Source organism: Marmota monax, unplaced genomic scaffold (genome assembly GCF_021218885.2).
Source record: "Marmota monax isolate L192 unplaced genomic scaffold, Marmota_monax_Labrador192_F-V1.1 WCK01_AAM20220418_F8-fsc00001, whole genome shotgun sequence".
NCBI classification, from domain to species: domain Eukaryota; kingdom Metazoa; phylum Chordata; class Mammalia; order Rodentia; family Sciuridae; genus Marmota; species Marmota monax.
The window spans coordinates 51,571,914-51,830,000 of NW_026693777.1; the positions used below are offsets into that span (position 1 = coordinate 51,571,914).

Below are 258,087 nucleotides of genomic sequence, written 5' to 3' on the forward strand. Positions count from 1 at the left end.
CCTTAAAATTTAAAATACTAATGAAATTTCTCAAGTAATAAGATGAATGATAACATCCATTTAGTTTGGAGTCCACAACCATAAAGAAAAGTTCTACATGCCAGGTGTGGTGGCACAATCCTGTAATCCCAGCAACCCAGGAGGCTGAGGCTGGAGGATCACAAGTTTGAGGCCAAACTGGGAAATTTATTGAGACTCTGTCTTAAAATGAAGAAATATAAAGATTTAGGGGTGTAATTCAGTTAGCACCTCTGGTTTAATCCCCAGAACTGCAGGGGAGGGAGGAGAGAAAGCCCAACACTAATATAACTATGGATATGCAGTTTGGTTAGTGCCTTGGTAACTCTTGTTGCCACATTCTAGCCTTCTGGTCTCCTTGAGGATATATGAACATTATAGCAAGTTCAAGAGAAAATAATAATATCATGGAGAAGAATGGAGATCAAGATTCTTTTGTGCGGGGTGTTAATAACATCCTTATTCATAAGTTATTTACCATTTAGGAGAAAGATCTATATAAAAATACCTCCAATACAGACATCTGGATGATAGAAGGAGACAACCTAAATGAGTTAACTTTTATAAAATAAAAATAAGCTTAATATAACAGATTCCTGATTTTAAAAATAATTGATGCTTCAGAGAATGTGCAGATTTGTCAGAATCACATTTCACCCTAAATATTGTTTGGAGAGAAATGGCATTCTTTGTGTATTGGATTCTTTAGATGTAGTATTGGAGGTATTGGACACAATACCTTTATTTTATTTATTTATTGTTATGTGGTGCTGAGGATCTAACCCAGCGCCTCACACGTGCTAGGCGAGCACTCTACCGCTGAGCCACAACCCCAGCCCAAGAAATGGCATTTTAAACAATGTTCCATTTCTAATCTAAGATCAAAGTGTATTTTTCCATTTTTTTCTCCTGTTTCTTATGTAAAGTTTTAAAGATTGCTTTTTTAGGTTCTACCTGTTTCTTATTAGGTTAATTAATTTCTAATTAACAGAAGTAGATTTTGAGATTCTTGGGACTCTGGTGCTCCCCAAGGAGCCCAAGTGGGAGGAAAGTGGATCCTTTTTTTTCTTTTTAAATTATGCATTTCCTAGTATAATTGAGGAAGGAACAAATTCTTCCAATTCACATCACCTCAGATAAACTCATTTTATTTTTTTTAACTGGAGCAAAGGGAAAAAGAGGAATACAAAGTCATGTTTCACCATTTTGTTGCTAGTGTGAGGATCTTCACATTTATCACTAATCATCTAATCTCACTGTTATTTATCCTTTCCAGAACTGCCATTAGGCCCAGGAAACAGGGTTCTTTGCCATAGACTGTGCTATAGAGTATCCCATAATATCACAATCAACACCAAAAACATTCTGAACAAAAAAGTATCTCTGACACTCCTAGATTCATCACACTGAGTTCCTAGGAAGCACTTCCTGCACATCTCTTGCTATCTTTGAAGGAAAAGGTAACTAAATTCAAGTGTCACAAAGCACAGATTATCAAACTTTTCAACTTAAGATTCTCTTATACTCTTAAAAATGGAGAGCCCTCAACAAAAGGAAAACACAGGTCATGGACTGGAATAAAATATTTGCAAAATGCTTATGTGACAAAAGACTGTTATCCAAAATACACAAAGAATTCTAAAAACTCTACAATAAGAAAACAAGGGACGCTGGGTATAGCTCAGTGGTAGAACACTTACCTAGCCTGTGTGAGACTCTGAGTTCAATCCCTTGTACTACAAAAAAAAAAAAAAAAAAAGCTTATTTAAAAATGATCCAAAGACTTTAATAGACGCCTCACCAACGAAGATATACAGAAGATGGCAAGTAAACATATGAAAAGATGTACCACATCACATGTTGTTATGGTTAATCTTGATTGTTAACATGAGTGGATTGAGAGACACCTACAAAATTAGTAAAGCATGGGGCACGGTGGTACATGCCTGCAATCCCAGCAACTTTGAAGGCTGAGGCAGAAGGATCACAAGTTCCAGTCCAGCCTCAGCGAATTAATAAGACCCTTTCTCAAAAAAAAAAAAAAAAAGTAACAAGGGCTAAGGATGTAGCTAGGGATAGAGTGCTCATAGGTTTAATTCCTTTTACCACAAGAAAGAAAGAAAATTGGTAAAGCACACTTCTGGATGTGTATGTGAAAGTGTTTTCAGAGACAACTAGCATGTAGGTTAGCAAACTGAGCAGGGAAGACCCATCCTGAATGTGCACTACATTGTCTAATAGGCTAGAGGCAGAATGGAACAAAAAATGGAAGGTGGAAGCTCAAATATACATACAGGCTTGACTTTTCTTGAGCCTTCTGTCTTGGAAGGAGAAATGAGTCCCCTCACTAGTCATCGAAACTGCTGGCAGCTTTCCTATCCTCCAGAACTATGAGAAACAAATTTCTGTTATTTATAAATTATCCAGTCTCAGTCTCAAATTATTTGTTTCAGCATCATGAATGGACTACAACACACTCTTATGCTTTTATTAATGTTGGGGTGATGCTGCACATATATTGAGTAACTTAATTTTTATCCAAAAAGATTTATCAGATCAGAAAATATGTCATAAAAAAAGAAAAAGAAAATATGTCAGTAGAAATAATAATACATGTAGGAAATTCAGGAAGAGTGACTAATATAAATACAAAAACATTTTTCACTTTAATAGTACTCAAAGAAACTCCAGTATTAGGTATCATTTTTCACTTGTCAAACTGACAGTGTTGTTTTTATTTCTATTTTAAAAATATGAATCCATATTTTAATCAAACATTAATGTTATATTTTAATATGAATCCATGCCTTTCATCATTATGTTTAATGCTATCAAGCTTTTGGAAAATAAGTAGTCTTCCACAAAGCTGGCTAATGGGATAAAAGTTAGTTCAACCTCACTGAAAGACAATTTAGTAACAGGTATAAAGAAGCTTAAAATTTGCTGTGTTATTTGTTCCAGGAATCCCACTCTGAAAACTTAACTAAAGGAGTTTATCATGGATGGGCAATAATGTTTGTTACATTATATATAAACTGAATATATAATAAGTACTTTTATAGTATTAGCAAATGAGAAATAATCTAAATGTTCAACTGTAGATTTAAATTAATTAGAGGATTATTACAGAATATTGCATAAAATGATATTTTCAGAATTCAGTAACAACCAGGAAAAAGTATTCACCAAATATTAACCAAAAAAAATAGACCATAAAACAGTATGTATAGTATAATACCAATTATGTAAATGCACATGTGCCTCTGTAGAGAAAGGAGATTAGAAGGCAGAGATGCCATGTCCACTGTGCATATTGAGCTCTCAGAAGAGAACTTAACTGAGCAGAGATCAAGTTCACACTACATAAGCTTAGCCATGAACCTGAGTATATATATATCCAAGAGAAGGAGCACTTTTTTTTTTTAATTTTTCAAATGCACTACTGATAGCACTGCTAGGAGGGCTGCAATTGAAACTAGTATATTTTCTTCTCCTGGATAATCTGGTTCCCCCCACCCTCTATATTTTCATCAATGAATAAGTAAAAAAAAAAACAATTATTTTCTTGATGTTTTATTTTATTTTATATTTTGAGACAGGGTCTAATTAAGTAGCTAGCCTTGAACTTGGGATCCCCCTGCCTTGGCCTCTCAATTAGCTGGGATTATAGGCATGTGCCACCACATCCAGCACAATTATTTTCAAAATATATTTTTTACAAGCAGGCAGTCGATGGTGGTTGAAGCTGGGTGAAGGAGATTTTGTGTATTTTTTGGGGGGTAGATATATTTTAAATATATAAAGTATATATTTCCCTAATAAAAGTATATTTCTGCTTGCCTAGCAATGCCCAAGACCTGGTTCTGATCCTCCCCTGTACTCCTCCACAAAAATATCATTTTTGACACTTTCATGGAACAATATTTTAAACCTGCTAATTTTTAAATATGAATCCACATCTTTTATTATATCTGGTACTTTATTCTCAAAATCTCTAAAAGACTTAGTCCAATGCCTGAGTGTCTCTAAGAGATTAAAGCTATGCAGCAAATACAATGCTCTGCTAATTTAACCTGGAATGTTTAAGCAAGATCAATAGAGACCTTTGAAATTCCAAAATGCACTATATTTACCTCAAGTACCACTTAAAACCTAAGCCTGTGGGAGTTTTCCAATTTACAAAAGTTGCTCTTGGCTGATAGTTTCAATCTCTAGTGGAAAAATGTTTTAGAACTAGACAAAGAAACTAGGCTTGCCTCTTTTCCCCTTTCTTCAAGTAAGTAAAATATATTTTAAATCAATGACCTGTTTATTTGATAGCTAAAAAAGGCTAAATTGTCATTTTTTGAAATGCTTGCTTAAAATTCAGTGTTCTTAAGCTAATTGCCCATCGTCATGCTTCAATCAATTGCTGTTGGCAAGTTTCCCTGCTTTAACCAAATGTAGACTTGGTTGGTGATTCCTGTTTCATCAGTAGCTGAAGTTGTCTATTTCAACTTCATTCAGACTTTCTCTTTTCACTTAGACTCTGAGTTTAAGAACAGCCAAGACAAATTTTATCTCTAAGCCTTGGAACCCCATACCCAATTTCTCTAGACATCTAACTCCATGTGAATATCTCCCATGTTCAATTCTGAATCCTCTTCATTTCTCCCCCAACCCAATTCTCTTCTGGTGTTCTACATCTTAATGAAGGGCCCCATCACCCACAAATGGCTCAGATAACACCATCATGTAGTTCCTCCCTCTACATGTCACACACTCCTTTCCCCCCTCATCATCTAACCCTGTCCTAACTCATAAACAGCCTTTGGCCTTATCCATTTCTATTACTGACATCTTGATCAAATAGAATAAATTATCTTGACCTGACAACTACACCTACCTCCTCACTTATCTCCCTGCATTTCCTCTTGGCCTGCTTCAAACTAAGATTCTCTCCCACAGCAACAGGAGTTATCTTTAGAAAAGCAAATTGGATTATGTCATCCCTTGCTTAAAACTTTCTGAAATCCTTCAAAGGATTTTCATAGTTTTTAGGATAAAAACAAAATCCTATACAGTGTATGGGATCTTGAAACAAGATTCTATACAGTATATGGTCTTCAAGGTCCTAAAAATCTGGTCTCTGGCTACCTCACTAGTTTTCAGTTTCCCCAAATATCCTGCACCTTCTTCTTGCCTCAGGGAGTTCAAATAAGATATTTACTTAATCTAGAAAACTCTTTCTTCCTATATTCCACTGCATTCCTAATAAATTTCCATTAGTCACCAAGAATTAAGCAGCAGTTAACTGTAGCTGACATTTTGGGGAAGCAGTAATGTGTCAAGGACTTCTTATATACCAAATATTTTAATGCTTAGAGCCACCCTTTGAGATAGATACTATTATTATCATATCTATTTGATGTTACAAAATTAAGTCACAGAGAAGTGAAATAACTTGGCTAAGATCACGTAACTATTAACTGGCAGAACAAGGATTTAGAAAACGGCAAATGTGCTCTTAAATATTATACTCTACTGCTTTACCATTTCATCCAGGAAATTTTTGCCATAGACTTCAAAATGTTAAACAAATGGAAGTAACAGAAGAGAAAAAGAGAAGAAGAAGAAAGTGAATAAGAATCCTCTATGCATGTCAAATTGTACACTCCAGATGATTTTTATGTTCTAGGCAAAAATTTAGATCCTTCAGTTCCTTTTTTTTTTTTAAACTAGGGATTGAATCCAGGGGCACTGAGTTGTATCCTGTTCTTTTATTTTTGAGACAGGGTTTAAATAAGTTGCTGAGGCTGGCCTTGAACTTGGAGATTCTCCTCTTCCATCTGCCAAATCACTGGGATTATAGGCGGTCACCATAGAGAATATTTTCTGAAATTCTAAAGTATACCAAATCTTGCTGCACCATTATGAAATAATTAACATTATTAGAAAATGACATTTCTTAACCAGAACATTTCATCTTCAGAGTAACGGCCTATAAGGCAGTAGCTGGGCAAACTGTATAGCAAGGGATTTATTTTCAGAAGAACCCCTCCTCTGTGCTTCCTTTTTTAACACTTGATGGCTCCTCACCCTCAGTTCAACAGAAATATGCCAAACCCAAGTGCAGTGGAGCTACACATATCCCTCAAGGAACTGTGAAATAGAGAAGATAGATAAGATTACATTCTGCAGTTGGTAGACAAAGAAGCAAACAATTACACTAAGTAGGATAAATACAGAATGTTAAGGAAACAGGAAAAGGCAGGCAGGGATGAGGATAGGGTTCACAGGAAAGAGAATACTTGAAACAAAGATTACAAGGCTAATGGAAATTGCAAAATGGTTTGAGAGGAAGGAGAATATTGCAGGTGATTAAAGAATGCAGAAGTTAATGCAAGGAAGCTAAGCTTGTTGAAAGAACTGCAATTAATTCTGAAGTCAGCTAGAAATTAGAGTGCGTAGAGCACTAAGAGGAGCAGAGACTAGAGAGGGGAACATGAGACAATGTGTACATTGAGGAATCTTTAATTTTGAAAACGATGGGAAGCCATGGTAAATATATATATATATATATATATATATATATATATATATATATATATATATATATTTATATATTTAAATATTGAACCCAGGGGTGCTTTACTATTGAGTTACATCACCAAACCTTTTTATTTTTTTATTTTGAGACTGTTCTTGCTAAGCTGATTAGGCCATAAGTTTCTGAGGCCAGCCTTGAACTTGCAATCCTCCTGCCTCAGTCTCCTGAGTTGCTGGAATTACAGGTAAGCCCCACCATACCCTGTTCCAAAAGAGTTTTTTTTAAATGGGGAGAAATTCAAGAGAAATAATTTTATAAATATGACTGATGTATGAAGGAAGACTCGATGAACATGGTGCAATAGAAATGCAAGGGGATCTACTTTTCTGCCTGCCTCCTTCAAAGAGCCAGGGTAAAACTTGAGTTGTGTTCCAAAGTACAAAATTTTTTCTAGGTGGACAGACAGTCCAAAGGCACAGAGGGGAAAAGATTGGCAAGCTCAAGGAATGAGCAAAAAGGTCATATGAAAAGAGGAGAGAATTGCTATGTTATAATGGCAGGTAAGGCTGTCAGTGACATCAGAATTGTGAAGGTCCTTGCAGATATGCTAAGGGATTTGTATATAATAGGTACATGATGGGCATTAGTCAAGGTTCTCCAGAGAACCAGAAGGAATAGAACATTGTTATGGTTTGGATGTGAGGTTTCCCCCAAAACTCACAAGAGACACAATGCAAGGAGATTTGGAGGAGAAATGATTGGGTTATACCCTTAACCTAATCAGTGAATCAATCCCTGATGGGACTAACTGAATGGTAAGGAGGCAGGTGTGGTATGGCTAGAGAAAGTGGTTCACTGGGAGCATGGTTATGGGGTAAATATTTGAATCTGGTGAATGGAGTCTCTCCCTCTGTTTTCTGATCAGCCTGTGAGCTGCTTCCCTCTGCCACACTCTTCCACCATGATGGAACCAGACATCTATGGACTAAGACCTCTGAAACCATGAGTCCTAAAATAAATTTTTCCTCCCCTTAAATTGTTCTGGTCAGATCCTTTAGGCAAACAGTGAAAAAGCTGAATAAAACATATATATTTAAATATATGAAATATATATTAGGAGATATATGTATATATACACATACATAATATATAAGTATATAATATTCTTTAAACTTTCTTTTGAAGCTGGGGTTGTAGCTCAGTAGTAGAGCACCTGCCTAAAATGTACAAGGCCCTGGACTTGATCTCCAGAATGATAAAAGCAAAACAAAGCAAACAAATACTTTCTTTACATATATTATATTCAAGTTTGTTTTTTTTTTTTTTTTTTTTTTGGATGGGGAGGTGCTGGGGATTGAACTCAGATACACTCGGCCCCTGAGCCACATCTCCAGCCCTATTTTGTATTTTATTTAGAGACAGGGTTTCACGAGTTGCTTAGCACCTCCCCATTGCTGAGGCTGACTTTGAACTCACAATTCTTCTGCCTCAGCCTCCTGAGCCACTGAGATTACAGGCATGTGCCACCACGCCCAGCTATATTCAAGTTTTATTTTATATATATCAAGTTAAGACTGAGGTGTAACTCAGTGGTAGAGCCTGAGCAAAACCCTGGGTTCAAATTCCAGCACCAAACAAAAAATACACACACACACACACAAACACACATATAATTATATATGTAATATATGGTTATATGACATCTGACATATATATATATACACACACACACACACACACACACACACACACATACACACAATATATACCAATTTCTATTAAGAGTGGGAGATTTTAAGAAATTGGGTCATGTAATTTTGGGGACTGACAAGTCCAAAATCCATAGAACAAGCACCCCACAGCCTGGGGATTCAAGTAACAGTTGATATTAGAGGGTTGGGTTTGAGGGCTCCAAATGCAGGGAGAATTTCTATGTTGCTGTCTGGAAACAGAATTCCCCCTTATTTGGGAAACTTCAGCTAGGCATGGTGGCACAAGTCTGTAATGTCTGTAATCCTAATGATTTGGGGAGCTGAGGCAGGAGGGTTGCAAGTTCAAGGTCAGCTTTGGCAACTTAAGGAGACCCTGTCTCAAAATAAAATTTTAAAAAGGGTTGAGGGTGTAGCTCAGTGTTAGAGCATACTTAGGTTCAATTCCCAGTAACCCGTACAAAAAAAGAAAAAAGAGAATGAAACTTTAATCTTTCCTTTTTTAAGGCCTTCAAATGATTGCATGAGGCCCACCAAATAATTATGGAGGATAATTTGCTTTACTTTGTCAATTGATCATAAATGTGAATCACAACTAATCCTTGGGGCTGTGAATATTAGCTAGTGGTAGAACTGTGTGCTTTGCATGGCCTGTATTTGATCCTCCTAATGGTAAAACAAACAAAAGAAAACACCTAACAAACCAAAAGCATCTTTAGAGCAACATGTTTACTAGTGTTTGACTAAACAACTGTTCCCCATAGACTAGTCAACTTGACACATAAAATTAACCACCACAATGGGGAAACAAACAGGCATAGATGACTAGCAAGAAAATTCTTCATATATATATATATATATATATATATATATATATATATATATATATATATATATAGTTTTATATACTATATATAGTTTTATATATAGTTTTATAAACTATATATATATATATATATATATATATAGTTTTAGTTGTTGATGGAACTTTTATTACTTTATTTATCTATTTATTTACATGCAGTGCTGAGAATCGAACCTAGTGCCTCACACATGCTAGGCAAGGGCTCTACTACTGAGCTACAACTCTAGCTCACAGGAAAAGTTAATATGTGTATTTAGATACCTAAGTGTCGGGAAGGACAACTGTGTTGAATAACTTGAAAACCAAGTTATTAAATGGCAGGGGAAGGAAGGAAGGAAGGGAGGGTTGAAGTTATCAGATGAATGAAAGTCCCCATGGAGAACAGTAGTGTAAGACAAAGAGAGGGTTGAAGGTGGACCATGGGATGATGAATCTCTTGAAAAAGACTGAAAAGGAACTATTCAAGAAGCTGAAGAGAGGGGCTGGGGTTGAGGCTCAGTGGTAGAGCACTTGCCTGGCCCTGGGTTTGATCCTCAGCACCACATAACAATAAATAAATAAAATAAAAGAGCCCTTGACAACTAAAAAATATTTAAAGAAGAAGAGGAGGAGGAGGAGAAGGAGGAAGAGGAAGAAGAGATACCAAGACTGCATAAAGTCCAAAGTCGAGGAAGAAGAAAGTAAAGGCAAATGCTGGAGAAAGGCCAAAGGACTGAAAGGTCTGTACTGGATCTTACATTTAGGAAGTCCCTGGTGATGTCAAAGAGTTACTCTGAGAAAGGATAGGAGAGATCCTGAATTTAGACATTCTTTTAAAAACTTTGGTTGTGAAAGCAAGAAGGGCAAGAGGTGAGGACCACAGAGGGATATGGAAAAATTTGTAGTGTGTGTGTGTGTGTGTGTGTGTGTGTGAATGCAGTGCTACTAAACAACTGTGTATGCGTGTGTGTGTCTGTGTGTGTGTGTGTGTGGCACCCGCATTTGAGATAGAACTTGGTCATGTTCAGAGAGGAAGAAGCAATGAGAAAGAGACAAAGAATTTATTTTAAAAATCCTAAAATATTTAGGATTAGAAAAGGCTATCTGATGAAGCAAGATTCCAGAGCAGCCATGAGGGGATGTGATCTAGAATGCAAGTAGCTAACACCACCTCCCAATATTCTCACTTTGAGAACCAAACTCTCACCACATGAAATTTTGGGGGACACACTCAACCCATATCTAAACTATAGCAAGGAAGAATGTAAATCTTTTGATCTTGTACACATAGTCCAATTGTGAGGCACTAAAATAAATCTATTACTTTTTCTCATATCCTAAATCATCATACACCTTTCACACAGACATGTAAACAGGCTCATGCAGCTATCACAGTTTTATCCATTCATGTGCTATACACATGCAGACAGGGACACTCATTTACTCTGTTGCATTCTGAAATATGCTTACCCATCTACAGAGTTACCCTGCAATCACAGAAATACCCAGTTCCCAGGCTGGTATGAACCATTAGTGTATGCATTCATATTCTTTCTATCTATATATCTTATGCTCACATCTCTGGAACAAAACTTGAATAGCTGACATGAGAAAAACTTGCAGAGAGGCATCCCATTTTCATACATTTCTATCACAAAAAGGACCATTAAAAACGACTTGATATATGGAACTTGTTTTTGATTTTTACAGGGACACATGCTGAGAGTTTGCCTTGCATCTCAGGAGAGACTTAGAACTTGGACCTTTGGGAAATGCTAACTGTTAAGACCATAGGGACTCTTGAAAATGGACTTAATGTATTTCGCATTGTGAGATAGCATGAGTTTTGGGGGATCGGGACAGGATGTTATGGCTTAGATATGGGTTGTCCCGCAAAAGTTCATGTTATGAGCTAATGCAGGAAAATTTAGAGGTGAAATGATGGGCTATGAGAGTTTTAACCTTGTCACTGCATTAATTTTCCGATAGGGATTAACTGGGTGGTAACTGTAGGCAAGTAGGGTGTGGCTAGAAGAGGTAGATCACTGGGGGTATGCTTTGGGGTCTATTGTTTGTCCCTGGTAAGTGGAGTAGTCTCTCTCTGCTTCCAGATTGTCATGTCCTGAGCTGCTTCCCTCCTCCACACCTTTCTGTCATGATGTTCTGATTAATCTTGGGCCCACATCAACAAAGTTGGCTATCTATGAACTGAGACCTCTGAACCCAAAAGGCCCAACTAACCTTTTCCTCCTCTTAAAAAATAAAAATGACTTGGTCAATCAACAGCCGCCTGCACTGCTACTGCCATTGCTGCTGCCTCTGATTCCACTGCTGCCAGTCTGAGATTGCCTAGAGGTCTTCTTTCTGGGTGCTGCTGCCACAGAAGAAACCGCTACCCTAGGTGCAACTGAAGCTGATACTGCTGCTGACCCCTGGAGATTGCCTGGTGATGCTGACCCCACAGTTGCCATTGCAGCTGCTGCTGCAACCACCGCTACTGCTGACCGGCTGCCTGCTCCAACAACCACCAACACTACCGCTGCTACAGCTTAGAGGACTGCTTCGGGGCAGACTCCAGGTTTGCACCCATTTTGGGACACCAGCCAGGGTCTGGGGCCTGGGTGCCAGCAGATTTACCACCACAAGAGCCTCTGTCTGGGGACTCCAGCTGGAACCTGAAAGTCCAGTGTGTGGGTGCCTGCAGGTTTGGAAGAGCCTAGGGTCTTCCTGCTGAGAGTGCTGGTGGCCTTGTCTTGCAGCTGCATATCGGGGTTGCTCCTTTGCATGAGTGTATCCCTGGTGGTCTCTCTGCAAGTAGGAGCAGCATTGAGATCTCGGGACTATTGTGGGAGACCAACCTTACACGTGACTGAGTACATTCCCTGGCTGGGTGCTGAGGTGCTCAGTTGCAGAAATGTGGCAGAACTTTCTCCACCCTTCTTGGGTGTGAGGGTCGGTGTCTCGTGCATGGGTGTGTCTTCCTACAGCCCCATGGGTGAAGCTATGCTCACCTGTTCCTTTGTAATATAATCCCTTTCCCTGTTTAGGATAGAATCTTCCATGGAAGTGCCTTGTGTGTGTTCCCTTCTCTTACTGTGCCTTTGGGTGTGGCCTACCCAGGTGTCAGTCAACCTGCTGACAGTGGACATCACGAAGATAGATTCAGCCCCTGAAACCTGACCCTTTGCCTCATTTGAATAGCTTCCCTCAATAAAAGGTGCGCGTGCTCTCACTCTCTCTCTGCGGACCTTTAAGGTCAGAGGAGCCATCACAGCGACCCCAAAGAAAAAGGTATTGTGTCTCTTGTGTGATTATTTCGTGCAGCCCAGTTAGCCCAGTTCAACTGGAGTGACCCCTGAGCCTTTTAGTCGCGAGAACAGAAACTCAACAGACTATAGCATGGCCAATCCTGAGGTATCTGAATCCCAGATCAGTGGGATAGACACTGGGTTTAAGAGGGCTGATCTGGGTTTGGTGATCCTGAGAGATGTCAGAGACAGGGTTGAGAAAATATTGAACACTGACAGAGACAGTTCGACTTTCCAGCAAAACTTATTTTATTTTTTGATTCACTAATCTCTCTGCCATATTTGGAACAGGGTGTTTTTTATGCATCAGTCTGTGGAGGACAATAATATACGAATGGTGTTTTGCATTTTTGTTGTATTCTTATGTCTTTAATTTTTTTCTCTTTGTTTGTATTCTTCCTCTCTCTTGTCTATTTTCTTTCCAACTTTTCTCCAACCAACAGCCAATCTCTGTTGGCTCTTCTTCCACTCTTCTTGTGAATTTTTGCTTCTAGCTTCTCTCTTCCTCCCTCACAAATATTGCATACTACACGACCTCTGTTCTCCCATCCATCATTTGAAATTGTAAATAGTTTTAACAAATATTCTGTTTGTACTATTGATAGTTATTGAACTCATCATTTTGGTTTAATGCAAGAAAGCAGTAGATATCTTGGTGGGAGCTATTAGGTTTAAGGCTATATATTGTGTACACTGGGTGTTGTTGATATTGGTCTCACCTGTAAAGGCAAAGTGCTGGAAACCTTCAGGGACACTATAGGTTTACAGGGTAGAATTTATCCTGCCTTAGATACCTACTTTTAGTTGGAAAAACACACTAACAACATGAAAAAGCAAGGGAATTAAGAGCCCCAAACAAACCAAGATGCTCCAACAACAGAAGCCACTGATAACACAATAGAAGAAATGTCCAAGAAGGAGTTCAGATTGTATATAGTTAAATTGATATGTGAAGTAAAGGATAGTATAAGGAGTGAAATCAAAGAAAAAATACAGGAGTGAAAGACCACTTCAATAAAGAGTTAAAGATCATGAAAAAAACACCAAGAAGAAATCCTCAAAATGAAGGAATAGTAAACCAAATTATAAATTCAATAGAAAACATCACCAACAGTATAGACTACTTGGAAGACAGAACTGCAGACAACAAAGACAAAATATATAATCTTGAAAGTAGAGTTGAACATGCAGAGAAGACAGTAAGAAACCAAGAACAGAACATCCAAGAATTATGGGATAACATAAAAAGACCAAATTTAAGAGTTTTGGAATAGATGAAGGAGCAGAGATACAAACCAAAGGAATACATAATCTTTTCAATAAAATAATAGCAGAAAATTTCCCAAACCTAGAGTATGGAATGGAAAATCAAATACAAGAAACTTACAGGGAGGCTGGGGATGTGGCTCAAGCGGTAGCGTGCTCACCTGGCATGTGTGCGGCCCGGGTTCGATCCTCAGCACCACATACAAACAAAAATGTTGTGTCCGCCGAAAGCTAAAAAATAAATATTAAAAAATTCTCTCTCTCTCTCTCTCTCCCTCAAAAAAAAAAAAGAAGAAGAAGAAGAAGCTTACAGGACCCCAAATGTACAAAATTACAGTAGACCCACACCAAGACACATTATAATGAGAATGACTAACACAGAGAATAAATATAAAATCCTAAAGGCTGTGAGAGGTTAAAAAAAAAAATCAAGTTATGCATAGGGGGAAACCAATTCAGATCTCAACTGATTTCTCAACCCAGACCGTCAAAGCTAGGAGGTCCTGGAATAATATATTTCAAGCCCTGAAAGAAAATGGATGCCAACCAAGAATTTTATACCCAGCAAAATTAAGTTTCAGATTTGAAGATGAAATTAAAACGTTCCATGATAAACAAAAATTAAAAGAATTCACAACTAGAAAGCCTATACACTACAGAACATTCTCAACAAAATATTCCATGAGGATGAAGTGGAAGAAAAAGTGAAAACCAGCAAAGGGAAGACCAATACTAAAAGGACATTCAACCAAATGAGAAACTAAGACAAAGCAAAAACCAGAAATAAATCAAAATGACAGGGAATACAAATCATATCTCAATAATAACCTTGAATGTTAATGGCCTAAACTCATCAATCAAATGACATAGACTGGCAGATTGGATTAAAAAGCAAAACCCAACAATATGCTGTTTTCAAGAGACTCACCTCATTGGCAAAGACATCAACAGGCTGAAGGTGAAAGGATAGGGAAAAAACTTATGTATTGCATAAACAAGCAGGGGTTTTCATTCTCATTTCAGATAAAATAGACTTCAAACCAAGGTTAATCAGAAGAGATAAAGAAGGACATTTCATACTTCTTAAGGAAAATATATATAAGCAGGACATAACAATTATAAATATTTATGCCCCAAACAATGGAGCATCTATGTACATCAAACAAACCCATCTCAATTTCAAGAGTCAAATAGACCACAGTACAATAATACTGGGTGACTTTAACACACCTCTCTCACTACTGGGCAGATCTTCCAAACAAAATCTAAATAAAGAAGCTATAAAACCAAATAATACAATCAATAATTTAGACTTAACAGACATATGTAGAATATTTCATCCATCAACAAGCAAATATACTTTCTTCTCAGGAGCACATGGCTCCTTCCCTAAAATAGACCATATCTTATGCCATAAAGCAACTCTTAGTAAATACAAAACAAACAAACAAACAAAAAACAGAAATAATACCCTGAATTCTATCAGACCATAATGAAATGAAATTAGAAATCAACGATAAAATAAAAAATGGAGACTAAATAATACACAACTGAATGATGAATGGATAGTAGAAGAAATCAAGGATGAAAATAAAAAATTCTTAGAGGTAAATGAGAACACTGATACAACATATCAAAATCTCTGGGACACTATGAAGTCAGGACTAAGAGGAAAGTTTGTTGCATTGAGGTGCACTCATTAAAAGAATAAAAAGTCAATAAATGACCTAACACTACATTTCAAAGCCCTAGAAAAAGAAGAATAAATCAACATCAAAAGCAGTAGAAGACAGTAAATAATTAAAATCAGAGCTGAAATTAATGAAATTGAAACAAAAGAAACAGTTGAAAAAAATGACAAAACAAAAAGTTTGTTCTTTAAAAAAATAAATAAAATAGATCAACCCCTGACCATGCTAACGAACAGAAAAAGAGAGAAAACTCAAATTACTAAAATACAAGATGAAGAAGGAAATACCACAACAGACATGTCTGAAACACAGAAGATAATTAGAAACTATTTTGAAAACTTATACTCTAATAAAATAGAAAATATCAAAGTCATCAACAAATTTCTAGAAACATATGACCTACCCAAACTGAATGAGGAGGTCATACTGATTTAAACAGATCAATTTCAAGTAATGAAATAGAAAACGCCATCAAAAACCTACCAACCAATAAAAGCCCAGGACCAGATGGATTCTCAGCCAAGTTCTACAAGACTTTCAAGGAAGAATTAACATCAATACTGCCACAGTCTGGCTGGACACAAAAATAACCGAGCCGCCACGAGACACTTGTAGGTTCAAACAGGAACTCCTTTATTGCCCGAACTCCACCAGCACTCTATGTGCACTTCCCGGGAACTCTCTCACCCTTCACCAGGCTCTGCGAGAACTCCCCCGGGAACCTCACAAGAACTCAAAAGTTGTGGGAGCCCGAGGCAGCAGGAGCCACCCTATTCCCCGCCGCCCTATTGCAGGACAGCAGGGTCCATATACAACTCAATACACAGCCTGTTTCAATCCAGCATCATCCAGTCACAGCAATTATAATTTAATTATCATCATCTTAATAACCATTCCTTCTGGCGCCATCCCTACTCGGCTGTGGCTCTCAGCAAATACCCCTCAAAGTATTCCATAAAATAGAAAAGAAGGGAACCATTCCAAACTCATTCTATGAGGCTAATATCACCCTGATACCAAAACCAGACAAAGACACATCAAGGAAAGAAAACTTCAGACCAATACCCCTAATGAACATAGATGTGAAGATTCTCAATAAAATTCTGGCAAATCACATACAAAAACATATTAAAAAGATAGTGTACGGTGATCAAGTGGGATTCATCCCAGGAATGCAGTGTTGGTTCAACATATGGAAATCAATAAATGTAATTCATCATATTAATATACTTAAAAATAAGAATCATATGATCATCTCAATAGATGCAGAAGCAGCATTTGACAAAATATAGCACACCTTCATGTTCAAAACACCATAAAACTAAGGATAGTAGAAACATACCTCAACATTGTAAAAGCTATATATGCTAAACCCAAGGCCAGCATCATTCTAAATGGAGAAAAATTGAAAGCATTCCCACAAAACAAGGATGTCCTCTTTTACCACTTCTATTCAACATAATCCTTGAAACTCCAGCCAGAACAATTAAACAAAAGAAAGAAATTAAGGGGCTACAAATAGGTAATGAAGAACTCAAACTATCACTATTTGCTGATGACATGACTCTATGTCTATAAGATTCAAAAAATTCCACCAGAAAACTTCTAGAACTAATAAATAAACTCAGCAAAGTAGCAGGATATAAAACCAACACCCATTAATCAAATGCAATCCTATACGCCAGCAATGAATCCACTGAAAGAGAAAACTACTCCATTCTCAATAGCCTCAAAACAAAAACAAACAAACAAACAAAAACCTGGAAATCAATTAAACAAAAGAGGTGAAAGTCCACTACAATGAAAACTACAGAACATTAAAGAAAGAAATTGAAGAAAACCTTAGAAGATGGAAAGATCTCCCATACTCCTGGATAGGCAGAATTAATATTGACAAAATGGCCATACTACCAAAAGTGTTATACAGATTTAATCAATTCCTATTAAAATCCCAATGACATTCTTCATAGATATAGAAAAAGCAATCATAAAATTTATTTGGAAAAATAAGAGACCCCCCAGAATAGCCAAAGCAATCCTTAGCAAGAAAAGTGAAGCAGGAGGCATCACAATACCAGACCTTCAACTATACTACAGAGCTATAGTAACAAAAACAACATGGTATTGGCACCAAAATAGACTTGTAGACCAATGATACAGAATAGAGGACACAGAGACAAACCCACATAAATACAGTTAACTCATTTTAGATAAGGGTGCCAAAAACATTCACTGGAGCAAAGATAGCCTATTCAACAAATGGTGCTGGCAAAACTGGAAATCCATATGTAGCAAAATGAAATTAAACCTCTATCTCACATCTTGCACAAAAATCAACTCAAAGTGAATCAAAGACTTAGGCACTAGAAGAGAGACCTTTCATCTAATAGAAGAAAAAATAGGTCCAAATCTGCACAATGTCAGCCTAGGATCTGACTTCTTTAACAAGACTCCTAAAGCACAAGAATTAAAATCAAGAATCAATAAGTGGGATGGATTCAAATTAAAAAGCTTCTTCTCAGCAAAGGAAACAATAATGTGAGGAAGAGCTGATATATTGGGACAAAATCTTTACCACATGCACCTCTGATAAAGCATTAATCTCTAGGATATATAAAGAACTCAAAAAACTTAACACCCAAAAACCAAATAACCAAATCAATAAATGGGCTAAGGAACTGAACAGACACTTCACAGAAGAAGAAATACAAATATATGAAAAAATGTTCAACATCTCTAGCAATTATAGAAATGCAAATCAAAATTACTCTAAGACTTTATCTCACTCCTGTCAGAATGACAATCATCAAGAATAGAGGCAACAATAAATGTTGGCAAGGATGTGGGGGAAAAGGTACACTCATACATTACTGGTGGGATTGCAAATTGGTGCAACCACTATGGAAAGCAGTATGGAGATTCCTCAGAAAATTGGGAATGGAACCACCATTTGACCCAGCTATTCCACTCCTTGGTTTATACCCAAAGGACTTAAAATCAGCATACTATAGTGCCGCAGGCATATCAGTGTTTACGGAAGATCAGTTCACATAGCTAGAGTATGGAACTAGGTGTCCCTCAATAGATAAATAGGTAAAGAAAATGTGGTATATATATTCAATGGAATATTACTCAGCTTTACAGAAGAGTGAAATTATGGCATTTGCTAGTAAATGGTTGGAGTTGGAGAATATCATGCTAAGCAAAATAAGCCAGTCCCACAAAACCAAAGGCTGAATGTTTTCTCTAATATGCAGATGCTAATTCACAATAAGTCAGGGGACAGGGCACTAGGGAAGAATAGCGTTACCTTAGATTAGGTAGAGGGAAGTGATGGGAGGGGAGGGGAGGGGATGTGGAGATAGGAAATATAGGAAAATGAAACAGACATTATTACTGTATGTATATATAACGTCTACATGACCAATATGATTCTGCAACATGTACACTCAGAAAAATGAAAATTTAAATCCCATCTACGTATGATATATTAAAGTGCATAAATACATTCTACTGTCATGTATAATTAATTAAAACAAATTTAAAAATTTTTATAAATGACTTGAGTATTGTATCTCTGCAGTTGGCAGATTATAAAATGACATACTGAGAGATTTAGAATTTAAAAATACTTCAGAGATAAGATTATATACTCCCCAGGAACTATATAAAGAATCTCATCATCTTGTTAAAATTTCAGAAATTTTCCACAAGATTTCTCACAGAGAGCTATTCAAAAAATAAATTTAGATTGAAGAGAATGTTTTCTTGTGGCTGGATGAAGTAATGTTTCTTCAGGAAGAGTCTATGACCTTAGAATCACCATGGACACTTTACAGTACAACTTCTTTGTTCCCTTACTTTATCTAGTGAGTGTAAGAATGAGGCTGGTCTCATGCATACTTGAGGAAAGACACACTGATCTGTCTTCTGACTAGCCTGGGCACTGTTGCTGTCATCAGGCAGACTAGCAATGAACTGGCTCAGCAGGGAGGCTGTGAAGCCTCAAGTAATAACCAGGGTAGGTAAGGAAGCCTCCCCAGGTGATTGATGTCAAAAGCTTGTTTCATAAACTGAGAATTTAATCCCAATAAAAAAGCTCAAACTTTTCCAAACCAGCTGGGCGATCCCTGATTCCACCCAACTCTTCCATGAATATATAAAATGGCAAGGAATCCAGAGGCCCCTCTCTTGGAACACTTCCCAGGGTATATCTCATTGTACCAGGGGAAAACAGAGCTCTCCATAATCAGTGAGAGACTAGGGGATCCTTGTGTTCTGCTAGCCCTGAGTCTGTAAGTTTTTGTTTTAGACCTACGCTATGTGTTGTGATGTTTGTTCAAGCCATGTATTTCTTGATAATACTGAAGTGTGAAATTATTAGTCATGTATCAGTTAATTTGTTTACAAGTGATTTGGAAAAAGTTAAAAAAAAAAAACCTCAACTTGCATTTGTAGCTAGAGACAGTAGCACACACCTGTAATCCCAGCTACATTAGGAGGCTGAGGCAGAAGGTTTGCCCAGCTTGAACAACTTAGCAAGACCCTGTCTCAAAAATAAAAAGATGGCTGGGAGTGTATTTCAGTGATAGAGCAATTGGTTAACATGTACAAGATATGGGTTTGATCCCAGCATGGGAGAAAAAAAGATTGCATTCCTATTCCCATAGATGACATTATAGGTCATTAAGAGTTATATAAATGAGAGTAAATTGCTGAGTTTTTTTTCAGAATTCTGTCTTGAAGAAGTATTTTCTTTAAATTAGATGCTTCCTTAAAATGTTCTTATAATTAAAACAATAGTTTTTTTTTTTTATCTTTCTCTCTACAAATACAGCATATCCCTTAGCCAAAATGCTTGGGACCAAAAGTGTTCCAGAGTTTAAGTTTTCATATTTTGGAATACTTGCATCTATACAATGAGATATCTTTGGGATTGGACCCAAGTGTAAACGTGAAATTTGTTTCTTTCTTCCTTTTTTTTTTTTTTTTTTTTTTTGGTATTGGGTATTGAACCTAGAGAGCTACATTCCTACTCCTTTTTATTTTTTGTTTCAAGACAGGGTCTAGCTAAATTGTCCAGCTGACCTCAGCTTACCAAATAGCTGAGATTAAAGGCATATGCCACTGCACCTGGCTTATAAAAATAAACAAATAAACATGTCTGAAGGTAATTTTATGCAATACTTTTAGTATGCCTGTGTTCTAACTGCAACCCCATAATATGAGGTTAGGTGTGGAATTTTTCAATTGTCGCATTATGTTGGCACTCAAAAAGTTTTTGATTGTGGAGAACTCCAGATTTCAATTTTTAGATTAAGGAATGCCCAACTTGTATATAAAAATTGTGTAAATATATGTATTAATCCTATGACCTCAATACAACACATATGGTATGACAGTTCCTGTGTCTATTGAATGGAATTCTGTTTTTAATTAGTTAATTTTAGTTTCACAAAATTTGGAGACCATTCTCAAGAAGCTAAGGAATTCTTTGATTTCTGTCAAGTAGGAGAAAAATTTGTGATATTGTCACCAAACTGTAAACTTTCTATTATTGGAATAAAACAATGTCCATCTTCATTTGTATCATTGTATTCTGAATATTATATCTGTGAGGAAAATCTAATGGAAGCAGAGAAGATCCAGAAGAAGGCAAAGTAATCACTGGAATGAGGAACCCCTGAAGAACTTCATAACCACATTAGAACTCTTCAATCTAGATTTAAAAAAAAAAAAAAAACAGGCAGAAGAAAAAAGACCTAAGTCTGTTATATCATGAATGGATGAAAAGGTCAATATAGTTGTTCATTAACTCCTGAAATCATTGAATTAGGGGCATCTCTAAAACATTATTGAGGTAAGTTTAAGCCAATTAGAAATATAACTTTATATTAAAAAGTAGAACTCGTGTTACCCTAACTAGTGATTTCATAGATTTTTTTTTTCACAAGTTAAGTTAAAATAATGGCTGAAAAGAACCCTCATGAAGAATGGCAATTTCTTAAACTTGGGGCTTGACATCCAGATGAAGAGCCCAGCTAGCCACCATTTATTTACCTGGTGATGCAGCCCCTAAAGATAAAATGTTTGATGGGTCACACAACTGGCCCAATGTGGTATTAAAACAAAGTAGACAGAAGTCCTTTAGCTTGGGGTTGTTTCAGCACCCTAACACAAGCAAGCCAAAATTTAACTTAGAGTTATTCCTTGTAATTAATTAAATTAGGGGGGGAAAAACAACCTAAATAGACCTTCAGCCAATCACCAAAAGCCAACTAGCTGTTTGTTCTATAACTAGGAACTTTCCACCAAATCATACCCAAATGAAATAAATGTCTGTAGCCAATAAAATAAGTTCTTTTCTTTATTTCCATGTTCCTACAAAAGCACACTGCTTATGTTGTTGAAATGGAGCTCTTTGAATCTGTTCTGATTTTGAGTATTACCTGATTCATGAATCCTTTTGAGTATTACCTGATTCATGAATACTCAAAATAAACTTAAATAAACTTAAATAAACTCTGTTAAATTAATTTGTCTGAGTCAATCATGGTGGTACACTCCTGTATCCAGAAATTCGGGAGGCTAAAGCAGGAAATCACAAGTTTGAGGCCAGCTTCAGCAATTTACAAAGAAAATAAAATACAAAATAAAAAGTACAAAGGGCTGCGTATGTAGTTCAGTGGTAGAGCACCCTTGGGTTCAATCCCAGTACTGTAGAAAAAATGGAAGTTTTTTAATATTGATAGTCATTATGGTTTTAGGAAATAAAAACCGGAAAATCAGAAAAATTGTGATTAGTTAAAAGAATCACAGGATACTTATGCTTTGGCTTAAAAAAATTGATGTGAAAATGTGTATATAATGTAAATTGTATACATGCATAAAAGTTAATTTTCTTAAACTATTACAATGTGAATCACTTATGTTATTCTTTTTTAAATTTAATTATTTTTAGTTGTAGGTGAACACAATATATAGAATATGTTATTCTTTTTTAAAGAGAGAGAATTTTTTAATATTTATTTTTCATTTTTCAGTGTACACAGAACTTTTATTTTTATGTGGTGTTGAGGATTGAACCCAGCGCCCCGCGCATGCCAGGCAAGCGCGTTACCGCTTGAGCCACATCCCCAGCCCTAGAATATGTTATTCTTAATAAACATGTTTTAGTTACCTAAAAGTTCCTATATAGTCTGTACTCCACTCACTCCCAACCCCTCTGAGATCTTCTCCTATCATGATCTCTCTGTGCCAGAACTATGGCTTCTGTGCTGTTCCTCCAGCATACCCAACTTCTTCTGCCTCACTTCTTGAAAGCTCTTGTCTCACATGCATCCATGGCTTGTTCCCTTTCTTACCCAAGGTTCTATAGAAATATCACTTTTTCAGTGGGGCCTTCATTGACAATTCCATCAAAAACACTACTGTCATTAAGGGCCCTTTAGACTGGTTTATTTTTATTTTTAGTACTTAACTCTTTTTTTGTGTGTGGGGGGGTACCTGGGATTGAACTCAGGGGCACTCAACCACTGAGCCACATTTCCAGCCCTATTCTGTATTTTGTTTAGAAACAGAATCTCACTTTTGCTGAGGCTGGCTTTGAACTCACAATCCTCCTGCCTCAGTCTCCCAAGCTGCTGGGATTACAGGCATGTGCCCCCCTGTGCCTGGCTAGTACTTAACTCAACATGATATATATGCAATTTGTTAATTATGTGTCCCCCACTAAAATGCAAGATAGCTCTTTTGTTGACCAAGGATTTTATATTGTCAATTTAAAACAATGCCTGGATAGAACACGCACTAAGTAAATGTGTGTTAAATGAATGAAGGATGAACCAGCTTTGGACTAGTGAAGGAAAGCAATGATCAATATACAGACCATATTTTTTGAACAGTCAGTGACCACTTAGACTTTAGGTGCCATAGATACTGTTGTCTGGATTGTTACAATAAATATTTGAAAAAGATCTGGGTTCTATAATTCAATTCAATTAGCACAGTTTCATCTTGTTTCTTAAGAATGCTTATTCCACAAATGACATGTTCAAAGCCCACTCTGAGATTTCTGTGAATTACTTAATAATATTCTTGTTCTTTCTACTTTCATTACCTAAGCTCAGTTTTGGAATCATCTTATCTATCTGGTGCCTGGTTTCTGTTTTACACGTGTTGACCCACACACATGTGGACCTTTTCCTGTTTTCTCAAAACCTCAGCAAGTAACTTGTATTTTATCAAATTTGAGGTTTTAGGGAAGTGGGGGAATTCCACTTACTGGGGGTAATTTCAGCATTTACATCAAAACAACAAAAATAACTGTAGGTGATTATTAGAGTCCTATTTATTGAATGTTTCTGGGATCCTTTCCTATTGATTTATTCACTCTAATAGCTTCTCTCTTCCTTTTTCGCCTCACATTCCTGCCATCCTCACCCTCAGATTATCAGGGCACTCCAAATTTTTGTTTGCTATCTACTTTCAAACTCAGATCTAGATATTTCTTTGCTTATCTAAATCCAAGAAGTATTCAACAGAGTGGGGGGAAAACCTTATTTTAAGACCCACCCTCAAAAGACAAGTGCATGTTTTCACTTAGTTATCAAAAATCTAAGACTTTGTTTATTCACCAGTCCCAGGTATTACTGTTTATTTCTTATGATCATAAGTCTTGCATGTTTGGGGCAAGTAGTGTATAGCTTAGGTTTTAAAAAGAGAGAGACAGAAATATATTTTTGCATGTATTTCATTGTAATGTAAAGAAAATTAACATTTATTGAAAGACTATTATATGTGAAACACTGTTGGGCTGGGTGCTTCTATTTATTCGTTACAGTTTTGAACACATATCTAGGACGGTTTCACTAAAGACATTTAGTAGACTTCTTCTTCCAGATTTCCCATCATGGGACACCTGGCTGGGGAACTTAGTGACCACGGCCAGCAGGTCCATTTCAAGCAACTTTATGTTAACAGATAATCGGAGCATCCAATCACCTTTTTCTGCAGTTATCTCGGTCAGAAAGTTAAGAACTCTTTTGTTTTTTTAAGACAGGGCATTTACGTGACTTAAGTGCGTACATGACAGTGTTTTAGGATCAAGCCTGTTCTTCTCCCATCACAGCTTGGCTTCGGGAATGTTTAGCCAAAATATCGGGTGATTCAAATCCCCCTTTCTAGTTTTTTCTAATTTTCAAACTGAGAAAAATTCGTAAAGATGCAAGAACACAGCTTCGTCCGCCGCAAGACCCAAGATGAGAAGTGACATTAGGGCGAATTCCTGGAAACGAGGTGCCGATGCTGTTGAGGGCATCCGCTGACGTTCACGACCCAGAATGTCCGGAGTCCTTCCGCGCCCTCCAGCGCAGGCCTCACTGGCAGAGGCGGGGCGGGGGGAAGGGCGGAGCCACGGCCACGCACGCGAAGCTCCGCCCCACAGTGACGTTTAGGGACGCGACGCGTCGCCACGCAATGCAAATCGGGAAAAGGGGATGAGCTGGGCTGGTTTCCGTCGGGATAGCGAAGGCTAGTTCTCCTCGGTTTGTTGGGAGATGGGCCTGTGGCAGGGAGGCCGGCGTTCGTGAAGTACGCCCGGCGCTACGGTGAGTGCAGGTCAGGTCTCTGGCCTTTGTTTAATGGGGATTCGTCCTCGGTGAACCTTCTACCCTTCCACCAGCTGTTGGTCACCAGGGAGATTAGCCCTGCCCGCGGAGGGACGACCCCAAGAACTGGCTGGTAAAGGAAAGGCCCAACCTCTAACATTTCCAGCTGCCCACCTAGGTTGCCCAGAAAGTTTCGTGTGGTTTTCCGGTCTCAGAAGGTGGCCTTGGCCATTTCTTCTTTCGCATGGACACTAAGACCCAATTTTGACCTCTTTCCCCATTACTCCGTTTTCTGATTTTTTTTTTCTGTGTATCTACAATCCCAGGCCTTACTACAACCCCTGACAGTTTGCAAATTCTTCCTGTGCCCCAGCCACACTTGGTTTTAGTGAAGTGAAAGCATGAGTTTAATAAGCTAATCAGAGTTAAAACTGACTTCCTCTAGCAGAAGGATTTCTTTAGAAAATATGCCTAATATCCTAGATTGTGTCACGGACAAGTTAATTTCACCTCTACTGTACCGAGGAAATTATTAGAATCCTGGATTGCAGTTATGTATTTATACATAAAGCTGCAGACTACACTCCTAGGTTTATTTCCTCCAGTTTATCCTTGTGACCTTGATTAAGTCACTTAATCACTCACAAAATATTTACCTGACTCTCAGAGGTGTTGTAGAGCCTCAGGAATTTAATATTTGTTAAGTGCTTTAAGGGTTTCAGATCAAAGAGATGTCTACTAGAGAAGGTTTACTCTTTTTTTTTTTTTTGAAGCTGCAGAGCATCCTTATTTCTGTATATATCTTGCTGCATTAAAGATGCCAAGTGATAATTGTTAAGAAGTGTTCCTGTTGTAGACTTGTTCTGCGGCTTTGCAGTGTAAGCAAATTTTCATTTCATCCGAGTCTGTTGAAGATTCATTGTTGAGTGTCATTCATGATAGTTTCTCATCATTACAATAAGGTGATGGCAGTTGTTGTATATTTTTATCAAACTGGTATGGCTGGGTGAAATAATGTATTCCTCTTCTTGTGACACATTAGGTGTATCTTTAAAATTAGTAAGAATCCTGCCACACATCTGTCATTAATAGAATTTTACATGGACATGTATTTTATTTGGGAAAACGGCATAAGAAAAACAAAAATATTTTAAAGGTGCTTTGAAAAACATTTTAAAATATATTTACTTGAACTTTATTAATTATCATGGGCATTTGTTTATTGATGTGTACATAGTGGGAAAGAACCAGAATGACTTCTTAAAGCAAGATACTTGAAAAATAAAGTCAGCATATCAAATTTTTTAAATAAAATATCTAGCATTTGACTTTATTATATGGTTTTCTATATGAAAATGAAGTCATTTTTGTAGAAGTCAAAGGAAAAGAGCCCATGCAAATATTAGTTGCTAATAAAATTAAATATAATTAAGGAAACATTTGAAAAAAATGTATTTTATGTTCTAGCTACAAGATTCAAGGCCATCCTGGACAAAAAAAATGAGACCCTGTTTCAGTAAAGAAAGGAAGAAGTTTCACTATTATTCCAGTTGCCTTTTGCTGCATCATAAGTCACTCAAAAACAGTAGCTTAAAACTACAATTTAGTATCTCATGTTTTTTGTGGCTGACTGGCCTTAGGTTATTCTCACTTAGGGTTTCATGAATTTGTAGTCAAATAAGTTGCTAGGGTTGGAGTTAACCTGAAATCTCAACTGGATTTCTGGCTCACTCACATGGATGGCAATTGATGTTGGTTGGAGTTCAACTGGTGTGCCTACACATAACTTCTTAGTGTGTCTTGAACCTCTTACAGCATGATTGCTGGAGTCCAAGAATACATGTTTGAAGACAGGAAGAATAAGCTGCTAATATCTTAAAAGCCTGGACCTAGAAATTGTCACAGCAGTATTTCCAATATACTCTACTAGTTAAAGCAACCAAAGAGCTGTGTCCCCATCAGATGATAGACTCCCCACATGCCTGCCTTTTTTTTTTTTTTTTCCCTTGGTGTTGCTGGGGAACCCAGGGCATTGCACTTAATAGGCAAGCACTATACTACTAAGTTATACCCACAGCCAGATTCCTACCTTTTGAAGCAAAAAATACCAAAGAATTTGTGGCCATCTTCATTTAGCTCACTGTAATTTTGATGACAAGGTTGTATTGGACTTATATTTAGATTTCTATAGTCAATGAAGAATAAGGTACACTTTTAATTTCTTTAATCATAGTGCTTTATATCTTTGTGGCATATTAAAAATTTTCAAAGAAAATTTTTCTATATATATTTTAACTCAATACAGATGGCAATCCTATAGAAGCAGAGAGATTGTTTTTATTTCATTTTGCAGATACAAGTAAACTGGAAATGTAGTGTGTGGGTTAGGGGAATTTAAGGAATTTGCTAAACAACATGCGATTAATGAATGGAAAATAAAAACTAAGACCTACAACATTCCCTTAGTATTAAATGTATTAGTGGTAAATGGTAAAATTTTATATTAAATGTATTTGGAATTCTGTACTTAAAATCATACTAATTCAAGTGAAACAGTACTGATATACAGTGAATTAAGTCAATGTTAACTAAGTCTCATCTCTTGACTAACACAGTACCTGTACTTTAGTTTTTTTGTAAGACTGAACTCTCTGGAACATACCAATAATGAGCAAATATACATGTCTTTCTATTATAGTGAAATGAAATTGTTACATATTGTAATACTATTTTCAAAATAACTCAGTCTGAAAAAAGTTATAGGCGTAGGACTCCTGGAGCTCTTATTTTAATTTCTCAATACAGAATCTTTAAATGAAAAGGATTTCATTCTTTTATTAGGTTGGAGAGTATATGATTTAAGATGCTGATTTCAGTTGGAAATAAGTTGTCATCTTCCTATTGTTGCTTCTAGAAATATTTGTTGCTATCTTTTCTTTATGTTCATGGTTCTTAGTCTTGGCTGAACATTAGAATTCACCCGGGGAGCTTTTTTATAATATCTATGTGTAGAGCCCCTCCCTGAAGATTCTGACTTAACTGTTGAGGGGTAGGATCTGGGCCTCAATGTTTTTTAAAAGTTCTCAAGGTGATTTTAATGTATAACTAGGACTAACAGCCATATCATTTTCTTTCCTTTCTTTTATTCTCCCCCACTCCTTTTTTTGGTACATAGTGGGGTATGGTTCCCTACTTACCTATTTTGCAGCTATTTTAAAAAATTGGGCAGCAGGGCATAGTGGCAAACACCTGTAATCTCAGCTACTTGGGAGGCTGAGGCAGGAGGACTGCAAGTTTGAAGCCATCCTGGGCAATTTAGACTCTGTTTCAAAATAAAATTAATAAGGCTGGGGGTGTAACTCAGCGGTAGGGTGCACCTGGGTTCAATTCCCAGTAGCCTCCTCTTCAGAAAAAAACACACATTAAATTAAAAAAATGAGCAAATAACGAAGGAGAAGATAAAAGAAATGGATTAAAGTTTTAAGTGTAGACAGACATCTAATTTAGAAAATCTTCTGTTTCTAGGAATGGTCCCTAATCAGATTTTAAGTTGGTTTGCTAGTTCCTGTATTTTGGCACTAAGCATTACCATTATTTACTTGTCTTTCATAGTAAGGGGTAGAAACTCTATGGTATATATGTATATATTTTTGTATTCTTTGTAGCGCTCAACATTGCACCTCGTTGAATAGTAATGTTTACCATAATGCCTAAATGTTTACTATATTTAAATTTGTTTATGTTGTTTGTGATTAGACCTAGGGATAGTTATTTCACTCTTATTTTCCCCCCCTTAGTATTTTAAGAACTCAGTAAAACTTTTGTTTGGAATTGTCTTTCCTTGGTTTCCATGATATTGCACTTTCCTGATTTTCCTTCATTGTAATGACTCCTGCTTTTTTTTTCTGAATATTTTTTCCTTTAGACTCACCAGTTCTGGATCCTTCAAGTAAATTGTCAGCTGAATAGAAACAGCTCATTTCCTTGATGATTTATTCTCCTGATTTTTGTTACTACTATATATGATGTCTGTTTTACTTGTTTTTTAAAAATGTTTTTCTTCTTTTTTTTTTTTTTTTTTTTTTGAGATGAGGATCTTGCTATGTTGCCAAGGTTGCCTCCACCCCTGAGTTCAAGTGATCCTCCTGCCTAAGCCTTCTGAATAGCTGGGACTACAGGAATGCACCACCATGTCTACTCAGCTGATGTCCATGTTTTTAAAAGTACTATAGAAGTTTTAAAATATACTATACAAAAAATGAAGAAAATAGAATTGTTCTAAACCAAATCCTAGATAGCTTCATTTCAGTGTCACTACTTCATCATTTCCCAAATAATTTGGATTATAAAAATTAACATTAGTGCCTTAATAGTTGATGCACAGATTTAATGTCTGGTCTTTCAACTGCTTTGTAATTAATTACATATTTATACCTGTGTCAAGCCATCTTTCTTTAGACACCATTCTCTTTATCATTATGTACTTTCCTGTAAATCAGTGGTTCTTTCTTGGGGGTAATGTACCTCTCAGGGGATGTTTGGCAGTGTCCAGAGACTTTTGGGTATTAGCTTTAATGGGAAGAGGAGGGATGCTACCAGCATCTTACACTCTACAGAGCAACCTCCTACAACAGTTTTATCTGGTTTAAAGTGTCAATTTTATTAGGTTGAGAAATGCTGCTATAAACAGATCAGTTTTTAACCTACAGTATTATTCATTTTTGTTTACAGCATTACCTTCTTCACGTTTCACAGGGGAGGAAAAAAGGGGCGGGGAGAGGGAGGGAGATATTGAGCTTATCTGTCTGTAAGCAAAACACAATACTCATTTTAATCAGTATTCTACCAAAGCATGTTTCTGCCTTTTTGTCTTTTTTTCCTGCAGTAGTCTTCTAGCTGTTCTTTTCCATAGTATCCTTGTTCCTGTCTGTTTTGAATACAACTTGCATAATCTCCGATTTGACCACACTGAGAATATTTTTTTCATCAAGAACTGGCTTTTATTGCCTCCTGAGTTAAACAGTTTTGGATGGCTTCAAAAGTCCTCCACAATGTTACTATCTCCTTATCTAATATAATTTAATTATTATTGTTACCTAACAGTTATTAAGTGTTGACAGTGAGGACTACCTAGGTAGGTGCCAGGGATACAAAGACATCAGTGGATTCCTTTGATCCAATTGATTATTTCTCAATAATTTCTACAGTATACCTCATTTTTCTCCTGTTCTAATTTCTGATTTTGTATCTTTGTTCATGGTGTTTCTCTTTTGAAATGCCCTCTTTTCTCACTCTGTTCTTAGTTAAATTTTATCTTTGGGGCCAGTTTCTGTCTCTGCCTCATCATGTCCGCATACTTGTCCTTTGGTCCAAATACCACACTGAAGGAACAATACAGATAACAAGCAGTTTAGGGGTCAGACCAAACAGTGAACTCCAGGAGCTGGAACCTTCAGGGACAGAGAAGTGAAACTTAAGATGGCTTTTGAAGGAAGAAAGGCCAGCACGAAAGATGAGAGTGTACATTCTGGATTGGAAGCAGCTTTATCTTTTCTAGTTATACTGAATTTTCCTCACCTTGTGACGTTCCAGTGACTAGAGTCACAATGTATAGTGTAACAATTAATTTGTGACTTATTAATGAGTATTAATTTGTTCTTGGCAACTAGACAAAGAGATACGTAATCTGAAGGCCTATTCTCTGTGTCTCCTAGAGTAGTGCTATTCAAAGTAGCCAGTCTGAATCATTTAAAGTCCTTTCCTTCAGTGTCAAGATAAAAGCCTGCCCTATAATGTAAGTCAATGCACTGTTTTCTACGGTGAGAAAGTCTTGCTACTATAAAAAGGTCAATGTGCTTAATTGATGTACATTCTATAACAAGCTTCCTATTTTATCAAGACTGTTAACAAATACTTTTCCGTTGGTCTTTGGATGTTGAAGTAGCATTACTGTAATGAGAGAGATTAGAATGTTTTAAAAAATTATAACCTGTAGTAAGAAATACATTTTATATTTTAATCCAGTATTGTATACATATGTTTATACACATTGTATCAGTTTGTTTTCTGTTTATAATGAGAAATGTGAGGCCAGATACTTTATAAAGAAGAGAGGTTTGTTCAGCTCACAGTTTTGCAGTAAAAAGTCCAAATAGCATAGCACTGGCCCTTTCAGAGGCCTCCCTAACTGCATCACATTATGGTGGATGACATGTTGGGAGTGGGTATGAGAGGGAGAGATCACATGGTGAGACAGGGAGCCAGAGAGGTACACTGGGGACTCACTGGGGTCCTACAAGTCCCTCATGCCTCATACCTTCTAAGGGAAGTGCCCACTAGGCCCTACCTCTTAAAGGTACCAGCACCTTTCACTATGTGTGCCATACTCCTATATTTTCTATTTTGCATATTTTTATTATTTATTTTTTTAGTTTCGGCGAACACAACATCTTTGTTTGTATGTGGTGCTGAGGATCGAACCTGGGCCGCACGCATACCAGGCGAGCGCGCTACTGCTTGAGCCACATCCCCAGCCCCTCTATTTTGCATATTTTTAAAATGCTAATTGCAATGTCATGAATTTTGTGGTTGGCGGGGTGCCAAGGATAGAATCCAGAGATGCTTTTTACCATTAAGCTACATCCCAGCCCTTTTTACTTTTTATTTTGAGACAGGCTCTTATTAAGTTGTTGCTGAGGGTCTTGTTAAGTTGCTAAGGCTGGCCTTGAACTTGGCAATCCTTCTGCCTCAGCCTCCTGAGTCACTGGGATTACAGGTGTGAGTCACTGCACCTGACTTGATGTCATGGATTTTAAAAACACTGCCTTCAAGCATTTAGCACATTGCTAGACATAGTGTATGCTTAGAAAATGGCAGAAGTTTTAGCAGTAATTAAATCTTTTTTTTGTTGTTGTTATGTGGTTCTGAGGATCGAACTCAGTGCCTCACGCATGCTAGGCAAGCGCTCTGCCACTGAGCCACAGTCCTAGCAGTAATTAAATCTTGAGAGAGGATTGACTCTTCTTAATACTTCATGATTATTGTAAAATGTTATTTCATCAGTACTTAGTTCTCTGTGTCATTTTGCATTGAAGAGTGTGGAGTGGATTATATGAAATTTAAGAGATAGCCAGAGTCTCAGAAGATAGAAGATACAGTACTGAGTACCAAGTACAACTGTCTGAAGAGCAGTTATGGGGAGAGATGGTGGGTGACCAAGAAAGACAAAACTCTTATTGTTACTGAGACCTTGACAGTGGCTGTTGTAAAGCCCCAGTTAGGATATCAGGACCAATTTAGTGACTGTGAACCTCAATTTTCACTTTTATTTTTTTTTAGAGAAGACTTTTTAATCATCATTTGTGGTTCAAGTCATCTAATCTACCATCTGTGGAAAGATTCAGTGTTGTCAGGATCTTGCTTTTAGACTAACGCTGGTGTTCTTAATCTTTGTTAGATTTACACATCTCTAATATTTTTTGTTCTTAAAAGAATTTTTCTTATATATACTTATTTTCTTTAAATTTTTGATTTTTTGAAGCATAACATAGTGTTACTGGGTTATATTATTATATTTAGTTTGTTCTAGATCCAAACAGAGTCCATAAATTAACATCGGTAGCTAATGAACATGTATTCTTGAATAGGAATCAGTTGGCTTGCCATTATTGCTACTACTTTTTTCTTTGTTTTAAACTATTGCAACCAAAATAAGGAAATTCATTTAGTTATTTTGGCATTGATTTATTTATGTCAGTTCATATTGAGTTTTCTTTAATGGCAAAATGCAGATGACATCAAAAACATAATAATTATGTTTAGGTTGGATATGTTTCTTTGCTTTCTCATTTGATTAAGAAAAAAACAAAAAAAACACCTTACCCTCTGTTTGACTTCTGCATTAACATGTGCTTGTGGAAGTGAAAGAGCAATTAAAACAATGCTGGCACCCAAGCCTCCCCTGCAGCCCTTGTGCAGCTGAGAGGGAGTCAGTGGGAGGCACCAGTGTTGCTGGATTGCCTTCTTGGCCCTAGGCATCACTGCCTTGCTGTTCCTAGCTACTGAAAGTGCTATGGCTGGCTGTTTTCCTCCAGATGGCACCCGTGGCAGATATGTCCTCAACAAGCTGCCTTCCCTGCCCCCACTGCTCTCAGGGCTCCATACACACTGGGCTCTGAAGGTCTTCAGCTGCAGCTTGTTATCTTGCAGTGGTCTTCAAGAAGTGACTGATGTTGCTTTCAAGTATATCAATTAACAATAAAGTGATTAAATGTACATTTTCATGGTATAATTAACAAATTTGCATTAATGTAAAGCAAAACATTCTTAGGATTTGTCAAACTAATATTGAGTGTTATCTTTGTAGTATGTGAAGATTGATGTCAAAATATTTTTTGTAATTTATAAATTTATGTTGCTTCTAAATGTATCTTCATTACTTGTGTTAGGTTGTATAAATAATAAAACATTTTAAGGGGGAAAAAAAAAAAAAACAATGCTGGAAGTATTTTTAACACCAGCATCGTAATTCCACGGTATAACATATACAATTTTGTAAATAAAAATAGAAGCAACTGGTTCTTTGGACTTTGGAGAACATTGTTGAACTCTTCTCAAAAATCAAATAAGGACAGAAAAGGCAGCTTAAAACGTATAATTTTTCTCCTAGAAGCTTTTGCCAAAACCCTTGGTGATATAATGTTATCCCTGTACTTTTCTTCCTTATGTCTAATCATTTTGCCAAGTTCTGTCATTATACCTTTGCAGTGTTTCTTGTATCTGCTGCCTCCCATTCCATCTCAGCTGCCCCAGTTCTGACCTTCGTCATCTTTGCCTAGGATCATTGGAATAGATAACTAGTGTTTTTCCTATTTCTAGTCTCTTAAGCCTAATTTTGTACTCTTTGTTAATTTGGATAGCATAACTCTCTTCAAGATCTTTTTGTGGCTCTTCATTACCTTCAAAGAACAAAGCAAATGCTTCAGTGTGACATTCAAGGTCTTTTTAAAAAAATCTGTTTCAAGACTATTTTTTCAGGTTTTGCTGCTTAGTAGATCTTGTTCATTCTCTGTAACAGCTAATTTCTAAAGATATGTTTTACTTTCTTAACTCTTTCCTCATATTGTTCCTTACCTCTATTGGAAGCTTTCTATCATTGGTATATCAACTGCTTTCTCTTTTGTGATCACTTCCAAGATCTCTGTAGTCTGTAGTCATACTTAATTTTCTCTCTAAATTTTTCTTATATTACATTATTTGTACTTATAGTACGTTATTTATAACTCCATAGTTTGATATCATAGTATATTGTATTATATTGCTGCTTATGCCTTATCTTTAACATTAATTTTTGTATAAAGTTATTTGGGTCCTTGAAGTTTTTGTTTGGTGACACAGATCAGCTCCCCTGATCTGCCCCATCTGCAAGCATACCTGCTATGCGTACACACATATCACAACTTAATTGATAAATTGATACATACCTAGCCATTCTTCCTCTTATCTTCATTTTTTACTACCTGCTCTATCTTCCTGTTCAGAATTTGCCAGAGATACAAGGAAACAAAAAAAAGTCACAAAACATCAAAGACCTTTACAAAGTAAACTAGAGTACATTAATGTTTTCTGGTAGAAATAAACATGTTCTTTTTTTCCTAGCTCTGTATAATATGGCCTTGCCTACAACTTGCTTTTTTTTTTTTTTTAATAACCTGATATTATCAATGAGAAAAAAGTATTTCTGGATGAAAATTTCCTCTACTTGTGATCTGTACATTAATGTAGTCTTAATAGAAGAAAACTGTAAAAACTCTTATTCTTCTTACTGCTGGTTAATTTAACAGCTAAATTTCCTAATAATGCAAAATGATACAAATAATTCATTTAATGAAAATTTGAAAAAAATTGTTTATTTATACCTTATGTTTTTGAACTCCCCAAATAGATATTCAAGATCATTTAAATACAGTTTAGAAGCTTTTTGTTGATTTGTTTTATTTGCTTACTTATACATAGGTTTGAACCTAAGACCTTGCCCATGCTAGGCAAGTGTCTACTACTAAGCCATACACCCAGCCCGAGAGTTTTTTAACTGCTCTTTTGCTTTATTGTGAGTGGGGAAAATTAGTGAAATTATTTGTTTTGTTTCAGGAAACAACTATTTTTCATTAAATACACCACCCATTATGAAAGTGGATAAGTAAAGATTATTCATCATGCCTGCTGTAGCTTCAGTTCCTAAGGAACTCTACCTCAGTTCTTCACTAAAAGACCTCAATAAGAAGACAGAAGTTAAACCAGAGAAAATAAGCACTAAGAGGTATGTATCCTCTGCTAGTTTGATTGAATCATTAATTTTAGTTCATTTCCTTATTCAAGTTAGATGAATAGTCAGTTTAAAGTTTATTTGAAAAATAATACCATCACATGAATACAGTAAGACTTTAGAGAAGTTCTTTATCTTCACAGATTATGTATATGTTCTGCTTATATGCATAATAACTGCTTTCTGGACAGTATGTATAGTAGATCATATGTTTAAGAGACAAAGAATATTGAGGGTTTTATAAACCATTGTCTTTTCATAAAACATTGTAAAAATGATGTTTATTCTTGTTACTACACATGTGAGTTATGATACTAGCATAATCTTTCTTTGATCAAAAGAGAAGTAATAGGTAGTTTTTGTTCACTATTCAGTAAGGTATTATCTTGTGTCAGTTCAACCTTGGCTTTTAACTTAATGATTTATTCTATGTATTTTTGTTTTTGAGGATCCATCTACCTGCAGAGGCAGGGCTAGAGATGATGCCTTCTTGATAGAGATTACAGAATCTGGCCTGAATAAAATATAATAGTCATCTGGTTATTTCAGTATTTACTGGAAATATAATTTTGCTAAAAATGATGTATCAATAAAATTGTAAACCAGTTAGTTATATCTCTGTTAAGGGACAGAAGACAATAACAGAACTTTTATTCTGAATTTATTTTGACCAACAAAGGAGATTAAGAGATAAATAAGTAACCACATTATTATAGCATCAAAAATGAGTTTTTCAAAAGCAAAGTGGACCTAGACACCATATTCCCCATATTTTGGGAAAGCAGACTTTATAAATTAAGGGGGAAAATAGGTGCTTCATGACAAGATACATAGGAGAGTCTCAATATTGATATGTATGATCTCAAATGGACCAATAAATAGATGTCCATGGAAACCTATGAATGCACAGGGACATCTTAATGAGTCATATTTTTAAGGGAAATAAATTGAAGATGGGAAGAAAACAAAACATCAAAAATTACAAGAGAAAGGTAAAAACACTTAAAAAGATCAGGAAAGAAAAATCCCAAAATGAACTGAAATTTCTAAATGTTACCAAGACAAAAATGGGCTTTTTTTTTTTTTTTAAGATAACCTTTTGGGGAAGATTAAGAGGGATTGTGAATTATTTCTTAGGGGCTAAGTTGGTGGTATTGATGGATGACAAGGAAAGCAGTTCTATTTAACTCCTGTATGTGACTTTCTAATAGGAAACAGTGGGAAAGATAAAGTCACTTTTAAGCTTTCTCAAAGCTGAAGGACAGAAGGATTTTTGAAATAGGACCTAAAATGGGTCATTACTTTCTGGCAGTGTCTGACTTATATCTGAGATCACCCGTACCCCAGAGGAAGTGGTTTAAGTTGGTTACATCCAAACATATCTAACTATGTACCAATTGAAGTAGTTCAACCTAAATTATGAAATTTACTCTATCAAGGTTATCTTTGAAATTTATAAATGACCTATAATTTTTTTCCCAAATGTCAAGTATTTTAATTATTTTTCCTCTTAATTTTAAGTTATGTACACAGCGCCCTGAAGATCTTCAAGGCAGCAGAAGAATGCAGATTAGATCGTGATGAGGAAAGGGCTTATGTTCTATATATGAAATATGTGTCTGTTTATAATCTGATCAAAAAAAGACCTGATTTCAAGCAACAGCAGGTACCTTTTATTTTTGCATTTTTATTTGCTGTTTTTGCATAATGGAATGATGGATTTCCCCTAAAGGTTTTAATAACAATGATATTTCTTTTCCTTTTCGCTGCCTCTTTTTATTTTTCCCCTTGTGGTGCTGGGGATTGAATCCAGGCCCTCAGTCATGCTAAGCAGGTGCTGTACCAATAAGCTGCATCCCTAGCCTAACAACAAAATTTAGATCACATTATACAACGTCAAGTTCCAACTCTTATATTGATAGAAAAAGCAAACTAAAGATATGTTTTATTATTTTTAAATATATATGTATGTATATACATGTGCATTCCCATATGCATGCACTTTTATTTTACCTTGGATTAGTACAAGTTTATAGCAATATATAGACTCATAATCTGCTTTCTGTTTTAATAAATTATTGGCAGGTCAGGTGGAAGTGGAAGAATTGAGTTTACTCATGTGTTAAATTAGATCTCAGCTTATAACATTAATACTGATCACTTCTAAAACCCTTTAATTTTAAATTATGTTCTGCTCTTGATTTGTTGAATAGGTGTTGTTGACCTTTCATTTGTTGAAGCCATAGGTAGTGGTGGAGGATGGAGGCAATGTAAATGAAGACTAGCATAGGTGTTGATGGAGAAAATGGTTTCATTTTTAATTGTACTAGAAACAGGCAAAGAATGTAGAGGTCATATTAAGAAAGAGGAAGTATGTTGTATTGGTTTCCACTTTTTTCTCCTTTCTCTTGCTGCTGGGGATTATACCCAAGGCCTTAAGCGTGCCAGGCAAGTGCTCTACCATGTAGCTACATCCCCAGCCCTACTTTCATCTTAGGAATGATTTTGCTCTCACACAATAGTAGCAAAGGGGTGTCTATAGATTTACTAACTGATAAGAAGCTATTCTTAATATTCAGATTTTTATTTTACTCTCTGGTGGTCAAATTGGCTTGTCTCATTTAAATTAACTTATAACAAAATTTCTCTTATTTGAAGTTACCTTTTTTTCCCTAGAATAGCATGACTAGTATAATTTGTTTTGGTTGTTACTTAAGAGATAATTTTAATGTTGTAGTTAATGTTGATAAGTCATTGTTAGTGTTTTTCCCCACCAGTGAAATTATGCTGAAAATATTTACCAAGTTTTAGACCTAGTTTTGAAAAAGTGTCCTTTTGCATTTGGAAGTTCATCTGCTTGTCCACAAATGGATGAATTGTTCTGGCCATGAGAGAAACATTTTTATTTATTTATGTATTTTTGTGTTGGGGATTAAACCCGGGATACTCTACCACTGAGCTATATCCCCGGTCCTTTTTTTTGGGTGGTGTTCCTCAGCCAAACACAGGGCCTTGTATGCTTCAGGCCAGCGTTCCACCATGAGCTGCTTCCCCAGTGCCCCCATCCCTAGTCCTTTTTTATTTTTTATTTTGAGACAGCTTCTCATTCTGTTGCTGAGGGTCTCACTAAATTGCTGAGGCTCATCTCAAACCTTGCAATCTTCCTGCCTCAGCTTCCTAAATTATTGGGATTATAGACAAGAGTCACCACACTTGTTAGAGAAAAACATCTTTTAAGATTTTTAGACATACTTATCTGCAGATGAGAAGCAGAGGTCTGCCTAAATTCAAACTTCTTGTATGCTGGTTAAAATCTGTTAATATGGAATTGCCTAAAGAAAGTGTAAACTGGGTGCAGTGGTGCACACCTGTAATCCCAGTGACTTGGGAAGCTGAGGCAGTAGGATTGAAAGTTGGAGGGCAGCCTCAGCAACTTAGGAAGACCCTGTCTCAAGACAAAAAAATAAATAAAAAGGGCTGGAGATATAGCTCAGTGGTAGAGTGCCCCTGGGTTCAATCCCTGGTACTGCAAAAAAAACAAAACAAAGGCATAAACATTGCTTACTAAAGTACATTTTAATTAATTAAATTATTTTTGATACTGGGGATAGAACCTAGGGCTTTTCACATGTTAGGCAAGCTGTCTATCACTGAGGTAAGTCCACAGGCCTTTATATTTATTTTTAATTTTATTTTGAGACAGGATCTTGCCAGGTTGCCCAGACTGGCTTCAAACTTGTGATCCTCCTGCCTTAGCCTCCCATGGAGCTGGGATTATAGGCATGCATCCCCCCACCCAGCTATTTGAGATTTGAGATTTGGACAAATCTGGTGTTTGCTTTTTTTGCCTTTGTGTTAGGGCTATTTTTATATACTAGTTCACTATTTACTATTTTATGTACTAGCTTACTTTTTATTATAGTTTTAGAAGCTAGTGGTTGTTTTTCTTTGATGGGGGAATGTTTTTTCTAGCTAACCTTTTTTCCCCTTGAGCAGGTTGGGAGTAAATTTTAATTGATAAAGAGATTTTTCCATTCCCACAGTGTCTGTTACATTTCCAAAGGGAATATGTAGGTGAAAGTGGCAGAAGTTCAGGTTAGGAAGCTGCCTGCAAAGGCTCAGGTAACCTAGACTGTTACTTTATATGCTACAGTTATTCAGTTCTTGGCTTTCAATAAAAGGATTATTTTCATTTGCTCTGTCTAGAGTCCTTACAACTGTTTTTTTGTTTGTTTTTGTTTTAGTCTAACCTCTCTAGTGTACCTCAAGTATGTGAGGTATTAAATTTAATTCACTAAGTATATATTGCCCCTTAATTAGGTAGGGACAGAATATATGTCAATTTCTTCAGAAACTTGTATTTTTCACTCTTTATACTACCAAATATTTAAGATTTAGGTTAAACTTAATTTAGCAAACTTTCTGTAGTAAAGGACATAGTACCTTTATAGCCTGTGCATTGGAAAAAATCAGAAGGTATTGTGGGGTTTTTTAAGCATGCTAATGGTATGAGGAGATACTTTTGGAGACATTTGGAGAATAAATTGTACATTTCTGTGGGTGAAAAGCTTTTCAAGGTGTCTCAATTATAATAATGTTTTTATTTAAAAAACATTGCTTTATGTAAGCACCATGTTTTTAGTATTTTTAACATCAGTGCTATGTGCAGTACCCAGTACTAATGGTATGGCATGGTTTTCCTGTAATTTTAGGAGTACTTTCATTCAATACTTGGACCTACAAACATCAAAAAAGCTATAGAAGAAGCTGAAAAACTCTCTGAAAGCCTTAAACTGAGGTACAGACATTATTATCAAATCTTGAAAAGAATGTAAATTTAACTTATCAAAATATTTGTCCATTTATATCTTATCATGTGTAAAATATCCAAGTTCCTAGAATTAAGATTTCTGTTAACTGGGACACAGAAATTAAAATATTTTTCTATATCACCTATAGTTCATATGTTACTATCAGTATTTTTTATTGAAATTTTAAAAGTATTTAGAATGATAGATTGTAAAGGTAAGTGTTGGTATATTAAATTAGAACTCAGGTCCAATTTTTTTAAGTTAAAATATTTGTAAATTTCTGATTGTATTTTTCAGAAAAATTTAATTCTTCACATGCTCCATGTTATACTGTGCTACTGGATACTGGTCTTAAGGAAATGAAGTATTTACTCTTACTTTTCATTTGCCTATAGTTGTAAAAGTTATTTATGTTTACAGAAAGATCTGATTCTGGAATTTGCTATGACTGTCTTACCAGGCTTAAAATGATTACAGATGTTAAATGGTGTGTTTCGGCTTTTAGTTTATTGCTATTATAGACAACTTAATGGTGTCATATAGATCATAGTAAATAAATTTCTGCCCACATCTGCAGCATAAGAATTCTTGATGGATAAATTTAAAAGCATTCCTAGTAATATGACATATTGAGGGGAGAACAGTGGAACTGGTTTCAAGCAATACACGCTGCCAAAGCCTGGCTAGTGAAAAAGGGCATACTGAGGAATTAACAACACAAATAGTAGAGAGAAGAGGGAAACCAGAAGGTTTAACCAGGCCAGTGTATTTATGGTTTGAACTTTCGTTTCCACTGAGAATGTATCATATTACTTGTATTCTAAAACATTATTTTAAAAATAAAGATTGAAACTTTTTTTTATTGTTGCTGGGAAGCAAATCAGGACCTTCCCCCTGCCAGGCAAGTGCTCCACCACTGAGCTATGCCTCCAGCCCCTGAAACATGTATTTTTAAAAGACAAAAACGTCAAAAATTAAATACTTGAGTTCAAGTGGCAGGATTATTATTTTTTAAAGTATTTTTTTAGTTGCAGCTGGACACAATATCTCCATTTTATTTATTTATTTTTATGTGGTGCTGAGGATCGAACCCAGTGCCCCATGCATGTGAGGCAAATGCTCCACCAGTGTGCTACAACCCCAGCTTGGGTGGCAGGATTATTAATAATGTATCTATTTTAAAGTGTTTATTTATTATTGATATTCTATTGTTTTTGTAATAAAGAAGAGAGAATAATCTTGTGGTTGCTGAATTCTTCAGAAGGCAAATTAATAAATGTGTGATGATTCACACAGAAGTTATGTAGGTTAAAGAAGATCTTTATATAACTCTTTAATCCTCATAACTATAACTTATTACTGGGCAAAGGGACCTTGATTATAAGATTTTTAAAAACTTCTAGTACAGTGAATCTTGACTATGAGATCCATTTTGTTACCTGTATTTCTTTTAGATAAATGTGCAGTGTTCAAGTGAAGAGAATTGTTTTGCAGAGTATAGCATCAGAACATATACATATAAAGGCAGATACTTCTTGAAAAAATAATGACACCTTTTTTCTTTAAAAACTCTGTTCTTATGAAGGAAGTCAATGAGAACGATTCAATATTCAAATATTTACTTTTACACAGTAATGGAATGGCCTATTTTACAATAATGTTGTTATTGCTGAATGAGCTCTTAGACCCCAGTTCTAAGGTTTTTGAATGTACACTGAATTTTTCCTGATTTGTAGATTAATTTGTATCTAGATGAGGAGAATCATTTCATTCTTGTTTTTCTCCCTAAATATCCTTCTCTTGTTTCTTGCCATATATGTTTGGTTTTTTCATTGACATTTAGAGCAGTTCTGTATTAACATATCTTCTCATTTATCCTTACTAATTCTCTAATAAGTCAACCACAGAGCTCTTCTCCTTTTAAGTTTTTGAAATCTGTACATAGTTAGGATTTCCCTTTCAGCAGGCCAGCAGTCTGAGAAAGAAATTCGAAACTATTCTGTCTAAATTTTGGAAGATATATTTTAACTTTAAGATGAAAGTCCTAGACACATTGGGCAAATTTTCTGCTAGTTTGCCTGGTCATCTGGTATCATGCAGTCTATCTTCCCTCTCCTAGCAGGCATAGTTCCAGATTCCCAAAACACTTGAACCAAAAGACCTAATTAGTATATGGAAAACATTTCAGCATCATTTATCATTATGGAATATTTGTTTAAACATTTATTAATTTACCCACTTCTTTCACATCCATGTTAGGGGTTCTCTTAGATTTAATTTTTACCAACTCTGGTGGTATCAGGATTCTCAAGAAATTAAATAGGTAGGTAAAGGAACCAGAAGTCTGTCAGATGACGAGCAAGCCTTGACCTCATTTCAGATTGCTAATTGAGGCTCTGAAGTGGAAGCATCATCAACTGTATTTAAGTGGATTTACCACTCTAATGTAGAAATGGAGCAAACAGCAAGGTAGGGAGTGAGATGTGAATACATCAAAAAGAAAACAGGACCTGGGCACAGTGGTGTACACCTGTAATCCCAGCAACTGAGGCTGGACAGGAGGATTGCAAGTTCGAGGCCAGCCTCAGTAACTTAGTGAGGCCCTAAGCAACTTAGCAAAAAAATAAAAAGGCCTGGGGATGTATGTAGCTCAGTGGTAAAGCGCCCCTGGATTCAATCCCTGGTACCAAAAAAAATTTCTTTTCAGGAATAAAGGGAATCTTAAGTTTCTTCATTTTTGCCAGCCTGACTGTGCTTACTTCTTAGGGCAGACAGTTAACATACTGTTCCAGCATAGAGTACTACTAGAGAAGAGATGTAGAGCAGTGGGTAAGTGTGTGGAGCCAGACTCCCTGGGTTTGAATTCCATTTGTACTTACTAATTGTGTGATCTTGGGAAAGTTACTTTAGTCTCCCTCTGCCTGTCTTTTCATCTGTAACTGGGATAAGAATAAACCCCACCTCAGAGTTTTTTAATGCATTAAGAAAATTAACACATTCAAACACTTAGATTGATGCCTGGCGTGTAGTGGATGCTCAGTAAGTATTTGCTGTTGTCATTAACAATGGAAGCAGCCTTGTTCTGCAGCACTGTTCTTTTTGGCTTTCTAATGACTTACATTAATGAGTCTAGGTAAAACATCTGCACAGTTTTGTTCCTTGTCCCAAGTCTTTCATTTCTGTTTTATAACTGTAAAATAGATGTTGGCATATGAAATAGGCAGAAAAATCTGGAGTTGCTGTTTCTTGACATAGCCAGTGATGGTACTTGCTTGTTCTTCTGTCAGCAAGTTTTCAAACAGTGCATAGGGAAATTGGGGAAGCAAATACAATAGGAAGGGTGGTCCCGTTGGAGATTTCAGAATCCTTATATCAATGAATATTGTTTGATGAACAGGTGTAATCTGGTGAAACCTCTGCTTTTGTAAAATCCTGTATGAAGTTGTTCACTTTTATTTCTATTTATTTTATTTTAACATGGATTTTTATAAATCTAATAGCATATTGTTCTCTCTGCAGAGTTTTATAATTTATTTGGAAATATTTTAAAATTTCCCTTGTGATTTTTTTCCCCTTGATCCTAGGATTGTATAGAAGTGTGTTGTTTAATTTCCAAATATATGAGATTTTTCTAGATATCTTATTGATTTCTAATTTAATTTCACTGTGGTCAGAGATATTCAGTCTCTTTAAATGTATTCTTATACTATATCTCAGCATATGGTCTATCTTAGTGAATAGTCTTATATGTACTTGAAAATTGCAGTTGTGAATAAAGTGTTCTCTGTGTATTATTAATCCATTTTGTATCAATACAATGAAATACAAAGATAGACTGACTTTGTAAAGTAAAGAGGTTTATTTAGCTCATGGTTTTGGAGGCTGAAAGGTCAAATAGCATGGTGCAGTCTTGGGCGAGGACCTTTCTGGTCTCATAAAGCCATCAATATTCAGTCATAGTGGTCCCACCACAATGACTTTATCTAATCCTAATTATCTCCCAAATGGCCTACCATTAAATTCCATAGTCTCATTAAATTTCTACCCAGTGGGGATTAAATTTCATCATGAGTTTGGTGGGAGAGTGGGTTCACAAACAATTTTTAAATTATAGAACCATATATGTGTCATTTAGGTCAGAGTGGTTGAGTTTTGGTTAGATCTTCTCTTATCTTTTTTGTTGTTTTTAACTTATTGAGTTTGTGGGGATGTTATTTGTTTGTTTTTGGCCAAGTTGTAACAGTTACTAAGAGAGGGTGCTAAATACTGTATTTATTTTTCCCTTTAATTCTTTCAGTTTTTGTTTTATATACTTGAAATTCTAATTCTAGGCATGTAAACATCTATTGCTATTATAAATTCCTGATGAATTGGTCTTTATTTAGTTAGTTATTTTTTGCGGTAATAGGGATTGAACCCAGAGTATTCCACCACTGAGCCACAGCCCCATGATATTTTGAGACAGGTTTTCACTAAGTTGTTAAGGTTGGCCTCCAACTTGTGATCCTCCTGCCTCAGTCTCCAAGTCACTGAGATTGTAGGCTTGTGCCATTGTGCCCAGTTTGAATTGACCTTTTTATCATTATATCCCCCTTTAAATCTGGGAATATTCTGTATTCTGAAGACTACTTCAAGGTTACTTCAGTTTTTGTATGTGTATGTGTTTTTCCATTTACTTTGAGCTTTGCCAATATCTATTCTTAAGAGCATCTCATGTAGATATCATATAATTGTATCTCACTTTTTCATTCATTTTTGACAGTTTCTGTCTCTTTATTGGTAGTGTTTTATCTATTCACATTTAATGTAGTTTTTGATGTGGTTGTACTTAGCTCTGTCATTTTACTATTGTTTTCTTTTGTGTCATGTGTTTTTCATAGTTTCTTGCCTTTGAATTATTCTTTTTTGAATTCCATGTGATCAGCTAGCTTTTAAATGTATTACATTCTTAAAAAAACAGGTTCTCCAGGGATTTCTTTCATTTGCAACAATATAAATCTGTTTACCACCCTTTATCCTTTATGCATTAGTTGTCACATATGTATACAAACACTAGAACCTCCCCCAAAACAGGGTTATAACTTTTGCTTTAAACATGCATATGTGTTTTTAAAAATTAAGAGAAAAAAATACTCCTTTATATTCACCCTTATATTTACCATTTCTGGTATTCTCTATTTCTTTTAGATACAAGTTCCATCTAGAAACATTTCCTTTGGCCTGAAAACTTCCTTTAACACTTCTAGTAGTTTGTTGGGAACAAATTCTTGATTTTTGTTTATCTGAAAATATCTTTATTTCATATTCCTATGTGTGTGCAGGAGCATACTCCCTCCTCTTTCCCTCCTTCCCTCTCTTTCCCTTTTTTCCCCTCAGCACTGGAGATTGAGCCTGGAGACCTTCTGTTTTTATTTTGAGATAGGGTCTTGCTAAATTGCCTAGGCTAGCCTTGAACTTGTGATCCTCCTGCCTAAGCTTTGCAGTTGTTGGATTATAGGCGTGTACCACCATGCCTGGCTTCATCTTTATTCTTAAAAGATATTTTTAGGATAACAGGATTTATCCTTTCATGAATTACAGGATTCTGGTTTGATATGTCCCCTTACTTCTTCTAATACTTTAAATAAAGATATTCCAGTGTCTTGTGACCTCCATTGTTTTGTTTTGATTTTTGTTGTTGTTTAATTTTTTTTTAAGTTGGACACAGTACCTTTATTTTATTTATTTATTTTTATGTGGTGCTGAAGATCGAACCCAGTGCCTTCCACAGGCTAGGTGAGCGCTCTACCGCTGAGCCACAACCCCAGCCCCTCCATTGTTTCTTAATAGTCATTGAGATTACTTGCAAGTAATGTGTCATTATTTTCTGATTGAAGATTTTCCCTTGAGCTTTGGTTTGCCCATGATGTTGGAAGGTTGGTTTTCTTTGTATTTTTCCTGTTTGAGATTTACTCACATCCCCATATATGTAAATTAATGTCTTTGGTCACATTGGGGAAGTTCTTGACCACCATTTCTTAAGTATTTACTTTTTTCCTGTCCCGTTTTCATTGTCTTGCTGGAACTCCAGCTATACATATGATAGACCTTCCTATTTTGTCCATCAAATCTCTAAGTTGAGTTTGTTGTTCTCCTTTTTCCCTTCCTCCTCCTTTAAAATCATTCCCCCCCTTTCTTTAGATTGGCTGATTTGTATTACTCTTTAAGTACTCTCATCTCCAGTTTTCAGGTAGGTGAGTTTGGGGTTTGTTTTGGGGGGTGGGGGTGTGTTTCCCAGATATGTGTTTCAATACCAGAATTTCTGTTTGGTCTTTTTTATGGTGACCATTTCTTTGCAGAGATTTCCTATTTGTTCGTTCATTAGAAGAACATTTTAAATTTATATCCTTCATCTTCTTTGAGTTTTGTGTGCTAAATCCATCATCAGGGTTATTTCAGAGTCAATTTGCATTGTCACATTTTCTTTTTTCCTTGTATGTCCAATAATTTTAGAAATTGTGAATGACACATGTAGAGGTCTGCATCTATTTATTCCTCTGAAGAGTGTTGATTCTTTTGTTATTATAGTTAGTTTACTTGGTTAGACTCAAATTTTTAAGCTCTGTCATGATGAAATGTCTTTTCAATTCTTTTAGATTTAGCTGAAAGAAAAACTTATCTCCTTAGTGTCTGCCCTGTACAAGGTTAGTTCAGGTATCAACTAGAGATTTAGGTAAATTTGTACAAAGAAATTGGAACTCTGGCTCTCTGGAATTAGGATTTCTGTTGGAGTTTTAGCTTCTTCCAGCATCAACAAAGGTATAGTTTTTAGGTGTTCAGCTGTAAAAAATGAGAATCTCACTTTCTTCAAGCATCAACACCTACTTCTTGCCTGATTATGGTTGCTATCCAATTTTTATATGTTGTCCGGAGTTTGTAGTTTTCTTTGATCCGTTCAGTACAATAGGAACTACTAAGCTATTACCAAAAATCAGAATACCCCCATCTTTTTTATTTTTTTTAATAAGCACTGGGGATAGAACCCAGGGGTACTATGCCCTTGAACTATATCCCCACCCCTTTTTATTTTTATTTTGAGGCAGAGTATGGCTCAGGAACTTGGGGCCTGTAATTTGTGGTTCTCTTGCCTTAGTCTCCCGAGTGGCTGGGATTACAGGTAGGCTCTACTACACCCAGCTCCCATCTTTATTTTTTTGAAGAGAAAGGATGGTTTGTTTTTTTTGTTTGTTTGTTTACCGAGGATTGAACTTAGGGGCACTTGACACTGAGCCACATCTCTAGCCCTATTTTGTATTTTAGAGAAAGAGTCTTACTGAGTTGCTTAAGTGCCTCACTTTTTGCTGAGGTAGGCTGTGAACTTGAGATCCTTCTGCTTCAGTCTTCGAGCCCCTGGGATTATAGGCATGTTCCACCACACCCATCAGTAGAATGGTATTTTAAAAAACAGTGTGAGATAGTTATCATCACCATGTTTTTATCATATCTTAGTGATCATTTCAACCACTGAAATAAATTATTCAGAACTAATTGCTAAGCATAAGGATAAAAGTAGCTCAAGGATTTAGAGAAGCACCATTTTCCTTATACTCATTCCCCTTAAGAAATACCTCAGCCTTGTGTAACATCTAAAAGTTTAATTTCTTGTTAAGTGGGTGCTTATCAAATTGGAAATATCTTATTGATAATACATTTTGGTCACTATTAGCCTGATGTTGGTGATGTGTGAGGAACAATTAGAAGACTAGAAGGCATTCTTAAATTAGGCTTAAAATTTTTTAAAAAAATGTTTTTTTAGATGTTGATGGACTTTTATTTTATTCATTTATTTATATGTGGTGCTGAGAATCAAACCCAGTGCCTCACACATGCAAGACAAGCACTCTACCACCCCAGCCCTAGGCTTAAAATTTTTAATAAATAAATTTGGCAAAATTCTTTGAGTTATCACCATTTCCTTTGTATAGTTATTTGTTTATTTACAAAATTTTCATTGAGAACTATACATTCAAGAGAGTATATAAAATGTATGTATATAACAAAAAATGAAAACTCTTGATTCATTTTTTATTGACCTTAGTCAGTTGTTAATTATTCATTTTTATTCCTCCTCTTTCTTTCTTTTCCTCTCTTTCTCTGACTTAAACTTGAAACTCACAGGCATTGCCAAACATTGCTGGTGATATTCAGGGCAAACAAGATTATATAGGTTCTTGATAACATACATTTCTTCCCACGTTGCTTATAATCTCATAAGAAACCATTCCGTAGTCCTTGGACATCTGCTAATTGTAGTTAGGATAGCTGTGTAACTTCCAACAAAATGGAAAATTCAGTCCTCCTTTAAAAAAAAATCTATTGACCTTGATAATACTCCCTCCCCCCCTGTGGTGTTAATACATTTTTAAGTGGTCATTTTAAAATATTTACACGTGTAAATATTTGACATTTGTTTGTTTTGCAGAAAGAATTAGGGGCGCTTATAAATCTTGAATCATTAAAAGATTGAAATGGTACCAGGTGGGTGTGGTGGTACACGCCTGTAGTCTCATCTACTCAAGGCACTGAGGTGGGAGGATTACTTGAAAAAGGAAAAAGATTGAAAATAGAGGAGTAGAGACAAGAACATTAAGTTACTTTCAACTTGAGAATGTAGACTTTCAAGATTTTTTGGCAGTTTAAAATGAATGTACTGATAGCCGCAGAGGGCAAATATATGAGCTGTGGTGTATAATGAAGCTCTAGCAGAGTTAGATTGCAAATGGAGGGAGAGATTATACAGCCACAAAATACTTCCAATGCAGGATACCAATTTTTTAAAAATGTGAACTCCTTTGCTTTCCACTCTCATGGTAGTAAAAGACATCTTGACTTCTTTTTTTAACTAGATATGAAGAAGCTGAAGTTCGGAAAAAACTTGAAGAAAAGGACAGACAGGAGGAAGAGCAACTGCAGCAACAGAAAAAGCAGGAAGCAGGAAGAGAGGATAGTAGTGCATCGTCTAAAGGTTCTTTGGAGACTATGTTGGATTCCAAAAACAAAACCCAAAGGGTATCTCAAATTTGTTGTGTAAAGTAAAAAGACTGTTTTTTTTTTTTTTTTTTTTTTGTTAGATGATATGCTTATGGAGAGTTAAGGTAGCACTATAAAGTTCTTTTAGACAACAGGGGTAAATGTATTTTAATTTGAAGTTGAATTAAATATTATAGTTTCAGTTGATTTTAGGTTTTTCTATGAGTTTTTACAGCAGTATGTTCTATTTAATTATATTCTTAACAGTCACTGTAGACTTGATGAGAGAGATAAGAGCTGTGATTCAGTACATCTGAGTTCTGGGGTTGTGTCAAGTCTTGTTTAACTACTCTGGGACTCAGTAGATGATATTTAAGGTTTTTCTTCTTTCTCATAATGAAATTCATATTAAAAGAAAGATTTGGTATATTGCTTTATTTGTTGCCAAATATCTGTTTCTGGAATCTCATTCACTCCTTTTTGCTCTTTCCTTCTTTTTCTGATTTTCCCTTCCTCTTTCTCGTTGTCCATTTTGTTTAGCTACTACTATTAATCTTTTCAGCTATATCATCTGTTTTCCAAAAGCTACCAGTGACTTACTCTATACCACCAGCTATCACTATCTCCCTTACTTCCTCAGAATCATTCTTCCTAAAATATAATTTCTTCTGCATTATTAAATCCTTGAGAGATTTTCTTCTTCTTTTTTTTTTCTTAGTATTTTGTAGCTTTCAGCTTTCATTTGTATGTGAATCATCAGTTTCATTAATTCCAGTTAAAGATGTAGCTCAGTGACAAAGTGCTTGCCTAGCATGTGTGAGACCCTGAGTTTAATCTCCAGTATTGCACTCCCACCCCCGCAAAAAAAAAAAGTAGTGACATTGGACTAAGCACTGTGTAAAAAGAAGTATAGAAATCCAGTTTTTAATTTTAGGAACTCACTGTGTGAGAGAAATAATACTGCCTTTGGGAGATATTCCTTTATGGCTGGTATTATCAAATAATACAATTTGAGAGGACCATATGAAGGGAACTTTCTTAACTCTTCACTTTGTTACCTTTCCAAAAGTGGTCACTTTTTGTTACTTTATTTTGCCTTTTTATTTTAAAAATAGTACACAATGAAGCCCTCTCATGAAGCTTTAATAATCAATTAACATTTTGCCTTACTTTTAAATTTGTCTCCTGTCCTTTTGCTGGGTGTTTTAAAGCAAATTGCAGTCAAATTACCATTTTACTCCTAGATTTTTCAGTATTTATCTAAAAAAAAAAAATTTCTTAATAACTACAATGTTATTTTTCCAGCTCACAAAATTAACAATAATTCCCTAATATAATCTAATTCAGATTTCCCTACTTGTCATCACATGATTTTTTTGAGTTGATTTATTTCAGTCAGGATCCAAACAATGTAGACAAATTGTCTTTTGGTTGCTGTGTCTCTTAAGTCTCTAAATTAATCTCCACTTAAGTTCTCTTCCCTCATTTTTCATTTCATGTACATGATGTTTTAATATTGGAAAATGAGCCCTATTCTCTATTTATCTTATGGCTTCCTCCTTTTCTCGTGTACTTATTTTTCTGTATCCCATATTTCCTTTATTTTCTGTATAGTCATTTTCAAGTTTTGTTTTATGACAAGAATGTTCCGCACATGATGTTGTGTCTTCGTATCATAGTAGACAGCACATAATACACATTTATTTTTAATGTTTTTATTAGTGAAGCTAAAATTGATCGATAGGTCTGAGTGTGTCCTGTCTAATAAGATGAGTTAGTATCTTATAGGATTATCACATGTTGTCTTGGTTAGAAAATGTAAATTGTGTAATTAATTCTTTGTATTACTTCATTTTCCTTTAATTATGTAACAGAGGATACTAGGACAGCTAGAATTGTTTCACTATAAGAAGCACTTTCTTATTAAATACTAAATTTCTGTAATTGTTTTTTTAAATTAATTTGTTCTTTAGTTGAAGAAAATTTTGAGGAAATTTCCTATGATTATGATATGCTGCTAGTTAGTTTAGCTGTGGCCTACTGCCAACATGACCTGGTAATGATATTATTGTAAATACTGTATTTTTATAAAATGTCATTATTTGGCACACATCCTTTCTTAGACTTTGTTTCAATGAAGTATTAACATTGAACCTTTTGTTTATATGAAAGTTGAAAATTTTTTTTTCTATGAAATAGATCAATGGTGAAAAGAGTGAGAAAAATGAAACTTCAGAGAAAGGTAAGTGTAAAGAAATTAAAGGAAGTTCTTTTAAGTCCTTATTGAGAGCTTTTAATAAGAATAAACTTCAGATTTTATACAGTAATTCTTAGCTTTGTGTCTAATCTCTGTGTTATCATTTTTCCTGGCCTGCATATTTATATTGAAAATGTCTTGAGTTCTAGATTTATTTATTAAGGGGACTACTTTATGAATAATTTTAGCCTGAATGACATGATAAAAATATGGTAATGCATAGTTGAAAACATCAAAACTATAGCTGTACTCATTTTCTATATAAGTTTAGCATTGTGGCTAAGAGCGTGATCTCGCAGCAGTCACGCTCTTAGCCTGGATTTGAATAATAGCGCCTTCTCTGAATTTCCAAGTGATCTTGAACATGTTTCTTAACCCCTCTACCTCACTCTCTCCATCTGTAAAGTAGGGATGATAATAAAACCTGTTTCATAGGGTTCATGTAAGATTGAATTATTTAATTTGTGTAAAATTCTTAGAATCCACAGTAAACTTTTAGTATTAGGTATTATTATTTTCCTCTCTAGGTTGTCAACTTAAAATTCTTTGTTGAAAATATTTGCCATACAATGTTTAAAATAAACTGAATAATGTAAGGTGTTGTTGATTTACTCTAAGATTAGATTTTATTCATTTGTTGCTTTGTAGTTCCTCATGCTTAGAAATTATTCTTCTCAATGTTATTCTCAGCTTGTTTAGTCTGTTTTGTTGTCAAAATAATCTCATTCGTCAGAGAGGAAAGAAAGTGTATTAGCCAGCTGTAGGTGTTTTAGCTTAGGAAATACTGAGACTACCTTCTTTCCATAGCTCACTGCTGAAATAGTTGTTCAAATATCTAAACTCCCTTGTAGTGTTTTTTAATTTTATACTCTATGTGGTACAGCTGAGGGAAAAATAGCAACATGGGGATATTTATTTTGTCAGGACCTCCCACCCCCATTAAATAAATAATTTCAGTAGCTTTGGTTTCTTTTTTGTTATACTTCTTAGATAAACATAATTTTTTCTTGCTTTTGGACTGGGAACCAACTAATGAGTATCAAGTAAAATGAGAATTGGCAAGCTTTTTCATAAGGGGTTAGGTAGCCAGTATTTTAGGCTGGAGAGCCTTGTCTTTTCTGTCAGCTGTTACAGTTAAAGTAGCCATAAACCATGTGTAAACAAATGAGCATGGCCACATTCCAATAAAATAGGAGACCTTAATTGTCTTTCCCTCATGTGGAACACTAATAACAAGTTTTTGGCTTATTACTGTAGAAATACTTGGAAATCTAAAAGTTTTTCAAAACACTCCATTGGGAGTTTTTAAAGAGGAATTTAGAATCTTTTGAGAATTTTCAAACCATGGATTTTTTTTTTTTTCCTGGTAAGCATTTTTCTACTGTCGTTTTTTTTTTGTAGTCAAAGATTTATTTTTAATTTTTTTTCATAAAAACACAGTTTATTTTAATTACTGCTTAAGGATTTAATCAGTAATGAAATTGCTAGGTTATCCAAATTGTCCAAATGCTATTAAAATTGAAGCCATTCTACAAGGAAATGATATTGGATCTGGTGGTGGTGGTTCTTGTAATTTTGGAACCTTTTCTTTCTTTCTCTTTTTATTAGTTGCTCATGACAATACAATGATCTTTACATATCATACATTTGAATCAAATGGGGTATAATTTCTCATTTTTCCAAGTGTACAGGTTATAGACTCACACTGGTTATACAGACACGTATATACATACAGCAATACTAGTGTCTATTTTATTCTGCTTCCCCTCCTATCCCCCCTTCAACTCCCCTCCCCTCCCATCACCTCTCTCTACCCAATCTAATGTGACACAAAACAAGAATATTTTCATAGTTAAGTATATTAATTCCCTTATATTATACCAGTAATAGAGCTAACACTAGATGTAGTTGTAACTTCAAAAGCAAGTTTTTATTTATTTATTTATGTATTTATTTAGTGGTGCTGGGGATGAAATCCAGGGCCTTGCACATGCTAGGCAAGCTCTCTGTCTCTATCACTGTCCCCAGCCTAAGTTTTGATATTTAAATCTTTATAAAGAGAGCACTGGTCTGGCACCGTAATGTACCTGTAATCCCAGCTATGGAAGAATTGCATGTTCAAGGTTAGCCTCAGGGACTTAGCAAGATCATATCTCAAAATTAACAAATAAAAAAGGCTGATGATATAGCTCAGTTATAAGGCATGCTTGGGTTCAGACTCTAGTATCACAAAAACAAACAGCACTGAATGGGTTTCTTAATAAATACCAACACAAATTATATTTAATGTTAGCTTAAAAGATAATAAGTGGTAAGTAAGTATATATTTTGCTCTTCTAGAAAAAACTATGTTGGTCCTGTGTTTGGTAATATGCTAGCACATGGAACTGGGTTTTTCTTGACTCTTCTACTGTCTCCTTCAATTTCAAGGAACAATCACAGCAAAGAAACTATACACAATGATGATGGATAAAAACATCAGCTTGATTATAATGGATGCTCGAAAAATGAAGGATTATCAGGATTCCTGTATTTCAAATTCTCTCAGTGTTCCTGAAGAAGCCATCAGTCCAGGGTGGGTCATGGTGTGTTTAGAGAATATGGTAAACTGTAGACAGTGGTAAATGTTACAACTAGGAATCCAAGCTAAGCATGGTAAAGTAGTCATTTCTTTTCCTGTTGACCTTTCATTCTTTGCTTCTTAATGATGTACCTCACCCTTTCTGATGCATAATGTCAGAAACATTCCACTTTGGCTACTTTCTCCTATCACTGGCATTTGGAGTCTTATTAGAAATGAGATGGAGCTGCCTTTTTATGCTTACTGTCTCCAGGTGTTTGTTGACTGATTTCCCTTATTATTTTCTGTTTATATATTTATGAATCATGTAACAAATTGTGAACTAATTATTTTACATACTGGAATTCCCCATACTATTATCTAGGATAAAAGAGTATACACATACTTTTTTTAAAAAAGGAGTATAGCTAAGTGATTAAGAAAGAATCTCTGAAGTCAGACTATATTCAAATAATTGTCATTTATTGCATTATCTCTAGCTAGTGACTTATCCGGAGCCCATGTTTCCATTTATAAAATGGAACAAACAATAGTACCTACCTCACAGAAGTTTTGAGCAGTTTGAGATATTTTGTATATCACACACACTTAGCACAGTGCTTGGCACAAGTAAAAGGCTTACTAGAACATTTTTTTTAACTTGTTTGGTAAAAAGACCTCAAACCTTTCGTGTGTGTATTTATACAAGTAACTTTATTTTATTTTATAAAATAAGGTTTTATTTTATAAAGTTACTTGCATAGATACATCATGTATTAGAAATCATTATGACATAGTAGCAGAGCTAAACTTCTAGATCCAGGGCTATTTTCACTCTTTTAAGCTTGTCATATATAAATCATGTGCCTTGTGGATCTTAGTTTATGGGATTGGATTAGTTAGAATTTGTGGTATGACATTAAAGTATACATTTTTTAAAATTGGAAAATAAAATCTGCAGAATTCTTGACATATTACAGATGCTTGATAATTGTTTGACCTGAAGGATAGAGTGCTTTGTAAATATACTACTTAAAAATAAGATCACAGTGTTTAGTCTAATCAAGCAGATGTGAATATATTCCCAGAATTTGAAAAGATGAAATTAATAGTTTTTAGATGATCTATACCAACAGAAGGCTGGTAGTCTTAATCTCCCTTTCTTAACAGGGAGCAGGCCTCAAGTTTCTATAGGTAGTAATATTCATAGCTAGCTGATGGTGATTACATTTTTTTCATTCTCTGTTCTAAATAATTTTAATATAGTATATGCACAGAAGCACTCCTATCCTAAGTGTTTAGCTCCTTTAATAGCCTCCAGACCAGGAAATAGGACATAATCCTCACTCCCAGATCCCCTAGTATGCCCGCTCTAAGTTACTGGCCATATTCCCACCCATCCAAGGAAACCAATTTTTTTTCCCCTTAGATATCTTAATTGGCTTTCTTTTCTATTCTAGAATCAGGCAGTGCTTCCATCCATAAAATGGAATAAGTGTTTCAATAGACCGAGCAGAAAACTACCAGTTTTTAACAGAATGTATTCATTTGTCTGTTTTTTAAATTTTAGGTAAACGGAATAATTGTAGTCTTTTATGGATAGCTTCTTCTGTTCCACATTTTGAACTGTGTGTGTGTGTGTGTGTGTGTGTGTGTGTGTTACTAGGGCCTTGCATATGCTAGGCAAGTACTACCACTGAGCTGCATCCCTAACCCTCAACCTTATGAGTGTCATCTCCGTTATTGTATGTAGTTGCAGTTGGTTCATTTTCATTGCTAAATGTATTCTGTTATATGAATACAGCACAATTTTTTTAATTTACTCTTTTATATTAGAAATGTTTTCCACATATATTATGACATAATTTCCTATTAAAATGAATTTATTTAAGTAGCCAGGCACAGTGGTGCATGCTCATAATCCCAGTATGCCTGTAATCCCAGCGGTTCAGGAGGCTGAGACAGGAGGATTGCCAGCCTCACCAAAAGCAAGGCACTGAACAACTCAGTGAGACCCTGTCTCCAAATGAAATACAAAATAGGGTTGGGGATGTGGCTCAGTGGTTGAGTGCCCTTGAATTCAACCCCCAGTGCACAGCCACCCAATAAAAGAATGTATTTAAATAAAAGATCATTTAAAATTATTTGGATTAATAATTACATTTAAAAATTAAGTTATAAGACAGAGCAGAGTTGAGGGCCATCTGTGAATATGATCCATGAAAGACTGAAGTTTGGGAAACACTGGTTGATGCTATTGTTTCCCAAAATGTACTCAGTAGAATTCCAGAAGGGATCCAGACATAGGGGACAGCAAGAGTAGAAGCTCATAGGTAGGAGCATACTTGGATAAACCAAGAATCGCAAGGAAATTAATAGCTGGAGTAAGTAAATAAAGTGGGCAGGTCCTTAGAGAAGAGGGACATTGAGGTAATAGGATTGAGGACATGTATATATATACATGACAGGACATTGTAAAGACTTTACCTCTTATTTTATCTGTTTTACCTCTTATTGTTTTTGAGCAAAAAAGATGAGATGAACAGCATGCCTTAATAGAGTTGATATTATTCATAGTTGATATAAGAGGCAGCATTGAAAGTTGCTGAGATCATAATGTGAGTCAGATTGCCTGAGTTTTAATTCTGGCTCCACTTACCAGCTGTAGCCTTGTGCAAGTTACTTACTCTTTTTGTAATTTGGTTTTCTTATCTATAAAATGGGGATAATATGTCTTCAGGATTCTTATGAGGATTGAATGAGGCATTGAGGCATTTAGAACAGTATCTGGCACATAATAAATGCTATATGTGTTAAATAAACATTTTGCTATTTAATTATTGATTATCTGTGTAGGTATTATAAGAGAACTGAAATGTGAATAATGTTACCCAGACAATCCCCCAGTTGTTTATATGTGGCAGAGAGAGGTGCCCCAATGACTTCCTCTGTTATCAGTTATGCCCCCTCCCCTTTTTTTAAAAGGTCAGAATTTCATCTACTTCTTTCAGTTTTTTTTCCAATATTTTTTTAGTTGTAGTTGGACACAATATCTTTATTTATTTTTATGTGGTGCTGAGGATCAAACCCAGTGCCTCTCACATTCGAGGCAGGTACTCTACCACTGAGCCACAACCCCAGCCCTTCTTTCAGTTTTAATAATTATTAAAATCATTTTCCAGCTTACTATAGTGAAAGGGTTCAATGTTTAGGTTATTTAATATCTTAATATGAAGTCTGGCCTTAGAAAGGAATCTGCTTAAGGTTTGCTATGGCCTGGTACAGACTCTAACAAAACTCCTAATTTTATACTAGCATCTTCTGTCAACTTTTGTCCCAATACAAATGTTAATACATTTCAGAGTCACTGCTAGTTGGATTGAAGCAAACCTCCCAGATGATTCTAAAGACACATGGAAGAAGAGGGGGAATGTGGATTATGTGGTACTTCTTGACTGGTTTAGTTCTGCAAAAGATTTACAGCTTGGAACAACTCTGCGGAGCCTGAAAGATGCACTTTTCAAGGTTAGCAAGTTTCCTTGTTAGTTTATTGTAACTGTAAGCCTTCTTTGGTTGTTAGGAAGACATGCTGACTAGCTTTTTTCTCTTTCTTTGATTGTATAAAGATTAGTTTTCAGTCACCAGATAACAATAAACTGATCTGTATAAAATATTAGAATTTTCACCAATATAAGTTATCTGAAACAAATTTTTTTTAATGTTTGTTTTTTGTTGTTATAAAGACTAGGATGGACATGGTGCACACCTATAATCATAGCTGCTCCGGAGGTAGAAAGATGAGGAGTTTGAGGCCAGGCTTAATGAGACCCGACCTTAAAAAAAAAAGGAAAGAGAGGTAGAATTAGACTATAAGCATAAAAGCAAAGGAATAAGTCACCAAAGGATAAATGTTTGATAGATTTGACGTAATAAAAAAAAAAGTTAGGTTTGTAAAAATATCACAAGATTAGAAGGTAGAAGACAAAAAAATATTATCAACAATTAAGGCAGTGTTTTAAAACATGCAAAATGTGAAGAGTTTTTATAAATAAATACTTAAAATTAAATTGTTAAATCAGTAGTGGATTATAGATAGTGATGAACAAAAGAGGAAAAACAAGTGGGCCTAACCATAAAAATGGTCTTTACTAGTATAAGTACAGATTAAATTGAGTATCATTTTCACTGATCAAATGAACAAAGATTAAAAAATAATATTCAGTTTAGCTTTTTAAATTACTAAGTTCATTCTGCTGATAAAAGGGTCAGTTGATGAAAGATTGCCCACCAACAGAACAATCTTAAAAGCCTTAAAATAGTTCATATTTTAAGACAGGGAATATAGGGCTGGGGTTGTAGCTCAGTGGTAGCGTGCTCACCTCACATGTGGAAGGCATTGGGTTCAATCCTCAGCACCACATAAAAGTAAAATAAAATTGTTTATGTCCATAAACAATTAAAAAAATATAAAAAAAAAAACAAAACAGGGAATACAGCTGGGGGCATAGCTTAATGGTAGAATGCTGAGGCCCTGGGTTCAATCCCCACCACCAATGGAAAAAAAACAAAACAAAAACAGAATACAGAAATAGACCTAAATGTGGACTGAAGTTCAACCTATCATATATGAAAGTTCAATGTCAGATAAAGGTGATGTCACAAATCAGTACCGAAAAGATGAATTAAAATAAATGGTTTGACGACAACTGAATAGTCAGTGAATAATAGGAAGCAGATTCCTAACTTATTCCTTAGACCAGACTGGATCCCAAATGGATCAAAAGTATGTAGCTTGAAACAGTAGACTACTTGGAAAAAGCATTAGTATTTTTTATGATCTTAACCCCAAACCAAAATGCCATAAAATAAAATTCAGGAAAAATATCTAACATACATGACAAAGACCTGTTTTCCCTAGCACATTCAATGTTTTCTAAAAAAATAAAGATTTATTATGAGAATTCTTATATTGTTGGTTAAATGTGTAAACTGTTATAGCCTTTTTGAAGTACAGTTTGACATCATCTACCAAACTTTTAAACTGCCACTCTTCTCCTAGGAATGATCTTAAAGAAATACACAAATGTATATTTCTTTTTTTTTTTTTTTTTTTTTTAATTTTTTATTGTTGGCTGTTCAAAACATTACATAGTTCTTGATACATCATATTTCACAATTTGATTCAAGTGGGTTATGAGCTCCCATTTTTACCCCATATACAGATTGCAGAATCACATCAGTTACACATCCATTGATTTACATATTGCCATACTAGTGTCTGTTGTATTCTGCTGCCTTTCCTATCCTCTACTATCCCCCCTCCCCTCCCCTCCCCTCCCCTCCCCTCCCCTCTTCTCTCTCTGCTCCCTCTACTGACATTCGTTTGTCCCCCTTATATTATTTTTCCCCTTCCCCTCACTTCCTCTTGTATGTACTTTTGTATAACAAATGTATATTTCTAAGTGATCATTTTGAAGATGAGCAATATATATTGAAAGCCATAAAATATTCTTGTGCCTTGGCTCAGCAATTCTACTGGGAATTTTCTCTAAGGGAGGTGATGTGTGCATGTATGAGGATCTTTGGTTATTTATCTCAGCATTGCTTAACAATTAACTGGGGGTATAAAGCAAACAATTGATTCAATTTTGAGGCAGTTGTATGTTCATAATTGGTGAGGTTGTAGGTAATGTTTACTATATATTAATATATCTTCTAATTTTTCTTCTGAGATTGTGGATTATGTGTGTGGTTCTTAAAACCTGATCCATACATTGGTTTTATTTAATGTTGACTTTTGAAATCAATTCTCATTTTTTCATCATTTAGAAGATAAATCTTGTCTTCAAGGGAACAATTTTACAATTTAAGTTTTGTTTTTCACTGTCAAGAGACTATTCCCAAATTAAAAGTACTATTTCCTTGTGAACATACTTTGTATTCAGAGATACGAAAACTTGTGCTCTATAGGTGTAATAAGGATTTGTAATGCATTCCACTGTTGTCATGTATTTAAAAAAAAAATCAATAAAAAAATTTAAAAAAATAAAAGTACTATTTCCTTATTTTATAGTGGGAAAGTAAAACAGTCCTGCGCAATGAACCTTTGGTTTTAGAGGGAGGCTATGAAAACTGGCTTCTTTGCTATCCTCAGTATACAACAAATGCTAAAATCACTCCACCCACACGAGGCAAGAATGAAGAGGTGTCTATCTCATGTATGTATGTGAAAATTTTTGCTTTAAATTGCTTCAGTAACATAGAGATTAATTATGTTTTCAGAGTAATATTTCTTCATTGTATATTCATTTGTCCTATTAGATAGAAGTTTGTTTTCAGGCAGAAAATGAGACTAAAACAATATGGCCTGGAAGTTAACATTTTCTTTAAGATTCTCACTGTTGTCAGTTTTATTTAATTTTATTATCACATATAACATGCATGACAAATATAAGTACTGTTTGTGGAGTTTTTTGTTGTTGGTTTTTTTTAATATTATTTTTTTGGGGATTTTAGTGGATTTTACTTATCCCTCACTGGAAGAATCAGTTCCTTCCAAACCTGCCCAGATGCCACCTCATTCTATAGAAGTAGATGCAAATGTAGAATTGGTAAATGATCAAGATGAAAGAATGGGACCACTGAATATGTCAACTCCAGTTGAACCGATTGCTACTTCCAAAGCTGATGTTTCACCCATAATTCAGCCAGTGCCTATTATAAAGAATGTTCCACAGGTATTGTCTTACTTTTCTTTTAATTCTGATTTGTTTTAATATTAAATATATAGCATAGAAATGAAGTTTTATATTAATCTTTAATATCTTAAAAAAGGTATCAATTAGAAGAATCTGTACATCTTGTCACCTTTTTTTAATCCACTAATTTATTGATTCATTTAATAACTTACACACAAAAGAAACCCAAAATTAATAATAAGAGATTTATAACATTTTAACATTAATGATATTTTGATGAAAATAATTATATTTTCTCAAACAAATATTAGTGGAAAGATTGGAATTGTTTTACATTTTTGGAAAACTTGTCCATATCTGGTTTGATAGATTGTCACATCTGCTTCTGATTCAGTCTGTTGCAATGTTGAATGTCACAGAATATCTGACATACTTCACTCTACTCTTGAAGAATGAGTCAAATAAATAACAACCTGAGTAATATGAAAATAATTTTGACCTTATGGGCGTGCTGAAAGAGTGTCTGGAACAATCTTTGAGTACTACTGCTTTAAAAATTCAAAGACCTAAAAAGAACATACTATAGGGATACAGCTACATCAATGTTCATAGCAGCACAATTCACAATAGCTAGAATGTGGAACCAACCTAGATGCCCATCAATAGATGAATGGATTAAAAAAATGTGGCATTTGTACACAATGGAATGTTACTCAGCACTAAAAAATAACAAAATCATGGCATTTGCGGGGAAATGGATGGCATATGTTAGAGCAGATTATGCTAAGTGAAGTTAGCCAATCCCTAAAAAACAAATGCCGAATGTCTTCTTTGATATAAGGAGGGCAACAGAGCAGGGAGGAAGAGCATGAGAAGATGATCACCATTAAGCAGGGGAATTGCATGGAAGATGGAAGGACACCTTCATTGTTATACAAAATTACATAGAAGAGGATGTGAGGGGAAAGGGGGAAAAAAAACAAAAAGAGAAATGAATTACAGTAGATGGGGTAGAGAGAGATGATGGGTGGGGAGGGGAGGGGAGGGGAGGGGGGATAGGAAGGGGATAGGAAAAGCAGCAGAATACAACAGACACTAGTATGGCAGTATGTATAAACATGGATTTATAACCAGTGTGATCCTGCAATCTGTACACGTGATAAAAATAAGAATTCATATCCCACTTAAATCAAATGTATGAATATGATATGTCAAGATCATTGTAATGTTTTGAGCGACCAATAAAAAAAAAAAAAATTCAAAGACATGTCCCTGGTTCCAAAGTCCTCACAGTTGGAATCTTTATTTTTATAAAAATGTTTCAGTATAATTCAGGCCTTTTGCCACAACTACATTCTAATAGATTATCAAAGGATTTTAAACATAGCTGCTGACTCTTTGCCCACAAATAATACCAAGAAAAGCTTGTATTTCCACAGTTGAATTAGAACAAAACTTTTGGGGGATTTTGTATTGAAATTTGACCAGTAGTACAATTGTCCCTTGGTATCCTTTGGGGATTAGTTCCAGTACTCCTGGGGATAACAAAATCAGTAGATGCACCAGGTACAGTGGTGCACACCTGTAATCCCAGTAGCTTGAGAAGCTGAGACGGGAGAATCTTGAGTTCAAACCCAGCCTCAGCAGTTTAGCGAGGCCCTAGGCAACTTGGTAGAACCTGTCTCTAAATAAAATATAAAAAAGGGCTGGGGATGTGGCTCAGTGGTATAGCACATCTGGGTTCAATCCCTGGTACCAAAAAAGAAAACAAAAACAAACAAATAGATCAGTAGGCGCTGAAATCCCTAATATAAAATGGTATAGTATTTGCATATAGTCTACACGCATCCTCCCATATCATCTAGATTACTTCTAATACAATGTTAATGCTTTGTAAATAGTTGTCATACTGTATTGTTTAGGGAATAACAAGAAAAAGTCTGTACCTGTTTAGTACAGATAGCAATTTTTTTAAAATTCCCAAGATTGGAGATTTAGCTTAGTGGCAAAGTGCTTGCCTAGCATTAGGAAAGCCCTAAGTTCAGTCCTCAGCTCTCAAAAAAAAAAAAAAAAAAAAATCCTTTCATGTAGAACCTATGGATATGGAGGGCCGATTTAGAGGAAACTAATTTTCCCAAATAGTTTGGCTTACACACCACTTAAATTTGTGATGTCAATATTTTGGTTTTAAAATAACTTAATTCCATTGCATTTAAATTTGACACTTTGCCAATAATTTATTTAAAACTTTTAAAATGACCAAGATGGTCAAATTAAAAATTGCAGCCTTTTCTTTGTTAGGTTCTATTTAAAGGAAGATTACTATTTCATAGGTAATGGCCAAGATTTTTTAGCATTCATTTCTAATTTTTTCCCACACATCTTTAAGCAGTATTTCACATTTAAAATGGGTAACATTGATTTGTAAAGCAGGATATGAATAGAATATTTGGTAGTTTTATTTGGGTTTTTTTTGTTTTGTTTTGTTTTGTAATTTAAGGAGGTTGTTCATTAATTTTATTTATTTATTTATTTATTTATTTATTTATTTATTTATTTATTTTGGAGGGGTGCTGGGGATTGAACCCAGGGCCTTGTGCATGCGAGGCAAGCACTCTACCAACTGAGCTATATCCCCAACCCTCATCGCTTATTTTTTAAGGTCATCCTTAATATTTCAGATTAAAATGTCGGATTAAACAGAATTTGGTAAAACAAGTTTTCTTAAAATATAAATTTTAAAAATTCTAAAAGCAGCTAACATTGTTGCACTTCTTTTCAAGTTAATCTTTGCATTTGACCCCTAATCCTTTTTTGTCCCAACAGGACTCTGAAATACGTACAATTTGTCAAATGTATTTTGAGTATCTTCTACATTCAACCTTAGTTGAAAAGCTAGGAAGTGATTGAGGGTCTTCTGTATGAAAGACAGCATGAAAATTTATAAATATGACTAAGACCTGTATTTTGTCTGATATTTAGAAGGAGAGACTTATTTAAAATAGCATAAGACAGAATATCATTATTATTCTACTAGTTACTGGAACACAGAACAAGGAGAAAAAGTTTAGCTAAAAGGGCCAGGGAGGTCTTTTCATGGAGAAGAAAGTAGTATTTTATTTGAACTTAAAACAGTTCAGTAGGGTTTGCAGATGCAAGAGAGTAGAAGAAAACTGTCTGACTTAAAGGCACAGGGCTTGCTCTGGGACCAGTGAATTCAAGTATTTGACATGTAGGCAGGATTTGCGTTGGAGAGACGAGAGTGTGATGGTAGTTAATATTGGAAAGATAGACAAGAATTATCAAGAGAGATGTGTATCAAATTTACATTTTATCCTAAAGGCACAAGGAAGCCACTAGAGAATTTTAAATTTGAAAGCAGCATGATCATAGCTGTGCTTTGAGGGAATAATGGATTAAGCTACCAATATATAAAGAAACATTTATTTTGATTCCTGCTCCACCTTTTATTGGTATCCATCTCCATAGTGGTTTTTTTCTATTTAATTCTGAAATATATATAGAAAAAAGAAGGAATAGGGTTTCTTTTTAATGAAGAGGTAGAAAGTAAAGAGAAACTAGGCATGATTTTCTTTTTTATTCAATAGATTCCTCCTGCTATATTTTCTGTGTGGTATACATCTAAAATTTATTTTATAAGAGCACTATGTAGGTTGTTAGCGTTCTTACAAGTTCTAATTTTGTTTCGATACATTATATTCTCAAGAAATGATATTAGAGTCACTTCTTACAATGTTGTAGGATTAATATGCTGTTAAAATGAGGTAATAATAAACACTTAACTCATCAAATCAGAAATTTAGATTGTAATTTAGCTTGGAAGAAACTAATCAGTATATCTTTTTTAAAATGGACCTTTATTTTATTTAGTTACATGTGATGCCGAGAATCAAATCAAGTGCATCACACATGCTGGGCAAGCACTCTACCACTGACCTACAACCCTGCCCAGTATATTTATCTTTTTTGGAAAGCTGTTATGGAATATTTTATTTGTTCCCTCAGTAATGAATTTATTGATTATGTGCCAGACACCATCTTTACACTTTCAGAAAGCACATGTTTTAGAAGGGAAGAAAGATTTTTTAAAAATGTAATTATTTAACCAAAATCCCAGTAGGTGGACTGAGGGGTTGGCTAGATTTAGAAATCAGAGAATATTTTTCTGAGGAAGAGGTATTTAACTGAAGTCTTAATGTTGTGGCAGGTATTATCTAGATGAACAGCTGATACAAAAGACCTAAGTTGGGAAGAAGTGTGGTAGCTTTGGGAAAAAAAAAAAATGTTTTTTTTAAAGGCAAGTGTGACTGATGTATAGAATAGTGAGTGTTAAGAATAGAGAGTTAAACAAAGATAAGACTACTAGACATGGCCTTTTACAGGCTGCGATAGGATTTCAGACGTAATCTGAGTGTAATTGGTAGCAATTTAAAATAGGATTTTAAGCAAGGGGAGGAACATGGTTATATTTGTTTTTAAATGATTACTCTAACTACAATATGGAGAAACTGTTTGGAAGCAGGCAAAAGAAATTGACAACTAGTTGGAAGTTATGATGTTGGCCTGGGCTTGACTGGTTGTAACAGAAATAGAGGAACGGATACACAAGGAAAGGCATCAGACTGCAGAAGGGTACAAGAAGATATTATGAGACTCAGAAGTTTCTGGTTTGTACAACTGTTTGGAGATTGGTTACATCCAAGAAATAAGAACCATCAATCGAGTTTTGGCTACACTGGGTTTGAGGTATATGTGTGACATTCCCATAGAGTTACTGAATAGGTGGTTGGCTACATGGAAATGACACTCAAGTCTAGGTTTGTCAGATCTAGGTTTTATGCTTTAGTGTGAAGACATTAGTAACTCTTCTGTATACAGAACACATCTTTTCTAGAAAAAGTTAAGTGTCATTGGTGTTTGTCTCCCTTTCAAGTACTCCCTTATTAAAAAAAATCTTGACATTGAGTAATTTATAAATATGGATAATACATTCTGGCTGATGTTCTCTCCACAAAGTGACATTCTTTTATCACAGTTTGATTTCAGGAACTGAGGTTATATGCTCCTGAATTTTGTCAAAAGAATATTTTGCTGTGTTTTTGTTTCCCTAGGTTGATCGTACTAAAAAACCAGCAGTCAAGTTGCCTGAAGATCACAGAATAAAATCTGAAAGTACAGATCATGAGCAACAGTCTCCTCAGAATGGGAAAGTTGTTCCAGATCGTTCCACCAAACCACTATTTCCCCCTGCAACTGCCATGTTAACAGATGAAGAAAAAGCTCGTATTCATGCAGAAACTGCTCTACTAATGGAGAAAAACAAACAAGAAAAAGAACTGCGGGAAAGGCAGCAAGAGGAACAGAAAGAGAAACTGAGGAGGGAAGAACAAGAACAAAAAGCCAGAAAGAAACAAGAAGTTGAAGAAAATGAAATCACAGAGAATCAACCAAAAGCAAAAGAAGAAATGGAGAAGAGAGAAAGTGAACAAGCCAAGAAAGAAGATAAAGAAACTTCATCAAAGAGGGGCAAAGAGATAACAGGAGTAAAAAGACAAAGTAAAAGTGAACATGAAACCTCTGATGCCAAGAAATCTGTGGAGGATAGAGGGAAAAGGTGTCCAACTCCAGAAGTACAGAAAAAGTCAACAGCAGATATTCCCCCTGCATCTGTAACAGGAGATTCGAGTGCAGGCAAGGTAAGCAGAAACAAACAGTACAGATTGCCAACTATGAGAAATAAAATGTGTATAAAAAGATAACACTATGCTTGGGGTGTAGCTCAGTGGCAGACATTTGCTTAGCATGCACTAGGACCTTGGATCAATGTAAGGTACTGAAGAGGGAGAGAGAAAAGATAACACCTGTGGCATTCTGTAAATATGGCAGGTATTTTGAGTAGTTTTCTAGGGGTTGACAATTTGTTCTGATCCATCCACATTTGCTTGTCTACTCTTCTTTGAGGCCACTTGACATGTGTTAAATGATTGGTTGGCAGTGGCATTGTTTTTTTTTGTGTGTCTATAAAATGTGATCTATTTTTAATAATTGAGATCTGTAGCTACATTCTTCATTTTCATGTAATATATGACTATCAGAAGACTAGAATGAAATATAATCTTCCTCTCAGTCTGGAGAAGTCAGGTGCAGATATTTATATGAGTTTGTATCTGCTAATAAGCACATGTGAAAAATTATAGCATCTAAAAATAGCCAATATTTATCTTTGCTTATAATCATATTTTTGGTCAAGTCCATGTCATTTTGTTTCTTTATCTATTCAAATAATATTGTATTTAATGTTGCCTTTTTCTGCCCTTGGCTATATACCCAAAATCGATTCTGATAATTTTGAAGGATGTTTTTTGCTGTTATTTTGTTTTCAATCTAATAATATACTTTTTTTTTCTCCATTATGCAGTTAACAGCATCTTTTCCTTTTACATACTAAATAAGTTTTTATAATAGCAGGAACAATTATAGCCCCCCTTTTACATATATAAAAATATTTCTTGATATAAAAATGATTTCTGATGGAAGACAATTGAATACCATTTTTATATAATGTCAGTTTCTATACTTCAAAGCAACCAAAAGTGATTCAGGCATATTACCAAAATTGACACTTCATATTGATGCTGGATTTAACTTGGTAACTTTTAATATCAAAAATATAGCTCGTGTACAAAAGTGTTCTAAACAAAGTAAGGAAATGATGCCCATGTACCAAGACTCTGTAGGAAGATCAGAACTTGTGAGCTCTTATTTAAGATATAATTTAAACATTGTTTTTTGAGTATCTACCATCTGCCAAATATTTTCCCAACATTAATTGTTTCATAATGGTAATCCCATAAAACATTCAGTTTACAAGTGAAGCTGAAACTTAGACTTTAATTATTTGCCTAAAATCACACAGGTTATGAGATTCCAATGCCACTTTCTTTTCATCTTATAATAAGACCAGGGAGTCTTTAGAACTTAAAGCATTCAGGGGCTGGGGTCGTGGCTCAGTGATAGAGCACCTTGCCTAGCATGTGTGAGGCAATGGGTTCAATTCTCAGCACTGCATATAAATAAGTGAATAAAATAAATGTCCATCAACATCTAAAAAAAATATTAAAAAAAGAACTTAAAGCATTCATATTTGTAGGGTCATTTAATATAGGTACCAAATATCCCTAAAAATCTAAATAGCCCTCAGATTATGACAGTTTTTGTTATGACATAGTTTTTACTCTCCCTGTAACACATTGAAAAAAGCAAAGATTGCATTCTTGTCTCCCCTTTTTTGGGAGGTGGGGGGTTTACTGGGGATTAAACTCAGGGACACTCAACCACTGAGCCACATCCCCAACCTTATTTTATATTTTATTTAGAGACAAGGTCTCACTAAATTGCTGAGTGCTTCACTTTTGCTGAGGCTGGCTTTGAACTCGCGATTCTCCTGTCTCAGCTTCTCGAATAGCTTGGATTACAGGCATACACCACCACGCCTGGCTTATGGGCTCCTTTTAAAAGTAGAAGCAATATGTAATTTATTCTAGAATAAATTTTGTTAAAATTAATCAAAAGGGTTTTTTATAGTTGTTTTAAAAATAAGATGAATTCTTAGAAGAACTTATAATGTTATAGAAGATAAAAAATGGATTTTGCATTTTTTAATTTGGTCTATATAAAATGCTATATTCTCGGGGCTGGGGTGGTAGAATTCTCTCCTCGCACATGCGAGACCTTGGGTTCATTCCTCAGCATCACATAAAAATAAATAAGTGAAATAAAGGTATTGTGTCCAACTACAACTAAAAAATAAATATTTTTTAAATGCTGTATTCTCTTCATTCTCTTTAATATTTTAAATTTTTTTGGAGCATTACCCCTTTCAGAGTAACCAAAATCATATGGGATTTAAATAAAAGACTAGAGTCCAGTGAGGTTATGCTGAATATACATGATCATGAATTATATACTGTAAACTACAGCTTCACAAATTATTTTATTTTCATAATTTGTTTTCTTTTTCACTGATCCATCAGGTTTTTTTAGCCTTTTCTCTTCAGTGTTAGGAAATTGTAAATGGCCTTAACAATATCTGTTTTGAATTTGGCAGTAAAGTAAAATACACTTTTCAGAAGCCTAATTTTTTTCTCCTTTTTACATTTTTAGTCTACTGACTTTGATTGTATTAGCTAGTGGTAAATTGGATTATATTGGGACAAAGGTAAAATTTTCTTTCACTTCTGTAACTTTTACTATTTTATAGCCTATTAAGATGAAAGGACAACCAGAAAGTGAAATTCTAAAGACAGGAACTTTTAGAGAAACTTTAGAGGATATTTGAAGAAATTAAGTAGTCCACTGGGGGTAAAAAAAAATCGGAAAAGATTTGGAGGGTAGCTCATGCTAGAGGGCCCTGATTTCAATCCTTAACATCTCAAAAAATAAAAAAAAAAGAAAAGAAAGAAAACAAAACAAGAAAGAAAACTGGAACAAAAATCTTGGATGAACATGTATAACCACATGATTTTCTTTGTATCTTTGTCACATTGTCACCCTTTATCTTGAGATCTCTCTGAGGAGATTTTTATCATCTTTGGTGACTACTTTTTGTTTTTACTTAATTGATCTATTTATATGCTAGAAGAAATATAGTTTGACTTCCTAAAGTTGACAGTATATTCTCTTCATTTTATGAAATATAAAATATACTTAGGCTTTATAGAATGATCTAAGAGTTCTACTTCTGGTTATATGCCCAAAAGAATCAAAAGTTTGGCCTTGAAGGGAGATTTGTATACTCATAACAGTACTGTTCATAATTCTTAACAGTATTATCCACAGTTGCCAAAAGATAGAAGAAACCCAGGTGTCCATTGGCAGATGAATGCGTACAGTGGGAAATTATTCAACCTTAAAAGGAAGGAAATTCTGATACATGCCACCATGGATGAACCATAAAGACATTATGCTAAGTGAAACACACTAATTACAAAGGGTACATACTGTGATTCATCTTATATTAGGTTATTTAAAGTAGGCAAATTTATAGGGACAGAAAATAAAACAGTGGTTGCCAGGGACTGGGGGAAATAAGGAGTTCAGTTTTGAAAGATGAGAAGAGTTCTGAAGATGGATTATATAACAACTGATCAGTTGTTAATACAACATAACTGACTAGTGTACCTAAAAATGTTTAAGAGGTTAAATTTTGTTTGGCATTTCATCACAATTTTTTAAATACTTACAATTTTTATAAGACATTTTTGCCTTTGTTTGAAGAGCTTAATTGAGGTATGATTTACATATTATAAAAATCACTCATGTTTAGTGTACAGTTGGTTGGGTGATTTAAAAAATTTAAAGAGCCAGAAAACCATTAACAATCCAATTTTAGAACATTTCTGGTGTGATGCACAATTAATCACTCTTTTTTTTACCTTCAGGCCCCAAGCAACAATGAACCTACTCTCTAGATATCTCTATTGATGTACTTTCTCTGCGATATTTGTAGTCTTTCACATCTGGCTTCTGTCATCTTACATGTATTTTTAGATTAATCCATATTGTAACATGTTGGTAGTTCATGCTAAGCATGTACTCTACCATTAACCCTATTGCCAAGTAGGGTTACATTTTGTGGATATACTACATTTTATTCATTCATCAGTTGATGGATGTTTGGTTTATTTCTACTTTGGGGATATTTTGAATAATGCTGCTGTGAACATTCATATATGTCTTTTTATGAAAATGTTCATTTGTTTTGAGTGGATGCTCAAAAGAGATTTTCTTGTTGTATTTTGAGGAAACTTTTTAAAGAAACTGGCAAAAATGTTTTCCAAAGTGGCTACCCCATTTTATGTTCTCACTGGCAACATAGGAGGGTTCCCATTTTTCTACATCCTGGCCAATACTTATTACTGTTTCTTTTCTTTTTTTTTGGGGGGGGGTGGAGGGTGGGGTGGGAGTTTTCCGGGGAGGTACTGAGGATTGAACTCAGAGACACTCAACCACTGAGTCACATCCCCAGTCCTGTTTTGTATTTTATTTAGAAACAGGATCTCCTGAGTTGCTTAGTGCCTTGCTTTTGCTGAGGCTGGCTTGGAACTCTCCATCCTCCTATCTCAGCCTCCCAAGCCACTGAGATTAGTATGCATTTTCCTAATGACTAATGATGTTGAGCTTTTTTCCCTAAGTATAGGCTTTATGTTTAGCTTCTTTGGTGAAATGTGTATTCAAGTCTTTTGCCAATTTTTAAATTGGATTATTGCCAGCTTTTACCACAATTTATAATATGCTGGATACAAATTCTGTATTAGAAATGTGATTTGCAAATATTTCCTTCCACTTTATGGCTTGGCTTTTCTTTTTTTTTTAATGAAGTTTTCAAAATGCAAAAATTCTTGTGGGGAAGTTCAATCTGTCCATTTTTTCTTATGTTACTCATGCTTTTTATATTGTATCTAAGGAGCCTTTTGTCAAACCCAAAGTCATAAAGTTACGAAGAACATTTCCTGTTTTGTTTTTAAAATTTATACTATTTGTACAGTTGGATCTCTGATCTCTGCCTGTCACCACCACCCACCCACCTTTTTTTTTTTTTTTTGTAGTAGTAGTAGCAGTGCTAGGGATCAAACACAGGACCTCATGCTTGCTAGGCAAGCACTCTATCACTGAGCCACATCCCCAGCCTGATCTCTGTCCATTTTGGGTTAATTTTTACATATACAACAGTTTCCACTTTGGCTCTGATTTCTTTTTCCTTGGATTCAGTTACATATGGTCAGCCATGGTCTTAAAGTTACATGGCAAATTTGAGGAATAAATAATTCATAAGTTTTAAAGAACTTTTATTATAATAATTGTTCTATTTTCTTATTAGTTCTTGTTGACCTCTTACTTTCCTAATTTATAAATTAAATTTTATCACAGGTCTATATACATATGGGAAAAATCATATATACACATATACATATGATTTATATATATATTCATATATACACATATATATATTATATATGTATATGTTTCATTGTTGTCTGTGGTTTCAGCCATCCATTGGAGATCTTGGAACATGTTTCCCATGGATAAGGGAGGATTACTATAGTATAAATTAAAGTTTTAAATTCATCTCTTTGTATATTCAGTTGTCCCATTTGCCTTTATTTTTTCTAGCACACAAATTGTATTAATTATTGTGTTCTCCAAAATTATTTTATGATGGGAAGAATTTGATGATAGAAATTGGGTATCTTATTAGTAGGCCCTTTTGGTTTCTATGAGATAACAATTTTTCACTAAAGGAGGTTAGAAGTATGTGTCATCTGGTTAGAGAAGTTGGTGCCTCAATATATCAGTCTATATTTTCTCGTAATACTAGTAATTTATGAGGTGAATAAATGTGGAAGATGTGTTAGTGCAAGGTAACAGAATAGGCCATGATATAAATTTGTAGCCTTTTTTTTTTTTTTTTTTTTTGATCCTTTGTCCTCATGAATCAGTATGGAAGGCCACCTACCTGCCATCATTATAGGCTTATGCACACTATTTCTATTGATTATTCCAGACTCAGGAACTGAAAGAGTAAAGTGGACTTTATTTAGGGTCTTAGGAATTGCAATTCAGCAAAGACAGATTCAAATAACTCTGTCAGTGTTCCAAAGCAGGCAAAAAAAGGGGGTTGCTTGTGGTAAAACTTCAGTTGGAGTATAATTGCTGTATGACAGGCGCTATGTGACCAGTAGAAGATACAGAGACATTTTTACCTAGTAAAATTATTAACAAATAGATAAATGTCCCATTTTTACTTGGTACAACTGTCTAGAGTCCAATAACCTCTTGATGTGCATTTCAGTCTCTGGGCACATTGTAATTATTTGTTCTAGATGCCTGTAGTCAAGAGGTAACCAACACTAACATTCCTAGGTAGCAATTGGAGTTGTGCATTAAGTCATGCCTCCTAATGGCCTCTTGACTGCATTTTGAAATGCTTTTTTTTTTTTTTTTTTGTCCCCATCTTTTAATGCTATTTGTTGATTTCATCATACTTTTTCCTTTTCACACTTCTCTTCCCGTTGGTATATTAATATTTGTACATGGAGAAAGTTTTCTTCATCTTTGAATCTGTTTTTAAATATACAAAGAGTAGCCAAGGCATAGTTTTTTTATTCTTTGGTACAAGCATCTTCAGTATATATATGGCAAAATTTAATAGAAAAATCAGAATTATTTTTTTTTCCTTTTATTTTCAAATTAGGCTCAGCGAGAACCTTTGACAAGAGCACGAAGTGAAGAAATGGGGAGGATTGTACCAGGACTGCCTTCAGGCTGGGCCAAGGTAAAAGTCAAAATGAGAATTTGACATACTTTTATTTATTTATTCTATGTCATCTCTAATACAGTCAGTTCTGTTTCTTCATTGTAGAGGACATAGCTCCTTCCCCTAAAAACCACAGGGTTAGATGCTTCAATAACCAACCTGGAATGCTATATGCAATATGAGAGCATTCTGGAAATATTATTTTGAAATAATGTGTTATGTTAAAACCTAAACATCCTTGGAAGTTTAATTAGATAATTAGATAAGTTTAATTATTGGAATTGTAGGGGCTGAGGATGGAGCTTTAATGCTAGAGTGTGAGCTTTAGCATGTGTTAGTCCCTGAGTTCAGTCACCAGCAAATCGCCCCAAATTAATCTAAAAATAAATTTAGCAGTAATATACTTTGGAATGATTTCCTTGTTTATAAAATGGTCATTTTTTTATTTTTTGTTTTTCTTTTCCTTCTAAGTTTCTTGACCCAATTACTGGAACGTTTCGTTATTATCATTCACCCACCAACACTGTTCATATGTATCCACCGGAAATGGCTCCCTCAACTGCACCTCCTTCCACCCCTCCAACTCATAAAACCAAGCCCCAGATTCCTGCTGAGAGGGATAGGGAACCATCCAAACTGAAGCGCTCCTACTCCTCCCCAGACATCACCCAGGCCATTCAAGAGGAAGAAAAGAGGAAGCCAACAGTAACTCCTACAGTTAATCGGGAAAATAAGTAAGTTTATTCTAACTCCTAGAATTAGAATAATATGCTCTATTTTAAGACGTACTCTAACAAGATCACCATATTAAATAAAGATAGAGAATCAGAAATTTCTGTGGATGACTATACCAGCCATTGTCATTTATCATGGAGAAAAAAAGAAATGAATAAGAAAATATCCTTTGTTTTTTCACCAAAGTACTAGCTCAATTAATATACAAAAGAGGATTATCATAAGTAAATGTAGATCTACAGTATTTTTATACACTGTTAAAATTTATAGTAGTGTGCCATAGACCATCCACAAGTTTTTCATAGACCATATGTGGAAGACCTCTTTCTACCTTTTAGGACCATAATTTACAGAACTGTTGAATTTCCATTCTTGTAGCTCCCAAGTCCCCACCATTTTCCTCCTTAGCCAATAATGTGAGAGCAAAATTTTCCTGTAATATGGAAATAAGTACTACAGTATATCTGCCGCTAATCATCATTCTGTTCCCGTTTCTTTTTTGTTTGGTACTGGGAACCGAACTAAGGGGCACGCAACCACTGAGCCCATCTCCAGCCCTATTTTGTATTTTATTTAGAGACAGGGTCTCACTGAGTTCCTTAGTTCTTTGCTTTTGCTGAGGCTGGCTTTGAACTTGCGATCCTCCTGCCTCAATCTCCTGAGCTATTGGGATTAAAGGTGTATGCCACTGCGCCCGACTTATTCCTGTTTCTTCATTGTATTTCTGTTATTCTGTTCATAGGTAGTAATTAATGGGTTCATTTTAAGTTTCCCAAAGTAATATCTCATTTAGATATATTTCTGGCTTCATCTCTTTTTGAATCTGCTAATGAATAGACTTTTTTGTCATTTCCTAAACAATATTAAAGTACAACAGGAGGATGTACATAGGTTAATACAAATACTATAGCATTTTATAGAAGGGACTTGAGTATTCTTAGATATTAGTATTTGCAGGGGGTCTTGGATACTTATGTATATTGATGTATAAATAAATAGGTTTGTTTTCCCATTACATACCCTTTGTTAATTACTAAGGAATTCCAATTAGGCTATCTTTTTGGCCCCTTTAGCAATACACTTCATGAAAGTAGTTGATATTTCCTCGTGAGAACTTATCTTGTCAGAAACTTTTTGAAGGAGCTTTTTAAATTTATGTTTATCTACAGGACACAAGTGGCATACACCTATATTCCCAGCAGCTTGGGAGGTTGAGGCAAGAGGATCATGAGTTCAAAGCCAGCCTCAGCAACTTAGTGAGACCCTGTCCCCCTAAATAAATTATGTTTTTAAAGGGTTAGGGATATGGCTCAATGGGAAGTGTCCCTGGGTTCAATTCCTGATACAAAAAAAAAAAAAATTTAGTTACAGATTTTAAAAATCATTTTAATAACTGGTAAGATTTAAATCTTCTTGACTCAGCATTCTTGTTAAAGTTTATTAATTTGGCAGTGCTTTAAAGATTATCTCCTATTTAGTTCACCTATTTTATATATATTAAACAAAACAGCTAGGCATGGTGGCATATGATTACAGTCCTCAGAAGCCTGAGGCAGAGGACTTCAAGTTCTAGGTCAGCTTCAGCAATTTAAATTGCACCACCCTGTCTCAAAAAATAAAAAGAACTGGGAATGTAGCTTAATAGTAAAGAGCCCTTACGTTCAGTCCTCAGTGCTTCTAAAAAGAAAAAGACCTTCAGTTAAGATTTTCCTTCATGCTATAGTTCTATAGTAGTTCCACAGACAAACTAAATACACTAACAAAAGTCTAGGAGGCTTTCTCTAGTCTGGCATTATCCAGTGGGTCATTCTGTGCTAATGGAAGTGTTCTTTATCAGTGCTAATGTTGAGTTGTGACTATTTTGAAATGAGGTTAGTGATTCTGAAGAACTGTATTTTTTAATTTTAATTGATTTAAATTTGACTAGCCCACCTGTGAGTAGTCAACCACAACTCTAGACTTCAAGTAATAGTATCCAGATAACCTCTGCCTCCTCTGATATGTGCTCCATGGTAATGTATTTTTATGGTTCTTTGCCATTTTGGTTGAGTTCAAACATTTACAATGCCAGCCTCCCTGGACCATTTAAGGAGTTTGAAAGAGCCTTCTCTATTTGAGCTCCTTGCTCATGAGAAGCTAGAAAATCTCTCTCATGATATCTCTAGGACCACCAGCCCACATAAAAGGTAAAAAGTATATGTTTCATGGGAGGGACCCAGATGACATCCAGGTATAAGCTAGTTACTAAGTGTCCTATAAGATACAGTTACCTTATGAGTTAAAAGACTGTGGACAAGAGTTGTGTGGTACAGGTAGTATAGTTTGCTGCCACTTGTAGTGTGGAACCTGTTTCAGATGGTCTGCATTTTAAGACATCTTCTATTCTCTTTCTTCCTCAGGCCAGTATGCTATCCTAAAGCTGAGATCTCAAGGCTTTCTGCTTCTCAGATTCGGAACCTCAATCCTGTTTTTGGAGGATCTGGACCAGCTCTTACTGGACTTCGTAATTTAGGAAATACTTGTTATATGAACTCAATATTGCAGTGCCTATGTAATGCCCCACATTTGGCTGATTATTTCAACCGAAACTGTTATCAGGATGATATTAACAGGTACTAAATGTCTTACTTTTCAGTATTGTGTGTATATATTTTGTGGTGTTTTCTATAATTCAGCATATTTCTGATACTGATCCCTGCTCCTTTTCCTATATATTTTTTTAAATTGGTATTTTATAATTGTACATAGTGGTGGGATTTGTTTTTGGAATTAGTGGCGTGCACACAATATGGCAATATAATTTGGTCATCATCACTTTCCCCTCCCTCCCTTCCTAACCCTGGGTTCCTCTCCTCTGTTCTACTGATCTCCCTTTGATTTTTATGAGATCTGTGCCCCTACTTTTTTTTTTTTTTTTTACTTCCTCCCTAGTTTCCACATATGAAAGAAAACATACAACACAATCCTTGACCTTCTCAGTTTGGCTTATTTTGTTTTATATAATGGTTCCAAGTATACTATTAAAAAGATACTCTAATCATACTTATTAATCTAGCCCATTTTGTGCTGCTCTAACAAAGTACCTGTGACTGGATAATTTATAAAGAACAGAAATTTATTGTTCTCGGTTCGGGAGATGGGATGTTTAAGATGAAGGTGGTAGCATCTCTGGTCAGGGCCTTCTTTATTTTGGTACTAGGGATTTAACCTAGGAGTGCTCTCTCTCTAGAGTCTTCCTAAGCTTGTCTAAGTTGCTGAGGCTTGCCTTGAACTTAGGATCCTCCTGTCTCAGCCTTTTGAGTTGCAGGGATTAGAGTTGTAGAATACCATAGAGTTGGTCAGGGCATTCTTATTGTGTCCTCACATAGCAGAAGGTGAAAAGACCAGAGAGGACAAACTCCTTTTGTCATGCCCTTTTCTAAGTGTACCTAATCTCATTCATGAAGGGGAGCCTTTATGGCCTCAACACCTCTTAACACTCCACCTTTGGCAACACCTGAATTTTAGAGGGGACACATTCAAACCATAGCACTTCTTACTTGGTTCCAGAAAAGATGAATTAGGAAAGGGAAAAATATCTTTATTTGTAAAGATAAGAAAGAGAAAATTCAACTCTAATAGTAAGGGACAGACAGGAAGAGAGCAGCACAAGAAAGCAGAGCCTCACTCTTATAAAACTGCAGCCTGTTGATGAGTAGGAGGAACAAGGCTTGTAGCCAAAATAAGTTGGAGGACTATTAGCAAAATAAGATTCAGATGAGTATTTGGTAATAAACCTACAAATAAATATTTTAATATAGGATTGTGGTATGTGAATAGTTTAATGTTGACATCAAGAACCCACTGTCCCTTTTAACATTTTCCTTTATTGCTTTTTTTGTAACTTTAATTTTACTTACATAGGTCAAATTTGTTGGGACATAAAGGTGAAGTGGCAGAAGAGTTTGGTATAATCATGAAAGCCCTGTGGACAGGACAGTATAGATACATCAGTCCAAAAGACTTTAAAATCACCATTGGGAAGATCAATGACCAGTTTGCAGGGTACAGCCAACAAGATTCACAAGAATTGCTTCTGTTCCTCATGGATGGACTCCATGAAGACTTAAATAAAGTAAGATTTAACTTTTCCAAGTTGCAGAGAGACTCCCTAGAGTTGCTCAGTAGCACTGTTATTTTTATAGCAATTTAAAATTCTAGTTGGTGATTTTTCAGTGACAATTTATTGAAATATAGTGAATTTGTACTAAGGCATGGAGCTACAATACAGATATATATGATGAGTGTAATACAAGTTGAGGATCCCTTACCTAATATGCTTGCTTCCTGGGGTGGTTTGGATTTTAGAATTTTGCATACATAATATACCTTGGGACTAGGGCCTCATTCTAAACACAGAATTTACTTATGTTTCATATTTACCTTATATACATAGCCTGAAGTTAATTTTACACAATATTTTTAAGTAATTTTGTGCATAAAACAGTTTCATGGTGTGTAATTTTCCACTTGTGGCAGCATGTCAGTGCTCAAAAAGTTTTGATTTTGGAGCATTTTGGCTTTTCAGGTTAGGAATTCTTGACCTGTATTTAAAAAGAAGTATATACAGTATTAGTGTTAACAGTTAGTAATGCTGAGCAGTTTGCAAATGTTAAAATAGTTGTTGTAGATACTGTCCATAACTCACATGCATTTGAAAGTAAAATCAGAAACAGATTTTGTAGAAGATTAGCTGTAGATGGGCCAAACGCCTTGATTGTATATTTATATATTATTATAAATGTTTGTTATATAGTTTGTGTATATCATTACTTTTTAAAGTAAGAATTATACCACATAACCAAATGATGCATATTTAGGTTTTTTTTTTTTTTTTTTTTTTTTTTTTTGAGGCATCTATCTCTACACAAATGACCATCCTCCATTTGTATATTGACAGCTTCAACTGTCATCTCTTTTTTCGGATAACTTTGGGATAGCCATTGTTACCAGTGCACACATACACATGTGTTTGAATATATATACACATATTTGTGTATGTTCTTGTTTATGAAGCTGGAACAATGAAATTACATTTCTCTAGTTATAGCCCTGATTCCCAGCTACATGTGGGTTATCTTCTCTTTTCAAAACCAGACTTATGATAAAGTAGGTTTATTGCAGCTGGAATTACTTTTTGCTGTAATTGCCAGAACTACAAATGTTTTAAATCTGCAGTGTTTTTGTTTAACTTTATTCTTTCAATTTTATATTTAAATGTAATCTTATAGGTACTAATAGTCTAAATAATCTTGTTTCCAGGCTGATAATCGGAAGAGACATAAAGAAGAAAATAATGATCATCTCGACGACTTTAAAGCTGCAGAACATGCTTGGCAGAAACATAAGCAGCTCAATGAGTCTATTATTGTTGCACTTTTTCAGGGTCAGTTCAAATCCACAGTACAGTGCCTCACCTGTCACAAAAAATCTAGGACATTTGAGGCCTTCATGTATTTATCTCTACCACTAGCATCCACAAGTAAATGTACATTACAGGTAAGAAAGAGAGAAAATGATTTGTTGGGTAAAAATGTCATTTGTATACTTAGAGATGTACATTTTTTAGCGATTTATGTCTGGCCATCATCTCTGTAAACATTTTATGGAAAGAATTAGAAATTTCCATTTTTTAACGGTACCTTTTTTAAGAATTGATAATGATTTTTAAAGTTTTGGGTTTTTGTTTTGCATTGCTGGAGATAAAACCCAGGCCTTGAACATGCTAAGCACATGCTTTACCTGTATGCCCAGCTCTAGAAGTTTTAATTTGGAAAATTGTATATTGACTTCACCTTAGATCTACTTTTTATGAGTGTGTGCTTTACATGGGAATATCAGATATTTTTGTTTTCACACAACAGCAGTGTGATTTATATAATAGTTTGTTGATACTATTAGTCTTAACTTCCTCTAGAACATCATATCCTCCAATCAAGTCTTTCCTGGCCCATCAGGTGCAGGTTAAAGGTCTTCCTGTTTGTCATCATGACCCACAGCACTTTTCATTTCATCGTAAATAGCCCTCACTGTGCTGTGATTCTGTTCACTGGAGTATGTTCCTCACCCAATTTGGTTGGAATTTTGTTCAAGGTTATTATTGTATCTGGGGCCTACAGAATGAATTAGTGAAGAGATGCTCTCTGGTGCTATGTGAAGACATTAATTATTGAGTATCTGCTACTTGTTTTTTTCACTAGGATTGCCTTAGATTATTTTCCAAAGAAGAAAAACTCACAGATAACAACAGATTTTACTGCAGTCATTGCAGAGCTCGACGGGATTCTCTAAAAAAGATAGAAATCTGGAAGTTGCCACCTGTGCTTTTAGTGCATCTGAAACGGTAAAAGGGAAATTTTTTCTATCTGTTCAGTAAAACATAGATGAAGGAATTCAAAGTCCTATGTAATTTACACTTATTATACTGGCTACAAAGGAAACATGCCAAAAGAAGGTTGTCTGGCTGGGGCAGCTCTAGGGTAATAAAGTAGAAATGAGGCCAGAATACAATATTGTTACTTCATGTAGTTCCATGTGATTTCACTTTTTAAAAATGAATGAAACTAAATTGTTAAATCAAGTGAAAATGTATAAAAATACATGTTATACAGTATACTTCTAACACAAATTAGCAGGTCAAAATTAACATTCCAGCAGTGAGCATTTACAGATTGAATCATGTTTTTAAAAAGGAAATAACATGATTTTTTTTTTAGAAGTGTAATTTTAAAAGTGAAATATGTTGGTAATGTTAAGTGTAGACTGTTTTGTCCAAATCTTTCTAACTAATGAAAAAGATCTGGTTCAACAGTGGAGGGAATGATGGTAAAAGATGTAAAAACACATACCAGATCTTTTGCTCTGACTCCTTGGTCTTTTGATAACTTTTGAGCTGGTTTTATGAAAAACTAAAGGATGTTTTATCTTTTTATTGAGAAAAATAATTTTTGTTTCAAAGAAAGCATTTCTGTATTGAAGATTCTTAGTTATTAATGTTAATTTCAAGATTGATGTGTTCATATTTCTCTTGTACAGTTTTTCTAACAAAATTTGTCCACTGCCCCTTTTTCTTGAAGATTGTAGAGGTATAAACATTCTATAAATGACTACAGATTTGTTCTGAACATATTTGAGTGCTGATATTCTTAGAGGGTATTCAAAAGTACATACAGTTCAGAAATTTCATTTTAAAAAATAATGCCGGGTCCAGTGGTACATGCTTGTAATCCCAGATACTCAGGAGGCTGAAACACAAGGATTGCAAGTTCACAGCAAGCCTCAGCACTTTAATGAGGCCCTTAGCAACTTAGCAAGACCTTGTCCCAAAGTAAAACATAAAACGGGCTGGGGATGTGGATCAATGGTTTCTAAGTGCCCCTGGGTTCAGTCTCTGAAACCAAAAGAATAAAAAAGTAATGCCGGGACATGGCTCAGTGGTAGAGCACTTGCCTAGCACACATGAAGCTCTGAGCACCACAAAAAATTAATTCTAAAATAACCATATTACACCAACCAAAACATCAGTACTTGGGGTATTTAAAAAGAGCAGAGTATGCAAGAATAATGGGAATGTCATTATTTTAATCACCAGTCTGCCCACAGTCACTTTGTAACTGTAGTGTCCCCTAAAGTACAAGTTTAAATCTAGAGCAGCTCTCCTCAATCTTCCTGTCTGCTTTTGTGGTGATTAGTGTTCTGAGCATGCAGTCCTCTGTAGAGGACTTACATAACAATTGTAGCTAGTCAGTGGATCAAGGGATTGAAATGAGGACCTGTTATTCTGTCACTTTGGACATGTTATTTAATATCTGCAACTTCAGTTTCCTTATTAGTAAAATGGAAATGAAACAAATATTTTTAATAGGTCCTTTCTCTCCTGAGTCTTTACATTTGAAATGGACTTTGTGGTCAGGGGTAAAAATCTGGATATTAAATGAGTAAGGATTCATGCTGATGTCTTTCTCTAGCAGTGTAATTCCTGTAATGTTTTGTTCTGCAGTTTTTCCTATGATGGCAGGTGGAAGCAAAAATTACAGACATCTGTGGACTTCCCTTTAGAAAATCTTGACTTGTCACAGTATGTTATTGGTCCAAAGAACAATTTGAAGAAATATAATTTGTTTTCTGTTTCAGTAAGTATCTTTTTAAACTAAAAACTTGTTGTTGTTTCTTTAAGCAGATTAATAGGAGTTTCAAGCGGCTCTTACCTCATAGGAGAGTAAGAACAGCATAAACATTTGCAAGTGACATTTTAAATAGCCATTCAATTTTCATTTATGCTCTGTCTTGTTTGGCACAGAATCACTACGGTGGGCTGGATGGAGGCCACTACACTGCCTATTGTAAAAATGCAGCAAGACAGCGGTGGTTTAAATTTGATGATCATGAAGTTTCTGATATCTCCGTTTCTTCTGTGAAGTCTTCAGCAGCTTATATTCTCTTTTATACTTCATTGGGACCACGAGCAACTGATGTAGCCACATAAGGAGGTATAGGTTATGAGTTAGTTAAATTGTAAAAGGTTCAGTCAACAACTTTTGAAATGCTTACAAAGGTAATGGATAGCTAGCTGCAGCTGGTTATTTAGAGGAATTCTAGGAAAGTGGGAGCTGTGTTACTAGCACTATATAATTCAGGTCAGTGCTATTATCAAAAAACTGACAAATAATATTTAACAAGTATCACAGTAAGCATCCCTTACCAGGTACTCTTTATTTCAAAACAACTTTTTTAGTCTGCTCCAAAGTTAAAATACTTAACTAGCTAAGCATTATTATTGTACTGATCTGAAAACCATTATAACCTTCATTTTCCTTTTCACTGTTATGGCCTTTTCACATTTCTAATCCCAGCTTGATCTACTATGAGTACTCTAGGATGATGTAAAGCAAATAGGAATGTATATGTACATATTTATTGCACACTTGCACATCAATGTACATAGTTTAACATGGTCCTTTTGTGAACCCTAGAACTCAGAAGATTGCTGTTTTTATTTGTTACTTCTTTTTGTTCTTTTTGGCCTATTCTGAGTAACAGCAGTGCTTTCTTAGGGAAATGACAGGGCAAAGCTATTTTTCTGTTGGCTTTGGGCTGTATTTGTGCACTAAATCTTTATTCTAAAAGAATAAATGGAAACTTTCTTTAATTTTTTAAAATAAGAATTTCATTTACACCTACATTAAAATCTTATTGAGAAAAATAATTGAAAACCCTCTATGTGTTCTGTCTTTAATGTTATCAATATAGGAGAGTAGAAACATAGATTTTACACACACACACACCCTCATCCTACCAGACTAACTCTAAATTTAGTTCACTTGTCCTGATTTCTTGCTTTAATATGGCACCAGAGCTACAGATAGAGAATTCTTAAGTACTATCAAGAGTAGAATTAAAGTGAAAAGGTAGGAGTCAGACCTGATTGCAGAGTAAACTGCAATAATGAACCACATCTTTTCAGAGTGATATATTAAAAATGATAAAGGAGCTTAGACAGCATTTATCTCAGGGACTTAGTTGCTACAAATGAAGTCAATAAAAGCACTTCATATAGAAAAGTTTCTAAGATTCTAAAAGTGCTTTTGAAAAAAATGTCACCATTAGCTCTCAAGGAGAAGATGAAAGCAAGGGTTTCCAGTGATAAAATTGACAACTTTTCATATTCTTTAATTAGTTGAGAAGACTTACAGATTTTTGACTAAATTATTATGTCAATTAAATATTTTACCATCATGTGTTTTAGCTCAGAGCCATTAGAATAGAAACACAAAAGTTTATTGTGTGTACCAGGGATAGAACCCAGGTTTCACACCTGCTATCAAGTGCTCAGCCATTGAGCTACACATAGCTTGGTCATGAGCAAAAATTATTTGTTTAGCTCCATGCAGTATCTTTGGAAAAAAAAATTACTGAATATATGTAATTATGAGGTATTTTACGATAGAAATCCCCAGTAATAAACAAATTTTGAAACCTGAACTCAGTATGTAATCTGCAGTGCTTTAAAGCTCTCCACTGTTAGCATTTCATGCTTTTTTTCAATGAACCAGGACCCATCTTTTGTGTATAACTTTTCAGATAAGACTGAAAAATGTTAGTGATGCAGTTACGTTAGTTGTAGTAGTTTTAATGACAAAGCAAAACTTAACTACCAGTTTCTGATTGCTTGTTTTGCATTTTCCAGGAAACATTATTTTCCTAGCTCTTGCATTTTTGTACTGGTTTTGAAAAGGGCTGGCAGCTATAGAACAGGAGATATGCTGTAGCGGTTTGCACAGAAGTTTCTGGAATCTCACGGACTCTTGTGTCATCAAAGCTATACCAGGCCTGGGTAACTGAGTTCTTGCAGAAAGCAGTGTAGTGGCCACCATCCAGATCACCAAAGTGGTTCTAGGGAAGGAAGGAATGTCAGACTTAGTATTGACTTGCTAGTGCTCTAACTACTAAAACAAAAACAATAGGGCCAAGTAAACTGTTAAAATTGTCCCTTATACTTAATTAAAAGGACATAATTTTGTTAAGTCATACACACAGCCTGTGACTGCTGCTATATTGTTTTTCACTTCACTGGAATTGCTTACATGTTGTGCCCAGTGACTGTTTTAACAAAATCTGTGAATGAAATAGAATAGTGTATGAGAACATTTGATCAATATGTATCAGTTGATACATATTATTTATCAGTTAACACAATGTACTTTGAACATTAAAGGAAGTTTTTAAAGTAAGTGACAAGGTAATTTTTACTAAATGAACTTATAGTTTAAGGACAGGCTCAAACATAAAGACATATAACATTGGAATCAGACATATAAGCAACTGCTTATTATCACAGCACAATTTGAGGGAGATGTGCATGAAACAACCACCTCTATCACTTAGGGTGCAAAAAAGAACTTGTCCCATCCTTATTATCCATGTCTTTCTTAAGCCAGCAGAGGATTACATGAAACAAATACACTGAATAACCTTACTTCCAAGAACATAGTATGATGTAGAACAGGGATTGGCAAACCACTGCCCGTGGCCACACCTAACGAGATGCCTGTTCTCACATCACCCATGAATTAAGAATAGATTGTATATTTTTATATGGTTAAAATAAGTCCAAATAACAATATTTTGTCACATTTGAAAATTACATGAAATTGAAATTTCAGTGTTCTTAAATAAAGTTTTATGGGAACACAGCAATGCTCATTTGTTTGTTTTACAGTGGCTCCTTTAATGCTACAATAGTAAATTTGAATTGCTGGAACAGAAACCATATGATGTGTAAGGCCTAAAAGGTTAATAGTATCTAGAGCCTTTTACAGAGTAAGTTTGCCAACCCCAACATAGAAAAAAATGGATTTTTGTAGCCAATTCCAAATGTGAATTCAGGGATAATATTATACAGAGACCTTAGAATAATTATTTAACCTTGCTGAGCTTTAATTCTGCATCTTGTAACATGAATATTAGACTATTAGCCTTGTATAACTATTGTCAGATACGTATTATAGAACTAGCTCAGAAGAGGTACTTAAATTCATGTCTCTTTAGACCTTCCTCTTCTGCACCTTTCCCCTTACATAGAAACATCCCTCAACTGACAGTTACAACATCTTTCTGGTCCTGGTCCTTTTAAGTTCAACGTGATGGGAGAAAGTAAACTATCTTTCTTGACTTCCATTTCTAGCACTTACTTAAGTCAGACAGCTAGTCCAAAAAGCCTATTCCAAAACTTGTAAAGGATGCTGGATTGAAAAAAAAAAAAAAAGTAGATACCCTTTGAAAAGTATAGCTGACTTGAAAGATAGTATAGTGAGGGTAATTCCCAGGAGCCCAAAACAAAAAATTACAAAGTAGCATGATGCCTTGTGCCTGTGACTGCCTGAAAATAAAGACAGTTCCTGGTCTCTGGGGTTAGATGGCCATTCAGGAAATTTAGAGGTAATGTCTTAGGCCCTTGCCAGGTGAGAAGTTGGCTTGATATCTATACACAAAGCCAGAGAGAGAGATTTACCTTCAATGAAAGGGTAAACTTGGGGGTGGGGATCAACCTTCTAATGCTTCTGTTAGCTTGGAGTCTGGGTACAGATAATAAAAGTCATTCCTGAGAATTTATTACCATAGACTTACCTTCTTACCAGTTTGGAATTCAAATTTACATTACCTGTACTGTCTGGGAATCCTGACATTTAAAATGAAAAGTATTTCTCAGGTGCTTAACCTGGAAAATATTTCCAGACTGACGGATCTTAACTCAGGCTAACTAAGATACCAATATAGAAAACCACAATGGAAAACAAAACCCAATGAAGTTGAGCTCACAGTTCAAATAATGGAACATACAAGGAAACAGTTCACTATGAATAAGTCAGAAGGCAACAAATATCTAGATTAAACCCCCAAAGGACTTTAGATAATAGATTATCAAAATGAAGACTATAAATAAATATATTTTAATATTATTAAAGACATTTAAGAGAAGGAAATTAACTTTAAAAAGCTAAGCAACTTTCAGAAACCAAATTAAAATACTTAAAAATTAGTGGACAGGCCTGGCACAATGGTGCACACCTGTAATCCCAGCAGCTTGGGAGGCTAAGGAGCTTCATGAGTTCAAAGCCGGCCTCAGCAACTTGGCGAGGCACTAAGCAACTCAGTGAGACCCTGTCTCAAAAAAATAAGAAGGGCTGAGGATGTAGCTCAGTGGCTAAATGTCTCTCAAAAAATAAAATAGTGGACAGGCCATGCATGGTGATACACATGTAATTCCAGCAACTTGGAAGGCTGAGGCAGGAAGATGGCAAGTTCAAGGTTGGCGGTGCAGTTTAGTAAAAGACTGTCTCAAAACAAAGTAAAGTGGAACTAGGGATTTAGCTCAGTGGTAGAGTGCCTCTGGGTTCAAAACCCAGTATTTGCAGGAGGGAAAAGAGGAAAAAAAAGGAGAGAATGAATACATACAAAAATTAAGCTGTGAAAATGACCATGCATGGAGTAATGATAGGAAAATATGGGTTAAGAAGCATGGCATTATGTATAATTAATTAGAACAAAATTTTTTAAATGGGGAAAAAAAGCATGGCAAAATGGATGAAAAAAGTTATTTGTAATAAAATGTCTAGGAGGGAAAGGCAGAATATAGGAACAAGGCAATATTAAAAGTGATGATAGCTAAAAACTATTAACAAAAGACATTAATTTTCAAATTGAGGAAGTGTAATGAGCCAGAGATAAATAATACTGCAGATCGAGGCAAGGAGAAAAACCTTAAAAGCAACCAGAAAGAAAAGACAGGTTACTCACACCCAAAAATGACATATTGCTGGTAGAAGTTCTTTGGCAGCCAGAGAAACCAAAAAAACAAAATAGCTTCAAAATGATGAAGGAAAATTAACTTATTTCAGAGCTAGATTTCTAATTGAATTATTCAGCAATGAAAAGTAACCTAAAGGCTTTTTCAAAGACTTGATATAAAAGGATAAAAGAGCCTCACTGAAAAGTCTGCTAAAATATGTGCCACATATATAAACAAAATTGAATAAAGGGGGAAAAATAAGAGGAATGATTAGCAAAAAAGACTAATAACACTACTGGCAAATACAAACCAACATGAACTGGATAAATAATGTCTCCTTGGAGGCATAAAAAAAAAAAAAACTAAAATGCTAGAAAACAATAATAGTGTTCAGTGACCAGAATTACAAAAATGTTCTCAGATCCTTCCATTTGTTTGGGAGGAATAAAAGACCTTGGTTAACTTTAAGCTTTAAGTATGGAATCCATAGCTTCTAGGGTAATTGCTAAAGAATCAAAATGTGTAACTTCCAAAGTTGTAGAGGAAAAATAGTCTAAAGAAAGCTTTATCAACTTAGTAGCAGTCAAAAAATATGAGGAAATAACTAGAAATAAAGCACAAAAGATGACTAAAACCAACCCAACTTTATCACTAGTTGAAATATATGGAAATAAACTAAGCAGACCACTGACTAGGTTTTAAAACTTAAGTTCTATATACTTTATAATATATATAACTCAGAAAAGGCTAAATTTAAAGGGATGACCTGTAATTCCAGTCACTCAGGAGGCTGAGGCAGGAGGATCACAAGTTCAACGCCAACCTCAGCAACTTAGCAAGACCTTGTCTCAAAAATAAAAAAGACGGGGATGTGGCTTATGGTAGAGTGCCTCTGGGTTTGAACCCCAGAATCAAAAAATTTAAATATATATATAAAAATGCTGATCCAGGGACTGGGATTGTGGCTCAGCGGTAGAGCGCTCGCCTAGCATGGGCAGGACCCAGGTTTGATCCTCAGCACCACATAAAAATAAAGGCATTGTGTTGTGTCCAACTACACCTAAAAAATAAATATTTTTTTTAAAAATGCTGATCCATAATGGGAGAGCATGGGAAGAATGGAGGAACTTTGATTGGACAAAGGGGAGGGAGAGAGGAGAGGAGGCATGGGGTAGGAAAGATGGTGGAATGAGATGGACATCATTACCCTAGGTACATGTATGAGTGCACATATGGTACAATACTACATTGTGTACAACCAAAGAAATGAAAAGTTGTGCAATTGTGTACTATGAATCAAAATGCATTTTGCTCTCATATATACCTCATTAGAATACAAAAATCTAAAAAATAAAGTAAATGATATTTATATAGTAAATATTACATATACTCTAAAAAAGGAAAAGAAAACATTAATAACTATAATAAAGGGATGGGAAAAAGATGTAGTAAATATACTACTGAGGCGGAACTGTGACCACCGACAGAAAAGGCCCAGTGGCCTGCGGAGGGACAGAGCTTCCAATCACTCCTGCAAGGTAGGCGGGCCTGCGACCCACCAGCAGAAGAGGAGCAGCGGCCTGCTGAGAGGCAGAGCCGCCCCCTCCCCCTGCGCCGGCAAGGTAGACGGAACTGTGACCACCCACAGAGCAGGCCCAGCAGCCTGCTGAGGGGCAGAGCCGCCCCCCACCCCCCGCGCCTGCCAGGTAGGCGGAACTGTGACCACCGACAGAAAAGGCCCAGTGGCCCGGGGAGGGGCAGAGCTTCCAATCACTCCTGCAAGGTAGGCGGGCCTGCGACCCACCGGCAGAAGAGGAGCAGCGGCCTGCTGAGAGGCAGAGCCGCCCCCTCCCCCCGAGCCTGCAAGGTAGACGGAACTGTGACCACCAACAGAACAGGCCAGACCTGCAACCGACACACAGAACAGGCCCAGTGGCCTGAGGAAGGGTAGAGCCGCCCCCCCCCCCGGCGCCTGCAAGGTAGGCGGACCTGCGACCCACTGGCAGAACAGCCCCAGAGGCCTGCAGAGGGGCAGTGCCGCTGCCTGCGCCTGCAAAGTAGGCAGAACTGCGACCACCGACAGAACAAGCCTAGCGGCCCGCAGAGGGACAGAGCCGCCGCCCGCGCCTCCAAGGTAGGCGGACCTGCTACCGACCGGCAGAGCAGGCCCAGCGGCCTGCCGACGTGGTAGGCACATTGCCCCAATTGGAGGAGGGGCAGAGCCGCCGCCCGCGCCTGCGAGAGAGACTTTGCAACTATACAAGACCAATATAAATATATAGGGGGAAAATTCAATAGCACAACAGTTTCACCAAGTAGAAAGGAATGCGAACAGTATGAAGAGACAAGGAAAGAAAGGACCACAAGCAATGCAGGTCAACTCAATGTTAGAAGAGGTAATAGCTACAGCAGATGGAATGTCAGATAAAGAATTCAGGATATACATGCTTCAGATGATCTGGAGTCTCAAGGAAGACATCAGACAGCAAAATCAGACAATGAAAGATCACTTCAACAATGAATTACATAAACAAATCCAAGAAGCAAAAGATCAACTATACAGGGAGATAGAGGTTATAAAAAACAAACAAACAGAAATCCTAGAAATGCAGGAAGCAATAAACCAACTTAAAAACTCAATTGAGAATACTACCAGCAGAGTAGAACACTTAGAAGATAGAACATCAGACAATGAAGACAAAGTATTTCAACTTGAAAAGAACATAGACAGCTCAGCAAGACTGTTAAGAAACCATGAGCAGAACATCCAAGAAATATGGGATAACATCAAGAGACCAAATTTAAGAGTCATTGGGATACAGGAAGGGACAGAGTTTCAAACCAAAGGAATGAGCAATCTATTCAGTGAAATAATAAGAGAAAACTTCCCAGACTTGAAGAATGAGACAGAATCCCAAATCCTAGAAGCCTACAGGACGCCGAATGTGCAAAATCATAAGAGACCCACACCTAGACACATTATAATGAAGATGCCCAAACATACAGAATAAGGAGAGAACTTTAAAAGCTACAAGAGAAAGGAAGCAGATCACATTTAGGGGTAAGCCAATCAGGATAACAGCTGATCTTTCAACACACACTCTGAAAGCTAGAAGATCCTGGAATAACATATTTCAAACACTGAAAGAAAATGGGTTCCAACCAAGAATTGTGTTTCCAGCGAAATTAAGCTTCAGGATGGAAGATGAAATTAAAACCTTCCACGATAAACAAAAGTTAAAAGAATTTGCAGCTAGGAAACCATCTCTTCAAAACATCCTTGGCAAAACATTACAGGAAGAGGAAATGGAAAATAACAATGAAAACCAACAGTGGGAGGTAGGACAGTAAAGGGGGGGAAAATAATCAAAGAGGAAAACAAACCATGTTTAGTAACATAAATAAACAAATATGGCTGGAAGAACAACACATATCTCAATAATAACCCTAAATGTTAATGGCTTAAACTCACCAATCAAGAGACACAGGCTAGTAGAATGGATCACAAAACAAGACCGAACAATATGCTGCCTACAGGAGATGCATTTGATAGGAAAAGACATACATAGGCTAAAGGTGAAAGGTTGGGAAAAATCATATCACTAATATGGACTTCGGAAACAAGCAGGAGTGTCCATACTCATATCAAATAAAATAGATTTCAAGCCAAAGTTAATCAAAAGGGATAAAGAGGGACACTACATACTGCTTAAGGGAACCATACACCAACAAGACATAACAATAATAAATATATATGCCGATCATTATGTGAAAGATGGCGGCGAGGGGAGTGCATTACCCCCGTGTGCTGCTTCACTGTGTGGGAGTATGACAAGTCAGGACGGCTAAAGGATATCTTGTTAGGAATTTCCAGCAATAGTGGGGTGCGCCGGAACCTGGAGGAAGGATTTCCATTGCACGAGGATCGGCTACGGGGACTCAAAGGCGAGAGGTTTGTCGCACGGAGGGTAACTGCTTATTCAGCAAATCGCCCCGCGGCTAGAGTCTGCAAGGCGCGCTGGGATAGAGACGCAGGGTTACAGCGCTGCAGTTTCTGCCAGACGCGCAAGCACCGCACTCAGGGCTGAATTCTGGGTTCGAGACGGGGAAGGAAGCGGTCCATCTCGGTTCTCCACACCGGTCAGACCACAGAGGAGGCCAGCAGCCACCATGTTGGTAAACTGACGTCACCACACCTGTTTTTGACTGACCGCAGCTCATTCAGCCATAGAACAGGTAATTTCAGGCTGCAATTCGCCTGCGGCTTGCAGACAGATTGCTAGGGTTCAGCGCCTGGGGGCTTCTTAAAATCTGATCTTATCGGAGTGAACACGGAGCGCGGGGCGGCCAAGTCCCGGCTCCCGGAACCGTCCCGGAACCGCCCTGGCTCCGGGCTGCGGAGCCTGCGGAGGCTGCTTCTTGGACCCTGCTAATATCAGAGCAAACACGAAACACCAAGAAGCCGAATTCCAGCTCCCGGAACTGAGCCCGCGGGGACTGCTTCTTGGAGCTTACACTTATAGGAGCTTACACCGAGCACAGAGCGGCCGAGTTCCGGCTCCCGGAACCGTCCCGGAACCGCCCTGGCTCAGGGCTGCGGAGCCCGCGGAGGCTGCTTCTTGGACCCTGCTACTATCAGAGCATACACCAAACACTAAGCGGCCGAATTCCGGCTCCCGGAACTGAGCCCGCGGGGGCTGCTTCTTGGAGCCTACACTTATAGGAGCTTACACCGAGCACGGAGCGGCCGAGTTCCGGCTCCCGGAACTTCCCTGGACCGGGGCTAGGAGCCCGCGGAAACTGTGTCTCGGTCCGGGTCCTGCTGAGGGCAGGTCAGGACTCACCCATTGCTTGGGTTGCCTGGCAAGGGGAACGAAATGCTGCCATTCGCATAGGATACCAACATGGCAGAGATCTGATGTCAGCAGAAAGCGGTGGAGGAGAGATCTTCATCAATACCAGCGGTGACATAAGCAGTTGGTCTTCTGGTAAGGGGGGTGAGGCTCAGTCACCCGAGTCTCCTCAATTTGTCCTCGAGCCGGAGGGAAGGAGCCGGGCCGCCGCCAGCCCCCGGAGCAGGCCCAGCGGCTCGCCAGCGTGGTGACCGCGTGACCCCAATTGGAGAGGGGGCGGAGCGGAGCCGCCACCCACACCCGCCAGGTGGGCAGACCCACGACCCAGTAGTACATGGGCGTGGTAGGAGGGGCAGGGCAGAGCCGCCCTTCGCGCTTGCAAGGTAAACAGACCTGTGACAGCCTGGCGGGTCAGGCCCAGTGGCCTGCCAGTGTGGTACACACGTCACCCCAACTCGAGTAGGGGCAGAGCAGATCCTTATCCCACGCCCGGATCAGGCCCTGCCGGTGTGGTGGTCACGTGACCCCAATTGGAGTGGGGGTGGAGCGGAACCGCCACCCGTGCCCGCAGGGTGAGCAGACCAGTGATCAACCTGCAGATCAGGCCCAGGGGTCCGCAGGCGTGGTAGGAGGGGCAGGGCAGATCCGCCGCCCGCGCCTTCAAGGTAGGCAGACCTACAACAGACCGGCGGATCAGGCCCAGGAGCCTGCCGGCGGGGTACAAACACCACCCTAATTGGAGTAGTGACAGAGCAGAGTCGCCTCCCTTGCCAGGAACAGACCCAGCATCCTGCAGGCGGGGTAGTCACGACACCCCAATTGGAGTAGGGGCAAAGCAGAGCCTCCACTCGTGCCCGAAAGGTGGGCAGATCTGCGACCGACCAGCAGGACAGGCCCAGTGGCCTGCTGGTACGACAGACACGTCACCCCAATTGGAGTAGGGGCAGAACAGAGCCGCCACCAGCTCCCAGAACAGGCCCAGTGACCTGCCGGCGTGGTAGCCACGACACCCCAATTGGAATAAGGAGAGAGCAGAGCCGCCGCCCGCACCTGCAGGAAAGATACGCAAGCAGTATGAAAAGACAAGGAAAGAAAGGACCACAAGCAATGCAGGTCAACGCAACTTTAGAAGAGGTAACAGCTGCAGCAGATGGAATGTCAGATAAAGAATTCAGGATATACATGCTTCAGATGATCTGGAGTATCAAGGAAGACATTAAACAGCAAAATCAGACAATGAAAGATCACTTCGACAACGAATTACGCAAACAAATCCAGGAAGCAAAGGATCAACTATACAGGGAGATAGAGGTTATAAAAAACAAGCAATCAGAAATCCTAGAAATGCAGGAAGCAATAAACCAACTTAAAAACTCAATGGAGAATACTACCAACAGAGTAGAACACTTAGAAGATAGAACATCAGACAATGAAGACAAAGTATTTCAACTGGAAAAGAACATAGACAGCTCAGCAAGACTGTTAAGAAACCATGAGCAGAACATCCAAGAAATATGGGATAACATTAAGAGACCAAACTTAAGAGTCATTGGGATACAGGAAGGTACAGAGCTCCAAACCAAAGGAATGAGCAGTCTATTCCATGAAATAATACAAGAAAACTTCCCAGACTTGAAGAATGAGACAGAATCCCAAATCCTAGAAGCCTACAGGACGCCGAATGTGCAAAATCATAAGAGATCCACACCTAGACACATTATAATGAAGATGCCCAACATACAGAATAAGGAGAGAATTTTAAAAGCTACAAGAGAAAGGAAGCAGATTACATTTAGGGGCAAGCCAATCAGGATAACAGCTGATCTTTCAACACAGACTCTGAAAGCTAGAAGATCCTGGAATAACATATTTCAAACACTGAAAGATAATGGGTTCCAACCAAGAATTGTGTATCCAGCGAAATTAAGCTTCAGGATGGAGAATGAAATTAAAACCTTCCACGATAAACAAAAGTTTAAAGAATTCGCAGCTAGAAAACCATCTCTTCAAAACATCCTAGCCAAAGTATTACAGGAAGAGGAAATGGAAAATAACAATGAAAACCAACAGTGGGAGGTAGGACAGTAAAGGGGGGGGGGAAACAATCAAAGAGGAAAACAAACAATGTTTAGTAACAGAAATAAACAAATATGGCTGGAAGAACAACCCATATCTCAATAATAACCCTAAATGTTAATGGCTTAAACTCACCAATTAAGAGACACAGGCTAGTAGAATGGATCACAAAACAAGACCCAACAATATGCTGCCTACAGGAGACGCATTTGATAGGAAAAGACATACATAGGCTGAAGGTGAAAGGTTGGGAAAAATCATATCACTCATATGGACTTCGGAAACAAGCAGGCGTGTCCATACTCATATCAAATAAAATAGATTTCAAGCCAAAGTTAATCAAAAGAGATAAAGAGGGACACTACATACTGCTTAAGGGAACCATACACCAACAAGACATAACAATCATAAATATTTATGCCCCAAACAATGGTGCAGCTATGTTCGTCAAACAAACTCTTCTCAAGTTCAAGAGTCTAATAGACCACCACACCATAATCATGGGAGACTTCAACACACCTCTCTCGCCACTGGACAGATCTTCCAAACAAAAGTTGAATAAGGAAACTATAGAACTCAATAACACTATTAATAACCTAGACCTAATTGACATATATAGAGTATACCACCCAACATCAAGCAGTTACACTTTTTTCTCAGCAGCACATGGATCCTTCTCAAAAATAGATCATATATTATGTCACAGGGCAACTCTTAGACAATATAAAGGAGTAGAGATATTACCATGCATCTTATCTGATCATAATGGAATGAAACTGAAAATCAACGATAAAAGAAGGAAGGAAAAAGCATACATCAATTGGAGAATGAACAATAGGTTACTGAATGATCAATGGGTTATAGAAGACATCAAGGAGGAAATTAAAAAATTCTTAGAGATAAATGAAAACACAGACACAACATATCGGAATCTATGGGACACATTGAAAGCAGTTCTAAGAGGAAAATTCATTGCTTGGAGTTCATTCCTTAAAAAAAGAAAAAACCAACAAATAAATGATCTCATACTTCATCTCAAAATCCTTGAAAAAGAAGAGCAAAACAACAGCAAAAGAAGTAGAAGGCAAGAAATAATTAAAATCAGAGCTGAAATTAATGAAATCGAAACAAAAGAAACAATTGAAAAAATTGACAAAACTAAAAGTTGGTTCTTTGAAAAAATAAACAAAATCGACAGACCCTTAGCGATGCTAGTGAAGAGAAGAAGAGAGAGAACTCAAATTACTAGCATACGGGATGAAAAAGGCAATATCACAACAGACACTTCAGAAATACAGAAGATAATCAAAAACTATTTTGAATCCTTATACTCCAATAAATTAGAAGATAGTGAAGGCATAGATAAATTTCTTAAGTCATATGATCTGCCCAGATTGAGTCAGGAGGATATAGAAAACCTAAACAGACCAATATCAATTGAGGAGATAGAAGAAACCATCAAAAGACTACCAACTAAGAAAAGCCCAGGTCCCGATGGGTATACAGCAGAATTTTACAAAACCTTTAAAGAAGAACTAATACCAATACTTTTCAAGCTACTTCAGGAAATAGAAAAGGAGGGAGAACTTCCAAATTCATTCTATGAGGCCAACATCACCCTGATACCTAAACCAGACAAAGACACTTCAAAGAAAGAAAACTACAGACCAATATCTCTAATGAACCTAGATGCAAAAATCCTCAATAAAATTCTGGCGAATCGGATACAAAAACATATAAAAAAAATTGTACACCATGATCAAGTAGGATTCATCCCTGGGATGCAAGGCTGGTTCAATATACGGAAATCAATAAATGTTATTCACCACATCAATAGACTTAAAAATAAGAACCATATGATCATCTCGATAGATGCGGAAAAAGCATTTGACAAAGTACAGCATCCCTTTATGTTCAAAACTCTAGAAAAACTAGGGATAACAGGAACATACCTCAATATTGTAAAAGCAATCTATGCTAAGCCTCAGGCTAGCATTATTCTGAATGGAGAAAAACTGAAGGCATTCCCTCTAAAATCTGGAACAAGACAGGGATGCCCTCTCTCTCCACTTCTCTTCAACATAGTTCTCGAAACACTGGCCAGAGCAATTAGACAGACGAAAGAAATTAAAGGCATAAAAATAGGAAAAGAAGAAATTAAATTATCACTATTTGCAGATGATATGATTCTATATCTAGCAGACCCAAAAGGCTCTACAAAGAAACTATTAGAGCTAATAAATGAATTCAGCAAAGTGGCAGGATTTAAAATCAACACGCATAAATCAAAGGCATTCCTGTATATCAGCGACAAATCCTCTGAAATGGAAATGAGGACAACCACTCCATTCAAAATATCTTCAAAAAAAATAAAATACTTGGGAATCAACCTAACAAAAGAGGTGAAAGACTTATACAATGAAAACTACAGAACCCTAAAGAGAGAAATAGAAGAAGATCTTAGAAGATGGAAAAATATACCCTGTTCATGGATAGGCAGAACTAACATCATCAAAATGGCGATATTACCAAAAGTTCTCATAGGTTTAATGCAATGCCAATCAAAATCCCAATGGCATTTCTTGTAGAAATAGAGAAAGCAATCATGAAATTCATATGGAAAAATAAAAGACCCAGAATAGCAAAAACAATGCTAAGCAAGAAGTGTGAATCAGGCGGTATAGCGATACCAGACTTCAAACTATACTACAGAGCAATAGTAACAAAAACAGCATGGTACTGGTACCAAAACAGGCGTGTGGACCAATGGTACAGAATAGAGGACACAGAAACCAATCCACAAAACTACAACTATCTTATATTTGATAAAGGGGCTAAAAGCATGCAATGGAGGAAGGATAGCATCTTCAACAAATGGTGCTGGGAAAACTGGAAATCCATATGCAACAAAATGAAACTGAATCCCTTTCTCTCGCCATGCACAAAAGTGAATTCAAAATGGATCAAGGAACTTGATATCAAATCAGAGACGCGCCGTCTGATAGAAGAAAAAGTTGGCTACGATCTACAGTCGGTGGGGTCGGGCTCCAAATTCCTCAATAGGACACCCATAGCACAAAAGTTAATAACTAGAATCAACAAATGGGACTTACTCAAACTAAGAAGTTTTTTCTCAGCAAAAGAAACAATAAGAGAGGTAAATAGGGAGCCTACATCCTGGGAACAAATCTTTACTCCTCACACTTCAGATAGAGCCCTAATATCCAGAGTATACAAAGAACTCAAAAAATTAGACAATAAGAGAACAAACAACCCAATCAACAAATGGGCCAAGGACCTGAACAGACACTTCACAGAGGAGGACATACAGTCAATCAACAAGTACATGAAAAAATGCTCAACATCTCTAGCTGTCAGAGAAATGCAAATCAAAACCACCCTAAGATACCATCTCACTCCAGTAAGATTGGCAGCCATTAGGAAGTCAAACAACAACAAGTGCTGGCGAGGATGTGGGGAAAAGGGTACACTTGTACATTGCTGGTGGGACTGCAGATTGGTGCAGCCAATTTGGAAAGCAGTATGGAGATTTCTTGGAAAGCTGGGAATGGAGCCACCATTTGACCCAGCTATTCCCCTTCTTGGTCTATTCCCTAAAGACCTAAAAAGAGCATGCTACAGGGACACTGCTACATCGATGTTCATAGCAGCACAGTTCACAATAGCAAGACTGTGGAACCAACCTAGATGCCCTTCAATAGACGAATGGATAAAAAAAATGTGGCATTTATACACAATGGAGTATTACTCTGCATTAAAAAATGACAAAATCATAGAATTTACAGGGAAATGGATGGCATTAGAGCAGATTATGCTAAGTGAAGCTAGCCAATCCCTAAAAAACAAATGCCAAATGTCTTCTTTGATATAAGGAAAGTAGCTAAGAACAGAGTAGGGACGAAGAACAGGAGAAGAAGATTAACATTTAACAGGGATGAGAGGTGGGAGGGAAAGGGAGAGAGAAGGTAAATTGCTCGGTAATGGAAGGAGACCCTCAGGGTTATACAGTGGAGGGGGTAGAGAGAGAGGAGGGGAGGGGAGGGGAGAGGTGGGGAGGGGGGAGCGTGGATGATGGGAAAGGCAGCGGAGCACAACAGACACTAGTATGGCAATTTGTAAATCAATGGATGTGTAACTGATGTGAATCTGCAATCTGTGTATGGGGTGAAGGTGGGAGTTCATAACCCACTAGAATCAAAGTGTGGAATATGATATGTCAAGAAATTTGTAATGTTTTGAACAACCCACAATAAAATTAAAAAAAAAATAATAAAAAAAAATAAATAAATAAATAAAATAAAATAAATATATATGCCCCAAACAATGGTGCAGCTATGTTCATCAAACAAACTCTTCTCAAGTTCAAGAGTCTAATAGACCACCATACAATAATCATGGGAGACTTCAACACACCTCTCTCGCCACTGGACAGATCTTCCAAACAAAAGTTGAAAAAGGAAACTATAGAACTCAATAACACAATTAATAACCTAGACCTAATTGACATATATAGAATATACCACCCAACATCAAGCAGTTACACTTTTTTCTCAGCAGCACATGGATCCTTCTCAAAAATAGATCATATATTATGTCACAGGGCAACTCTTAGACAATATAAAGGAGTAGAGATAATACCATGCATCCTATCTGATCATAATGGAATGGAACCGAAAATCAATGAAAAGGAAGGAAAAAGAATAAATCACTTGGAGAATGAACAATAGGTTATTGAATGATCAATGGGTTATAGAAGACATCAAGGAGGAAATTAAAAAATTCTTAGAGATTAATGAAAACACAGACACAACATATCGGAATCCATGGGACACATTGAAAGCAGTTCTAAGAGGAAAATTCATTGCTTGGAGTTCATTCCTTAAAAAAAGAAAAAACCAACAAATAAATGATCTCATACTTCATCTCAAAATCCTAGAAAAAGAAGAGCAAAACAACAGCAAAAGAAGTAGAAGGCAAGAAATAATTAAAATCAGAGCTGAAATTAATGAAATCGAAACAAAAGAAACAATTGAAAAAATTGACAAAACTAAAAGTTGGTTCTTTGAAAAAATAAACAAAATCGACAGACCCTTAGCGATGCTAGCGAAGAGAAGAAGAGAGAGAACTCAAATTACTAACATACGGGATGAAAGAGGCAATATCACAACAGACACTTCAGAAATACAGAAGATAATCAAAAATTATTTTGAATCCTTATACTCCAATAAATTAGAAGATAGTGAAGGCATCGATAAATTTCTTAAGTCATATGATCTGCCCAGATTGAGTCAGGAGGATATAGACAACCTAAACAGACCAATATCAATCGAGGAAATAGAAGAAACCATCAAAAGACTACCAACTAAGAAAAGCCCAGGACCGGATGGGTATACAGCAGAGTTTTACAAAACCTTTAAAGAGGAACTAATACCAATACTTTTCAAGCTACTTCAGGAAATAGAAAAAGAGGGAGAACTTCCAAATTCATTCTACGAGGCCAACATCACCCTGATACCTAAACCAGACAAAGACACTTCAAAGAAAGAAAACTACAGACCAATATCTCTAATGAACCTAGATGCAAAAATCCTCAATAAAATTCTGGCGAATCGGATACAAAAACATATCAAAAAAATTGTGCACCATGATCAAGTAGGATTCATCCCTGGGATGCAAGGCTGGTTCAATATACGGAAATCAATAAATGTTATTCACCACATCAATAGACTTAAAAATAAGAACCATATGATCATCTCGATAGATGCGGAAAAAGCATTCGACAAAGTACAGCATCCCTTTGTGTTCAAAACTCTAGAAAAACTAGGGATAACAGGAACATACCTCAATATTGTAAAAGCAATCTATGCTAAGCCTCAGGCTAGCATCATTCTGAATGGAGAAAAATTGAAGGCATTCCCTCTAAAATCTGGAACAAGACAGGGATGCCCTCTCTCACCACTTCTGTTCAACATAGTTCTTGAAACACTGGCCAGAGCAATTAGACAGACGAAAGAAATTAAAGGCATCAAAATAGGAAAAGAAGAACTAAAATTATCACTATTTGCAGATGACATGATTCTATACCTAGCAGACCCAAAAGGGTCTACAAAGAAACTATTAGAGCTAATAAATGAATTCAGCAAAGTGGCAGGATATAAAATCAACACGCATAAATCAAAGGCATTCCTGTATATCAGCGACAAATCCTCTGAAATGGAAATGAGGACAACCACTCCATTCATAATATCTTCAAAAAAAATAAAATACTTGGGAATCAACCTAACAAAAGAGGTGAAAGACTTATACAATGAAAACTACAGAACCCTAAAGAGAGAAATAAAAGAAGATCTTAGAAGATGGAAAAATATACCCTGTTCATGGATAGGCAGAACTAACATCATCAAAATGGCGATATTACCAAAAGTTCTCTATAGGTTTAATGCAATGCCAATCAAAATCCCAATGGCATTTCTTGTAGAAATAGAGAAAGCAATCATGAAATTCATATGGAAAAATAAAAGACCCAGAATAGCAAAAACAATGCTAAGCAGGAAGTGTGAATCAGGCGGTATAGCGATACCAGACTTCAAACAATACTACAGAGCAATAGTAACAAAAACAGCATGGTACTGGTACCAAAACAGGCGGGTGGACCAATGGTACAGAATAGAGGACACAGAAACCAATCCACAAAACTACAACTATCTTATATTTGATAAAGGGGCTAAAAGCATGCAATGGAGGAAGGATAGCATCTTCAACAAATGGTGCTGGGAAAACTGGAAATCCATATGCAACAAAATGAAGCTGAATCCCTTTCTCTCGCCATGCACAAAAGTGAATTCAAAATGGATCAAGGAGCTTGATATCAAATCAGAGACGCGCCGTCTGATAGAAGAAAAAGTTGGCTACGATCTACAGTCGGTGGGGTCGGGCTCCAAATTCCTCAATGGGACACCCATAGCACAAAAGTTAATAACTAGAATCAACAAATGGGACTTACTGAAACTAAAAAGTTTTTTCTCAGCAAAAGAAACAATAAGAGAGGTAAATAGGGAGCCTACACCCTGGGAACAAATCTTTACTCCTCACACTTCAGATAGAGCCCTAATATCCAGAGTATACAAAGAACTCAAAAAATTAGACAATAAGAGAACAAACAACCCAATCAACAAATGGGCCAAGGACCTGAACAGACACTTCTCAGAGGAGGACATACAGTCAATCAACAAGTACATGAAAAAATGCTCAACATCTCTAGCTGTCAGAGAAATGCAAATCAAAACCACCCTAAGATACCATCTCACTCCAGTAAGATTGGCAGCCATTAGGAAGTCAAACAACAACAAGTGCTGGCGAGGATGTGGGGAAAAGGGTACACTTGTACATTGCTGGTGGGACTGCAGATTGGTGCAGCCAATTTGGAAAGCAGTATGGAGATTTCTTGGAAAGCTGGGAATGGAGCCACCATTTGACCCAGCTATTCCCCTTCTCGGTCTATTCCCTAAAGACCTAAAAAGAGCATGCTACAGGGACACTGCTACATCGATGTTCATAGCAGCACAGTTCACAATAGCAAGACTGTGGAACCAACCTAGATGCCCTTCAATAGATGAATGGATAAAAAAAATGTGGCATTTATACACAATGGAGTATTACTCTGCATTAAAAAATGACAAAATCATAGAATTTACAGGGAAATGGATGGCATTAGAGCAGATTATGCTAAGTGAAGCTAGCCAATCCCTAAAAAACAAATGCCAAATGTCTTCTTTGATATAAGGAAAGTAACTAAGAACAGAGTAGGGACGAAGAGCAGGAGAAGAAGATTAACATTTAACAGGGATGAGAGGTGGGAGGGAAAGGGAGAGAGAAGGGAAATTGCACGGTAATGGAAGGAGATCCTCAGGGTTATACAGTGGAGGGGGTAGAGAGAGAGGAGGGGAGGGGAGGGGAGAGGTGAGGAGGGGGGAGGGTGGAGGATGGGAAAGGCAGCGGAGCACAACAGACACTAGTATGGCAATTTGTAAATCAATGGATGTGTAACTGATGTGATTCTGCAATCTGTGTATGGGGTGAAGGTGGGAGTTCATAACCCACTTGAATCAAAGTGTGGAATATGATATGTCAAGAAATTTGTAATGTTTTGAACAACCCACAATAAAAAATTAAAAAAAAAAAAGAGAACAAACAACCCAATCAATAAATGGGCCAAGGACCTGAACAGACACTTCTCAGAGGAGGACATACAATCAATCAACAAGTACATGAAAAAATGCTCACCATCTCTAGCAGTCAGAGAAATGCAAATCAAAACCACCCTAAGATACCATCTCACTCCAGTTAGATTGGCAGCCATTAGGAAGTCAAACAACAACAAGTGCTGGCGAGGATGTGGGGAAAAGGGTACACTTGTACATTGCTGGTGGGACTGCAAATTGGTGCAGCCAATTTGGAAAGAAGTATGGAGATTTCTTGGAAAGCTGGGAATGGAGCCACCATTTGACCCAGCTATTCCCCTTCTCGGTCTATTCCCTAAAGACCTAAAAAGAGCATGCTACAGGGACACTGCTACATCGATGTTCATAGCAGCACAGTTCACAATAGCAAGACTGTGGAACCAACCTAGATGCCCTTCAATAGATGAATGGATAAAAACAAATGTGGCATTTATACACAATGGAGTATTACTCTGCATTAAAAAATGACAAAATCATAGAATTTACAGGGAAATGGATGGCATTAGAGCACATTATGCTAAGTGAAGCTAGCCAATCCCTAAAAAACAAATGCCAAATGTCTTCTTTGATATAAGGAGAGTAACTAAGAACAGAGTAGGGACGAAGAGCAGGAGAAGAAGATTAACATTAAACAGGGATGAGAGGTGGGAGGGAAAGGGAGAGAGAAGGGAAATTGCATGGAAATGGAAGGAGACCCTCAGAGTTATACAAAAGTACATACAAGAGGAAGTGAGGAGAAAGGGAAAAATAATACAAGGGGGACAAATGAATGTCAGTAGAGGGGGCAAAGAGAGAAGAGGGGAGGGGAGGGGAGGGGGGATAGTAGAGGATAGGAAAGGCAGCAGAACACAACAGACACTAGTATGGCAATATGTAAATCAATGGATGTGTAACTGATGTGATTCTGCAATCTGTATATGGGGTAAAAATGGGAGCTCATAACCCACTTGAATCAAAGTGTGAAATATGATATATCAAGAACTATGTAATGTTTTGAACAGCCAACAATAAAAAATTTAAAAAAAAAGAAATAAAAACGCAGTACTTAAAAAATTCAACATATAAATAATATCAGGAATTAAAATCCTGATAAAGCTTAAATATAGAAAGTTAGAAATCTCTTTCAAAAGTTTATTCTTTGGGGTTTTAAAAATATGCTAAAATGTGTTTATATGAAACATAATTACGTTCATTTTCAAGGTGTTTTTTTAAATGGACCAAATAAATGAAAAACATAGAAAACAAAACAAAACAAAACAAAAGCAATCAACCACATTTGACCTTTTTCTTTTCAATCCCACAGTAAACAATACCATAAACTACTTACATCAAGGGATGAGAGAGTTCTCTTATATGTTTATAAGTCACAGTTGTTATGACAGTGAAGGAGACAAATATTCTTTTGTAGAAAGTAGCTTCCTGTTGTTTCCCTTTTGTTCAGGGAGACAATAGTATACATTTATTTGCATAACAAGGTGAGTTCCCTGGGGGAAAAGGGGAGTGGGCAAGAGCATTTACCTTCCAGGGTGTGAAAAGACAGTGGAGGTAAACAAATATTTTTTTTTCCAAGTATAATCTCTACAGTAAAGGAAAGAGAAAAGATGAGCTAAGAAGGTTGGGATGTAGAGATTTTCCCATTTGGATTTCTCACATGCAGTGGTCAATAGTAGTTTTTGAAATAATTTTCAAATAACATTGCTTAACTCTATGAGTTTTCTATTACCTGTTCATAAACAGCAGATTATTGTGGTTGCTGTGGCAATGCTTGTATGTGAATTTATGGTTTTGCTATTTTTTAATCACTGGAAAGCAATTTTGGATTTCAATTTAAATATTACCTCATTAAAGTCCTTCCAAATCTAAGATAAGCTCTACCCGATCCTTTTTCTCTCACTGCATTCTATTCATTTACATCATAAGATTTTTTTCTCAACTACAATTAAATAATTACTTGGCTACTTTTCTAATTGTCTTCTACCACCTGAATGTAAGTTCCATGAAGTCACAAGTGAATACTTTGCTCATCTCCCCATTTTCAGTACTATGAAGAGTGCCTGACAGATGGTAGGGGCTTAACAAAGGATTTTTATAAATGAATAAATGAATGAATGCTGAGGTTATGTAGCACGTAGGTAAGAGAATGACTTTGGAACTGGATGCCCAGCCACACCTTGGTTCTGCCACTTAATAGGTATGTGATTCTGAGCGAGTTTAAACTTGAGTTCCTAAGTCTCCTTGCCTGTTAAATGGTCATGAGAACAGTAGTTCCTGCCTCGTAGCTTTGTTTGGGGAAATTTAAAACATTAATGATTATAAATATTAATATATGTAAAACAGGTCAGGGCATTTTCTTAGTGAGCACTCGATATATGTGTTTTGTCATAATTTTTTTCCCATTTATCTGAAATGAATTTGTATATGGGAAATATCTACAATGAGTAAGTACTATTAGATACAGAAATATAAAATTTGAAAATTGACACAGAATTTTAAAAATTGTATTGATGAATATACAACAATCTATGTCTAATATAAGTACACATAGAAGCTAGTATAGAATAATCTTGTCTCCTTTTTGGTTTGTAATTGACAACTACTGTTCTACGTAAAACTGTATTTGATTTTGACCATACCACTGTGGGATAAGTATGGAAGGCCTGATACTGTATAAAGGAGGAATTTAAGAAATGTTAAGTGAGATTCCCAAGACCACATAGACTAATGCCTGATGGTAATCCACATCTTCTGACTTTAAGTCCAAAGCTCTTTTTTTTTTTCTGTAAAATTATCACTTGCAGTTTTCTTGTGTTGGAATTTCACAGGTCATCTGTTTATCTCTTTTTATTAAACACATGTTCATCATGAACCATATGCACAGCACCCTATAACTCTTCTTACATTTGAATTTGAGATTTTTATATCATTATATGGAGTACGTATTTTAGAAATGTATTGGAAAGAGTAACATATTACATGCAAATAAATAATATGCCCTTAAAAAATATATATACTACTGAAAGAAAGAGGGTTAGCTATATTTATAGTAGCCATATAATTATCAACTAAAATGGATTTTAAGCCAAAAAGCACTAGAGTTACTTTATAATGAAAAAAGTTCTAGATCACCAAAAGGTTATAATTCTTAACTTTTATGCACCTAATAAAATAGATTTGTTTTAAAAGAGAAAGAGACAACTGTAAGGAAATCTTGAGAAGTTTACCAGCATAATGGAATATTTCAGCACATTTCTTTGAACTGTCAAACAAAAATAGTATAGTTATAGCTTTGAACAATACATGCTTCACTTAAAGACTGGCTTCTCAAGTAAAAACATATAAGTCTCAACAAATATAAAAGTTTCATACAGACAATAGTCTTTGAACACAATAAAAAAATTTAGCAGTCAGTTATAAAAATGACCCAAGACCCCATATTTTTGGAAATTACTGAGAATATCTTTAAAATAATATGGTGTGAGGAAGGGAGTTAGGTCAGTGTTATAGATCAGTTGATAATGTTGATACTGGTTGATGATTGCATGGGTGTTTATTACACTTTTCCATCTATTTTGTATGTTTGAGATGTGCTATAATAAAAAAAGATGGTAGGCAGTAAAAGTGGTTATCTGTAGACATTTGTAGTTTTAAATGCTTATATTTAAAAGAACAGACTAGGGGCTGGGGTTATGGCTCAGGGTAGAGCACTTGCATAACATGTGTGGGGCCCTGGGTTCCTCAGCACCACATAAAAATAAATAAATAAAATAAAGGTATTTGTGTCCAACTACAACTAAAAAATAAAAATATTAACAAAAAGAACAGACTAAATGTTAATGAAATAAGTATCCAACTTTAACCATTAAAACATGAGAGAATATACCCTCCCCCCCCAAAAAAAAATGGAAAGAGAAAGAATGATAAAGTAGAAAACAAAAGATATAATAAGGAGGATCAGAAAGGCAAAAGTTAGTCTTTTGAGAAGACTTAATTTGGACATCAATAATAAAACTGATCAAGAGAAGAGAAAAAAGGCAATGATAAGTAATAGAAATAGTAAAAGATATTACAGCTACAGATGCAATACAAGTTAAAATCTTTCTGTTTTGCGTGTGTGTTACTAGGGATTGAACAAAGGAAGGTTTTCCACTGGACTATGTACCCCAGCTCTTTTTATTTTATCTTGAAACAGTGTTTTACTAAGTTGCCAAGGATGGCCATGAATTTACAATTTTCCTGCCTCAGCCTCCCAAATTGCTGGGATTACAGGTGTGTATCATCATATCCAGCACAATATATTTTTAATACCATGAAATTTTAAGTCAGTGAATTTAACTTAGATGAAATAGATAAATATTCAGAAAATACTTAGCAAAAACAAAGAAAAAAGACAAAATTTGAATAGACTCAAACATTAAAGAAATTCAATCAATAGGTAAAAATCTTCCCTTTTCAAAAGTAACACCAGGCCCAGATGGGTTTACAGGTGAGTTCTGTCAAATCCTGAGAAACTTTTCATTATAGATTTACACACACTTCCATATAAAAGGGGGAAAAGCTCCTCAGCTCACTTAATGAAATCAATATAACCCTGATACCCAAACTAGACAAAGACAATATTAAGAAAAGCACAGATCACTCTCATTGAAAAAAAAGATGACTTAAAATGTAGTAAGACAAATACAGTAAAATGTTACCCAAGATAATAACAATCAAATTATATTTTTCCCAGTAATGCAAAGACAGTAATATTAGAAAGTACATAAATGTAATTGACAGTATTGTGGTTCTGGGAAGCCATAACAGCTCAGTTATTATGGAGGAAAAAATCTAATAAAATTCTACCCCTTCACAAACACAAATCTAAAACCTGCACAGAAGGAAATGTGAAGCTACTAAAAACTTATAACATCATTTTTGATGATTCCACTTAAAAGAACAAGAAGATGCTTACTATCACTATCTTATATTCATCATACACTGTAGGTCCTAGACACAGCAGTAACATAGGATAAAGGAATAATAGATAAAATAATTGGAAAGGAAAACGCAAAACTAGCATTTACAAAAGAGTTGTAAACAAATTGGTAAAAATGAAAATTGAGTTAGGTGACTAGGTATGGTAAAATGACCATTTGGATGCACCAGTCATAACAATTTAAAAAATTTACATTTATTATAGGAACAAAATCCGCAAAAGTAGGGCATTTAGGAGTAAACTGTAAGAAAAGATATGCAAGACCTCTGGAGGAAATTACAAAATATTATGGAATGATACACTAAAGCAAACCCTAAATAAATGGAGAGATATATCATTGTTCCAGGGACAGAGAACCAAACTAACTCTCACTAATCAGTGCAAACAAAATACAGTAGGCTTGGTTTTGTTTGTTTTTAAGGAAATTGACAAGATCCAAGAATAGTCAACACACTTCCTGAAGAATAAGAAGAAAATTGTGATGCTCTTGACTTATGGGAATAATGATGGGTCTTGCCCTGCCAGAGATCAAGATTTATTTTACAGCTATAGTAATTAAGATAGTATGCAATTAGCCCAAACACGAATGAACTGACCAAAGGACACACACCACAGGATAAGCAACTTTATAAATTATTACTGAGAAAAACAGAATGTTAAGACATCCGTTATTCATATGGAAAAAAGTAAAATTGAGTTTCTACATCATACCATACTATTAAAAGTACAAAACAACAATTTTCTTCAGAAGATATATAAATATTTACATAAATGCAGGATTGGAAAAGATTCTTTTTTTTTTTTTTCCTTTTTATGGTATTGGAGATTGAACCTAGGAGCTTTACACATGCTAGGCAAGCACTATACCACTGAGATATATCCCCAGCCCTTTTTATTTTTATTTGTTTGTTTATTTATTTATTTATTTTACTTTCAGACAGAGTCTTACTAAGTTTTCCATTATTGAATCTGGCCTCAGATTTGCCATCCTCCTGCCTAAGCCTTCTGTGTTGCTGGGATGTCAGGCATATACCAACATGCTGGGTGTGGTTAGGATTTCTTAAACGAGACAGAAAAGACTTAATTGGAAAAATTTGGTGTTTCAACTAAATTAAATTAAAAATTCTCTTTGTCAAAAGTGACTGTTTAACAATCAAATATAGTTTATGAATTCTGAATAAATTCTGATCCTTAAAAAAAACCAAAACTTTGGGACAGTTGACATTAGAAAACAGATCTATGAGTTTTTAAGTGATAGAGTTTTAAATTTTCTTATGTATAATACTAGTATTGTAAGCATGTGTAAGAATGTGATTTAAAGATATATGTTGATATATTTTTGGATGGAGTGTCATGATAAATGCAACTAGTATACAAATAAGTAACTAAAAAATGTGTGTGTGATATACCTCCACACAGAGAGCATAAATATATTAAAGTGTACACAACGATATAATTTTAATTATTGACTCTAGGTGAAATATGTATAAATGTTCCTTGTATAGTTCTTTCAGTAAAGGAAATAAAGGAACCTGCATTTTTAGGAGGCCTGAGGCATGTCTGGGTATAGGGCATTTAGAGATCAAGGACATTGTCCAACTAAACTGAAAGGTGCACTACACAATATCTTTGTGTGGGAAAGAAGCTGCCATCTCTCCAGGTGGAGTGTGGAAAACGAAGGAAGGAACCATTTTGCAGCTGCAGAATGGGGGTCAGCAGCTGAGGGAGCCCATTCCTGGCAAACCCAAATTGGGCCCATAATACAGGCACAGTAAACACACTGCACAACATAAAGTGTGCCTAAGCAACCAGGAGAAAATCAAATGTGGAGAGAGGTTTACACTGGGGACAACTTGTCATGGAGCTCCACCCAGCTCTAACTCTCCCTCTGCAATCTGGCTGCTTACAGGACCAGCTGGGAGAGAGGTGTCTGGTCAGAAATTCAGAAATTTGAAAGGGCAGGGACAGGAGAGATTGAGTTTAGAGACTGAACCCAAGACCAGGAAACGTGGGGACTGCAAGTGACATAGGGGACAAAGAATTTGCTCCTCCACCACACGAGTGGAACCCAGGGGAGATCCCTGGGGTATAGTCTTCCAGCATGGACCAGCAATTACTGGGCCCTGAAGGTGTGCTGATTTAAAATCTCCAGACCCACTGGCATTCAGCAAAGAGCCTAGAACCCACCTAAGCCTAAATCCTTCCTCCAGAAATTTTGTCTACAAGATTACCTTCCATGATAAACAAAAGTTAAAAAATTCACAACCAGAAAGCCTGTACTACAAAACATAATAAGATATTTCATGAAGAAGAAATGAAAAATAAAAGTGAAAACCATAAAAGGGAAGAATTACACTATCAACAGAGAAACTAATTCAAATTAAAACCAGAAATAAATCAAAATGAAAGGGAATAAAAATCATATCTCAATAAAAAACAAGCAAACAAAAATAAAAATGAAAACCATAGGGAAGAACTACACTATCAACAGAGAAACTAATTCAAATTAAAACCAGAAATAAATCAAAATGAAAGGGAATAAAAATCATATCTCAATAAAAACATTGAATGTAAATGGCCTAAATTCATCAATCAAAAGACATAGCCTGGGATTGGATTAAAAAACAAGACCCAACAATATGCTGCCTCCAAAAGAGTGAACTCATACACAAAGACATCCACAGAATGACGGTAAAAGAATGAGAAAAAAACATCATCCACATAGATCTTGTAAACAAGCAGGGATTTCTATCCTCATATCAGAAAAAGTGGACTTTAAGCCAAAGTTAATCAGAAGGGACAAAGAAGGACATTTCATACTGCTTCAGGGAATTTATACACCAACCAGACATAATATTTATTCCCCAAGATATCGAGCATTTACGTACATCAAACAAACCCTTATCAATTTCAAGAAGCAAATAAACCGCAACACAATAATACTTTAACATACCTCTCTCACCACTGGATAGATCCTCCAAACAAACAAACAAAAAAAACCCACAAAGTATTTATAGAACTAAAAGATACAACAATTTAGATAATATACATATATAGAATATTTTATCCATCAAGGACTGAATACACTTTCTTCTCAGCAGCACATGGATCCTTCTCTAAAATAAACCATATCTTAGGCCACAAAGCAACTGTGAGCAAATACAAAAAAAAAATAGAGATAATGCCTTGCATCCTATCAGATCATATTGGAATGAAATTAGAAATAAATGGTAAAATAAAAAATAGAAACTACTCTAACATTGGGAGACTAAATAATATGCTATTGAAAGGTAAATGGATAGCAGAAATCAGGGCTGAAATAAAAAATACTTATAGGTAAATGTGAATAGCAATAAAATATATCAAAATTTCTGGGACATTATGAAGTCAGTGCTAAGAGGAAAGTTCATTGCATTAAGCTCATTTATTAAAAGAATAAAAAGTCAAAAAATAAATAACCTGACATTACATCTCAAAACCCTAGAACGAGAAGGACAAATTAATAACAAAAACTGTAGAATACAGGAAATAATTAAAATCAAAGATGAAGTCAATGAAATTGAAATAAAAGAAACAACCCAAAAATCGACAAAACAAAAAGTTGATTCTTTGGGGGGAAAAAAATCAATGAAATTGATAAACCCTTAGCCAAGCTAACAAAGAGAAAGAGAGGGAAAAAACTCAAATTACTAAAATTTACTATGAAAAATGAAATCACAATAGACACTACTGAAATACAGATGATAATAAGAACCAATTTTGAAAATCTATACTCTAGTAAAATAGAAAATCTTAAAGACATTGACAAATTTCTAGAGACATGTGACCTACCCAAATTGAAGCAGAAGGACATAGAAAATTTAAACAGATAAATTTCAAGCAATGAGGGGCCGGGAATGTGGCTCAGTGGTAAAGCTCTCACCTAGCACATGTGAGGCTCTGGGTTCGATCCTTGGCACCACATTAAAAACTTATTGTGTCCACCTACAACTAAAACAAATATTTAAAAAATTCAAGCAATGAAATTGAAAATGCCATCAAAAGCTTACCAACAAAGAAAAGCCCAGAACCAGATGGATTCTCAGCTGAGTTCTCCCAGACCATCAAAGAAGAACTAACACTAATCCTCCTCAAATTATTCCATGAAATAGAAAAGGAGGCAACCCTTCCCAAGCTCCTTCTATGAAGCTAGTCTCACCGTAATACCAAAACCAGACAAAGACACATCAAGGAAAGAAAATTTCAGACCAATATTCCTGATGAACATAGATGCAAAAATTCTTAATATTACTGGCAAATCATTTTCTTTCCAGGATGCCTTCTATCACCACTTCTATTCAACATAGTCCTGGAAACTCTAGTCAGATCAATTAGACAAAAGAAATAAATGAAAAGGATACATATAGGAAAAGAAGAATTCAAACTATCCCTATTTGCTGATGACATGATTCTATATTTAGAAAACCAAAAACACTCCACCAGAAAACTTCTTGAACTCATAAACAAATACAGCAAAGTAGAGGGATTCAAAATCAACACCCATAAATCAATTGTGTTCCTATACATCAGTGATGAATCAACTGAAAATGAGGAAAACCATTCCATTCAAAATAGCCACAAAAAAATAAAATACTTAGGAACCAACCTAACAATAGAGGTGAAGGATCTCTACAGTAAAATCTATAGAACACTAAAGAAAGAAATCAAGGAGGCCTTTAGAAGATGGAATGAACTCCCATGATCTTGGATAGGCAGAATTAAGATAGTCAAAATGGCCACACTACCAAAAGCACTATTTAGAGATTCAATGCAATTCCCATCAAAATTCCAATGACATTCTTCATAGAAACAGAAAAAGCAGTCATGAAATTAATTTGGAAAATAAGAGGCTCAGAAATAGCCAAAGCAATCCTCAACAAGAAAAGCGAAGCAGGAGTCATCAAAATACCACACCTTAAATTATACTACAAAGCTATGGTAACAAAAACAGCATTGTATTGGCTCCAAAACAGACGTGAAGACCAGTGGTTCAAAATAGAAGACACAGAGACAAATCCACATAAATACAGTTTTCTTATACTAGACAAAGGCACCAAAAACATTCATTGGAGAAAAGATAGCTTCTTTAACAAATGGTGCTGGGAAAACTGGAAAGCCATATGTAATAGAATGAAAGTTAACCCATATCTCTCACCCTGCACAAAAATTAACTCAAAGTGGATCAAAGACCTAGGGATTAGAACAGAAATCCTGAACATACTAGAAGAAAATGTAGGCTCAGCACTTAAATATATTGGGTCAGGAACTGACTTTCTTAAGACTCCTAAAAGTGCCAGAAGTAAAATCAAGAATCAATAAATGGGATTTTACCTAACTAAAAAGCTTCTTGACAGCAAAGGAAACAATTAAGAGTATTTAGAGAGAGTCTACAGAATGGGAGAAAATCTTTACCACCTGCACCTCAGATAGGGCATTAATTTCCAGGATATACAAAGAACACAAGAAACTTAACACCAAAAAAGTAAATAACCCAATCAATAAGTAGACAAAGGAAATGAACAGACCCTTCTTAAAAGAAGAAATACAGATGATCAACAAATGTATGAAAACATCTTTAGCAATTAGAGAATGCAAACCAAAACTACACTTGAGATTTTTATCTCACTCCAGTCAGAATGACAACTATCAAGAATACAAGCAACAATGTTGGCAAGGATTTGGGGAAAAGGGTATGCAAAAATTATTGGTGGGACTGAAAATTGTTGCAACCAGTCTGGAAAGCAGCATGGAGATTCCTCAAAAAACTAGGAATGGAACCACCATTTGACCCAGTTATCCCACACCTTGGCATATATCCAAAGGAGTTAAAAATCAACATACTACAGGGATGCAGCCACATCAATGTTTACAGCAGCTCAATTCACAATAGCTAAGCTATGGAACCAACCTATATACCCATGAACAATGAATGGATAAAGAAATTATGGTGTATATAAACAATGAGATATTACTCAGCCATAAAAAAGAAAGACTTTATGACATTTGCTAGTAAATGGATGGATGGATGTGGAGACTATCATGCTAAATGAAATAGGCCAATCCCCCCAAAAATCAAAGTTTGAATGTTTTTGTTGATATGTGGAAGCTAAATCACAATAAAGGAGGGGGGAGGAGAAAAGTTTACTAGATTATACAAAAGGGAATGAAGGGAAGGGAGGGGGATAGGAATAGGAAAGACAGTGGAATAAATCTGACATAATTTTTCTATGCACATATATGAAAAATCCTAAGTGAATCGCATCATTGTGTACATCAATTTAAAAAAAAGATGAAAGATAACAAGTGCTAGGATATGCAGAGAAGGGAACTCTTATATACAATTGGTGGGAATGTAAATTAGTATTTCCATTATGGAAAATGATTTAAATTTTCCTCAAAAAAATAAAAAATAGAACCACCGTATAACCCAGCAATCCCACTTATGGATATGTATCCTAAGGAAATTAAATTAATAGGAAGTGATATCCCCAGGTCCACATTCATCACAGCACTATTCACAACTGCCAAGGCACATACTTAATCACCCTACATGTCCATCAGTTGATGAATGTATAAAGAAAATGTAGTATAAATACACAATGGAATACTATCTGGACCTTTAAAAAGGAAGAAATTCTTCAATTTGCAATGATGGATAAAGTTTGAGGATACTGTGCTAAGTAAAATAAGCCAGGTACAAAAAAAATTAACACCACCACATGATCTCACTTACATCCGGAATCTTAAAAAAAGTCAAACTCATTGAAGAAGACAGTAGAATGTTGGTTACTAGAGGCTGAAAGGAAAACAACAGGTAATGGAAAGTTGTTGGTCAAAGATACAAAAGTTTAGCTAGACAGGATAAGTTTTTGAGACCTGTTGTACAACTGGTGACTATAATCAATAATGTATAATATATTTGAAAATAGGTGAGAGTAAATGACAAATGTCTATCACAAAAAAAAGAAACAATGTTAATCAACTCAATTTAACATTCCACATTGCATACATATAGAGCAGTACATACAATATAGCAGACACAGAAAGCATACAAACAATACAACTTGATGAGTACAGCTGCATACATGTGCAAAGAAGTATGAAAGAATACATGGGAAAAATACACATGGAGTTCACATAATGGTAACATCAGAGAGGCCAGGGGAGTGGGATCATTAAAGATATACATGAGGAACGGGGTTGTAGCTCAATGGTAGAGCTTCTCACATGTGAGGCACTGGGTTCGCTCCTCAGCAACACATAAAAATAAAGGTATTGTGTCCATCTATAACTAAAAAATAAAATAAAATAAAATATATACGTGAGACTGATTCTACCTACGATATGTTGTTTTTTAATGTAGGTTGAGAGTAATTTGAGTACTTATTCTATTTAGTTTTCTGTGCCTGAAATGTTTTATAAGTTTTAAAATAGTCTTTCTGGAAACCAATCATTTGAGGATGGTTGAAGGAACTAAATACTGTGAGTATGATTGCTATTTTCAAATATTTGAAGGAACATCATATATAAGGAAAAAAGATATTCTTCCTAACATATATGGACAGGCTCTTGTTCAGCAAGCCAGGCACACATCACTACTATTGCTTCAAAGGACAAATGCAGGGAAAGTACAAGGAGCAGGGTAGAAGCTTCCTCTGGGCTTCCTATAGAGACATGTTTCAGAGCCAGAGGTAACAGGATGTGGAGCTGAGAGCAGGACTGTTTGGAGCCAGCCTCCTTGTTCAGATCTTGTCTCTGATCTTTGTAGGCAGTATGATTTGGGGTAAATTATTAACCTTTGTGTGCCTACAGCCAGACTGTAAAATGGGGATGATAATAATGGTGCCCGTCCTCACAGGGCTATGATGAAGATTAAAGGAACAGTGCCTGGTACATAGCAAGTGTCTGTAAAGCAAATTGAATAAATACCCTGGCAGATAAAGTATCTTCCTTTTAAAGCAGTAAAATCTTCAAGACTTCAGTAAAAGCAGCATAAATCTCTTCTCTAAGGAAGATGAGGAGGTATCCTTCCCTTCTGGTCTAAATGAATATCATATTTCAATCTGCACACAAATTACACCAAAATCTTGCTAAAATGCATGCTCTGAGTCAGAATGTCTGGGGTGGGGCCCAAGAGTCTTGATTTCTAACAGGGGAACTGATGCTCTAGGGATCCTGGGCACCACACCTGCAGTAGCAAAGCCCTAGAGGGACTTTTCCTATCTCCGTGCACCTTAATGTCAATGATGTTTAGTTCTTATCTCTCTGGATCATCATTTTGCCATGAATTCTAAATGTATATCTTTTCCAAAGATATACATTTTAGCCCTTCACTTAACTAAAAATAACTTAAATACTAAATAGATTCAGAATTTATTAAAGGCTTGGGAGATTCTTTATATAAATGTGTATCTTTTCACAATGTACCTAGATTTTAAATATGAATTCTAGCTTTTTATCACTTAAATTTTCTTAAAAGAGAAACACTTTATGAGAAGTTAAAATAGTAAAATCTAGGGGAGGGAAGTTCCTGTACTATTTTGAAATTCACATTAGTGTCTACATTTGATATGACAGAGAGAGAGATGTCACCGTAGATTCCCAAATAGAGTGAAGAAAGAAAAACCAGTTGGGGACAGGATAAATTGGAAAGAAGGAGAATGTCAAGCATTTAAGTGAAAACGATAAAGTGATCATTTTAAAAAGTTTGGAGGTATGGTTCTGAGAGATGTTGTAGTGGTACCCCCTTTCTCCACAAAAAAAAAAAGTCTTAACTGGGCTTCTTCAGAAATCTTCACCATGGATGATTTTGGGACTGTCAGAAAAAAAAAATCTCTACAAAAGAGTTTAATGTAGATAAACTTCCAATTTTCATGTAGCCCTGTTTTACTTGGCCACTGTCCGGGAAGAAATCCGCACTCCAGGTGCTGGACACCCCCTTACTAGTTTTTCACAAACACGTATCCAGTATAGTAGTTTGTAGAAATGTGTAAACAAAGCCTCTGGCCTTGAGCTGGAACTCAAAAAGATGTCTACATTTCTAAGATAAGAGAAGTTACCAATTGGGCTCCATGGTAACAGCTGGCAGGGAGAGGAAAGAAAAAGGGGAAGAAGCTCTCCCCTTCTCAGGTACTGCCCTTGAAGGGTTAACTTTCCCAAAACAGTGAAAGAAAAAGCTGCTTTTATGTGAACTTCTGCTGACTGTTAACTTCTGAGCCCCTTCCCTTATATGCTGGTATAAATTTCTGAAACTGCCTGAACTCGGGGTTCAGGGGATTGATTACAACAGAAGCTGTGCCCTCTGAACCTGGCTGCAGCCAAATAAAACTGTTTCCTGCTGTCTTTGGTGCCTTGCCTCATCTGTCCCTATAACAATGTTAATGAGGAAGACCAGCAAGATTATCGTTTTAGAATATGTTAGTTCAACAATAAGGTGAAGAGGCAATGGGCCTTCAGTATATCAGAAGCCTGGTGGAGCACACTGCTCTGGCAGGGGCCAAACCCCTCTGATACACATGCAATTGGACCTTCAGGTCCAGTCTGGAACATGACTAATATGACTGTATTCTGAAACAGATCTTTGATATCATGATCCAGAACAGAAGCCCAGAGAACAGTATGCTACCTGGGGCTGGTTGAAGTGAGAGGTTCTGGTGATTTGATCTGAATTATTCTCAGGCTTTCTTTCCTTCAGGGACTCTTCACAGATCACGATTGACATAGAGCCCAAAGGACCCCCTGGGGATTTCCTACGTCAGGCTGCATATAGGCATTGAGTCTGTGACTATTAGTGGCTTTGGCCACTGAGTGGCTCATGATTATGCAACCTAACACTATTGGAACTGAGATCTGTGGCCTCTAGGAGCACAATTTGCAAATGTCCCTCCATCAAAATAGCCCTGAGTGGAGAGAAAGCAGAAAGGCTGTGGGTGGGTCGTTTCATTCTTTCACTACTATTCTATGTCAAAGCAGAAAGTTCCCATGCTCCATAATTTGTTTTTAAAAGGATGGTATAGGAGAAGTCAGAGAGAGAGAGAGAAAGAGTAGGAATTCAAGCAGATAATCCAGAATTTTCTTTAAAATTATGTTATAGACAAGCTCTTGTTCAGCAAGCCAGGCACACATTACTACTATAGCTTCAAAGGACAAATGTGGGGAAAGTACAAGGTATTTTACTCACCACCACTGCACAGAGGTTGTATTTGGGATGCTTCCGGAAAACTGGACAAATGTAAGGAGTGAGGTCCAAGTTAGTGAGTGGGTAATGAATATCTGTTCTCAGTTTTCTTTTCAGTGTACCCTGGATGTCAAACCTGGAGAAATAAAAAGTATATTAAGTATAAAGTTTGTGAGGCACACATTAATGAACTCTATCTTGACAAATTCCAAAAACAGTTAAAAGTAATTTATTAGAAAGATTAGCTGGTGGGGCTGGGATTGTGGCTCAGCGGTGGAGTGCTCGCGTAGCACGGGCGAGACCTGGGTTCGATCCTCAGCACCACATAAAAATAAAGGCATTGTGTTGTGTCCATCTACACCTAAAAAATAAATGTTAAATAAAGACAAATTAGCTAGTACAGACCTGTACATAAATTTCTTCTTTCTTATCTAAATGTATTTGGAAACACCACATCCACAAGCCTCACCAAAAGTGAGACTGGTGTGATCCAGGAGTTGGATCCAGAGGGGAAACAGTGTATATTCAAGCTAAACTGAACCTAGTGGGGGAAAAGGACCAAAAGCAGATTCAGCATAGGGAGGGGAAATCCCACTGGAAACCTCCTGAGAACTTTGCCCCAGCAGATGTGAGTCATGCTAACCCAGGGGCTCGTCTTTTCCCTATCTTGATTTCAGCACAGGTTGTCTTGCCAGTGTCCTGATTTCAAGCTCTGAGGTCCTAATATAATGTTTCAATAAGAAAATGTGGTGAAAATCTTTCACATTCTGTACTGGTATATAGATTAGAAGTTTCCAAACCTGGGCTTATATCAGAATCACTCAAGAGCTTTATAAAGAAAATAATCATGTACATTTCAGAAAAATGACTGATTAAGGCCAGAAGTGAGGGGATTATTAGATAAGGCTGAGTCTTCTTGTGTCAGAAAGCAAGAAACCTTGTTCAGAAAAAGTAAGGCAATACCATATGACCCAGGAATCTCATGAGTAGATACCATTTCAAGAGAAATGAAGATTTATGTAAATCATAAAGCATAGATTTATGTAAATCATAAAGCATAAATAGCAGCTTTATTCATATTTGCCAAAAACTGGAAATAAAAGTCCACCAGCTGGTTAATGGATAAATAGCTGTTTTTTTTTTTCCTCCCATAAAAAGTAACAGTAGGGACTAGGTTGTAGCTCAGTGGTAGAGTGCTAGCCCAGCATGTGTAAGGCACCAGGTTCAATTCTCAGCAACGTATATAAATAAACAAAATAAACATTCATTGACAACAATTAAATATTTTTTTAAAAAACTAACAATACACAGCACTAAGAACGATCTACTAAAACATGCAACAACATGGGCTAAGCTCAAAAGCATTATGCTACATGAAAGAAGCCAGACTGAAAAGGTTACACAGAATATGACTTTTCTGAAGAAGGTAAAACTGCAGAGATGGAAATCAGATCAGCAGTTTCCAGGATTTTAGGGTGGGAGAAGTGGGTGGTGGAAAAAAACCATCAGAAAACTTCTTGGGGTAATGGAATTAGTCTATATGTTGGTTGAGGCAGTAGAGTATCTAAACATTTGTCAAAATTCATAGATACTGTACACTTAAAAAGGATACATTTTAAGTAAGTATAGCTTCATAAACAGACAAATTAACTAAGGGGGTCTTAGGTCCAGGCTTGAGGGGGCTCCCAAAGGCCAATTTGGAACAATTTAAACACCAAAACAAGAGGAGACTTTATGATTACACATACAAGGAACTTGAAAGTCATTTCTCTAACAATAAGTTAGAGAAAAAAACTGAAAATCAACTCTTCTTAGATCTATGAGAGAAGTGATGTGGGAGAACAAACTGATATCCCCAAAATCAGGAGAGACAGACAGAGAATCACAACTTACCAGAGCAGAAACTGCTGGGCAGAAACCATGAGGGAACCAGTCTGTGATAGGAAAACTGGAGATTGGAGAAGTGCTGGAGACTCATGCAAACAAGACTGAGCCTTAAACTCTAGAGGACTCAGTCAAAGGTCCTTCACACTTGTGTGAGCTTTGCCTCCAGGCACCCCCAAAATTTCTCACAGTAAATATCAGAGGAAAATTTCCTCCTGCCTCTGGTGGGGAGAGTCACAAAGAAGCCATTTTGAAATATACCAGGAACACTCTAATCTTAATAGGGTCTTCTCACAGGAGAAACCAGTTAACTAGAGCATAGCCTGTTTTTTTACCAACCTAAGTGAGCTGTGGGGAGGGGAATACCCAACTCAGCCTGTACTGACCATGCTCTTCCCTAATGAAGAAGAAAAAAGCTGAGGTGCACTGAGTCCAGAGACACAGATGCATTAAAAAAACCAAGACCTAACCGCAGGACAAGAACGATTCCCCCTCCCCAACACCTCACCACCACATTACTAAAGACCTACTTAGAGCTGTTCTTTTTGTGCAGGACATCCTATCGACTATCAGGAAAAAAAATTACAAGTCATACTCAGAGTCAAAGAGCACATTTTAAAGAACATGAGAATCAGAAATGGCAGGGTTGGGTATGGGGTTGGGGCTCAGCGGTAGAGCTCTTGCCTAGGATGTGTGTGAGGCCCTGGGTTCGATCCTCAGCACCACATTTTAAAAAATAAATAAATAAAGGTATTGTGTCCAACTATAACTAAAAAAAGGAGGAGGGGGCAGGATTTGGAATTGCCAGACTGAGAATTTAAAACTGGTTAATATCCTAAGAACTCTGATGGATAAAGCAGACAACATGCTTTATTGCGTTAATTCAGGAGGTAAAATTATTACATCATGAGAGCTATAACCTAATCCACTTGTTGGATTGATAATATATTTTGGGGGGGGGGGTGCTTGGGGATTTGAACCCAGGGCTTCATGCATACCAGGCAAGCATTTTACCACTGAGCCACATCCCCAGCTTGGTAATTTTTTTTTTTTTCCTCAGTGCTGAGGATTGAACCCAGGCCCTCACACATGCCAGGTAAATGTGCTACCACTGAACCACATCCTCAGGTGGATTGATAATTTGATTAACTACTGGGTGATTAACTACTGGGCAGGTAGGTGTGGCCAGAGGAAGTTGATCACTGGTGTAGTACCTCTAGGATCATACTTGGCTCCCCAGGCTCTTACTCTGCTTCCTGGTTGCCATGAGGTGAGCAGCTTTCCTCTGTCATGGCCTGCCACCACGATGCTCTGCCTCACTTCAAGCCCAGAGCACAGGAAATCAGCCAAACACAGACTGAAACCATGAGCCCCAAAGTAAACTTTTGCTCCTCTAAGTTGTTCTTGTTTGTATGTTGGTCCCAGAGACAAAAAACTGATAACACCTGTCTCATTGCCTCATCACCACACCTTTCTGTTCCATCCTCACATTTATCTAACAGACAAACCAACATGCATCTGCATGTAGAATTCCCTTCTTCTTCTCTACCTGGAAAATTCCTCATTCTACTATGTTCACTCTTATTCTGCTGTTTTTCTGTAAAGTTTCTATTCCAAGTTTGTCTGAAGATTTCACTGGATATTTGAATTAGACAAATTAGATTAGAATCTTCACTGATCTAAATATATTCTATTTTGACAATCATTGCATAGCCCCCAGATTGACAAAAACATATGTCTTGTAAAACTTTTTTGACTTCTTGTGTCCTTTTCATTTTTTTTTTTATCTGCCACATCAAGGCATTTGAAGAGACATGCCCTTCACAGATAAACAAATGGTAATAAGCACATGAAAAATGGTCAACAGCATTAGTCACTAATGTTCAATGAGCTACTAAGATGAGGGTCATTGTTAAAAACAACAACAAAATGGAAAGTAACAAATGACGGTGAGGATGCAGAGAAATTGGAACACTGGAGATGGCCAAAGGAATGAAAGCTGGTGCAGCCACTGTGGAAAACAGTTTGGCAGTTATCATAGGACCTATCAATTCCACTCCTAGACATAAACCTATAGGAACTGAGCAAGACTCAAACAGATGCTTTTCAAAAATACGACATTCATTAGGATAGTATCAAAAAAAGAAGATTAGAAAGAAATCAGGAAAACAATAAAAATTAATACAAGAAACCACATTTATCAACAAATTGATAAATAACAGCATTCTGTATTTGCAATATTATGGGCTAAATAACTAGAGTGAATTTCCAGGTAAAACAACTAAAATAGCTGGGTTGGGCTGGGGATGTGGCTCAAGTGGTAGCACGCTCGCCTGGCATGCGTGGGGCGCTGGGTTCAATCCTCAGCACCACATACAAGTAAAATAAAGATGTTGTGTCCACCGAAAACTAAAAAATAAATATTAAAAAATTCTCTCTCTCTCTCTCTCTCTCTCTCTCTTGCTCTGGGTATAAGATAAAAGTATGAGATCTGGGGTTGTAGCTCAGTGGTGGAGTATTTGCCTCGCACACACGTGAGGCCCTGGGTTCGAACCTCAGCACCACATAAAAATAAATAAAATGAGGATATTGTGTCCATCTAAAACTAAAAAAAATAAATAAAAAACAATAAAAGCATGAGTCAAAGTTTGGATAGTCATGAAATCAGACAAAAGAGATTCATAATGATAAAAGGTTTAATTCACCAAGGATTTTTATCGCTTTAAAATGTTTCTACTCTTATTAATGCAGCTTCATTTTTTTAAACCCCAAAGTGACAGAACTACAACAGTTAGACAAGTCCATAATTTAATCAAGAGGTGTCAAACAGATATTTTTTATACCAGTGTTCATTGTAGCAATTCAAAATAGCTTAAAAGTATCTGGGTGTGGTGGCGCACGACTGTGATCCCAGCATTTTGGGAAGCTGAGACAGGAGCATCGCTAGTTCAAAGCCAGCCTCAGCAACAGCAAGGCACTAAGCAACTCAGTGAGATCCTGTCTCCAAATAAAATAAGGTTGGGGATGTGGTTCAGTGGTCGAATACCCCTGGGTTCAATCCCCAGTACCAAAAAAAAAGCTAAAAGGTGGAAACAACTCAAATGTCTGTCCATCATCACATGATAGATGAACAAGCTATGGAATATATATGCATTGAAATTGAGTATAACATTGTAAATATAGTAAATATGTTATATTATAAATATTATACTCAGAAGGAGATTCTGGTACATGCTGCCATACGGATAAACCTTGAAAGCATTACACAAAGTGAATATGCCAGACAAAAACACAAACACTGTTTATATGAGGTACCTAGAAAAGGCAAAGTTATAGAAGCAGAAGTTGACTAGGGTTACAGAGGACCAGGAGAGGGAGGGTGTAGAGTTATTGCTTAATGGTTAGAGTTTGTTTAGGAGAATGAAAAGTGGTGATTATTTTACAACATTGTGAATGTAATTAATGCTAAAAAATTGCACACTTAAATTGCCATAATGGCAAATATTACATTATGTATATATTGCCACAATTTTTTAAATTAACAATGTAATATACCAGATTCTATTGGATTGTACATTTTTAAATGGGTGAATTGTTGTCATGTGAATTACATCTCAATAAAGTTCTTCAAAAGTATCTGACCACAAGCCAGGCTTGGTGGGACACACCTATAATCCCAGAGAATGGACAGCCTGAGGCAGGAGGACCACAAGTTCAAAGCCAGCCTCAGCAACTTAGGGAAGCTCTAAGCAACTTAGTGAGACCCTGTCTCAAAAAAAAAAAAAAAAAACACTGAGGATGTGTTCTCAGTGATAAAGTGACCCTGGGTTCAATTCCTAGTACAAAAAAATCTGCCCATGAAATGTCAAAATTCATACCTTTTTAAGTGAAAAATAATTATTTTTGGTGCTTTGGAAATACTGGCCCTCACAGCTGTTTCCTGCTTGGTTTCACAAAAGGAGCAATGAATTTGGTTGTTCCAGGTCAATGAATCTTGTTGAAAAAAACACTGGAGACAGTCCTGTTGAGAAAGAAAAAGCATTTGGTGACCAAACTGGATAAACTGCATCCTGGGGTCTCTGTCTATATTAGAACTTTTCTCAAAGTCAGCAAACCAGGAGATATCAGTGTCACACACTGCAGCCCGGACAGCTATAAAATCTACCCAACTGAAGAGCTGCCTCTTTCTCACTTAGTTACTGAGATGGATTGATTGCTCATCTCACTTATTATCTATGAATCAGCATCTTAATATTGGTGGTTTATTTCAGAATCATATAGACTACCGTTTCACATTCTTCTCACCGCTAAAATGGCCTGATGACTGAAAAAGGGCCATATCTGAGGGTTCAGGTGTGGTGGCCCTTAAAGACATTAGGGCAGAGATAAATTAGACCCCATATCCACAGGAGATACTCTCCTCACTGTGGCCAGGGCCCTGGTTCTGCACACTGTTAACCTAAAGAGGAAGATGAGCATATATTTTGTTTTTAGCAGAACAGCCAGCACCCTCACTTAAAGAGTGTTTGGAATTTCTTTCAACCAATCTTTAGTTGTTTCATCTGAGAACAAAAACCAGTCCTGAGTAAGTAACAGGATTCTGTTATCTCATTCTGATACGTGAAAACTTTCAGTAGTCAGTTGTGGTGGCACATGGACTTGGGAGGCTGAGGCAGGAGGATCTCAGGTTTGAGATCAGCCTCAGCAATCCAGCAAGACCATCTCAAAATAAAAATAAAAAGGGCTGAGAGTATATCTGAGTAGTGGATCACCCTTGGGTTCAATCCCCATGACTAAGAAAATAAATAAAATGAAAAACTGAGCAGCAGATGTGCTTTCATAATTTAGAGAGAAAATACAAATCCATATATAATTCTGCAAGGAAGATTATTGCTCCCTACTTCCTATTATGCTCCTCACTTACTACTTCTGACATCTACTGTCCCTTCCTGATCCCCAGGCCCCTGCAGCCCTACACTGCTCTACCCTACATCCCTGCTTACACGTTAACTTTTGGCACTGTGGTGAAGAAAACTAGAGAACCAAATTACGGCACACGATTCCACTCTCTCTTCCAAACACATTTCACAGCATTAGTCCAAAATATAAGAGCTCAAGACTACAGTCAGAATCTTATTAATATTTAGTTCCCGGTTTGAACCTATAGAACTCTGGGGTGAAGGCGGGTCATAATGTTTTTGCAAGAAATGATAAATTCCCTATATGCCAGACCATCTCTATAGAGTAAAAATCCCACCTAACTTTTCAATTTTACAGTGAGACTGCTTTTCAAGTAAGTATGTTTAGAAATACAATCACTGCCAGGTCATGGTGGTATATGCCTATAATCCCAGTGACTGGAGAGGCTGAAGCAGGAGGATTACAAGTTCAAAGCCAACCTCAGCAACTTAGGGAAACCGTTAGCAAGACTCAGTCTCAAAATAAAATGTAAAAAGAGCTGGGGTAATGGCTTAGTGGTATAGGGCCCCTGGGTCCTATCCCTGATACCAATAAAACAAAACAAAAAAAACCCTGAATCCATAGTACTTTTGGCTAATAAGTTGCTTTTCCAAAAAATGCCATTATCATGAGCTTCTCTCCTTCCTTTATTTCTTAAGTTGTAAAGCTGCCTTCTCAGACTGAAAAAATGTAGAAAATAACCCTGAGAACATCTGGGGCTAAGGGTAGAGCAGGACAGATGTATCCAGTAGTAGACCGGCACAGTGGTGCGGGACAGTAGTCCCAGCTACTCAGGACGTGGAGGCAGGTGGATCACTGGAGCCCAGGAGTTTGGAGGCCAGCCTGGGCAGTGCAGCAAGACTCTGTCATAAGAAAAGAAAAGAAAAAGCATTTAATAGTAGGGGCTTCCTACCTGAAGGGAACATTCATATTCAGATGGAATGGGGAGGGAGAGGACAGTGAAGACTTCGTTCTTGTAGGTGCAGTTCTCACACTTCAAACATATGATGCCATAATTGAGCTGCCCTTCAAACAGCTGTGTGATGATAGACGTCTCATTGGCAATCACCTTCCTGCAGCATCTCTGAGCAGATCCTTTCTCATGTGATCGTCTTCGGTGGTACTGAATCAAGAATAAACCCTCATATCAACTATTGGTTATCAAAAAACAGTTTTATTTTATGTATTTATTTATTTATTTATTTTATTCTGATTAGTTATACATGTCAGTAGAACGCATTTTGACACATTGTCCACAAATGGAGCACAAATTCTCATTCCTCTGGCTGCATGTGGTGCAGAGTCACTCCAATAGTGAAATCTTAAATGTATATAGCGTAATAATGTCTCAAAACATATTTTAATAGAATGACATTTTCCTATCAGAATGATATATTCCCATTAGAAACCACTTAGTTTTGGATTCAGACAATAAGTAGAACAAGGCCTTCCTTGAGAGTGTATGTCATTTGTGATTTTTGATGGTTCAGTTATTTCCCTTATTTGGTAAAGCTGAAACTGAGGACACCCCAACTAGTAAATGCAAGTCCAGGCCCCCAATCTGACAGCCTCTGACTGAGATAGAGGAATCTGAAGCTAGTTTTTCCTGGAAAAGGGGTAAGTCAACTACTTAACTAACCTTAGGCAATGAAAGCTGATCTAGAGGTTAAATGAAGGAATATAAATCTTTCTTCTTCCCAGTCTCTTCAGCTAATGTTCCCTACTCTTTTCTACTTTAAGTTATAGAAAACACACTTATAAATAAGTCAATGAATGAATGAACGTTGTGCCCCAGACTACTCTTTTTTTTTTTTTTAATAAGTAGCCATCTGTTCCTGTGTCAAATATAGGCACACTTGGTCCTTAGTGTAGGTTCTGTTCCACTTTATATCACGAAACGGACTGGTCTCATTTCTTGGCCCTCATCTTGATGGGGCCACATACACAGTCCCTGATAGCTTTGTCCGCTGAGTGGGTGTGGGAAATGTGCTTTTATCTTCCCCTTGGTAGTTAGTGGTTTTGATCTCAGGGTAGATACAAAACGTTGGTGCTTTCTCCAGTTTTCTGTTAACAGCGAAAGAATGGAAACAAAGTTCTACTTATTTTTCACACACACACACACAAATGCAAATCTTAAATTTCCAAGGCAGCCTGACCTAACAAGTCTTGTGGCCTGGTTGGCATCCAGCTTATACTGGAAACAGCATTTCCAGAATTTTCAGGGGCTTCAGGGCCTCCGTAGACTGCTCTTGGAGCTGGATCAGCTCCCACAGCCAGCTCTAGTGGGAGCTGCGCTTGCCATCCTGCAGGTGCTTGCTGCTTTCCTCATGCTTGTTTGCTGCCAAGGTTTTCCACTCTGGCAGGAACCAAATGCCCTCATTTCCCCTAATTTCTAGTTTGTCCCAGGGAACCAGAATGCTATTTATTTCAGATTGGCAGCAGATAAGAACATGCGTGATTGCTACTGAACAACACCTTCCCCTCTGACTAAAAACAGTGCTCTGTGGATAGCTTGTTATTACTGACAACGAAAAATGGAACTGAAGATTATGATTAGTGGCTCAGCTTGTGATCTTAATCCTAATGCTAATGATTTCCTGGATGTTAGGTATGGACAAGGGAACATTATTATAAGGAGACTGCATCAAGTCAAACACATATCTTCAGAAAGCATGGGTCTCAGACCAGTACCAAAGGCAGAACTTTAGAGAAACGGGTGATTTCAAGTTTAATCAAATGTATGTCCCAATCCAACGAAGAACTCAGGTTCAGCATGTTCAGTTTGGACATGTTTAGTACATGGGTCTGTCCCTTAATGTAACGTAAAGCCTGATATTTTCAAGGATTTGTAGATATCACAAACATTTAGGTTGTAAAGTTTTACATTATTTCTCATTAGGAATTTATTTTTTTATAAAAAATATGATTTCCACTTTTAAAAACTAGTTCATGCAGCTTTTATTTGCAAAGGAAACTAGATTAGTAGTTCCACACTTGGCCAATCACTGGAAATGCCAAGAGACCTTTTTCAGTCTAACTAAATAACACCAAGTAAGTGCTGTAGAATCCCATCTCCCCAGGTGATTCTGCTGAAATTTGGTGAATACATTTGTACATTCAAGTATCCTAGCACCTAGAATAGTGCTTGGCATGGAACATGCAACATTGACTAAATAAATGAAAGAAAGAAAAACAGAAGTTGCTGATGAGACTGCAGTCTTATCCTAAGACCATAAACCCTACTTACCTTTTTCAGAGCTTCATGAAGTTCATTTAGGACATAAATCAAGAATTCCTGAGCATCTTGTTGTGTCTTTTTCATAAACGCTGGGTAGAGATTGCCAAGAGCTGACCGAAATATTTCTGGAGAGACACAGTCTGAGTCTCCGAGCCACATGTCTGTCATCAGGTATGCAAAAGCAGTGGCAACCTCACTGCAATCCCTTGGAAGAAGGAAGGGGCATGTTTCTGGCTGATTTAATGAAAAGAGGCACCTAATCACTCAAGCATGGGGAATCAGTCCAAAAATAGAACATCATTCATTTTTTGGTTGCCCATCCCACTTTACTCACCCTAGATCTGTTGTCTGGGGAGCTACAGCCTCGACAGGCCTGTTTAACCCTTTGCAGGGATTCCGGAGGGTTCCTTCCCTAACCTCTCCTGGGGGGTTGGGGCTGGGACTGACTGCAGGGAACACACAGGGTCTTACTTCTGAAGAGCTGTCATGTACTTTCCAGAGAGGAAGTACTCCACCAGCGGCGAGATGCTGCAGAGACACTGCAAGATGGCATTCATGTAGCACGTGTTGCCCAAGTTCCGCAGGCCAGTCACGCCCTGGGAGTGGGGCTGGTTCTCATCCGCCTCGTTAACTGGAAGGGAGTCATAATAGTCTGTGCACTCTGCACTGTGTTGGTGCCACGTGGAAAGAAGGAAAGCGTTTTGAGGGAACAAAATACGTGCAAATGACAATAAGCCCCTTTTGACTCACGAAATAAGAATCCTTAGTAAGATTTCCCTCAAACATGTTCCCTACCAAGGACAGAAGCATTTGAAATTGAAGTCTAAAATTGAATTCTGTAAAACAGAACTCTGACCAAGTGCTTGAAGCCAAACAAGACAATAGATAAAAAACTTTCTCCCTAAAATTCAACCAAGAGAACTGAACTGTTCAGTTGGTTAGTCTAAAGTGCAAATTTTCCTACTAAAATCCAAATTTTTGCCATTTCTCCTGGGCAAGTAAATTATTACAAGTAGTAATGATAACAATAGGTAACAGTTAATAATAGCAACAGCTATAATGTATTTAGCTTGGCAATACATTAAGCACTTCACATGCATTCTCTCTCTTTCCCTCTCTCTCTCTCTCACACACACACACATATTTAGTTGTCAATGGACCTTTATTTTATTTATTTATTTATATGTGGTGCTGAGAATTGAACCCAGTGCCTCATACATGCCAGGCAAGTGCTCTACTGCTGAGCCACAACCCTAGTCCTTTTTAACATGCATTTTCACATTAAACTTTTGCAACAATTATATGGGGTAGGAACAGTTCTTTTAAAATCAGTCCAAAATATTACAGATGAGATACAAGATTTTAAGTGGTTTAGTCATTTGCCCATAGTAATACACAAGGGAGGGGTAGAGAGGTATGTAGGAAAATATATACATATATTAAAAACACATACATATGTGAGTATATATATATATATATATATATATATATATATATATATATAATATCTACAGAGAGACATAGAGAAAAGGAGAGCAGGAGAAAGAAAAAGGATAGACTTTGTTGAAAAGAAGGTCTGAGTTGAAATTCTGACTATGCTATCTACTAGCTATATGGTCTGGGAGTCCTATACCTACTTTTCATCTATAAAACAGAACTAATGAGCTAGGGATGAAATTCAGTGGCTCCCCTGTCTCCATACTCTGTTTGATATTAGGGCCCCAAGAAAGAGACACATCACCTCAGTACCTGTACTCACAGTCATGCCCATTTGAAAAGTGCTCAATGTTACACAAATGGCCATTTTCACTTTTATTTACCAATGTCACAGAGGTCCTGGACTGTCACTCTTTAGAAGTGCATGTATTGATTGCCTAGATATTAGATAATATCTTCCTTTACTTCTGGGTCAAACCTGGGGGAACCCTTTCTAATCTAACCCTTTCTAATCCCTTCACTCCTTTGAACACGGCTCTTCCCTCTACCTGAGTTTATCTAGAAAGCTGTAATAAATAGAGGCTCACAGGACATAGTAGATACCGAAGTCGTCTGCAGGGAATGACTGATGAGAAGTCATTTTAATAGAACCACGTTGGACTTTCACTTCTATTCAGGAGCTCCGGCTAATGCTTTTAACTTCATTTCTCCAAGCCTGTTATGCCGGCTCTTCTTGTTAGTTTTAAATAATTTATAACTCTTCCCCCTTTCAATAGCTGCCAACTGATCGTGACTGGTGTCAGACACCATTCCAACTTGAATCTTTTCATGCATCATAATCCTTTCCACTCACCCTCAAGATTCTAGAATGTTGCCAGGAGATACTGTTACTTGGTTGTCTGAAATGCATTTATAATATTAGATTTCCAAGAATGAAATGTACATATATCTTTTCTCCATCACTCTGTTTCTCTTGTGTGTCAGGAGCAATGAATCAATCATTGCTTTGAGTTGCCCAGAGACAGAGGTGACACCTCCCTTGGGAATTTCTCAGTGCAAAGGTGCCGATCCAAAACTACCCAGTTGATGGTATTACACTGTTAAAAGGGGGATTCTGGGAGGGGAGGGGGCATGGGGGCAGGAAATATGGTGGAATGAGATGGACATCATTACTCTAGGTATATGTATGACTGCCCATATGGTGTGACTCTACTTTGTGTACAACCAGAGACATGAAAATTTGTGCTGCAATTGTGTACAATGAATCAAAATGCATTCTGTCATATATACCTAATTAGAATAAATAAGTAAATTTTTTAAAAGGGGGGATTCTGTGCTAGCCACAGAATTTATTAGTTCATAATCTTGAGTTGAAAAGCCAGCTGCCCAGATGTAGAGTTATGGGTACAAGCTGATATGCTCTAATTGAGCTGTTTTGCCCACGACTTCAATTTTGTTTATCTTAAAGAAGCTTTCTCACAACAAATCCTTTTAATGTTTAAACCTACATAATAAACATGCTGGGCCTGCTCATAGTAAGTCTTCTTCCATGAGAAGTTTGGCTGATCCATCAGGTCCTGCTTTTTTCTACTTTTGTATCTGTTTGTCTTTTTTTTCCAATCCCCTCACCACCCAGTTTGAGAAACTGAGTAAATGGTCATGTGGGTTTGTGACATGTAAGTATATATTTTACACACAAATATCCCCCCTGACATGTATACAAAATATGTCCTTCCACCAAGGACACTATGGCAACCCTGCCCACTTTGGGCACCTATTTCTCCCTCCCACTGACTTCACCCTTCCCAAGATCCTGAGGGACTGTTCTCACTCTGGGAAGAGAGGCAGTTGGGTTTTGTTGCTCCCAGGGCACAGGGACAGAGTGGAATATTTCCTTTCTTTGTCATCAACTAATATGCTGGGGGTGGAGGTGGAGGGTGGACATAGACACATTACTAGTGCCACACAGGTTTATCATAGAATTGACAAACTGGGAAGTTATGGGGCACTCATGATCTTCTGAGTTCTCTTTTCTTCTTCTTTTTTTAACATTTATTTTTTTTAGTTCTATGAGGACACAATATCTTTATTTTACTTTTATGTGGTGCTGAGGATCGAACCCAGTGTCTCATGCATGCCAGGCAAGCACTCTACCACTGAGCCACAACCCTAGACCCTCTTTTCTTCTTCACAGAGGACTCTGCTTAAGAAAGCACTGGGTAGACTGACATCTGAATCAGTAATGATTGCCAAGTTCTGGTAACGTAGTGTGATTATTTTTATTTTGCAATCTATATCCATGAGCAAGAGCCAGATGTTCAAATTCACCTTTTGTTTTTGTTATTAAGGAGATTATTTTCATCCCTGCATATAACCTCAAGTTAAGTTCCTGGGCTCTGCTCCAATATACAAAATTCTTGTTTCTCTTTACCAAATCAAAGGAAAGAAATTTTTGTTAGATGAGAAATATAATACTAATTTCCAGTAGAGGGAATGATCCTTATGTGTATGTTCAAGTTTGTACATTTAATTAAGATTAAAAAAATGTGGCAGTGTTTTTATCTGAAGCAAAAACCTCTGATTATCAGTTTGCCAGTTTGATGCTAATGGTTTGAGTAGCATGAAGGTGAGTGAAGATCACTAGCCAGTTATTTTGAAGAACATCCCTCAGGGATGGGTTTGCCTGCTATTTTCTTGTGATTAGTCTCACACTATATATTTTAGAAAGAATCTCACAGAAGTGATGGTGTTTTCTTACTGTATTGTATTAGGAGGTTCAAGATTTTAACTTGCCCCAACATTGGTGAGGTTAAACGTGATAACTTCAATAAAGTGGGAACTGCCAGATTTCTCCATTATAGTAATTCGTAATTACTATTTTGCAGAGATGTTCTGAGACTATGTAATTGGCCTGTTCCTCATCAAATTTCCACACATTAGCCAGGCATGGTGACACACGCCTGTAATCCCAGAGACTCGGGAGGCTGACAAGAGGATTTTGAGTTCAAAGCGAGTCTCAGTAAAAGCGAGGCACTAAGCAGCTCAGTGAGATGCTGTCTCTAAATAAAATTCAAAATAGGCTGGAGATGTGGCTCAGTGGTCAAGTGCCCCAAGTTCAATCCCTGGTACCAAAACAGACAACAAAAAACAAACAAAAACTTCCAAAAAGTACTTTTGACATTAGTCAGTGTTTCTTGGCTGGATCAAGTAATGCTATGGTGCTTGTGAAGTTTTTCTAATGTCATTTTCACATTAATCAGCTGGTACTCAGCTATAAAAGAAGAGTTTTCTCCTTTTTTAAAAATTCTTTTATGGATTCCTATTTTGTTCAGTTATTATTGCTATTTTTAAAAATGTTTTTTAGTTGTAGTTGGACACATTTATTTTATTTATTTTTTTGTGGTGCTGAGGATCAAACCCAGGGCCTCGCACGTGCTAGGTGAGCACTCTACTGCTGAGCCACAACCCCAGCCCGTTATTTATTTTTGATGTTCAAATCATCCCAAGATTAGTTTGCAGGAGGCCCTTCAACATGTCTGCTGTGTTCATTTCACATCTCCCCATGTTTTTAATTCTTCCTTTCTTTTTGGCACATCAGGATCTTTCGGACCTATCTTGTACTGCCCTGCCCTAGTCCTGAAGTTGTTGTGGTGTATTTGAAAAAAATCACTGGGTCAGTCTTGAAGTTACAAGACATGGAACCTTTCTTTATTTGCTGTTGGGTTGAAGGGCAACAGACAAGTTGCCTCTGCAATCTTCAACCCCCTGCAGAAGGTAGAGTGTACTCTTCTTGCAAAAAACTGCAAGCCACCAGTAAGTCAAAACCATAGCAACATGGGGAGTGGGTCAGAATGACCCAGTACAGTCAGTCCTTTGCCTAAGAAAAATGGAAACCCGAAAGAACAATTTTATATTGTACAAGAAGGGAAACACTTTCCCAAGGCTGTCAGTTTCTAAGTAGGGTGTGCTAAGCAGGATCAGGATGGCAGAGGCAGGGTTTTCTCATGAGAGAAGCATTTCTTACATGACATGTAGTCTCAGGGTAAAATGGAGTTTCTCTGGTCAAGGCATATAGTTTGGCCCACAACACTGTCAGCCACTTCTCTTGAGTCCTGGCTCCTGTTAGTGGGGAAGAATATTTAGGCACTCAGAGTTGGGTATACAGAGGTTATTACCACATCACTACTTCCAGGTTGTCTCAGTAGAAAGAGCTGGGAAGACGTACATACAGAAATCCACATCTGCATGTGGAACTGTACTTTGAGAACTATGAATTCACGTAGATAATCCCAATTCCAAATCTTTCAGGGTTTACTCTAGTTTTTTTCCCCTTCCCATATTTACAACCTCATCTTCAACAGTGGCATACCTAACTCCCATTATCCTCAATATATTTCCTTCTGTGATCCGCCCTTCTGCATGTAATCAAACTCCTGCCACTGCTGCTGTCCTTTCCATCTCCCATCTCACTCTTCATGCTGAGACGCCCCATGCCAGGTCACTGCTTCTCGTCTAACATGTCTTCACTCCACAGGTTTCAGACTAAATTGTAGATGAGTGAAGAAAAGAAGGGAGTCCTTCTGTTAATTTTTTGCTTCTCCATTGGTGGGGTACTTAAAAAAAAAAAACAAAAACTTCCTCATCCCTTAGATACTTTTCTTTCCATCTAATTATCTGGAAATTTTACATTGTTTTAATATTACTAACATTTTCTTTAAGTACTTCTACAAATATAAAAGTAACTCACATCTTAACTTTTCAGTTCAAAAGTTTAAATAGCATGGGACACTGTATTATCCCAACCTATCTGATTTTTAAGCTATGGAGGATATATAATGAATTTATATGAAATTTTTCATTAATCTATTTAGCCCTGGAGACCACATAGTGAAAGTTAAGATAGCAAGTGTTACTCATACCTACTTAAAATTACTTTTCAAATGAAGTCAAATTATCGGTAATACTTCCTAAATAGAAATGAGACTTTGTTTGCTCTTACTGCCATCTTTCCCTGAAGCCTTATCATATTTAGAAAATTTTTATCTATCACACCTCCCGTGGAAAGAATGTAGTAACGAGGGACTTAATATTGGAGTACCCTATGTGCTGAATACTTAACTCACAGCACCTTTCTAACCCCACTATGAGACAGATATTCTCAGAGATGCCTGCTCAACTAGCTGACATCACTCATGGAACAAGTGACAGAATGAGAAAGTCCAAGTCTATCCAGCTCCATTTTGCTCTGCAGTGAATATAAAATGCAGTAGCTACAAAATTGAAAGGCCCATAGGATGTATCCCTACTTCATTTCTTTTTATTGCTACATAATATTTCCACTGTATCGATATATGGAAAAAGACCTATGCAGATCTTTTAACTCATTTTAAAAAATTGAGGTTTATTGTTGAGCTTAAGAGTCTTTTTGTGTCCTTTATCAGATAGACTTGAGTTTTCTCCTATTCCATGGGTTATTTTTTTCATAGTTAGGAGTGTATTTTAAAGCACAAGTGTTTCTAATTTTGATTGGTTCAATTTGCCTGTTTTTCTGTGGTTTTTATGCTATTGATGTCATTACCTGAGACTATTGCCTAATCTGACATCACAAAGATTTACCTCTGAATTTTGTTCTAGGAGTTTTTATTTAAATTTTGGCTCTTATATTTATTTATTATTTATTTAAAAATATTTTAGTTGTAGATGGACATAATACCTTTATTTATTTTATGTGTACACAATACATTTATTTATGAGGATCAAACCCAGTGCCTCACACACTGAGCCACAACCCCAGCCTGGCTCTTATATTTAGATTTTAAAAATCAACAGTGACACATGCCTATAATCCCAATGGCTCTGGAAGCTAAGGCAGGAGGACTGCAAGTTCAAAGTCAGACTCAGCAACTTAGTGAAATCCTGTCTCAACAAAGGGCTAGAGATGTCACCCAGTGGTTAAGAGCCCCTGGATTCAATCTCTGATACCAAAAACAAATATTTTGAGGTAATTTTTGTATATGCTATGAGAAGGAAGTCCAACTGAGTCCACCTTCATTTGCATGTGAATATCCAATTGTCGTATCATTGTTTATTGAAATGTAGAATTTGAAACCCTATTAAAACAAAAAACAAACAACAACAAAAAACCAAAAAACTTTGCCTATTATGTTAGATATTTCACTTATGTATCATTTTAAAATGCAATTTGAGGGTCATTTGGAAAACACTGGTTATGCATTGGAAAATATTAGTTATGTGGATCTCCCAAATCTCATTTTACACTATTAAAAAAATCTCATTTTACTATTAAAACAACAACAACAAACAAACACTGTTTTTAATACCAACAAATTTCTTTAGAAAGTAATTGGAAAGCTATCATGCTACTGGTATTAAGAGGCAAGTTTTCCAAAATTCTAATTTTGTTTGAAATCTCAAATTTTAGCATTAGCAAAAAATAAGTCTTCTGCCAAATATTCAAGTCTGAATATGGTGGGTTTTTTCCCTGCCAGTCATTCTAATCAACGATCAATCAATCAATGAGTAGTTCTGTTTGTAACTCATATAATTGCTTAAGTATGTGAGAGTAATCCAAGGCAATGACCATCCAAACATAAGTGGGTATTTATTGTGTAGTGAAGTATACTTGACCATCAATGAAGCATTCTTGTCAAAAATTTAATCCTGAATCTGATCAAGCCTTTACATCTAATAACTGCATATGCAGAAAACAGAGAAATAATAGCAAGATTCCAAATGTGGAAAACTTCTTAAATACATCAGTTCTTCCAAAAACAAACAGAAAAAAAGATGGAAGGGGAAATCTACATATTGGAGACTTTAAAAACAAATCAAGCAATTTCAATGTGTGAACCCTATCTGAATCCTAACTAAAATTATTTTTAAAAAATTGTTAAGAACAAAGACTATGTATCTGATGATAATAAGGAATTGTAAACTTTTTAGGTGCAATAATATAGTTCTTAATATTTTACGAACATATACTGAGATATTTATAATTCAAATGAGAGAAAAATTCCATAATGTAGGAAAGCATGGAAATTGCCTGGGAAAAACAAATGAAGGAATGCTAATATTGGGTGGGGAGTGCCCTCTTGTTTGGTATTGTCCACTATCAGTGGACATGTGTAGCTTTTCTGAAGAATAATTATATCCTCTCCCATCTCCATGACCAACAAGACCCCAGGGAAAGAACTCTGCTTAAAGGAATTTCCAAAAAGCCTACAAAAGGAAAACATATTCTAGAGAGGATCAGAAGCTTGGCTTAGAATTTGCCTAAGAGAAAGCTAACATCATCTGGGACCTACAATACAGATGCCTTGTGTAAAAACAACAACAGATACAATAAATAAGGATGATTAAAAAATCTCTGCAGTGCAGACACACACTTTCCTGCAAATGATCTCTTTTTAAATAATAAGCAGCTGTTTATTGTGTACTCTTGCTTCAATTGTCTACTTAAATATGTAAGAGAGCATCATTGTGATCTTCCTTAAGAGAGGATGGTATTGTGAAAAAACATTTTTAACATTCATATTTTTTACTGTGCCTCCCACAAACTGCGTATCATGCAAGGGGTTAACTACCTGGTGAAAAATCTGAGGATCCTTTCTCTCTGTGAAGTGTGCAATCTACTGTGGTGAATACATAGATAGTAGCTATGAAAGCAACATAGTCTGACTTGAGGGTGAGAAAGATGTGTAATTTTCCTTTATATCTTTAAAATATTTTCTATGTCACAATAAATCAACATGCATTACTTCTAACAGAATAATGGTACACATGCATCAACAGATTGAAGAAGGCATATTATTAGAGAACAACTGCAGAAGAGAATTCCAAAAATTCAAAGAATTAATCTAGTAAAAGTGTTTCATTCTCTCCAGAGGATGAGATTAAGAAGAAAAAAATTTAGAGACTTAGCAAATGACAATTTCTGACCATGGAGTAATATAATGAGCAGTGATAATTTTTCTTTATGGTGAAAAATGCAACTTATAGATAAACTTTTACTGTCATGAATTAACCAAAAAGGTCACCCCATTAGCTCATTTAAGGAATACCTAAAAAACACAAATTGAAGGGCTGGGGATGTAGTTCAGTGGCAGAGTGTTTGCCTAGCACGTGCAAGGCCCTGGGTTCAAGCCCCAGCATCACAAACAAGCAAAATTCAAATTGTACAACAAATATATCAATCAAGGTAACTCTGAAATAAATGTTTTTTAGAGTTCTATTATTTTGAGAAAAGCAATAGGTAAATAGTAATAATATTCATTAAAGCTATTAATATTAACAAATTATATATAAGCTCTAAATTATTACTTCTGACCTATTTTAATGCACGTATATCAATTTCATTAAAATATTTTCAGAACTGAAAACTTGGGACTTAGTGGGTTAATGGAGAAGATCTGTTTCAGCAGAGTGAGCAGGAAATGGTACAGAAGCCATCAGTGATTAGGTGCTAACCACCTAGTCACTATGCTTGAGAGTCAATAAAACATGTGGCTTAAGAGCACAGAGGAAAGACAATCTGGCTGAGTTTGAATCTTAACTCTACTACATACTAAAGTACAAAAATCTCAGGAAAGCTACTTCACCTCTCTAGCACTTCGATTTTCTAATCTGCAACATAGGATAACAATCCTTAATACTTATTTAATAAAATCATTATAAGAATTAAATAAATTAATAAATACGAAATACTTAGAGCAATGCCTGACAAACAGTACAAACTAATTCTTAGCTATTATTATCTTGTGAAAATAAGCAACATGAAATTAAATGCGAACAGATAATCACCTTTTCTGATCAGCAAGAAACTTAAGGAAAAAAAAACAGTACAGGAAACAAGTGTCATTTAAACATCATACAAATAGGACATCAAAAAGCATAGGTGTATAAAAATGGTTTATTACTCTGAAAATAAACTGATATCCTGAAAATGTCAAATATTTTTTAGGAATGATTAAACTCACTAAACATCTGTAAACAAGAATAAATTTATTTAATTTCTTTTAAAGATTTAATGATATACAAAATGTATATAGTATAATATCTTTTAAGTAATACACTTTTTCTTTCTCCCCCCCCATCAATATTAAACACTATTTAAACAGCTTATCTCTGCTTGCCTTGTCTGTATCTATGAGATACACTACTGAATACAAATAAGCTTTACATTGCTTCCTTCCAAATAATAATTAAAACTAGTACCTAGGAAACAACAAGAAAAAAAAAAAAAAGGGGGGAAAAATCAAAGCATAAAACTTTAGATGAAAAGCTTTTCTTGTTGTCGCTGAATATTCAAAAATATCTGGGGCAGTTAAATTACATTTTATTGGCATAGTTGCATTGCAATCTCCCGACATCACATAATGACGATCCAATTCATTTAATCTCTTAAATAAGTACCACAAACAACATTCATGTTCAGATGTTCCCACATAATTTTAAATAAAAGCAAGAGCTCACTTTTACATTCTGATTTGATATACTGGTCAATAACATCTTTGGGGAAGTATGTAACTTCCACTACAGACACAGATAGGGAAAAAGTAACTTTTCTCATTCCCTTGAAGAGCGAGTTAAATATCTCCTTTTACCATGGCTTTCTTCTGCTTAACAGTGGCTTGATAAGACAATGTTAAAAAACAAAACAAAACAAAACAAAACAAAAAACTAATACTTTTGCACAATTGGGCTCTAACAAAAAAATGGCTCTATCTTTAAATAAGGAGCCTAACCCTGATTCATAAATAAAGTCTTTCTTAGAAAATGGTCTTCAGCTGAGGCTCTTTATATTTCCATGAACCTAGAATTAGAAGTCACCTTTTTCATGTCCAACAAGCATCTAGTAGAGAGTTAGTGACATCACTGAACACAGCGAGGAAGACTTCTGACTGCCATTTAACCAAAGGCTAAGTGTTTTCTTCATTTCTCTAGCTGAATGGCAATAAACCAGCTGCCAATAAAATGTGCACAGACACCTAACTTTGGTTAATGGTATTGCACCACATAAGAGGGAATCATCACCCTCATCAGAACTAAGTAAAATGACACCCTCTGCTTAAGAGCCCTTCAAAATTTTTAAATACTAATTTTCCATTACCTTTAAAATTTCTTCAGCTGTCCACTGAATCCTATAGGGAGTTTCTAATTGACTAATTAGGTCAAAAGAATATTGACCTTTAAACTGTGCTGGGGTCAACAAATTCAACTTGCACACACCTTTTCTATATTAACAATTTCTTCCTGAAGGAAAGTGACATAGTAACATTGAGGGAAGTTAGGCAAAACCAATGATTCAGTAATATTATAACATCAAACGAACAGAATTAGTTGATTCTGATTCTTTGGTGGAATTTCCAGGCTGAAGATTCAAATCTGAAGGTTCTTCCTGAGGAAATATAATCTTATCAGGTGTATAGTCATTCCTCTTCAGATCTACATTCACCAACCCGAACAACAACAACAACAACAAAAAACAAAAAACAAACAAACAAAAAAAAAAGTCAGTATTTCTTAGAAATGGAGAATTAAGAACATTTTATTAATAAATTTTCCTCTAAACATTAGACCTTATTTTCTGCAGTTATATATTTAATGATCACAAAATTTATATACATAAAAATGAAATCATTCATTGAACAAACACAATTATTACACACTGATCATTATTAATCAGCAGCCATTCATATAAATTTGGGAATATACAAACGAAAAGGCAGACAAGGTCCTTGTTCATGGAGCCTATATTATAGTGGATGATAGAAAATAAGCAAATTGAAAAACAATACAATTAGAAACAGTAACAAGTGCTTTGAAGAGAAGAATATGATGAAGTATGATAAGGGCCAGATGAGAGACGGTATAGGGTGATTCTTTCAGACAGGGCTGGGCAGAAAAGCCAGAGGAAGAGACTCTCTTGAGTACAGACCTGAATATTGAGAAGTAAATTAAAATTCTAAAAGGAATGTTCTAGGAAGATAGAAGGTTAACTATAAAGACTAAGAAAGAATTAAGACTTGATATACACTAACAGTGGCATGTAGACAGTGTGACTTATGTATAGCAAGTGAGAAGACTAGCAGAAAATGAGGTCAAGCAGCAGTTGATGGCCAAGCATTGTCAAACTATAACCTGTGGGCTAAATTTGGCCTGTTGCATATTTTTATAAATAATTTTGCTGCAATGCAGCCAAGTTCTTTGTTTATTGTCTACAACTGTTTCTGCACTGTGATGGTATAATTAGGTAGCTGAGACACAGACCGCATGGCCACAAAGTAGAAAACACTTACCTGTCCTTTATAAAAGTTCACCAACCCTTGATTTAGGGAATGTAAACTATGATGTATAACACAGATTAAAATAAATCTACTGGAAGGTTTTAAGCAGTCTCACGGGAGAACTATAATCTGATTTGTTTTAAATAAATATTCTAATGGACATGTGAAGTTAGGGGTAAATGGCAGCCATCCAAGAAACAAGATGGTGCCAATTAAAATGAAAAAGAAATGATGAATTTTAGGGGAGATTTCAGAATAAGAGTATATAGAACTTGATGGATTGGTCATGAAAAGTGAGGGAAAAGACACTGGATAGTTTTAATTTAGAGGCTGAGCAGCTAGCTGGGTCAAGCATTAGCGAAATGTAGAAGTGGAGACTTGTGTGTAGGGGTGGGAGATGAAAAATCAAGAGCTCTGGAATAGATATGTTACTATAAAGATACTTTAGGATATCAGAAACAGGAGCACAAGAAAGTAGTTAAGTCTTTAGATAAACTTGCTACAGTCAGTATGTAAAATGCATTTATAGCCATGAGACAGGATGAAATCACTTAACCCTTAAACCATCAAATTCTAAGTTTTCAATTCTGTGAACATTTCAATGAAATTGACACAGGTGTATTAAAATAAGTTGGAAATATTGTATTTAAATACGTCAGAAATATAATCACATTATAATCATTAAAATATTCTTACTATAATCTATATCATATTATATATACTATATCCATGTTTTTATAAGTGTTCCACATTTGGGATAATGGGACAAAACAGGTTAAGGAGTTATGACAGATGAGAATAGAATTAGAAACCTTTATGCAGTAATATCAAATTTATAATTTAAATCAAGCATGGTCATGCTTATACTCTTGTACCTTTACATGAATATAAAAAAGAACTGATACTCAAAATATGAACTGTTATTTTAATCTGAAAAATAGTCTACATAAAATGACCCAAATACACGTTCACAACTACATGTATTTTTTTTTTTTTAATTAAATTTTACTTCAAGACAATGCAGTATGGCCTCAGGGAATACAAACTAATATGTAGCTGTACTATACCAAGAATAGTAGAGAGATATGCAATTATAGCTCAGTTTTGATTGTGTTATTAACCAATGGGTGTAATCATAAGTAATCTCAACTAATTACACTATCTACAAAAGAAGGGAAGTGTATTGGGTTGCTGCTGAGGTTGAAAAAATTAGAGACCATTAAATCAAATACTTGTACCTCTAGCCTTAGCCTTAACTTGGCCAAATTAGTTGGCTACCTAACCTTAGCCAAGTAGTTATTACTATTGGTTATTACTATTGTAGTAACTACCTTGGCTAACAATTTATGTACTATATTAAGACATTTTTTTACCTGGAAGTTTAAGCTTTCTACAGCAAGAATTACAGTGATGTTTTGCTCTAAAGTTTTTAATTGCATCTTCTCCTAGATTCGCTGGGCCAAAAACCATATCACAGGATCTGTGAAATTGATTAAAAAAAAAAAAAGAAAATTTATGCAAACAGAAATGTAGAATCTGAAAATATGCCTTAATGAAATTGTTAAAACTTATTACCTCTTTTCTTCTGCTTTTATCACAGATGGGTCAGTCAAATTTTCACCCACACCTTTATGTATATGTAAAAAAGACAAAAATTTTTATTACATAATTGATATTAACATTGACGTTTGCATAATAAAAGTCTAGAGGTTATTTTACCACATCATCCATCATTACAATGTTAAAATTATTCAAAGGAGTATAAGTTCTTCTCTCTTAATATTTCATAACTTGATTTATAACCTCGGCATCCCACCAGGAACATAGATCCTGTGATGTGAATGAGAGTTAAATGTCAAAGTGAGAAAGTAGGCATGTAAGCTCCTATTGGTACCCAGTTTCTGATTCAACAGGGCCTTATGTGAAAGGTCTATACAGTCTGCCCTTGATCCACCTTAGTTATTAGCAAAGGACAATTTGGTACATAAAGAAGCATAAATCCATAGGACTTTTAAAAGAAACATTTTTGATTTAAGAAAAAAAAATCACATGTTAATATATAATAAAATTATAAAGATATTCAGAACATAAAAAGTAAGATTATGAACATCTTCAGCTCCAGCCCCCTCCAGAGTTATTAAAAGCATGGTTAAATCTTTCTAGTCTCTCATATATTCATATATAAATACCACCTACTGACATTTTGAATAATCAGCAAATTTAACCTATTAGAATGAAACCTAATTAAATGGTTTATCCACAAAAGAAAAAAAAACATCAGAATTAAAATGCAATACTCTTTTCCACCCAACAGATTGGCAAAGATAAGGAATATTCAACACTGGAGAGTCTGTAAAGAAATGGGCATTTGAATACAATGCTGAATATAAATTCAGCTTTCTATGGAGGTACTTTCAAAAACTGCTTTTCCTTTTTACTAAGCCCATTTAGGAACCTACTTTATGGAAATAAAAGTAGCAAGCAATACATGTGTATGTTTGCAGCAGCACTGTTTATAGTGTCAATAAAGGATGTAAATGCTATACAGACTATCACAAAACTATTAAAAGAAATAACTTAGATTTAATAAATAACAACCTAAAATATGTCCATGGTATATTGTTAGGTGGCAAAAACAAGTGAAAAAAATATACATCTCCTGATCGCAGTTTTGGGAAAACCATCACAACACAACAAAATGATAAAAAATTAAGGAGGGGGTATTTTCATTTGTGTGTGTCTTTATGGAAGTAAAGAAACATTAAGGATGGGAACACTTTGTTTATATTTTTAATGTTAAATTATATAGGAATCATCTAAAATATTCCTTCAAAAATGGCTTTATGGGGCTGGGGCTCAGTGGCAGAGCACTTGCCTGGCGTATGTGAAGCACTGGGTTCAATCCTCTGCACCACATAAAAATAAAGGTATTGTGTCAAAAAAAAAAAAAAAAAAAAAAAAAGGCTTTATGAACACATTAATTATATAAAGAAAATCACAATTATAGATCACCTTTGAATGATGTAAGGGTAGGGGTACTGATTTCCTGTGCAGTCAAATATATGCACATAATATTTTCAAAAGTTTTTCCAGGTCTTTCTTTATTAACAAGTGCTTGCTGTTTGTTAACTTAAAAAAAAAAAAATTGTTGCAAACTTTCATTATAAGTTAAAAATGAGGTCCCTAAAAATCTTGACCAGATATGAGCAAGTTTTAAAAACCTTTAAAAGTGTATTGAGAAAAACTAGATCAAACAAAAACAAACATATTTCTTATTACCAAAAAGAGAAATCTTTTGGTAAAAATAAGAAAAGCCCCACACTGCATAGATAATGCAGATAGTTTTAGTTATCTGGGCAAAAGGCAAGCACTTATGGTACTCAGCTCCAATCTTTTTGTTTATCTTATTGCTGGAATTTCATATTCATTTCTTTGTGTTGAGGTGATGGTTGAGATGGTAAGCAGACATTTAATAAACCCTGTCCTGCTCAGTCTTGAAGGGAGCAAAATCTCATCTGATGGGTGAGCTGTCTCTTTGCCATCTTGTGATTTAAGATTTTTTGGGTGTCTGTGTGGGTAACCAAAATGGAAGCAGTACTGATGCTGAGATGGCTACTAACCTTGGGTCTCATCTCCTTGATTTTCCTTATCCTCTTTATTGCCGTCCTTTCTAGTATGTCTTTGGAGAGAAATCCCTGCTGAATCGAGGTCTATAACCCTGATACACATTCTGTCTCATGGGTCTACCTTGTACCCTGGTTGTCAGCACCCTCCACCACTTCTCCCTGTACAGGAGAATTGGAATACTGTGGTCGACGCATAGGGTCTCTGCATGTAATAAGGTGGGAATCTTCACCTGCAGAAGGACCAGCATTGTTGGAACTGGCCTTCAGAAATGCTCTCATATCCCTCATTCTTTTCCCACTATTTTGGTAAATCTGCTGGTAAATGCACAAAGACTATGACTGAATGGTTACGGTCTACTGTATATATTTTCCAGCCTTGAACTGGAACTCCACCAAGAACCATCACGTCTATTGCTTCTTTATCCTTTTCTCCTTTAATAACATTAAACTCCATAGCCTTCACTCTTACACTGTAAAGGTACTTCCTTAGGTTATTCTTTATGGTAGTCTGGTATATAAATGTATCTTCCTTGATGTTATTCCTGTTAATAAAACTGTATCCATTTCTTACACTGAACCTTTATTTAACTGCTCCCAAAATTTTTCCTGTGATGAGATTCTTGTCTGCTTTTGTCTCGGCTGGTGGGTACCACTGATGTGAGGCTGCCTGCAACATGGCTCCATCTGTTATCCATGATGCCAGGCTTAGTGTTGGCAGTGATGAAGTTAGAGGCAAGGGCCAAGGCCTGCCACTCACTACCAATCAAACTCTGTGTGTATATATATATATATATTTTTTCTTTTTTGGGGTATTGATGATTGAACCCTGGGGCATTTTATAACTGAGCTACATCCCTAGTCCTTTTTATTTTGAGACACAATTTCATTAAGTTATTTACACCCTTGCTAAATTGCTGAAGCTGGCCTCAAATTTGCAATCCTCCTGCCTTAGCCTCCTGAATTGCTGAGATTACAGGCTCATGCCAATGCATTCAGCTTCTGTGTATAACTTCTGACTCTCCCAATACTTTAATTAATAACCTGCTGTTGACTGGAAGGCTTACTGATAACATAGCTGATTAACATATATTATGTATTATACAGTGAAGAATATAGGAGAATGTCAAGAGATTACAATTTCTAAGATGAACTGCAGTACTCTATCTATCTATCTATCTATCTATCTATCTATCTATCTATCTATCTATCTATTGGGTGGTGGTGCTGGGGCTTGAACCAAGAGCCTCAAGCACAGTAGGCAAGTGCTCTATCACTAAGCTATACTCCCAGCCCTTTTATTTATTTTCTTGTTTTGAGACATAGTCTATTAAGTTGCCCAGGCTGGACTTGAACTTGCAATCCTCCTGAATCAGCTTCCTGAGTAGCTGGGATTATAGGTATATGTTGTCACACTAGGTCACACAGCATTTTAAATGGATGCTTGGAACATCTGAACTAGCAAGAGAAAGTGACTATAAAATTTTTATAGTAATACAATATGTGTTGTAATTTTATGCAGTTATGAGTTAATATCATGTCTTTACATTTATTAAAAATTTCTTACCTTCTTACCTTTTAAAAAATTTTTTATTTTTTTGGTACTGGGGATAGAACCTATGGCCTTGTGAAGCTAGGTAGATAAACACTACCACTGAGCTATATCCCCAGGCTGACAACTTCTTTACATTTGTTTACATTTCTCTTGACTGCAATGGCACCATGTGCACCCTGTATGCATAAATACTGATAAATTCTAGCTCTTTATCATAAATTTGAATATATTTTATGGTAGTTAAATGATAAAATAGACTATTTCCTACAGATATTTTATACATTCATGACATACTTAACATTTTCTTATTTTTTTTGGTAACTCTACACTATATGGTTCATCTGTGAATTTTTAAAAATTATCACAAACCTGCAAAAAAGAAATCCATATTTAAGTAGATCTGTGTAGTTAAAATTCATGTTGTTTAAGGGTCAATTCAACTGTACTTTGCTCACTGAAAATAATTACCACCCTTTTAATTAAATAAAAATAAAGCAGGAAATTTTGTTTGGTCTCATTTACTTGCAACTTGAAGAAAATTAAGAGATACATACTGAAGAATCTTATTAGAATATTATAAGAATATAGCTGACCTAACTAATAAAAGAGCAAGTTTTTACTATATACAAGTTTTTACTATATACTACACACCAAGTTAGTAATGTACATAAAATGATGAACTACTGAAAAAGTTATATTTACACAAATTTTCACTGAGCTGAATCAATAAACTGTTTGCTTTTAAATAAATTTAAAAAAATATTTTTAGTTGTAGATGGACACAATGCTTTTATTTATTTACTTACTTAAAAAAAATATCTTTAGTTGAGGATGGACACAATGCCTTTATTTTATTTATTTTTTTTTGTGGTGCTGAGGATCGAACCCAGTGCCTCACATCTGTGAGGCATAACCCCAGCCCCTTAAATAAATTTTTACATTGGTATCTGTATAATGAAAAGAGTTACTGAATGATAAACATTCTAGACAATTATTCTTATGTGACTTAAAAATATGATCTGAGTTTACATTTGAAATTAAGGCTGTTCTTTATGAAGAAAAATTATATATGAAAATATTATCCAAGCAGAGGGATGCTAATTGCCTATTTAACTTTCCTTTGACACTGTTGTAAAGCTGAAGAGACATGACTTCAAGCAAAGCTGTTTTCTCACAGCTACAATTTCTTTTTCTTCTTTCACATGTACATCAGAGTTATCTTCTAAAATGGTTGTAAAGAATTTTTTCAAAAATTTTTTTAGTTGTAGATGGACACAATATCTTTATTTTTATTTATTTATTTTTATGTGGTGCTGAGGATCGAACCCAGGGCCTCATACGTGCAAGGCAAGTGCTCTACCACTGATCTACAACCCCAGCGAGGAATTTTTCATACCCTGTTTATATACTGTACTACCACCCACCAAATGCTGGAATATATTTTCCTTCTCCTGAATCCTAGCTGCCCTTATAACCTGCCTTGAGTGCTGGACTTGGTGGTGCTTGCCTGTAATCTCAGTGACTTAGGAGGCGGAGGCAGGAGAATCTCCAAGCTCAAAACCAGCTTTAGCAACTTAGCAAGTACCTAAGCAACTTAGTGAGACCCTGCCTCAAAATAAGAAATAAAAAGGGCTGGAGATGTAGCTCAATGGTAAAATACTTCTGGGTTCAATCCCCAGTAATAAAAACAACAATGACAACAACAACAAAAGACTTGCCTTGACCAGGAAACATGTGAAGCAAGGAATGTGGGCCTAGCCCTAAGTATTTCTACTTTCTCCCTAACAGAAAACAATTGCCGTGTAAAAAGTCCAAATACCTGAAACTACCATGCTATGTGAGAAAGCCCAAGCTACTTAGCCATGTGGAGAGACCACTTGGGAAACTGAGAAATTCAGCTGATGAAATACTAAAGGCTGCATATGCTTATCAAAATGTTTTACCTTTACAACAATTAAGATAGCCAAATTTCATTATTCAAAGCCCTGATGGCCATATTCTACTGCTGATTGACTTATTTTATAGCTTCTATCAATCTAAGATTTTAAATTAGCAGATTCAATAACACATAAATAGGTAAGAACTTATTACACAATTTCACCATAGCAATATTTTAATAAACTTACCTTGTAAATCAAGTACCAGCAATTCCCCTCTGGTATATTCATAAGTCCAATGGCTAAAGGCTAGCATGATCTCTTCTAACGTATTAGTTGGAATAATCTCATCGCCATTATTATTGTTGTATTTTCTAAATTCTCCAGTCATACATTCTTCCACAGCAAACCACTGTCCTGCTGAATGGCAATACAGCAGGAAAACTTCAAGGAACCTTACGAAAAACAGTTACAGATATTACCACCAGTTTGGTTAAGAAAATTCTAATTGATCTGGATCATGAATAAATTATTTAACATTAATAATGAAGGTCAAGAAACTGCTAGCCACATAATTCTAAAATATTACAGAAAAATATCATAGAAAAATGTAAAGGTTTACCTTGGAGAATATGGTATGGATTTGGGTTTCATTTGATTGAAGGCAAATGTGAGTTTCTGTGCTGCTCTCTGTTGTTGAATTTCCTATAGAAGAAGGGAAATCCCTTGATTAATATTTAAACTAAAAATGGATTTTGCTTATTCACTCTAGAAGTGAAAAAACAAAGTTCTTACATTACACAGTTATATATTCACTGATACTTACTCTGAGACAGAGATGCAGAACTGTATCCTCTTTATAAATACTTGACCATGTGTTAACCACCTCAGGAAGAAAAGATTTAATAATATAAAGATGCCCTGATTTGAGGATATCATGTTCTGACCAGGTACACTGAACTTTAACAGCTCTTCGTAAACCTCCTCCCATCTCCTCTTTACTTAAAAACTCTATTTTGGCACAGAGGCCTAGTTGTGACCAAGAAGACATGCTGTTATTTAATATGCTGGGTGAACTCTCTTCCAATCGGTACACCGTGACAGGCTCACCTGCAACGTGAATGGACAGAGTTTAAAATCAAATTATGAGTCCTTAAAAATGACAAAGTAGAATAAAAATTTGCAGGTATCTTTGGGTAAGTAAGGAATAAATAGAAGATAAAATGAAAGAAGTATAGTTTTTAGAAGTTTAGTATGATGAATGACAGGAAATCAATATTCTTCCTTAATATCTCTGAATTCATGTATAAAGACAAAACATTTTTGAAATAATGAACATTTTAAAGATAAACTTAGAGAAAGCAACTGAAATTCTAAACATCTCGGAGTTAAATTTTAGGAGGAAGTTAGAGCTATCTGTTCCACAGATCCTGTGATATAAATTTATCTATGCTTTTGTCATTAGGCAGAACTTTCCTGAATTACAGTACACCTTTCTTTGTGGGTATGCCAGTAATAGAGAAATTAAAAACTTCTAATTTTTTTTCTACTTAAGTATACCTCTCTTATGTAGTAGACTAATTAAGAATTTATATGAAATTGACATTTCTTAGTGATCCTTTTTCTTTTTGTCCCCACCCATGTTCTATGCTATAACTAAAAAATCAGTGAAAAATTTACTTTCCCTTTCATCTCCTTATTTTTGAGATTTACCTCTTGGAGGCACAGGTGTGAATGGAATGCTCTGGGATAATCTCATCAAGTTATTTCTTTCCACAGCTGCATAAAAATAAGAGAAATAATGAAATCTCTAAAAGTTCACAATATTACTAAATTTTGTCTTTTATATTACTGACCTGAATAATAATAATTTGTATCCATGACAGGCTTAAATGGAGATGCAAGACCTAAAATGCAAATACACAAATGAGACTATTTTTAAAAGTACTAGTGCAACATTATTTTTTGTTCAGACATTTTCATATAATACCCTATATATCCTTTATGTAACCTCTCCTCATAAAAATAGAAAAAAATAAGTAAAGAAATACGACCATTATGTGCCTTATTTCCCCATTATGCCAGATTAGATGGTTACTATACACCAGACACCTGAAAGGGAAGAAGTGCGTGATGCTTCACATTCTCTTGCCACAAACCGTACTCTTCCAATTCCTCCCACTCAAAAAAGAGTTTTTATTTATGACTTTTGGGGTTTGAGGTATGTAACCATGTAACCATTTTAGCAAGTCCGTCATGAGAAGATGAACTTCAGGAATGTGAAATACATTTCTCCAGAGAGACACTCTCATCTCTAAATTTTCTGAAGTTTTCACTTTTAAATGGAACAAGAAGATGCAAAGGTATGAACGTATTAAACTGAACACTACACTGGGAAATGATTTAATATGAACTGAACTAATTTATATTCATCACAATGACCATAAGTGTTTTAAATTCCTCAGTGGATACAGAGACCTTAGTCCAAATTATTTCTAATTCTGTAAGTATGTATCATCATGATTGATTCTCTACAAGTGATTTGAATATGCAGCCAAGATTACAAATTAATGAGCAAGAGTATAAGCATACCTGAAGGAGGTGAAGCTACAGAAGCAAGGAATATCAACTTGTTAAGAGCCTAATATGCCACACTAGAAAGCAAATAGATTTTATTGACTGACAGCGAGAAAAATATGGAGCAGAAGAATGACAAAATGAGATCTTTTAGAAAAAACATTTTGGTGGTAGAACACAGGCTAGAAGTAAAACTAAAAGCAGGGAGCGGAAAATGGTATAACCATCTTGAAAACCTATTTGGCAGTAACCACTGAATATGAACATAGTACATACCCTACAACCCAGCAATTCCACCCCTAGGCATGTAACCAACAGAAAGGAGTACTTATGTTTACCAAACAATATGAACAAAAATGCTCATAATGACAGAAATCAGAAGAGCCATATACTGGGAACTACTAAAATGCTCATCAAATATTAGAATGGATAAATTTAATATACTCACATAAGGAAATACATGAAGTACCAAGAATGTACAAATTACCACAATACACCCCTACATTGATAAATTTCATAAAAATAACTAGAAGTCAGACATACATAAATATTACATATTGTATGATTCCATATATATATATATATATATATATATATATACACACACACACAGCGTGCACGCACGCACGCACACACACACACACACGACTTCACTGTGTTAATACAGGGGTGTAAAAAGAAGCCAGAAAAGAGCTGGGATATTGACAATATTCTGTTTTTTTGGGTGTTGATTACATGGGTATACTCTTTTTATGAGAATTCCCTGAGGGTTTATTGAATTATTCTTAATGTATATTTATACTAAAAATGATAGTCTAAACTGAAGACACAGTAGGATATACAGTAGAGGATGGATTCTAGAAATACTAAAGAGGTAAATGCAATAGCACACGATTAGAAGTGCAAAGTCAAAGCAGTAAATTATAACTTCCTCAAGTTTCACATATCTGACTTAAAGAATTTACTAGAACAATGAACAGTAGAGAAGAAACAGTCTGAGCAATAGGGATAAAAGGGTGGTAGTGACAGAAAACAGATCATTGTTCATTGGTTTGTTTGCAAAACATCTGTATTAATGAGAAACTCCTGGGAAAAATTTTCTAGCTACCTTGGCTTTTTTGAACTTGGATATCTAAAATCTCTTGCTTAGGGTAAAAGGGTCACAAATGACTTTAATAGGTCATATATGATTTTCAATTTTTCATATTAAATTTACCACATAGACTCACCATTTAATGTTCCTTCCTCAGATGGCCTAAAAAAAAAAAAAAAAAAAAAAAAAAACAATAAAAAGCATAATATAAAGCTGTGTCACATTTTAGTTCTGGCTACTATTCAATTTTTCTATTTTACAGGACTATCACGAGTATTCTGACGTTTGGATTCACATTCATTTGAATATTTGCCATTTTCCCTTAGTCAACTATTAATTCATACATAGATATGTATATATCCATATGCATCTACTATTTTATTGATTATTTGTTTTTTAAAATATATTTTTTACTTGTTATTAGTTATACATGATAGTAGAATGTATTCTGACATATTTTGTACATATATGGAGTATAACTTTTCTCATTCTTCTGGTTGTACATGATGTAGAATTACATTGTTGTGTAATCATATATTCACATAGAATAGTAATGTCCAATTCATTCTATCTTTCCTGTTCTCATTCCCCCTCCCTTCCCTTCATTCCCCGTTGTCTAATCCAAAGTACTACTATTCTTCCTACCCCTTCCTTATTGTGAGTCAGTTTATTGATAAATTGTATCTTCAGTTTATTCCTATATAAACATCATTCCTAGTTTAGTGTCAAACTGAAAGTAAGATATTAACTAAGTAAAATATTTCATGACTTCTGTATTTGTAGGAGATTCATTACACTGTGATAACAATGTCTTGAAATGACTTTCCAGGATTCTAAAAATACTCCAATAGTACTGATGGGAAAGGAACTCAAGAGACCAGTAATAGATGTCATTCTGCAGAATTCAATTTCAAATGTCAATTTTTTGTACAATCTTCAAAATATTTTTAATAACAATGTCTATTTGCAACAAGTGGAAGTTCTTTTTTTAAAAAAATATTTTTTAAATTATAGATGGACACCATACCTTTATTTATTTTTATGTGGTGCTGAGGATGGAACCCAGTACCTCACATGTGTGAGGCAGGCATTTTGCCACAGAGCCACAACCCCATTCCCATGTGGAAGTTCTTTTAATTTCAAGGATTCCAATGCAAAATAAGAGACCCACATATAGTTGAAAGAAGAGTGGAATGAGAACAGAAAAATGGGTTCCAGGCTTTGCTCTACCCATATATACAGCTATGCAGCCTTGCTCAGGACTGAAAGGAAAAGATCCAAAAGGATCTTGGGAGTAAAGGGCTTATGGCAGCCTCTCTTTCCAGTTTTCATATTCCATCCAACCTTAAAGGTTGATTTTTACCTTAATAGCATATAACTATTCGCTTACAGGAATTATTTTGACACAAGCATTATCCCTTTGCCTGCTGCTAATAACCACTCTTTTTCTCAGCACTACAAAAGTCGAACTCCAACATTTTGGATACTTCTCTGGGTCAACTGTGTTAGACAGCATTTCCTTATTAAGACACCAGAATTCAGATCAACTTCCAGTCACCTATTCTGTATTTATATCCTGTATCTTTGATTATAAAAGATAACAGTCCCTGAAGAGGTCTGAATGAAGGTAGGTCTTCTAAATGCCACTCAGGGCTAGGCTACTCAAACATTTTGAAGAGCTGCTTACCTATGTAGCACATGGTTTATTTTCTTCTCTATATATTCACAACCATTTCAGATTCTTACTGGAATGTATAATTTCTTCAAATTGGCTTTCCTTCTCAAGTGGTCTGTATCAGAGAGTTAACCCTCCATGCTTCCAGGATCAAATTAGTGTCAAAACAAGACTTTAAAAATTTGCTTAGAAAACCTAAAATACTACTTCCTAGTTTGGCACACAGAAGTTATCTTTGATTCTTTTTTATCCTTAAGTTTTATCTGTAGTAAAAAATTTCACTTTCCAAGGACAGTTATCTGTCAGGTTTCCTTTTGTTCCCACCTTTTGATTCTGGATTACCTATCAGTTTTTTAGCGAATCTTCCTATATACAGACTCTCTAATGTACACTGTGTATTACTGCTCTAATCATCAAAGTATTTTCCAAAAGAAACTGCAAAGTTTGATTAGAATGACGGACAGAGAAGTTAATCATATATAAAACTTAAGTACAGAACTTCAACAAATTTATTCAAGAACAAGTTGGAAACAAGACTAAGTAATCATGGATGGTAGGGCACTTGCATAGCATGTGTGAGGAGGCCCTGGGTCCAATCCTCAGTATTAAAAAAAAAAAAATCAAACCAAAATTGTTTCACTATTAGGAAGATTTAGTAGAATGTAATTATAAAGTATAACTATGTTTCCCAATCTCATCTATATAAAGAAATGAGATGCTAGAATAATAATCACCTATAAATAAAGGAGCATTAAAGAGATAATGCAAAGAGCTGAAAAAAGGATTACTTACATTTCTCTGTTTGATGGCCTATCTTGTAACCAATCCTGTAGTTAAAAACAAACACAAACAAAAACTCAAAAACCAAAAATCTCTAGATGAAACATAAGTGCTTAACACTTTTGTTTCTTATAGTATGTTTCAAGAATGAGGGGTTAAAAATTCAATATGAAGTCCTTGTGTCATATAAATGAACTTATAAGACAATAAATGTATATAACTACCATAAGGTGGAATAAAGAATTTCAGGAGTCTTATTTCTCACAGCATAGTTTTTCTAGTTCTACAAATTGTTTGATGACAATCTTACTGTAACAAAATATACATTTGTTTCTATGATTCTAAAAATAATGTGCCCCTTGCCAAAAGAATATCAAAGTACAAACAGAAAAATTAAAATCATGCAAACAATGAAATTCAAAAACAATTGCTAATGATATATAGGCATTTTATCTTAGCCTTCTTTGTATATATAATGGTTTTTATCCAGCAGATTTGGTGATGTTTCTAGGTATAAATATTTTTATTTCTCTAGTTTGGATCCTGAATTTGAATTTTTACATATTCTAAGTCATTTATAGTTCTTCAAATTTTGTCTACTCTGAGTCAAATAGATACACTTCCCATGTATCTTCACATTCAACGTATTTTCCACCTATCCATTTTGTTTTCTGATGTATTCTGATGCAGTTTAGTAATCTCTTTGGATAAGAGATTATCTAACCCCTATTGAGTATTTATTTATTATTTGTGTCAGTGGTGCTTATTAACTACTAAGCCAAATCTCCAGACCTTTTTATGTTTTATTTTGAGACAGGGCCTTGCTAAGTTGCTGAGGCTGGCTTTGAACTTGTGATTTTCTTGCCCAAGCCACAGAAGCTGCTGGGATTATAGGGTGTGCCACCACACCCATTTTAATTCTTAATTTCTAGATTCTTTTCAAATTTGGCAGTCTTTTAGCACAGTATCTTTTTTCCTTTCCTCATGTCTTGAAATATGTTCCTTTATGCCTTTTAACCACTTTAGATGTAGTTATTTTATTATCTACAACCCAAAACACTACTATTGTTATTAGGTGTCTGATACTGTTAATATAAATTTCTAATTTGGCATTGTGAGGTCATCTTCAAGGGGACTTTGTTGCAATAGCATGCAGTTTAGGTTCAGGATGTATTTCTCCAAAAAGGAAGATCGGTTACTGTGAAAATCCATCGGCCAACTCCTTTCCATTGATGTAAATTTGTTTAATAACATGATTTTTAGCAACACAATCTATCAAGTTAATATTTTATATTAACACTGCTTTCTTCATATCTGACTATAAAAGAAATTTTTATTTCTCCTAAGCTATTTGTTTTGAATGTCAGATGTCTTACTTTTAAAGGGAATTTGCAAAATCAAATGGCTAGGAATAAGCTCATGAAATTATTTTTTTTAACTCAAACAAAAAGGTCCAGCCCTTCTTTCTTCTGCAAAAATTTTTCCTGACTATATACTACAAAAGAAATTTTCTCTATAACTGCCACTAAACATTGATTAAAGTTTTCAAAGGTAAATTTTTTTTGAAATTTTCATATAGAACAGCACCACCAATTAACTTTTCTTTAATAAATATGTATTCATTTACATGTATTTGTTTCATAGAAATCTACAAACCGGTAGTAAAGCTGCTTTGGAATCTACATCCTGAGTATCTTCTGTAGATGGTCTTCTACCACTGCTTTCTGCTGAAAAAAATTTAGAAAAGATAAAAAAACTCAACTAAAATTTAAAAAAATATTGATTAATCAAATGAAAAGTGTTTCTAGGTATACTATATATAATCTTCATAAAATAATTTATTACCAACACTATGGAACACAAGAGTTGCACGAGGCTCAACAAACCCCCAAATTATTCAATTTATTTTGAGTATTCAAATTTATGTGTTGCAGGGCTGGGGATATAGCTCAATTGGTAGAGTCCTTGCCTTCCATGCACAAGGCCCTGGGTTCAATCTCCAGCACCACACATACACCAAACAAACAAACAAAAAAAGTGTACAAATTTATGTGTTACAAAAAAAAGTATGAGTAAAAGTTGTTTCCCTCTTGTTCCTAGAGAAGTCAAGAAACTCCTACTAGTAGATATTTGGTCTGTTTCCAATTTCTTGTTATAACAAAGACTGTTCCACTGCCCCCCCCCGCCAAGTGAAGGCACCTAGAACGTGCCCATTTTCCCATGAGACAGAATGAAATAACTGAAGAGCAGATGCAAATAAAGGTGACGGTGGGAGAATGGTGAAGTTCAATAGTGGACAGAGACTTGGAACAACCCAGAGACTTCAGATGATTGAACAGGGTAAAACAAAGCACCCAGGATGGGAAGTGGGAGGATGGGTGAATGAGGCAGAGGCCCAGTGAGCACCATACTCAGGAATAGTCACCTGGTAGAAATACAGTCAATGCCCTTGGGATCTGCAAGGCAAACTGGCTCTGGAAGTTCTCTACACTTCATAGCATATCCTCCTGGTGCTGTAATAGGTAGTCATCTTGAGAAGGTCTTATCTGAGCATACTGCTTAGTCAAAGCCTCTTGCATTTTTCCGTCTTTAGGTCCCATGTCAATATTACTACAGTAGCTCAGTGGGGAGATGCCCTAAGTGTCAGTTTGGTCCAGGGACAGAGCCTCTGATATAAACTGTTTTGAGAATTCTATGCAGTGAAAAATTGGACTGCTATGCTTAAAGGACAGAGGAAACACAGGAGAACAAGATGTTTCCCCTTTAAAACTAGCACTTTGGGAAGCCAGCTGTAGGAATCTGGGGAACTTGATTTTGTTTGGGAGCTAGAGAGCCAAGTCTCAGGAACACCAGAGTTAAGGGCAGTGGACTACACTGAGTCCACTGTCTACTCCCCCAGCACAGAGAGCAAGATCTCCATAGACTCTCCCCATTCAAAAGAGTGCAGCACAAAAAGCGCCAGAGTCATCTGACATAATACAGAACCTGTCAGCACTGCCCTTGGAGTGCACAATGCAAAAGGCACCAGAGGGAACCTATGCCAGACGAATTTCACTCCATGCTCCATTGACATTCTATAACCTTGGCATCTGCCCCATTCTTGGAGTGTGCAACACAAGTAATTCCAGAGTAAATCTTTCCTGGGGAGGTCTGAGTTTCACCTTAGTTTATTTTAGTATGTAGGGTAGCTGAGAGATATTCCAACTGGCTCCTGTCAGAAACCATTCACACTGAAAGCCTGGCACCAAAAAGGAAAGGAGGAGACAAAAATTCTCAGACTGAAGTTCTTGCATAGGCTGCAGGTAATCCGCTCTTACCTGCACAATCTGTGCATACCAACAGGGAGGAAGTTATTAATGTTTTAACCACTATTTTTCCTTTGTGTATATATATTTTCTCTTTCTCTGTGTCTGGAACTGAAGATTCAACCCAGGGGTGCTTTACTACTGGGCTATATCTCCAGTCCTTTTTATTTTGGACAGGTTCTAAGCTGTCCAGGTTGGCCTTGAACTTGTGATCCTCCTGCATTATCCCCACCAAGTTGCTGAGACTACAAGCATGCACAGCATACCTAGCTTCTCTCTTTTTTTTCTTTTTAAGTTGTAGATGGACACAACACCTTCATTTCACCCACTTATTTCTTATGTGGTACTTAGAATCGAACACTAGTGCCTCACGTGTGGTAGTTCCATCACTGAGCTACAACCCCAGCCCTCTCTTCTCTTTAAAAATTTAATTTTTGTCTTTTATTTTTTCCACTTATCTATATTTACCCTGCTTTCCTCTTTTCGCTTTAAACTTTTAGTTTTTCTTCTTTTTTCTTTTTTAAATTAACTGTACTTAATTAATTTTAGTTTATTTGATAGTATTTTTGCCCCTTTTGTTTCTTGCTGTTGGTGCTATGGTTGTTTTTAATTTGGTTTTTACTTTATTTCTCTATTTTGTTGCTGTTGTCACTGTTACTTTCTTTTTTCCATGAAGTGCTAGGGATTAAATGTGGTACTTTTAGCATGTTGGGTGGGTGCTCTGCAGTTGAGCCACACTTCCAGCTCCGCTCAGAGAAACTGCACCTTACTCCTGCCATAACATAGTCCTGCTTGAACCTTGGTGGATCCTTCAACTTATTTAAAAAAAAAAAGGCAGGGGGAGAAGACACCAGCGATTAATCCAGCTCCAAGTAGGTATGGCAGGGAGCTTGAAGTCCCACTCCTGATCATTCACCCCCATATCAAGAGCAGAGAGGAATAACACAATGGTTGTGGACAATGAATCTACAGGGAGCCTTCAGCATAACTCATCCCCATACCCTACCAGACCACACATTGCTGACAAGACCGAAGGAGTAACCAGGGGGCCCACCCCAATCATTCTGGGGTCTCCGTCGCACCTGCCTGAACTACTAGAGGGATCACAGGCTTGAGAGACCTATAAGAGAAAGCAGGTTATCTGAGGCTCTGTAACAGTACATATGTGTCAAAACCCACAAATCATAGCCAAGAAAGCTACAGGGAAACTAACCTATTAAGTCAAACTGGAATTAGACGCAAAACTGTAAAACCAACTGGTATCCCAGAGCACATTGTCCAGAGAAGGCTACTAATAAGAAGGCCCTCGTATAAAAGTGGAAGAGACATCCATTCCAGCGGAAAGGAAAAATCTCAACACAGAAACAAAAGAAAAGTATGAAAAAGTAAGGTAACATGACCCCTCGTAAAGTTATACTCTAGAAACTAATTCTAACAACAGCAAAGTGGACAAAGAACTCAAAAAGAATGATTTTTAAAAAGCTTGCTGGGCATGGTGGCACATGCCTATAATCCCAGTAACTTGGAAGGGTGAGGCAGGAAGATTGTGATTTCAAGGCCAACACTGGCAACTTAGCAAGACCCTGCTTTGAATTAAAAAATAAATAAATAAAAAGGGCTGAGAATGTAGTCCAGTGGAACAGCACTGTTGGCGCAATCTCCAGTATTGGGGGAAAAGAGCTCAATGAATTCTGAGAGGACATGAATAAACAGCTGAATGAACTAAGGAAGGCAATGCAAGATATGAATGTGCAAGTCAATACAATAGACAATTTGAAAAAGAAACAAACAAATAAATTGAAAGCACAAATTAAGTCAAATTAACTCAGTTGAAAGTATCACCAGCAGACCAGATCAAATGAAGAAAGAATACCAGAACCTGAAGACAGGTTGAAGAATTATCACATTCAGACAGTAATAAAGAGAAAAAAGAGGGAATGAAGGGAACATACAAGGTCTCTGGGACACTACTAAAAGACCAAACATGTATAACTAGAATAGACAAGGGAGAAGAACTATAAAGGCTGAAGGCCTGGAAAACCCATTTTGTGAGGGTTGTGGCTCAGAGGAAGAGCGCTCGCCTAGCATGCATGAGGCACTGGGTTCAATCCTCAGCATCACATAAAAATAAAAGGTACTGTGTTCACCTACAACTGAAAAATGAATGTTAAAAAAAAAAATCTTGTGAAATAACAATGGAAAATTTCCCAAAATCTTGGAAAACACATGGACATTCAGGTTCAGGAGGCATTTAGAACTCCAGATAGATACAACCAGAAAGAACTTTTGCACAATGTTATAAACTGTCAAAAGTACAGATCAAAGAAAGAATATTAAAAACTATAAAAGAGGAGTACCAAGTTACATTTCAAGGCAAACCCATTAGAATAACAGATTTCTCTGCAAAAATTCTAAAGGCTAGGAGAGCATGGAATGAGGTATTTTAAGTCATAAAAGAAAATAACTGCCAACTTAGATTTGTTATAACCAGAAAAGTTATCCTTCAGAATTGGATGAAAATAAAGATCTTCAATAATAAGCATAAACTAAGGGAATTCATGACTATTAAATCAGCATTACAGAATATACCTACACTCACAAGAGGAAGAAAGATAAACATGATCATGACAGCAGAGAAAGAATAAATCTTAGTAGCAGTGTAGATAAACAAATGAGAATTAGGAAAGAATAAAACATTACAAATATAGAAAACCCTCAAACAACTAAGATGAAAAAAGGAGGAAGATACAAACAAAATATTCAAAACAACCAGGAAAAAAAAATAAAACAACAAGAACAAGTTCGTGCCTTTCAATAATAACCACGAATGCAAGTGGTCTTAAATTCAATAATTAAAAGATGTAGACTGGCTGATTGGATTAAAAACCAAGGCCCAACAATTTGCCTGCAAGACACTCACCTTACTGGCAAAGACATACACAAACAGAAAGTGAAAGGACAAAAATGATTTTTAAGTAAATGGAATTCTAAAAGAAGTAAGATGAGCAATACTCACATCTGACAAAACATACTTTAAGCAAAAATCAGAAGAATCAAAGAAGGTCACTATGCACTGATAAAGGGAACAATTCATTAAAAAGAAATAATAATTATAAATGTGTGCACTGAACGCCAGAGCATTGATTTTTATAAAACAAACACCACTGGACATAAAGGGAGACATAGGAGGGATAGACAAAGTCCAGCACAATAATACAACAACAGTGGATGACTTCAATACCTTGCTCTCACCAACAGATATCCAAACAAAAAAAAAGTTAAATTCCACTAACGATCAAATTCTTAACTGACACCTCCAAAATACTTTATCCAACAGCTAAAACAGATCATATATTAGGCCATAAAGCAAGGCCTAACAAATTTGAAAAAATTAATAAATTTCTTGCAGCTTATTCATCATAATGGAATGAGACTTAAAGAAAAAAAAAAACCAAGAGATATTATAGAAACACAAGGAAATTTAACAACATTTCTGAACAAACGGTGGGTCACTGAAGACAAGAAAATTTAAAAACCCTTTGAAGCATAGCTGGGGTGATGGGAGGCCCAGGCAGGAGGATGGCAAGTTTGAGGCCAAACTGGTCAACTTACTGAGACCTTGTCTCAAAATTAAAAAGGATAGGGACATAGTTCAGTGCTTGCCTGGCATGTGTAAGACTCTGGGCTCAACCTAGTAGTCTAAGGAAACAGAACAAATCAAAACAATACAACCCTAGAATATGTAGTACATAGCAAAAGCAGAATGAAAAGGAGTTCATTTAACTACATTAAGAGAGAGAGAGAGAGAGAGAGAGAGAGAGAGAGAGATAGAGGGTGGATATATCAAATAAATAACCTAACCTAATGATATATCTCAAGGTCTTAGAAAAGCAGGAACAAACTAAACCCAAAATCAATAGAAAGAAATAATAAAGACCAGGACATAAATAAATAAACAAACTAAAACAACAATACAATGGGTAAATGAAACAAAGAGATGGTTCTTCAAAAAGAGCAACAAAATTGACAAATTCTTAGTTAAACTAATCAATGGAAGAAGACACAAATAGGGAGGGGGGGGGAGGGAGAGAGGGAGAGAGAGAGAGAGGGAGAGTGGGAGAAAGTATGTGTATGTATGTATGTATGTGTGTGTGTGTGTGTGTATGTCTCACACACACATTTTTTATGCCATTCTAGCGACAGAACCTAAGGACTCATGCATGCTAGGGAAGCATTCTACCACTGAGTTATATCCCCCAAGCTATACTCCCCGTCCCAGAAAAGGGGTATTAAAACAGATATTAATGAAATTCATAGGATCATTAGGGATTGTTTCAAAAATAATACATCAAGAAGACAGAAAATCTAGAGGAATGGGTAAATTTATGTACACATAAAACCTACCAAAATTGAACCAAGAGGATACAAAATTCCTCAACAGATCCATAATTACATCCACCTACTCTAGCCACACCCTACCCACCCAAGTAACCACCCAGTTAACCCCTATCAACATCTTAATACATTGATTAACTTAAGGCTCTCATAACCCAATTACTTCATCTATAAATTTTCTTGCATTGTCTCACACATGAGCTTTTAGGGGCCACCTCATATCTAAACAGTAACAAGAACCTAGAAATAAACTCATACAATAATAGCCAACTGATACTTGAAAAAGATGCAAACATACACTGGAGAATGAGATAGCCTCTTCAACAAATGGTGTTAGGAAAACTGGATATCCATACACAAAAGACCAAAACTAGACTCTTATCTCTCATCCTGTACAAAAAACAACTCAAAATGGAACTAATATCTTAAAGTAAGATCTGAAACTCTGAAACTCTCAAAAAATCAAAAACACTTCAAGATATTGGCATAGGCAACAATTTGCTGTATAGGACTCTAATGGCTAAGGGAACAAAATAAGAACTGACAAATGGTATTACATCATATTAACAAGCTTCTGTACAGCAAAGGAAAAAAAATCACCAGAGTGATGAAATAATCTACAGAATGGGAGAAAATCTTTGCCAGTTATTCATCTGATAGAGGATTAATGTAAAACATACATAAAGAATGCAAAACAAAACAAAAGTGGGCTGGGATTTTGGATCAGTGGTAGAGCATTTGCCTAATATGTGTGGGGCACTGGGTTCGATTCTCAGCACCACATAAAAATAAATGAATAAAGTAAAGACATAATAATCAATGTCTAAAAAAAAATTAAAAACAAAACAAAAGTGATCCAGTCAACAAGCTAATTATCTGAGTAGACACTTCTCAAAAGAAATACAAATAAATGGTCAGTATATGAAACAATGCTATCTTTAACCACAAGGAAAATGTAAATCAAAACCACATTGAGATTCCGTCTCACTTGTTATGATTAATATAAAAACAAAAAAAATGTTGGCAAGGATGTGGGGAAAAAGGAACCCTTATGCATGATGGGTGGGAATGTAAATTAGTACAGTCATTATGGAAAACAATATGGTGGCTCCTCAAAAAATTGAACTACCATTTGATCCAGCTATATCATTCCTGGGTGTCTGTCTCAAGGAAATAATGACAGCATATAAAAGAGGTATCTGGGGAGAAGGGGGAAAATGTGGCTGGCTGTGTTGCCACTATCTCCAATGGCCGTGTATTTTGCTGCCTGGGCCTTGGCCAGAGTCCCACATCCACCTTTTGTGAAACCTGCTCACAGGACTAGTGACACACAAATGAATGAATCCAGGTGTCGTGGGTGCGTGTGGACAAGATGAGGGGCTATGCTGAGGAGTTCATTGACTAGGGGAAGCTGAGATACACCAACAAATGAGCTATGAGCATGGCTGACTTCTGGCTCACAGAAAAGGACTTGATCCCAAAGCAGTTTCAAGTACTGACGCCTCAATTCCAAGATCAGAATGGGGGATACACAAGAATGCTGCAGATCCCAAACAGGATCAGGTCAAGATGGCAGTGATCGAATATAAAGGGAACTGCCTCTCACCCCTGCCTCTACCTCACAGAGACAGCAACCTTATAGACCTAAACCAGTTGCTTTAGGATCTGTAGCAGGACCTCTACCAGAACCAGGAAGCAAGCCTCAGCAGCTTCCAAACAGCTCAACTACCAAGGATCTAACTGGAGCAGGAAGGTCTGTGACTCTCTTCAGTGCCTGTGATCACAGGCCTTTGGAATTCTTTTAATGTATGAGAAGAACTGGAACTAGAATTGTAAAATGGACAGTCTTAATGGGGCCCAGAACCTTCTTCTGGGGAGCCACATAGCCCTCTCTTTACATAGTAGATAAAATTCCTTACATGAATATAGGTAAATTGGTCTTTCTGTCTTCCCCTAGGATTTCTAGAAAATAATAAGCTGTCATCTGGGATAATAAATTTATGGATAATTATAATAGCCAAGATATGGGGGCCATTAATAAATGAATGGATAAAGAATATATGGTATATATACATACAATGGAATATTTACTAAGCCAAAAAGAAGAATGGAAGTATGCTACTACAAGATATCAAGTTAATACGCAAAATAAGCCAGACACAAAAATGTTTACTCTCAAATGTCTCAGGTATATTAGAAGACTCAAGGCAAAACTTTTCAATATAGTGATAATGTCAGAATATATTATACTCTGAATAATTTGAAGAAATTTAGTAAAATACCAGAGAATCCAGGTTGTTGACTAACCAAAATTATGATATACTGGTTGGAAAGGGTAAAAGCATATTTGTATGTTTTTGGGGAACAGATAATAGGAAAACAAAGTTCAGTCCTTGTCTTCTTTAGAACATCAATAGATGTGGCCTAAAACTGAAATGTGAGGATAAAGCATTATAAGGATGCAAACTTTAGAAATAATATCCACTTAAAATACTATGGACACACTTACTTTTCCCCTCTTTACTTTTCTATCATTTGTTTTACTTGCTTTATTGCTCTCACTAGAATATAAAATATAAAAAGTAGCAGCCAGAATCTTTGTCTTGTTTTCCATTATGGGCTTTTAGTATTTCATTAAGAAATATGATGAATGGGATAAATTTTGCACATAACCTTTACTGACATTAAGAAAGTTCCTTCTATTTTTATGTTACCATGACTAGACAATGAATTTTATCAAATGGCTTTTTTGAAGCTCTTGATATGAGCTTATGACTTTCCTCCTTTTATCTACGATCATGCATCATAGTAATCATACTTCTGAATGTTAAATCAACTTGCATTCCTGGAATAAACCCAATTTGGCCACGATATATACTGGTAAATTTAGTATATCAAAAAAGAATGAGCTAGGCATGGTGGTGCATGCTTGTAATCCCAGTGGCTTGGCTGAGACAGGAGGATCGCGGGTTCAAAGTCAGCCTCAGCAAAAGTGAAGCCCTAAGCAACTTAGTGAGATCCTGTCTCTAAATAAAATACTAAATAGGGCTGGGGATGTGGCTCAGTGGTTGAGTGTCCCTGAGTTCAATCCCTAGTCCACCCCCACTCCAAAAAAAAAAGTGATAAGGGGTAACTTTTATAATCATTTAACTTGTCAATTTTAGAGATACACACACACACACACACACACACACACACAATTTTGACTCAAAAAATAACAGCTGTGTTGGACACAGTGGCATGTGCCAGTAGTCCCAGCTAGTTGGTAGGCTTTAGGAGGACTGCTTGAGCTCAGAAGTTTGAGGCCAGCCTATGCAACAATCATCTCCAAAAATATCAGAAATACCACCATGGTATAGAAAGTGCAAAACAAGTATGACAGGTTACCTTTTGTGTAAAATATGAGAGAAAAGATTTGTTATATATGACTACATAAGTATTAAATTCTAGACGCAGACAGAAATAATAGTGGCAGTACATGAGATTGGCATGAAAGGGAACTTTTCAAGTATGTATATTTTAATTTCAAATCAACAAATTTATTAGCTATTTTTAAAAGTTAAACAAAAAAATAGGTTGAATACATGATATTCAGTTTGTAAAAGCTAAAATCAGCAGATTTGTAAAGCTGAGTCTTTATATTGCATCTTTACAGACTAAACAATTTCTGAATAATATTAGAATGTTTAGGATTATATGACTTAATCTCAAGATTATAGTATGACTGGACTAGAATCTTGGTCTTCTGATTCCCAGACCATTCATTATTCAGGCATATGACAAACATACAATACATTTAAAGCTTAAATATGTTAGCTAACAACCCATCAAGTTAAACTACTCACCTTTTTCTGAATGAAGAGAAATGTTAGCCTTGTGACATTCCGTAAATCCAGCAAAAGAACTCACAGGTTTCAAAGTGTTTCCAGGAGGAATATCATTCTGTATATATTATACATGTATATAATTTTAAAATAATTGAACTGAATTTCAAGCCACTATTATAATATAAAAGAGTTTCTTGATCTACTTAGCTCAATATGCTTTATTCTACCTGGACAACAAATGTATATTTTAGATCATGATTATTTTCTTCAATGTCAAACTTCATGAAAACACCCTGCGCAATTGCTTATTGGTCATAAATTTATTTGAATGAATGCTTTCCATAGTAATACAAGTTCAAGAAAATTTTGGGAAAATTAAGAAAACTGTGGGGAAAAAAAATAAAGTCTTTATTGATTCATGGGAAGGAGAAGCTGCTGTCTTATATCAACATAGTGAAAATAGTGCTTTGGAGGAGGCCATTTCTTTTTAATGGGCTTAGTAGCTTTGTTACTGAATAAAGTATACTTGTATAAGCTATATATACCAAAGGATTTATCTTCTCATTTTTTATCAAACTTCAAATTTTCTTCAAATTTGTTCTGACTTATACAGATAATGACTTTTAAAAAAAATTTTTTAGTTATAGATGGATGAAATATCTTTATTTTTGTTTGTTTATTTTTATGTGGTGCTGACGATCAAACCCAGTGCCTCACATGTGTGAGGTAGGCGCTCCACCACTGAGCCAGAACCCCAGCCCCCAGATAAGATCTTTAAATGTCTTTACAATGTCCCTTACTATTTTCTATTATTTATACATTTAGAAAATCCTGTTTGCTTTACTGACTTAAAAAATATTCCTATTTCCTTAAAATTTTTCTAAGCTTTCAATTTTTACATTTAACTCTAAAAATTCACCCAAGTTTATGATGTGATATGAGAACATAAGCAACTTTCCTGAATTTCCATCCAATTGTCCAAAGTCTTTCTCTCCTCATCAATTTCTAAGACAACATTCCTTATTAATTTTAATTTTTTGAAGGGTTATTTCTAGGTGAGATAAAATGTTTTGCTAAGTGTTCATGTTTTAACCATGCTAGTTGCAAAATATTTCAGTGTCTAACAGCTAATTCTCTTTCTTTTTTTAAATCACTTTTTCCCCCAGATGAACTCATAAATCACATTGAACAATTTGGGGAAGATCTCACACTTGCATACTATTTTGTTTTCTCAACTACAACAATACTAGGCAACCTTTAAAAAATTTCCAAACCTCTACCATCAGAAAGAGTGGATTTCAAAATGTTACTACTACAATAGAGTAGAGCTTTAATTAAATTAACTTGTATCTCAAGAAAAATTAAGCTTTTCTAGCTTTGCTCTTCACATGTAGCTAATGTATAAAAACAAGATAAAAAGTGCTGAATTACTTTCTATGGTTACAATACAGATTCTAATTTCCTTTCTGATTTGAGCTGTTTCTCCTGGAATCAGTTCAAGCTATTTCTTGTTTGCTTTATCTGTTTTAAACACTTTCTCTGATATACTCTTGGATATAATGACATATCAGTTTCCAGAACAATCTATGAAAAGGAATCCTAACCTGAAACTAATGCATAGGTTTTCAAGGCAACTGTAAAATCCTACTTTAATAGAAAAAGTATGTATCTGTGCTTTTTCTAGGAAAAGGATCTGTAGTTTTCATCAGAAATCCACAAATGATCAAAATTGACCATCATGAGGTGAGTTCATTATTCTCTTATAGTTTTAGAAAATTACTCAAAATTGTTTAATTCAAAACATTTCAGTAGCTACCATCTTTCTACTAACTTACAGGACCTTACACTTTCGTCTTGCTTTTTCCAAGAAACCTGTCCACATGAGACTTTTTAGTGTACTCCTCTATTTTACATTTATTGTTAAAAGATAAAACCTGTTGGGAAACCTGTTGTTTCACTCTTTTCCATTAAGTGGTGTTCTTTAACTTTTTGTTCTATGTGTATCAATTGCTTTGCAACAGCAAAATGATGCCACCAGAGTGTGGTAATACAATAATAATTTGCAGATAGGAAAAAGAAGATATTATTTAAATAATTCCATATAATAAATAAACTAACTTTGATAGAGACTTATCTGTTCTACTTCTCATCTTTTCTCATTTCTTTCTCTTTTCATCATGTGTTAGCTAAGGGTAGCTACATGCACTTAATCCATTTACTCAGCTCTTTCTTCCTAAATAATTACACATAATAGAAAATTCAGACCTTTAAAAATATGCCATAGAATTAAAATTGTTAGAAAACACTGCAAATTATGATTTTATGGTTAAGTCCACTGAAACCATACCTACATCCTATATCTAATTTTCTGACTCCCATGTATACTAATGAAACATTACCTGATATTTAGGCATCTCAGAATACTCCAAAATCGTGTTTTCAACATCATTCTGCTGTTCCTATTTGAGGCAAGAAAACTATATAAATATTTTCAAGCATAAAGGCAAATACAGAAAAAAAACCCATAATTATTACATCTCAATTTGCATATAATCACCAACTAAATTCCAAGTTAACAATATCTAGTTAGTAGACATTATATTCAATATTTTAATCAGAATATATGTAATTAAAAATACAAATGTTAGTATAAATATCAAAGTGCATTTAAGTCTACCTTTTATATGTAAGGTAATATGTTCTGACAATTACACAATTAAGTTTGGATTATATAAGGAAGAATTACCTATAGAAACTCTAGGTTATGATTTTCTGGGGATAGCTTTAGGAAAAAAAAAAAAATGTTTTTGTGTGTAGTGCTGGGGATTGAACCCAGGACCTTATGCATGCAAGGCAAGCACTCTACCAACTGAACTATATCCCCAGCAGGGGAAAAAATATTTTTTTAAATTGTATTTGTCACCTGATCATTTCTACAATGTGAGTTCCTTAAGGGACTAAGAAGCATAATACTTTTCTAGGTCTTTTTAAATATCTTGGTATAGATACATTATTATTATTATTACTGGGAGGGGAGGGCAGGGATTGAATTTAGGGGCCCATGACCACTGAGCCACATCCCCAGCCCTATTTGTATTTTATTTAGAGACAGGGTCTCACTGAGTTGCATATCAACTCTTTGAACTGCTGCTCAAGCCTCCTAAGCTGCTGGAATTATAGGTGGGTGCCACTATGCCCGGCTTAGCTACATTATTGCCCTTCAGTGTTAAAAGTAATTTGTGAAGGCAATATTAAGAAATAAAAAAACTGATTTCAGGCAGAAAACATACCCTCCTCTTTTTTCTTTTTTTTTTCCCCAATTGTTCTATACATTTCAAAACTTAGAAACAAACATTTATTGACAATCTAGCCTTTGTACATTACATATATCTCTTTATTTCTAGGCTATGGTTTTCCTTGAGCCAGGATCGTGCTGTAAATAAACTTTGGGGCCAGGAAAAATTTTTGAGAAAAATGCTAAATGGGTGGTTTTTTACTTTAATTTTATCTAATAAAAAATGCAAGCTATTTGTACTTTTTTTTTCATGTTCCTCAACTGCTTCTACTTTCTTTCAAATTGTGTATAGTTTCAAATATGTGGGATTATCATGTTGGTGGTCTCTGCTAAAACTATGTATTTACTGAAAAAAAAAAGTTTAATTCTACTTTGAACTAAGTATCAAAATTGTGAAATAAAAATAAATCATGCTCTTACAAGTATGTACTTACAGATAATAGTTCTTTTATTTTGTTTGATGTTTCTTTAAACCTCTGTAAATCCATGCTATCTCTGTGCCCTTTAACAGAAAAAAAAAAAAAAATCACAATAAAAAATTTTTGTTCTTCCTTATCAAGTAAATGACATTGTCTAAAGTCTATAAAGGCAAATGAAGGTTGTTTTTCAAGTAATTTTGATGGCTTTGCAATTTCTTTTTGCATTTCTGCTAAATACTATTAAAATATTTGCCAACAACAAGTGCTGGCGAGGATGTGGGGAAAAGGGTACACTTGTACATTGCTGGTGGGACTGCAAATTGGTGCAGCCAATTTGGAAAGCAGTATGGAGATTTCTTGGAAAGCTGGGAATGGAGCCACCATTTGACCCAGCTATTCCCCTTCTCGGTCTATTCCCTAAAGACCTAAAAAGAGCATGCTACAGGGACACTGCTACATCGATGTTCATAGCAGCACAATTCACAATAGCAAGACTGTGGAACCAACCTAGATGCCCTTCAATAGACGAATGGATAAAAAAAATGTGGCATTTATACACAATGGAGTATTACTCTGCATTAAAAAATGACAAAATCATAGAATTTGCAGGGAAATGGATGGCATTAGAGCAGATTATGCTAAGTGAAGCTAGCCAATCCCTAAAAAACAAATGCCAAATGTCTTCTTTGATATAAGGAGAGTAACTAAGAACAGAGTAGGGACGAAGAGCAGGAGAAGAAGATTAACATTAAACAGGGATGAGAGGTGGGAGGGAAAGGGAGAGAGAAAGGAAATTGCATGGAAATGGAAGGAGACCCTCAGGGTTATACAAAAGTACATACAAGAGGAAGTGAGGGGAAAGGGAAAAATAATACAAGGGGGAGAAATGAATGACAGTAGAGGGGGTAGAGAGAGAAGAGGGGAGGGGAGGGGAGGGGAGGGGAGGGGGGGGGGGGGGGGATAGGAGAGGAAAGGAAAGGCAGCAGAACACAACAGACACTAGTATGGCAATATGTAAATCAATGGATGTGTAACTGATGTGATTCTGCAATCTGTATATGGGGTAAAAATGGGAGTTCATAACCCACTTGAATCAAAGTGTGAAATATGATATATCAAGAACTATGTAATGTTTTGAACAACCAACAATAAAAAATAAAAAAAAAATATTTGCCAAGAAGCTGATGAAGACTTGTAATTCAGTTTATATTAATAGCAAAAGTTCTTCAAACAGAACCCAACATGTTGATGTGAGTAAATAGCTTGAAATTTAAAAGAACGGGGGAAACAATAATTCTTACTATGAATAATAAAATATAAAAACTAATTATACGCAGCCCCCACTGGTAATACATTATCAAACAGGACAAAATGTTTTTTAGGACCCTGGGTTTCATTCCCAGCACTGGAAAAAAATATTTTGTTGTAATACATTGGGATAAATTCTATGTAGGAAAGGTTATGTATCTATAACCCACAGCAAACTCCACATAGCCTAGCAGTACTAGTACATAGTACTAGTGTGCTGAGTACCTAGATAACCTGTCAGGCTGGACTTCGTATATTTTACAATGGTTTATTACACATTCCTTACACAATCATTACACATATTTCATGACTAGGTAAATTTTTATGCAGAGAAGGCTACAAGAAGTATTGAAGACAACGGTAGGAAACCACCTGATGGAAAAATAAAGGGCATTATTCATACCTTGGAACATTCTGGTTATACTCCAAACAACCCAAATTATTTACTAAAAATTCTCTGTTAAATACTTTAAAACACCATATTCTCCCAAATTACAGGAACTCGGCTAGGTCTACAAAGCATTCTCTACTCACTCACTCCCTTCCAAATGGCACACTGTCAGCATTTAAAGATGATTAAATCTCCCTTAACATTAAAAACAAAACATGATAAACACAAAAATCAAAGTCTCCCACAATCATTCCCTTTTTATTCTCTCCTCCATTTGCACTTTAATTTGGCTTTTCCTGTATCACTTCTTTATTGAAACAGTTTTCACCAAGGTCATTATGTTTTATCAACGCAAAAATAAAATATTTTTCTCTCTTATTATCCTATTTAATCTATCATAGGTGTAAGAGTGACTCTTTCCTTTTTTAAGTGCTCTCATTTCTAGATTTATAAGATAGATCATAAACACAGACATGTATTTGGTTGGTGGGGAAGAAAGATGTGGCATGCTTAAACTGTCTAATTTTATATTTTTATTAACATTTTTAAGATTTCTCCCCATATCACCACAAAGTTTTAGCCAGTGATAGAATGCATATATAATGGTAGTCCCATAAGATTACAATGGAGCTAAAAAATGACTATTGCCTAAGTGATGTCCTATAACTCACAGTTGGGGTAGTAAACAAACTTACTAAGCTGCCAATTGTATAAAAGCTTAGCAACGTGATTATATATAGTACATAATACTTGATAATAACTTTGTATCATTATGGTACATTCCTTCTATTTATAAAGTTTATTGTAGGGGCTGGGGATGTGGCTCAAGCGGTAGCGTGCTCGCTTGGCATGCGTGCGGCTCGGGTTCGATCCTCAGCACCACAAAGATGTTGTGTCCGCCGAGAACTAAAAAATAAATATTAAAAAATTCTCTCTCTCTCTAAAAAAAAAAAATAATAAAGTTTATTGTAAAACAGAATATCATTTTATGTCATCAATGACCTTATATATCATGTTTACTGTGTATCTAGGTTTGTGTAACCACACTCTTGATTTTCACATGATCAAAATGCCTAATGTATCCCATTGTTAACCAAGCTATGATTGTCTTGGTTTCACAAGTAGACTCCTGGTTTCCCAGTCAATACAATGTAATTATTAGCAATGTACCTTTCACTATAAAAACTGTCCTGGGGGAGCTGGGGTTGTGGCTCAGCAGTAGAGTTGTTGCCTAGCACGTGTGAGGCCCTGGGTTCAATCCTCAGAACCACATAAAAATAAATAAAAGGATTGTGTCCAACTACAAATAAAAAAAAAATTAAAAACTATCCTGGTTTGAATAAAAATAAAAATCATCCTATGTATATTGTTCTTTTTGCCTATTGTTTACAACTTCCCTGTACCTTCCTATTGTTCCCTATGTACCTTACATATGTAAATCACTCAGGTTCTTCCAACAATTGACCAAATTCAATTAAAGATATATTCAAATTTGAAAGAGGCCAAATAATTTTTGTGTACATTGCTACTATAGTAAATTTTACTAAAGAAATACATGACAATATAACTCTTTTTTAATTATTGAGTTGTAGATGAATGCATAGTATCTTTATTTATTTTTATGTGGTGCTGAGGATCAAACCCAGTGTCTCACACATGCAAAGCAAGTGTTTTACCACTGAGCTACAGCCCCATCCCTGACAATATAACTCTTAAAGCCCAAATCAACTTATTTTCCCCACTTCTAATTCCTTTAAAATGTTTAGAACTACACAAAAAACAGTCCACTTGTCCTACAATATTTTTATTAACTAGCTAATTATTTTCATTTCAAACTTACCTACAAATGCTCCAAATTCTATACTATCTCCTTCTGCAGCTTTAAAGCAAATACTTTCTTGATCTTTGGTTACAGTTTCCAAGTGGCTTTTGCAACTTGGCTGGGACGGTGTACTAACAGAGAATTTGGTTGGTGGGGATGACAGGCGTGGTGTGCTATTAGGTGAACTGCCTAATTTTTGACTTTTATTAAATAGTTTTAAAATTTCTACCCCATGTCGTCTCTGTCGCAGTTCTGGAGGAGAAACAGCACTTGGGAATAAGGCACCACAAGAGGAACCAGCCTCTGGAAAATTGAATTCTTTTCTCTGGGGTATTACAGGTAAATCTTGACCAAACATGTTACATTGGGGATCTTTTGCATCTTTCATGAAAATATTACAAAAAAAAGGATTATTACTTTCAAGATCACCTTGAGGAAGAGAGGAACTAAGTGTATTTACAACACTGTGCTTTTTCCATACAGAAGGTCTTACAGGACCATCATCAATAAGGTTCTGAGCCAAATGTTTGGATATACTCAATTCTCGTGTGATCTCGTTGTGAACTTTGCTAGCTTCTGAAGCTTTCTGGGCAGTGAGTGTTTTTAATGTATCAACTGTCAGGGCTGAAAGATCTTGCAAATGTCCAATCTGAGAATCTAATGACTGTAATGATCGTTTTATGTAGTTGACTCGATCTCCAACTTCTTTAATCTGAATGCACATCTGCTCCACTCTGTAGGGGAAAAACAGGCTTTTTATGAATATTAAAAATAAATGAAGAAATTCTCTTTGTAGTCTCAAATAAATGACAATACAAAGAAATTTTAAATGCACTGTTTTATAACAAACGAGGTAAGTTGTGAAAATAAAGTCTGGCTATTTATTTATACAAGGCATTCTTTATGTTTAAGAAGAATCCAATGCTAATGCTGTTATAATAAAACACAGGTTTCTAGAAATGCTTTTTTTTTTCCAATTTACTCTCCTAAATATAGATATACAGTTACATATCCAAAGAATTACCATTACTGTAACTACAAAAACATCATATGCTTCCAGAATATAGCAAGGCCAATCAAAAGAAAGAAAGGCTTTAAAAATAGTGAAGATAGTTTTACTTTTCTCTCCAGAGTAGAAAAGAGCATTAACCCTGAAACTATAGTCAAAAAATTACAAGAAGGCTAGGAATGTAGCTCGAGAGGTAGAGTTCTTGCCTAGCATGTCTGAGACCCTGGGCTGGATCCCCAGCACCATTAAAAAACAACAAGGGATTGATTGAATTATATAAAGTACTAGAAGTAAAGAACTGAACTGTCTTTCCAATATATGATAAAAAGCTATTTGCTTGACAAAATAAATTAAACAATGACTAGGTATAAGATACATAACTAATATAATCAATTATAATTAAACATATTATCAATTATAATTAAACAACTTCTAAACCTTTCAAAAGTGACACGGATTCTCTCTTCACTTCCAGAATGGAATTTGTCATCTTTTTCATTAAAATACATCTCAACACACTGCTCTTCAAAGTCATGAAGTTTCTTTTGATCTTCCTCTGTTAAGAAAAGTTCTAAGGGAGGAAAGACAAAAACAAATCAATGAAGGGCTACTAGGTTTTCAAACTTAAGCTCCTAAGTCTTATAAATTATTGTGCAACTTTTTTCTCTTTTTAGTGCTGTGTTTCTGAAGCACTAGCCAAGTGTCTTTCTTTTTCTTTTTTCCTCCTTCATGGTATGATATAAGTAAAATGGTTTCAGGTAAGTTATTCTCTTCTAATTTTCCTTTCCAACACTATTCCCCCTCTCTTAATCTTCCTCACATACCCAGTCAGAGGAATTTCAGAACTCAGCTAGTGGAATAGAAAGCCAATGTAAAATTTTAAGCACAATTTGACACAGTGATCAATTTCAGGTAGTTTAGATAATTGTCATGTTTCCAGAGCAGTAAAAAATGGTTTAGAAGAGCTAAAGTGTCATAATCTACATAATCCCCATTTTAATAAAAACAAACTGAGATGTCATCACCAAAGAGGAGTTTAATACTAAACCTCCTTTTATAGATCATCAAATTGCACCTAAAAATTCCTTTGGTCAGGCACATTTAACAAAAGCCTTCACAATAACATTAACCAATAATGTTAAATATTACATTGTATTGAGTAAAATCATTACTTAGTCTTCAAGGTGTTATTACATGAAGAAAACATTTGCCTTAGTTTATTTTACTTACTTGGTCCATCAGAAGTCTTATCTTTCTTTCTTCTTTTACATACACAGCAAAACAGAGAAACTACATGGCTAAGAATGATAAGTGGAGGAGGCAAAACTGGTTTCTCATGATAAGCCATAATAAAATGATAACGCTGATACTTCCATACAATATTGGAAATTGCCTTCACTTGTAAATACACATTGCTAGAATAACAAAGATTAAAAATAAACTTAGTTAACCTTATCTAAAAAAGTTTTAAATACTAAAGATTTTATTATAATTCTGGACTAAGTAAGGACAAGTACCCTTCAATAAACAAGACTAAAAAGTAAATGAAAAATTGCTGGGTACAGTAGCACATGCCCGTAATCCCAGTGACTAGAGGCTGAGGCAGGAGCAATTCAAGTTCAAAGCTAGCTTCAGCAACTTGGTGAGACCTGTCTCAAAATAAATAAAAAGGATTGGGAATGTGGCTCAGTGGTTAAGCACTCCTGGGTTCAATCCCTGGTACCAAAAAAAAAAAAAAAAAAAAGATCCTTTTATGTGCTATCAAATTGCCAACTATTGTGCTACGGTTGAGGCTCAGTGGCAGAACGCTTGCCTAGCACATGTGAGGCACTGGGTTCAATCCTCAGCACCACATAAAAATAAATAAATAAAATAAAGGTATTGAGTCCATCTACAACCAAAAGAAAAAAAAATTTTAAAAGGCAACCATTAAAAAATAATAATACCCAGAGTTGGCAAGAAGTTGAAGGATACACTATATTTTGACTTAAATGGGGAGAAAAAAAAACAACTAAAAAAATCCACATACTGAACAGTTCTACTTTTAGAAAAACACTTTAAAGAAATACTTGGGTATTGTTCAAATCGCAATATGGTGTTTAAGACCAAAAAAGTACAATCTAATTGAACAAAATAATATATTGGCTTAAAGTATTATAATTTGTATCATGGAGAATCAAGCAGTCATTAAAAATAGACTGGATAGGCACAGTGGCACATGCCTGTAATCTCAGCAATTCCTCAGGGGCTGAGGCAGAAAGATTCCAAGTTTGAGACCAGCCTCAGCAACTTTGCAAGACCCTGTCTTGAAATAAAAAAAATAAATAGGACTGAGGATGTAGCTTAGTAGTAAAGCACTTTTGATTTCAATCCCCAGTACCCACCCACTCAACACCCCCCGCAAAAATTGGAGAGAAATATTAATCAATTTGGATAATGTTCATGTTTTTCTTACTTAAAAATAGCATAGAAAATATAAGAATTTTTTTTGCTTTTTTAGATGGGACTCTCACTGAATTGCCAAGGTTGGCCTCAAACTCATGATCCTCCTGCCTCAGTGTTCCAAGTAGCTAAGATTATAGGCCATGTATCACCACAAAATAACAAGAGTATTTTTTAAAAGAAAACATGGTTTATACATTCACTTAAAATAGATGTACCCCTAAATATTCAGAGTGGAATTAGCCAGGCATGGTGGTGCAAGCCTGTAACCCAGTGGCTTGCAATACAAAGCTAGCTTCAGCAATGGTAAGGAGCTAAGCAACTCAGTGAGACCCTGTCTCTAAATAAAATACAAAATAGGGCTGGGAATGTGGCTTAGTGGTGGAGTCCCCGAGTTCAATCCCAGTACCTGTCCCCCAACCCCCACAAAAGAGTAGAATTATTGATGAATTTTATATTTGCCTTTCTGCTTTCTACATTGAAAATGCATTCCTTGGTAACATAGGAAAAATTCCAAATGAGGATCAAATTTATAAAAGAACTGTACATTGAAAGATAATAAAATCTACTTAGGTGCAGTGGCACATGCCTATAATCCCAGCGATTGCGAGTTCAAAGCCAGCCTCAGTAACTTAGTGAGGCCCTAAGCAACTCAGCGAGACCCTGTATCTAAATAAAATACAAAATAGGGTTGGGGTGTGGCTCAGAGGTTAAGCACCCCTGGGTTCAATCCCTGGTACCACCCCCCAAAAAAGGCAAAAAAATAATAAAATCTAAAATTTAAAATTTGAAAAAGCATGACTTCTTATATGTAATTTTTCTATGATTTGAGTACTTTACGCTGATAAAATTTTTAGATTTTAAATTCTATATATTTCCTTCAAAATGAGTAGAATGGCATATCATCAAATGATATCATAATAATACGCAATTGAATAAAATTCTTACTTGAAAAATGCAATAAGAAGATTCACCATAATGATATACTGTACAAAGAGGTAGACTGCTTGAAGAAATGGAGTCAACCATGTTCCAGGGCCACAGATTTCGGTGATAGTGGAATCATTTGCACACACTTTATGAAGAAAAAAAAAGAATTTTAAATATAGTTATCTGCCAGTAACTGCTATCAGTGTTTAATCTTTTTACTTCACTTAAAATAAGTTTTGATTACATATAAACCTGTCTCACAGATTCTAGCAGAGGACTCTGGAGAGGCAACCACAGAAACTCCAACTTAAAAGCATTCCAATATAGAGGATTTTTGTGAGGAGTGTGGACGCACTCTGTTCTACCACTCTTCCAGACAAGGAAGTATGTTTAGATATTATGTCTACTTTCAAGGCAGGGTTTGGCCTTAGAATCATTAAGGAGGATAGAAGTTTTGGACTGAGTCACGGTATAACATTATTATAAGGAAAATATTGGAATCTTAAAAGTATGGTAGACTCACAACAAAGCAAGTAAATTTATGAAAACAAGAATTATTGACTTCAATTTACAATCCCAAAAAGAGGAATGAAAAAGTTGCTAAAGTGCTTTTTAAATACATAGTGACTAGATTTTAATTCATGGCTTGTCATTATCCTCATCTACAAATGTTTCAGAAATCAGAACATAGCTAAATACAAACATGGGAGGTAATAATATTAATACCCATCAGAGAGTCACAAGGAATACCATAAATTAATTTAGGAGGGTAAAGAGTAGAATTAAATAATCATGAATTAGTGACAATTCCTATGCAAATACTTACAGTACACTTAGCAATTCATATTTGTTATTTAAATTAGTATTACTTAAGTAAATTATTAATTAATTAACTAAAAATCATTGAGATTCTCATAATGGCTGTATTATTCCTTAAAATGATTTTAGAGGAAAATTGTGATAAAATCCTTTTACTTTTAAACAGTTTTATAAATCAACTTCCATTCCATTCAGGTTAGTATGGGGAAGCAAATATACAAGAAAGAGATGCAGAAAACCAAAAACCATACCCAATGCTTTATTAACAACTGCCCAACTAGAGATAACATCATTAGAAAAATAGCAGACAACAAATGCCTTAAACTGAACCAAACAGGTAGCCATTAAACTCAAAATTTTACCAGATTAGTAAAAGTTACTTTTATAAATATCTGAGAATGACTATTGACCACAATCTTTGATTTAACCATCCACTAACCTAATTACAATCTTCTCTTTCTGGGCAGCCCCTGACCTAATCACCCATAAATAGATGGAAAAGAAGCAACACAGGTATGAGGCAAAGGAAGAGTGACAGAAGAAGGAAGAGAAAGAGTAAGAGAAAACTAATAAGGATTACAATTCAAATGTGGAGGTCAGCAGAAGAGTACCCCTGAAAACCGATGGTATCATCTATGTTCACAAATTATCTAGGTCATTATTTATAATCATAGGAGTCAAATGTGAATGGTAACAAAACTGTGCAACAATCTTTTAATTAAGAATGGGTTGAATAGGTAGAGGTTAACTCATATATTTGCCTTACCTAGAGACAATACTCACAAATTTGATAGAATCCTAAAAACTGTTATCCCCTATATAACAACATGCTCTAAGCTCTTCAAGGTTTCCAAATGATATTATTTTTGTCATTTACTATTGAGCCGGCTCTTCAATATTCAATCCATCCTGATTGGTCTAAACTAATCATTGTACTCCCACCCCACTTGCTAGTAACCCTTTTAGAGATGGAAAGGCTGAAGTCAAGTTGAGCTAACAAGATAAAAACAAAGGTTCAAAGTGAATTTCTATAAAAGGAATTGTTTCCCTCTAAAAACAGTCAAGGATTAACAGTGTCTTTCTGTTGCTGTGACAGTCTTACACTGCGATAAGGGAAATCTGTATGATAAACAACCCTAAAAATCATTCCACCTCTGAACTTTCTGTCCTGTGAGCTCATAATTAACTAGTCTCACTTTGTACAACAATTTGGGCCAGATTTCCACTGCTTGTAGCTAAAAAAAGATTAAAACCTTTTTCAATTACTTTTTCCCCCAGGATTAAGTCAGATTATAAATCTGACTTTGAAAAATAGGCAATATAACTGATATAATATTGATTTAAAACAAATAAATTCTTACCATCTATTTCGTATGCGTAAACTTCACCAAAAATCATCCAGTATGGATGAAAAACTATATCTTTAGCAAGAGTCCAAGATGGTGCTTCATGAGGATAAAGTATTGCCTTTCTAGGAACACCAAAACTAAGTAATACAAGAGCCATAATCACTACAATGTAGAACATATTGGCTACCTGTTTAAAAAAAAAAAAAAAAGCTGTTAAAATACAAGGGAATTTAAATACAATAAAAAATTTTTCATTTAAAAATGTATTCCTAAACTCTAATTGAGAAATATAATTTCTGTTTATTCCTAATAACTACATTAAAGCAAATCTTATCACTACATAAACCTTAACATCAAGGAGACTTTAAAAAAAAAAAAGAGGGCTAGGAATTTGGCTCACTGTTGGACCATCTGCCTAATAACGTATGAGGGCTTGGATTCAATCCCCAGTACCTCAAAGAAAACAAAAACAAAAGAAAATGTGAAGCTAAGAAAGTCGTAACCATCTTTATCTCTAAAATGAACTATATCACTGGTTCAAACTAGAGGCTGCCCATCTTTAGGGTCCACAAAGATCTTTTAAAAAGTATAAACATGGGTAGATTTAGGGAGTCAATTTCCCTAAGAATCCTTTCCTAAAGCTTTTCCACTCTTACAATGGAGGTACAGAGTCTCTTTTCCATTCTGCCTTTGGTAAGAATCTTAGGCTCATTTTCAATAGTATGGCATTATTTCCCACCTATTCTGAACCCTACCCTCTTTTGTCCAGGAGTCAAAAACTCCCCAAACTGAATAATTAGTATGGATGCTGAAAAAATAAGTGATACCAATGTCTGGACAACAAATACTTTCACAAGTAGGATAGTGTGTAACACTTTAATTTCAACAAAATTGAAAAAGAGCCTGAGTTATCATCTATTAAATCATTGCAAAATAAATGTGGTTAAGTCACAACATGAATTTTTATGTTTTTGAAGTAATTCAAAGAATGATGTAAAATGATAATCTAATTACTATCGCTAATTGCTACTATTTACTTAGGAATACAGTTACTTTCTAAAGAGTTCAGATTACCCAGTTTTCAATGTCCTATAAAATCCAGGTTAAACGTTGTCTATTCAACTGACTGCCAACTAGCTACTCTTTATTATAAAAGAAACTATAGTCAGACTACCTTTTTATTTACATCTTATGCTTTCAAACAACTCCATATCCCATTACTTTGTAAGAAAATTCTCAACAGAATGATCTTTTTCCATGAATGCTCACGTTTGGAATTCATGAATTTAATCAATAAACTATGTTGTTAGGTAAAAATCTCATAATTTCCTGAAATATTTTATATACTACAGGCTCCTCAAGTTAATTACAAAATTATAAAAAATAATTACAGGATTGGTAAAATAAAATAAAGAAATGTGGTTTCATAAAGTCTGGGGGCAATCCTGATGCTTGCTACATTGTCTTATACAGTGCGAAATAATAAACAATAAAAAGATACTTGGTTAATAACTGGAAATTTATAAAATTTATAATCTGCTGCTAAGAACATAAAAATAAGAGAAAAAAATCTTAACAAAACTATCAAAATAGTGATTGGTCATGTGTGTGTATGCATGCATTTCAATCAGCACTGGGGACTGAACCTTGGGTGCTCCACCACTGAGTCCACATCCCCACATCCCCAGCCCTTTTCATTCTTGAGACAGAATCTCACCAAGTTGTCCAGCCTGGCCTCAAACATGAGATTCTGCTGCCTCAACATCTTAAGTAGATGGGATTACACATGTACTGCTGCACCCAGTTAATGTTCAGTAATTTTTATGTAATTTCTTCCTACTTGTAATTACTTTATTCATCCAACCAACAAATACTTATTAAGGAGAGCATAGTATGTGAAGGTACTATAATAAGTACTAGAGAAATAAAAATGATCAAAGCCAGACATGATTCCTACCATAAGGAGTTTAGTCTTCTAAAGAAAAAGATAAATAATTTAGTAAGAATGTAGTTTAAAATACAGACACAGACAAAAATATTATGAAAGGAAAGAACATGTGTCCCAGAAGGATATAAAGCAAATAAACTTGATCCAGCTAGGAGGAACCAAAAAATCCTTCCCTGAAAAATACGGTGTTGGAGCAGAGATATGAAGGATAAACTCAGGTTTGTAAAAAACAACAAAATAAAGACAAAACTAAGAGAATGAATGTAGAGGACAGTGTAGTTCCAGGTAGAAAGAAGAACATGAATTATGCTATTCTACAGGGGCTGTGTTAAAAGAAACAAGAGGAAAAAAAAATTTTTTTTTTTTTTTTTTTTTTTGAGACAGGGTCTTGGTATGTTGCCCAAGCTGGTCTTGAACTCCTGGACTCTAGATAGACTCCCAAGCCAGATGCCCAAGTAGCTGTGACTCTAGGCCTACAACATCCTGCCTGGCTTAAAAAGAACATTTTAAAAAGCTGATGTGACTAGAGTACAGATACGAGATCAAGAATATCTAAGGTTTAGGGGCTGGGAATGTGGCTCAAGTGGTAGCACGCTTCCCTGGCATGCTAGAGGTACTGTGTTCTATTATCAGCACCACATAAAAATAAAATATTTTTTTTTAAAAAAATCTAAGGTTTAATAGTGAAGCAGAAGATGTTACCTTTGGAGGAAACAAGATAAAGGGTATAAAGGATTCTATTTCTTACAATTTCATGTGAATCTATCATTATTAACAAAATTACATTAATAACAAAATTTAAAAAGGGGAGGGTGGGGAAAAGGAAGAGAGGGAGGGGTGGAAAGGGAGATATAGAAAGAGGATTTTTAATTAAGTACACTGATCTCTTGGAGCAATGTAAACCCATTAAAATTCTTCAAGATGAGGAAGTGACATATACAAATTTGCATTTTTAAATAATCATTCTAGTTATGATGTGGATCAAAGACAAGCCAAACTGGTTGTGAGGAAACAGATCACTAGACTACTGAAGGTGCCTGATGATGTGGTTTGATATAAAATAGTAGCAGTAAAGATGAAAAGAAATATACAGATTAAAGTTATGAGTTCATATTCTTCATTGTCATGCCAAATATTCCTAGGAAGAAATATTTAACAGTTACAAAGCATTTCAAGGAAACACAAAGTATGTTTTTTCTAACCTTATTTTATTATTTATTTATTTTTTAATGTTTTCTTTTTTTTAGATGTAAATGTACACAATACCTTTATTTTATTTATTTATTTTTATGTGGTGCTGAGAATCAAACCCAGGGCCTCGAATGTGCTAGGTGAGCGCTCTACCACTGAGCCACAGCCCCAGCCCCTAACCTTATTTACTGAATATTTTTTCAAAGGTTAATAAAATATCCTTAAAGAATGATAGATCTGGAGGAAGTATGAGGCAATTCATTCACTAGTTCAAATGAAACTATTTTATAACACACATTTTTATAACTTTTAAGAAATAATAAAACCCAGGAGCATTAGCAGATGTATATCAACTTACCATTTTTCCAATCATCATTACATAAGGTCCTGCCTGTTGATTTACAGCGAGAAAATCTAGCAAACGCACATACCAAAATATTATATTAAGACAGTATATTAATCTTCCAGCCACAAAAACATGATTATCATATGCATTCTCAAAGTTCCACTTGGCTCCAAATCTTAGTCCAAATCCAATGAAGAAAGAAATTATGGCAATTGTATCACTGATATTGAAATAATCACTAAACCACACTTTAATCTTCTGGCTTATTTTCCCAGCTTCAGACATAAAGATCTAAAGGTTCAACAAGAACAAAAAAGTTTAATGAATTTCTTCATATTCAAACATATACAGCACTGAATTATAACACCACAAAGGAATTTTAGTCATATTTTAATGTTTCAAAGTGCTTTTAATCTGTTATCTTGGCATTTAATAACGTACTTAATTACCAAAATAGTAAGCTGGTAAGAGATAATGTCTTATAAATAAATGACCTGCTCAACCAAGGTCATCCAACTAAGAGGCTAAAAATCTTAAATTATAACAAAGGTCTCTAGATCTGGATGGAATGTGCAATGTTTTGGAAAAGTTGTTTTATATCATATTAAAGTCCTACTTGGGATATACTGGTAGTATCTTCCAAAGATGCCTTAGTCACAGAAATTAAATAATTCAATGGTTTAAGTAGCTGTATTTCTCTAAATTATCTAAAACATACTGCGTCTCTTGAATATGATGAATATTAGAATTAAAAAAACAACTTTTGAGAGGAATGGTATTACATTCACAACTTCAAAATGAAGTGAATTCTAAATACTGAAAAGTCTCTTGGTTCATCTCTCTTAGTCAATTAATTACTGTAGTCACTGGAGGCAACCAGAATTACTGTCATCTCATGAATCCTTGTAGACCTCTTTAACGAATACATATTTTTTTTATCATTCAACAACTTAATTTCTTCAAACACACTGGTAAGATTTTTATAAACATATGAGCCACAGCATTTAAAAATGCATGTTATTTAATAAGATAAATTTCTATATTTAAATGAGAAGTACTATACCTTCTTATTACTTTTGCAATTTCATGTGTTCTCTAAATATATAACAGAGTCATGAAATAATTCAAAAGTACTGATGCAAGTGTTATAAAACATTTATGTAGTTTTGAGTTTAAACAGAAAGTGTACAAATTTATTTAAGGAAAAAACATTTTTTCAAAATCAGGATGTTAGAAAATTATAATTTAACCTAGACAGGTTTAATGTAACTGACAGCTGGATATAAATCTAAATAATGATTTGGTGGGAAATACATATACTTTAGAGGGTAGTATAAGAAAACACCAAAATGAAAATCTATTTATAATTTACCTACCTAATTGGATATATAAATATATGTGATACCTTTTGAGAGTAAGAGCATAAATATAAATATTGAGAAAAAAACAAAAAAATCTATGCTAAGTTTCAGAGACATATCATTGTATTTGTAATGTGACAAAGTGAACAGCATATTCACTGATTTCTATTTTTTTTTGCCATTATTTTAAGAACAGTAAAAATAAACATGTTCTATACTTCTATAATATTATCTCCCATTGAATTAACACACACATACACACATGCACATCTCAAACAAAACAAAAAATCTTCCATGCACATAGTAAGCTACCCAGTAGGAAAAACTAAAGACATACCTCACGGACTTTCTCAATGGCATAGGTAAAAATATAAGCAATAACAATCCATTCTTGAACTGAAGGTAACCGTTCCATTTGTACAAGAACTACAAATGTATAAAGCATCAGAAATCCTAAGTATGCCAACTAATAAAAAAGAAACAAAAGTTATACGAATAAAATTGATTACAAAATAAAACATTATGGACAGTTTTATGTATATAAAAATAATTATTTGAGCTAAGGCAGCCTAGGGAAATAAAATGCAATACAAAAAAAAAAAAAGGAGAAATTTATTTGGTCACCTGGATTCTCTGTTTTTAAGTAGCCATTCACATGAATACAAATGTAAAAAAACTTACACTCTGGGGAAAGAATTCAGGGATTAGATAAATGAGATTTGTATTACCAGTGTCTAGGAGGGAAGAACAAAACATTTTCACATTGAGAAGGAAATATAGTAAATTAGTCTCGAGTTAGAAGGTATGGGTGTCAATAAAAAAAGCAATGGTTGAAAGAACAAGTTCTCAAATATTCATCTTAGCACAAAGGCATTTGTAGACTTTGGTAAGTGTCTGATAATTGATGAAAAGAACAAAATAAAAAAAAAGTTTTCCTAGGAAGGAGAGTGTAAACTTATTTATTCAGACTCAGACACTGGTTAAAAGTAGGGGCTGGGGTAGCAGCTCAGTGGTAGAGTGCTTGATTAGCATGTGTGAGGCAACGGTTCAATTTTCAGCACCATATATAAATAAATAAAGAGATATCAGCAAGAAGACCAACTAGAAGTTTCCAGAGCTCATTTGCTCTTCCCCTAACTAGAAAACCAAAACAATGAATAAGCTACTGTGCTTCAACAGTTGAGACCATATTGCTAAGGACATATGCTCTATAAACTATTAGTAAAATCCATTTTTCCATGAAGCAAGAGAAAAGCCAAGTGTACAGGTAACTAAGCACATAATTAAAGAAATAAGTCACTGATAAATAAAACCATATCAATGATCTGGATTACTCTTTATCATCATTGATTAACATAGCAAGCAGGGTCATTTCTAAACTTCTGTGTATTATCTATAAATCCTAGAGCACAAGGAATTGTATCAGTTTTTTGGTTAATATTTTACTATCAGTTTCACTAGATGATCTGTATTTATTACCCACTTATACAACCAATGGTCACAACACATACGTGTTTAGTATATTTTTATTTCCAATTAGAATTAAAATTTGTTAGTGTTATCATTCCAGATGCTGGCAATTGGGATAATCTAAATTAAATGTATTGTTCTTTAAAGCGGACATACTTTCCAATGATATAAGTTAAATCAAGGTTACTATGGGATTCCAGACCAAAGGTTCCCTAAAACATATCTTCTTAAAACATTATGTCTGGGCTGGGATTGTGGCTTAGCAATAGAGTGCTCACTTAGCATGTGCGAGGCGCTGGGTTCGATCCTCAGCACAACATAAAAATAAATAAAATAAAGGTATTGTGTCCAACTACAACTAAAAATAAATTTAAAAAATTTAAAAAACAAACAAAACAGAGCTGGGATTGTGGCTCAGAGGTAGAGCACTTGCCTACCATGCAGGAGGCACTGGGTTTCATCCTCAGCACCACATAAAAGTAAAATAAAGATATTGTGTCCACCTATAACTAAAAAATAAATATAAAACAAACAAACAAAAAACTCCCCAAAACACAACATCATGGTCTCCCTTGGGAGGGAGGGAGGGAGGGAGGGAGGGAGGGAGGGAAGGAAGGAAGGAAGGAAGGAAGGAAGGAAGGAAGGAAGGAAGGAAGGAAGGAAGGAAGGAAGGAAAGATAGATTCATGCAAATACTATTTAAAAACATACCGTATTAAACCAGAACTTTACAATTGGTGCATGATAAAAGGCATAAAATTTTCGTGTGATTGGAAGCTTTTTTGATTTTATATGCATCTCCATTTCACTCTTTCCTTCATTACTGTCCAAAATTCTTACTTCTTTAAATACTTCCTAAAATTAAAAAAAAAATTATTGTACATTTATTCACAACAAACTTATATTACTTCAATTTTTTTTTTCTTCCTTACCATAGGGATCTCTTCTGTTATGTTTTGAAAGTTGTTTTCACTATCTTCCATTGTCATCTGATGAGCATCTTGAGATTGTGGAATATGGGACATTTCAGCCTTTGTTTTATATTCTAGCATTAATATGGCAGGTGGAACTAAAATGCTTAATATCACCTAAAATTTTTAAAGACATATAAGTTTGCATTTTAAAATCAAACTTTTAAGAATATTTTAAAAATAGCAAAGAGACATTAGATATCTTATAATTGTTAGCCATTTTGCTCCTAGAAATACAGAAAAAATAAAAATTCATTTTTTAAATGCTGTATTTAAAGAGGCCCAGGTTGAACTGTTTTAGGGAATAAAAAACATTTGGATATTATGATAATGAGCATGTTGAAGAGATTTAATAATCATTATAGACCTGTCTTTTAAATACAATCAAGTTACAATTTATACAGAAAATATATTTTTGTTTAAACAAAATTCAAGCATTATGAGGTGCTATGTGCTTAATTTTATCTTAAATCTCTTTTGCAAGTGTTCCATGTCATAACATGATTACTCAGCTTGTGCCTCTATAAACAAAAAGGCTTATTTCTAAACTTTTTCATATTACTTGCAAAATCCTAAAGCATGTAGAAATTATAATTGTACAAGAGGTTTTCTGTTAGTTAATCCTTCAACATTATTTTTAGTAGATGATTAATATTTGTTATCCACTATGGATAAAACTACTTGCCTGATTTCTGCCTTCTACTTTCTGTACCTTATTAAAAAGATATAAAAGAATAAAAATGGAAGTTTAAAGCAATATCTCACTATGACAAAACTAAAGGACCAGCCATTTCCCCCAAATTATTAACCTTAAAAACTGGATATATGAATATACTTATTCATAAACATCAACTAGGTAAATGGATATACTTGTCCAATACACTTAAAATAATTTAAAAGTAACAAAAAAAATTAATAGCTAGGTCCAGAATTTTAGAATTTGGAAATCAGCCTTTCACAAAGTAGCAAATCTTTTAATGGCTGGCTGTTTAGGAGTGTAAATGCCAATATTCCTCATTTGTTGTCCTTGCTGCTATCTCAGAGGGGCAATAATCATATCCACCTGAAAAAAAATTCAAGACTAAAGAACAGGAGTAAAAAAAAAAAGTAGTTATGCCACTTTGAATAAAATGCCAACCACCCTTTCCCCTTCTTGCAGTCCCTCCCTCTATTATCACCCTCACAAATCAAAGCATTTTAGTCTAATTTCTCTGCTCTAACTATAAACTTTAAAGCCAATTATTTTTAAGGTATACCTTGTACCAAGAATTTTTTCTCATGTTCAGCCTTCCCATCCACATATCAGATAACAACATTTGTGTACAGGTGTGAGCTACAAAAGGTCTAAGTCTTGAAGAAACTGCTAATTTAAGGCAGGTTGAATTACTCCAGTTTTTCAGTTCATAAGTGAGTAATTTCATAGCCATGGTTTCATCTTGTCTGAAGGATTGCTCTAGTAATTCAACTGCCAGTTGGCCAAAATCACTACAAAAAGATAAAAGCCAAAATAAGCAGAAAAGTTTCTTTCCAAGTCTTTAAAAATATCTACATTTAAAAAATAATTTTCTTAATTGTATCAATAAAATTACACACATACATTTTTCTCCATTAAGTGCTTAACACTGTAACATCCAAACACTGTATTTTGTATTTAAAATGTTTTCCAAGGATAAAATGCCACTTACTTGGAATATTGTTTCAGTTCTTCTGAAGTATCATCTACCAGGTCACTCTGCTTTGCTTCATAGGCCATTGAACGATAGATTTTACAGGCAACTAATGCTTTAGCCATTGATTCTTCACCATGCTGCCATAAAAACCGTGCCATAACCTGCCTCTTCATAAGGCAAGCCCAAATTAACAATTCATTAAGCGGATAAGGAAAGCGCTTGGTTTCTGGATCATCAATATCTACAATTTCATCTTTGGTTCTTTTTTTCTTTCCTTCTTCCATAGCTGTATCAATCTTCAATAGAAAATAAATGTTACAATGCTCATTATAATGCATGACATTCATATTAGTGAAAAATTTTATAAAATATTTTTTGTTCTACTCTTCAACTTCATAACTGCCCCAAACAAAACAGTAAAAATTTTATAAACTTTATTATTGCTTATAATTCATTTTATAAGAATTTCATTTCAATAAAAATGTCTGTAATAAGTTATCTACAACTGAAGAAAGGGCATAATATCTCAACTAGTAAAACTTTGAAAAATACATTTGTTGTACATATTAATCAAATAAAAATGGAATAAAGAACTGAAGCTATAGCTCAGTGGTATGGCACTTGCCTAGAGTATTTGAAGACCTAGGTAGGTAGGATACCCAGCTTTGCAAAGGGCAGGGGGGAGATAATGGAATAAAATGATTGAAAATTTTTAAAATTTGGTTATTACAGATAAATGTGAGAAAGCAACAAAAACATTAATTGACAATGAATATATTTATGTATGGGAAAATAGACTCAAAGTTATAAAATATCCAAAACCAAAAGATAATTCCCACTAAAACAAATAGTTTTTATTTAATAATACTAAGTAATTAAGAAAGAACAAAATCAAAATCCAGAAAGGATAATATTTACATTAAGTACCTATGGTGAACTAAATAAACATATTTTCTTTAACCAATAAACAAACCTTTGGTCTATAGGGCTGTGCTGTTTTAATGAAATGATTATGTCTCGTTTTTTCCTTTTTATCTGCTCTATTGCCAAAAGATTCGTGACTCTTTCTCAATTGAGGAGTACTGCTGGAGGTATTTCGGCCAGATCTCTGAAAATGAAAGCTCATTAACTTTTGCAGATTTAAATATTATGTTGTAAAAAATTCAACACTATTTTTATATATGCAAATATATATGTATGAACACAAACAAAATGATTGATTTAGGATTACAATTATAAATATTGCTTTCATGTTTTTTTGATATGGGGTCTTGCTATGTTGCCTTGTCTGTTCTCAAATTCAACGACTCCAATAATCTACCCACATCAGCCTCCCAAGAAGCTGGGACTACTGGTACGTACCACCATGCACAGCTTATAAAATTTCTACTTATCCTTACTTGAAACCTTATATTTTTAAAGACAATGTTACTTTCACCATTCGAATGTAACTAATTCTTAACTTAAAAAATTTGTTAATTTTTAAATACATATATAAAATTCCTGACAAATATCACATACCCGACTATTTCCACCAAGACTATTATATATTAACCGAAAACGTTTCCGAGTATAGGTGCATCTGTAGGTTCCTCCCATGAGATATTCAATAACAAGTCCTATATCAATTAGAGTGATCTTATATCCTGGAGGAAGATTTCCCTAAAACATAAAACATTAAATAGAATGTTATTTCTTAATATTGCCATGTCATGCCTATGACTAGGCCCTCTCCCCAAAATGAGAAATATTTACTCGTTTCAGGAAACTAGAGTAGCCAGCGGCTGTCTTTATAGGAGAAGAGAATGACTTATTTCTCTATTTCCTTTTATGAGAAGAGGGAATTCCAAAGTTTTAAGGTCTCAAAGGCGTGGATTAGAACAGGAATATGGCCTAAAGCAGGAAGATAACAATTTGATGCCTCTGCTGTCCTAAAAAACACAGAGGCAATGGAACTATTAGAGCCAAGTGTTTTGTTTTCATGATTATACATAGCAATTTTCCTACAAAATAATGTTATAGGTTAATTATGTTTCCAGACTGGTCCAGAAATATTTATTTATTATAAAAATCATATTGGCTCTAGTAAAGATTACATAAAGTTTTTATATCCTTATTCAGGATTCAACTACATTTATAACACTATTTAGAGCTAAGATTTCGCTTTCACGCTTTAATAGGAAACATTTTAAACTAAGGAAAATAAGGTGAGTTGTCTTAAAAAAAAAAAGTCATGTTAAACAATTTCTCAAGCTCACAAAACTCAACATAATTAATATGAACCAGAAAATAATTACTGAATTTTATTGTTTACCACTTATGGAAATAAAACAATTTAGCTTATTATCATAGCCGTCCATGTAACAATGTTAATATTTGTTTCCATAACTAAGTGCTGGGGATTTGGTGCTGGGGACTGAACAAGAGCATTCCACATGCAAGGAACATGCTGTACCACTGAGCAAGGCTCCCCACTCCTTGCCCAGTTCTGTATTTCTTGTGCTGACCTATGTAAGGAAACCATAATGCAAATGTTTTATAAACTCCTGGTCTGAAGGTTATTCAAGCTTCAGGGGAGGGGAGCTTTAATTACTAAAAGGAAAAAAAAAAAAGATCAAATCAATGGGAACTGTCCAAAATAAGCAAATTCTTATATTAATAGTTGCCTAGGGAGGAGGCAGAGATGAGGAGTAGAAAAGGAACAGAAAAAGGAGTGACTGCTAATAAGTACAGGGTCACTTTTTGAAGTATTATAATGCTCTCAAATTAAGACTATGGCAATAAGTACCATATTAAAATAGTAAGTCAAAGAGATATACACGTGAAGTGAATAAATTTTACCATGTTGTCAAATATACTTCAATAAAGTTAGAAAAGCTCATGCAAAAAATCAAAGTAAAGCAAAATTTCTTACATATAATAAGGTTTAAGTTCTTCTTATGGAATACAAATTTAGTATTAAATAAGTTACAAGGGGCTGGGGTTATGGCTCAATGGTAGAGCACCTGTCTTGCATATGTGAGGCACTGGGCTCAATCCTCAACACCACGTAAATCAATAAATAAAACAAAAGTATTGTGTTGTGTACAACTAAAAAAAAAAAAAAATTTAAAGTTACAAACCACATAAAGTTTTGGCTTTTTTGATAGTGCACACAGAAAGTAAAAGTTCAAAAGAATGAGGAATTTTAGAAACTTCACAATGTTTTTCTTAATGTAATATGAGTACCATTTGAAAAAAAAAAATAATGAGTCAATTTAGTCACTATAGAATGAGGTTAGCCCATATAACAGTGTATTCAGTTACCACCAAAAATGAATCTTATTTTATAAAGGTGAGAGAGACTTTCACTCTTTTTTTTCCTAGTCATTAAGATTACCACTTAGTATATCTCTTAATACCCACATTTTATGACCTTTATATTAGGAAAGATTTCTAAGAAACAAATTTCTAATGAACACAGAGAAAGCTGACACATTCTATCAATGATTTTTATTTTACAGACCAAAAGCATTATAAAGTTCAACACACTGTTGCATAACCAGAGAAGTTCAGGAAACTGTTCTTAATTTCATAAACTTCCCTTTTTCTTGGTTTCTGGTACATTATCCTCTTTTATCACAAATTTAGCACTAATTTTTTCTTGTCATTTCATTGCAGTTTTAAAAATGTACTTATGTACATTTTTGGAAATACATAAAGTACAAATGATATTTTTTAAATAACATTTTCAAAACCAATCTCTTACCTGTTTGACATCTCGAACAAGGTGAAATAGCATTGGATTGGTTGGACCTTGTTTCTTTAAGGAGAAAAAAAAGAACAGCAAACTATTATTTTCTTCTAAAAGAAATTTTTTGTTATTTATAGAACTTATAAGGATCTTCTTAAACAAATTATACTATTTTGGAGTTATTTCTTTAAAATTAGAACAAATATAGGACATAACCATTTTATAGTGTTATATTTAAAATTATCAAAAAGGTGAATAATTATCTGGCTGCAGTTGTAGCTCAGTGGTAGAGCGATTGTCTCCTACATGTGAGGCACTGTGTTTGATTCCCAGCACAACATATAAATAAATAAATAAATAGATAGATAGATAGATGATAAATAAATAAATAAATACAGGGCCATCAACAACTAAAAAATATATTTTTTAAAAAAGATGAATAATCACAGAGTATCACTAAAGTGATATTTTTGTTTAATAAGTCACAACAACATTATCTTTTTTTTTTAGTTGTAGATGGACAAAGTACTTTATTTTTACGTGGTGATTGAGGATCGAACCCAGTGATTCACACGTGCCAGGTGAGCACACTACCATAGAACCACAACTCCCAGCCCCATTAATTAATTATACCTTAAATTTACATTTCTTTAATTGATGGCAGGGCTGTAAATTCCCTTCTTGTTAAAATGTCTGTTCCTTCTAACCATTAAGTTGTATGAGTATTTTAAATAGTTTGGGTAACAAACCTTTAACATTTATATTAATAATCATTTCCCCATTATCCTCTCTTTGTGTATACTGTGTATTAAAGTAGACTAGATACAAGTTTTATCTTTACAGTAATCTTAATTTAAGGACATTCGATATTTTGAAAAAGTGTTCAGGAATATATCCCCACGAAGACTGAGGTAAATGGATCAAAGTGTCTTCTCTAAACATTTTACGCAGAGCTCTGACTCCTGTGAAATTTATTGCAATAAATTCTTTGTGGTACAAATAAAAAAAAACTTAGTATTTTAAATATTGTTTAAAAGAATTATCAAATGGAGAGTTTTATTCAGCCATAAAGAAATGAAATTATGCCATTTGCAGCAAAATGAATGCAACTTGAGAACATAATGTTAAGTGAAATAAGTCAAACTCAGAAGACTGTCAAATGTTTAGAGAGGAAAAAGGAAAAGAAAGTGGGGAGAGGATCTCATGAAAATCAAAGGGAGATCAGTAGAACAGAGAAGATGGACTATGGGGAGACAATATGAGAGGGAAAGGGGAAATACTGGGGAATGATACTGGCCAAATTATATTGTTATATTGTGTGCACACATGAATATGTAACAACAAACCACTACTATGCACAACTATGACACACACACTTTGGGGGGAAAAAGTATTCCTAGTTTACTTGATTATAAAGTTTCTCAGGTTTAAATCTCCAAAAGTAGAATTATTAATTTAAAAATATACACATACATAATGTAAGGATGTATATATTAAAGTTAGAACAACAATGAAACCAACTGAAAGAAAAAAAATTTATCAAATGAGATTTAATCCCATCATGTTATTAATTTTTTAATTATTAATAAGGTTCTTAGAATAATCAATCAATCTACTTTTCCATTTTGATCATATCTCCTTGGGAATACAATTTCAAATCCAGATACACAGACCCCTCTTTCTTTGGAAAAAAATTATTTTCCTACATGTTCATGGTTTTTAAATTCCATACAATATTTAAGATTACCATAATTGATACTGCATATAACTATATTCTATCTTATTTGTTCTGTTCTCCTTTTCCTTCTTTTTTCTGGAAGTTGAACCCAGGGGTACTCTACCACTGAGCTACATCCCTAAGCCCCCTTTAAAAATTTGATTTTCAAGAAAGTTGCTAAGGTTGACCTCAAACCCCTTCCTGCTTTAGCCTCCTGAGTTGATGGGATTACAGACATGTGCCACTGCATCCGGCTTACTGTCTACTAGGTCATCTCTGCCTATTTTTTCTTATACATAACTTTTTAAAATAAACATGTCTTCTTAGTTAAATGAAGTATTTTAGATGATTTTAGAATACTATGAAGTTTCACTATATTTGTCTAACAGTATATAATCACAAAGAAATACACTTAATACTGTGGGGCGCGGTACTAGAGAGTGAACCAGGGGTGGTCTACCACTGAGCTATATATACCGTAGTCCTTTCCTATCACTGAACTACACTCCAGGTCTATTTTATTTTTGAGATAGGGTAAGCTAAGTTGCCAAGGATATGCGTTAAGACACCAGACATCAAAATGTATCTGGAAATACCTGAATCCCCTTACACTTCTTTTTGAGGTCCGTAGGTCAAAAGGTCAAAACTATTTTTATAATCATATTAAGATTATACATGCATTGTTGTTTCACTTTCAGGTCTTTAAATGTTCAGTGGAATTTTTCAAAAATTTTTTTAAAAAGTGTGTGTGTGTATACATATATGTTGTTGATAGTTCTTTATTTATTTATTTATACATGGTGCTGAGAATGGAACCCATTGCCTCACACATGCCAGGCAAGTGCGCTACCGCTAAGCCGTAGTCCCAACCCTTTTCAGAGGCTTTTTGACCCGTGATATTATAAGACTAAATTCAGAAGCAAACATGAGAATCCACACTGCTTTTATGAGGTCATGCATTAAAGAGGTTTGTAAAATGTAAAATTGTTTTCTTACTAATTTTCTTTAAAAATAAGCTATTGGTTGCGGATGTAGCTCTATGGTAGAATTTGTGAATTTGCATGCATTCAATCCCTAGACAGACACACAATAATTTTATGTTAACATGTATTGAGTTTATTATTGTTACATTAGTATAAATTGAGAAATGTTTGAGAATCAGTTTCACATTCTAATATTTACCAATACACATAAGTAAAATCTCTTTAGAACAGCACTTTAAAGTCCTCAATAATTCTTATGTAGAAGAACCTTGACACCAAAAGTTTGATGTTTTAACTTTTTTTTATCATGTTATAAATACTCAAACTTTTGAAAATCTTTTCAATAACTGAAGCTTATAGTATCTTAACTCTTTAAGTTACACAATTTTCTAAAAATTTCATGCCTTGCTAATAAGATCAATTTTAATTTTTATTATTTTATATTTGCTTTACACTTCAGGGAGAAACCTTACTTCGCAATGAATAACCCTTTTAATTTTTATATCTAAATTAGAAAACAACAAAATTTAAGGTAACTGTACTGGACCCCATAAAAGGGAAGGGGAATGGTTGGAAATAAAAGCATAAACCCTACTCAAAAAAAAATTACAATCCACAGGAGAAAACATAAGTTTTCTTAACTATGTTAATAGGACTGGCTAGTACTCGAATGGCATTTGAACTAAGTTTTTAAACAATGAATAAAATTCTAATAAATCAGTAGAGGAAAACAAACCAGCACTATTTAAACAGAAAATGCTTTTTTAAAAAGTTTTTTGTTGTTTTTTTTAAGAAAGTAGCAGGTAGACAATATAGTTGGAACACCCAGTATTTGGAGGTAGGAGTAGGCAAGGGTTGAAGTAGGGGGGAAAGATAAAGTAAGAATATCTAGAGCAAAATGTCAAGATTTTTGAAAATCAAGCTAAAGGTATGAGTACTATTATACACACATCAGGTGGCCATCACAGGTTTCCAAACTGCAGAAAGATATAGTAAAATGTCACTATAAAAATAAAGAACTGATTTGAGGAAAGATTAAATAAACAGATAAAGAGAAATGATTACTGAAGTAGTTTAAGTGAAGTAGACAAGCAATGATTGAGTAGTACAAAGACATTGGGAATGAAAAGGAGAGAAATAGGTGGAAACTAATGAATGTCAAATGGTTTTGTAGAGAGGTCAACATTATGAAATAAGGATGTGGTCATAGTGCTTCTCAAAGCATAGCTCAGTTAAATTCATACTGGTAGCATACAAAACCACAAAAAGGGTAGTATTTACTCTAATGTTAGGGATATGAAATTTGAAATAAAACGAGAAAGGGCTTTATTACAACTAAAAAGTTTTCAGGAGCCTTTTATAAGAAAAATGAAAAACTAAAAGAGGGACATAAAATCAAATCCATGAATGTAAAAACCAAAAAGAGGAAAAATAATATGTAATTTATCCATTAGACAAAAGAGTCAAAAGAAACATAACCAGACTCAAAGCAGTTTATCCTCTAGGAGATAGTTATTAAATCTGCATTACTTTCATATGTGGCTATGGAGATAGGGAAAAGCTGGTAAAACAGGAAAACATTAAGAGTATCATACAACAATCCATACTAAGACTGGCTGTATTTTTTTCCATATAACCAGCAAGACACTGAAGGCTTTATCAATAGGAATGGACATGTTCAGGTAAAATGAAATTTCCCAAAGATGATAAAACAATAATATGTAATTCATAACAAAGAATTTGATCATAGACTTACAGTGTTGTAAAGTTCTTCCAGTCTTGGAATGGTAAGGAATTTATGCATGCTTACTCCATTTTCAATAAGAAGTTTTACAAATGCAACTCTATCCATTACAAGAGCATCAAGCATAGCTTGTTCCAAGGATCCAACCTAAGAGAGTATCAAAATTAATAAATACATTTCACATGTACTAATTATCATGACTTCTTAAAAATTTAAGTCCTTAGAATTTATACTTATTTGTTCTCAAACAGTTTTAAAACACAATTGGACAGATACAAAATAGTGAAAGACTAGGAAGAAATCAGGTATTTAGAGACAGATAAAAAAACCTCTCTTGAAGAAAAAATACTTTTTTCCAAAAGAATATTCCATAAAAGCTATTTCTGTAAGAGATCAAGTGTTACATAAGGAAAAAAAAAAAACACAAAGTACATTATCAATTAAATCTGGAGTGGAAATATCTTAGAGCAATGGTTCTCAATGTTTAGGAAAGTTTTTGGATGAGTCATTTCTCTAAGTCGGGGCCATTACTAACTTTTAAGGAGAGGACCAAGGGATACCAGAAATCACGTGATATGATGAACAATATCAAACAAATAGGAACTGTATCACATCATAAAACATTATATGCCCTGTTAGATGCTCATGAGTAAAAAATTAAAGACTTCTATTTTATATATGAACAAAATATTCTGTGTTAATTTTTGTACAATAAATAGTTCAAAAATACAATTACAAGTCAGACAAGATTGTACTTAATCTTCTTCATAATTTTAATAGAAATTATTCACCTTTAGGGGAAAATCACATTTTTTGACAGCAATACAACCTGTGACATTTCAGCTTAATACAGATCTATCAGTCAGCATATCAGCTGTTACTTTTATAAGCCTATTTTACAAACTTCGACAGACTTCCCTATCAAATACTAACACATGGGCTGGGGATGTGGCTCAAGCAGTAGCGCGCTCGCCTGCCATGCGTGCGGCCTGGGTTCGATCCTCAGCACCACATACAAATAAAGATGTTGTGTCTGCCGAAAATTAAAAAATAAAAAAAATTAAAAAAAAAATACTAACACATTAGTGTAGGCACTTGATGTATAGAGATTTTATTGAGTATCATTAATAAAAGTTTTAATAACATTTCCTATAACTGCTTTATATTTTTAGTATTGTGGCACTATATGATAAAAAGTCTTTGTAACAAAATCAGTTTCAAAATTCATTGTTTCTTCACCTGTCTTTTTTTTTTTTTTTTTTAATATTTTTTAGTTGTTGATGGACCTTTACTTTATTTATTTATGTGGTGCTGAGAATTGAACCCACTGCCTCACAAATGCTAGGCAATAGCTCTGCCACTGAGCCACAACCCCAGCCCTTCACCTGTTATTTTTAAATCATATTCTGTCTTCAGAAATTTACCACATAACTACACAATTTCTCTACAGCAGCTTATATTTTTATTTATTTCCCCAGTCTACTTCAATTTCCATAACCTAGCAAAGGATAGGTCTCTATAAGATCTTTTTAAGTATATACTAATGAAATGAGTGTTAATGATGAAAATTCATGATGGAAGGTACGTTTTCTATGATTTTTTTCACCACTCCATTCTAACATGAAAAAATTTTATATTATCCTTAAAAATAAGACCAATTTATTATGAGAATACTTCAATTTTCTCTACATAATAGACTATAATTTGCCATGGTGTGTTTATTCCTATTTTATTTAACATTATTTCCTCTTTCTATCTATCACATATAAATTATTCTGATTTGTTATTGCTCTTTCTAGCATTATCATTTAAAATTACTCTAGTGCCCACTTGGTTCTCTCTGTTCTTTCCTTATCCTATACTTACAAGGGATATTTTTCTGTTCCCCAATGGTACTTAAATCACATAATAATAACATACATAAGTAATAACATACTTGTATGACTTCATATGCATGATTACAACGTTGACACTGATTCTTTTATAGTAAGTGCAAGTATCTAACTTATGTCTTTAAAATGCTGCCTTTCTTGAATAATTCTGTACTGATCACTTTTCTCTGACTTATTAAAATCAGGGCATCATATTTGTTTTTAAAAAATTTATTTATTATTTCTGAAATTTCATTTTGGTATAATAAAATAGGCCTAATAAAATTCTTGTTTTTATTCTTTTTGGTAGTATTAGGGACTAAATCCAGGGCCCCACACATGCTAAGCAGGCACTCTACCCATAAGCTATATTCTTAATCCTTAAACATCGTTTTTTAAAAAATGAAACATTCTATCTAATTGAGTTTATCAGTATTATCCCAGAACAACGTAAGAGCTTGGCTAAATTTTCACATGAGGGAAAAAAGATGCAGTTTAAAAAAAAAAATCTATCTGCTTTGTAAGCAGCAGTTCCTCAATGTATACCAAATAATTAAAAAAAAAAATAAAACAACTGACATGTAAACTCTTAAGTAAGGAGCACAAAATAAAATAAATCTAACATTATGAAGGACAAATCCATGAGACATATGGATTTATATATGAACATATATATGCAAGACAAACGCTTTATCTAATCATTTATATGTGAGGAAACTAAAAAATCCAATGAAATAAATAAAAAGTTAGTTTACAACTTTTGAGTTTTACTGCAAGAGATTAACATGAATTTCTTTCTCTACAGTCCTCCAAGGGGGAAAGTAACTAGTTTCTTTATTACTATACAGAAATTACCATACACTCATATGGTTTTTCTAAAAAAAAATCAAACAAAACAAAACTTATCTTCCGCTAGCCTTCATCTCTTCAGCCATATTCCACTACTAGATCTAAAATTCTAAGGGGCTGAGCTTATAGCTCAGTGGTAAAGCACTTTTCAAATATGCTTGAAGCCTTGAGTTTGATCCCCAGTACTACCAAAAACAAAAAATAGAAATGATACCATGACAGTACATGTAGATAGGCACAGATGTTTGTGTATTCATAAAGAGAATTTGCCACAATTACAATCATATGATGCATACTTTTCTGCAATTTGCTGTTTCTATTATATAGATGAAAGAGATCTGGCTTATCCTCTCTATTATAAAGGCTGATAATACAGTTGAACATTTCATCCCCCTCCTAGGGACTCAGACAAGTATTAAGAATTTGTCAAGTGCTCATTATTTTACAAGGTTGTGTACATAGCAGTAAACAAAACTGAAAGATACACTTGCCCTAGTAAAATTTACTTTCTAGGAGTAAAAAGATAAATCATAAATAAATAGATAGCTAATTTATATGTTTTTTTCAGACGGTGATAAATGCTAGAGGGTTTAAAAAAAGAAAAAAAGGCAAGGAAGAACACAGGAAATGCTGACATAAGGGAATACTACCAAAATAGAGTAGACAGAGAAAGTTTAACTGGAGACATTTGGTTACAGTCCAAAAAGAGATGAGGAAGTAAACCCAGGTGCATATCTAGGGGAGAATGTTCCAGACAGAAGAACAGCAACAAAAGCCTAGAGATATGAGTATGCTTAGTGTGTTCAAAAACAATACCAAGAAGGCCAACAAAGCTATAAAAGAGAGCAAAAGGAACAGTGGTAGTATGTAAGAGAGGTAGTAATAGAACAAATGATACAAAGTTTTATAGGTCATCATAAAGGCTCTGGATTGTGCTCCGAATAAATGGGATGTGATCCATCTTCTGTCTGTAAAATGACAGGAAGAATAAAAGCAGGAAAATCAAAAGGAGTACTACTGAAATAACAAAAGGATGATAAGAGATTCAATCAGGATGATAAAAATTGATATTTTGAAAGAGTTGTGTGTGTGTGTGTGTATAAAGATTTATTGATGGAACTAGATTGGAGTATATGAGAAAGAGAAAAGTAAAAGATGACACCAAAGTTTCTCATCTCAGAAGCTGCAAAATTATTGTTCCCATTTCGTTGAATGGAGAGGCTGTGGAAAGAACAGATATAAACATCCAATGAATATATGAGTAAAAGTTCCAAGGCTCTTCAATTCTAGAATTTTTAGATACCAACATACCCTATAACATGCAAGATTATCAAGAGGCAAACATAACTTTTAAAACCTAAATAGATCTGGATATTGTAGAAATGTTTAGCTAAATGAACTCTGCACCTGCGGCAAAAAGGTAAAATGTGAAGTTAGGTCACAGTTTCATCAAATACTTTGTTATTATAGTTGTTCCTTATTGTTTGTGAAGGGTTGATTCCAGGACCCCTTGGCTACTGAAATTCATGGATGCTCACATTATTTATGTAAACTTAAATGCATATAACATACACATACCCTCCTGTATACTTTAATTATCTCTAAATTACTTATACCTAACATAATGTAAATATTACGCAAATAGTTGTTATGCTATACTGTTTAGGAATAACGACAAGGGAAAAAAGTGTGTACGTATTCAGTACAGATGCCATCATTGTCGGACTAACCACATAGTACACAATCTGTGGTTAGTTGAATCCCTAGTTGTGGAACTTATGGATACAGAAAACCTGTAGTACTGAGTTTAATTATATGTGTATATAGATTATTTACATACCAGCCACTGCTGTCCATAAACAAATACATGATTTTTGGCAATGTCAACTCTATCCCATGCCAATGTAAGGATAAGCTGGTCAAATGCAGATGCATTAGTACCTAATCGAATAAAAAAAAATAGTTTGCAAGTTTATCTCCATTAATATATTAACACTTAAGAAATCTCCCTACCACCCTTTAATTAACTTACACATCTGGTGTCAGACATTGCTCAGAAATACCTGCCCCAGAGAGGTAAGAATAACCTCAGTATGGAAGCTTTTATTTTCCAACTACAGAAACTACACAGCCTCATTCATTGTAAACAATTCAGAAAGCAGAAAAGTAAGAAGAAAATGTTGATGATCTATCTCTATTACAGAGACAGTGCTGGCCGTTAAGATTCTGAAAAAATATCCTTTCATGTCCTTTTCTGTAAATATATAAGTGCATTCATATACTTCTGTTTATCTGAAAATGGGATATTATGCAAAGTGTTCAGTATTGTGTTTTGAGTACCTTACTATGTATGATATCTTAGTTTCTCAACAGTATACACATACACATATCTACTCGAGTACCTTACTATGTATGATATCTTACCAAATATATTTTAGTATATGTTTGATTACTTATATAGGATGATTTTCTAGGAACCAAATTGATGAACACAGCATACACACTTTAAGGTTTTTTTATATACTCCCCAAATGTTTCAGAAAGCTTATATCATCCACCAAGAGCACAAGAATTTAAAATTTATTTTTACTTTCATACTATAATGTTGACCATCTTTCTTCCAAGTATTTGAATTCTTCCTCCAGTATCATTTACATAAATTTTGACTCATTTTTCCCATAAGGTATTCATCTTTTTCTTAACAATTTTGAAAAGCTCTTTGAGATTCCTCCACTTTAAAATTTCTGCTCCTTACTTTCCTCATTTATTAAATGAGAAACATAAAAGGAAATGTATCCTTTGGGGATACTACAGGGATAAAACAAGATGAGCAATATAAACCACTGAAGAACAGTGGTCAGCACACAGAAAGTATATGGCAAATACGACATGCAGATGAGGCTCTCTTTTTACCTGAATTTTGTTTTTTTATCATTCTAATTACTCTTCTTTCATGGTTTCGAGTTTTCCTGTCACTTATGATCTTTTGATCCCAAGATGATATAAATTATGGTATTTTTTTAAATACTATCACCTTTAAATACTTAATTTTAATGGGATAATTAAAATTCTGCAGGCATACACCTTGCTATAAACAATAATAATTCTACAAGATCAAAACAAAAGCTAACTTACTGCCAACAAAAACCAAGATTGTGTCTTTCACAAAGAAAAATTACTGAAAAATTTACTTTCCAAGCATTTAACCAAGTTTTTAAAATCCTACCTTATATAAATAGGCTATATTTTCAAGATATTAAAGATACAATTTTTAAAATCTTACCTTTTAGTAGTGCAGTAAGTATTGCTACATCTATATCCTGATGTTCCTCTGATCCAATGTGGAACACAGTGATCTATTTAAATATTAATTCATAATATTATGTCTTTATATTTTTAAATGTAAGACATCATAAAACAAAGTAATTTTAAGGTGTACTGTGGTGGGGGTTGAGGGGTAGGTAGGCAGGTTGATATTTGTGGGGAGGAGGCAAGAAAAACATCAATCAACCCTCAAAAAAAAAATCCAAAAAATTAAGACTTATCATTTATTATTTACCAAAAACAATAGCAAATATATTGAAAATATTTGGTTTCATACTGTTTTTTTTAACCTATCTTATGTCAGTTATCAGAATAAGAAACTTTAGAGTGAGTCTACAGTTTACTTGTAAGAATAAATCCTGCTATTTGTTATACAGAGCAAAAACCCATTCAAGTAATACATGAATTCTTAAATGATGAGTATTTGTTTAGTTTAATTCTTTTATTGAAAATGCCTACAGATTTCCTAAAATGTAACACCATGTTATCTAAAGATATTTTTCATAAAATAAAAGATTATTTTAACCCAAATACAAATTTTTAACTGACTTCATTTCAGTGTATAAAACCTACCATGGAAGTAGACAGCAAATCAAAGGTTATCATCTATTTATAGACTATTCAAAATTTTTATCTCTAAAAACTTAAACATGATTAAAACTAAGTAGCACTGATATTTAACATACCACATTCTTAACCACTCCCTCAGAATAAAATTGTTTAAAATTTTTTTTCACTTATTGTTAGAAAAGCCATCAAGAAGTATTTACAGTTATTTATATATACATGTATACACACACACACACACACACACATATTGAAAATAATCTGTTGAGACCCAGTTAAGAAACTTTTTCTAAAAGAAACATGGAAATATACTGTTTAAATACCATATAAAAAACTACAGTCCTTCTTTATCACTATGTTATCTGAAAAGACTAATAAATGAATGACATTTTACTTGGTTAAAGAAGATTTAAAAATTTAAAATCCAAATTAGAAACAAAAGTATCTCACTAATTTAGAATGTGCTTTGGAAGAAACAAAAAGCCTTATTCTGCTGAAATATACTTACAAGCTCTTTTTTCTTCATGCACTCCATCAGTGTTTGAAATAAATGAACTGCTTCACTTTGGCCAAAGTTAAATGTTTTCTTGATGGTTGAAATGATATCAACCTCTGCTGCATCAGGAAGACTTCTAGTATAAGAGGAAATATAACTTAATGCACTAGTTTCATATTCTATTGTTTATGAGATTATTACTATTAAATAGCTGACATGGGCAGAATTATTTTCTCTTCATGAGACATCCACTATAAGTCTTAAGGGAAAAAAAGAGAAATGGAGTTATTTTTCTCTTTGAATTAGTGTGTGTGTGTGGTATGTGTTTCTGTGTGTATGGCGGGGTGGGAAGTACCCAGGGACTGAACTCAGGGATTGACTGAGCTACAATCCCAGCCCTTTTTATATTCTATTTTATTTAAGATGGTCTAAGTTGCTTAAGGCCTTGAGAAATTGCTGAGGCTGGCTTTGAACTAGGGATCTTCCTGCATCAGCCTTCCAAGCTGTTTACATTATAGGCATGCATCACTGCATCTGGCTAGTTTATAATTTTTAAAATACAATATAAGCTGCAATCAGTACTTACATTTTATAAGATAATACGTGAAGATAATTTTAAAATATTATGGTGTATAAAGTAATATTTTGCCAAGATGTCTTGAATGTATTTACATTTTTCTTTTTATGAATAGGTTAATACATGTATATGGCCAAAAATAGAGAAAACATAAAAATATGAAAACTCATAGCAAGTGCTCTACCACTGTGCTACAAATATCTTTCATCCTTTCCACTATCTTTCATCTTCCCAATTCCATCTCAGCCCTTTACTATTACTATTGATTATGATTAGCTTGTACGACTTTCCAAGATCTCTTTTTATATATATAAATAATTAGCACCTCTTTCTCTACATAAGGAATGGCACAATTGGGATGGGGTTGTGGCTCAAAGGTGAAGCGCTCGCCTACCACGTGTGAGGCACTGAGTTCGATCCTCAGCACCATATAAAAATAAAATAAAGATATTGTATCCACCTATAACTAAAAAATAAATATTTTTAAAAAAGAGTGGCACAATTTATACACTGCTCTACATCTTCTTTTTTTCTAGGTAGACATTTTGATAATATTCATAAATCTAGCAAAAAGTACCATCTTTATTCAGCTATAAACTGCCCATTTTGTAGATATCCCACAATTTACTTATCTAGTCTTTTTCTGATGGATGTTCTACTTTATTCCAATCTCTTACTCATACAAATAACCCTATAACAGCTGAACATCTGTAGAAACAATTCCCAGATATAAACTATTGGATCAGAAGATGTGTGCTTCTATAGCCAACAACTTTCTTCTATTAATACAAAAAAACCATATTTTACTTCATTCCAATAATGTATGAGTAGGCGATTTCCTCAAGCCTTAACAAAATGTTGTGTTGAACTCAAGATTTTCATATTCATAAACCATTAAAAGTAACCTAATACTCTAAAGACCACAAGACTCTTCAATCAGGTTATTAAAATTTGCTATACAAATATACTTACCCTCCTTCTTCTGTTTGTTTGTGAATATAAGCTAGCAAATCTGCAGCTCTGCCTGTTCCTTCACAAACAACTACAGGAACAGGGGGACTTTCTTGAAGGTATTCTAGAACTGTGAGTATAACATTTGGCCCACCCTCAAATATCAGAGCCACTACAGGAACACCTTGGCCAATTCCTAAAAGAGTAAAAGTTTAATTAGAAAATTAGATAAAATTCAGTAATTTTAGCTTTTTTTTTTTTTTAAATGCAAAGTTAAAAGTCAGGACATAATTTCTTGTCAAACTGTGTTGACTTCACTTTACTCAATGTAATATCAGTCTCACATAAATAAAGTACTAAATATATTACTTTATCACCAACTGAAAATCTGTTCTAAAGACAAAATTAGAAAATCTAATATATAATTTAGTATACATTAATATAGAAATTAATGAGTCATAATTATTTAAGTGGCACTGACTGATAAAATTCTAAGACTTCTGTAAGAGTAAAAGAAAAAAGTTAGTGAAGACCAATTTTTGTTTTTACAACATGCAGTGTTGGTAACTGCGACTTATACAACATTTCTAATTTTTGTAAATGTTCTGCCTCCACCATAATCTTAATACACTGTTCAGTAATTGTGTATTTCTATTTCATTTTGTCATAGAGTTCACCTTGGTGTCCCAGGGTTACAAAATTTCTTCTAGTTGTAATAAAATTTAGATGCTGAACCAGAAGGTTCAGCCATGATTGGAAAGGAAAATTCATCACAATACAGATTTTTAAGACACACTTACCAAAGAGTGACATCTAATCATTTTATGAACTTTAAACAAGCTTATTCTTACTTTATAACAAAGTGGCTTTATTCCATTTTACTTTTCAATCTTAACTTCCAAAGCTAAGTCTTGGATATATAAGACATTAAGAATACTTGTAAATTCCTTTGGCAGCAATGACAAACAATAGCTACAAAGCTTCTAATGAGCCTTTTTGTCTTTGGCCTTGAAGCCTGAGTACCCTATTTGGCCTGAGAGATCTTCTAGGTCTTAAAATTGTCTAAGATCTGCCATTTTGGGTTGTTTTGTAGATTTCTTGCTACATAAGGAAAAGGGTACTCGACATTCAACTTTTCTAGAACATCACTGGCTTTTAATACAGCTCAAAATAACTTCCATAATAAAATTTTGGGAATTCTCTTACTAGCATGAATTCTTTGCTGATTAATAGTTTTTTCAAGTTCTCTTCTTAGTCTGACTTCTGCGCCATACTTTCCAACTGTGCCATCATCCACCAATATGAAATGGGAATGGAGATTATTCAGGACATTCAATTTGCTCAGGGGGTTCAATAAGGTTTGATAAGGAGCAACGACCTAAAAAATAGCAAACATAACAGTTAGTGGGCAGGATTAAATGTAACAGAATGTAAAATAAATTTTGAAATAATCTGTAAAGAGGTAAAATTCTATTTCACATTTAGAAATAAACAGTGAAAAAGAATACATCAAAAAACAAAAGCTAGGGACTGGGGTTGTGGCTCAGTGGTAGAGCGTTTGCTTAACATGTGTGAATCCCTGGGTTAGATACTCAGCACCACATATGAATAAACAAATAAAGTAAAAAATCCATTGGCAACTAAAAAATATTAAAAAAAAAACCACAAAAGACTAATCAATTTGCAGAATTATATATTTCATTATCACATGCAAAAGGAGAAACAGTAAATAAATATACAGTGCTAAGAAACTATTATGAGATTGAGTAAACTGTAAGATATAAAGGATTTTTTTAAAAAGCAATAAAATGTCACACTGTGATTTTTCTAGCCATAAAGAAGATATTTAAAATTGATATTAGAAACTTAATAACACTTGAAAATGATATCTTTTCAATAATCTCAATTAATATTCATATCTTTAGCCTATAGAAATAAAACATTAGCATTTGATTCCTCCTCTGAGTGACAAGATACTTTTTTTTTTCTTAATGCTTCTTCTTCTTCTTTTTTTAATGGACAGAGTGCCTTTATTTTATTTGTTTATTTTATGTGGTTCTAAGGATCGAACCCAGTGCCTCACACATGCTAGGCAAGGGCTCTTCCACTGAGCTACAGCTCCAACCCCAATAAGATTAATTCCTAACGTCATAGATTCATTAAAAATGTAATTAATGGCATGATATGAAAGACATTTATCATTTATATTTATGAATGTATTTTCCAGAAGATGAGAAGAAAATCACAGGAAAATGCTTTTTAAACTTCATTTGAAAAATGTGGTATGATCATGAATATTTTAAGTTGACTTGCTCCATTTTTGCTATAATTCTGTTTATAAGTAAGTGCAAATATGAGAAACTTTAAAAACATTCTTACATCTCTCCCAACAAGATCATTTCTGTTTTCTATCACTCCCCATGGAGCTATTCCAATAGTGCAAATCTTTCGAGATGATCTGGAAGCATGTTCTTTGAGGGCATCACCAACATGTTTTGCCACACCTGTTCATGCAAAATTTTATTCATTTTAGTTCAAAGTTTTCATTATGTTAGGAACAATCCTGTGCTTAATTTTTAACATTACAATTCATGATACATTTCTTTACACATATAAGATATAAAGCAATGACGTCCAAAGCCAAGCTTTCAAAGGAATAATCTGACCAAAATGGAATGAAAAAGCAAAACACCACAACATCAAATCACTACAACTGCCTAAAACACATGAGAACTACATTCTACCATGCTCCTATAAGGCCAAGTCCTTTCTTGGACTTGTAAGTAATTTAATTTTTTGTTTTTCTATACATCATCTAGAATAAATTAAGAATATGACTCAGTGGCACAGGACCATAAGCACAACAAACACACATACAATGAACAAAAGCTGTCAAATTGAATCAAAAACATGGGGAAATGGTAGGAAAAAAAAAAAAAAAACTCCAGAGAATATATACAGTAGTTCCCCCTTACCTGTGAGGGACATGATCCAAGACCCCCAGTAGATGTTGGAAACTGTGTAGTATAGAACCCTATATGTAAGTATTGTGATACTATAATAGTACATCTGATGGACAATCAATCTGATAGCCAAGATGGCTACCAAGTGACTAATGAGGTAGGTAATATACCAAGTATGGATATGCTGTACAAAGGGATGACTTAATCCCAGTCAAGATAGAGTGAGATGGCATGACATTTCACCATGCTACTCAGAACACAGCACAATTCAAAAACTTATAAATTGTTTCTGGAATTTTCCATTTAATATTTTCAGACCATTCACTGTTAAATACAAGTAACTGAAAACATGGATAGGAGGGCACTACTGTAACTTCTCATTACAATTTATTATGTGTCCCCTCAAATTCACATGTTGAAACTCTAATCCTGACACCTCAAAAATATGGCTCTATTTAGAGACAGGATACTTAGAGGTGATTAAGTTAAAGTGAGGCCTTGTAGAGAAAGCTCTAATCCAACTGGCTGGTGTCCTTATAAGAGGAAATATAAGCACAAAGAGATGTCAGGAATGCCTACACACAGAAAAAGGACACAGTAAGAAGGGGTCCACCTGAAAGACAAGGAGAGAGGCCTTGCAGTCAGCCAAACCTGCTGACACATTAATCTTGGACTTAGCCTCCAAAACCATAAGGAAATAATTATCTGCTGTTTAAGCCACCCCTTCTGTAGTATTTTTGTTATGGCACCTCTGACTATATCACTGTTTGCTTTTTAAAATACACTAGATCTTATCCCTCACCTGGATTATGGAAACAGCATCTTCATCTTGCTCACTGAGTCTATTTTCAAAACATTATCCATTATCTTTGCTTTTGTCAATGCCTACTTAAATCCTTCCTTTCTCATTTAGAGTAAAAGAAAAAGTTCTTTTAATAGCCCAGAAGTTCTCAGATAATTATCTATTAGCCCTGCTATTCAATATGATTTCCTGCCACTATACAACTTCTGACCCCATCATCTACCATTCCTTATTTCCCCTCAAGATACTATAGAGCTTTCTTACTCTTTTTGTAATAGACTAGTCATTCCCCCACTTTTAATGCCCTGCCCCATGCCTTTCTTGTATTTTGCTCTCTCCTATCCTTCTATCGCTCCTCATTTGTTACCCCCTCAGTCAAATTCTCCATAACTATATACAAAATTTTATGATAATCCCTCCATCACTTCTCACTATCCACCTCTTATTCCATGGTGCTTGCATAGCACTTACACTTATCATCTAATATATTATACATTACTGAGTTATCTCTTTGTTGCCTGTATCTCTCTCATTTCACACAAGGTAACTATCTTGCCTCTGTTTTGTGAAATGATATAAACTCAGGAGCCCAAAGGACGTCTGACAGACAACGAGGCTCAAAAAATAGTTGCTGATAATGAATAAATTATATGTTTTCAAATTGATGGATGTAAATCACTATGGCTGATAATGAATAAATTAGATGTTTTCAAGTTATTGATGTAAATCACTGTTTTACTTTAGTCATTGAAATTAATTTGCACTCCTTAAAGTCAAGCTGTACACATGAAAGGAAAGACTTGGGATGAAAGGTGATAACATTAAAAATTAATATATGAAAGCTACTTTTTACCACTGCTGAGGCAATGAACTACCAATCTTCTACCAATTTACCAGTTGTCAGAAAATGATAAAAATTAATGCTCTGTAATAGGGTCAGCAAATATTTTTTAAAGGGCCAAACAGTAAATATTTTAGGCTTTGCAGGGCATTTGCCAGTCTTTGCCATAACAATTAGCTTCTGTTATTGCAGCAAAAAAATCAAACCAAACCAAAATAAAACATAAAAAAAACCCAGCCATACACAATACATAAATAAATGAGTGGATTTGTGTTCAAATAAACTTTACTCACAAAAACAAGGATTAGGCTGGCTTTGGCACATGGGCTGTAGTTTGCCAATCCCTGCTCGAAAGTGTATTACTTTTTTAAAGCCTAAATGACAACCAAACAGATTCAGTTATTTTTATCTAGGAATTGTAGACTCTTTATTAGAAGAACTGAATATGTTTATACTTGGTATTGGCTATTATTTCAAATATCTAACTGATACTATGAAAAATCTCCAAACACACTAAAAATAATTAACACAATCATCTTATTACCTGTGTTTACCCCTCCTGTTAAAATCCAGGCTCCAGTTGTAACTGCAGCTTTAATAAGACCTTTTCCAAGCAACTGCTTGATTCGTGGGTGTAGCTCAAATTTCTGCATGCCCCCATGAACGGAGATAACAAGTTTGGGTAATTCCATTTGCCATTCTTTAAGCAGAAGTTGCAGAATGATTTCAGGTTTGGTGTCATATGATAGCCTCACATACTAAAATAAAAAATATTTTAAAAGGACAAAATATTTGAATACGATCACAGATTTCATAATGCAACACTGTCTCATTTTAGAAAAAATCACTTGAATCAGGTTATGTAAAAAGAGATTTCAAAGGCAATTTTCAATGTTTACATTCATAGGAATAAACAACAGTAATAGGTTTTAGATATTAGATGGATATTAGATCTTAGAAGCAGATACAAAAGTTACTTTCTTTATATTCAATTAACAATCCAATTTGCAACTCTATCCACAGTATTAACTTCTTTAAGTATGTACAGTTTGTGAGAAAGAAGCATTAAGAATGGATAAGATGATGGTAAAGGGGGAACTAAAAATTATATTAAAAATAGAGGGGCTGGGGTTGTAGCTCAGTGGTAAAGTGCTTGCCTCACATGTATGAGGCACTGGGTTTGATCCTCAGCACCACATAAGTAAATAAAAGTATTCATTTATCTACAACTAAAAAATATATATATATATGTTTTTTAAAAAAGAGGCTTTAATCAAAGACTTGCTCCTATTAGGGACAAACACTTTCTATTTGAAAGCTTTGTCAGTAATCTGGAGACTATTTATAACAGAATTGTAAATACACTGTAAATTTTAAAAGGTATTTTAACTATTTTTCCCTTCACTGGAAGGGACTGGATTTTATCAAGTTGAGAAACAATCAGAAAATCTTAAGATTACAGGAGCTCCAGATGTAGTTCAGTGTAAAGTGTGCACAGGCCCTGAGTTTGATCCGTGGCACCACATTAAGCAGGATGATCGTGAGTTCAAAGCCAGCCTCAAGTAAAAGTAAGGCACTAAGCAACTCAGTGAAAACCTGTCTTTAAATAAAATACAAAATATGGCCAGAAATTTGGCTCAGTAGTCAAGAACTCCTGAGTTTAATCCCTGGTACAAAAAAAGTAATAGAGGGGATGTGGAGGCGGTTATAGCTCAGCAATAGAACATTTGCCTAGCATGTGTAAGGCTATGGGTTCAATCTACAGTACAGTAAAACAATAATAACAATAATAATAGAAAATAAGCTATCACATCTATGAAAAACTTCCTCTGCTTTGATTTAAAAATCTTTTGTTGAATTAACATCACAAAACATATTTGCAAGGACCATTTTAAATCATTATCTTTGTCCAAAGCACATATATGAATTATTAGTTCATAAGAAACCTGAAATAGGGCTGGGACTGTAGCTCAGCAGCAGAGTGCCTGCCCTCACACGTGTGAGGCACTGGGTTCTATCCTCAACACCACATAAAAATAAGTGAGTAAAGATATCGTGTTCATGGACAACTAAAATAAAAAAAAAAAAAAAAAAAGAAAGAAACCTGAAATAGTCAAACATTGGAAAATACAATTTTTTAGACATCTCTAGAATAGGCTCTCTACAAAACAATATACTACCTGTTCCTTCACAAAGATTAAAAAAAGTCACTCATGTTAGCACAGATCTGTAATCCCAGCAATTTGGGAGGCTGAGGCAGGAGGATTGAAAGTTCAGGGCAGCCTCAGCAACTTAGTGATGTAGCAACTTAGCAAGCCCCTGTCTCAAAATGTTTTAAAAAGGGTTGATATGTATGTAGCTCAGTGGTAAAGCGCCCCTGGGTTCAATTTCCAGAACAAAGTGGTAGGCTGGGCATGGGACGGGAGACACAATGGAAAATTTCTGTAACAGTATATGAAGCCCAAAGTACCAGAATTCTACATGACTAAGTACAAGACTTAAGTCCCTTAAGAATTGTTCCATACTGTCTTTTTGCATTAGTTTTATAGAAATCATTATTACACTTGAATATATAAAGAAGTGTTTGGAAGCAGTCTAAAGTTAAATTAAAAATTTGTAAAAAAGACTTGGTTAGGAATAAGTGAGGGATTTTACATCCAGTAATGATGAACTAGGTTGTTTTTATATGGTACTAAGGATTGAACCGAACCCAGAGTACTCTACCACTGGGCTATATCCCCCAGTCCTTTCTGTTTTGAGATAAGGTATCACTAAATTGCCCAGGCTATCCTCAAACTTGTGATTCTCTTGCCTCAGCCTCCAGAGTCACTGGGATTACAGGTATGCACTACTATGCCCAGCTTGACTAGGATTTTTTGGACTACTCTTCTTCGGGCAACTATAGAAACTAGAAAAAGGGTAAATAAAATGTGTTTAAGGAATCAAAGAGCAACAAAGGCAGTGAAAACTTCTGGGATTGATTCAGGAGAAAAAGAAAAGTTGTAGAGAGAATGAGCCCGCCACTTTCCAATGCTTTTCTCATCAGGTGAGGAGGTAGGCAGAACAAGGGAACATTTATAATGTTTAAATCTAAATGATAAATAATTATGTTGTAGAGGTTTAAAATACACAGAATTAAAATTCCTACAGAAGTCACAGGGGAAATAGACGCAGTTACAAATATTCTAGAAGTTCTTGGATTTTAGAAGTGGTAAAAGTATTAACTCATGATAGATAACAAGTTAAAAATGTATTTTGTAGTATTTACTATAAAGTTACAGAACAGAAAAAAAAATCATATGAATAGCATACCAATAAAAAAGGAAATAATTTTAAAAACATTTAATCCAAAAAAATACAAGAAAGGGAAAAAGAAAAAATAAATGACACAACTTGGTAACTAATACTATAAACTTAAATATAAAACATTAAATTTTTTTAAAAAAAGATATACCGCTAAAAAGACATCTCTTTCATTTGTTTGGTTTTTGAGACAGCATCTTGGTATGCTGCCCAGGCTGGTTTTAAAAGGATTCAAGTAACACACTGCCTTGGCCTTGCAGGTAAGACTACAGGCTTGCACCACCATGCTCACAAAAGACACCTCTTAACATAAGAAAAAGTTAAAAGTGAAAAAGGAGACTTGTCAAGACTAATTACAATAAAGACATTTTATAATGATAAAAAGTTCAATCCACTAAAGATCTAACAATTCTGTATTTGTAAGAGCTTAACTTTTATATATTTGAAGAAATTATTGGGACTAACTTTCTGTTAGATAATACATGTTTATTCTTTATATAACAAAGAAAATAAAGTAAAAAAAGAAAACAAAAATCAAGTACATGACACACCTTAGCTCTGTAGGAATGAGAACCCCCTTGAAAATTGATGACTCCATAAGCATCCGTTGGGCTCTGTTCTGTATGCTTTTCCACAGACCACTCTTCTATTGCCTGATTAAAATGGTCACCCAATTTCACATCTGAGTATTTCATGGCAAGACTTGCAGTGAAACAAGCATGTTGCTTGACCAAGCGACCACAAAAACACCTAAAAGGAAAAAGTGAGATTATAAACAGACTTTTTAAAAAATTGAGTCAATGAAAAACTGAATTAAAATGAATGAACCAATAAAGATAAAGAAAATAGTATGACTCTTTGATTTTAGAATATCAGTAAATAAATGCCTTCATCAAAGCACTGAAGTAGGGTGATGATGATGTTATAACCTAAATTTCCTGTGGGGCATCCTCAAAAAGTGGTGTAGGTATATTACACAAACAATGTTTCAGCAACAGAATGAAACAAACCACCAATAGAACAATATAGATTAATCTGAAAGATCATGTTGAGCGACAGAAGTCAGGTATCAAAGATACATACTGACATGATTCTATGTGTACAGAATTCAAGAAAATGCAAACTAATCTATATAGTGACCAAAAGGTGATCAATGGTTGCCTGAGGCCAGGGATATAAAGGACAGAATTCTACCTAGAACATCATGCTGGACCACAATGTAAGAAGCAAGAATCTAATAAAGCCAGAGAGTCTCACCGATTTGATATGATCTTAAAATTAGAGTTTGAGGAAATCAGAAAGCTAGAGTTTTTAGTGTAAAAAACAAAACAAAACAAAAAGGAAAGAGTTACAAAGATAAGAGTCCCAAATATCTGCAGAAGGGTCCTTCTTATTTAAAAAAAAAAAAAACAAATTACTCAAGGCAAAGGTAAGAACCAATAGATGGTAGAAGGCCAAACAATTCCTTAAGCTCATGAAGGACAGAACCCATCAACCAGAGTTATCTTTTAACACATATGGCCTAAGATAGAATTTTCAGAAAAGTTTTATCTAATTAGGATTCAATGAGACCTAGACAACATGCTTCTTGATAAAATGTAAAAGCAAGACCTGAAAGGATCAAAGCAATCCAAAGTAACCTAACTGCATGCTAAAATAAGTCCAAAAGTCCCTAATTGAATATAATAAAATCCAGCACTCAAACACATAAAATTCATAATGTGAAGCACCCATTAAAAATTCTCAGACAGGGCTGGAGTTGTGGCTCAGTGGTAGTGTGCTCGCCTAGCATGCATGAGGCACTGGGTTCGATCCTCAGCACATAAAAATAAAGACAATAAAGTCCATCAACAACTAAAAAAATATAAAAAGACAATTTCATTAAATGAAGACTAAAATGACAGAAATGATGCAATCACCAGAAAATAACACTAAAACCACTATTATAAATAATCTCCATCTATTAAGTATATGCTCAGAAAAGCAGACGAAAATGTGATGAAGAAAAAAATCAGAAGATATTTAGAAAAAAATTTTTTTTTTTTACCTGTTGGAGATTTTATTGGCAGGACTGTAGCGGCCAGTCGCAGAAGCGGGGGGGGGGGGGGGGGGAGAGAAGAGAGGGAGAGGGAGAAGAGGGGGGAGAGGGAGAAGAGGGGGGGAGAGCGGAGAGGGGGGAGAGAGAAGAAGGGGGAGAGAGAGTAAGAGAGAGGGGGAGGGGGAGAGTAAGAGAGGAGAAAGAGAGGGTGAGAGGAGGAGAGAGAGTAAGAGTAAAAGCTAAAATTTTTTGAAAAGACACAAATAGACTATCTAGGGATAATATAATAGATAAGATGGAAGTCAAGGGAAGGGTTTTATAATGTATTGGACCCTGGGGGAGGGGGAGAGAGAGAGAAGTTGGGGGGAAGAGAGAGAGGGGAGTTAGTTCAATAAACTCAAAGATGTAGCAACAGAATCTATTCATAATGAAACCAAAAGAGAAAAAACTGTAACCTCTGGAATATCTATCATCTCAGAGCTACTTGTAAATTCAAATCTCAAAAGGAATGGAAGTAAAAATTTGAAAACATGTTAGGAAAAAATAACCCAAATTTGAAAACTGTTGGATCCACAAATTTGAGAAGCTCAACAAAACATAAACAAACCAAGTATAAATAAATTACACTACGGCACTGCTGTAAGTCAATAATATAGAGGAAATCTGAAAAGCAGCCAAAGTACAAAGGTTACGTTATATGCAGAAGAAAAAAGATAAGAATGATAGCAGGAATCTTCAACAACCATGCAAGCCTAAAGTTAATGGAACAATATCTTAAGAACTTAAAGGAAAAAGAAGCTAGAATTCTATATGACTTAAAACTATTAGCCAACCAAAGTGATCTAATAGATGTTTTCATGTACAGAATAAAAACCTTCTTTGAATACATGTGAAGTACTCATTAAGACTGATATATTTTGGCCTATAAAATAGGTCTCAATAAACCAATATGGAAAAAATACAAATTATATTCTCTGAACACAATGAAATTCAACTAGAAAACAGTAAGAGAAACATGGGAAATTCTGAAGTATTTGGAAACTAATGACACACTTAATTTATGAATCATAAGAAAGTCACAAAAAAAATATTTAGAACAAAATGAAAATAAACATCAAAATCTGTGGGATACAATTAAAGCATCATATAGAAGAAAATTAGTGTTTGTGTAAATAGGTATGCTTTATACAGTACATAGCAAAAAAAAATTGTGGTATATAAAGTTTAAACAGAGAACATTTGAAAACAAAAAGTAGCCTAAATTCTACCTTAAAAACTAAAAAGAACAAATTAAACCAAAAATTAAACCCAAAGTAAACAGAAGGGAAAGAAATTATAAAGACAATGAAATATAAAAAAGAGAATAACCAATGGAAAAGCAAATAAAAGAAAAAGCCTATTACTGAAAGAGCAAGAAAATTATCAGACACATAAAGCGAAAAAATTGAATAGGGAATTAAAGTTTTTGTTTGTTTTGAGACAAGGTCATGCTATGTTGACCAGAACTAGCTTTGAATAAGGAAATAATCTCAATTCTACATACACTCTACATAATCTCAATTCTAAAATGAAATAATCTCTATTCTACATACACTCTTCCATAAAATATAACAGGAAACATTCACCAATTCATTTCATGAGGTCAGATTCATCCTAGTTAAAAAAAAAAAAAAAAAAGACAAAAGCATTGTAAAAACTATGAAACCCTCACTAGGATAAACTCAAAACTTTCTTAAGAAAATATTAGTAAAAAGAATCCTCTGTTATATCAAAAAAAAAAAAAAAAAAAAAAACCATCAATTTCAAGTGAGGTTCATTCTGGGAATATAAGGTTACTCCAAAATTCCTAAAACCATTCATCAACAGGCTAAGAGAGAAAAATCTCTCAGTCATGCCAATAGATAAAGAAAAAGTATTAGATGAAATTTAACATCTGTTCCTTATAGACAGAGAAAGGAGGAAACTTCCTCAACACAGTGTAGATCTTATCAATGAGTACTGTGATTCACTGAACCTACGGGTGGTCTTGGAAACTACGGACAAAAAAGTGGACAAAATATATGAGATAAATGCTTTCAGGCACTGAACAAGAGGAAGCATGAAGCCCTATTTCATGCGCTAAATGAGAGTAAAACATAAAGTAACCCCCCATGACTACATAGACTAGGCACTTTCTCAACCCCTGTGCATAAAGGTGATGCTCAGGCAGAAAATGGCAAAGTTGCTGAGTTAGGCAAGGAAACAGAACAGAAATACTTGGAATTTGTAGCAAGATACCAGAGAAAAGGGATTCCAGAGGATATAAAGAAACTTGAACGGAGATTCACAATGGGTCCTTGGCCATGGTCTAAGATTTATTTATGTCAGACAAGATTCTGTAATGCCTAGCAGAAATCTCCTTCTGTGGATGTCAGAACTGGGTCATAAGGTCTGAAAGACATTGTGCTTTTAGTTCAGAGTAAAAAGAGACCGTCAAGCATCTTAAGCATTTAGTTGAAACCCCAAAAAGGCTATACCTTAAGAGTAAAAAATTCAAAATAGGAACAGAACTGCCCTAACAAGAAAATCAAACCTCGAAGAACCAAAGAATAGCCAATAATTCAATCATCTGTCAGACTGAAATTGAATACCCTTTAAAGGAAGATAACCCAATCCAGAACTCCTAGGAGATTTTCTATAATGTCCAACCTACAATTAAAATTACTAGATACATGAAAAAACAAGAAAGTATGATTCATTATCAAGAAAAAAAGAGAAGAAATCAATAGAAAGAGACCCTAACTGATGTATATGTTGAAATTAATAAATAAAAAATTGAATACAGACTTTATAAATAAATATATTTGAGAACTTATAGGAATAGATGCTCATAATGAGGGCTGAGGTAGTGTATCTCAGTAGTGAAATGGAAACTTTAAAAAAGAATCAAATTTTAAAATAAATGTACAGTAAATTTTGAAGCATACTGGCAACTGTAGAAATAAGGGTTATAAGCACAGATCAACAGAAATTATCCAATTTGATAAATAGAAAAAAGCTAAATTACAATAAAATAAAGTCACAGCAAACTGTAGAAGGTATCAGGAGTTTCAGAGGGAAGAGAGAAAAAAAAATGGGGCAGTAAAGTATTTTAAGAACAATGGCCAAAATCTTCCCAATTAGGTGAAAAGTTTGAACTTGCAGACATTTCTATAAACTGAGTAAGTACAAAGAGAATCAATATCACAGACATGTTGCTGAAAACCAAAGGTATGAAGAGAAAAACATCATCTTTAAAGTAGCCCCGAGAAAAAAGACCCATTACAAACTGGGAACAATTACACTAGTGACTGGCATCTCACTAGAAACAACAGCCAGAATATAAAATGACATCCCGTTAAGTGCTGCAATGAGAAAACTCAACTCAGAAATCTATATCCAGTGAAAATATCCTCTAAATATGAAAATAAAATATTTTCAAATATATCTGTACTTAAAAAATGCTAAAAGAAGTTCTTCAACCTGAAGGGAGAAAAGGCTGATAGAATTTCCCATCTGTAAGATGAATACCACTGGAGGAGGTAAAAATAAGGGCAAATGTAAAAGATTGTGAGTTGTTTTTTGCTGACTCTATTGACTGGGAAAAAAAATTCAATATACCTAAAAGAAACTCACTCTATACACTTGTTTCTAGCCTACCAGAGACATTATCTTCTTTCCCTACTAAACGTTACCATTTATTCAACTGCCTAACTAGGAAATAAGTCTTCCCTTTCCCTTATATCAAAAAATCTATTGCATTTACTTACTTCATAAATCCCTTCAAATGTATCTACTTCCCTTTATAATCAGAGGACTCTTAATTATTCCAAAACTTTCAGAACTGGCCTTTTCTCTTTATCCAATCTCCTCAAAATGCCAACTGTTAGAATGGACAGAGGGAAAAAGGAAAAACAATCTAACATATTATTCACCTATATAATACTCTTCTAATGCAAAGTCAAAAGCATGTGGCAGGGGCCAGGGTTATAGCTCAGTGGTAGAGCGGTTGCCTAGCATGCATGAGGCACTGGGTTCAATCCCCAGCACCACATAAAAATAAACAAATAAAATAAAGGCATTGTGTCCATCTACAACTAAAAATGTATTTTTTAAAAAAGCATAGTATACATGCTTATACGTGGCATAGTATACATAAAATTTAAATGACCTGGCCCATACTTATTTCTCCAGGCTTAGATCTCTCCAATCTCCACCTTACATTAAGTAGTCTCCTAAAAGAACTATGATGTCCTTAACTGTCAGGCCTTCCCATGACCTGTTTTTTCTGCCCAAAACCCCTTTCCTTTATTCTTTGCCCAACTAACTCACACTCAACTAATTTAGAACTCTGTTCAGGTAGCTTTAGCTGAGTTTCAAACAGCAGTGCCTGATCCTTCACCTCAAGTCTGGATAAAACATAATTAAAATACAATAGCATCCAAGTTTTATTGTCCTGTATTCTAACTCATATATCTAATACATTAGTTTTGTTTATTTTTCAAATTTTGTGCAATTATGTTAAACTTACCTGACAAGTTGCTGACAAATCTGACATCCTGGAAGGCATCTACAAAACATAGAGTTAAATAACCCATAATTTCAATGGAAAACTTTTTAATTTTAAACTGAACTACATAAACCCACACAAAAGTATGAAACAAAGGTAAATAACGTATTTAGTTTTTCAATAGATATCATAGATTATGTGTACATTGACTTGTATGTAAGTTAACATTTTAAATTCACATAGCTTCCTTATTTTAAATGAAATCAGTTTTGATATAAAATCTACAAAGCATAAGAGAAAAAACACTGATAGATTTAAATACACAAAAACATATTCATACATGGCAAAAATTTGCCACTAATAAAGTCTAAAGACAAACTGAGAAAAACAATTTTGCAAAGGCCTACTTTTCCAATATATAATTTCCTCATATCAATTTTTAAATCTAATATCAAAAAGAAAAAGTACATGGTTCACAGTAAAAGCATATATATGAAGAGATTTGATTAGCAAAGATTTTAAAACAATATTTGAGGACAATGTCTTAGTAAGAAAATAGAAAAACTGTTGCATCTATCTGGTGGGAGTTGTATACTGATATCATCTCTATGGAAGGCAATTTTGACAACACTCATCAAAATAAAAGATACAGCTTCCTCTTCACACTCTAATGCCAGTTCTAAGATCATGGATCAAAAAAGACCTGTGTATGAAACAAGACATATATAACATAATACAATGCAGCATTTTTTTCCTTATAGCAAAGAGAAAAACTGAAAATATCCAAAATGTTCATCAATAAGGGACTACTAAAACAAATGATTCAGACATAAAATTATAACAATGTGTCACAATTAAAAACAAAGTGGTGGTCTCCAAGACAAGTAATAAACACAATAGGCTAAACAGTATATATCTTAAAGGAGGGAAGAGAATATATAAATATTTGCAAAGACATTCAAAGACTGTATCTATTTCTGGAGAGTATTTTAAGGAATGGACTGACACCAGATTATTATTATTATTTTTCAGTTTCCGGTGGACACAACATCTTTATTTTATTTTTATGTGGTGCTGAGGATCGAACCCAGCGCCCCGCGCATGCCAGGCGAGCACGCTACTGCTTGATCCACATCCCCAGCCCGACACCAGATTATTTTGGTAAGGAGAAAGCTAAAGCACAGTAGTGGAAAGGGAATTTTGATTGAAAACATTTGGTAACTTGCAAACCTTGAATCAGGTGCATGAACTACTTAGTAATATAAAATTAATTTAAAATTCCTACTAGTGTAGAAAGAATCAACCAGCTAACTGTTTGAAAGTTACATCTCATGGTTAATTTCAGCTGAAGATACTAACAGCTTGAGGGGGTTTTTCCTGCTACTGGGGATTGAACCCAGGAGTGCTCTACCTCTGAGCTACAAGTTCTAGCCATATATGTATGCGTGTGTATGTGTGTGTGTGTTTTTATTTATTTCTTATTCATCTATCTATCTATCTATTTATTTTGAGACAGAGTCTTCTTATTAAATTTGCCTAGGCTGGCCTCAAATTTGTAATCCACTGCCTTAGCCTCCCAAGCACCTGGGATAACAGGCATGTGCCACCACACCTGGCCATGAAGTTTAACACCTGACAAGTGTTTTTCTTATTTGTTCTGCAAGTGAAATAAATTATAGAAAATAAACTCCTTACTGATAATATAATCTATTTTTTAATTAAGCAAAATTACAACTTCTTCAGTTTTATTTGAAAACTGGCAGACTGACCTAAGGAGACCTAAATTCTAATACCATTTTTATAATTACTAACCATGTGACCTGGTGATGTAATCATATCTTTAAAAGCAGTAAAAAAAAATCAGAATTGTACAATCTAATGATTGAATAAGACATTAATGTTATCTAATGATCTTAAAGAGTTAATCAAAATATTTACAGAATTTACTTTAAAATGGAAGGATATTGGGGCTGGGTTTGTAGCTCAGCGGTAGAGTGCTCACCTAGGATGGGCAAGGTGCTGGGTCTGATCCTCAGCACCACATAAAAATAAATAAATAATAAAGGTATACAAAATGGAAGGATATTTAAATAACATACTTAACAGTAATCAAATAAGTGGAAATTTAAAACATACAATTATTGTTGATTAAAAACAAAATTTCAAGGCCAGTCTGGGCAACAAAGTGATATCCCCTCTTTAAAAAAAGGTGGGGTAAGGGGAGAAACAGGAAAAAATAAAATAAAATAATAAAAGATAGTCTATTTATTATTTATCACCTTCTCTTGAAGACAACAGAATATGTTACTTTAGTCAGGCATTCCTACTCACTACCAGTAATAATATATATTGCTTTAATCCCTTAAGAAAGTATTTGGCATTATATAAACTAAGGAAAGTGAGACATTAAACACACACAAAATAGTTTTATCCACAAAAATCTTAATTATGGCCTAAGGTTAATCTATAAAGGCCACAAACTGAAAACAACTTAAATGCCTTGTAATATAAATAGGCAAATAAACATAAACTATGGTAAATACACTAATAGAATATTAACTATCATTTTAATAAAATCTGTAATATAAAAATATTTAACATGTTTAAAACCAGATACATTTTATATAGACAGAATGGAGCAATATTTTAAAACAAAAACTAAGTGCTGAGGAAAAACTAAAAATAAATCCACCAAATTATTATTAACAATAGCTGTCTTAATGTACTGAAATTGAGTATAGCGCCAACTTTTTGCTTCTCAAGTTTTCAAAAGAAATGTGTTCATTTTAAGCAAAAAAAATCATTCAAAATTAGGATCTTAACTGCTAAAATAAAGAAAAATGTTCAATCCAAATGGCAGGCTTATGTAATGTAAACAATGAAAGGCTTTATTTAGTTTGGAAATTCTATTCAACAAAGACTTACCTAGTACTCATTATGGGCAAAAACTTGTACTATAAGAGTTTGACAGTTAATAAAAATGATCTCATTTTAGCTATTTTTCATGAGTCACATACTTAATGGAATTAAAAGTTGCAGAGAAGGTAATCTGATAAACAGGGTTTGACAAGAGACAGAAAAAGAAAATGCAAAAATATTGTCAATGCCTTTGTCAATTTTTTTCTAAATGCTTGAGAAGAGAGGTACTATATAAAGTAAGGAAATAATCATATCTTTGATTTGCCTTTAAGCTTTTTCTATTTTTAGGTAACAGAAAAAAAATTAGCAAAAATGTTTCTTAATGTATATATCACAAAGTCAACCTTTTCTTGAATTATAGCTAATATCCTTTACTTTCAACTTTTTTCTATTATCAAACCCATTTTAAAAAACAAAAAGACAATCAGAGATACCCACAGTCTCTGATAATAGGTTTAAAAGGTTTTCCAATAAATACTGATTTATATCCATATAATGTCAAACAAAAAAGTGACAGAGGCTGGGGGTCTAGATTACTAGTAGAATACTTGCCTCACATATGTGAAGCCTTGGGTTCATTCCCCATCAATGTCCACCCCTTTGCCCCCAAAAAAGTGACTAGTAGGTCTATATTGGTTTCTTCAGCATGAACCATAGTACTGGGCATTCAGTAGATGCCCAATAAGTAGATGTACAAACATGTTTTAAGTTCTCAAGATCAGTGAATGAATAAGTTTAAGAGAGAAAGAGAGGCGTTACCTACCTATCTTTGTAATACACTAGCATAATTTGAGTTTGGAGATGGGGGAACACTTTGAGGAAAAAGTTTTATGCTGTAAATGTCATTAAGAACTCTTCCAATATCTTGTTAATCCTATCTCCTTTTCCCATTCCCAAAAGAATATTAACAATAACTACAAAAATTAACAGTGACTACAAATATTTAATAATTTGTTTTCAATAAATAAATAGCAATATAATTCATATCTAAATTCCTAGAAGATCCCAAAAGAAACAAAGGTATGCTTACCTGTGAGGGTCCTTGGAACTTGGTATAATGTATACACATTCCCTCTTGGTCAAAGTGCTTTCTATCCAGGATTTCTGGGACTAAAGTTTTAAAGGAAGGTTTGTAAATTAACTCATTAATACAAGAAAGAAATAATTCCATGACAAATACACAAAAATATATTTCTAAACTATTTAATTTTGTTTTAATCCACTAATTAGTATACTCTTAATAATGATAGCACACTTAAAACATTAGAATAATTCCATTTAAATCCAATGTGATTTAACAGTGCAGGGCTGAAGTGAGATTTTGACTGAGCCAAAAACTCCAGAAGGACCAGTGTGATCCTGGGATATGGACCATTTATAAACAATTAAAAGTGACTGTCAGATTGATTGATTTTTTGAGGTGTTAGGGATCAAACCCAGGGCCTCCCACATGCTAGGCAAGTGCTCTAACCCTGAATTATATCTCCAGCCCTTTTTATTTTATTTAGAGATAGGTTCTTGCTCAAAAGCATAGGCTCACTGTCAGATTTAATTTAAAAACAAGGCCCAGCTAAGATACTAGGTATTTCTAAAACAAATATCTAAATCATAAAAGCATGTAACAGTTAATGGCACAGGGGTAGAAAAGACATAAAGCAAAATTCTAAACAAAAGAAAGATAATATTTTTTAAAAAGATGCTAAACATCAATAGGGACAGAATGGGTTATTACAAGATTATAAATATTCAGTCTACCAAAACTGGAAACAAGTAAAATTAAACAAATATAAGAGCCTTAAAATACATAAAGCAAAAATTCAAGAACTAGACAAATACAGGATCACAATAGATGATTAACACATTTGTCTTAATTACCAAAAAATCCATTAAACAAACAAAAATCAGGAAAGGTTTAGAAGGTTTTAACAAGCCGGACTTAATGAGTATAGCTTATTTCTGCATATAACAAACAAAAGACCCACATTTTACTCAAGCACACATGAGGCATTTATAAAAATTATCATGTACTTTACCATAAAGCAAACTTCAATACATTATCAGACAATAGATACCTTTCAGAAAATATTAACTTATCACAGTGCAATTAACAAAGTGTAAATAAAAAATTTTAATCTCTCAGTATCTGAAACTACTTAAATACTTTGCAAATCAAAGAAAAAGATAACTTAAAATTTAAAACTCTTAGAAGTGAAGAGTAAAAATCCTATGCATTTCAAAACCTGAGCAATGCAGTATAAATGTTGCTTGAGGGGAAATTATAGCCTTAAGGGATTATATTAGAAAACAAAGGCTGAAAGTTATTGAGCCAAGTCCATAATATTAAAAATATATTGAAAAAATATATTTAAAAAAGGAAAGAGATAAAAAGTAAAAAATAAATGAAATTTAAAAAATAATAAAGCAAGATAAGTGAAGATCAAAGTTCTTAGGTAAAAGCTCTATTAAAGTTGAATAAGACAGGGCATAAGTAACAGTAAAAGTGAAAAGATACAATATAAAGAAAGAATAGAAAATAACAGGCCACTATCAACAACATTTAAACACATGTGAAATACACATATCCTACGGAAAGTATACAGTTCAGAAAAAAAAGGATTATACACACACACAAAGAGAAAGTAGTATACTAGAAAATCTTGAAGAGTTTGCAAGTATTTTTCATACTATATTTTCAATCTTCCCATAAATCTGAAATTAATTTCAACTTTTGAAATTTGATTTTTTTTAAAAAAATGAGTTCTTGATGGACCTTTATTTTATTCAGTTATTTATATCTAGTACTGAGACTCAAACTCAGTGCCTCACACATGCTAAGCAAGTGTTTCCATCACTGAGCCAGCCACAAGCTCAGTCCCCTTTTTTTTTTTTTTTTAAGAGAGAGAGAAAGAGAGAATTTTTTAATATTTATTTTTTAGTTTTCGGTGGACACAACATCTTTATTTTATTTTTATGTGGCGCTGAGGATCGAACCCTGGCTCAAGCTCAGTCCTTTAACCTTTTGTTAGTTAGGCTTCTGCTTCAATCCAACTACTGATGACTGACTAGAAAGAATCATCATGATATAAAGTATCACATACTGAGAGTAAGAAAAATTCTACAAAATTGAGTAGATTAATTTTAGGTTTCGTCCTCCTCCTCTAGGCCACCAGGATAGTATGAAAAGAATTTATTTACTAAATAAATGAAACCTATGAGAAAAGAGACATTCTGGAGAAAATTATGATGAATTAAGTTTTGCAGGAGATTTTCTTGAGTCTGCATCAGACACCCTTTTGATAAATCTTAGAAGTTATCCCCAACATTCTACTTCTGTTTTCAAAATTTTGTGTTTCCTTACTTCAATCAAAATGTCCATTTCCTAGGTAAAAAGTTCTCCTTTATGTAGGCTCACTCAGGTAGGAGCAAATTACACCATAATGCTCCAACTATCAAGAAAAAAAAAATCAATGGATGCCCTCTAGAACTCAGGTCTCTTAATTAGCAAAATTTTCTATTTAAGAGCATGTGACATTGACATAATCTCTCCAGCACCTTCTTACTCTAAAATCTGCTTATTTCCTAAGAAGCTCCTTCTTTACATCCCTTGTCAGGTTGTGGGGGAGATCACTTTAACTTCATTATAATAGAAGTCAATTTGCTCCTGATGTACACATAGCAAATCCAATTTTGATTCAATCCAATTCCCCACCCACTCTATGACTGCATGTACACCGCAGAGAAAACGCAATACCTGGCTGGTTTCACTTTAAAACTCTTGACCATGAACCTCAAATGCCTTTTAACAATCCCCCACCCACCCATCACCCCCTGCCAAAAAAAAAATTAACACTATTAACCAGCTTCCTTGGTCCATCTTCTCACTCTCACGGATGATTTTTTTACCATCTCTTCTCCTGAAACTTCCAACCCTCCTCCATCATTCTCATTCTTACTTTCCACTTCACTGAAGCAAACAGACAACTCTTCTACAAACTTTTATCACATCTATCCACCAATGAGTACATTCACATATTCTGCCTTCCCTTGTATAACTATCTATGCTCTAACAACCAATTCTCTTCTCATATTTTCCTTCTTTTACAGATCATTCCCATCAGCATGCAACATGCTATTATTCTCCAAGTATTTAAAAATAAAAGGCAATCTTTTTTCTCATTTCACGACTCCCTAGGCTATCTACTCCATGTTTCTGTCTACACCTACAGTAAAGAACATGAAGAAAAGGGTTTGGTTTTTTTTTTTTTTTGGGGGGGGGGTTGTTATTGGTTCCCCCACCCCTTTCTTCTCCTTTCATACTTTCTAAAGAACCCAGATCAGATTTTCAAGTCAACTACTCTTCTGAAATAAGTTTTTTGCAAAACTATCAATGATATTCTTTAATGTCAATGAAAAGCCAATTTTCAGGCCTTATCTTCAGCAGCAACTTTAACAAAGTTGATCATTACTAATTTTTCTAGTTTTTCAAACATAAAGAGGTGCTGTATTTTGTTAAATTAAAAATGTGTATTAGTGGGCTGGGGCTGTAGCTCAGTGGATAGATGAATAGATTAAAAAATGTGGCATATAAACACAATGGAATATTACTCAGCAATAAAAAAGAATAAAATCATGGCATTTGCAGGTAAATAGATGGAGTTAGAGAAGATAATGCTAAGTGAAGTTAGCTAATTCCAAAAAACCAAATGCCAAATGTTTTCTTTGATATAAGGAGGATGATTCATAGTGGGATAGGGAGAGGGAACATGGGAGGAATAGACGAACTCTAGATAGGGCAGAGGGGTTCAAGGGGAAGGGAGACGGCATGGAGTTATAAATGATGGTGGAATGTGATGATCATTATTATCCAAAGTGCATGTATGAAGACATGAATTGGTGTGAATATACTATGTATAGAACCAGAGATATGAAAAATAGTGCTCTATACGTGTAACACGAATTGTAATGCATTCCACTGTCGTATGAAAATAAAAAGATATAAAATAAGATCTGTTTGGACTTTCTCCTTTTACACTATTCAGAGACAACTAGCAAGGACCTCAGTTCAGTCCCAACTGGATTTTAAAAAAGAAGCCCATACCTAGACATAATATTGGTGAAACTTTACTACATGAAGATAAAACCAAAAAATAAAAAATAAACCTTAAGGGGGCTGGGGTTGTGGCTCAGAGGTAGAATACTTGCCTAACATGCGTGAGGCACTGGGTTCTATCCTCACACCACATAACGTAAAATAAAGACACTGTGTCCACCTATAACTAACTAATAAATAAATAATTTAAAAAAAAATAAATAAACCTTAAGGGGCTGGGGTTGTGGCACAGTTTTAGAGCACTCACCTAGCAAGTGCAGGGTGCTGGGTTCAATTCTCAGCACCACATAAAAATAAAATAAAGGTATTGTGTCCAGCTACAACTAAAAAACAAAATATTTTTTAAAAAACAAACCTTAAATAGTTAATTTAGAATAAGTTAAGAGCTAAGGTATTCCATATGTGCTCTTCAGTTTCAGCTGTAAGTTACATGTAAAACACCTTAAGCCTTATGCTGCTTTCATACATGTAAAATTTCTGAAGATAGTGTTTTTTTATAAACTGCTTTATGCAACAAATGAAGGTCCTGGGACTACAAAAGCCCTCTAGGGAATCTTTTCGGGCTCAATCAAGAACAAAGACTCCCAAAATACCATAGGTTGCCCTTGGTATGGCCTCTTAGAAAAAGAGATTAAGGGTCAAAGATTGCCAACAATACAGGAAATGTTCTTCTTTGTCTCACTGTGGCACATGGTGGCACATTTCTGTAATCCCAGTGACTAAGGAGGATGAGATAAGCAGGATAACCACTTTGAAGCCAGCCAAGCAACTTAGCAAAACCCTGTCTCAAAATAATAATAATAATAATAATAAATAATAATAATAATAAAAATGGTAGAGTGTCCCTGGGTTCAATTCCCAATACTGCAAAAAATGAAAGAAAAAAATTCCTCTTTGGTAAGAGTTCTTGGATCAACCATGTAGCAGACCACTTGGGTTCAAGGTAACAAGATACACATTGAGTAGACAAGTACAGATTTACCCTTGCCTCATGACCACCAAAAACCATTATTATGAATACCATAGAACGTATTCAACCTTGAAAAAAAGAAAGAGAAAGAAATACAAAATAGGGCTAGAGATGTGCCTCAGGGGTCGAGTGCCCTTGAGTTTAAAACCCAGTAAATCCACCCCCCAAGTTCCCAAAAAGAAGAGATCCTGCCATTTGCAACAACATGAATGAAACTATAAAGCCATTATCTCTTCTAACAACCTAAAAGATTCCAAAGGTCACTGTAAGAGGTAAGTCCAATTACAGGACTCACTGCACACAGGGAAATCCAAAGTCTCCTTTATTACTAGATATTTAGTTTCCCAATTCACAAACAGTTTACCCACAAGCAACATTAAAAATGTTGCCTAAAATCAAAGTTGACACTAATATATCCTTTCAAAGTTGTCAAAGAAATAGAGTGTTAATCAAAGGTCAGTTAGTTTTGTTAACCCTTTGTTCAAAGTGAATATAACAAGAAAATAATTAGCAGATACAATATGGTTATCAGGCATTGTTCTAAACATTTTAAGTGCATTTATATGCCTTTACTCATTCTGTGCTCACAATCCTATGAAGTGGATGCTATTAATACTCCCACATTAAAGATAAGACTTAGTTAGACACAGAATTTAAAAAACTGTCCAAAGCCACACAGTTAATAGAATAGTTTGTCCTAACTTTTAAGAGATATTTAAAATAAACATTTCAAAATCACTTGAAGATATGCTTTAAATATACCACCTTTCTTACATCTTTTCTTAAATTGATGGGTAGAAATAGAATTACTTTCAAAACAAAAATTCTATAGTGATCACTCTATATATAACTTTCTGAACACAGAAAATACAAAAAAGAACAGAATGGCTAACATACTTTCCTAAACAGTGGTGTTAAATACCAACAACTGCAAACCAGCATTAAGCCTTTCTCCTTTTCTGCCTCTCAGCAATTATCTGCCTGAGCATCTCTGACTGCAATTACTCAAGCTAGGGTGGACATAGGTATGGGGAAATTTAATCAACAGACTTCAAAAATAGACTAATACCAGTAAATCACAGGTTCTAAATAGAAGCTTGCAAACTTCTGAATATTAATTAATTGAAAAATTCTTTCCAATTATCCAATGAATCAGACACACATTTTTCATAATTAATATCTTCCTAGTAACAGTAAATAAAAATATTTTCATTGACATTTTCACTTAAGACAGAGTTATATAGCAGAGAAAAATAAATTCCAAATAGTATTTGACATAAAAATAATCAGAGTTCTCTTTATAAAGATTAGTGTGGGGCTGGGGATGTGGCTCAAGCGGTAGCGCGCTTGCCTGGCAGGCGTGAGGTCCGGGTTCAATCCTTAGCACCACATACAAACAAAGATGTTGTGTCCGCCAAAAGCTAAAAAATAATAAAATATTTTTTTAAAAAAAAAAGATTAGTGTGTAAGGAGACAACTAAAAGAATAGTTTCTAATTAGCAAATCCATCCAAAATTTTAGCAAAACTATTTGCTAAGTCACTTAAATTATGTCACTTTCATGACCACAAATTTTTACTAAATTTTGTGCCCTCAGGGACATACAACTTTAGCAAGTTTTAAGACCCTCTCCTACCACTCCTTTTACTTTATACATCAGTTTTGTATATTTCAAGAATTTACTCTCAGTGTATATAATGGCCAAATGTAAATATATTCCCCCCACACATAGTATTTTCTTCCTTCACTAGTTACAGTAGGACTGACTTCATATACCCAATATTCACACATCCCAGCTGAAAGATGTAAATCCCACCCAATGATAAATCAGTTTTATGGTTTCTGAAATTCTAAGTTTCTGTTCTGCCATTAGTTACCCAATCCATCCTGGATTACAAACACATACATAAATTCTTAATTTTCTATTTTTTTCTTCTTTTGCTAGGGTGCATTACTGAATTATACCAAGAGGTGGCAAACTACAAACACAAATCTGAAAATTCCTAAACTTCTATGTTCCAAGTAAGGTAAAAACTAACTACAGGTTGAATATCCCTTATCCAAAATGCATGGGACCATACATGTCTTGAATTTTGCATTTTTTTTCAGATTATAGAATATGTGAATATACATAAAGAGATACCTTAGAGAGCAAATCCAAGTCTAAACAAAAAATTTATTTGTGTTCCGCAGATACCTTAGGCACACAGAGTAAAGGCATTTTATAAACTATATCTAGTAGGCCTGCATTTTGACTGTGACTTAAGTCAAGTGTGAAATTTTCCAATTGTGTTATATCGACCCTTAAAAAGTTTTGAGTTCTGGGGCTAGGGACATAGCTCTGTGAGAAAGCAATTGCCTATCAGGCACAATGCCATGAGTTTGATCCCCAGCACTGAAGAAAAAAATGAAAAGAAAGAAGAGTTTGGGGTTTCGGAGCATATAAGATTTTTAAATTAGGCATGTTCAACCTGAACATCCACAGAATGTTAGCACAGGAAGGAATCTTAAAGATTTCTTATGATCTTCAGTGGTTAAAGAGTACAGTTTCTGGAGCTGGATTAATCTGAGTTATCATCGCTATTGTTTACTTATGTGTGCAATCTTGCACAAGTTTCTGAACTGTTTCCCTACCAGTAAAATACACCAGTATCTTCCTCACAATACCCAGATTAAACAAAATAATCAGTACAAAATGGCACATAGTTAAATTCTGACCACGTTGATTATCACTTAAAATTCCATAATTTAGCCAGATGTGGTGGTGCACACCTGTAATCCCAGCAGCTTGGGAGGCTGAGGCAGGAGAATCAAAAGTTCAAAGCCAGCCTCAGCAACTTAGTGAGGCCCTAAAAACTCAGCAAGACCCTGTCTTAAAATAAGGACATAGGGCTGGGATTGTGGCTCAGTGGTAGAGCACTTGCCTAGCACATGTGAGGCCCTGGGTTCAATTCTCAGCACCATGTATAAATAAATAAAATAAATGCCCATTGACAACTAAAAAAATAAAAACATAAAAGGGCTGGGGATGTGGCCCAGTGCTTAACTCCCTGGGTTTAATCCCTAATACGTACATACACACACACACACACACACAAAATCCATAAATTATAAATTTTTCATATCAGTTTACCAACAATAAGAGGGCACACATACAATAAATAAACCTTCTAACCACATCCTATACTCCAAACAATTTAATACTAGCACATCCTTCTACTGTGCAGATGCTGCTAGGAGCAGCATATAGCCCACTATAGGAAAAACAGAATTTGGAGTTCAGGTATACTCAAGTTAATTAATGACTATTCTAGTCTGCTTGGACTACAATGCATTTGCTTAAAAAAAATTAAATGACACTAAAGACTTAGAAATTGAGTTGAGATAAATTTGTACATGGATCAATATGCCTGAAAGGATGACACAAATAATGAAAGATAAAAATAAGGTTTACCTAAATCAAAACACTAAAACACACTGGCACTCTCTGACTTCTCCTATCAGAGTTCAATTCATTTGATTCTTCTCTCACTCTTTTGGGCCTAACTATAGAATTCCACTTAGTCTTAACTGCATGTGAACCCTATGAGAGAGTTTTTAAGGTATTATGAAAAAGAATCTGCAGAATGACAGTTAGCAGAAAAATTATATATATAGCAGGGCACAGTGGCACACACTTGTAATCCCAGCTACTCAAGAGGCTATGAGGCATGAGGATCAAAAGTTCAAGGTTAGGGGCTGGGGTTGTGGCTCAGCGCTTAGGCTCCTGCGGGGTGCTAGGCTTGACCCTCAGCACCACATTAAAAAAAAAGATATTGTGTCCAACTAAAAAACAAAAAACAAGCAAACAAACAAAAAAGTCAAGGCTAGCCTCAGCAACTTAGTAAGATCCTATCTCAAAATAAAAAATGAAAAAGACTGGAGATGTAGCTCAATGGTTAAAGCACCCTAGAGCTCAATCCCCAAGGAAGAAGGGGGGAGTCGTATATACCAAAGAAACTAAACTGAATCAAATCCAGACCATGACTTTCTTGTAAAAAGGCTCCTACACCTATTTTCTGTTCGCTTTGCTTTTCTTACTGATTTCTCCAAGGAATTGCTACCCTGATTATTTATAGACCAATAATGCCCCAGATTTGTGGGGTATAAAATGTATGATAAAGAGAACCATGAGCAGTTGCTGTTATGCCATACAGTGGGCTCCAAGATATGAAATAATTAAGTCTGGGAATAACTACGTCTACAAAGTAATCAACCTCAATTTAGCCCAAACAATAATAATTTTTCCTCAGTTAGTCAACAGAAAATCTTGCCTAAAATAATTCATTTTAACATGAAAAAATTATTAGGAGAATGAAAAGGAATTAAAAACATCTTTTAGGATAAAAAGCTAAGTATAATGGCAGAAAAAAAAATCAAACATTTTAAATTTCTTATACTAAGTCAATAAATTTTGCCTATACGTATAAGATTGCTAAAAATCAAAACAAACAGTTGCAGGAAAGCAAATTTATTTAGAAACAAATCCACATTTAAGGAAACTTGGTGATGGAGACAGCAAAATAAATCAGTGAAAATATGAACTGCTCCAATATATGTACATGAACCACCACACTTTTTTAAAAATTTTTTAGTTGTAATTGGACACAATATCTTTATTTTATTTTTATGTGGTGCTGAGTATCGAACCCAGGGTCTCGCACATGCTAGGCAAGCGCTCTACCACTGAGCCACAATCTCAGCCCCACCACACTAAATTTTTAAAAAATTAGTACCTGGGGCTGGGGATGTGGCTCAAGGGGTAGTGCGCTCATCTGGCATGCATGCGGCCCGGGTTCGATCCTCAGCACCACATACAAACAAAGATGTTGTGTCCGCCGATAACTAAAAAATAAATATTAAAAAAAAAAAAATTCTCTGTCTCTATCTCTCTCTCTTAAAAAAAAAATTAGTCACTGTAATTGTTCATGAGGACTTTGTTTTGAACTAACCATGCACATGTTAGTTGGCTTTAAAAAAAAAAAAAATTAGTACCAGATGGATTAAAGTCAAAATATGAAAAGCGAAACTTTAAAACTTCTACTAAAAAAAAAAAAAAAAAAAAAGATGAAGAACTTTATGACCAAAAATCACATAAAGAAAATACTGATATATGATCACACTAAAATATAGAATCAGGGTTAAGAATGGTGGTACATGTCTGCAGTCACCATTACTCAGGAGATTGAAGCAGGAAGATCCTAAATTCCATGCAACCCTTGGCAATTTAGTAAGACTCTGTAAAAAAAAAAAAAAAAAAAAGTGCTGGTGTTGAAGCTCAGTGGAAAAGGAACCCTACATTCAATTTCCAGTACGGCATTAAAAAAAAAAAAAAAGAAATTTAAAAACTAAGGAATAGTGACATCACTAGATGGTAGAGTGCCAGCTTAGTAGGTATAAGGCCCTGGGTGTAATATCCAGCACCATCAGAGGGGGGGGGGGAGGGGAGAAGACAGTGAGCATCAATAACCCAAATAAATTAACAAATTTACCAAAAAAAGTAAAAAAAAAAAAAAAAAGTAAAACTTAGATGTACAGTTCATAAAACAAAAAAGTTAGCATTGGGGTATAAAATAGAAAACTGAAAAAGGTTAGGAAAAGGGGAGGTAACCATAGCCAAACTAAGTATGACAGTTATGTCTACAAAAGTGGAAAATATAATGGGATTTTAACACAGGAAATTTCAATTTTATCTATACTATTTCATTTCTTAAATTTGTATGTGAGTTATATTATAATCTGCCTATTGTTTATTTATATATCTGAATTCCCTAATAAAAAGCAACTACCAGGCCTGGAGTTGTAGCTCAGTGGTAAACACTTGCCTAGCATATGTGAGGCACTGGGTTTAATCCTCAGCACCACATAAAAACAAATAAATAAAATAAAGGTATTTGTCCATCTACAACTAAAAATATATTTTTAAAAAACCAACCACCAAAAAACTCAATTATATATGTTTACTTTTAAATATTATGGAATGGAAGTCAAATGATACAATTTAAATTCATTTTGTTCCTGGCTCCTGGTTCCCTGATAAAATGAGTTTTTCCCCCCTGCCAAAGCAATAAAATCTATTGAACTAAATGGATCAACAGCCACCAAAAATTTTCAGGTGATAACACAAAAATAAATCTGAAAAAGAAAAATCTAAAGAAAATATTAGGGCAATCTCTATTTAAAAACTTGGATCTTCATACAGTCAATAAGGCAATATCAACCCAGTATCTATTCCTGCCATGTGATGATACTTTACTGATACATTAATGGACAGGTTTTCACAGTTACAAATGAAGAATTCTATCCTTACAGAAATCTATTTAGTTAATGACTTCCAATCTATAAAGGATTCCCTCAACTAGTAAGTCTACACTTTAACAAAACAAAATGTATATAACTAAGTTGCAAATAATCTATCCTAAGAACATATATACCCCTGAATATTAAGATGCATCTCCAAGTTTATATAGTTTGGCAGTTCAACACCCAGTCTGACACTTATTAGCTTTGTGACCTTAGTAAATAATGGGGGATAGTGTCAACTTCTTAGAATATTCTTGAGGGGACTAGGGGTTTGGCTCAAGGCCCTGGGTTTGATCCCCAGGACCATATATACACACACACACACACACACACACACACACACACACACACGGAATTCTCTTGAAGGATTGATATATGTAAAGCATTTAGAACAAAGACCACAGTTAAATGCTAATACCTGTGAGCTAATCCTATAAAAATTTATCTAAGGCCTACTATAGACTTTTCTTGTACAAGAGTGCCTTTTGTATATTGTATATGGTAAACTATATTCTTAAAGAAAAGAAAGTATGGATTCATATACTGAAGAGTAAGGTCAAGCTTTGTAAGTCTAATTAATGTTTCTCTAGTCCCCTTATAATAAAGAATCTGCTTCTAGCTGATGCAGTGGCACATGCCTGTAATCCCAGAGGCTCAGAAGGCTGAGGCAGGAGGATCAAGAGTTCAAAGCCAGCCTCAGCAAAAGCGAGGTGCTAAGCAACTCAGTGAGACCCTATCTCTAAATAATATATAAAACAAGGCTGGGGATGTGGCTCAGTGGTCGAGTGCCCTGAGTTCGATCTCCAGTACCCCTCACCCCCAAAATCTGCTTCTTGGATCTTTCCTTCTATCATTTCTAGTGTGCTACCAAGTTGTCAGAGAAAAAAAGGTAAATAAGCCTGTTAAATTTCACTTTGCACACACTTTTCAACCACTGAACCTGGTTCTCAAGGTTGTTAGGCTCCTCATATGGCTTGGCTCAAGAGCTTTTTCTTACTTTGCATTAGGAGCTGGGTTTCCAAAAAGTATGGCAGGTGCATAGTTAACGTGTTATGTTATTAACATGTCTACATGATAGCAGGAAAGACAAAGAGTGTTTTACAGATTTTAATCCTATTATTGCTCCTGAGGTCAAGTAGAAGTAAAATCATCATATGTAGACAGAAAAGTTAACAGCGATGCTCATCAACAATCCTGACTTCAAGCCAGGCATTGTGGTGCACACCTGCAGTGAAGCTATTTGGGAGGCTGAAGCAGGAGGAATACTTGAGCCCAGAAGTTAGAGGCCACATAGTGAGACCCTTTCTTAAAATTGAAAGGGGGGGCGGGGGGGGGGGGAGGTGATACTGTGACCTGGCAAAGACACTTAGGTCAAGAGACAAGTCTACCAACCTCAAAGAACTGCTTGCCTCCACATACCAAAATTCTTTAATAGGATTCTAAAATTTCTAAGTGGTAGAAAAGTAAACACAATTCACCAAAAACAGGTTAAACAGATTCAGAACAATTTTTAATTCCAAATGAACTGAACCAAGACTTAATAAAATCTCTAAAAGTAGTTATTTTAGAGCCAATCATTTTTATAAGATAAACTAGAAGAGGTCCAATTCTCCAAGTCAAACACTTCAGTCAGATTCAAATAACTGCAAAGAGCCTTCTAAAAATCCCTCCATTATTGCCATATCAATCCACACTCCACTCATTCCAAACTACATATGGTAGTTTTATATTAAAGCTCCCAGAAGAAGAAAGAAGTGATACCCATCTAAGTTCTTTTCATGGGTTCACATAAATGACAGTTAAAATCCCTATAGTCAAATGATACTTATAATCTACACTAATCTCAAACATTTTAAATTTTGGTCCCACTTAAGTTTGGTCAAATTTAAAACAGATATTTAGTGGGGAATCACTTAAGAAAAAAAAAGACTGAGCAATTTATATGCTGAAAAGTTCCTCAAAGCAAAAGGTGAAAGAGGACACAAAATTGAAATAATGTATAGCTGGCAAAAATTAATGTCTCCTACTGAAAGCATTATGTGAATGACTGAAGAGATCTTCACAACTGAGAGAATAGGTGGTGAACAATAAGAATCTCCCAATCTAAAAAATTAAGGGAAAAAAAAAAAAAGGACTGGGGTTCAATGATAGAGTGGTTTGCCTAACTTTGGGTACAATCCCTAGCACAGGAAAAAAAAAAAAAAAGTGCCTCTTAATATGATGCAGTAGAAAGTACAGAATACTACTTATTAAACCTATTAAGTAATCTTGCCAAAATATGAAACTAGAATCTGATCAAGTCTTGAGATTTACCAACAGTTTATAGTAAATACAGAGAAGAAACATGCTGCATGAAACTACGGGGATGCATTCAACAAAATCCAAAGTGTGGGAAATTTTATAGGGCAAATAATTATTCTGTTAAATGACAAATGACAAGACCAAAACAAAAAAAAGGGGTACCAGTGATTGAAAGAGTTATCAACCAAATGCTGAGTGTAGAATTCTTAATCCTGAATGAAACGTATCAAGGGAATAAAACATGAGATAATCAGGGATATTCATTGATTGTTCAACAATCCTAAGGAATTATTACTTTTTAGGCAAGCAAATGGTACTGTGGTTAGGAGTCCCTGTCTTTTTAGGTATACACACAATTAAGTATTTATAAATAACATGTTTATGATTTCCTTTAAAATTATCTAGTTGAGCTGGGTATAGTGGAACATGCCTATAATCCCAGCAATTTAGGAGGCTGAGGCAGGAGGATAACAAGTTTGAGGTCACCTGGGCAACTCAGCAAGATCCTATCTCAAAATAAAAACTAAAATGGGATGGGGATGTGGCTCAGTAGTACAGTGCCCCTGGGTTCCATCTCCAATGCCACCAAACAAAAAACTATCCAGTTAAGGAGGAAAAGGAGGGATAATGTAACAAACAAAAGTCACATGCCAGTTGAAACTTGTCAAAGGATTCATGGTGGTTTGTTTTACTATATACACAATCTTTATGTTTAAAATCTCCCATGTTAGAATGTTAGGAAATCAGAGAATTAAATCAAAAAATCTATAATTGGTAGGGCTCTCCAACTTAAATTTCATGAGTGCTTGATTCAATAGTCCATTTTAAAAAAAATTTACTTGTATTAATTTAAGTACTGTTTTCAACTATAACATCTACATCCTTTAAGTAATAACTTCAATTATTAAATGTTTTCATTTTATGGCTGATTACTATGAACATTATACCCACAAATTAGAGATATTATTCCACAAAAGTGACCAACTTCTCTTAACTCCTGAAGGGCAAAATCTCTTCCTTCTTTCTTCTACCAATTATTTCAGGCCCTCAATATTTTTTCAAGAGTCTTAAAATTGCCTCCTCTATGAGTGTCTTTTACGTTCATCAATTCATCCTCCATAGTGTTGCCTAAAGTGGCAACATTTTTTTAAAAATCCAGAAAAAAAATCCAAAACCCTATGCATGATACATATCACCTTCAGAAATCTGGTCTTGCCTATCTGTAATAGCATTACCGGTACCCCACATCTTCCCTTACTTCACTCATGTACAGTTTTGTACAAGAGTTCCCAGAAAAAAAAAAATAAAAAATAAGGATGCTCTGTTCTTGTAAAGGTCAGTTTTCTGACACATCTATTTTTAGGTTAATTTCTACTTTTTACTAACTCTTTTTAAGACTCACCTCTACCACTAGTTCCTTTTGCAAGTGTACTCAGACTTTTCCTTTCCCTGATTACCCTGTCCCAGTAATTCAAGCAAAAGTATCATATTCTTTTGTTTTTGCATATTTATATTGCCTTTCAAGATTACTAAGTATCACAATACCTGAAACATAGTAGATACTAAATATGTGCTTTATGAAGTAATGATCCATCTTCCATCAGACAACAAGTTGATCTTTTACAAATTTCTAGAATGTAAGCTGTTTAAAAGTTGTCTTGTCTAACATATCTTTCCCACTCCAGTGCCTTTCACAGTGTTTGGACTATATTATTAAATAAGTGATTTGTTGCCAACTGAATAAAACAAAAATTGGGAGTTAGTTTTCCACAAAATCTGATTCCACTCCAGTTTTGTTGTTGTTTGTGGTACTGGGAATTTAACCCAGGGCTTCACACATGTTAGGCAAGCACTATAGACACTAAACTACATCTCCAATCCCCCAACTTTTAAAAAATTTTAAGTCAGGGTCCTATTATCATTGTCTAGGCCAGCCTGGAACTTGTGATCCTCCTGTCTCAGCTTCCCAAGTAGCTGGGATTGTAGGTGTGCACGTGCACCACGACTCCCAACTTCTACTCCATCTTTTCCAACTTGTGTTTCTTGGTATTTTGTTTGTTTTCTATTATTGTTCAGTCAGTTGGCTTTTTAAAACCCAGAAAACATTTTTTTATGTATTTTTTTTTTATTTATAAGTGACAGCAGAATGCATTACAATTCTTATTACACATATACAGCACAATTTTTTATATCTCTGGTTGCATACATAGTATATTCACACCAAATCATGTCTTCATACATGTACTTTGGATAGTAATGATAATCACATTCCACCATCATTAATTACCCCATGCATCTTCCCTTCCCCTCCAACCCCTCTGTCCTATCTAGAGTTCATCTATTCCTCCCATGCTCCTTCTCCCTATCCTATTATGAATCAGCCTCCTTATATCAAAGAAAACATTTGGCATTTGGTTTCTGGGGATTGGCTAACTTCTCTTAGCATTATCTTCTCTAACTCCACCCATTTACCTGCAAACGCCATGATTTTATTCTCTTTTATTGCTGAGCAATATTCCATTGTGTATATATGCCACATTTTTAATCTACTCATCTACTGAAGGGCATCTAGGTTGGTAAAACCCAGAAAATATTTATACAATTTCTTTTGGTGTCCAAGTAGAAACTGATTACCAGAAGCAAATGCCTTAAATAACTGTTTAGAATTATACATTGTAGGTACAATGTATTTAATGGACTTTTACATTCAAGTGTTGATCAAAAAGTTGAGGAAGCTAAACAAATTATCATCATTGAATAAAGAACCCCAGTTTGAGGTTATCCGCTGATTCCATCCTAACTTAACTGGAAACAGTACCAAAAATCCCATAATTCAACCACGCCCGGTGGCTCAAGCCTGTAATCCCAGCAGCTGGGAGGCTGAGGCAGGAGTATCATGAGTTCAAAGCCAGCCTCAGCAAAAGCCAGGCTCTAAGCAACTCAGTGAGACCCTGTCTCTAAATAAAATACAAAATAGGGCTAGGGATGTGGCTCAGTGGTTCAGTACCCTGAGTTCAATCCCCAGAACCACCCCCCACCCAAAAAATTCCATAACTCAATAGCAATCAAGACTTAAGTAGTGTAAAAAATAAAATCAAATTCAATTTAAATTTTAAAGTGAGACTGTTTTTCCTGCAGAATCAATAGGTTTATTAACAGCATGTTCAACCAATACTAACTTCATACTATGTGCCATATATGTTGAATAATCTATGTAAACAAATCATTTGGGGGAGGTTATCTGCTAATAAAAAGAACCTAAACAGAAAGACAGGAGAAACTTGGAGACCACATCTTAGTTTCTAAAGGCTAAGTTTTGAAGTACATAGGTAGCAAGACATTAAGGTGAAAGACTGGATTTAAGGGGCTGGGGTTGTGGCTCAAGTGGCATCGGGCTCACATGGCATGTGTGAGGCACTGGGTTCCATCCTCAGCACCACATAAAAATAAAATATTGTGTCCACCTAAAACAAAAAAATAAATTTTAAAAAAGACTGGATTTAAGAAAGGTACTTGAGATAAAACAAAGAAATTATAGACTTTCAATAGAAATAAGTCTTTCAGAAAAGAATGAATGGCTTTGTAGATGAAGCATCTTCATTTCTATTTTCTAACATATCTTGAATACACGAAATATTTTAAAATACTAAGCTAATAGGTTCAAATCTGTGCTATTTACCATCTAAGATAGAAAACTAGATATGTCACTTAATAGTATTAACAACTTGCTATTTTTAAACAAATCCCTTTGATTCAACTCCCTCCCTAAAAGACTCCCTTAAATCCTTTTAAGTAGTAAATTCAAAATTTTAGTTCAGGTAAAGGGATTTAAACCCTTCTTTTAAGAAACAGGAAAAGGGTGAGATGACGTTTTTATTGGCTTTACACTATCAAAGACGGTGGAACATAGTGAAAGACGCACTATTTGTTCACAGTAGAACTAAACTCGTGCTATAAGCAAAAACCTGGTTTAACTTTGATAAGCCACTTGAAATTTGCTGCTAGAGCAAAGAAAATCTGCCAGACTTCAGCAGTGGAAGAACTGTTTGCATAAAGCCTATCAAGTTAAAAGAACTGACCAGAAATCCCTACCCTGCTGTTCAAGTCCCTCATCTGAAAGACTTTCTTTGTAAGAAATCTTCGAATTCGGTTCCTGGTCTTAACAAAAAAGCTTTATCAAAAGCTACAATGCACCGCCTGCCTCTCTCCCTCCCTCCACTATGCCCCTTCAGCCTAGACCCCTCTCTAGGGCAACAGATTAGATAGTTCAACTTAAATCCTAACAGCACACTGCCTCAGTCCCCACAGTAGCGTTCCCCACCCTGGAGACCTTTAATTCTTGCTAAAGAATATTCTAAGCCAAATGTACAGCCAACAGCGTCAACCCTCTGGCTCCAAAATACAAAATGTACCTGTAGAATATCCACTGCACAGCAAACAAGGCACAGCTCCAAACTCGTGTCTTCTACCCTTTTTGTTCCCTCCCAGCCCTCCCTCCTTTTCCATGTTGAACTTTAGCAGAGCTTTTGGCTCCCTTATCTGCCAGCAACTGGCGCCAGGAGGACCGCGCTCCCGGGAGATGCGGAGCTTGGCGGCAGACCGCTGCGTCTGGCGCGCTGCGGCCGCTGAGCTCACTCCAGCTCAGAGCCGCTCAGAGCAGCTCAGCGCGGCCAGGTAGTCCCCGGATCGCGCCTCTGTCGCCTCGAGAGGCCCTCGCGGGAGCCGGCCTCACCTCAGGGGATTCCCTCGATGAGGAGTCGCGCCAGACCTTGCTACCTTGCCTCCCGCCCCTCACCCTCGAACGAACAACACAGCAGTCCCGCCTGGGCAACTCCGAAGCCTCGCGGCAATTCGAGGGTCCTTCGCCCCAGGGAACGCGGCTCCCCCACACATTTGCCCGCCAGGTCCTTCCCTTCCCTTCCCCACCCGGGCCTGAGTGGGTCCAGTACCATTCTCCTCACGGGGCAGACTCCGGAAGGGCAGCAACTCCACCTCCTCCTCCTCCGCGGCCTGTAGCCATCTATCGGGAAGCGTCTCCGGAGGCGGCAGCAGAGGCCGCCGGACAAGGACAGCCCAGGGAAACCTTCTCAGAACTAACTCAGCTCCAGCGCTAGCAGCAGAAGTCGAGTCTTTCATAATTGTGCGACCAACTCCGCCGGATGACTGGCCACAGGGACGCGCCCGCGCCCGCCTCCGCCAGCGACGGGGCTGAAGACAGACCACGTGAGGGGCGCGTCGTGTGCGTCGCCGCCCACGGGTCGGGTCACGTGAAGGGCGCGCGCTCCCGCGTTCCCAGGACCCCTCCCTGCGCGGAGCGCGCCCTCCGGGCGCGAGCACCGTCAGCCTCACCGCCCGCCTCACCGCCCGTGGTCTCCTGGCTCCGGGAGCTTTGCTCCCTAGCTCTCCAGTAGGTGCGTCGGCGGATTTGCCCTAGCTCCCGGGTTGGAATTTGAGGAAGCACGTTAAGGTTCCAGGCCTCCCCGGGATCCAACCTGGAGCTGCGGAGTGGTGTCACCTCCAGGAACCCACCTGGCTTCTGCCTGCACGCTCAAGCAAACTAAAGGTTCCCGAACCCCTCTCTGTGCTTCAGAAAGGGTCAAGGTTTCGGATACTACTTTCTCTTCGTCCAAAATGCAAAATCATCTTTCCCTAAATCACATTCTTTCTCTAGATTTCACTATAAGAATTTTTTCGGGATTAATTATGGGGCCATCCGTTTCCCTCCCAAAGATATCACCCACAGACATGCATACACCACACACCTTCCCAAGCAGAGACTGTAGGTTGTTACCGGGTTTGATACAAGCCTGTCTTTCCATTTCCTTTGCTATCTCACCAGTCTGCTTTGGTTATTATTGATCGCTTACTAAATGCTATTCTTCCCTATCCACTAGGAAGACCACAATCAGTTTGATTTCCTTAAAACTGCTTTACATACTTCGACTTTCTGCTCCCAGAGACTTAAGGGGTTCCTCAATATGACCCTCATCCCTCTCTGTCTTATCTCTTTCTTCCTTCCTTCCTTCATTCCTTTCTTTCTTTTTTTTTTTTTTTTTTTTTTTTTTTTTGTACCAGGAGTTGAACCCAGGAGCACTTAACCACTGAGCCACAACTCCATCCCTTTTTAATTTTTTTGAGACATGGTCTTGCTAAGTTGCTTAAGGCATTGGTAAATTGTTAAGGCTGGCCTCAAACTTGTGATCCTCCTGCCTCAGGCTCTGGAACCGCTGGGAATTACAGACCTGCCCAACCAGGCCTGGTTTATCTCTTTTTAAAAAAGTTTTATTGAAGAATGATTGACAAGATAATCTAAACATATTTAAATATACAATTTGATAAGTTTTGACCTATGTATACACCCATGAGATAAACCATTACCCCAATCAAAATAGTGAACATATTCATCATCATCCTCAAGTTTCCGGCCACTTTTTGTAACCATTTCATCCTGTCACTCCCTATCAAGGCCCTTAGCAATTGGAGTTGTCTCTTGGTGCCCTCCGGACTTTGATTCCAGGATTCCCCCTACCCATACTAAAATCAGCAGATGTCAAGTCCCTTATAAAATGGTGTAGTTTTTGCATATAACATACACACATGTTCACATATACTTTATTTTTTAAACTCTTTTTTAATATTTATTTTTTAGTTATAGACAAACACAATATTTTTTATTTTTATGTGGTGCTGAGGATCGAACCCAGTGCCTCACACATGGTAGGTGAGTGCTCTACCTCTGAGCCACGACCCCTGTCCTCATATATACTTTAAATTATCCCTAATCTATTATGTAGTAGAATGTAAATGTTGTGTTAATAATTGTTAAACTGTATTTCTTAGAGAATAGTAATAAGATTTTTTCTTATTAGTCTCTACATGTTCAATACAGATGTGATTTTTTCCCTCAAGTATTTTTCATTCTCTGGTTAAATACACAGATGTTGAACTCATGGATAGGGAGGACCAATTGCACTGACCTGTTTTCAGTCACCACAGATTAGTTAGCACACGTTCAAGTTTTATATACTGGCGTCACACAATGCACATGTTTGTTGGGGGGTCTGGTTTTTTTCATGCTGCATAATTATTACCTCTCAAACATTATGACGTACTGTTCACTATAGCAGGATCTTTTCTCCAACAAAACTGATCCAACCACTGTTTCCCTAGCAAGCTTTGACTGTGCTTGTAAACAATCTTCTGGCAATCTTCAGGTATCGGGTATTCCTTTTTCATCTGGCAGGTCTAGCAGAACCAAGGCTTTAAAATGTTTTAATATATGTGTCACATTAGATTGCCAGCCCCTTGGGGCAAGGATCTTGACTAATTAAACATGCATTCAATAAATGTTTATCTTCCAGATTTCAACCAGGCCTACACATTTCCTGTCTTTAGGGATTTATAATCTAGAAGGTGGAGACAACCAAACCAGAAAATCAAAATACAATAAGGGGGGAGGGGCTGGAGTTGTGGCTCAGTGGCACAGTGCTGGCCTAGCATGTGTGAGGCACTGGGTTCAATTCTCAGCACCATATATAAATAAACAAAATAAAAGTCCATTGACAACTAAAAACCATTTTTAAAAAAATACAATAAGAGTACTTTGTTTCCCTGGAACTTTATAACTCTTGACTTTTTTGTGCCTACAAAAAATGCTTCACTCCTGTCTTGAATGATGTAGAAGTGAAACAAGGTGAGCTCCTTGACAGTTTCCAGAACTCTGATAAATTGTAGGGTTTAAAGTTGGAAATGAGGAACAGGATTTATCCATAATTGAACTAATCCAAATAAATTTCCTAATTTTCAGGTAAGCAGATAGTCTTTAAGTTTATGTGTTGGCCAGCAATCATTCTGAAGAATGAATTTATTCACAAAAAAATACGTATCCAGTGCCTAAGGATATGTTAGGAACAGTTATAGTCAATGTTCAGTGACAAACTGATAAATTCAGTATTTCAGAAAATGTTTATTAAATGTTTTAATAAAATGTTTATTCTTTTCTCACAATTCTTTGCCCTTGGGGCTCTATTTCCATTTTGTCAACAACATGTCTATTTTCCACTCTCCTTGTATCACATACTCATTCTCCTTCCTGTTTTTGCCCAATTATTTACAATACAGCTCAAGAAACACTTACTACTGTCTTCTGGTTAAAGCCCTAAGAAAAGTGTTGTGAGAATAAAGAGATGGAAAGGCATGGTACAGAATCAACTGTCTTGGATTTTTAACTCTCAGTCTAGTACATGAATTCTCAACCTCAAAGGGGTGGTACTACACTCAAGGAAGTAAAAATAATATCACTCTAAACATATAAAACACAGATAGACACATAGTGCATAAGCAAACATACAGTATACAAACATACAGGGTTGGATGTGGTTTGTCCCCCAACGGTCTGTGTGTTGGGAAACAAAGTATTTTTGTACTCTTGGTCCTTAGAGTGGCAATATTGATAGGTGGAACCTTTAAGAGATGAAGCCTAGGGTTGTATCTCAATAGTAGAGTGCTTACCTAGCATGTGTAAGGCACTATGTTCACTCCTCAGCACCACATAAAAATAAACAATAAAAATGAAGGTATTGTGTTCATCTACAACTAAGAAAAAAAATTTGAAAAGAGATGGAGCCTAGTTGCAGGTTCTTAGGTCACTGGGGGCACTGCCTTCAGGGACTACTGGTTTCCTGGAATGAGTTATTGAAAGAGGGAATTGTTATAAAAGCCCAAGTGCAACTCCTGAGTTGATCTCTCTGGCTTCCTCTGTGTTATATCTTGATTCTGAATGTGCTTCTGCTGTTGTCATCTGCCATGATGTGATGCAGTTAAAAAAAGTCCCTTACCAGAGTAGAGCTAATGCCAGTGCCCTGACCTTGAATCTGCAAGACTGACCCAAGGGCTAGGAGTATAGCTCAATGGTAGAATGTATGCTTAGCATGTACAAAGCTCTGGTTCAATCTCTAGCACCAAAATCAAAGCAAAACAAAAAGTTGTGAGCTAAATAAAACTTTTTCCTCATAAGTAGGATGATTCATGTATCCTTACAGCAATGAACAACTGACTAATACACAGTGGCATTAAAATTTCATGGGGTAGATTTCAATTAGGAATAACACATCTAAAAATACTTCATGGGTGGGGGCAATAGTAAAAAAAAAAAAAAGATAAAGGACTGATTTAGGGCTGGGGATGTGGCTCATAGAGGTAGCGCAATCGCCTGGCATGCGTGCAGCCCAGGTTCGATCCTCAACACCACATACAAAAACAAAGATGTTGTGTCGGCCAATAACTAAAAAATAAATATTAAAATTCTCTCTGTCTCTCTCTCTCTCTCTCTCTCTCTCTCTCTCTCTCTCTCTCTCTCTTCCCCCTCTCTCTCTTAAAAAAAAAGGACTGATTTAGTGGGATACAGATAGATGCAAGTTTAACTCATAATGAAGATGAATGTTATAATTACTATTTGCCGGTCTCTTTAGGACTCTCAGTGTTTCTTACAGGTGGTACCCTCACTTTGATTTAGACACTTTCACAATGAATAGATTTGACCTGTGTAGTTGGGATATTGTAGAAATGACAATGTATAACTTATTTTTCTTTTATTCATGTTTTTATTGGTACATTATGGTTGTATATAGTGGTAGCATTTGTTGTTACATATTCATGCATGCCCACAATATAACAATATAAATTGGCCAGTACTATTACCCTTTTCCCCATTTATTAACTCTTGCATCATTTCCTGAGCTTCTAGAGTCCTATTGAGGGAGTCATTGCCTGTCATATCTCTCACCTTTATCCTTTCCTCTACTCTGGTGATCTCCCTTCAATTTTCATGAGATGCCCCCTCACCTTTCTTTTCCTTTTTCCTCGTCTTTTCCTTTCCTTGTGTGAAAGAAAATATATTGGGACTGAGATTGTGGCTCAGTGGTAGAGCGTGCTCGCCTAGCATGTGTGAGGCCCTGGGTTCGATCCTCAGCACCACATAAATATAAATAAATAAAATAAAGATATTGTGTCCAACTACAACTAAAAAATAGATATAAAAAAGAAAACATATGACCTTAGACCTTTTGAATTTGACTTATTTTGCTTAACATAATGTTCTCGAGTTCCATCCATTTTTCTGCAAATTACATAATTTTATTCTTTTTTATGGCTGAACAAAACTCCATTGTGTATATATACCACATTTTATTTATCCATTCATCCACTAACAGACACTTAGATTGGTTCCATAGTTTGGCTACTGTGGATTGTGCTGCTATAAACATGGGTATGCATATATCACTGTAGCATGATGACTTTAATTCATTAGGATAAATACCCAAGCTGGGTCATTGTGGTTCCATACCTAGTCTTTTGGTGAACCTCCATACTGATTTCCATTTTAGTTGTATTAATTTAGAATCTTCCCAACCGTGTAAAAGTGTTCTTCTTTTTCCATACCCTCTTCACATCTTTTCTCCACAACTTTGTGTTCTTGATGGCTGTCATTCTGGCTGTTGATGGCTGTCATTCTGGCTGGAATGAAATGAAATCTCAGTGTAGTTTTGATCTGCATTTCCCTAGTTGCTAATGATGTTGAATACTTTCTCATATATTTGTTGGCTATTTGTATTTCTTATTTTGAGTGTCTCTTTAGTTCATTTGCCCATGTATTAATTGAATTATTTGTTTTCTTATTGTTAAATTTTTTGAGTTCTTTATGTATTCTGAATATTAATCCTCTGTCAGAAGAGTAGCTATCAAAGGTTTCCTCCTATTCTCTAGGTTCTCTCTTCACATTCCTAATTTCTTCCTTTGCTGTGCAGAAGCTTTTTAATTTGATGCCATCCCATTTATTAACTCTTGGCATCATTTCCTGAGCTTCGGGAGTCCTATTGAGAGACTCATTGCCTGTACCTCTATGTTGGAGTTTTGAGCCTATGATTTCTTCTAAGATTTGCATAGTTTCTGGTCTAATTCCTATGTCTTTGATCCATTCTGAGTTTTGTGCAAGGTGAGAGATAAAGGTCTAGTTTCATTCATTTATATATGGATAACTAATTTTCCCAGTACTATTTGTTTAAAAGGCTGTCTTTTCTCCAGTGTATGCTTTTGGCATCTTTGTCAAAGATCAGATGACTTTATCTGTATATGTTTGTCTCTGTGTCTTCTATTCTGTTCCATTGGTCTATATGCCTGTTTTTATGCCAGTACCATGCAGGTTTTGTTATTATAGTTCTATAGTATAATTTGAAGTCATGTATTATGATCCCTCCAGCATTGCTTTTGGCTTAGAATTGCTTTGGTTATTCTGGATCTTTTATTGTTCCAAATGAATTTTAGGACCATTTTTTCTAGCTCCATGAAGAATGTCATTGGTATTTTAATAGGAATTGCATTGATTCATCCATGAACATGGGAGGCCGTTCCATCTTCTTGTGTCTTCTCCAGTTTTTTCCTTCAATGTTCTAAGTTTTCATAATAGTGGTCTTTTACTTCCTTGGTTAGATTTATTCCTAGGTGGGTTTATTTTATTTTATTTTATTTTGAGATTATTGTGAAAAGAATTCTTTTCCTGATTTCTTTCTCAGCAGATTCATTGTTGGTTTATATGGAAACTATTGATTTTTGTATGTTGATTTTGTAACCTGCTACTTTGGAAAATTTGTTTATTAGCTCTAACAGTCTTTTGGTGGAGCTTTTTGTATCTTCTAAGTATAGGATCATATCACAGCAAACAGTGATTGTTTGATTTCTTCCTCTCCTATTTTTATCCCTTTTACTTCCTTCTTTTGCCTAATTGCTCAGCTAGAATTTCTAGTACTGTTTTAAATTTTAGATAGCAACAGTAAGAGTGGACATCCTTGTCTTATTCCAGATTATAAAGGAAATGCTTTCAGTTTTTCCCCATTCACCATGATGTTGGATTTGGGGTTTTCATATGTATTCTACGAGGTGGTTTCCTTCTATCCCTAGTTTCTTCAGTGTTTGTATCATGAATGGGTGCTAAATTTTGTTGATGTCTTTCTCTGCGTCTATTGAGATGAATAAGTGATTTTTGTCCTTAATTCTGTTTATGTGATGGATTACATTTATTGATTTGTGTATTTGTATTTGTGTTAAATCATACTTTCATCCCTGGGATAAAAACATGTCATCATGTATGATCTTCTTAATATGTTGTTGAATACAACAATGTATGATTCTTTTTAATTGTAGTTGGACATAATACCTTTATTTTATTTATTTATTTTTATGTGGTGCTGAGGATTGAACCCAGTGCTTCACATGTGCTAGGCAAGCACTCTACCACTGAGCTACAACCCCAGCCACAACAATGTATGATTTTTGAAGCTTGATCATAAAAGACTTTTGGGCTTCCATCTTTTATCTTTTGGATCACTCTGAGGAAAGCCAGCTGTCAAGCAGAACTGTAAAGATGTACACATGACAAGGAACTAAGACCTTCTGCCAATAGCCTGTACCAATTTGCCCACCATGTAGGTAAGCCATGGAGGAAGCCTTCTGCCCCTCAAACGATATAAGATAACTGCAGTCCCAGCTGACATAACCTACAAAAAAAACTCTGAGACAAATCACCCAGTTAAACCACTCCCAATGTCCCAATCCTTAGGAACTGTGAAAAATAGCAAGTTCTCTATTCTTTTAAGTCACTGAGGTTTTGGATAATTTGTTATATATCAATCTATGACTTACAAAATTGTAATATGAATAAATTATTATGCAGTGGTAGAGTCTAATGACCAACTGGGAATATTTGGAAATCTTGGAGGCATAGAATTTGAACTGGGTCTTGTGAAAAGAGTGGAAGGGCTACATAAAACAAAGGCATTCTGAGTAAAGAGAATACTTAAACAAAGGTAGAAAGACATAAACGAGTGCTATGGTTTTGATCTTAAATGTCCCCCAAAAGCTCATGTGTTGAGTCTGGTCTCCTGGCACTATCAGGAGGTGTGGAAACTTTAGGGGGTGGGACCTAGTTGGAGGAGATAGGTCACGAGTGTGTGGGGGGGCAGTGTGAAGAATAAATTGGGATTCTGGCCCCTTTAACTCCCTCACTTTGCTTCTTGACCATCATGAGGTAAGCAGTAACCTCCTCCACATGCTTCTACCAACAGGGCCAAGTGACTATGGATTGGAGCCTCTGAAATCATGAGGTAAAATAAATCTTTCCTCCTTTAAAACTGATTTTCTTTTTCTTTTAATTTTTTTTATTTGTAGTTGGACAAAATATCTTTATTTATTTATTTTTATGTGGTGCTGAGGATCGAACCCAGTGCCTCACATGTACGAGGCAAGAGATCTACCACTGAGCTATAGCCCCAGCCCTTAAACTGATTTTCTCAGGCATTTTGTCACAGCAACAGAAAGCTGACAGCACACCAAATCATAGCAATATTTTTACATGATAAGAGACAAAGGGACTTCAGTAATAAACCAAAACAGACTAGTTGGAGCTAATTTAATAAGAATGACCCATAAATCACTTCTGCACTTTAAACCCTTTGATGGTTCTTTTTTTTACTTCAATAACTCTTATAAACAAGTCCAAACACTTTATAGTCTGACTCCATTTTATCTTTTTAGTCTTATCTCTAGTCACTTCTCCTAGCTTCTTTCCTATCCCCTTCCAATGTCTGTTATCACAACTCAACCTATAAATCCCTTTTTTCACTGACTATTTTATCCCCTTTCTTCAAAGCACACAAACACATACACACAATTTAGGAAAACATTCTGAATGTTCTTATTGTGCACTGTATATTCTCTATTATACCATTTATCTTATTGTACTCTGATTACCGACTTACTTGCTAGTCCCACACTAAACATTTGTTATGGTTTAGATGTGAGGTGTTCCCCCAAAAGCTCATGTGTAAGACAGTACAAGACAGTTCAGAGGAGAAATGATTGGGTTGTAAGAGTCTTAACCCAATCAGTGATTTAATCCCATGATAGGGATTAACTGCGTGGTAACTGAAGTGTTAGGGTATGGCTGGAGGAGTTGGGAATTGATGCATGGCTTTGGGTATATATTTATATCTGTAGAGTAGAAATTCTCTCTGTTTCCTGATCATGATGTTTCCCTCTGCCACACTCTCCCACAATGATGTTCAGCCTCACCTTGAGCCCTGAGGAGTAGAGCCTGCCTTCATGGACTAAGACCTCTGAAACTGTGAGCCCTCAAATAAACTTTTCCTCCTCTATAGTTGTACTATTTCAGTCATTCAGTTGCAGTAGTGAAAAAGCTGACTAAAACAACGTTGAACTGCCTGAGGATCATAACCTTATCTGTCCTATCCATCAGCATTATCCCTTCTCAGTACTTGATGACACATACTTAGTATGTAATAAATACTTGTTAAAGAACCAAATAAACCCTTTGATAGGTCAGAATATGTAACTCTGTCCTCTGATTCTAGCATGCATAATATCATGTCAGATTAAGGCAAGTCACTGACCTATACAACAGAGGTTAACCAGAGGTGGAGCACAACATGAAGTCTGAATTACCACAGCATATTGTTTAATCCATCAACCACATATCCACTCAGAAAATGTACTGAACATCTGCATAGATCACATGTGGCTCTAAATTACTCCCTTTCATGACTCAGATGTTGTATGATTGTTTGTGTCTCTTTCCTGAAATGTTTTGTCCTAAACCTGATGGACTAGTTTAGCCTTAACTTCTAAGTATCCGGTTCTAGTGAATATGGTATAATAGGGACAACTATGATGTATTCCCAAAGAAAATGAAAGTAAGAGAAATATAAAATTAAAATTTCCTATGAAGTCAATCCCTTAAATATCAGTTCTCTTAATAATTTCCTTATCCCTTGGAAAATCTTCATAAATCACCATGGAATATATATCCCAGTTTGAAAACCATTGCCTTAGAAACTAATCACCCCTCTTCACCTTATTGCCTCAGTATACTGGAAGATACATAATTTTGTTGTAGAAAAGCATCATAGTATGGTCAATAATTTTCAATCAAAACTTTTTATTTGGATAAAATCACAAAGGAAAATAAACTATTGAAATTTGAAATTAAAACACAATGCCATTTACATTAGAACCAAAAATAAAACACTGAGATATAAATCTAACTAAATACATAAAAGATTTATATGAAGAAAAGTACAAAGTTGATAAAAGAAGTCAACTCTAAATAAGTGGAGAGATATTCCACCTACATGGATCAGAAGGCTCAATAGTGTGAAAATATGTTTCCCAACTTGAAATATGGATTCAAAACAATCTCAATTACACTCCAGGCAAGTTATTTTGTGTATATCAGCAAACAAATTCTAAAGCTCAAGTGGAAAGACATAATTCATAGACTAGCTAACAATATTGGAGAATAACAGAGTTAAGGACTGACATATTTCCAGGTTTTAAGATTTAACTATAAAGTTACAATAATGGAGACAGTGTATACTGACAAAATAATGGACAAAATAATCAATGGGATAGAATAGAGGACCCAGGAATAGACCCACACAAATATAGACAATCAATCTTTGACAAAAGAGCAAATGCAATTCAATGAAGAAAGGATAGTCTTTTCAGCAAATGATACTGAAACCATTGAACACCCACATGATAAAAAATTAACCTAGGCACAGGTCTTCCACAGTGAACAAAAATGTACTCAAATACAGATAAGACAAAAAATCTGAACATACACTTCACTGAAGTATACAGATGGGAAGTAAGCATATGAGAAGATATGCAGCAACAGATGCCACCAGGAAGTTGCAAATTAAAACAACACTACACACCTATTAGAATGGCCAAATACAAAAGCCAACACCACCAAATGCTGGCAGGGATGTGGAGCAACAGAAACTCATTTATTGCTGGTGAGAATGCAAAGGAACATAGACACTTTGGAAGACAGAATGGCAGTTTCTTATAAAATTAAACATGCTTTTATGATACAACACAAAAGGAACACAATTGCTCTTTGGCATTTACTCAAATGAGTTGATAACTTAGGTACACACAAAAAACCTATACACAAATGTTTATAAAGGCCTTATTAATAATTGCCCCAAATGGGAAACAACAAAGATGTCCTTCATTAGGTGAATGCATAAACAAATTGTGGTATCCACCCAGGGGAATATTTTTCAGCAACATAAAGAAATGAGCTACCAAGCTATGAAAAGATATGAAGAAACTTAAAATTAAAATACATAAAGTTAATTAAAGTAGTCAATCTGAAAAGCTATATATGGCATGATTCCAACTATGAGACATTCTGGAAAAAGCAAAACTATGGAGACAAAAAGATCACTGTTTGCCAGAGGATGTGGGGAGGTTGGAAGATTTGAATAGGTGCAGCACAAAGTATTTTTTTTTCAATATTTTTTTAAAGTTGTTGATAGACATTTATTTATTTATCTATATGTGGTGCTGAGAATTGAACCCAGTGCCTCACACATGCCAGGCAAGTGCGCTACTGCTGAGCCCTAGCCCCAGCCCAGCACAAAGTATTTTTTTAAGGCAGTGAAGCTCTGTGAAGAGTTCAGGACATGTAACCTCCCAAAATGCTTTGGCATATTGGTTAGTTTGAACTAAAGTTGCTTGGAAAACAGCAGGTGCAGTAATGGCACTCTGACCTCCTCTATTTCTTCCTGAAAGCAGAAGGTGAAACTCCCATGTGAAAGATGCCCTTTTATACCTGGAAGAAAAAAATATTCTAATCAGGAAAGACAGAGTTGAGGCTGAGAGAAATCTGTACGAACAAACAAAACTAAACCTTATCTTCCTATTACTTTGCCACAATTGCTACTCTTACCTCAACCTAAGATATAAGCACTTATCTTTGGATGTTCATTTTTCTTGTGATAGTTTCATATATCTATAAATAAAGTTTATATGCCTTTTTCCTGTTAATCTGTTTTATATCAGTCCCAGCTAGAGACCCTACAAGGGTGAAGGAAAATTTAACCTTCCCTACATGATATTATAACACTAAATATATGTCATTATACATTTATCAAAACCCAGAGAATAGGGCCTGGGGTTGTGGCTCAGTGGTAGAGTGCTTGCTGAGCGCATGTGAGGCAATGGGTTTGATTCTCAGCACCATATAAAAATAAATAAATAAAATAAAGTCATTGTGTTCATATACAACAAAAAAGAATTAAAAAAACAGAAAATATACAACACAAAGGTAAACCCAAATGTATGTTATGTACTTTAATTATTTACACCAATATTGCCTTATTGTAATAAATGCACTACACTAATGCAAAATGTTAATAGGGAAAATTGCCTGTAGATAGGGAGTCAGAATATGAGAAAGACATTAATTGAAATTTTCTGCTTGATTTTTTTTTTGTAAAAGTAAAATTCATCTAAAAATAAAGACTATTAAGACTATTAATTGTTTTTAAAAAAATCATACTGGAGGCCGGGAATGGTGGTGCATGTCTGTAACCCCAGCGGCTCAGGAAACTGAGACAGGAGGATCAAAAGCCAGCTTCAACAATTTAGTGAGGCCCTAAGCAACTCAGTGAGCTCCTGTCTGTAAATAAAATACAAAAGAGGGCTGGGGATGTGGCTCATTGGTTAAGTGCTCCTGAGTTCAATCCCCCATACCAAAATCCCCCATACCTGTAATCCCAGTGATTTGGGAGGCAGAGAAAGGAAGATAATAAATTTGAGGCCCCCTCAGCAATTTTGCATGGCCCTCAACAACTTAGTGAAACCCTGTCTCAAATCAAAAAATAAAAAGGGATGGGGATGTAGCTCAGTGTTAAACCACCCTGGATTCAATCCCCAGCATCACACACACACACACACACACACACACACACACACACACACTCTTTAATACTGGGAAAGTAGAATAGAACACAAGGACAAAAGAAGAATGATATAAATTTTCCATTTATTTATTTATTTATTTATACTGGGGATTGAACCCAGGGGTGCTTTACCACTAAGCTACATCCCCTGCCCTTTTTTATTCTTTTATTTTGAAGCAAGGTCTTGCTAAGTTGCTGAGGCTGGCCTCAAACTTTCTTTCCTCCTGAGTATTCCAAGTGGCTGGAATCAAAGTGTGTACCACTGTGTCCAGCAATATTTCCTATTTTATTTTATTTATTTATTTTTAATATTTTTAAGTTGTTGATATACCTTTATTTTATTTATTTATATGCAGCTTTGAGAATCTGAACCTAGTGCCTCACACATGCCAGGTAAGTGCACTACCGCTGAGCCATAGCCCAAGCCCCAATATTTCCTATTTTGAAGGATAGTTCCTTAACTTTCTTAAATGAATAATGATGAGTATTGAATCATTATGATATTTGAATTCTAGGTGATAAAACTTTTATTTTAAAAAGTATAAATTTGTGGGCTAGGAATGCAGCTTAGTGGTAGATTGTTTGCCTAGTATATGTGAGGCTCTGAATTCAGTCCCCAAACACACACACATACACACAGATTTGTAAATTTGCAATATCCTAGTAATTATATTCCTTGCAAATATTTTAAACTATGATGAAAACTATGAGGAGGTTAAAAATAGTTTCTCAATGTTTTTTTTTTTTTCTTCCTAGTACCGGAGACTGAACCCAGGGGCGCTCAACCACTGAGCCACATCCCAGCCCTTTTTTATATTTTATTTTGAGACAGGGTCTCATTGAATTGCTTAGAGCCTCCCTGGTTTTGAACTCATGATCCTTCTTTCTTATCCTCCTGAACCACTGGGATTTCAGAAAGATATTTCTGGTCTTTTTTGGTGGTGCATGCCTGCAATCCCCACAACTCCACTCAGGAGGCAGAAGGAACCCAAGTTCAAAGCTAATCTCAGCAAATTAGGAAGTTCCTAAACAATTTAGCAAGACCCTTTTTCGAAATAAAAAGCAAAAAGAGTTGGGGTTATAGTCCAGTGGTAAAGCCTCCCTGGGTTCAATCCATATCAAAAAGATCAAAAAACCAAAAAAGCAGTAGCAACTAAAATCTTTGTGAATGATTATTGTCTCTTTCATTAGACAGGTTTTATAACTTTCCACAATTATTTAAAATGTGCTTCAAAAACTTTGACAATATAGAGTTTTACATTCAGATAAGTAAAAACGGGATTCATAGTAAAATGATTTGAAAGCAGGAAGATCTTTCTGCCTTTACATTGTATAGATGGTATTTATTGTGTGGTTTCTACTTGCCAGCTGCTGTTCTGTTCACATAACATGTACTGACTCATTAAGTCCACTCTACTCTATGCACCAGATACTATTATATCCCCATTGTACAGAGCAGGAAATTGTACAGAGAGGAGAGCCAGGTTTTCATTGTAGTCTAATTCCAAAGTTTGTGTCCTTAAGCCTTGTACTATATTACTTCTTGGACAGAAAGACGTAGCACAGAAATGTCACTAATGATAGAAAACAGATTATATATGATTCAATCTTTCACAAAATCTTTTCTAAAAGTTGTTTAATCAGCTAATCAAAGATCTCTGTTTACATCAGTAGGGCCAAATTGTTGGCTTGTGTGTTTGTGTCCACATTAATCATGCCACTTACTTCTCTCTAAATGGATTTGCCACCAGTATGAGTCCATGGGCAACTGAGAGAGGGACACTGTATCTCAAAACTGAAAAGTAATGGCTAAAATGCTGGCAACATTAAAACAATTAAAACTGATTATTGCATCAAAGCAAAAAAAAAAAGTCAATATATGAAATGTGCATTTTATATAACCTTCTTGGTCACTTAAAATTTGACATTCATAAATATTTGGCAAATCGTTAGAGAATCCTTTGTTTATATAAACAGAGGGTGATTAAACCATTTCCAACAACTTTTACTGTACTTTGAATAGAGGATTAATGGATTTTTTTTTCTTTGACACTTTTTCAAAAGAATTAACCTTGGTCACAGTGGAAAGCTTATAAAATGCCAACTAAAAAAATATCTGGAATGTTTTAAATATTAATCTTTAACACCAGTACAGTGCCTGGCATTTCATAAGTAGTCAATAAATATTTCTTGAATAGTCAAAAAGATGAAAATCAATCTTCTTCAACAGTACTATATGTGACAATGTTAATTAATTATACAACATATGATTAAAAGTATTTTTATAATCTTTTCTTTTGATTCCAAATTATTTTCAAAGGGGAACAAAGTGTCCTCCTAATGTTGGGTGTTTATTCCTTTTGGTGCTGGGGATCAAACACAGGGCCTGGGCACATGCTAAGTATATGCTCTACCACTGAGCTACACCCTTATTCTTCTCCCTAAAGTTTTAAGTCCTCCTCTAGTGGGCAAAAGCTAAAACAAATTAACAGTAACCATAGAGAGAAATTCCCCTTTGAATTTGGTAATTTTTTCTTGTATTGAAGAATGTTATTGCTGGAGCTGCAGAACTTCTCTGAACTGAAGTGAATGTAAGTGTAGAATGAATGAATTCCTTTGGCTGGATACAGAGTTCAGAGGAGTCTAAGAATAAATGTATAAAACTATGATAAGCAATGACATTTTGCTAATTTTATTAATTAATTTTAATTAACCTCAATGATGTGGCTATTCTTAAGTCTTGTGATTCAATTATTTTCTGAAAAACAAAACAAAACAAACAAAATTGATGTTTTCTTTTTGTTTTTTGTTGTGCTGGAAATCAAACCCTTGCCTGCTGGGCAAGCACTTTGTCATTGAGCTAGCCCTGAGCTCCTCATGCTGTTTATGTAAAAAATTAATTCCTAAATTCCAGTCTCAGGCAGAGACTTAACCACTTAAAACTGAGGGATAAATAATCATATTTCATACATGAGTGATTTTAGATGTTAGGAATCATGAGACTGTGCTATTGACTTCAATTTTTATTGTCTATTTTAAATTTTTAATTGGTGGTACTGATAGTGAATTGTTATTTATTCACACTGACACACATTAATGTATTTGAGTAAACCCAAGTACTAATATACATAAAAAGATAAATCTGCTTAAACTTGATTATCTGATTTGACACTTAAACTGTTTGCTCTATAAGTTACTCTAGAGTGTTAAAAGAAAAGGTTTTCTTTATCATGAGATATTAGTAAAAAATTAAAAACAAGGAATCTTAAAGGAGGTCTGGGGCCAGGTGTGGATCTCAGTGGCAGATCTCACAATTAGCACACTGGGGGACCCAATTTCACTCCCAGCATTAAATTTAAAAAAATTCTATAATGAATATCATTATTTCTACTATATTTTAACATTTTTAGCATAGATCATTTAATAGCAATTTATCAAGATTTTAACACTGTAAAGTTAGCTGATAAATATCCTAAAATGCAAACGAAGTGACATTTATTCGGAGTTACTATATTTGTGTGTTGATGTGTATGGATATGTATGTACTTGTCTCATTATTCTTAGGAGATGTTTGTCTTGTTTCATGAAGATCTCAAAGGGATAATATGCAGGTAGCTAATCTTAGCTTGATATATTTTAAGATCATGAAAG

At 35.2% G+C, this 258,087-nt stretch overlaps 3 protein-coding genes, 1 non-coding gene and 2 pseudogenes across 9 annotated transcripts; 2 read left to right on the plus strand and 4 right to left on the minus strand.

Moving 5' to 3' along the window:
- The first annotated feature begins 24,828 nt into the window (after positions 1 to 24,828).
- Usp8 (ubiquitin specific peptidase 8) lies at positions 24,829 to 82,958 on the plus strand. 2 transcript variants are annotated; one of them, XM_046461110.2, is made up of 20 exons: positions 24,855 to 24,973; positions 25,747 to 25,851; positions 35,123 to 35,291; positions 36,819 to 36,963; positions 40,010 to 40,095; positions 48,994 to 49,156; positions 51,317 to 51,359; positions 53,805 to 53,949; positions 57,297 to 57,459; positions 60,008 to 60,152; positions 60,451 to 60,671; positions 65,765 to 66,349; positions 72,907 to 72,987; positions 73,441 to 73,703; positions 76,104 to 76,316; positions 77,608 to 77,818; positions 79,006 to 79,242; positions 79,944 to 80,086; positions 81,743 to 81,875; positions 82,043 to 82,958. In XM_046461110.2, exons 3-20 carry the CDS (start codon positions 35,188 to 35,190, stop codon positions 82,226 to 82,228), a joined length of 3,267 nt encoding a protein of 1,088 aa, XP_046317066.1. In that variant the 5' UTR covers positions 24,855 to 24,973; positions 25,747 to 25,851; positions 35,123 to 35,187; the 3' UTR covers positions 82,229 to 82,958. The 2 variants fall into 2 exon arrangements, with proteins under 2 accessions (XP_046317065.1, XP_046317066.1); XM_046461109.2 differs by lacking the exon at positions 25,747 to 25,851 and having other exon boundaries at positions 24,829 to 24,973.
- Trnaa-cgc (transfer RNA alanine (anticodon CGC)) lies at positions 63,196 to 63,270 on the minus strand. The gene has a single exon. It is a non-coding gene; the product is annotated as a tRNA-Ala (tRNA).
- An 839-nt stretch (positions 82,959 to 83,797) lies between the features above and the next one.
- On the minus strand, positions 83,798 to 129,570 carry Usp50 (ubiquitin specific peptidase 50). Its single transcript, XM_046461111.2, has 7 exons — positions 129,518 to 129,570; positions 127,965 to 128,159; positions 127,503 to 127,698; positions 125,169 to 125,378; positions 123,175 to 123,317; positions 117,416 to 117,548; positions 83,798 to 84,135 (listed from the first exon to the last, which is right to left on the minus strand). The coding sequence occupies exons 1-7, from the start codon at positions 129,568 to 129,570 to the stop codon at positions 83,944 to 83,946; spliced, it is 1,122 nt and encodes a 373-aa protein (XP_046317067.1). The 3' UTR covers positions 83,798 to 83,943.
- An 8,364-nt stretch (positions 129,571 to 137,934) lies between these two features.
- Positions 137,935 to 241,693, minus strand: Trpm7 (transient receptor potential cation channel subfamily M member 7). 5 transcript variants are annotated; one of them, XM_046460781.2, is made up of 40 exons: positions 241,561 to 241,693; positions 222,920 to 222,999; positions 218,992 to 219,030; positions 212,956 to 213,154; positions 209,646 to 209,859; positions 206,875 to 206,999; positions 205,702 to 205,873; positions 204,517 to 204,691; positions 202,980 to 203,103; positions 201,864 to 201,936; positions 200,421 to 200,521; positions 195,873 to 196,007; positions 191,432 to 191,485; positions 189,205 to 189,345; positions 188,657 to 188,791; positions 187,699 to 187,979; positions 187,270 to 187,498; positions 185,975 to 186,130; positions 185,754 to 185,897; positions 183,911 to 184,039; positions 182,225 to 182,503; positions 178,740 to 178,914; positions 176,578 to 176,704; positions 174,418 to 174,602; positions 173,626 to 173,758; positions 172,197 to 172,912; positions 168,673 to 168,740; positions 167,343 to 167,402; positions 164,962 to 165,058; positions 155,073 to 155,140; positions 153,429 to 153,463; positions 151,098 to 151,123; positions 149,148 to 149,198; positions 149,005 to 149,070; positions 148,118 to 148,401; positions 147,914 to 147,996; positions 147,541 to 147,746; positions 141,812 to 141,863; positions 141,610 to 141,716; positions 137,935 to 139,394 (listed from the first exon to the last, which is right to left on the minus strand). In XM_046460781.2, exons 1-40 carry the CDS (start codon positions 241,561 to 241,563, stop codon positions 139,264 to 139,266), a joined length of 5,658 nt encoding a protein of 1,885 aa, XP_046316737.1. In that variant the 5' UTR covers positions 241,564 to 241,693; the 3' UTR covers positions 137,935 to 139,263. The 5 variants fall into 5 exon arrangements, with proteins under 5 accessions (XP_046316737.1, XP_046316736.1, XP_058440777.1 ...); XM_046460780.2 differs by having other exon boundaries at positions 155,073 to 155,143; XM_058584794.1 differs by lacking the exons at positions 200,421 to 200,521; positions 201,864 to 201,936; positions 202,980 to 203,103; ... (6 more) ...; positions 222,920 to 222,999; positions 241,561 to 241,693 and adding an exon at positions 196,794 to 199,759 and having other exon boundaries at positions 155,073 to 155,143.
- Positions 141,873 to 147,532, minus strand: LOC131424831 (Y-box-binding protein 1-like; annotated as a pseudogene).
- On the plus strand, positions 157,669 to 162,856 carry LOC124104435 (large ribosomal subunit protein bL17m-like; annotated as a pseudogene).
- Positions 241,694 to 258,087: the final 16,394 nt, after the last annotated feature.

Excerpts from the sequence above, each read along its gene's own strand:
- Usp8 (XM_046461109.2), top strand. The coding sequence starts at position 35,188 with ATGCCTGCTGTAGCTTCAGTTCCTAAGGAACTCTACCTCAGTTCTTCA. Across the intron at positions 40,096-48,993 it reads TCTGAAAGCCTTAAACTGAG|ATATGAAGAAGCTGAAGTTC; the intron begins GTACAGACATTA and ends TTTTTTAACTAG. Across the intron at positions 81,876-82,042 it reads ATAATTTGTTTTCTGTTTCA|AATCACTACGGTGGGCTGGA; the intron begins GTAAGTATCTTT and ends TGTTTGGCACAG.
- Usp50 (XM_046461111.2), bottom strand. The coding sequence starts at position 129,570 with ATGACTTCTCATCAGTCATTCCCTGCAGACGACTTCGGTATCTACTAT. Across the intron at positions 125,379-127,502 it reads TTCATGAAGCTCTGAAAAAG|TACCACCGAAGACGATCACA; the intron begins GTAAGTAGGGTT and ends TTCTTGATTCAG. Across the intron at positions 84,136-117,415 it reads ACAACCTCTGTGCAGTGGTG|AACCACTTTGGTGATCTGGA; the intron begins GTGAGTAAAATA and ends TTCCTTCCCTAG.
- Trpm7 (XM_046460780.2), bottom strand. Across the intron at positions 188,792-189,204 it reads GTCTTGGTGGAAATAGTCGG|AGATCTGGCCGAAATACCTC; the intron begins GTATGTGATATT and ends TTTCATTTTCAG. Across the intron at positions 187,499-187,698 it reads GAACTGAAACAATATTCCAA|TGATTTTGGCCAACTGGCAG; the intron begins GTAAGTGGCATT and ends ATCTTTTTGTAG.